Here is a 276243-nt window from a genome sequence, read left to right on the forward strand (position 1 = left end):
AAGATCAAGAAACAGATAGCGTAAGGTGGACATTGATGAGAGTTCTGAAACATGATACAATAATATACTGAAAAGATAGCATGGTTACTTTAAATCCAAAAGAACTCTCTGAAGCAGGAGACATCATACTATTATAGGGACATCATAAAGATATACATTACAGAAACATTATAAACTTCATAAAATAGATATCAAATGGTTACAATGTTAACTCCTGAGTCCTGAGTGTCCATTTCATACTTTTTCTTTTTTAAAAGAGAATAGACCAGATATGCTAACTTTAAGATCATTTCCGGTATTAACAACAAATTTCATAAGTCCCGCCCAAGTACATTAAAATGTAGTAAATTTTTGTACGAATTTTTCCCTGGCTAATGTTCTTCAAAACGCTGTATCTCTGCATTCGCTTGACCAAATCCAGTGCAGTAAAGTTTTTCTGGTTTGCCTAGAGTGTTCAAAAGAGATAGTAATACATAGGAGTTAGAAATAGCAAAAATGAAAATCGGTCTGACATCGCTAACTTTACATTGTATTGCATGATTGGTCACAGTAATTATATTCATGGCATGCTGTAGTATCACATGAACTGTTTGTTTCTCAGAATAAGATTTTCATTTTTGGCATGCACTTGATATAATTAGGTCTATTTTTAGTACAAAGTCTGTATTCCTTACAAGAGTATAGAGTGTATTGTCTCCTAGCTGCACATAGATCTGTTATAGCTGTTAGGATCCAGCTGAACTACATACCCAGATTTATTCTTACTGCTAGACTAGTAGATTTATCATGAATCAGGTGAGTTTGTAGTTCCCTACATGTGTATTATTTTATCAATACGTATAGATCTATAGTTGTTTATATCCACTGTGTGGTGTAGTTGCATACGGGTTTTCTATATTTAGTCTATAATTATACTGCCATGGGAACCATAATTATAGAGTCTATAAGATCATCCCCACTATACTTTTATAGCTCACTTCGGCATGATGGCTGGGTCAGAGCAGTTTGGACAGAGGAGGCCTCCCCTGTCTGTTACCATAAGGGGTATTCTTGAGAGGTACCCTGATGGACAAATCTTCAAGGTGCAGGATATAGTTGTGTATTATTATATCTCATAATTATTAGGGGGACAATGAAACTACTTGATTCTCAGGGCCCATACATCCGCTTTGTTTTTGACACCGCTTGCTTCTTATTTTTATTGCAATGGACTGTAAAGATCGTCTAATAATCAAGTTTTGGTATTTTTTATGCAGTAAATTAATGTTGTGACCGTTTTTTGCATGCTGAATGCCAAGAATTTAAAGAAGGATTCTTGATGAAAGGGGCCTGAAAACCATGCAATTTACTTTGTCTGGCCCAGCTTGTAATTATTAAGTTACCTAGCTGTTTCAGCCCTAATTCTTACTGTATGTACCGTATATGCTCGATCAGAGGCCGCTCTTGTATAAAGGCCGCACTCAAATAGTATAGCCTCCCTTGCTAGCAAAATAAAACATTTAGTAGCCGCTCTCAAATAGTAGCCTCAGTGAACTTTGACTCTAGCATTTCTGCACGTGGCAGCCAAAAAAATTATTACTACACTGTAGTACATGTACACTAGCAGCTAGCTACATGTACGTAGCTATGAGTAGCAGCTTGTTAGGCTTCACAAAGACTTTCTCATGGCAGAGTTCAAGTTTATGCAGGTGAAAACAACTTTTGATGACAAACTAAATTATCTGGAGCTAATAAACGCCGCTCTTGAACAGTGGCCCCTCTTGAATTGTAGCCTCCTCTTCCAGCAAAATGAAACATTTAGTAGCCGCGGCTCCTGATCAAGCATATACGGTATGTTGCCAAAATATGATTGTTGCATGTGGCTATATATGGAATCAATATCATCCCCCCCTGCAGCAAGAAGTACAATTAGTTTTTGTTTACACATTGTTGGACACAAACGTTACTGTGTGATGTGCAGTGTGTGCAGTGGTGCGATGCATTGTGCTCAGCAGCAGAACTGGGGCATTATAATTATAGTTCCACACTATATAATAGACCCAGAAAAATGTCTCACCCCTTTTCAAGCTATAATTCATTTATTCAGTGCTAGTAACATCTATAGATAGTATAATACTATTATGTAGGAGATAATCCAGAATGCTGATGATGCTGGAGCTAAGACTGTGTGGTTCTATGTTGATGAGAGGCAACACGGCATTGCCAACCTCCCTCACTCTGACCTGGCTAACTTCCAGGGACCAGCTTTAGTGGCTGCCAATGATGCATGCTTCACAAGCGATGACTGGAAGGGAATACAGAGCTTGCAGCAGAGTATCAAGGCCGAGGACCCTTTCAAAGTTGGAAGCTTTGGAATCGGATTCAACTCTGTGTACCATCTCACTGGTGAGTCAATTGATTTTTGATTTCAGTAATAGTATGTGCATGTTGAGCCAAATCAGACAACCATGTAGAGTTTTAGGCATCATTCAACTTTGGTTATTCTTAAATTTCAGAGGTGTGCTTATATTTAACTTAGCAAGCACATATAATAATTATGTAACCTAGCTAGCATGTCTTGTGTCTAGTAGGTGAAATAGGCATGCGTCAATGTATGCACAACAGCACGAATGATGCTTTCACTGAAGGGCAACAAGTTAAGCATATATGAGAGCATGCATCCATTTAGTCTCATGGCACTTAGGACAGTATATATAATTATTTATATCATACAGGATTTTAAAGTAGAGTGGGGTGAGTCACCAGAACATTTGCTAAAAATTTGTCAACTGTAATTTCAATACCTGTTAGTATGTAACCAGAACATTTTGCTAAAAAATGGTCAACTATACCTATTAGTATAATTATATGCGACCTGAGCACCCGGCCTCCTACTGATATTCCTAGAAACGCCACTGAATTTAGTTAGGGTTATACATAATAGGGTTGAGTTAAGCAAACAATGGTATCATACGATTCTAGCTAGTCATTCGCATTCAAATTTCAGAGCTGCTCATTGCATACTGGTGGGGGACATTACTTCAATCTCTTCACAATAATCAGGCAAATAGTCGAGTTGATTCACTTGGATTCTTTACTCACAGTTAACAAATTTTCCGCAAGCTTGTGCAAACATCATCAATTGCGAGTATATAGCTCACATGCAATTGACAGGATGTCATGTTACTTTGTGTACAGTTTTTGTGTAGAGCTAACATGCAGTAGTTCGACACGTACTCTTCTCTTCTGATTGCAGTGTGTTATAGGTACATTTTTTTTATTATAGCTTACCCCTATTCTCCCTTTTCAGACCTGCCAATAATTGTCAGTGGCAATCGATTAGCTTGTTTCGATCCCCAAGAACAAATATGGACCGGTAGTGCAGGCCAGGCATTCAATATAGCTAGCCTTATCAATCAGTCTTCTGATCTTGTTACCCCGCTCAATGGCTTAGCAGACTTTGATCCTAACTTGGCTCGTCATGGCAGGTACTCAAATACAATCTTCCGACTACCACTACGCTCAGCAGTATCTAATCTCTCTGACAATATTTACAGCACTCAAAAGCTTTGGGAGCTCCTCAATGCCCTCAGGAAGGAAGCAAAATACCTGCTTCTTTTTTTGAAATCAGTGTGTAAAATCAAAGTGATACACATCTCACCTTACGGTCGACACAGCATGTTATTCTGTGTAGAAATAGCTCCAGATAGTCTAGCCTTGGTTTGCTCTAAACGAGATCTTTTTAAGCAGCAACTCCAGCAAGCTCACATTCTAGAGCCATACTCTATTTCCAATATGATCATTTCTTTCACAGCCACTTTCTCGGTGGTTGTGACTGACAACAACTCTCAGGGTCATTTTGTTGACACGAGTAAGTGGATGATAGCTAACAGTGTTGGATCAGCAGACTCTACTGTACAAGCAGCTGCAGCCAAGCAGCATACATTTCCTTGGGTTGGCACAGTGTTGGAGTTAGGTGGTAGTTCTGTTGGGGGTCGTATATTTTGTTTCCTTCCCATGCCTGTCGAGGCTCCATGTGGTCTACCGGTTCATGTCAACGGAACATTCGGGCTCAATGACGACAGGCGTACTCTAAAATGGCCAGGAATTGAAAGAAGGAACGATCCCACAGCAAATTGGAACAAGATTCTTGTTAGTCAACTCCTCCCACCTTGTTATGCCATGTTACTCATGGAGGCTAAAAACTACATTTCTCGTGATCAGTTCTACAACGCCTGGCCTGATGTGAATGCTGTCAATAGCACACAGTTCTATGAGATTCTTCATCCTTTGTTTACTTTATTGCTTCAACAAGCAGTTTTTTGGACAGAAAACATTGAACTACATCAAGGAAGCTGGATTATCAAATCTCAAGCAACTTTCATTAATGAAGACGAAAGTGTTCTTCCCTCCTTTATGCAACAAGTGCTCAAAAACTGTTCCATCCAGCTAGTCTCTGTTCCTGCCAAAATATGGGTAGCACTGCGGTATGCTAAGGCTGGGGTCACAGAGGTGTCCCCTAGGCTAGCCCGCTCAAAGATTCGCTCTTACCCAAGAAGTTATGCTAGCACTGATCTGATCAGCAAAAGAGTGATTCTGACCTACTGTTTGTCTGACAGTTTGTACAGTGATCTTAGTGGATTGAATCTTCTTCCCCTAGCAAATGGTAATTTCACAACCTTTGATGCAGTAGGTCAGATTGTGTACCTTTGCTCAGATGATTGTCCACGATCCTTGCTCCCTAACTTGGACCACTTGCTTGTCGATACATCAGATGATACAAAACTTCAAGAAAGTCTTTGTTATGTGGCTGCTAGTCAACAAACAAAGCTTCGACTTCTTACTGAGAGAGACATTGCTAATCTTCTCTCACAAGCTCTCCCATCAAGCAGAAACAGTCTGGTGTCTATGCCCCAATCTAAGATTCCTTCTACTTGGCTTCAGACCTTCTGGGATTGGCTGCAGAAGAAAAATCTACAAAGTTTTGTCGGCCAGCTTCTGGTTCCTTGCTATATCTCCACATCCAGCTCAAAACGAAACTTTCACCTTTCTCCCCTTAAATATACACAGGCTGTGATTTTTGTCAACAAGTATTCATCTTGCTCAGGCAATTTGCTCTCTGCTATCTACAAAATGAATATCAGAGTTTGCCTGCAAAGTGAATTTAGCTATGTACATCACAGGCAACTATTAGCACATGTAAGGCAGCTCGACACAAACAACTTATTGGATGCCATAGCTGCACCATGGTCAAATTACGAAGGAGTTGTCTTCTCGTCCCAGGAAGCAAATAGTATGAGAGAGTTTCTCGTACTTAGTGCATATACTCCTTCTATGTCAAGAGAGAATATTTTAAGGAACATTTGCATATTCTCATCTGCACCAAACTCATCCGAAAACCTGTTTTCTATTAACACAGCAGAATCGAAATCGGTAACGAGACAAGTAATAGGAGAACCTGACAAATGTGCTTTCAATATTGCCAACCTGCCTTCAAACCTCATAATTTTATCCCGAAAGAACCATTATCAGCTACAATTGTTACGCTCCCTAGGTATTCCATTTGTTTCTGATGTCAGACTTCTTGTCAATCATGTGTTTCCACTCATTAAAAGTAGGGCTGTCCCTGACCATCTCATCGACAAACTAATGCCTGAAGTGTTGGATATGTTCCAAGTCCTTAACTCCAGAGAACACAATATGGCCAGTCACCTTGAGAGTTTGAAATTTGTGAAGACATATAATGGGCGAAAGAGTCCTTCAGAACTCTTCACTCCTTTTGATGATGATATTGTGGGTTTGTATAGTGGAGAAAATGTATTTCCAAAGGCTCCTTACAACACATATGAGCGAGTTCTAACTTTACGAAGCTGTGGTCTCAGTGTCACAGTTACCCCACAACAAGTCCTTGACATTATCTACTCCATAAGTTGTTCTTGCAGTTCATATCCACAACGTGTTGACAGCTTGAAGCTGAACAGGGCAAGAGCAGTGCTCAAGTACATAAGTACACCTACATTTTACAATCAAACTGGTGGACAGTATGTAGTAGCCAACGATGAGTATCAATATTATATTTTCTCAACTGCTCTCAACCATCTAGCTACCAGTCGGAGCTGGCTTCCAATTTACAGCAATAAGCCTTTAGGCTATCCTGACGAAATTTCATGGAAAGGACACCTCCTCAATTCACATTTTATCTCTCTGAGCAACTCAATAGTTTTATCACCCTTGATGGAAAGTACTCTTCCCTGCCTAGTAGGCTCACAGGTCTATATTGTGTCACCTTTTGTCGCCGATTATATTGCTAATATACTACCGACGGACTCTAGCAGTCTTTCACACTATGTGGTGGCTCACTATAAAGAGATACTCACACACAAGAATAAACTCTCCCTGGATGATATAAACTCGCTTGTTATGCAAGTGTATGCGTACATGAATAGTCAAGGTGTCTCCTATCTTGCCTTGTTGTACTCGATTACAGAATGGATATACATCAAGAAAAAGAGGAGGTTTGTAGCTCCAGCTGTAGTAGCATTAGAGCATAACTCTGCATTCAAACGTGACCTTGAGCCGTACATTTACGTTCTACCCGACACCCTATCACAATACACCACACTCTTTGGCTCAGCTTCCAGAGTCGCGAAAACTATTAGTACAGCTCAGATAGTATCTGTTCTCAAATTCATCAGAAATGATGTACAACCTAATGATCACCAAACAAATGCTCCAGAAGCCTGGAATACGGTCATGGGCATTCTAAACTGGCTTACAAGCAATGGAAACCGGAGCGTTCCCGATAACGTTAGGCCAGAAGATGTCCTTGTACCAGTAGAAACACAGTTTGCATGGCCCAAGCTAGTTCAAGCTACAGATGTAGTGTACACAGACAGTGAATTCCTGAAGGATTGCCTGCAATCATCTGAAGAAAAGCATTCCTACCAATTTGTGCATAACCACATTTCTGGTAGCCTCGCACATTACCTCGGTGCAGCCCCATTGTCAGAGCACTTGGACATTTCTGAGGACATGTTTGAAGATGCTGGTCAGCACGAACCACTTACCACTCGATTGAAGAATATCCTCCGAGACTACAAAGACGGACTCACTATTATCAAGGAGCTGCTGCAGAATGCTGACGATGCAGAGGCTACTGAAGTGAATATTTGCTATGATGCTAGGCAGCATGAAATAAATCCTAAGAAACTGTTCTTCTCAGGAATGGGTGAAGTTCACGGTCCTGCTCTTATCGTTCACAACGATCAAACTTTCACTGATGATGACTTTATGAATATAACTAAGCTAGCTGCTGCAACCAAGCATGACAAGGCCCTCAAGATTGGAAAATTTGGAATTGGATTTTGCTCCGTGTACCACATGACAGATGCTCCATCCTTCATTAGTCGAGATCGCTTGTACATATTTGATCCCACTCTTTCTTACTTGAAGAAAGAAGTGAAAAATCCTGGCCAGCCTGGAAAGAAAACCAAGTTTACACACAGGCTTATATCTGGCTCAAAGCAGTTAGACCCATACATAGGTCTGTTTGGATTCGAAAGAACACAAAATTACAAAGGTACAATGTTCAGATTACCTTTCCGCACAAATGGCAGTGTGCTTAGTGGGACCTGCTACACTGAAGAGACTGTACGAGAGCTTGTGTCAGCCATTAAAGAAAATAGCTCCAGCTTACTTCTGTTTCTGCAGCATGTGAAAACAATCACAGTCCAGCGAATAGATCCTGGTCAGACTGCTCCTGTAGTCCTGTTAAAAATATGCCGCGATAGTGAGGTTCACCTCCCTATTTCTCTACCTCCTGGAGTTGAAATTCGAAATTTGTCTTGTGTTGAGCCACAAGCTGCAAGTGAGAACTGTCATTGGCTGCTTTCCCAAGCCATTGAAAGAGATCACCAACAACGGTACTACACTGCCACAGTTGCTTGTCCGCTAGGCAATTATGGTAACTACAGCGTGGACGCATGTTTCCAAGGAGAGATATTTTGTTTCCTACCGCTCTCTCAAAAGACAGGGCTACCAGTACACATCAGTAGTAACTTTGCTGTGATCCACAATCGTCGAGGCATCTGGACTTCTGACGAAGCCACGTCACAGACTAGTAGAGAAGTCACATGGAATATCACTCTAATGCAAGGGGTCATTCCAAGAGCTTATCATACACTTTTGATGGCATTGAAAGAAATGAAAAATGACCAAATCCAGAGCTATGTTTTTCATGATTTGTGGCCACAAAATACAAACTTATTGCAGCGGAACCCATGGAAGTATATGGTAACACAACTGTATGTACTGATTTCGTCAGACCAACTATTCTACTCAGAATACTTTAAACAATGGTTTCATGTCAAACAAAGTAGATTTATTGCTCCTGGAATCTTGTGTCAATCATCAGAACAAACATCAACTCCTGAATGTGTTACTGGGGTGGTCAAGTATATAAACCAGCCAATTGTTGATCTACCCATCACATTCCATTCTTACTTCAATTTAAAAGAAGTTACAATTGATGAACCTGCTTTCACTGAACTCTTCTTTCAGAACTTAAGCTCTCTTGGGTCAATCCTCAGCACTCGCTCTGAGGTCATTCAGCACATGCTTGAGGTGTATGCAGCTGAGTATGATGATGGGTCAGAACGGAGCTACTCATTGGATGACTACTTCAAGAATTATGCCTCCATACCATGTACCCCTGACGGCAAAGTCCTCAGAAAGTGCAATGAAGTTGTTGACTGTGATGCTGACTTTTCCCCCCTGTACGATAAATCTGAGAGCTATTTTCCTATTGACAAACTATCGGAAAGGCATCTTTCTGTTACAGCATTGCATGAGCTTGGCATGATTAGTGAAGCTATTCCGTACGATATGCTAGTGGAGCGTGCGCGTAGTATTCCAGCTCTGTATTTATCCAATAAAACAAAGGCTTTGAAGCGTGCACAACTAATTCTGTCATCATGTACCAAAGTTGAGAGTTTCGAAGTTTTACCACCTATAAAACGAAAAAAAGCTAAATCTCGAAACGTGTCGTACCAGACAGCCATCAGTGGGGAACTATCCTCCATTCCATTTTTACCAGTGCTCCCAAAACCGACAGGATATATTCTTCCATGGAAGGGAGATGGACATGAACTAATGTGTGGTGAAGACTTGATGATCGTACGTACTAATGGGTATAGAGAAGGTACTGGTATTAATCTAAGTATCGCTGGGTCCCAAATTGCATTCGTGAATGAAGCTTTTGTTACAGATGGAGGCTGTGGGTTTATCACCCAAAGCAGTCTGCCTATGTTGAGGTTACGGCAGTCACCTTCAATGGATGAAGCTATCGCACAACTTGCTGAAATTCAACAAGTGTTTGAAACACAACCCGTTACCGAACATTTAGTGAAAACCATTGATAAAATGTGCCACCAAGTGTATGGTTTCCTTGACAAACAACTTGAACTTGAGACAACATGTAAATCAGAAGACAGTACTCAGAAGAGTGTTCAGCACTTGCCAATAGAATCTGTATGGACTGGTATGCGGTTTGTCAGCAAAGAGGTTGTTGGAAGCGACTGGAGTGTAGACGGTCCTTATCTGTACAAATTGCCAGCAAGTCTATCATCTAAAATATATTTGATAGAATCTTTGCAGTTAAAGAAACAGTTTTGCCTGAAAGATATTGAGATAACTCTTATAGCGATGAAGAGAGACTTCCAAGACGAACCAGTGAATGAGCGATGTCAAACTGTGCTATATTCTATTGTCACTTTACTTCACCAAGTCGAACTAAATATAGCAGCCACCCCCACACTTATGCTTCCTGATGAAATGTTTGTTCTGCACGAGTCAAACAAACTGGCCTATAATGACGTAGACTGGGCACCGAAGGACCCAAAACACACTTACGTACATGACATCATCCCACCAACCCTAGCAAAGAAACTAGGTGTGGAGCCAACGAGAAGTAAAATACTTGAGAAATTTGTGAGCTCTTCTAATCAATTTCAGAGTATTGAATTCGGTCAGCATGAAGAGTTAACTCACAGGATTCAAAACATCATAAGAGACTATCCGTTTGATATCACAATCCTTAAAGAACTACTTCAGAACACAGATGATGCCAAAGCAACTAAAATGTATATCATTATGGACATGCGGACACATGGAAATCAAGGAATAATTTCAAAGAATTGGGGTAAGCTTCAAGGCCCAGCTCTCTTGGTTTGGAACAATAGTGTCTTTGCAGAGAAGGACTTGGTGGGCCTACAGAAATTGGGGCTAGGTAGTAAACGCACAGACTATGAAAGCATTGGTCAGTATGGCATCGGTTTCAATGTTGTTTACCACCTCACTGATTGCCCTAGCTTCATCACTGGAGGAGAAACAATGTGTGTACTGGATCCACACTGTGAGTATGTTCATGAAGCACATGTACTTTATCCAGGGAGAAGATTTGAAGGTTTGAGTAAGGGATTCTGGAAATCATTTCCTGATATGAGCTCCGCTTATCTGCAGTCTGGCCTTGAAAATTGCCCTCTTGAGCTTAGTGGTGGCTCTTTATTTCGATTTCCATTAAGACACACAAAACAACATTTGCTAGATTCGAAAATTATCCCCAGAGACAACTACGGAATTCCCATTGATGATCCTATAACATCTAAAAGCATGCTCGAAAGGCTTAAAGAATGGGCACCTAGTATGAAAGAAGCAATGCTGTTTATTAATAACGTTACGGAGCTGAAATTCATGGTTATAGCAGAAAATGGGAAAACTATAGATGTCATGAAAAGGTATTGCACTAAAGTTGAAGACTCAGCACAAGAGAGTCGTCTAGAGCTTCACAAAGCAATGTCAGATTTCGGCAAGAAGAAGGGAAACAAATCTCTTGTTATCAGATACCCATTAACCATCAGTGAAATACATTGCTCATCTGGAAAAGAAGCTAGAACTGATGAAAAGTGGTTAATACAACAGGGGTTGGGAGATATAGAGAACGAAGAACAGACATGGAGTTTTATTGACACAATCAAGCCGAGGCACGGGATTGCAGCTCCAATATCATTGCTACAGCCTCCCAAAATGTCATTCACTCAAGTTTTCCGGAGGACTACACCTCCAAGCGAGGAATCTTTGAAGGGCAAAGTTTTTTGTTCTTTGCCTCTACCAGTTACTTCAAACCTTCCTGTCCATATTAATGGAAATTTTATTCTTAACTCAACACGTAGAAACTTGTGGACTTCTACAGAGGAGGAGAGAGAAGACGATCGGTCTGTATGGAACAATCGACTGTTTCAAGCCATATCCTCTTCGTATGCAAACCTTCTCGAGCATTCTCAGTCATTTTATGTATCCATTGAACCATACAAGGAATGGTACACAGCAAACCATGATATCAGGAGGTACTACAATATCTATCCAGCTGCATCTAAAATTGGTAAACCATTCACCAAGGTAGCAAAGAGCGTCTATAAGAAACTTGTTGCCCACAACGTTAACATTTTGGCTGTCGTAGAATGTGATGTACATCTTGTACCAGGATTACAAAGCAGTGAAGCTAAACAATTGAAAGTGATTTGGCATCCCTATAAAAGCAGTAATCCATCTACCCAAGTGTATTTTTGGTCTACTATTGGCATTGATGATAAATGCACAAGGAGGGAAGTAAAGGTAATTCTCGAAAACATGGGCATGAAGCTGACAGCTGTGAGCAAGTTTATTCAATCTCAGCTCAACCGACCCATTAAAAACAGTGGTGACAAGATCCCAAGCATCAACCCAGAAACTGTATTTGAGTACTACTCAAACTTTTGCTCTCAAGCAAGCAATACAGGACAGTTCCCATGTCAAATCAGTGACACTGTTTTTGGAGATGTGTTTACATTCAAACTGTTCACTGAATACCTCCTGCGTGCAATAAAGACTAGCACTCCAGTTGCCGAAGTATCACTTGACATCAATACTGCAGAGATTATAACCAGTCCTACTGAGCCTTTAGAATACCTCCTGCATGCAAAAGATACAGTTGCCGTTACGTCACCCGGCATTAATACGGCAGAGGTTATAACTAGTCCTCCTGAGTCATTAGAAGACCACCACCTCCTGAATGCAAAAAAGACTAGCACTATAACTCCCGATGTATCACCCGACATCAATACGACAGAGATTGTAACTATTCCTACTGATCCCTTAAAATTCTCAAAGGAACCATTTGGTCATCCACTTCTTTTAACTGCCGATGGCCTTCTGAGGAGATTCCATCAAAATGAAAAAGTTGTTAACTCCAACTTTTCCAATCTTTTCCCTAATAGTTTAGACTGTTTTCTGCACCCTGAAATGACAAAAGTTGCGTACAGCATCAGGTATTTCGTTGAATGTGAGCCCTTATCAGACGATGCTTACAGTTGTATCTTTTTTGACAGGGTTTTAACCAAAAACTTAACTGGATGCTTCAAAACAAATCGAATATCTCAGCTTCCCCCAAGTCTGGCAAAAGAACAGTTAGTCAGTTACTGGAATTGCTTTTCAGAGGATCCAGTTTTCAGTTTCAATATGCCTCACTTGTTGAAGGAATGGGCTCTTCTTCCAAGTACCGCAGGCAGTATACATTCCTACAGTGACACTCTCGCACCAATTTTTCCCATTAATATGGAGGAGGAGGAGGATGGTAAATATCTTAAAATTTACCAGGTCCTGCAACACGTTGGCATACCATTTCTAGACACACAAATTGTTGGCTCTGCTCTCCTGTCATGCCCAACTGTGTCAGACATTCCAGCTATTCTGAAGATATTGTTCCAATTAAATCAAGAAATAGACTTATCTGCTGTCCTTGACAAAAAGATGATCAGTATTATCATATCGTACCTCAAGATCGTTAACCTCAGAGCTTCCCTTGACAGTGCTAGCCACATAAGGTCTCTTCCTCTATTTGAGTGTGTTGATGGCATTTTCAGATCATTACAAGATAAAAATGCCTATTTATGGCCCAGCAATGCTTGTAAAGCGGGTTATTCTGAATGGAACAAATTCGCTCCAAATGCTATCTTCTTGTATGAATGTGGCACCTGGAGAGATATTGGCTCTCCGAAGGTCCTTAGAATATATACTTTAGCTGCAGAAGATCTTTATTGCAAGTTTATCTTTAAATTTTTCTATTACCTCAGCGAGATAGACAGGTATGAACATCTAAATCATATCAGAGTCACTTTATTCGACAAAAATGTTGTGTACAAAAACAGCAAATCCATGCACGAAAAGGAAAACATAGAAAGAGCCAAACAGTTTCTCCAAAAACTGACTTCACTCTGCTGTATTGGCACTGACAAGTTGCGGCCTGTTAGCAGTTACTGTAATCATGAGATTGACATATTTGTTACTTTCCACAAGCACTTTTCCTTTCTCCCTGAATACTTCAAGGGTTCTCCAGCATGGACTGAATGGCTAGATTTCTTCAAGGAACTAGGATTAAGGCACACTGTCAGTCACACTGAATTTCTCAAGTTCTGCAAAGAAACTGCTAGAGGAAGTCACGAGGATATTGAAATAACTTCGACAGTTCTCTTTGAATATCTATTATCGGACAGCGCTAAGAAGGCAGAATGGCATTTTGAAGAATATTTTCTACACCAAGTAGCAGATATACCATTTGTGCCTACACAACTCCTTCCAGAAGTGACATGGATCAGAAGTGCACAATGTGGGTCAAACAACATAGTGGTGAACAGGCGCATGTGCTCCCTTGCCAAACTCAATGAAGCTGCCATTACAGACTGTCCCATTCTCTTGTGGACCGTAAAGCCGATAGTAAAACTTCCTAAAAACTGGAGGCCGTTGATTTTTTATGAGCACCGCCTGTTAGCAGATCAATTAGGTATTTCATATGAGCTTGACATTTCTCGTGTGATTGAAAACATACGAAATATTTGTGCTTTGAAGAAATTCAGCAACTTTCAAAATTTTGATCATTATCCAGATTCTAACATACCCACTTCTGATAAAGCTGTGTCACTTATGACAGTGATGGTGGAAAACCTGACATTTTTACATAGGAAAGTACGTCAAGTTAGCAATGCTCACATACAGTTATTGAGGGGTATGCATTGCATTCCAGTGTATAGCACATTTGAGAAGACACACAAGAATCACATAGTGCTTGTGGAGCCATTCAGTGTCTTGCATTGTGATGAACTTTTAACCGACAACTATTATCCGTTTCTTCACAACCTTCCTGAGCAGTTAGGTTTTATAAGCTTCTTTCTGCAGCAGATTGGAGTAGAATCTTCGATCGGTTATAAGCACGTTCAGTTTGTCCTTCAGAAGGCCTACAAACTTTCCGCTGGGCAGGTACTTGAACAGAAAACAAGGACATGTGTTTTTGCAATAGTAGGGGAGCTCATCAATTTGTTAAGGGTTCAATCACCCAATGGTCAGTTTGACATAATTGGAGAGACCCTCTCTCCTCTGTACCTGCCTAGTGATAACATGACACTAGTCCTCTCAACACAATTGCTGTATGCTGATGAAAATTTCATGGGCAGAATTCATCTTGAGGAAACCCAGTATTCCCTTCTAAAGATTAGGGGAGAAGAAGGCAAGATCCAACTTTTTGAGAAAGATTTCTGTACAATGCTGCCAATGAAGGTTCGTCCTATTGGCTTATCAACGGTGTGTACCCAAACTGTTTTGCCAGAGTGTGAACCCATTGAACACATGAATGTTGGCAAAGCTTTGAATGGAACATTTGAAATGAAAAACTTTCTGCCACAGGCCATTTCTGCATGTGTTCAATACTACGCCAAGGCCAGGCAACCTTTGAAAAATGTAGAAGCTATTGCTAGGGAGTTTTTGACCAGCACTGAAATAAAAACCCTAAGCCATTTACGAATGGCTGTCACTTTTAAAGAGGACCAAAAATTACTCGGTAACCTGGACTCCAAGTTCTACTTAGAAACAACTGGAGGCATTATCGGTGGGTGCTTGTACCTAGACTCGCAGTTGACAAATAATTTTAAAGTCGTAAGAGTTTTGTGCAACCAACTGCTTGGGCTATTTAGAATGAAACTAAACGAGCAGCTAATTACTCCTGACCTGTACGATATCTTCATTCAGCTTTTAAGTGTCCAGAATCCACAAGAAGTTAAGGAAATTTTAGAGGACAATAGCATTCCTCTACCTGAAAAAGGAATGATGGATGACACCACTTTCAAATTAGGTAAAGAAGTTGCAGAGTGTTGGCATTATAGACTTGATCAAGCAGTTGAGAATATTTTCCATCCTGGAGAGATAGTGGGATATGAAATGATGGAGAGTTACATCGTTTATGTGCAGATTATGCACCCTACTATGCCTGAAGGGTGTGAAAGCTTTGATTCCGTCCCTCGAATCAGTATGAAGTACAAAATACTAACACACCCAGACGATGAGGAAGGAAAAGAAGTGGGTGTGCTTAAGCTCTACAAATTCCTCAGAGGTTTGAAGAAAGAGACGATTCTGGCAGAAGGAACAGATTTTGCACCGTATTGGGGTGAAACAAACACGATTTATGTGCAGCAGGAATTACAAGGCGAGAACCTTCACGAAATCAAAGATTCTCTACTACGTCAACTGGATGAGATATGGAAACTACCAAAAGAAGAGATAAAGAAAGCTATAAGACGTCTCTGTCTCAAGTGGCATCCCGATAAGAATCTGGATGACCCTGCTGTTGCTGAAGAGCTGTTCAAGTTCCTTAATTCTGAGATATCAAGGAGAGATGTGGACAAGAACTTTGATATACATTGGGACGATCTGAACAGAACCGCACAGCGACAAAGAGAAAGCTATACAAGGCAGCAAGAGTCATCTTCACAATCACAAGCAAGGGGAGGTGGAATCGGTAGACCTACTGACTGGAGTGGAGCTTCTGCAGAGACACCACAATTTAAAGAGGAAGATCTTCGGCCTGAAACAAATCCAGCTGAAGGAAGGCGCTGGTTAAAGCAAGCTGAGGCTAACTTTAAATCTCTTGTTGCATTGTTCACTGAAGCAATTCATGAGGAGAAGATATGTGCTGATGTCTGCTTTATGGCTCACCAAGTAGCAGAGAAAGCTCTCAAAGGAGGCAAGTTCTTCGTGTGTGGATTAGACCCTAACTCTCTTACGAATCACTACATTGGCCCCCACGCATGTGGTCTACAGTCTGAATGTCCTGAAGAGACTCACGGACTTGTCAATCACACCACCCCCTTGGAGAACTACTACCTCAATCCACGGTACCCCAATCGCTGGCCATCTGGTATTGTGCCAGCTGATATGTACAACTATGAGCACGCCAAGCAAGCTAAGGATCATGCCGAGGCTATATTGAGAATTATCAAGAACATTGTAGTCTACTAATATAAGTGTGTGTAACCAGAGGATTGTACCAATTGTATATAGTTGGCTATATTGAGAATTATCAAGAACATTGTATTATAATATAAGTGTGTGTGTAACCAGAGGATTGTACCAATTGTGTAGTTGGACTGTTCGACATTAATTTTATTTTTCAGTACAAGAGATCGATGTTTAGATACACGTATTGTAAATATACATGTATGTACCTATAATTATATAATAATTATAATTCTGCAATTGGGAATTGATTGCCAAAATGAGTAAAAGGAAGAATGAATAAGTCACTTATTAGATGGTGAGGGTGTGGAAACCTTAGATTTCACTCCGTCTGACGGTGAGGGGGATTTTGCCCGGGGAACTTTCTCGAGCAGCTCAGGCATGTCCTTGACTTCGTCATAACGTTTCCAAAGTTTGTACAAATCAAGAATTTGAGTAGTAATCTCAAGAATCTTCCCCATGTCTACGGATAGTTCGGCAAACCATCCTTTGACGTCTTTCTTGTTGACAACAGCTGCCATGTGAATTGCCGCAAGTGCTATCATGTAGGGAGGGTACATCAGGCACACATCACACCTGAAAGAGAGTATGGGCATGACACACACACACACATACATAACATGTGACACACACACATACGTAACATACAAACTCTGCGTGAGTGTCAGGCACACAATTGTGTACATATTTGAAATGACTTGAGAGCCAACCACTGTGTGTTAACCAACACAATGCTGACATACACGTAACATTAATTATATACATACATGTACACTTTTATGTGCTGGCCTGTTATGAAATAGTAATGGCAGGAGCAAATGAGGAGATGGTGCAGATTCTGTATCGTCCTGGCCTGCTATGTACCATTGCCATATAATTATGTCAAACCGCTAAGTGCTGCTAATTCACTATTATTAGGATCAAACGCGTTATCAGCCGCACAGGTAATGGGTTAGAGATAGTGAATACGCTCATAGTAAGACGCTCCATCTCCTCATGTGCTCCTGGTAATGTAATCGACATATATGTACTCTTTGGATGTTCATGTAACACAAATAATGTTATAATTATACAATTAATGGTCTTAAAAAAAGTTTGCAAATCTGATCTGGCATTTTATCATCAAATTACGAGGTCACGGATTTTAGGAGCTTTTCATTTTGGAATTAGGCTTTAATTATGAGCCGAGCAATTCATTTTCAGAGGTCTATAACTACATGTATAATGAAGCCTCTGCATTCTACACAAATGTACGTACGTTGGTTATGCAAGTTTCATGTGACAGTACAGTATACACACCTATATGTGTCGTTGACGATCCTCCAAGCTGTCGACAACAGGGTGTCCTGTTGTCCCATATCAGCCACGTAAAGGGTCAGAGGTCGGTAGGGATGGTACACAATCAAGCAACAATCCATCATTTCCAACAGAATAAACTCACACTCTTGGATGTTGTGTGCATTGTACGGAAAGGCGTCTAGCTTAAATATGGCCGCATACTTCTGCCGGAACACGTGTTTACATCTCATAATGATATTATGAGCAGGCACCATTCCACATTCTTCTACTTTTGAGGCCAAGTGGATGCATGTTGGGCATAGGAGCAAGGGGTTTATATCCTTGAGGGAGTGTCGGGAATAGAACCTTTTGTAGTACACAATTGCAGTTGAGATCACTTGTTGTCTCAGTTTTAACGGTTCAGCTCCTAGGCATTGAATGAAGTTAGCGAAAAATATGTGAACTTTTTGAAGATTTTCACTCGATTCAAGAAAAGTTAAGTCGTGCTGCTTTCCGATTTCAATCTCTTGCTTGTCCAACAGCCATTCTTGGTAGTGACTAGATTGCCAGAAGTTACCAGCCATCACTATAAAATCATGTGTATATATCTTGCTTGTTTTCCTACGGTGGTTGTTTTACAATTTCAAATTTTCTTATAGAATTCGGATTATTAGAATCAATAATTAAACCACAGGAATGTAATAACAACTTATAATTATTCTGTGTTTTCTAGCATCAAAAACTGAGTCTTGGCTCTATACTGTCACCAAAAACAGATTGTGGGTGTGCAATGCTTAATGAGTTTCGAGAGGATAATTGCCGAGAAACTGACATTAATTGACGCCTACGCTCCTCCTCTGCTCTCGATTGTGGCTGCAATCGATTTCTTATGTCTTGACTTGCTCGGGTTGGTGGTTGAGAAATGGGGTTAGGATTGTCATCGATCCTTGCCGTCCTTGAATGGCTGCTTTCTATTGCTTCTCTGTCTGTTATTCTGGATTGCTGCCTGTGGGTTACTATTTTGTTTCTATAAGTAGTAAGCTCTTCTTCTAGAATTTGCACTCTTGCTCGATACTCGGCTAACTGTACTTCATACTGGGCTTTGTCTTGAGCCCATGTTTTCACGTTTACTTCAAGTTCACGTAGTAGGGTTTTCTCTCTTGCAGAAGCAATCTTTACTTTCTGGTTTGCTTCAAATACCTTTGTCTGCTCGTGCAAACCTTTGCCCTGTCTTCTTCTGTTCTCCTCTAGTTGAGTCTCAAAGTCTACACACTTGGCTCTAAGTTTGGAAACATCTGCTCTCAATGCACTGATCGTTGCTTCCTGAGTGTGATTTTGTCGAGGATTTGACGACAGTTCTTGGTTTTGGTATAGGCTTTTCCTCAGCCTTGTGTTTTCTTTACTCAGAACAGCAATTGCTTCTTTCACCTTGACATTTTGTGCATTCTGTTCAAGTAATGATTCCAATTGAACAATTATCTCTTCTTGTTGCTTACAAATATCAGAACACTTGCGATACTTTTCGTACTTCAACTGCAAATGTCGAACGAGTTTCTGTTGAGCAGAGTGTGCTTCTTGTACCTGTATTAGTTTCGCTTCGACTTCATTCTTCTCGATTAACACATTTTGTAAGGTTTTTACTTTGTTCTGAAGTAACTGTTTCGCAGTAATTTCTGTACTAAGCCGTTGTGATTGCTCTAAAATCTTGTGGATAAGGTCAGCTTTTGTCAGTGCACTCAGAGCTGCCTGGTCGGCAGAAGAGAGAATAACACTGCTCTCCAATTGTAGAAGATGCTCCTCCAATCGTTTAATGTCTCTTCGCAAGTTTTTGTTCTGCTCCCTCAGTTGTAGTATGTCCACTCCCATCTTTTTCACAGCCGTTTTGTAGTCTGATGTTGATTCTGGTTTGGACTCCTTCTCGAGTTCATCTCTGAGTTCTTTCGATAGAATAGATGTCAGCAATCCTGGTTGTATACCTTTAACTGGAGAAAGGTCATTGAAATTTGGAAGTGAATGCATCTGTGTGCCGACATCTGCGTTAAGAAATTTCATACTAGTAGACTTCCACCTCAACACTCCAAAAATCTTGTGGGCGACACTCTCTGAATCGGATTGTGCTATGTCAGAATCATTGATCTCCCAGTACACTCCATTCGCATTGTCTGGACTTGATAAAACCGAGCTCATTGTACTTGGAATCTCAATGTTAGTCGATGCAACTTGAGAAGATTGCCACCATAGCTTTGTCTTGTGTTTTCTGCTGGGAGCGTAAAGCTTTAATATGATACTGACTCCTTTCGCTTTGGATCGAAAAAATGGGTGGAGTGGGTAGAAGACGTAAGCTGGGGATGTCTCAGATGTTTTCTCATATTTGACTACCGCCACAGTATTTTCTTTGTTGTTCATAAAAGGGGCCATTTTCGTATTCAATGCAGTTTGAGACCTAGCCAAATCAGCAAATTCAATCAAAAGAACAACATCCTCACTTCTGAGGGACGAATCCAGCTCAATTCCGTACACGAGAAATTCAAGGCCTTCAAATTTTGGGTATTGTGAAACGGATGGTGTGAGCATAACAGAAGCAGTCATTGTGGGTTCCTCCATACCAGACGAATGATGCAGAGCACTGTGCCCACCAGTTCCTGCCATCCACCTCCAGTTATACTCCCAGTTGTACTGCTTAAATGGCAACAGCTTCTGCAGAGAATGTGCAGCAGAGAACACGACTAAGTCGTTGTTAGCAAGATACAGCTCTACATAGCCTTCATTCCCTTCGGATGTCAAGGCAACAGGCTTTAAAATCTGATGTGTGTAGAGACTTTTGCTACCATCTGTATTTTCAAACAAGCTTTTCTCACGCGTGATGACATTAGAGCCAATCTTTGCAGCTGGCGTGAGGTTTGCAGCTTTGAGATACGTGTTGACTGAGTGAAACACAACGCTCAGTTTTGGAGAGTCACTGAGGAACGGATCTGAAGTAGACAGTTCGTTCTCTCTCTCCAGAAGTTCAGGTAAGGATGGAAATATTGATTTCTCTGGCTCTGCAAGGTGATCAAGGACTGCATTCAGATTCATCCATGTTACTCTCGACTTGATCTTGGGGATTGACTTAGGGCACACTACCTTAAACCAAATTGTGCCAACAACTTTTTTGATATCTGATCCTTCGACATCTGAGGTCAGATATGCAATTTGTACTTGCTTGGCTCTCACGGAAACCTCAGAAACTAATTGTTGTAGGTATTTTGATTTCGAAACGGAGAATGTATATGGAAAGAGACTTTTTGCGATTGTCTTGGGTGGTTTGTCGCTTTGTGAGACTGTTGATGATGAATCAATGTCTTCTTCTAGATCAGGGGTATTGATGCTAAACAGAAATGCTGCACTTGGACAGGTTTGCTTGAAGTTATAAGAAAACTTGGGCCATGTATTGTGGTTTTGTAGATCAATTGCTGCTGATTTGTTCATAGCTCCATCATTTTTTGTCTCAGCTTGACATTGCAGCTCATAGTTCGTGATCCCTTTCATCTCAGCTCTTACAATTTCTATGTGAACATCCATGGTGGCAAGTCGACAAACAAGGATTCCGAAGCAATAACTGCATGCATGAGCTGTGAGTTTTTTCAATAAACACTTTTTTTTTAGTGTTTTTTGGGGTTTTTGTGGCTTCTTGTTGAATATTATGCCAGCCCCACCCTCTTTTGAGGTCATAGTGCAATTTATTTAGAAAAGTGGTTGTGATCCTTCACTGTTTGTTCTCTTGCAAAGAGTTTATGTGATCTATGGCTTGTTTTGGGCTGTTCAGGACTGGTAATAACTTCAAGTGTCTTCATACATGTAGCAGATTCCTTTCAAATGGATTTAAGCAGAACATTGCCAACAGGAGCTCATCAATGTGCTTTGGTGCTCCCCATGTGAACTGTGCTGCGTTGGAAGAGGGAGTGACAAAGTTCTATAGGAATAGAAATCCAAGGAGTTTGGAGCTGTTAGGTGTTGCTGAGAAACCAAAAGGTTTTTGGACCAAAACTCGTCGCGTTGATTACTACCACAGGTGAACAATCTCTTGCCTCCAGCAGCATTGTATCTGTCTATAATTATGCCTCGGTTGCACATGCGCAGCGAGATATATGGTAGTGTGTGCTACAGCTGCTCAATGATATTAAAACTATAGGCTTCTAGTCACGTTTTCTTGGATTGCAATTGTGGAATTGCAAAATATAATGCTTCGTTCTCGAGTTATGGCTAGTTTTGCTTCCGTTGAAGGCTGTTGGAGACTCTTCAGACTCTTGTGTAGCAACGTCTGTTGTCTATTCTATTTAGTAATTAGCTCTGCACTAGAACGCTAGCTATTCGTACCGGCAAGAGTGAGAAAAGAGCACAAAGCCACACTAGCTGTTTCTCATTAATTATGGACTTTGAACTTTCGGCATCCTTTTAGCAATGATTAAGGTCGATCATTTCCCACTCTTTTTCTGCTCTGATTTGCTGTAGTCTCGCGGCCATACTGTGAAGAACTGGTTGATCTATTTTTATGGTCTGCGAAACTAGATATTCTCTGCATGTAGTAAGCATTAATTGTAACTGTACACGTGTGTATTTCATGCATATTATTAGTACTGTAGTTTCACATTGCTATGGCGCCTCCACCGAGGCATCGATCAGCACCCACAGTGTTTTTTATAGATAGTACAATAATTATATTTGTGTTCACGTATAGCGTACATGCATGTGCCTAAATGTACGTATGTCCCTGGGGTGGTAAGTTAGTGTGTCAATCATGTAATGCTTTTGTTGTGGACATCCTCTATCACACTATAAACCACCACAGATTGTTGGTGGACAAATCATCCAGACATTTCACAGCATTTGTGCACCACAATAATGGGAACAGAATAGTGGATGCATCCACAAAAGAGTTCTGCGTTAGCCGACACCTATACAAGACCAGTGACTGTTGTGCTGCCTACAATATAGGCAGGGTAGTTGCTCATCGATGCAAGAATGCTGGCCTGAACAGGGTCATGTGGGAACACAAATGGGATAGAGACCATGCGAGGGTAAGCGCTACTGTGTACAGTAGAGCCTTCAAATAAAGGACACTTGGAATTAAGCAGCCATTATGTTCGTTTTTTTAGAGAGGCTATCCTTAATTTAGAGACATGAATATGAAGAGTGTCCTTTAATCAATTGCCATGTACATGCTTGACTTACTTTATTCAGTATAGCTGCCTATAAGTGGTTATACAGCCATGTTCTTCTATAGTATAGTTTTAAATTGGATAATTTTACGTGGCATATAGTACATGTTTTATATCACCTTGTGACAATTATTCATGCAGATCAAAGCGTTTGTGAGTGGCCTGAAGGAAGAAGGACTCATTCTCAACGAACCGAAACCCAAAAAGAGTCTACCAGAACCTGGTGAACTTCCTAGGTAGTCACATGAACTCCTTTGTCTATCACACACTTGTCATGCATGTGCTCGTTCTCACAATGCTTGTTTATTCAATTGGTCATTCCCAAGAGTAACTAGTATGTTATTGTATCACAAACAAAAAGGTTAGTAAGATTGACATAAAAGGATGGATTATAAAACAATGAGATTGAACTTTTAAAAATTAGGATTGTTTATGTAATTGTTTCTGGTTGATCGGCTGAAGTGAGTGACTCGGTGATTGAATCGAGACTGCAGGGGTGAATGATATGTATGTGAATTGTACTGACCTATGTACTGTGTGTTTGACATAAAATGATCGAAGCTAGGGGATATTTCATAACTATGAGGGTTTTACTATGAAGTAGACGGTTGGTCTCACATTTCTCTAACTCTGGTTGTGGAGCGTGCTCTGGTGTTGAAGTAACCAGGCAGGGAATTAGTGGAGGCATGTCGCGGAGAATACAGTTGCAGTTGCTTTATCTCACTGAAAGAACAACAATATAATTGTCGTTTAACAATACCGTTGTACTCGTTGTTTACTCATAATGCAAAAAGTGATATTTTAACCTGAAAATGTGTGTAGCATATTCACTCACTTTTTGGCCAATTGCAGTTCTTCCCTCATTCCGTCTAGCTCTTCTTTCAGCTCATTCCTCTCTCTCAGCACAGCCAGTAGGTCCTCTTTGTAAAACTTGGGATGGCCATCTTTACTAGACCCTCCACTGCTACTCGATATCTATACGTGGGCGCCAGGACATGTTAATTGGCTCACTAAGTGCGTAAATACAATGATACCAGTTCTGCCACTCAGTATGACATTTGCACCTGGTATGAAGCAATTGGGTTTATCATCCAAACAACTAACAAATTTTCTTCACTGGACATACAACAAACCTCTAAAGTGCTGAGTGCAGCTTCTGCTTTGCTCTCGTCTAGTTGAGCTTTGAGTGCCCTGTTCTCAGCTGTGGAAGTCTGTGAGTGGAAGTTATAGGTGTTAGTACTGCATGTGTATTACCAAACCGCAATTATAGGCATGTATAGTTGTGTGTATATGAACTTTACCTCAACGCGGCTACTATTTGGTAGCTCCAATGTATAATGTGAACCTAACCTGCAAACCATGGTGGGCTTCCACTAATTTCCTCCTGGTTTTCTGCAGCTCTAGCTCCACTTGAGAGAGACGTTTGGACATCCTAGGAAACTGTAAACGATCTGGGCCATTTGCAGCTACTAGTGATCCGTTCGGGTAAAAGTCCAGCGATGTTTCATTCATCATGCTGCTAACTGAATTGGATCTCTTTTGCTCTTCGCTACACGATGCATTCAGTGGGTCTTGGCCTGTGAGTGAGAGTATTATTCAAAGTACTGGTGTGGGTTAGAACTTAATCGGTACTTTAATTGGCTAATGTCAAGCACATAAAGATGCCTGTATAGTATAGAATTGGTATAGACAAACAAGTACACACCAACAATACACTGCATTATAATAAAGACAGTGCTTGTACAGGTTAAATCCTCAACTAAAAATTGTCAGCCTTTTATATACGTCAATCTATTACTAGGCTTATGATCAGGATGCATGCCCAGATTTGTGTATTTGAGTTATGTACACAACTCAATATTACTGACCTCTTGGAACAGGTTTCAGTGAATTGCCTTTCATCCGGTCTAGTTGTTTGGCCAGGTCTTCGTTCCTCATTAAGAGTCTCTCTATCCGCATTGCCAACCTCTTCTTGTCCTCTCTCTCAGCCTCCAGCTTACACTGCTCCTCCTATAGGATAACAGAGGGAGCATGGTATTCATAATGGGGGCTCAAATGCGTTTATGAGGTATCTATATCCTCTCACATACTACACAGACGTTGGGGCTTTGTTTACACTATAGCTACCTCACAGTGTACGCTAGCAGATGATCTCTGCTGTTATTTACTGAGCAAAGTATTGTCATACAGCATATCATACAATGTGATCGTGCAATATCTAGAGTTACAACCAAATATGCCTTGCTTGGCAAAGGAAGGTTGTAAAAATTCCCTGGGTAGCTGCTTATAGAGGTGGTGGTTTCTGTTTACTGGCAAGTGCAGCCTACTATAGTTATAGAAAAGGGGTGTTGTTGCACCTGAACTGAATAATCTGCATGATACAAGCCATAATGCATACCAGTACCATAAATAGGGAAGCTAGCAAGAGCTGCATGCCAACTATTTTAGGATGAATTTGGTTTTCTGCAGGCATGACAACTAACAAACTGCCCTCTTGACACCTCAGTTTGGAGACAACCAATTACACGATGCCTTTACAAACTCTACTGCCTGCCAACATAGCTTAACGGTAAAGATCAAAGACTCCATCAAGAGGCTATAGCTAAATCAACGCTGGTAGCTAGCTACAAACTCTTCAGTGACTTTGAGAGTATTGATAATTAATATTACCCCAACCCTGCCAACAGCAGCTTGTCTAATGAGCTGCTTGCACATCACTTACATCAACTTTATCACTCAGCATGATCCTCTGCTCCCTCTCTTGGGCCAGACTGTCTACTTGAAGCAGTAGCTTTCTGTTGCTGATCTCCAGTCGCTGATGATCCTCCACAAATTGCTCCAGATGCTCCAATGAGCTGATCACCATTGGAATCACTGTTCCCATGTGCACCGAGCCAAACTGCTTGATGAGCTGCTCAAACTGCTCTCCCACTTTCTCTGCTATCTCATAAACGTCTGTAAGCTGTAACTGTAGCTTTGTTGAATTATCTGAAGCCATAGCTAAGCTGTATTTTGCAGAAATTATAGAACCACAACTGTGAGATGTGGTTTTATAGAACATGCCAAGTACTTATAGGTTTGCCACGCCCACTTTTATTCATAGAGACACATGATGAGAGAATTTTGATATACACAGGTAGTCCTACACATGTACATGTATGAATTATAATTGTCCTAAAATTTTCCCTAGATGACTCTCTTGACTTCAAAGAATCTCTTGAGGTAGTAGATTTGTCCAAACGTCATGGCAATGAGGAGGAAGGACTCAAACACGGACCACCAGACCACCCTCGAGTTAGTGTTGTCATTGACTGCAAAAGGAGACAAGTACATAATTACAGTTACAACAGTACTAACCCTATTGATTCAAGTTGTAAATGCACCAGTAATGACGTAGTATACAGTGAAACCCCTTTATGATAACAAAGTTTTGGTTAAGAGATTGTTTAGTATACACAAGCTGTTCATTTGAGACCTGGGTGCCAGTACCACAGTTGGCCTTTCTTTAAGAGTGGGTCATTAAAAGGGGTTCCATTTACATGCACTTAGTGTGTGTAGTATTATACTTCAAAACGTAGGGACTGTTTTCCTGTGAGGTTGTTATTGTGACAACTGAGCTCTAAAGTGAAAATTATGCAGTCCCTAATGGGCGACCAACACCAACACCAACTCATCAACGACACCATTACTCACTCATTCTGTGTATCCTCTCCCTGACTTCCATATACTCTTGCTCGTGCTTAATGACAGCCAGGCCCATAGACAGCTCATTCACCATCTCCTCAAGTTTACCCTGGTCTGCAGGATCAACAACAGCAATAAACAACCACACTTCGAACTAGAGCACTAAAGTGCAAACTCTCGGTCGGCTGGTGACATGATAAAAAAAAAACCATGCAGAAGAGTGATATACAATAAACACTGTTCATACAGTATGTATGATTGAGGCTGTCTAGCACAGTAACTCAGGAGCAATAATAAAACTAAAACAGAGTTTTTAGTGGAACAAGAGACAATTCAGTCGGATTCGGTGCAGCGCACAGGGGAATGCGCCCCCCTTTCTTGCTAAAAGACCAGTGGTCACTGTAGATTAGCTCGAATAAGATCTGGCTCATTCTTTGCAACTCTTCCAACGAAGTGGGTGTGGCTTAGAGCAGCAAGCAGAATAACAGCAGATCTAGTTATAGACTTTTTGAAGATGAAGAGCAAGATAACTTGATCCATTTCTACTCTCTCCTGCTACTATAATTATGCTCATTGCGGATGTATAGTCATCAATCGACCGACCCATGACCAGAAAAGCTACACAAATTAGTTCACCTTTTTTTTATTTTATAAAAAATGTTTCTTAAAATTACTCCCTCCCCTTTTCAAAATTCTGGATCCGCCCCTGGACATACACTGTGAACTACGATCACTGGCAAGAAACCTCGTTGGGTTCCGGGGGGGGGGGATAATGGTCGCAAGGCGAAAACTTAAAGGAATTGACAGAAGGCACCACTAGGAGTGGAGCCTGCGCCTTAATTCGACTCAACACGTGGAGTCTTAGAAGTATGGTATGGCTATCCTGGTGCTAGGACCGCAAAGACAGTAAAGAAGCCTTCCAAAACAACAGGTAGACAACATGCTTGCTATCTATGTTGTAAACTAAGCACTGTGGCATCCAGGTGAATAGGCTCGGAATTCACAAACAGACAGACAGACAAACCAGACGACTTACATGTACTACAACCCATGGCGCCGCGGCGCGTCTCGGGTTAATAACTCTGATTGCGGCCACAGTTTGGCAGGCCAAGAGTTGAGAAGTGGCCCACCACAACAGGTCTAACCACAAACTATAATACTCTGGCTGCATGAATGAGGGTGACATACACATAGGTGACCACAATCAACTTTGGTACGCTGTCAAGCAGTTGACAAATTAACATAACCTCGTAGAGACTTCATTAAGCTCCACACATGTTTATTATCTTCAGCACCATAGTCATAGGGCAATGTACATCTTAATAGTATTCTACAATGTACAGTGTAGGTCAAAATTGAGAAAACTGTCAGTGCCAACAGTGCCTATACGCCACACTACATGTACGTTCCTCTAGTGAACACTTAATGCTTGTACGTACGTCCAATTAGTAATACAGCTACATGCATCTAAATAAAAACTTTTTAAGGTTCAATGCAATGTCCCAAAAGTTACAAAACAACTTCACGGCAAAGGGGCCACCTATATGGTTCCTCTATTACGAAGGGGGTCAACTGGTTCAAATCAATCGAACTTCTTTGAACTGTACATTAATTACCATCACCCTCTGACTTACTCACCGTCTCCCATGGCATGGTCTTTCGGGGCTTCCCCCACTTCCATAGTGAACATGACAATCTTGGGGGTCATAGAAGACATCTGGTTGCTGAAGCAGTACCTGTACAACCCGTCCATGTGAGCAGCAAATGTGTACTTGCCACTCGACTCACGCTCACCCGAGTATATCGTTCTGTCATCGGGGCCTGTTATCTGGAGAGAATTAAGTACACAGTATATTAAATACAAAAACTGTTTTGCGAATATTAGGACAACAGAGGTAACAATCAATATGCAATGATAAACAACGGAGCAATAGATGGAAACTGTAGATCTTTAACACATGGAAGAGCTTTAATACTAGTTATTTTTGAATAGGCTGCACCAGCATCAAAAACTTAGTGCATGTATTTACCTTCACATCAATGTCAAGGAAACCTCCTTCCACTACTTCAAACGTGAGGCCCATTTTCATCCCAGAGCTCACTCTATCAAAGAAACATTCTTGAGCATGTGCATCTATATGAGCAAAGTATCCTCTAGCCTCTGGTAAGAGCCATACTGCACACAGAACAAACAACAATGCTCGACACCACGCCATCTTTTCTTCAGTTTTCTCTAATAAGCCGAATTAAACGTGGCAATAGTAATGTAGTAATGTTGCAATTAAAATTCCTACCCACGTGGCACACAGCTAGCTAGCTAGAAATCATGGAAATGGATGAGCAAGAGATCAAGGAAGGACTTAGTGTGAAGAGAATATTAGCCCAGTTCAAAAATGATGAAGGCCAACTGGTTGGCACACCTCTGGATCTACCAATCGACATAACACCAGAGTCACTGGCCATTCTCTGCAACGTTGTGCTGCAAGATGTAATAATTATTAAGCCTTTTACATTACACATGCTCGTGGACAAGCATTATAAATCTACACCAACTTGTACAAGGCAGTTAGTTTTTCAGAAGGTTACTTTGATCAGTTTCTTGCATCCATCAGTCTGAGTTATAGACATAGTCTCATACCCAACCTCTTTTTTGTCTGGGGGGAATATTCGAATGTGGAGAGTGTTAAATTGTCAGGCTAGCCTAGACACTACGAGCACCTTGAGAGACCTGTGCACAATATTGTGTGTTGATTGTTTGTTTAGGCGGATGGCAATGCATACGAGTTTTATGTGGATGATATTGAGATCCGTGGCTCCCTGTCCAAGACGCTGGAGAGCATTGGCAAAGAGGAGAGGGAAAAGATGTTGGAGATACTCTATCAGCCGCAAGACAAGTTTAAAGTCAAGGCTGTCACCAGATGCTCCAGCAGCATACCAGGTGGGAGAGCTAGTGCAATACTAGTGCAATACTAATGGAATCATTATAAACTATTTGTATAGGATATACCACACCTAAGAGGAGGATATATAGGGTGCATGTCCTCCGAGTAGGTGTGGCATATCTGACTTATACCACGTGACCGCAGCACTATAAAAGGACCTCCCCCTAGCAACAATTCAATCACGATGCAGACTGCAAAAAAAAAACAAGACTATGCTGGATTTTGCAGCCGTCAAAGAGCTAGTTGAGCAACATGTTGACTCCTACAGATGCTCAAGAGTTTCCTTGGTCCAAGCGTTGACCATTCGACGTCCCTTACTGGAGTTGCAAGCTCTTCTTGGATAAAATGTATCTAAACCGCGCCCATGGACCCATGGAAGCTTTGCCATCTTGTTGGAGAGCACCTTCCGTGTTTCTGCCGTCGCTTTGAGTCTTAGTACCGTCAAGCATGGCTCTTTTCTCTTTGCTTACTTTCTTCAACAAATGAAAAAACTAAAAAACAACTTGAAAAACTGTGCATGCCTGGGGCTGTATGCTAATATTCTATATATCCTACAGCTGTTGACCAATGAGATCAATTTGTGGTGACGTAAGTGTGGTATAAGTACTAATAGAGGTCACCACCATTCTGTATACTGTCTGTTAATTGGTGGTTTAATGTCAATTCTGAATATGTTTCTGTTATAATTATAACTCCCACGTTACTAGTGGTGGCCGTTAGTGTAAAAAACCTTTTATTAACAGTACATTGTGTGCATGATTGCCGGATTAATATTATGATAATTGGGATCATTCCCAGGTGGTGAAAGCTGACCTGGGTTGTGGCAGAAGAAGTAGTTGGCCCTTATGCCGTAATGGTTCTTAGAGTCTGTACATTTAAGAGTCCAGGCTGAGGTTGGAGACTCAGGAGGATTAGCCATAAATCCTTTTGCCGTTTCTCCTATATTCAGGTCACGGTGAGGCTGTAATTGCAGTGTGCTTCAGTCCTGACGGCCGTCAGCTGGCCAGTGGGTCGGGGGACATGACAGTCAGGTTCTGGGACGTCTTTACAGAGACACCACTGCACACATGCAAGGCACACACTCACTGGGTGCTCTGCATAGCATGGTCACCAGACAGTAGGAAACTAGCTTCAGGCTGTAAAAATGGCCAGGTTAGTTGATTAACTGTTGACCACTACTCACCTCCCAATCATATCCTTGAATGAATCGATAGGATATGTAGCACATGCATCTTTTACATACAGTGCAGCTCTTTACAATAATTATGTGTTCAACCTCAGGTTTGTATTTGGGACCCAGTCACTGGGAAGCAGATGGGTCACACTCTGATAGGCCACAAGCAATGGATAACATGGCTCACTTGGGAACCACTGCACCTGTGAGTGGAAAATTGCATGCCAATGTACTACTGCGTGTATGCTTGCCTGACCTTTGAACCTAACGCGTTGCTAATATAATGTACATTAGTGTTGAATGCTATAAATAACGTATTTGTGCTTCCCAAAGAGACCCTGAATGTCAGCTGCTTGCGAGTGGCTCTAAGGACGGAACAGTGAGAATATGGAACGTAGCTCTGTATAAGACCACCCTCATCTTGTCAGGCCACACTCACAGTGTGACCTGCATCTTGTGGGGAGGGGAAGGTCTGCTATTCTCTGCATCACAGGACAGAACCATCAAAGTCTGGAGAGCTAAAGATGTAAGAATTTTTATGGAAGCGCAGAATCCCCAATTAATAGATACACTATTATAATAATTATTAGACACTAAGTTGATAAAATCTACATGAGAAGGTACATGGGAAAAGGGTCTTAGAGGAGGTACATGTATACTACTGTATAGTGGGTTATTTTCGAGGCACTAAATATTCGCGGATTGCCCAAACTAAACATTTCGAGGATAGCGTAGTGGTTCAAATGACCGCGTCTCTACAGTGGAGAGTGTAAACCAATTTCGAAGCATTAAATGTTCGTGCCTCGAACATAACCAGCTATACAGCCCTGGTATAATTATGAGACTTAGCATATAACTTGTATCCCATTGTCAAGCAAAGTAAAATTAATGTAGTAAGCCTCAAGACAAGGTTTGCACATGCACACTATACATATACTAGTATCTAAACGAGTTAGGCACTGTTTTGTTTTGTCGGTGTCCATGTAATTTAAAACTCTCAGCCACTTGTAGTACCCTCGCTACGCTGGGGATACTAAATCAGTGCCTTTGCACATGAGTTATTTATAACTGAAGTGATCCTGTACCAGGAACAATGGAACAGGGTCACTAAAGTAGAAAGCTAGAATTATAGCTCCTGCTGCTTAGCCAATTTATTGTATAACACTCTTTTGGTTGCCTGTAGATTTTTATTATTCATGTCAACAGCCGAGGGTTAGCACTTCAGTGCTCTAGTTTGTCTGTTTGTAATGTACGTGTTTGTAATGTACGTGTGAGTCTGCTTACCTTTATGTCATAGCACTGCGTTTACTGCATGCATATCCTTTACACAACAAGTTATTAGTTTTAATGGTGGCAGATTTTGATTTTAAAGCTTTGTTGTCGAATAAAGCGAGCAAAAGCTAAGAAGCTTGAACTTGCACATTGGTAGCTATAGCTAAAGTACACGCCGCCTTTATTTGAGGTAAAGTACGTATTTACAGCTGAAGTGATCCCGTACCAGGAACAATGGAAAAGGGTTACAGTAGACTCGTTAATCTGGTCACCCTTGGGACCATGCAGCTTGGCCGGAATAGCGAGGTGGGAAATAGCTGCGGCTTAAAAACGACCTTACCCTCGAATGTAATAACTAATTTAGCGGTTTTTGTCTCGAGGATAATGAAAAAAATTTCATTTTAGTATGAACATTTCATTGACACAACAACAATGTTATAAACTGAGTAGATTAAAGAATGATAAGCACTAGAGCAATAAAGTGCTAACTCTCGGCTTGTGACCTGATTATAAAGAAACCAGCATCATCATGGTCTGTATAATGAATAGACATGCATGATAAACACTGGGAGCCTCAGGAGTTAATTGGACTAACCTCAACATTGAATCCACCTGGAAGTGTGAAATTCTCGTTGTATTGGGGTATGTTCATAATTGCAGGTATAAGATGTCGAATGCACACAACTGCTACTAGCATAGGTTCTGCGTGTGTGTTAGAATGTGAGTGTTGATTGAGGTACTATTATAGCAGGATATTTTCATGAGGTGCACATTTCGCGTTTTCGAGGGCAGAGCAGTTAACTCAAAAATTATAACTGGGATAAACTCCCACGCACCGGTATTTCACATGCAAAGCTATTGGTCAGTGTGGTTTCCTGGCATTGAACTGCGAATATTACAACCCACGAATATTATAACCCTCTTTTGGAGGCTCTGGAGCCAAATAACGGAAATGTACACCCGCGAACATTTCCCGCTATACGGTATAATTGTTTTGTTACAGTTCTAATTATGTTGTACCATAATGCTATAAAATGTGAACTATAAATACTGTAGTTTGTAGCTTGCTTGAAAGTTTGGGACAAACACCCTATAGCGTTAATTTCGCAGTTTTACTTCGGTCATTTGAGCATTCTGCGGAATATTAATTTGATTTGTATATCCTAGGCTTTGGGAACTGCATTATGTATTGCACGACTTAGCATTAGATATAAACTTGTAACAGAAAAGAAACTGGAGTCACAAATTTAGAAGCCTGCATGGAATTATAAATTGCATGCGCGTTTGTAATAAAGCGCCTCAGATCAAAGCCGCGTGTTATGGACTCGAGGTTAACGCGGTACGAGGCGTATATATACCTAGCTAAACGCCATGCAAGTTCAAGCTTCTTAGCTTTTACTAGACAACAAAGCTGTCCACTAACTAATGTATTGAGGCTATCCATGCTGCTGTGAACGCACGCACCGCCATGGCATCTGGCATCCAGGTGAGCATGCAGGCTCAGAATCATGGACACAGAGACCAGCGTGCTACTACATGTATAACCCGTGGCCACCTACGACGCCTTTGGCTAATAAGCATACTGATATTATGTAAACCTTTATCAAAATTATTGCACAGTATTATTATAGTGTGTATTAGCATGTTGAGTATGAATGTATGTAGCGTACCGCCATATCTTTTCCAGCAGACCCATGATCTCGGTCCATCTGAGTATATATAATAAATTATTATAGTAATGAAAGCACCGCGGGTGCTGATGCCTCGGTGGAGGTGCCAAAGCTACATAACGTAAAGCTTTTATACACGCATTGATTATAATTATCATGATGAACATTTTTAATTTTGCTGTGCAATCGCAGGGAAACTCAAGTAGTGGGTAATGATCAACCATTATTGTTGTTAAAAACGATCGATACCAAAAGTTCAAGATTAATGGCTGCAAGTCAGCAGAGCCTTGCAGCTCTCTTCTCACTCTTGCAGCTACCAGTAGCTAGCGTTCTAGTGCAGAGCTAACTACTAAGTAGAGTAGCAACACTCGGTGAACAAGTTTTGCTACGGACTCTTCTGAAAAGGCTGCAATGGCATTCCAAGTAAGCAAAACTAGGCATAACTCGAGAACAAAACTTTGTTTTGCCAATCCACAAATAGCAAGCCAAGAAAACATGACTATAAGCCTATAAAGACTCTTACTTGCACTTCATTGATCCTTGAGCAGCTGTAGCAGTCTACACACAAACACACTACCGTATACCTCGCTTGCGCATGCGCACCGAGGCATAATTATGAAATAAAGTTATAATATCATGTTTCCGTTCCTCCACAGTGACTTCAAAGTTAGTGTGAGTACTTCTTCTAGTTGTTCCATACCTATCTAATCGTACAGTCATACACTAACTTACCCAGAGCTTGAAAAGAGTATTTGAAAATGGTAGAAAGAATAGTCCCAATCAATATTCCAATAAGAGCTCCACACACAAGGCTGATGAACATTAAACAGACAGGAAATGACGTGTCGGGGTTTTCATGTTGAAGAGCAGCAAATGCTGCTCCTAGTAAAGAATACCCTTCCGGTGTAAACAGTATCTTCCAAAATATAATGCTTCTTCTCGCATATGTAATAATAATGGTTGCAAGATCTGTGTGTCAGTAAGCAGACATGGTAAATACATGTGGTATCCAGAGTAGATGTATTGGCAGATTCAGTCAATGCAGTAAATCAATGGTGTAGGGCCAATAATCGATAATCCCCACTGCGTTAAAAACACTGTAAGTACGTATAGAGATTAATTACATGGTTTAATTATGTACTATATTGATCATAATTCTAATCAAGTTTTTCAGTTGTGTCAAACACAATACCAAAAATGTCTAAAACAATATCAGCAGCATCGAAGAATGCTTTCTAAATATTTTAGAACTCACCGATTTGACATACTCTAAAGATAGCCGTAAGTAGTGAAAACACCATCTCAAACAGTGCAAGCACTATATATCCTAGGGATGCACCAAATATAATGCCTAGTACAAGACCAGTAGCAGCTGAGAATGCAGGAAGATGTGAAACACTATTAATGGGACTGTATTGAGCAGCCAATTTTGTAGGACCAGCAATGTTGCCAATCGCAGCTCCTAAGACGGTAAACATAGCAGGTATTATAGATGTGCTCAAAGATTGTCGTGAGCTGAGCGACCCTGTATATATTGTACCTTCCTGTGAGTAAATACTATTTTGCTCTAGTGCCTCAACTTGTTGTCGTGTCAAAGGAAACACAATATTTGCCACATGTTGTGGCATGGTGTAGATCAGTATAACGGATCCTTTTTCCACTGCATGAAACTGAAGTGCTCCTCTTTCAGTTAACTCAAACACGTTACAAATTATCGTTGATATGTTTCGAATAGTGCTGATTCTCATTTGTCTGTATTTGCAGTCAATTAAAAAAACACACTGGTATCGATCGGTTGGACCAGCAACAATTCTGACATTATTACGGTGTAGTCTCGCCTTACAGTATGTTTCCAGAGCAGCTTTGTAATCGTTTAATGATTTATTAATTTCCTGATCTCTTTTGCAAAATGTGTTGATAATTTTTTCTATTAGTCTAAAGTCAAACCATGAGTAATATCCACGCATACTTTCAAAAACGTCACGTACTGAAGAACATTTTCTCTTCATACGCCTTATATGTTTCTCATTGAAGAGCATACATTTCCTTTTAGCATCGGTGTCCTGCGCTTGAAATGCTTTCAGTTCAGACAAGAAGAATATTAAATTTTGGTGCTCGTCTCGATCCCTGTTACTTGGTATTGACATCATACCACTTGTTATGAGACTAGCAAATTGTCCCCGGATTTGTTCAGTTTGGAATTCCAAATCCTCTCCTCTACATGTAGAAGAAAATTGAGACAGTTCAAAAGAAGATTTAGATTTGACTTGGAAAGAATACAAATTGTCAGAGTCATCACCAGAATCACTTTCATCACAGTCACTGTCATCACTAGAATCAGAGCTATCAGTATCTGGTGGAACTAGTTGTTTATAGTTTTGTTTCAGCACATTCAAGCTAGCTTTTAGCCACACTTCTTCTTCAAGGATATTAATAATGTCTGTGTATATTGAAGAATCAATCTTAACTTTATTCATCATTACATCAACAATTCTTTTAGCATGTTCTATACGATCGTGAGATTCATTGCTGAGGTAAGAAACATCTTCTTGAGACCAGATGCCTAGTGGTGTTAAGGCAGTCCTGATACCTCCAGGTGATTGTTGTATACCCTTGACTAATTTGTCATAGCTTCTTTCTAAAGCCTTGTGTTCGGGATGAGTGTGTACTAGAATGGCCGTAGACTGTCCAACCATTAGTTTGTGTGCCACAACCATTAGTTTGTGTGCCATAAAATCCACACAGCACAATAACATGTGAAGGAGCTGTTTAAGAAATCTATACAAGAATGCACAATCCATATTTAGTGAAATCAATAGAGCTTAGAAAACTGATCAAGCTATGTACATGTAATATAATATATAAGGCTAATGTTTAGAACCTGATTAGAACGAGAGTCTTGTATGACCTTTTGTCCTTGATAAGGGCTTTATTGTTTCTCGCCGTAAGACCAGTTGTTTGTTCTGAATACACTCGTAGCACGGTATGTATGTTATCTAGTACGAAACTTTATACAGAAAGGTTATCAAGTATCAGGTATGACTCAGCAAATACGTATGTGAATATACTCGTCCCATATATGGTTTTTGTTTTCGTGAATATCGATCAATTATGTAACTTGAAGCGTTGTTGTTTTTAGATTGTAATTTTCTGATGTCTCGATCTCCTTTCTATAGGGTGTCCTGTGTCGAACTCTCCAGGGTCACGGTCACTGGGTGAACACCATGGCACTGAGCACAGACTATGCACTGAGAACAGGAGCGTTTGATCCGGCTGACAGGGCATTGGAGCACATTGGCATACAGGGAATGTCATGTGAGTGTCATACTCTCTCTAGCTTGAATGACAGGTTGGTTAGAACAATACTTGTCTGTACACAGACCCAGTATACGTAAAACAGGCTTACATGCATGGTTGTATTTTACGGTTCCTAAAAGGCGGTGAAGTTTGGTATCTGTGTGCAAGGGAGTGTGTGAACAATTAATTACTTCAACATTCGATCTATTAACTGTCGTACAGTGTTAGTATGAGTTAACAAGTTAGTATGAACAAGTAAAATTGCCAAGCCGGATAATCGAGGTTCCAGAGTATAATAGAGAGACATATTCTACTATACTAATTTAGGTTTTGCAATTATTTTTATTGTTGCGAATTGATCAAGGGCGAAAATCGCATGCTCAAAAAAATATTCTAGTAATAATTATATGGTAGTCACAAGATTTGAGTCTTGCAATTTTGCAGCTGCGGAGTTGAAAACTAGAGCGCTGGCAAGATACAACTCACTAAAGGTACGCTCCTTTTTATGACTATGTGTAAGACAAACTCACAGTATGCTCTCTCTCCAGGGCACTGAGCCTGAAAGAATGGTGTCAGGGTCTGACGACTTTACACTATTTCTGTGGCAACCAGGAGAGAGCAAGAAGCACCTAGCTAGAATGACAGGTTGGTTAGAACAATACCTCAGACCCTGACAAAATGTATGTACGTAAAACAGGCTTACATTAATAGCTATTAAGTGAATTATGATCCTTACCGTTTTTCTTTCCATAAGTAAGTACGCTCTCCATATTTATGTATTGTGTATTGTATGTAGCCGTGGGCTGTGCTATACGTATCTATAATTACGCCAGTATAGATTACAGTAACATTATTAATTTGTTACAAGATCTTAGAGCTTAAGTGTACATTACTCAAATTCCTACCCCCCCCCCCCCAGGCCACCAACAGCTGATTAACGAGGTGTGCTTTTCTCCCAATGGGAGACTGATAGCGAGTGCCTCATTTGACAAGTCAGTAAAATTATGGGACGGAAAGACAGGAAAGTGAGTGACCATTTTACTGCTACGGTGTTTTGCGAGTGGAAATTAAACCTCTGCGAAATTTGGCGCTCTATACATGTATTAAAAGAATGTTTTGTGATTTGCTATCAGGCAAGGATTTTTATATGCAAGTACTATAATAGCTCTGATTTTTGTTGAAATACCATAAAATCGCATGTTTGCAAAACATTGTTACGTATGTAGTAATATGCACAGTTCATGTATACCTCCTTAAAGTACATGTATGACTCATCCTGAGTTTAATGCAAAAAATATTAATGAAAGTGACAAGGTTTTTCTAGAGAGGCCGGCCGGTATGCATAGGCAGCCTCGGGGTATACTAGTCCTTTTGTATATTTGTCTGTGTATTCTGAGTCTTCACTAGATGCCATATAGCTCTTCGTTTGCAGCATGAATAGCCTAAACACAACAAGTTGTTAGTTTTAACAGTGAAAGATTACTTTGTCAAATAAAAGCGAGCAAAAGGCTACATGTAAGAAAGATTACCTTGCGCATTGGCTATAGCTACGATGTAGGTAGATCTAGCTAACGCGGCTTTAGTTCGAGGCAATGCCATTACACATGTGCACTACCGCCACAGAGGAGGTTGGCCATGCGTCATCAATCATGTGACATTCCTAAGGTCTCTGCTCGCGTTATCATAGATACCGTTAAAAAGTTATGGCTACTCTTGCTTTGCTGAGCTTATAACACATATAACACATGACTAGCTGTGTCTGTTGATTGGCTGGACCAAGATTAGAGGATAGAGTATAGTTTAGCGGTGCTGTATGCAGCTTGCACTATACATATATAGTGGCTGGCAAGAATCTAGTAAATACTGTATGCACTGATATCTCGCCAGAATAGAAGGGATAGGGTTGGTTAATGATATCAAAACAAGCCAGGGAGACACAAAGTTTGCCTTCAGTCTCTAATGACTGTGCAACACCAACTAGAAGTTACATACAACTCATTGTCAATTTTTGTGCCAGCTCAGTAAAAAAAAGTGGTGCACGTGATCGTGTCCAACCTCCTCTGCTACTGCCATATGGAGCCCTGTTTCTTTCATGGGAAGATACTCCAGGTTTTTTTTGCTGTTTCTACCCCGGTTTCAGTGTACGCATGCCTGCAGGTACCCTGTTCGTGACAATCTAGGTTTCTCTGCTGTCCCATGCAGTGCACGTCTGTGACCATGCATGCACCCTTACCAGTCACGTTCATATCTGATTTTCCTTCATAATTATAGTTTAGTTTCGTTACCCTGTTAGTTGCTGCTATATATTTTCTCTGCTATAATATGTTCCCATGTTCATTCAAAACTATATATTACTGCTTTTCACATATTTTTTACGTCATAATTATGTTGTTGTAGGGCACTATTACATGCATATATATAATGTAACTGACAAGGGTTTCTCAGTGTTCTAGTTATCTTAATTATCACATGCATGGTTATAATGCTACAAAAACGGTCTCATAGATTATATAAATTACACTGGAGTCTCGGAAGTGGTGTCATTCTTGTTCTCTGTCTCCGAATCTGAAAGGTTTAACTCAACGACTTTCACCACTAAGTCTTCATACGATCGATGTTTTTCTATTTGGCTGTCTTGATTGTGCTCTTGTTTCGAGTCATCACCTTCTTTCTCTTTTGTGCCTTCTACGTCGGGCTTTTTTTCATCTTCATCATTAACCAGCACACTCCACGGGGTAGCAACGACTAGTACGAAAATTGATGCAATCCCAAACGCCTCTATAAAAGTTCCATAGACGGCAAAATCTCTGTACCTTACAAAAGCCATTGAAAGGGCTGCAGCTACCAGCAAAATGATAACAGGAGATTGCTGGATAATGATGGCTATCAGTCGATAGGCTCTTTGATTACAGCATCTTTTGAGCACTTTATAGCAGGCTAGTATAATCATACCACCAAACTTCATCGTGTAGATGCCGTACGTTAGAGTACCTCCTGCCAAGCCAACAGCATCCCCCACGCTGTACACAAATTCAAAGCAGATAATTCGATCGGTTTCAGTCACATTATCACAACTAGTGATAGGTGTTCTCTGCCAACCCCTCGTAGCATCTGTGGTTCCTATAAAGCATATTTTCTTGTCGTCACATTCGATTGTCCTCTCAATAAGAAACCTCTCCCATAGAGCTAGTAAAGAGCTCATTAGCAGTGTGAATGCGTTCAGCCTCAACATTAGAGCAAGCCACGATAGTTGAGTTTGTCTCCAATTATCGTCCATCTCTTTGACTCCATATTGACTCTCTTTCTTGAGAAAAGCTGTTATGTTTTTGTCTGATTCTCCATACAGAGTGAATACTATTGTGTTCACTTTCTCTGCTATCCACTGGTTGATCCTTCTCACCTTTGTGTTAGGCTTTTCCTTATTCTTCTCCTTTGGAGCTTTGTGTCTCCTTTGACCACAGGTTACACGGTATGTAATGTAGATAGGATATATGAAGGCAATACTAAGATATAGAACCATGCCAAAAGCTGCATACAAAGTAGCCAGTGGTAAGACATCCAATAGTTCCAGTGTAAGAAGAATGTAGCTTGGCTCCATGTCTTTTGCTGGCAGCAGTTACACAAGAACTGTAGTAGTCAAAAAAAGTCAGTACTAGATTCATATTCTACTGCTCTGAACCTTGGACTATAATTATATCTATGGGCTGTCTGTGGTGTCATTAGTGTAAAGTCATATATTCCAGTGAGAATGCCGTGGTTACGGAATTCTATAGCTGTTTAATGTGGTTATGACATGAATAATACTGCGATGGTGACCTAGCTTTGATATATGGCCTGTTTATAGGTGTGGTGTGACCATTGTACAAATAATATTATAGCCTTTCAGTCTGAGATACAATTACATGGGGAAGTATGTGAAAAGGCAATTAAGCTACACATCAAGTGAAAAGGCAATTAAGCTACACATCGAAGTAGTGCCAATCCTAGTAGGCTTTAAAAAATACTGAAACAGTTTTAGTGACCACACAAATGAATTTATGAACACAGAGTGACTATAGCTGTGTTATCAATCAACCTAGCTTACAATTCTTGCTCCACATTTTTCACTTTGTATTGCATTGCAGGTTTTTGTCTAGTCTAAGAGGTCATGTCAGTGCAGTGTATCAGGTCAGTAGGTCAGTCCATGTGTGTGTAAATTGCTGGTGTCATGGCAGTTATCTCTGCTGCAGATTGCTTGGTCAGCAGACAGTCGACTTCTGTGCAGTGGCAGCTCTGACAGTACACTAAAGGTAATCTACTCAGTCTGTATGCATACACCTTACAGTCACGTTACATGTATATACTAGCTCCTAAATACATTGTAGGAAGCTGGTGTACTCATAGTGATTATTTGGGAGTGCCTTGGATTCCAGGTTCTAGTTATGCCAGGACCAGTACTTTGTTACTTGTTTAAATCCAATTTTTATATGCTCGATCTGCATAAGATAATTTCTTGGTTTAGATGTACACAGTGCAACTGTATACGTATTAATTCATAATGATGATGTAAACGTAATTATTGTACATTGTCTAGGTGTGGAATATTCGAGAGAGGAAATTACTAATGGATCTGCCCGGTCACGCAGACGAGGTGTTTTCTGTAGATTGGAGTCCTGACGGTGAGAAAGTGGCCAGCGGAGGACGTGACAAAGTACTCAAATTGTGAGTACCTGTTTACATTTACGATTGTGCAATAACTACGTATTAATTACTGCAAAGTTTTACAAGCATCAAACGTATATAAACTTTCAGGTTCTAAATTCATTGGCTTCGTAAAAGTTAAATTGTGTACCAATACATGTACAGTACTTGTATGAAGAGTGTTCTGAGTGTATCGCAGATCATGTACACACAAAAATAGATACTTTAATTATGCACTTAATTCTTACTGATGATTGACAGTGTACATGTAGGTATTACCTAGTCGGGCATCGCCGCCCTCGACCGTTGCACGGAAGGACATTATAGGGAATCAAACCTATCGAAAGTGTTGTTCTGTGGAATTCCACCAGCTCCAATCAGATTGCAGTGTCTCAAGTGGATTGATCACACCTACTCAACTTTACCACGTGTGAATTTTGCACATGCTAGAGACGTGGTCAACCACCCGCTTTAATAAATGATATTCATTGCTATTGGCTATAGCACCCACTTAGAATGAATGATTTCATGGTACTATTGCGCAACAGGCCAAAACAAAACTATGGGTGGCCTGATTCCTAACCTCCTTCCGTGCAATGATCGAGGGCGGCGACGCCCGACATTTTAGGCAAGCCCTACTCTGCACTTCATGTAATTAATGACAAAACCTGACTTTCTCCTCATCTCTATCAATTTTGTACACACGCAGATGGAGAAGATGATGCATTTAATGTCCGAACTGCTGACAGTGTACGTCTTATTATGTATAATTGTGTTCATTTTTAAGATAATTTCTCACTTTATGACTTGTATGTTTATTTACATGAAGTGTACCAAATTATGCAGTATGTAAAAGGGCTCGTACCTCGATCATGGTGTTCTTGTAGCATGTGCATTCTAAGTTGTACCATCCCATTTCATCTAATTGTATGCATTTTTGTAATTCCTAGAGCTAACATGTGTTCAACACCCAATACGTGCAAATACATGCAGTGTGTACCAGATACATACAGCAGCATCATCATTATTGCCATTTTGATACATGTATGTTAACATGCATGATTACATGTATGTACTGCCCTTGCAGCTCACTTGGAAGTTTGGGGCAAATAGTAAATTCCAAAAAACCCACTTGAGAAAACCCACTTGAGATATAAGTGTAACAGTTTACATAAACCACAATACTATAGATAAATTTTGGAACAATAGACCAGATCTTTATGTGGATATAATACATCTATCTATACCTACGGTATTCATTCATTTCATTGCTCAAGCTATAACTTCAAGCATTTTAATATCTTTGGTGGTAGCCTTCACAGCCTTAGAGTTGCGTTTTTGGCAGATAAAGTAAATAGGAGAGACGATAGCGATCAGAGTAAATGTGATTGTGGTGAATCCAATCCTTGTACTAGCATTGGCTGCCCTGTTGCAATTCATGGTGTTGATTGTCCTATTAGCAGCAAAGGAGTCGCAGCCAAAAGCACAATCTAGCGGTTGATGGTTGTCTGCTAATATGTACATTGGGAAACTGATTATCATGACAACCAGACCAGCTGTAACCAAGCCAGTAAACATTCTGTCTTTGTCCTTGTTGGAATACAACGCATACAGCCAGTAGATTATTTCGGCAACGATGCCAATGAACATGCAGGCAATAATGAAAGATACACTTGTAGCAATGTCGGACCTGCTACAAAATTCAGGTGACTCGACCATCACTACAACAGCAGAGAAGAGTGTGTCCATTTTCACCAACACCGTAACCATGTCAATAGCAGCTAACCAATTTGGATAAGAGTCCTTCTGTGATTTTCCTTTCGTTATTTTTATAAGCTTGTGTATCAAAGAAGGTACAAGTTGGAAGATGATTAGAGCCATTCCGAGGGAAAACGAAGCAGCAATGCGGTTGCTAGTAACACAGTCTTCGTTACAACCAAGTTCCGGCCCGTACTGTCCAAGAATGTATGTAATGTTGTCGCCGTAAAAATAAAGCAATGCTCCAAGAGTTTGAATAGCTGAGACTATAAAGCTCGAATAATGATGCTTGTATACACACAAGTAGATGAAGTGACCACAAGCGAGTGTGCCAAAGAAAAGTACAGCGACGAGTCCAAACATAATCACTGCTACGAGAGCACTTGTTTCTTGATCACTATTGGAAACGATGATGATCTCTCGAATGATTGTGTTGAGCATGTCGGCAAGAAGGATGATGACAAAGAGGCCTCTGCTCTCAGGAATCTGTTTAGACTGCACGCGTGAGTGAACACACACATAATTGTCAGGCTAGACTATTATTAATTGGTGTTATGCACCTATGACCATGCAGTCTTAAGGTTACGGTCAACCGTTTGCTCATTAATTATTCATGAGCTAGATCTAGTGATCTTTTCCAGCTAGAATGAGCTGGAAGTCCAGCTGAAACGCAGTAGTCATTTTATGGCTCGAATAGACATTTTTACTATAAAGCTTAGGTACAGTCTACTGTAGCTTCACTATATGCAGGGCGGGTCGAAGAGATATTTCGAAAAAAAGGCTACTGAAAGCTCACAAGAGGCTGTTTTCCTTGGCTCTGGCCGCCATTTTAAGTGGAGTTAGTCTACATATTATTATTTTGTGAGAGTTTGTTGGCCTGGAAAGAAAAAAACGCTTCGACCCGCCCTCCAGAATGGTAAGAAGCATCATATAAGAGCAAGAACACAGAGCTAGAAGTGTTTTTGGAAGTTTAAAATGACTACTAGTTTTGTGGTGTTTCTAGTAACTTGATGATCGCTCAGAGCTTCCACTGGAAAATATTTTGAAGACTGATACTTGTCATACAGGATGATACACAATATATTTATCATGTGTGTGCTTCAAATTTTTATCATGGCATTTATAGTTTCACAAAAATCATTATAAGAAAAATCATGAATATTCATGAGCAAACTGTTTACCCGCAACCTTAAATAATAGTTGTACTGCCCTTTGCAGCTCACTTCGAAGTTTAGGGCAAATAGTAAATTGCAAAAAACCACTTGAGATAAGTGTAACAGTTTACATAAGTAAACCACAATACTATAGAGCAAGGGACCAAGTTTGGAATACACCAGATCTTTATGTTTTGTTGTTGTAGTTTTTCACGCTATTTGTTGTAGCTCACGTAAGCTCACATGAAGTTTAGGCAAATCGTATACTATTACAAAAAACCACTTGAGGTAAGTGTAACAGTTTACAGCTAATTTAAAACCACAACTTGGCCAAATCTCTATCTCTATAAGTACTAAGTTTGGGCTGTAGAAGTAGCTTGATTACGACATAAACTGCCTGTTCGTCTAGCTATTTTTATTGTTGACTGAGAAACAGCCTGCTGCTGAACCAGTCTCCAATTCTCTGCCACAATGACATAGTACGCCACTTAACTCCTCTTGATAAGGATTAGTTTTTCATGGTTACCCAACTAGTAGTTTATGCTGAATACTGTACTAGGTATAGCTAGATCTATATATCCACATAAAGATCTTTTCCAAATTTAAACTTGGTCCCTTGCTCTATAGTATTGTGGTTTACTTGTGTAAACTGTTACACTTATCTCAAGTGGTTTTTTGCAATTTACTATTTGCTCCAAACTTTCAAGTGAGCTGCAAAGGGCAGTATAACTATACCTATACATTTTAATATTAGATCTAATGTTGGACTTACTCCTCCATATGGTGTTCCCTGAAACATATACCATTGCAGATGTACATGTGGGAAGAAACAACAATCATGCATTATGAATTTAACATGACTATATAATTATATAATTATAGCTATGGCATTTGCACTTACCACTTCCATTTTATAAGGTATAATTATGTTGATTATGATGTATGGTAGACCAGCTAGCTATAGACTTTTACAGTATCTATGGTGTCATGAGAGCCACACCCAATTAACTACAATAATTATGTGTCATGAATCTCTACTAGTGTTCAAAACAAACAACAGAACAAAAAAGGATATGAGCTAGAGCTAGACTAGACTGACAAAAACTAAACTGTACGACGCGACGGACTAGACTAGAACTAGATTTACCACGCAGCATTTCTCTGTTTGACAACAGTTTCAATGAAGTCAAGATGGCTAGCATAAAGGTTCAGTTTGCTGCTGGCTTCCATCCAGCAGACATCCCCAGCATCATCCCCAGCCTTCAGCTTAATCTTGTTGAATGTACTACCTGTGAGGAGGAGGGAGGATCATCACATGGCACCACTACTATCATTATATCCACATATAATTATAGTAGCGCTATAGGATTGAGGTACGACAGGCGCGGTGCAGCTCAAGCAATTAGCCTTTGATTGAGCAATAATTATCCGCCCACGTCATATGTTTTTGCTGAGTGTAAGCAGCGGCTAATTGCTTGAGCTGCACCGCGCCTGTCGGACCTCCTCTGGGATTGAGCACACTGCAAACCTATAATAATTATAGGCTTTTCGATTTGTCGATTAGTTTATGCACACAGCTAAGGCGGTATAAATATTGTATAATTATGTGATGGTCTTGTAGTATTCTATTGAACAATATAGAACAAGGGGACTGAGTTTTTATTAGGTTTGAGCATTGTACATATACATGCAATCACAATCACTCTGACTATAGTTAGAGGGATTGGAAACAAAGGGACCTTTGAGCTTTGAGTAACATCTGCGCTACACTGCGGTTTAATCGAGGCCATCACAACAATACCTATTTCTACACACAGAAACCACGCTTGTGCAACTCACTCCGTGCTCATTTATATTTCAAGGTCTAGCGTAGTAGTTCTGCCTCGGTGCGCATACGCAAGCGAGGTATACGGTAATGTGTCTGTTTGCGTAGACTGCTATATACAGCTACTAAAGGATCAATGAAGTGCAAGTAAGAGCTTCTATTCATGTTTTCTTGGATTTTAATTCGTGGATTTGTAAAGTAATGCTTTGTTCTCTGGTTATGGCTACTTGGAGTGTTGCTACGCTACTCTACTTAGTAGTTATAGCTCTGCACTAGAATGCTATATAGCTGCAAGAGTGAAGAGAGCACTAATGCAGCAGCCATTAATTTTAGACTTTCATCATCAATCATGGTCGATCATTTCCCACTCTTTTACAGAGTAGCCTGCTATAAAGAGCCCTTGCCCGCAAGAACATTATGATGTGTGTATTAGCAAGCAGCTTTACATATCCACCGAGGCACCAGCACCCGCGGTACTTTCATTATTCACGTGGCTCACAGACTGGGCATGTTATAAATTGCTGAAAGAGAATGTCTCGAGGAAACATAATTTCTTATTTTGAGGGAGTTACCCGGAAAAATAGGGCGTAACACGGATAGTTTTCGAGGCTCCATTGCAGATTCAATGTAAAAGCATCACGTGCACGAATCCCCCTAACTCGTCAATCTATATATGCTCTGACCCACCAGTTTCATCATGGAAGTTCATAGCTACCGTCTCCATCCACGAGTTGTCGGTATTTCGGATGTCGTCCACATACCCTGAGTACACCTGCAACAATGGGATACAAATAGTACCATTGTGTAGCACAGATAACATTTTATTGCAGGGCAAAGAATACATGAAGTTGGCAAGACTAGTACGTACCCATTAGTGCCATTTTAAGCACCCCTCACTTTTAAGTACAGTAGCCTTACAAAAGAATACATGACCTTGGCAAGACTAGTACGTACCCATCAGTGCCATTTTAAGCACCCCTCACTTTTAAGTACAGTAGCCTCACAATACACAGGTGCTGAGATTGTGAATTACCTCATCTCCTGCTTTGAATAGATCGTTAACATGAGCCTCGATTTCCTTTTTCTCTTCTTCAGTTGCCTCCAAACTGTTCATGGCTTCCTCACCAAACTCCTTCCTCAGTGTGCGGGAGACAGTGTCACCAGGGTCAATCATGCCCTGGTTAATGTACATGGACATGATAGTATCCCTCAGGGGTTAAATATTAAGCGGATGGTTGACAAGGTGCAAGTAGGAAATTTACTTGCTCCAAGCGGGTGGCAGAACATTTCAAGCGGGTGACAATTAATCGGCTAACCCGCACTGAAACGCATACTGTAAACACAGTCAAGTTAGAAACCCACTTACACCTGGGATGGCCCAGTCACGTGTGTCGTTCCTCATAATGGCCACAAACTCGAGCACTGGTTTCCCTTCCATCATTGTCTTGGCACCATCCTCTCCCCTCTTCCAGCGGGAAACTATCGGATCAACAGCATGGTTCGGACCCCACCTGCCCAGCAAACCACGCCCACACATGCCTGTCCGTCCAATGGGATTTCTGGGGGAGGAAGATATTTGGGGGAATTTGGCCCTTTGTAATCATACCATATAACATAGTGTACATGAAAATCGACACACACTTATCGGTGTCCCACTTGACTAAATTGACGAACGCTTTCGTGCCATGGTTTTTAGTAAAACCGTTGTCCCAGATTAATGCTCTCACGTCACTGCAGCAGGAGTACATAACGTACTCCTGCTGCAGCTTAATACTTAATTACCACGTGGTATCAAGCTGAAAGAGCCGAATATTGTGGCCAGTATTATGATCGACTCAAAGTCAAGCACTAGCAGCAGGTTGGAGCATAATCACTGGCAATCTGTCATTATGCATGCATGTGCAAGGCTGCAGTAACACGCAGCACATGGACATTAATATGGACAACGATTTAGTAAAACATGATACTGATGTACTGAAATGAATTTTAAGTGAATTTTTATGTGCATTAAACTTGTGGTGTTTTGACACAAACGGCACCCCATAAGAAACAAGTCACTGTACGATGAACTATATATTATTATACACTCGAATTTTAGATGAACCGTTTGATTTATTAACAGCGCCAACTGCCAACTTGACTGAACGCAATTTTTTAGGTCCTAACAAGTACCAACGGTTACTGTATTTTATTTTTTATGGCACTTATTTTTATTTTTAGCCTAAAACAGTACTACGTGCATGCATTTGATACATAATTGCTATAATGTCTAGCTGCAACATACAAAGACCAAAAATCAAACAGTAGAATGAGTACATCCACCTGAGTATATACTAAGAGACTGCACTGGACACTGCACTAGCTGTAGTGCATAAGCGCCACCATAATTTAAACGTTAGCTCAGATTGAAAACAAATTTTGGGGTTCTAAAAGTGCACCACTCCGAAGTACAAACATTTTTTTCTGGCGCTGTAATTACATAAACTACATCTACGGCTTAATTATGGTATTTGGGTCGTACCTTGGAAGTCCATTCACAATTTCATATGTCCCTGAATAGCTTTTTCGGTCCACGTTACCGTCAAGCTCATTGTATTTTGGAGGGGTGTCAGGAGTCACTTTCCTGCAACAAACACATGACTGTAACTCTAATCATAGATAAACAAAAGAAAGGGATAGGCAACGCCCAGCACTTCCGTTGGATGAGGCGAGTTGCGTTTAATGAGTAAAAAGGGGTGTGTGCACTCAGTAAAAGATGTTATAGTTGGTAGCTCTTGAGGAGACATCAGATACACTTAGACATAGGCTATTACCGTATAGCGGGTAATTTTCGGGGGACAAAATATTCGTGGTTCAGCAATATTGAGACATTTTGTGGGTACTATTTTTGTGGTTCCTGCTTGGATTGTAGGTAAAGGTAGGCAAGGGTCGCTTCTTCGTAGGTAAAATATTCGTGGTCAGACATTCAACCACGAAAACCACGAATAGTTTGCCCCACGAAAATTACCCGCTATACGGTAATCTTTTAGAGCAGCTTATGCAAAGTGATGAGGAAGTGAGCTCCAAAGGGGTGTCAGTACTCTCTACAAACCATAACAGGTCTGTTCCCAAGCCCTTCAAATACCATCTCTTCGATCACACAATACAGTAGAGCAGGAGAGGTACGCAAACTTTCTGGACTTCGGACAACCTTTCATGGTGCTGCCACTACTTCACTGCATTGAGAGCTGGCAAACATGCTTTGTTCCATGCAGTTCTAAACACGCTTTAATTCTGTGAAACGTACATGATTTCATATTGGAGATGGAGGTACACGAACCGGAAATTTGGTGTTTTTTCACACAAATCAAGCTGAATAAAAGAAAGCTCGGCACTAACATAGCAACTGTAGATATCAGTAGTGCTGGGTGTATGTGTGCATGATGTCCGATTGCTTTGAATTTCTCTTTTAGGCCCCCTACAAGCAGATATAGGGATCATTGTGTACTTTCTTGAGCGCAACTCGCCTCCAACCAGAGGGTATGACATCACACACTGCATTTACCTAGCATCACGTGGGGCGTTGGCTATCCCTTTCTTTCGTTTATCTATGCTTTAAAATTACCACTTAAACAGGCGATAAAGGGACAACTGGGAAAAGAAAGCGATATTCATCTGCATCGGATTTTGTAGCTACTTAAAATTAATCTTTTGGAAAACACCAGAATGCACCTGAAATCCAGGTCCGCCCACACAGGGCCCCTGAGCACAGCAGGGTGGGTGTGATCCACAGGCTGGTATTCAGGCCAGTCCACAGACCATGAAACTTTGTCCTCAGGCACTGGAAACCGCTTCACTCCGTCTTGATAGTTGAACAGACGACAGTTGTTGACTTTAGCCATGTGCCTGACTGCAATGAGAGGTCCTGTGATGCTCGAGATACGAGACAAAAAAGACATGCAACTTTGGCTGGCAGAGAGGTAGTGGTCGTCCACTGCACTGATAACATCTATGACATGGATCAGGGTCTGAGTTTTGTAAGGGGGTGGGGCTCATAATAATTAACTAATAGTGAGCTAGCTAGCTGCTATACTGCAGGCTGTTTTTATGTTATTGTGGTGCAATAACAAGACCAGGATCGCAAAATGACTGACAGCAAGCATTATCTCTTAGAGGAATCTGATGAATCTACTGTAAGGGATCATTAATAATTAATTAATCCACCCACTGCACTCACAAACAAATACTATGCAGTTGACAGACCTCTCTTCGGACACAAGCCCCGAGTCTCACCGTCGCTATTCTTCAGCTTCCCTGTATGGCCACCCTGACAGTGTGGCGGAAAAGGCTCTCAACTCAACTCAAGACAAAATGGAGGGACAACCTTTGTCTCTCTCTCCAGTTGAAGAACCAATGTCCGTGGATAGAGAGAGCCTTCGGAAAAATGCAGTTCGAATTAGCTTGACTCGTCGAATACCTGTAAAAAAGGAAATGGAGAGGAAAGAATTGGAGAGTTTGGTCACTGCAGCTCACAATGACTTGGATAAGCTTATTCATTACACACTGGTACATTGATTGATACTGTGACCTGACAAATTTGGGCGCTATTGTTGACATGTGATTATGAACTCTATTGTAGTGGGTCTTAATGTATGATTGTTTTGCTGCCCAATTAGTTGTTTTGCACCAGAAGAGTACGCAGTCTTTGATTTCAACACATACGTAGGTGACCTATATAGTGTAGCAAGGCCAAACTAGCACAACATTACTGCAAAGGTTGATTTGACATGATTTGACATGATTGTACTATTATGATAGTTAATAATTTTACAGATTGTTGTAGAGGAGAATAATTCTCTCAAAGAGGTACTGAAGGATGCTGTGATTTTCAGTGAGGATGGAAACCTAGGAGATGTAAGGGGCATAATTATAGGAATGATTATTACTAACACCAAATCACTGCATGTGTATGCAGATTGTTGAATGCTGTACTGCTCAAATGCTGTACTGCTCAAACAACCGTGTGCATATACTTTACTGAACTTTTTTTCTTATAGTATTCTGAGATCCTAATCAGCAGGGATAAGGAGCTACCGATATTGAACAGCTTAAGTCACCAGCACTTTAGTACTAGACCGTTGCTTGCATCCTCTCACTCACAACCACAGCACTCTAATGAGGCAACAGTATCGCCTCAACCAGCAGTGTCGTCAGAGCACACGTACCAATCAGACCAAATGTTTGACCTATCAATGGATACTAGTTCATTAAAATCTGAACCAACGCCTGTATTTTCAAGGAGCCTAAATGAGATCGAAGGAGAATTAAGTACTGGGAGTGAAATACGATTTAGCCCGTTTTCGCCACAAGCCACCATTGCTGAAAACTTCACTCATGCCGTTAGTAACCAGACAAATCTCGATATTGAAAATGTCATCAGGAGTCCTAGAGCTGAACTTTCAATCAGGAAACTACAGTTGCTGACGCAGTCTTGCAGAGAACACGGGAATAAGCACAACATTGGCGGGAGGTGTTCTACACGAGGAAAACAGAAAAGTTCCAAGAAACCAAAACGTGCAAAGTCATTGCAAAAGGTGGCTGTTAACTACACAAGTAGTGAACTGGATGAGAGGGAAATAATGTTGAAGAAGCCAACATTTTTTACATCTGACATGCTAGCTGTGATAATGGAGAGAAATGAGCTTAAGGAGAAGGTTCACATGCTGGAGGAAAAGGTTGACGAGCTTGGGGAGTGAGTATAGTAATATTAAGTCCGTTTTTTGTGAAATATCCCATGTTTAGCCATTAATTTTCTCTTCGCATTCAATTTTGGCATAGATTTAATTTCTAGCATAAATTGTTGAAGTACATTGTCCATACACGTTATTCTTTTGTGCAGAGAGTTAGCTCACACTCAGATGAAGCTGGTTGATGAGTTGCAGGGCGAAACTGAAGGTATTCAAAGAACAAACTTCTTTAGACGAAATACGAGAATAAAGTAAGGGAATTAGGTAGAATGCTTTGGCATTATTTTGTATACAATAATTATATAGGAGCAAAAAATCTGAGAGTGAAATTTTCATCAGTGACGTGTTAGTGATTGGATACAAGAAGAAGGAGAGAGTGTTTGTAAGTATGGCTTGTATTGCCTAAGATTGTTATAACAAATGTACACTGTGGCAGGTGTATGTAATTCACACGACATGGTCTGATGGACAACGATTTGAGATCTACCGTCGCTATGGGGAGTTTTTCACCTATGATGACCGACTACTGCAGCTGTTTCAAACGGAAGGAAGCAAGATCGATAAAGTACTTCCCACTCTACCAAGTAAGTCACATCGATATACTTGAAGAAATAAGCTACCCGTGCAGTACCAACACTAATGAAAGCACCGCAGGTGCTGATGCCTCGGTGGAGATGCCAAAGCTACATAACATAAAGCTACTAATAGCTTTCCACAATCATGCATGCAAACTCAATGACCGGCCATGATTGTTGTTAAAAACGATCGATGCCAAAAGTTCAAGTCTAAAATTAATGGCTGCTGTCTGCAGCGCAGAGCCTTGCAGCTCTCTTCTCACTCTTGCAGCTACCAATAGCTAGCGTTCTAGTGCAGAGCTAACTACTAAGTAGGGTAGCAACATTCGGTGAACAAGTTTGGCTACGTGCTTTTCTGAAAAGGCTGCAATGGCATTCCAAGTAAGCAAAACTAGGCATAACTCGAGAACGAAGCATTATTTTGCAAATCCACGAATTAAACCCAAGTAAACATGGCTAGAAACCTATAGAAACTCTTACTTGCACTTGATTCATCCTTGAGCAGCTGTAGCAGTCTACACACACACACACACACACACACACACACACACACACACACACACACACACACAAACACACTATCTGTATACCTCGCTTGCGCATGCACACTGAGGCATAATTATTACAAATGCTATACAGTGTAGCACTCGTTATAATTTCATTTTCAGATATTGACAATGTGCTGAGTTTATTTGGTCGTACTAACAATGAACATGTTATCAAGCAAAGACTGGGGACTATCAATGACTACTGCCAGGTAAACAACTTGACTCCCTTCTCAACTGTAAATGGAAGTCCATTGCAAATGTGTACTCAGCATAGGGCCTTAACCTTATATTATTTCTATCACTATAATTAGTATACGTATTGTTTGCAGATTCTCCTTTGTGAATTGGATGTGATGATATCTAGAAACGATTTTGTTCTCAGTTTCTTTCGACCTCAACCAGGAGATAGACAGCTGCAAAAGTGTGTTTGTAAATTTTATAAATATACAGCTTTTACACATTTTCGTTTATACACAGCCTAGCCAAATCCAGAACTGAATCCGAGTTGGGTATGTCCATCATCTCTGTCTACCCTCAACAAGTTCCTGCAGGTACGAACACACATGTACATGTACTGCAGCCTTCTACTAGCGAGAAATACGATGAACACATGAAAACATTCAATTGTAATTGGTCGAGTGGATATCACGGTTTATTTTGTGTGATAATTGCAAAGGTGTACACGTAGATTATTTAAAATGACCTCCCGTGTTCTTCTATACAGGCAGTACATTTGAAGAGTATGTCACACTGGCTGACTACAAACCAAAATCTGAGGGAGAGCTGTCAGTGAAGGCTGGGGAGGTGGTAAAGGTCATCAACAGAGAAGCTACTGGTAAGAAAAAACCAACTTTAATTGTGGAGCATACATTGACAAAAATAATAGCGGCTCCTTTATACGATAGAGTGTATGACACTGTTGTCTCGATACTTACATCTTTGTAAAGGTTGGTGGATGGTCAGCCAGAGCCCGGAGTGTGAAGATGGAGAGGAGAGGGTAGGCTACATACCCGGGGACTTCCTCAAGAGATACGACCCAACTCAAAATGTAGACGAAGATTCAATAAAGAATTACCTTGGTTTCGTGTCTCCAGCTGCGCTTACTGATAGTGCTAGAGCAGACGTGGACTCCGCACTGAAGTATGTGGCTATTGAGGACTATACGTCTGACGATCCTCGCCAGCTGTGTTTCACTGAAGGGACACAAGTAATAGTCATTGAGAAGAGTGAAGATGGTAATTATACGTGTGTAAAATTGTGTAGGTTCTAAATTGTGTATGTTGAAAATTACTCGTACTGTAAGTAATTTTCATGCATTATTTTGTACTACGCATCTATGTAAAAATTATGCATGAGCATACTTTTAGGGAATACAATACATTGACCAGCATGCAGTTCCTGCTGAACCTAAATTTAACTCAGTTGCTGTTGTCCAGCTATGGTCCTCCATTGCAGTTTACTTTGTTTGTACAGGATGGTGGTTAGTAGCAGCTGGTGGTCGACATGGCTGGGCTCCTGCATCGTACTTGGAGCCCATGGACAGAAGAATATATCCGGAGGGAGAGGGTAAGTTCTAGGAAGCACATCATTAAAGCTGCATCAGTTGCACAAAGAGGTCTTCCATATATATTGCATGTAATAATTATAGCCTCTGCCTCACACCATAAAAGTTTTCTAATTGAGAAGTCAAATCTATCACAAACAAATAGATAGATCTATATCATTAATTTTATACACTTGTACAGATTTGTTTGTCTCAATGAGAATAATGGACGTTGTCAGCGGAGAGAAATACGTGACTAAAGCTGCCTTCAAAGGAGAAATTGAAGAAGACATCTCTTTTCCCGAGAAGGCCACCATTGAAGTGATTGAGAAGTCCATCAGTGGCTGGTGGATGGTCAGGTGATCAGTAAACTGCAAGGCTGTATAACAGAACACAATAATAAATGACTGATGTTGTCGTTTCAGTAACCACGTGCGGTCTTTAATTGTTTAACTTCCTCTATGCGTTACTGTCTGTTACAATGGTTACATCTGCAATTATCTCTTCGGAGGATGTCTTTGTTCAAAAATGAAAGTGTATCTTTTGTGCGTCAATGTTCATTTATGATTAATGCAGGCACAAGGGAAAGATTGGAATGGCTCCTGCTTCCATGCTAGCTCTCACAGAGTCACAACTCAATGTACCTGGAGAGTACAAATTTGCAATGACAGTGGTACGTAGCAATCAGTACCTTTCAATAGTACATGTACGTAAATACATTCCAGTAACAATTTATAATGACACAGGATTTGGGACATGGCGTGTCTGGAATCATCCAACCTCCACCAAGAAGGTAAGAAGAATTTATGTATAATTGTAGAATGCCAAGCATGCCTTGTAAGTGGATGATTAACTGTAATGTCGTTGCTAGCGTAACTATTACATTACTCTTGATTTTGCAGCAAGAGGTTTCTCCTGCTGAGTCAGTCCCACCGTCGCCAACGATCCAACACTAACACGGACGAAAAGAATTTTGAAACGTTGTTTGAAGAAGGACACACACCCTGCAGTAGCTCGTCCAATTCAGATAATAGCGATATTGAGACAAAGCATTCGTCGATGAGCAAACATGTGAGAAAGCATGTTATTACAAATGAAAAACGACGACGAAAATTCAAATCATTCTTGCATGTACGTCCTGATGACATCAAGTCAAAACGGTCGAGTTCCATGTCTCAGCAGGACAAAAGAGCAACTCTACCTGCATCCCTTATGCAGAGATCATGGGGAGCAAAGAAACTCGATTTTAAAGGAATGGAGGTGTTTATCGGAGAAAATTCTCCACTAGAAGCGAAAAAAGGCTCTTTTCCGAGCAAACCAAGATCTTTAAGCAATGACGAACTGCTAATGGGCTCCTTAATGAACCGCGAGACGCAGGGTAAAGGTACCCCGTCAGATCAACCAGAAGATTTTCTTCATCACAATGATAAGCTACCATTTGAGACTGAAGCTATCAGTAACCCAGAGTCAATCTGCGGCCTAGAAACCAAAATGAATGAAATTCAATGTACCAATGGATCCACTAAATGTGAGACTCAGCGAATGCTCCCTAAGCCTGTAGAGGAAAACACTCCATCAAAAATTGCTTTAAATGACCTCCCCCTAAGTAAAGACCTACATATTTCCCCTGCACAACAGCTAAACGTTCCCAGTGAGGCATCAATCGAAAGTACTAGTGGTGCGAAGACGAGTGAATCTATTAACATTATTGAGAACACAAAAACATTGTCATCCTTGCCAATGCCTGAAAGTGAAGAGGGGGAGCGAAGCGTTTCCACATCTGTAACCAATTGCAATGAGTCTAGTTCCGATCTATAACTGTTCTAGCTGTGCTGTGTGTTGTCTATGGTTTGTTTGTACTGAGTGTGTGGTAATGTTTACAAGCCAAAAATCAATTTATCTGCGGAAGTGGTCAAATACGCAAACCACAAAGCATGCCAAAGGGAATCTGTATATAAGAGCAATCATAACAGCAGCTAGACCTACTTAACTGTAAACTGTAAACATTCAAATACTTTATATAGGCTACTGCTGGCAGTTCCTTACTTATTCTGTAAATCAGTAGAATTGTTGTACGAGAGAGAATGCCGTGGAAACGCTCCTCAAGGTCAGAGATAGTGCACATTGTGGTCACTGGCTACCAGAAGAAGAAATCTCCAAACAAATACTATGTGAGCAACTACAGCTGAGTTGTAATAATTATTAAACAGCTATAATTATAAGGCATAATGTACACTGAATCACCGGCCATAATTATCTAGACTTGTCAGTTACTCCGAACTAGCTGTTCAGTAGTTTATACTGCATGCATGCATGGATTTGATAATCAATCGACCATTAGTATTAGACGACCTGTTTCCTTTTGCAGGTGTTTGTGATTGACATAACATGGAATAACTCCGAAAGATTCGAGGTTTATCGTCGCTACAGTGATTTTTTCTCTTTCCAGGTCAGTGACTACACACTGCATACATAATTGTACGTAATCACAGCACCATGACTGCATTTAGACAATAATACTGGCAGTTTTTCACCATAAATTATTTAAAGACTTTTTGATACCCTACACTGTTACTGTTTGCTAACGTGTGCATCTTATGTGTTCACCTCATCCCACCTCTGCAGACGACACTCAAGGCTCTTTTCCCGGGTGCTGCTGGCAAGAAAACGGATACTAGGGTGATCCCCCAGTTACCAAGTGAGTCGGTATTGGTGATAGTGGCGATTAGACTAATTAAGGTTCCAACTACCAATGTTTGGGGATATACCAACATTGTTTCTTTCCCCTAGGTGATAGTTTGCTTAAAATTACTAGCTATGTACTCAGTCTATTTTGTAAAGCCAATGGATCAAGCAGTCCATACTTAAAGAGCAGCTGCTTATTCTACGTTGGTGGGAAACACCCGAATCATTATTACTGTATTTGCTGATGCCTCTTAATGGCATAATTAATTACATGGTGTACGTTGCCTTTTCTGAACTGCAACTTAAAGATGCATACTTACGTATTGAAACAATACACATGCAGTACTAAAATTACATGCTGTTTATACTTACATGCTGCTTATACTTGCAGAGCGAATATTTGTCGGAAGGAGCCACGTTGCCAAGGTAGCAGAAGCAAGACTGGAACAAATCAATAGATACTGTCAGGTATGGTATTCCCAATTGCTGCATTTGTCGTACTTCATGACATCACAGTATACCTGGTATAAGAACAGTGATAATTTATTACAAGTGAACTGTACGTAAAAATGGAGCGAATCGATTCATGAATGTGGCTTCACAAGATCGATTTGCTTGGCTTCTTTCAGAGATCATGCCAGCATTGTTGACACACCATAGAAGGCTATGGGATGGTGGTGGTGTGTGGACATCTGGTTCATCACCCTCTGATGTCTATTGATTTGTGTTAGACCCAAGAATACATGTGTTGATGATAATATCCAACTACTGAATAGGTTAAAATACGGTACTAATAATTATATTTATTTTCCCTTAGACTCTGATCAGTCTAGAGCCGTTGATCTCTGAGAGTGTCCATGTGATTGGTTTCTTTAGCCCACGAAGCACAGACAAACCACTTCCAAAGTAAGCATTGATTGATCCACTACAGTATTGCACATACTTTTAATGACAGCTAAGTGCCATTTAATGCCGGCAACAGAATAAATAAGTGAAACCTTTTGTGTACACATAATTTTATGAAGTCATTTCTAGCTGATATACACACAAAAAAACCCACAGTGTTACTGTACACAGTTGGATGAGTAATTGTTCTCTTGGGCCCTCCCCTATCATGCACTCTTGACCTTACTGGAACCTGTCACATGCATACTATACTCCCACCCTTTGCAGGCTTCATCTACACAGACCAGCCTCCATACATCCTCAGAAGATTCCGGCAGGTAACCTAAATAGGCCAGAACTACAATGACATCGATAATATCTGTAGTCAGTCATCTAGAGCATTCTTTGCGTACACTTCACTATAATTATTGCTGTTATATGTACTGTACAGTATACCCGAGTTTTCCATTATCATCACCACGGTCCATGCAGGTAGTCTATTTGAGGATTACTGTGCTCTGGCAGAATACCAGGCCGAGGACGAGTCTCAAATCTCTTTTAGTCCTGGGGAGAAGGTGCTAGTGTTGTCTAAAGATGATTCAGGTAAGTAACAGTTGTGTCTGGGGCATGGCCCTGTTTGGAGGCTAATTATTAGGTGTGTACAAAGAATTGGAACGTACTCTAAATTTGGGTTTGTATTAAGATTAATTTGCTACAAAATCATGGTATTTACACTACATTATTAGGTATGTAACTGGCATTTTTCCAAGGAAACGACTGTAGTGTGTGTGCTTCCCCCACACGTTGTGGTCAAATTTTAATCCTCCACACGTACATTGCATGCCCACAGCTGCCCCACCAAACCACTTGTTTACTGTGCTATAGCTGCTGTGGCCAAATACAGCTGTTTAATTCTGGCAATCAGTTTGCCCAGTGTTGGCTAATGTCACTTTTTGTTTTAAGTATCATGAAGTTCTTATTTGACTGTGCTCCAAATATAAGGAAGTAGTACCCCCACAAATTATTTTAGCTTTATGTTTTCCTCGATCAATAGCACTTCCTTCATTTCCCTCTCGAAGTATAATACCCTAATACCCTGCAAGTGATGTTCATGTCTTAATTGACTATAATTATATATAGTATGTGTACCGGTTCAGTGTGTAATGTATACATAATGTATACATGTATGCATGTGCATGTCTCAATAATTATAGTCTACCGATTCAGTGTTTAATGTGCATGTCTCAATATAGTCTGCCGGGTCAGTTTGTAATGAATGTAACACTACAGGTTGGTGGATGTGCAGTGTGGACGGAGGTAAGGTGGGCTGGGCCCCTCCCTCCTACCTCAAGAAATGTGAGAAGAACAGTGACGGAGATAGTGACACAGACGATGAATACATTGGATTTCCCGATTCCTGTAAGCCACCACCTGCATGCATGGTACACACATTCATGCACTATTAGTATGTCTTCTCTGTTGTAAAACCATACTTGAGTGTGTATTACACATACACATGCTTTTAATCATTCTCTTATTTCCATTCCCACTCACCTCGTCACAACATCACAGACGCTAAGGAGAAAGACTCTGATGACAGTGGTGTGGGGGACCACGAATCTACGCCCGATAGCTCGTTGATGCAAGGCTTTAAAGCCCCCGAGATAGATGCGGAGGCGTACAAGGCGATAGACTCGTACGAGGCTGAGGGTCCAGGTCAGGTGACCTTTGAGGCCGGCAGCACTGTGCATGTCCTGGATAAGATGGAGGATGGTGAGTGCATGCATAGTTATGGCTAGTTAATCCATCCGTAAAGGAGTGGCCAACTCTCATAGCATGTGTGTGATTATGTTATAGTTATGTTATAGTTATACTAGTTATACTAGTTATACTATGGTTCTAGGGATTTATGGCAAATAACTAACCACTAACCACTCTCTTCTCACAGTGCATGCATAGTTATGGCTAGTTATGCATAGTTATGGCTAGTTAATCCATCCATAAAGGAATGGCCAACTCTCGTAGCATGTGTGATTGTGTTATTATAATACCACTCTCTTCTCACGCAGGATGGTGGTTTGTGAGCAATGGTGTTGATGAGGGCTGGGCTCCGTGTAGTTACCTGGAAAACGGAGGAGATGAAGAGGAGGTGGCCATCTCCAGCCTAGGTGAGGACTAGCAGTCTGTATGTATGGCAGGTGACTGTCCGTATTTGGCAGTGAGCTAGTAACATTTAAGTATGAGGGATTATAAGTACTCAACTGAAAGTATGGTTGTTTTGTCATGCGGATATAGTTTGAATGACTGTGCATTTACTGAAATTCTTGTGAAACCAACCATCTAAATATCCTGCACACTATAGTTACAATCAATTAATACCTGATACATGCATGGTCTTAATATTGCTTAATAGCTATAGGCACTTCATGGCTCATTGAGTGGACTTTTATTAGTACTTGGAACATACCAAATTATTACTCCCTTTTTGTGACGATTAACATTGCACAGTTATTATGCTCAATATCATGCATACATTAATTAACGTTTGCCAAACAACAAAGATTTTAAATGTAATATCTGGTTACAAGCTGTTTGATGATGGTATAGCTACGTAGGGCCCAATGCATGCCATGCATCTGATTCATCTCAATTATCGTGACACAGATTTGCAAGTGCTTGTTTACTATCATAGTAGCTGTCCAAATAGGTATTTCCTGTCACTATTGTATGATTGCCAACACAATCCTAAATAAGGTGATGTCTAACCCCACCAACCCCCTTCAAGTAAAATCTGCAATTTCAACCTAGGAAAGCCTATTTTTACTTATATTAGTATGGGTACTCAGAGATCACCTCACCCCACCCCCTCTAGATATTCAAAAGTATGTGACCCTGGAGGAGTATAAAGCTGAGGAGGACGACGAGATGTCATTTGTAAAGGGCATTACAGTTGACGTGATTCAGAAAAGGCTGGATGGATGGTGGCTGATCAAACTACACTCTAGGATAGGTCTGGCACCAGCCACTTTCTTGAAGAAGCTCTCGAGCCCCTGCCCTCAGAGTGAGTCAGGAGAGGAGCCCCTTTTTCGTAAGGTCAATGTGGTGACGGCTTCGTCTCCTCCACAACCTGAGTTTCTGATCACCAACAAGCAACCACCAAGAAAGTGAGTTGAAGTTCCCTACGTACACCATGCCACCAATTAATTAAACCACTCAAAATTGAATTATTGTCCCTAAAATTTCTCTCACTTTATATGGCTTTGACTTCGAGGACAGTCATTTTGATTTTTGTTGTACTGACAGGTTTAAATTCACACCAGTAATTTAAATTGGTTTGTGCAGAGGCTATGAATTAGTATAGCAGTATACCCGTTGCCCTAGCTATCAGCTTGCAAGTAGTTTTGTGTGCATGTAACCAGTGACCATGTTTCCTGTCTTGCCCCAGGCATTACACCCTAACTGTGTTGAAGCATTGCCAACACACCCCCGCATGAGCAATGCACGTTTGAGCATGCGATGCATGTACCAGTGGGGGTGCTGCTTACTATACTGTATACACTGTAGCTGTTGATAGCATGTGATACATGTACCAGTGGGGGTGCTGCTTACTATACTGTATACACTGTAGCTGTTGATAGCATGTGATACATGTACCAGTGGGGGTGCTGCTTACTATACTGTATACACTGTAGCTGTTGATAGCATGCGATGCATGTACCAGTGGGATAGCTGTTGATAGCATGCGATGCATGTACCAGTGGGATAGCTGTTGATAGCATGCAATGCATGTACCAGCGGGGGTACTGCTTACTATACTTTATACACTGTATACGTAGCTGTTGATGCAGCACATGCATAACACAACTGTACCTGTGCATGTATGTATTCACTGTCACATCACTTTTTCTCTCTACAGGCAATCGGTTCGTTATCGAGCTAGTATGAAGAAGAACATATTAAACAAACCTCAAGCTGAGAAGAGAATTCTCTCACCTCTCCACCAAGTACAGACCACTCCCCTCTCTCCGATCTCATCCGAAGTGACAAGTGATCCCGGTAAAAGCCTGGCTAAAGGGCGTTTAAATGCACCAATACCTGCACCAAGAACTGCCCGCAACTTAAGCCCAATCTCTTCCGATTCTGAGCCAGAATCACAAGGGCAGAGCAAATCACAGCCTCCAAAATCGCCAAGAATGGTCAAACGTGGTTTGGAAAGTAGGATCAAAAAGTTCGAGAAACGTAGAGAGTCAGAATCTTCAATGAGCGAGGACAGTATTCCTGCCTCCCACAAATCAGAGCGTCTTTCTAAGCAAATATCCTCTCCAGATGTGCACACAGATTCACATGTAAAAGTACACGGAAAATCTTACTCAGTGGATGAAGTATCAGAAGACAGAAGGAGGGGGGAAGTTCCAACACCACCCCCTCGCCCTCACAGAGCTGAAATGAACCGGCTGCATGTTCCAGTTATCCCCAAGATTACCGAGGATCTGTTAGCAGACGATTCTCCTTCCTCAGGCCCAAATAGACCAGCTAGACCGAGAGTGAGTGAGATACGAAGAGCCAAGGATAAATCACGATCTACGAGTCCTTACAGGTTGGACGGAGAAGGAGACACTGATGCTTCCTCCGTGTTCTCTATGAGCTCAAAAAGTTCATCAGAAGTTTCCTCCAAAGCACATCACAGAAAAGTTCACAAGAAACTAAGCACTGTTGACACACCTTCTGCCTCTTTGTTGCCTCCACCTGTACCTCGACGAAAGAGCACTAGTGATGCAGACATTGACGAAGCTTGTGCTCCACCCCTTTCAGCTCCACCCCAACGACTGCCCACAGACACTTCACAAGCTGCCAATCCACTCAGCCAGCAAATGGCAGACACACTGATCAAGTACATTTTAGCGTCAGAGGACCCAGGACTCAAAGACGCTTTACGTCAAATCATCACGAGCAACCCTCAAGCAATGAAGGTCATACAGGGTGATACGGGAGTGCAAGGTGGAAGGCCACCTACTCCCCCACAGAGACCTTATTGATAAATATCATACACACTACCGGTATCTTTTCATGCAATCACATTCATATACGTCACAGAGAACAATTTCCCACTAATAAAGTGCTAAGTATTTATTTATAATTATTTTGTTTACTCACTTCACTCAAATTTTTAATTAAAAGATATCATTCTATTTTGTGTATAACCCTCTGTATTGTGCGTCCATAATTATACGTTGTTCAAGGATAGCAGTTGATCTGCTGATTAATTATTGTAATGCCGATTGCATTGTCATTATTGCAATTCAAAAACTAGCTATATACAACTGAAAGCTGAAGGTTGGCATCAATTAGTCTATATACTATTCTTATGCTCAATCCATTATACAAAATTAATTTTCTTTGCGGATACAAACTTTCACGTGAATTCATACACATAATTATTATTACTATATACTTTCAAAAAGGACTACACACACACATGTACATGCACACAAGCCAAAAAATAAAGCAATTCTCAAAAAATCAATCAAAAACTGAAGGATATTGGCACTACATTCTACACTTTGCTAAAAGTCATTTAGGGAATGATTTTAGTTCCAGTTTACCTACTGCAGTTGTATGTACCTCGTCTGGACCGTCTGCTAGCCTCAGGATACGAGCCCAAGAGTAGAACTGAGCCAGAGGGGTGTCCGCAGACAGACCCTTGGCACCAAATGCCTGTGGGGAAGTTATTGGAAAGTATAATCAGTCCGGTATACAAAACAGTAATACTGTACGTAGATAGGTTATGTTTACTATGCACTTACAGCATAGCTATTGAACAGCTCTACTTTCATGGTATAATTATTTATAAGCCACGACGGGTGTGTGAGTGTAAGGTCTTATTGGGTTATCGCAATTTCCATATACAGCCGCTATTACTGCTCACCTGCATTGCTCTGTCCACTACCCGCTGAGCCATGTGGGGCGCCACCACCTTGATCATGGCTATCTCCTGTCGGGCAGCCTGTATCACAGCAAAGATAAAAGTAGTGAATAGATACACAACAATATCTAATTAATATCTTGAAGCCCTGTGACCACTGCAAGGCACCACCAAATGTAATCTGTATACATACATGTTTCTGTGACTACATCAAAGGCCCACCTTGTTGCCCACTGTATCCATCATGTGAGCAGCCTTGAGAGTGAGCAGTCTGGCCTGTTCCAACTCCATTCTAGAGTGAGCAATGTCTGCCAGGATGGTGTCTCTCTCAGCCAGGGTCTTCCCAAATGCAACCCTCTCCTTCACCTGAAATTTAAAAACATGCATTGCATATACTTGAATAGATAATGAATGCAGATCTTGATTGCAAGAGCTTTCGCAGAACATTTTAACAAAACTGGGGCTTTTGGTGACTTGCCATATAAGAGTTTAGTACATGTACAGTCATGCATGTACATCATTTTTCATAACAGTGAGAGATCGGCTGCTTATTGGATGTGACCATAACTCACCCGTTCTTTCATCAGCTCCAGAGATCTCTCTGCCAGACCAATTAACCTCATGCAATGATGGATACGTCCAGGTCCCAGACGCCCCTGGGCTATCTCAAAGCCACGCCCCTCTCCCAGAATGAGATTGTCGGCAGGAACTTGTACGTTTATAAACTCTATCTCAGCGTGGCCACCAGGAGCATCATCATACCCAAACACTGTCAGAGGTCGGAGTACAGACACGCCTGCTGTTTCCATGGGAACCAATACCATCGACTGTAGTTGGACATTGAAAGGACACATGATAGGGAATTTATTATACGATTACAAAGGAACTAGTGGTATTGAACATGAGTCGCTGTATTACTGTACACACATGATTGTGTATAATTATGAACATTTGTCAATTATAGCACCTGCTGTTTGTGCCTTGGGGCAGTTGGGTCTGTCTTCCCCATGAAGATACACACCTTACATCTGGGATCCATGGCTCCTATGAAGTTAGTGTATATATAACCAAGTGTCAAATTCAAACATTGTAGGTTGATAACGTCAAAGGCTGTATAAATGCCCTTGATAACGCGTTCAGTACGTGTCATCAATATCCCTCTAAATTTACATGACAGTGCAAGAGACAATTCATGGAATGTATTGTGATGTCAAGTTGCCTATATCTTATGCTGAAACGTCATGCATTAAATTGGATAGTATTGCATGATCGACCGTGGGTGTACCTGATATCCACCACTTTCTGCCGTTTACGGTGTACCCTCCACCATTAGCACGAGAGATGGAGCTTTGAATGTTGGTGGCATCAGAGGAGGCCACCCCCGGCTCTGTCATACCAAAGCACGACCGAATATCACCCGAGAGAAGCGGTTTCAACCATTCTTGCTGTGTAGGGAATGGAAGGCATAAATTGTGGACCTAATAATTATTGTTAAGTTTCGCAGTTAAAGCATACGTATAATTAGCATAAACCAGACCTTCAACACTAGAGGTAAAAATCACTGCAAATTTGACGAACCTTTTGCTGCTCTGATCCATACTGTACCAACACTTCCATATTACCAGTGTCCGGAGGACTACAATTGAATGGCTGAGAGCGTGGGGGCGTGGGGGCAGCATTAACGCATGCATGTACGCACATGATATTGTACACATCACAGTTACTGTAATGGCCCAAGAGTGCACGGACAAATTATGTACAAGCATTTGTAGATAAAAATTTAGTACACCTTCCCAGATTACATGTACCCTGATTAAATCATGCATGTGAGATTACTCATAATTATTACGGTGTCATCATAATTATATCACATTACCAAGGACGTCCTTGACATTACTGAAATGTGCGTGCGCATTTCCTTTATCTACATTCTGTACCTCTGACCCGAATAAACTGTGTCCCATGAGCTCAGCCAGGTGTGAGTACTCTAGGTTGGTCAGACCAGCACCGTAACTAGTGGAAGGGTCAGAGTCCGACGGCAAGAAGAGGTTCCATAGACCACATTTCTTTGTCTTGGCCTAGAACAAAATAATAGACTACATGTGTGTGTTCTCAAAGGTTGCATGAGCACAATTAATTAACTGATTGCTTTTGCTTTGCTGTAACTTAATTTTGTGTATATGCATGCTCTTGCTAAATGAAGTACATGTACATGTACATCTATGGTACTGCCTATAGGCAACTTTAGAGGAGGGGGGCACCAGTTTTGTGTGTGCACATCTTATATAAAGCGCTCTGTTATGTACTCAACAAACACTGAGGCTATACATGTACATATACATATATCAGCATTCACAAGCTTTCGTGCCTTCTGTTTATTTGTACAAGGTACTTGTATCAGCTCGTATACACATGCAGCCTCTTATTTTGTGACACGTACATACATGTATCTTGCACCTTAAGTGCCTCCATTTTTGAGTGAGGTGTCCATCTCTCTGTCGACTGTTGATGCTCAAAGAGCTCCTCTTCTATTGGCAGCACTTCTTCTCTGATAAACTCTCTCACCTCTTTGTACAGCTGCTGCAGCCGAGGGGGGAAAGTGCTTGGGGGCCCTGTAATTAATTCAATCGAGGGGGCAGATGTGGAGTGATTCCTGTGGGGGGTAGCATTCTGAGGTGCAAGTGTAGAGAAAGTTCTTGCTCCAGGGGGCTTAGGGATTCGTGTGGGTGTGTTGTCTTGCTTCTGTGCAAAGGCCCATCCCTTGTCAGCAAATTTCTCAGCCATTTTGCCAACTTCCTTTGCATTGGAGGCACTCGCTTGATCTGTGCGTGTAAGAGTGTGGTTCTATAATGAGTGAAACGGGAGCTAGGGAGGGGGGGGGGGGGGGTTCCATGGAACCTGATATATGATATCAATTTGTCAAGATAAAAAGGGTGTAATAAAAGTCATACAGTCCCTTCTGTGTTATATATTTTATTTACAAGGTCACGTAGCCTTGATGCATGATTGGTAAGGGTTGTAGTGATGTAAAAACACAATGTCCTATTTATATGAGTATCCTTGTGTTGTATAACTATAATTATGTACATATGAAATAAGGTAACTGGCCTCGGACTTGTCCTGTATACTTCCTACAACACTCGGTCTCATTATATATGTACCGTTCTGGTGGATATAATAACATGTACATGTACAATAATTATGTATAATTATATATATACCGATACTATGTACAGTGGAACCTCGATTATCCGGACACCTTGGTTCCAGAGGGAGGCCGAATAACTGAATATGCCGGATAACCGGATAATCGAACAGATAAACCACGCCTTAATCTACCCACTTAATTAATAAACAGCAGTGCCATGTACATGGTTGTTTGCGCATGATATGTGCAGAACAGAAGCAGGCCTATCTCCATGTTAACAGCTGCAATGCGCATGCGCATTAAGGGATACGCCCATTTTCAAATAGAAAATTACCAAGCCGGATAATCTAAGTTCCGGATAACGGAGGGCCGGATAATCGAGGTTCTTTTTGTAATCAAACTACAAGTATAAATATATAGGCTGATATACATGAAGAATGTTCTCCAGGCTATATAATTATGTATCGACTTACTCTGTAGGGATCTCTTGTACACGCCCTGCAAAATGGCCGCCACTCTGAAGAAGGTGAAGGCGAGATAAAAATTCCAGTTATCCTTAAGGTCAGCCACCTGTCTGCAGTCAGAGTACGTTTTGATCATCACCTCCTCACTTGGGATGCCTAGAGCAGCTATGTCCACACCGTTCAGTCCTGGAGAAGGAATGAAGGCTGAACACAATAGTTCACTGTTTATTCTTAGGGCAGAAACAAACTGTTTCAATTATTAAGTGGCACGGTTAAACTATGCTACATGTATGAAGACATAATTATTAGAGGGTAACCTGCTTGTACAAGGTGACCATACAAACTTAACACGTAATCTCTAGCTTATGGTTGAAAGGGATGTAATCCTACGCTTAGACCAAATCAAAAATCTGAGAATAGCATAAAACCATGCACAGAGGATCTAATGTCTGCTATATAATTATACTCTATACTCCACTTGATTCCGTTATAACTTAATTACACATAGTTACATGACCAGACCATGAACTGTACCCTTGAGGTGTGGTTGGTCATGATCGAGGTGGTAGGTCATGCAAATGTAGGCGAGGTCTGATATTGGGTCACCGAGGGTGGACAGTTCCCAGTCCAGCACCGCTAGCACTGTAGGACGATCCCTCGCAAAGATCAAGTTGTCCAATCTGCATGCATGCATGGGTAGGGATAAATATTCAGGATGACATATCACACTAGATGCAACCTCTCTCAAACGACTCTACACACCTGAAGTCGCCATGTACGACAGTGGTGGTGTGGTTGCTAGGAGCTCTGCTGGGCAACCAGTCCACTAGTCTATCCATGGAAGGGATGGAGTGGGTTTTGCTCGCCTCGTACTGTCGTGACCAGCGCTCTGTCTGTCTCTGGATGTAGTTACCTGCACATTATGATTTATGAGCATAATATTAATACACTATAAAATATTGCCATAAACTAGGCATGTCCAGAAGAGGTACTTACACTATTAATGGCTGTGTAGAATGAGAAGAACATTAATGAACAGGTTATAAGTTGCATGTGATCACATTCTCAAACCCCACCAAATTTGTACTTGTATGTACCTACATGAACATGTAGTAGTGTAAGCTAGCTAGCATACCAGTTTTTCCGAAATCGGATAAATTGGCTTTCTGGATGTCCACAGAGTGAATGGCTGCCAGTACCTTGGCTGCTGACCGATAGATCACTTCTCTCTCACATGGGTGGAGTCCTGGGAGGGTGGGGTCTTTGAACACTCGTCCGTCCGTATAGCCCATTATGTAGAATGGGGTACCAACCACGCTAGAGTGAATAAGTTGTACACATAAGCATCAGCGTGAGCATTAACCAGTTTTACCAAGGATGGGCTGAAAAGTCGATCGAAAATGTTCTGTTAGCCTGCGCTTTCTGAAGTCTAGAATTGGCAGCTGCAGCTGAAAGCTTGCTCAGACTATTGTGAACACACACTCTAAGCAGCTATAATACTAAAAAAAACTAAAGAGGGTCACTTCCAATGCATAAAAAAGCCCCCATACCGTACTGTTGACAAAAGGTAGTGCGGCTCTCGACAGAGTTACGCATTTACAGTACGTACAATTCTACATTTGCATGCAGGGAATGGTGCAAAAGAGTGCATGGGAAAGTATCGATCGTGATTGTTGCCAAAAAAAGGATGCCGAAAGTTCAGAGTCTATATAATGCCGCAAATTCATGAAACAGTGCAGCTTTGCAGTTTTTTTTATGACTTTTGCAACCAATATAGCTAGCGTTCTAGTGCAGAGCTAACTACTGAGTAGAATAGCTAAAGCTATATTAACAGATTTTACTGCACACGAGTCTGATTCGAAGTAAGCAAACCTAGCCATACCTCGAGAACGAAGCAATATTTTGCAAATCCACAAATTGCAATTCATGACTAGAAGCCTCACATTGAGCAGCTGTAGCAGTTGCTAAGTTTTCCCCGTTTTTTTCCTATTCTCCCCCAATTTTTCTCGCTTTCTTCCCCACTATTTCCCCCTATTAATATACATGTATTATGAAGGTTGTCCCAACTTATCCTGTATTCACTCTCTAGTCTTACCTGTCTGTCTCACAGAGTGAGTGCAGCGGGGGCACAGGAACACCAGCCTCCTGCATTGCCGTCATCACTTGGTACTCTCTCTCCACCGCATGGGCAGATGGGAGGAGCTTCCCAGGCTGCATACAAAGGAGGGGAGGGTGAGACAGTGAGTGGCTACATGTATATATTAACCCGAGGCGCGCCACGGCGTCATGGTTATAGTAGTCGATCGGTCAGTCTGTTTGTCTGTCTGTGTATACATTCAGAGTCTACTTACCCACTGTGTTTGTATCATGGATAGATGTACACGCGGCTTTGATTCAAAGCTGTAGATTCACTAAGCCTCAAATTAACGCCGAGGGTTTACACTTCATTTTAATTCGGCGCGGCCATTATTCGAAAACAAGCCCGCACAATTACTGATACGGGATTAATTGCTACACTCTCCAGTCACTAATGCACATCATATACGATCAGCCTAATATCACTGCCTATAAGCTTTACAGAATACCGTACTTATAACGTACTGGTTTCTTTCTGAGCACAAGCTCCCTCCCTTTATAACTGATATAGTAGGTGGGGTTAGACTGTCCGTGCTTAAACTGCAGTACCCTCATGGGACCCTCCACCTCATTGCCAAACACCTGGTCCAGGTAGGTGGCTAATTGGAGGTCAGGGAGGGCGTGCTTTGAGCTGACCTCACGGGTGCTGGAGATGTGCGCTGCAGGAGATTAGGGTATACATCATGTCAGTGGTGTTCAGGGTGTGAGTTGTAGGGATTAAGGTATCAAGTCAGTGGTGTTCCTAGTTGGGCGTGGCCCGACCACCTTCTGTTAAAAAAGGAGGTCGGTTTGCAAGCTTATCTTGGCTGCATTATGTAACAACACTAGCTGCTGTGAATATTCTATTCCAAGTGGGTTTTAACCAACTTGATGACGTGGCTAAACCACAGCATAGTGCATTTCGGTTTTGCAACTAGGAAGTGTATTACCATGAAAATGCTGTAATCTGATAGGGCGCCACTATAGTGGCGGTTAAAAAAAATCCGAGATAGGCTTGCAACCCGACCTCGCCGCGTCCAACTATGGTGTTCCAGGGTATGGGGATTAATCAATTGGGTGGTGTTCAGGATTAGGACGGAAGTTGTGCTGTTTAGGAATTTATGGTACCGAAGTAATACTCACAGCTAGTGTATGTAAGTCTATGCATGGTGCTTATAGTGTGAGTGGTGTGGGGTACAATGGGGAATGATAATGCACAAGAGGAAACTTTTATGTTAGCATGTCTATAGAGACTAACTCACGAGAATAATAGCCGTCCTGAACAATAGCGTTGAGTTCCTCCATGGCAACACCTATATCACCCACCTGCACATAATTACAGTGTTAGAACTGACTGTATGGTCAACTGGTCATACTGATTGGACACATACAGGAATGCATGGTCATTCTAATTAAACGTCCGGTCAATGACCGATGGCAGCGAGTAATTTCTAATATGTACTTATAAACACATGATCAGAACAAACAGACAAAAGTCAGGCTATGTAAATGTACTAATCCACCTTGATGGTTGCCATGCCCATCTCCCGTGCAGTCTTGAGATTACCCCCCAGGTCATCCAGGAACACCGCGTCCCCGGCCCCCACCCCTAGCCTCTCTAGAGTCAGGTCAAAGATTGCTTTGTCTGGTTTCTTGAGGCCCTCAATACACGACTGTACCACCTGAGAGTAAGGATTTGTAGATTTGAACCGTTTGGTTGGACATGTTCGTGCAATACGGAAAATTGCTGAATTGCATCAAAGGTGTGTGTAGACTGGTAATGTATTCAAAGTTAAAGTAGGAGTCTAAACAACAATTAATAGCTATACATGTACATGTACGTACCACATCTACTCCAGGAACTGACTCTTTAGGAAACACAGTATCACCATTATCCCATCGGAAATTGTTAGTCAAAATTGCAACTTTAATCCCCTTAGACTTAAGCCACTGGATACAGTTCGTAACAGCAGGATGAGGGCTGAGCTTCGTGAAATCTGATAAACACTTGATGAACTCCTGTGTCTGTTCCAGTGTAAGTTCACCGGAATTCACTTCAACATATTCCTTTTGAAACGGTTCTGAAAATTCCTCAATCGATATCTCACCACGCTCCATTTTACCAAATGCTCCCTGATCGCCTTTGACTTTTATCGTCTTCACAAGAGACCCCTTCTGGAGTTTGTGTTTCTCTTCAAACTTGTCGAAAATCGGCTGCGGAGAAGGTACGACTACTCCTCCCAGATCGAATATAACAGCCTTGGGTGTAGGCCATTGTAAGCGAGCAGATGTTGATGATCTCTGGCTACATGTAGCTGAAGTGTAGGAGGTTCCTGAGAGGCTTCTTACAGAGGGCCAGGGAGAACGGATTTGAGAGAGTTTGTGTGGGCACTGGAATAAGGATCCGCTACTTACTGCTCTGAGTGTTGCAGGGAGATGCAGACCTCTAGTTCTCCTGCAGAGATAAAGACATCTTCTCAGGCTCATTCTGTTGCTAGCTAAGCTAGCTAGCTATTCAGCTATAAAAAAGTATCTCCTCAATACCACGCCCCCTACATGCTTTGTGCTAATGTTAAGCCGCGGTGGTATTCGAGGTTTAAGAATTATTTGCCAGAGAAGGGCCAGGGAGCTGGAAATCACAAAACAAAACTGAGAACAATAAATAATGTGCAAAAGTTATCATACTATGTTCCTTTGTGTTTATGATTCTTTTTTTTCTTTGACTTCATGAGGGTGGGCAGTGAAGGTAGCTTGAAATGAGTACTGAAGAAGTAAACAGCATGAAATTACTGATCACCAATATAATTATAGGTGCACATAACTTACTTGCACATGGAACAAATTGGAGTTGACCGGCAGAATACTGCATAGGGAGAAAGAGAGAAGTATTGCAACATCACAACACTGTAATTTAGGCCATGGCTCTATTGTGTGACGTACAACACGCCTCTATATATACATCACCCAGCCTGTACGAGAAAACTCCTACACAGTGTATTAAAAGTGGTCAACAAAAACAAATCAAAATGCATTAGCTGCAGTGCAAATTAATGAAAAAAGTATCCATAACTCACTGGAGAGACAGACAGAGCACACAAATCCCACGTCCACTAGTTTGTGATGACAGAAGCAGGCGGCTCTGTAGTCAATCTCAACAGAGGAGGGGAGGAGGAGGTGGTCACGAGTGGACGGGTCAGGGAGAAACACCCACTGTGAGAGGTATGGGGGACGCATGTGTGGTGCTATTCAAAATAGCATGACTATAATTAAAGTGGTGTGCATGTACCGTATATAGTGCTAGATATAATTATATGCGAGCATAAAATATTTTGGCCAGGCTACAAAATGTTATGCGATTAATCTTATTTCCTCAATTAAACACCGCGATTTCAATGGGGATTGTACAGGCCTCGAATAAAGGCCAACAATTGTGCGTTACAATTTATGCGATATGACAGGCACTCGCATAAATAGCGTTTCTTTTTACGGTAAACTGATTGAGTTGGACAGGTAAATTCTATATGCAGGCGGCAGAGAATTAAAGCTACAGTAAACTTTAAAGCAAAAACAGTATAATTATACTGTTATCAGTAAATACCATTCTGAATGTGAATGCTGTGCATAACCATTATTTTGTGGGACCACGCACCTTACCTTCTAGTATCAGGTACCACACTGGCTCACCAATAAATACTGCAGCAGTCCCGAGGGCTCTGGGGTCCTGATGTACACACCCCCAGTCACGTCAGAAGCTTGTTGCAAGAACCCAGAATCCTCCCATAACACACAAGAGTCTATAGGCACTCTCTGAAAAACAGGGAACAGAGTATCATTATTTTTATAAAGTTATTAAATGAACAAAACACACGTGTGTGTTTTGTTATGTATAGCAACAGAGTCCAATCCGTGGTGTAAGAGGAAATAAATCTTCAAATTGATTATAGTCATGAATGGACACTTTTCTCAGCCTAATGCAAAATGTTGGCCACTTGATTTGGAGCAAAATCAAAAACTAATGGCCACCTCAATGCCTACACACATTCTTTAGAGCAGCAAAAATGCAGTTCATGGTGTGGATGTACTGAGGGGCACTGTCAGAGGAGGAGCGGACCACCAGGATACGAGAGTTGAGTGTCCTACCTATTAACAGCTCTCTGTTCTGTCGCTGAATGTCTGAACAATTAGTTAGGGACATTACAGGTTCAAGAATATTACAAGCCCCCACTCCCTTGCAATCGACCATCTAGAGGAACTTAAGAAAACTAATAGATTAGTTCAACCACTTCATGCAATCATGACATTTGCATAGGCGACAAAGTATAACAAACTCTGGATTTACTATACACACACGTACTACACTTTGTCTCAGATTATAAGGCCATGGTATATATAACTCAGGATACAACACAGTGACTTGCTGATGGCCCCAGAGAGTAGAGTACTCGTAGACACAGTGTCTGCTGGTGCTGACGAGAGTTTGGCCACAACCTGGTGCACCTGGTCACATAGTATAGAGTTCATGTGCACTAAAGGCTCATATTTGCCAGTGTTCTGTAGTCTAGGGTCGTCTGCTGAGAGTTCAGAGGTCATGGATGAAGGGTACACCATTTGACTAGGAGAGTGCGTGATATGGGGTCAGCATGATTATGAGGAGTGAAGTTGTGCCTCCGTAATTGAGCATGTGACAAAAGTTGACAATTATAGGTACGCGTGTACGTAAGCAAATGCAGATTACAATGTGAGCGTGTATAATTATAGTAATGTACTAACTACCTTCCAGCTTGGTGACTGATGCACACCGCTACACTGTGTCCGTGGCAAGTGAGTACGTACGAGTTTATAAATGTTGTCACTGCATCCAGACACTGCTTCACGGACAGCTGCATGGAAGGACACAAACGAGTGTTAGTAGTGAAGCTGAGGCAAAACGTACCTAGCTAGCTACAGATAATGAGGAAACTATTTCCTTTCCCAGGCTATCTGCGATAATTATCATCTCTTTGATAGTGAGAAAAACAGAGTCTATAGTGTTGGTCGTATTCAACCTTAGCTAGCTTCATACATTTTTTCTTTTGCTCTTTCACAGTACTTTGTACAACTTAAAAACAATCCAAGACAGTTGCCTTACCGCTTGTGTGTGTTCCTTAGAGGAGGCGCTGATTTCGTAGGCATTGCACAAGTCCACAATCACTACCAGCAGATGCTCCACATCTCCTCCACTCTCCTCTACATTAGCCATCTCTTTGGTCCATGTAGACTGGAGGTTTAAACTAAGGAAAGAAAGAAGAAAATTAGCTAATTATTATATTAAAAGCATGATCCTTTACCTTGTGTAACAAAAACAGAAAAAAACCGTGTAACATGGTGTAATCAAAACAGAAAAATGAGATCACTAAATGCACAATACACAGATATCGAGTTGCTATATTATTATCACTAGAGAGTAAGCTGTCTTTGCATTATTCACAGGCCAACTTGGAGTCGAAGCTAGACAACACAATAGAAAACGCCTGCAGGGCACACATGGGAAAGCTGTAATCGAGAGTGAATGTGTCCTCTGAAATACGACCAAACTGCATCACAACATAATCCTCATGTGAACTGTGCACCAATTGAAAGTTCTTCACAGATGCTTGAGTAACTCGGCCATGAAAGTTGAGCACATACGCCTGAGTGTCATCAGACCACACTGGCTGCTTGTTATGCACCTCCAGCAGATCTGACATGTGATTGTTTCGCCACCTCTCCAGTAGTGTTTCATTTTCTACTTTTGGAGTGACTGGAATCCTCTTGTGAACATGATTCATCGCTGGAATAATGACAGTCATTTTCCGAGGACCTTTGAAGCCAAGAACATTTGTCTCGTAATGAACAGCAGCAAGTTCCTCACGAATGATTTTCTGGCCAGGTTTAACTTTTCTTCTTTGTGGGTTAGCACCTCCATTGAAAACTGTGAATGATGTGCCGACAAAATTAGAGCGAACTTTCCCAATGAAATTCTCACCATCTCTCGAAAGGTCAGTAGGATCGGTTGATACCAAATAGTTGGAAGAACGACTCTTCTTTCGTTTGCGTGCTGCTAGTAGGAATATCTTTTTTCCACTGTCTTCTCTTTCCATGTGTAGGAAGTAGGTGGGGTAAAGATACCTTTCCATGCCTTTCTGATCCCTGGTCACTCTGCATTTTATTGTTACCCCCTCAGGAGCTGGTTGGTGCACAAAGTCGTGTAAATCTTCGATTTCTCCACCTCCAGGTGTTAACGTGAGAGCAAGACTTTGCATTTGCATTCCTGTTGCTTGCGACTCTACAGCTGCAGTTGGCACAACTTTTGCAGCTTCTTCTGTGGACACGGCGGAACTTGGGGAGGCTTCTTTTGCACCAGGGTTGCCCAGTACCTCAATCTCATCATCACTATCTTCAGATTCGTAATCTACAAATGCGGTTAACCCCATAGAGTCCAGTTTTGATTGAGCTGTTTGTCCGTTAGATGATGAAGACTCATTTTCTTTGCGTTCGATAAAAGACCCCTGCTCAGAAAACTTAGTGTTCACGGTGATAGGAGTCGGGAATGTATGATTTCCGTTAGGTTGTATAGTCTTTAGCACCTCAGAGGATTTAATCGACTCTAAATGACCTTGTGCTGTTGTGTTTCCTGTTTCTATGAGGGGCGGTGTCAGGGGGGGTGAAATGAGTGGAGTCTCGCTACTTGCACTCGGTCTCCGTGAAATCATGTCACTATCGCTGGAGGCAGTTGGAATATCAGAAGTGGGACGACTGGTCGGTCGAAGGTATTTTGAGGATAAAGGACGAGCACGTCCACTGATAGCCATGACCATTCCTGATTGCCTTTGTCGCTGTTTCTTCTTTTCTTCCATGAGAATTCGCTGTTTGTCCAGCATCTGCTGTCGCTTGGCTTCACCATCCATTTTGACAGACAGACTAGGGCCTGGAGGGATATTAGGCTATATATATCACAGTGACATCATATTTTCACTAGATCTAGCTCTAGTAGCTTTGCTAAACCAAAATCTATACGTACGTACGTACCTCTGTTCGATCCACCACGTCCACTGCGATAAGATGTCTTGTTTCTTTTTCTCACCTGGATCGGCTAGTTGCTAACGAAATATGCGTGGGTGCAATGACACTATCATGCGAGGTCCACCCCCTATTCAAGCGTGCTGTTCCACAAGCAGTGCAGTGCGCATGTTCACTACAAGATTATTTTCTGTCGACCCACCCCTTTACCAGCTGAGTCACTGTATTAGTATCAGCCCTTGCTAGCTAGCTTGCTGTGTTACAAGCTCTCCTGTCTCCCTGTGCAAAAATCGTGTAAGTCTTAGCCCACCTATCAGGTAGATCTAGCTGTCTAGTTACTGTAACTATAACCAAAGGAAGTTATAAGTGTGTGGTTACCTCCTATTAATACATGTAGTAAATCTACCTGTGCAACCACCCATAGGCCATATCACAACTCATGTACGTACTATATCTTTGCATACCTACATGAAACTTTAGACTGTCTCCTAACAACAAGAGGTCAAGATGAGTCGAGGTGGCGTCTCCAGAGATGAGTCCAAGAGCATCTACCGCATCCCCCCTTACTACTATGTCCACGTTTTGGACCAGAACACCAACACCACCAAGATGGAGGTTGGCCCTAAGACCTACATTCGTCAGGACAACGAAAAGGTGATATTTACATACGTGGATGCTTTCAGTCTGAATGTGCCATTTAATAGTATGTGATTACGATTAACATAAAAAATCAACTAAAATTATTAGGCTGCTTTAATGTGTTTATGGGTGGCCCTTGGTATTATAATTCTGTAGCCTATGTACAGTGCATTTGCACTAAAGCACACGTTTATTGTGTGTTGATGATATCTTATCTGTCGTCCTTCTCTTCCCCAGGTGATTCTTGGCCCTGAGAAGATGATTGTTGTACCTCCTCGCCACTACTGCATTGTGGAAAACCCGGCAGTCAAGGACAAGGACGGTCAGGTGGTCTTTGACACTCACGGACAAGTGAGTGCTGTATTTAATTTTAGGTTGAGGTTTCCTGTTGTTGTCTTATGTATTTTGCAAATACAACTGTTCTCAGTAGTTTCATTTCAAGTGTACATTAGAAAAGATCTGTGTGTTTGTAGTCCATAGTAGTCTTATTTAGGCTCAAAATACACTCTCCTATTTTTGCCCCACAGGTGAAGCTTCGTCATGCCGACCAGGAGATTCGTCTGGCCCAGGATCCGTTCCCCCTTTACCCTGGGGAGATACTCAAGCAGGTGGTGGCGCCTCTCAAGGTCGTTCAGGCCAACACGGCTCTCAGGATCAGATCTATTCTTGACTTTGAGGAGGAAGACGGCACAAAGAGAGTGGCTGGGGACGAGTGGTTGTTTGAGGGACCAGGTGAGGGTGTGAGTGTTGAGTTGTAGTCAGTTAGTACCACTATGTGTAACTTGAGTCTAAGGTGGTCTGTGTTACATTAGCCTCGATTCCCGGCCGCTTGAACAAGGCGGCCTGGTATACCTTGTATGCGCATGCGCAAAATAATTGACAACAATTTCATCATACAAATTGTAAAAAAACGGACAAAGTTACAAAAGGGAATAATACGTATGACAATGTGACCACAATGGCAGCTTTCAGAGACACTAATCAAAGTAGAATAATTATGCTGCAGCAGTGTTGCTTCTTCTAGCTCTGTTTATCAAAGAGACAGTTCAAGAAAGCCTCCCAGACAGCTAGAGCTGCCAGCTAGGAAGAGTGGTGGACTCTTTAATACATCAGTAGATCTTGAGTGAATAACTTCCTGAGTGTCGAGTTAAAGCTTATTAAAAGCTTTTAGGAGTAATCATTAGCTTCTTTATCTTCAGCAATGACTTCTTGTCGAACATAAAGGCAAGATTTAGTAGCAGAACACTTGCCTGGTCTATATTACCACAGCCTCATCAGGGGACCCACAGGAACACATCATGCCTTTCCTATAACATCTGTAGCCTTACAGTGTAGGGTGTCGTTAAGTAGAGACTTGGCTTGATACAATAAAGGGCGTAAGAACTCAGTCACAATACTTCTATGTAACGGACTGTAAAATCAGAATACAAATAGTATACGGTTTATTTTACTGACAGTATCCACAAATACACGGATTACCCCCTTTTTGGGGTAATGTACACGCATGCGCATACAAGGTATACCAGGCCGCCTTGTTCAAGCGGCCGGGAATCGAGGCTAGTGTTACATGTACATGTCTAAACATAATTATGTCAATTAAAATACTCTAATTTGATGTTTATGCTCCCCTATTCGTTGCAGGAACCTACCTGCCTAGGAAAGAGGTGGTCGTTGAGGAGACTATTCGAGCCACGATCATCCGTCCCAACCAAGCCATTCGTATTCGTTCCCGGAAGGAAACGCTTGATCGTGACGGTACCCCACGTGTAACTGGGGAGGAGTGGATGGTGCGAAAGGTGGGGGCCTATCTACCGGGTGCCTACGAGGAGGTGGTGGACACTGTGGACGCGTATGTGCTTACAGATAAGGTACGTGCACAATTTGTACCTTTTAGGGGCATTGTCTTTATTCTTTTGTGGGGTGCTTTTTAGTGCATGCACATGTATATACTAAAGTGTAGTTGACCTTGTGTGCTGTGAATATACTCTAGTGTAATGAATATTGGTATAGTCTGTATATGGAATGTTAGACAATCACACCCACTTGCCTATTGTGTGTACAATACAGGATCACGTATCCTCTCACTATCACTTACAATCACTTAGTGCATGTGACCATCACCTAAAAATCGTGTCGCCAAGCAGCAGCATACAGTACATCTGCATTAGGAACCTTACTTTTAGTAACCAGTATTTATAGTCTATTAAATACTGAGGTGTTTAAACGAAACTGATGTTTGAGCCCCCCCCCTCGTTGAATCACAGGCAGAAATATGGTTGTCTAGTGTAAATGGGGTATATCTTGTACAGCTATGATTTGTTTTACCTTCACATGCACATGCTGACCACCTGTGAATGCATGAACTCCTGCACAAACACACACACACACACACACACACACACACACACACAGAATGCTCTGCACATGCGAGCCACTCGTACGTTCACTGACAAGTTGGGAGTGAAGCGTAAGAACGGAGAGGAATGGCTCATCAAGATGGAGGACACAGAAGCACACATCCCAGACGTCTATGAGGAGGTCAGCTACTCCTGAGACCATAATTATAGTTACATGTATTACGATGCTAGACTGATGCTTACTTTGTATAAAGTATTTTAGCTGAGTGTGGTTTGCAAGTACAGTGTGCACGTAACTCTGTATTTTTGACATTCATATGTACACGCATGCATGTACTCTATATGCACTACATTATTGTAAAGTACATGTACTTCTACAAAAACCCCTACAATGTATTTATAGTCTGATTTCCCCTCAGGTTGTGGGTGTGGTCAAAATCACCACCCTCAGCAACAGGCAGTACTGTGTGATCGTAGACCCAGTGGGCCCTGATGGGAAGCCTCAACTCGGACAGAAGAGACTAGTGAAAGGAGAGAAATCTTTTTTCCTGCTGCCTGGGGAACGACTGGAAAAGGGTATTCAGAATGTGTATGTACTGGGAGAAGATGAAGGACTCATTCTCAAGGCCATCGAAGCTTTCAAAGATACTGACACTGTGAGTGTGTGTATGTAGAAAGTTGTGCTTGTTCTTTGGTGCACAATTTTACATTTCACAGCCAATCAACTACGTGTATCTCATTGAAAGTTGGTATCTAGAACTTTATCATGATGTATAATGTGATAAAATGCATGTGCACGCACTGTTTTTTTTTTTTATCAAAGGCCACGTTTTATTCCTTCCTATAGCTACATCTGTAACTTTATAGAGACATTTTCGAACATGTACATGTACAGGGAGCGGACCGAATGCCTGGCGACCGTTGGATGATCCGTGGCCCCCTGGAGTATGTACCCCCTGTGGAAGTGGATGTAGTCACCAAACGCAAGGCCATCCCATTGGATGAAAATGAGGGTATCTATGTACGAGACATCAAGACTGGAAAGGTGACTATTGTACATTGCACATTGGGCTACCCACTGTACATGTATCCACCAACACAACAAACGTTGTGTGTACATGTACATACTGTATTAGGGACTGCATGCAAGTACGTGCACGGAAATAATTTCCTGTATCATATACCGTAACCATATTCTACCGAGATTATACCCAACCCATCTTTTGAGTGAAAGTTCCTGCATAGGCTCAGAGGATCAAGGTACGGCAAGGCCACGTGATCCACTTTTTTTATGAGATTTTGGAGCTGTTCTAATGTGTGAAACAATTTGCTCCTGGGTATAATTATATTAGCTAACGATTAAACCCAGAGGTTGTTTTATATTGAAATATGACACCGAACTACATGTACATGTACATACTGTTTAGGAGATATTCTCTTTTACCTTTTACACTCGCTCAGCAGCTACAAAACAATGAAAAATGTTTCTATCACTTGCCATATCTATCACTTGCCATACAAAAATCACTGGTGTCAGCTGCCAGCTCAGCAAACATTGGGTTATGACATTACTAGCACTGTCACATGAGCAGAGATAGGATGTCGTTCCTCCTTTGGCATAGGCTAATTCGCTTCAAGAATACGCCCATCAGAAAGTGGTGCTTACCATGCATTTACCATTGTTATATTGAGAGCTGGTACGCCTCAGTTTATTAATGAATAGGCGTAATTTCGAAATTAAGCCCATCCCACCTGTAACTGCTGTGTTGCATGCAATTTGTAATTTGTGTGAGTGTAATCTCGGTAGGATACGGTATATACATAATTTATGGTTTATTATCATTCTTCTTTGCACAGTTGCAGCTATATAGTCCTCTTATTTGCACTCCACAGACTATCGGGAGTGCATGAATATGATACTATGTATAGGAGCAAGAGTAATGAACTCTTGGTAGGAGTAACAACATACATGTACTTTCCTGAATGACGAATGATTCTCTCTCCTGTGTCCAGGTGCGAGCTATCTGTGGGTCCACGTACATGCTCACCCAGGACGAGGAGCTCTGGGAGAAAGAACTGCCCCCAGGTGTGGATGAGCTCATCTCGGCCGACAAGGACCCTCTCGCTGACCGCAGTGACAGATGTGAGTATGTGTTTGCAATGCGTGAGAGTGTGGGTAAAACGTGTATATACAGTACTGTAGTGTAAAACGATACAGTAGACAGTGCGGTACCGAAACGTTTGTTACGCTTGTTATCGTACTATGGAAACAGTATGAGAACTATTATTTTATTGACGTCATTTAAGGGGTGGGGTGGGGTGATGATTGTGTAATAGATGTTCAGGTGTCTGCTCAGCCTATAGAATTTTTATTACGACTTCATTTTTATTGTCATTAATTGACCTCTAGCTCGTTCTGGTGCCAACCTGAAGAGAGACAAGACCAAGGTGATCATCTATAGAGTGCCTCATAATGCAGCCGTCCAGATCTATGACTACAAGCAAAAGAAAGCTCGTGTTGTGTTTGGCCCTGACATGGTCATGTTGAAACCTGATGAGCAGTTCACTCAGCTCAGTCTCTCTGGAGGCAAACCCAAGAGACCCAACACTATCAAGGCTTTGTGTCTGCTGCTCGGGCCAGACTTCTGCACCGACATCATCACCATAGAGACCTCAGACCACGCTCGTCTGCAGCTACAGCTCTCTTACAACTGGTAAGCCTAGAGAAAAGCCTAAGAGGTCTCTTTGCAATAATACTTTGTACTATACAATGTACATGTAGCTACAGTGTACAAGTACGTATATGACATGTACATGTAAATTGTAGTCTTGGAGTGCAAGTTGACATAACTGAATATATAATAATTATGTAGCTAACAGTACTGTTCCCACCATGTAGGCACTTCGAGACAGGAAATGGTAAAGAGTCCTCCAAGATCTTCTCTGTGCCTGACTTTGTGGGAGATGCTTGCAAGGCCATCGCCTCTCGTATTCGTGGAGCCGTTGCAGGGGTCCAATTTGACGACTTCCACAAGGTACATGTACAGTGCAAATGTATTTTATGTTCACCTACATGCAAGTACTGTCAGTAACAGAAATAAATATGGTTCATATACAATGTGGTATAATTATGGTGTGCATTTTGTTTACGTGTATAAAGTCACAATTAATTCAAATGTATGTGTCTGCAGTTTATTAATGTTGTTTTGTGCATGAGCATTGTAACAACCCTTATCACTTGTGAACAGAACTCTGCCAAAATCATCCGTGCCTCTGTGTTTGGTCTGGATGAGCGTGGAAAGGTCAAAGGTCGTTTTGTCTTCCCCTCCAACAGCCTAGTCATCACGAGTATTGACATCCAGTCTGTGGAGCCCGTGGATCAGAGGACAAGGGATGCACTGCAGAAGTCTGTCCAGCTGGCCATTGAGATCACCACCAACTCTCAGGAGGCCACTGCCAGGTATGTACATGTAGAAAAACTGTTGTGTTTGTGTGCATGTTTGGGAGGGGCGTGTGTGTACCTACTGTATACAATAAAGATTTGTGTGGACCTTGACTGGCGTTACATGTACATGTACATGTAACTATAGTTGAGCCTGTGTGTGAAGATTTCATTACCTAAAATTCGTGTACAATTTACATGTGTGTGTGTGTGTGTGTGTGTGTGTGTGTGTGCGCGTACATGTAATTAACTTTTGTTGTGATCTTCTCACACCCTTGCAATCCTCTCCACACTTGATTAGACATGAGGCCGAGCGACTGGAGCAGAAGGCCAAGGGTGCTCTGGAGAGGCAGAAGATCACTGACGAGGCTGAAGCAGAGAAAGCTCGCAAGGAACTGCTAGAGTTGCAGGCTGGCAGTGCTGCCGTGGAGTCCACTGGTCAAGCCAAGGCCGAGGCTCAATCAAGAGCAGAGGCATCAAAGATCGAAGGAGAAGCTGCTGTGGAGCAGGCCAAACTCAAATCTCAGGCCACCAAGATTGAAGCTGTAAGAGCTCTGTGACACTTAAAAATTCACAAGATATTATTTGTTTTAAGCTGATCAAGATCATAGTACGTATACAATACGTACTGACATGCACAGTCATGTAAAACTCGTACTGTACCAAAAGTTCTACCTCCCTCACACATACAGGAATCTGAGCTAGAGCGTCTTACCAGTGCTCGTGAGGCTGAGACAAAGTATGTCCGTGAACAGAATGACTTAGAGATCAGCAAGTCCAAAGAGATGGCTGTCATTGAGAGCAAGAAGTTCCAGGAGATGGTGGACGCTATTGGAGCCGACACAATTGCAGCCATTGCAACAGCCGGTCCTGAAATGCAGGTGGGTGTGGTCGTCAAAGTCTCTAGACACTTATCTTGAGACCTTTTGTATTGACCTGCATGTTGTGATGTATTTACGTGTATCTAACTTAGCCATTATAGATTATACTCAAGTTATGGCTACTTCGAAGGCCATTGCGGTCTCTTCTGACTCGTAGCAAAATCTCTTGGCTATTCTGCTTGGAACTTAGCTCTGCACCAGAACGCTAGCTATTGGTAGTTGCAAGTAAGAAAACGTCTACAAAGCAAGAACTTGCAGCCATATGAAGTTTGAACTTTCGGCATCCTTTTTAACAACAATGGTCATCATTTCACCACTTTTTTATGCATTTGAATGTAGAACGTATATCTTATTTTGTACAGTACGTCTGCTAGTATTGGCAGTGCACAGTGTAACTCATGCCGTAAAGCTTTGGTGCCTCTCCACCTCAGCCTGCGGTGCTTTGTTCTTTTAATCTCTGTGACTGCTGCTATATATTACACCCACTGGAATGAAAAATGTTGCCACCTAAGCTACCTCACCTTGTGGATACAACTAGCTAACAGTCTCAATCAAAAACTTGTACGTATAGCTTGTAGCCAGTACTAAGCTTCTAGCTCTACGTACTAACTTGTCCATGTCCAAGCAATGAGCCCCACCCATCTGTCTTGCCCTTACCAACAAGTGGCTAGCTTTTTTTGGCTGTGTATAGTATAAAGTACACCCTCAAGGCAAGGAGTTTATGAGGAATGCAGAGTTTATGGTAGTTAAACCCCACCCAGTTGATATGATACAGACCCCATGTGGGTTAGCATAATCCATGATCTCACAGTCATACACTTCCCTCCCCCCATCTTTAGGTGAAGATGCTGCAAGGCCTGGGTCTCAAGTCCACGCTCATCACTGATGGCTCCAACCCCATCAACCTCTTCAACACGGCCCATGGTCTGTTAGGGGCTCTCGGAGCACCCTCCAGCGGGGAAGACGTCCCAGAGTGATTGTCTTAGTTACAGATATTTAGAATGAAACTCCGAGATTGTTAGAAATTTTGTCTAGCACCCAATAGTGAACAAAATTATTTTGAGCCCTCTAGTATTTTTATTAAAGTGAACATTTAATATGCAGACACAAAATGGGTATAAGCGTGTGGGGCGTAAGTTGAATCATGGTTGAATAGAATTGTAGTATAATAGTAATAGTAATACAGCAATTTTCAGAGTTCTAGCGTCGGACAGAGGAATTAAGTACATCTGTGTGAGACAAGTTGGTTTTGTCCACTGCACTATAGGGTCATACAGTTGAGATATTATACCCACTTGACCTCATCATGCACCCAGAAGTGTCCTTAATTTATTAAGAGATTATACCATACGATACGTTACCTCAAATTATGTGTTGATGACTTGGTGAGTAGTAGCGGTCTTTAATTGTATTGGGAACAGATTAATGTTGGAAAATGCGAGTGGACCACATACGTATCATCTCTGGTACGTACAAGGCATTTTGTCCTGCACTATTTAATGTTAGAGTTTGTTATAAGAGTTTCCACTGTACCCGTAAAATTATATGATTGTACATGTGTACCTCATAGTAATGAACAAGATAATCATGCATGCAGTGACATAGAATACAGACAAAGAAACACATTTAAACAGCAGCTAACAATGAACTCAAGTCCCAGTTCTCAAGGTCAGCTTCACTGAGGGCAGGTTCGTTGCATGGATACAGAACATCATTAAAGTTTGTTTCTGTCAGAAAATCCATTGAGTCACTATCTCCATGAAAACCGATCACGTTAGGGCTTGGTATGTTATTGTCTGTGAAAGTGCTTAGTGTTTCAGCAAGTAGAGTGTCACTGTAGTCCAGTGGTAGTGTCACTTCTTTAGTGGGTTCCAGTTGGAATTGGCTGCACCCCACCATTGAGGGAGTCTCAAGAGCTGTGTGTTGCTGGGAGGATCCATCCTGTCCAACATCAGGAGTTCGTCCAATTGGGGAAGAACTGGGAAATCCTCCGTCTTGAAGAAATTGAGCCAGTAGCTCATACTACAAAGAAAATACAGCACAATTATGAGACACACCAACTACAGTAAGTGCGACGTGTATACTTGTTTACTTAACAGGGGAGTTTAAACCCACATGAGTACGAGCCCTTTAGTTATAATTATATGAACGCAACGCACCAGAGTATGAAACATGCCCTTACCTGAGCATCATCCAGACAGGCAAGAGGTTGGCCCTTGGGAAGTGTTTCTGCTGCAGAGAAACAACACCAGGTGCTGCAGACCTAAATGGGGTCTCCTTCGGGCTTTCCCTCTTGACAAGTCCTGTGACAATGTCAGTTTGAATGGAGTCGGCTAGACATAGCTCTAGCTGCTTTTTTTCGGATGTTAGAATCGTAGTTCCTTGTTTGAGGTTTTGGTTTTCGGCTTGTAATTGGCGATTTTGTCGCTCTAGAATGGCCACTTTCTTCTCCAGGTCGTCAATGTAGCTCTTCTTTCTGTCTCTGGCATTCTGAGCAGCAACTCGATTCATCATTTTCCTACAGAAATAACACAATAAGTAGCAGTGTTTAATATCGGACCAAATACCAGCCGTATGGTGGTTATTATTTTCTTATTGTAGAGCATCATCCAAAAATTAAAGCGCAATAATTATAGTTCTATGTCACCAATCTGAGCAGTGCGAATATGATACGAAAACTGACAACGAAAATTATCCTCTATAAAGGTCATGGCTTACAAATCGAGGGAGGTTATTTTCGAATACTAAACCACAAAGAAATAATTATAGTCAAAGAAACCGACCTTTTCTCTCTCTTTTCTTTTTCTGTCAACTCTGTACTTCCAGTTCTCTTTCTTTTCCTAGAGTTTGCATCAGGTGATCCAACCTCACTCTCCTCGCTACCGCTCAGTGCTGAGTAGAGACTGTCCTTTGACGGGGAGCATGGTGGACTCTGCTCACTTTGAACAGTAACAATATCTTGCTTCTGAGGAGACACGACGGCACATGGGACCTTCAAGCTCTTGCTCAACAACTGAAGACCGAGTAGAAGTAGTTTCTTCTTGTCGGGACCGGGAGCCATCGGCCTCGGTTGTAGTGTGGCGAGTGGCTTGGCTGTTTCCATGTCTTTTTAGCACCACTCGAGCGAAAAGTTTTAGATTATCACGTAGCTAGCTATCACTTCATCTTTTTTATGATCTTTCCGAATGACACGTACGCCAATGAAACAACTAGAAGATGGAAGATGATGAAACCTGGAACTGCGGTATTATTAGCCATAATTAGGTCACAATCAACCATTACATCACTGTGCAAAAGATGTGGGTCAATGTGATTGGCTGGGCTGAATGTGGGTTATGTCCACCCACATTCATTGATAGTTACTGGTCATTGTGGTCAAACACAAACCACAAGATGATGTCATACAACTAATTAAAATTCCACTAATCCCCAAGCTAGCTAGCAGCTAGACACAATGTCATCCATAATGCAAGTAGATCTACCAGAGGATACTTTTCGACCTTACATTTCACCCAAACGTCCAGATGACTCCTTCAATATGAAGCCGTTAGAAGCAAGAGCACTGTTCCGAACGAATGACTACACAGGTTTCACCTCTGGTTTCTGCGATGGATACACTCAGTTCAACATCATTATTATTTCTAGTGAATTTGCTGATGATTTTGAGACATTTTGCAGCCAAAACTCAGGTGCATTTCCTGTATTATATCGTAGTAAACCAGGTGAAGTTGGAGCCCCTCCTATTGCTGAGGACTCTAACGTCAGGTATATCATTTAAAAAATACAACAGTCACACATTGTTCAATATACACATGCTTTTTTGTTTTTTTTCTGCAGGACTGATCTCCCTTGTTATACAATCCGGAAGAATGGAATCAGAGTAGCTGAAGCTCCAGATTTGAGCCGATTTACACCAGTTTGGGACTACTTAGTGACTTTCTACATTGGATGCAGCACCACATTTGATTTCGCCTTAATAAAGAATGGTGTTGATGTTCCTAATGTCCTTGACATTCCTGGCTATAAAACTAATGTTTGCTGTTCGTCCGTTGGTCCTTTTCAAGGAGTAAAAATGACGGTTTCAATGCGTACCATAGCAAAACATCAGCTAGAAAAAGCTTTCATGATATCAAATCAATACCCAGACTACCATGGAGCCCCTATTCACATAGGTGATCCTACTCGAATTGGAATAAGTGGTGTAACTGTACCTGATGGATATGTAGCTACATTTTGGGCTTGTGGAATGACAGTTGAAGATGTAATTTTGATAGCAAGTAAGTCTGTTGTTATGTGCTCTCGTCCTATTACTCAGAGCTTAGTGCTGTCACATGATCTCCAGCTTATAAAAGTAGTCACATGTCCATGCTTTAAACTAAAGCTAGAGATCATAATTATGATCATTATATAAATACTTTAAATTAGCCAAAATCACGTCTTTTAATGCTGGTGCATTCGGATGGACTCTTGGTTACGTTAACCTCGAGACCAGCCCTAGCACACAGATTGAAACACTTAATCTTGGCTAGGTGTGTTAACTCACATAATGTGTTAATGTGACGATCATTTTTCATAATTTACAGAACCAGAGCTTGCATTCTCTCATTATCCTGGTGCGATGTTTATTGGTGACATTAAAAGAGAACCAACCAGTTTAGGTGATGCTGTGAAGATTATTAAACTCAACAAAGCCGGCTGTGAGTACTTTGCTTCTGTTATAAATCAAAACTCAATAGCTGTATTTGAAGGCATTCAGAGAGCCTTGGGGATAAAGCCTGTCAATGTACAAGTCAATTCATCCCCTCTTTTGGAAGTAACCCTTAAACTATCTCATGCTAACAAGGTGGTATTAGCATACATTCCAAAACATTCTTGTCAACATATTGATGTGCTAGGTATAATGGTCTTTTGTCAGGCTTTGCTCATTCTCAGGAAAGGTGTCACTCTTGTGGTCAAAAAAGCAGATAAAAACCTTTTTGATATTGCTATTCAACACATGGTTGAGACATTCCATGTTGATACTCCCACCATTGTAACAGTATCCCAGAATGTGACCATAGAAGATAACATTCCTGTGTTTGATTGCCTACTAATGACATCTCAGAATTGCTATGATGCTGTCAAAGGAATACTTGATATTGCTCAAAAAAACTCTCACACCAGTGTCATAACACTCAATAACTATCATTGCAAAGCCACTGAAATTGAGCCAGACATAATTGTGACTGAAAACTTAGTGAACAGTGCGTATGCTCTAGCAGGAGGATTGTATGTCGCCTCTACCTCTCCTTACCACTGGAGATACAAGAACTATTCCATCAATTCACATCAACAACCTCAATTCAGCGTGGATGATTTCATACCTACCAATGATCAGGTTAGTGTTTGTTTTAAATTATGTCATGCATAATTTTGTCTCACAGTCACAATCACTATGGAAGATGATACTGCCAAAAGGAAGCTCTGGCTCAGAAGAATTACCTAACTTGTGTCCTGTATCTGAACTCCGTAGTCTATTGAACTGTAGTCTATTGAACTGTAGTCTATCAATGTATGCTGATTTGTGATATTTTGGGGGGGGGGTACGTTGGTTGGTTATGCTGGCACAGTTTTTGGTGAGAATTATGGTGGGTATACTCATCAATTGGCATGATAATAAAATTATGAGACTAAAAGTTAATTTTAGTGCAGAGTCATTAAGTATAATTATGATCACAAATAAGACTTATAAGGGTATGGAGTGGGTGGTTGTGGGTTTTTTTATACATTTTCACAAAAAGAGACCCGCTTGTTAGGGGGCCACTAAAAGAGAAATACCGGAAGTGAAATTAAATAATGGGCGTGGCAATAGGAGTGGCGCAGCGGGGTCTAATTTGCTAGCGGGTTCTGTACCAAATAAATAATGCAGCCATCAACAGCCAGAGCCACAGCACTGCAGTGTGTGTACTTTGTCTATGCAAGTGAGTGCCAACACTGCTGCTGCTGATATCACACCAAGTGTCTAGATATGGATGACAAAAATATGAGAGTCTTTCAAAGTCTGACCGAGCCTGCATGGTGCTGTAATCACTGAACTGAATGCTACTCGGATGCACTACCTTATATAGGGACACTACCACCACATTATCTCCGAGCACATCAATGGATGCAACATCACCTACCCACCATCTCTCCACAACTCTCAACTCCTCCTCAAACAGCGTCAACTATTCACTCCATTCCACAAAGTCAGGCATATTGTTTAATGCTAGGAGTGTTGCAAACAAACTACGAGATCTTCACCACGCAAGAGAAAACATTGTATCGCTGTCACAGAAACACACAGATACAAAACTAATGGTCCCCATGGTTTGCCAAACCAAAGTGAAATCACTCCCGATATCAAACCCTACTGGAAAGCTCGTGGTGACCTTACGATGGTACACTTTTGCTTTACGACCAACGAATGTAGTCCCAAAAGCACTGCAAAGGCAGACCCTACAAAAGATTCACACGGGACATCAAGGAATTCAACGATGTCGTCTCCGTGCCAAACTCTCTATTTGGTGGCCAGGAATATCAAAAACCATCAACGACATGGTTAAGCAATGTTCAACATGTTCGAAACACTTTAAACCAAGGATGATACCAACACCACTTCCTGACTACCCGTGGCAAAAAGTATCATCTGACCTATTTCAACTCGATGGTGCACAATATATTGTAGTTGTCGACTATTACTCGTTAAACTGCCAACAACTACCTCCAGACAAATCATTGAAGTTCTGAAGAGAATATTTTCTCGTCATGGAATTCCGGAAACCCTAGTGAGCGACAATGGACCTCAGTACTCATCTCGAGAGTTTCAAGATTTCGCAAGTTCCTACCAATTCTGCCACTTGACAAGCAGTCCTCACTATGCACAGAGCAACGGACATGCAGAGAGAGCAGTGAAGACGGTGAAGAAACTGTTGCGAGAAGCAGAAGACGGCCTTACTAAGTTATAGGTCAACTCCTTTCCATTGGTGCGGGCTGATGGGGACGAGCTAACATGCCTCTTCAGAAAGACTTGCTTATCCCAGACTGGAAATACCTGAACCAGTTTCACAAAAGGAGACAAAAGAAAGATTTGATTGCCGCCACAGGACCCAGTCACTCCCAGCACTCCCTGACGAAACAGAAGTGTGGGTTACTACGGGAAACCAACCGATACCTGGACAAATTGTGACTTCTACAACTACCCCTCGATCTTATGTTGTAAGTACACCCAGTGGAGAAATTAGGAGAAACAGGAGTCATCTCAACCCAATACCTCACTCCGATAACAGGACCGAAGAACCTGACCCGATTACAACTACCAGGGTGATTCAAACCAGATCCGGAACTGGGACAGTTATTCACCCACCAGAGAGACATCCCAGAGAAAGGGGGATGTGGAATGTGAACTAATTGTATCATGTATTTAGTAGAGTATTCTAGAATGTTCTGGTAGATTGTTTGTACTATGCTAGTTGTTGTTAGATAGATCTAGAACCTTCTAGGAACTGTTTTGGTGTTTGTATAAATACTCTTGTGTTGTTACAATGATGAGTCTTTATGTCTAAAAGTCAAACAACAACAAATCTACACGATACTACAATTACTACACCATTTTCAAATACCACAGACGGTCAGAGACCAACAGCATCAATAACAATCTGTACAGATACATTTCTCTTTTAGTGTGAACCTGCAGACCTCACACTAAAAGAGAAATTTACACTTAGGGTGTTTTGCATGTTCAGGCACTGTGTTACACACATCTACATCATTGTTGCACTGTTTGAAAGTACCACAGAGACCAGCAGCAACAGTAACTCTAAAGAGAAAAACTACAATTCTTTTTTAGTGTGAGGTCCCCGCGGTTTACACTATAGGTAGCTTTACAGGTTTGTTGCTGTCTCGGTATACTTTCAAACAGTGTAGTGATGTATATAGACCCATGCATGTCATATATATTAAGTATATACATGTATATATAAATTATAAGCTCATGGAAAAACCAGTGACACTATGCACTCCCAGTTTTTTTTGCAGCCTGAGCTACATCTACATCTAGTGATCTAGCTCATGATTGATCCATATAGTTTACAGCTGTTTGCATAGACCTTGCAAAATACTAAATCAGCTCACTGCATTACCACAAAACCACAAAATCACCATACAATGTTGCTATGCAAACAATATGCAGTCCTGAGCAATGATTGTTTCTAGAACTTGTATAACGGGTACTTTTTGAGTAGACCCTTGAAAAATACCTGCTGTATAAGGTGGTATAAATTATATCAAGAGTAGATGCTTTATCTACTCTTGGTGGCATGGAAACTCACATAATTATGGTGAGGCTTGAAGTTTCAGGCTGAAGAGTACGAAGTACCTTAAACACTAACAGATCACAAAATATTGTTTGGTGCTAATCTAGTAGAGAAATATGTTCGGACTTGATGGTCAAAACCGGTATACCGCAGTGAGCAAGTTAGTAGGCTCTTTAGCGTAAACATTTTTCGTACAGCACAAGTCTCAGCATAAGGCGTTGGTAGACCATTCTCTACTATGACTCTCCATGTAGTCTAATTTCTTGAAGTCATGCACCATTGATGAATGTGAATTATATATATAACTGTTAAAACAGGGGTGTATATGTACACCCCAAAATGGGTACCACATACGCTTTAAAAACTACCCCCTAGGGTGTAAACTACATGCTCAATATTTACACCTTTAAGGTGTATATATCTCTGTATAGGGTGTACTCAATTACACCTCTATAGGGTGTATATAGTATGCATAAAACATGCATTCACCATTCAAATTGATCACAGCTGTATCAAGTTAAAACACATCCACAAAAGTATAGCAGCAAAGAAACAAAACATCATAGCAGCACTAAAATGAGATTATAATTATACATGTGCCAAAGGGTTCAATTTTGTTCGTTGAGTCCAAAGAATACACTTAGCTCGCACGTTGGCTCTTGTTCAACATCACATAGAAAATACAGTCTGTACTGGTCTGGCACAAAGATCGTCTGAATTCTGCACAGAAAACAAAACACCAAGTCACAAGCATACAGTACATGGAGAATGTTAATTTTTACCGAACAAACGTTTGACGCATTCACATAATTATTATAAGAGCAACACACAACCTTAAGGATCTACCTTATATGCATTCGTACATGTACAAAATAGATAAGTCTTCAAAAACTCTTTAATTATTTGGATTGACGGAACACCTACATGCGCATACATAGAAAAGTACAGTCAGCTATTTTGTAAAAGCCAAATCGAAGCTAACCTTGATATCATCTGAAGAACCCTCGCTATCAATTTTTTACCTTGTCGCCATCTCCAACTTAGAATATGCAATAATCCATGAGTCCCAGTTCTCCATTAATGATCGATTGGACACTCACATCTTTTTCAATACTGACGATTCTCTTGAACTCGATTCATGAATAGGCCTGCATAGAGGAATTAGATGTGTACAGATCAGATAAACTTGCTAACGACAGGTAAGAATAGTCGAAGTCATAGAAGTTTAGAACCTACCACTTCGTGAAGTTTCAAAGAAGGAAAATTTATTCATAAGATCTGAGACCGAGGGCTGTGCTGTCTTTCTTCTTTCAAAATATGTCAGTTCTGTAATGATATGATATAGATTTAAACAATTGTAGCAACATAAATCTATTAACATACTTTGTCTGATGATGTCCCATTCTCTAGGAAGTTGGTTAGCAACTTGTTCACTAAAGCTGTTGTCCATAAAAGGATGTTACTGGATACTTGAGAACCCAGGGATGAATAGCTAGCTACCAGTCAGAGGACTGGTTAGTATTAATACACGTGCTCAGAGGTGTGAATCACACCTTATGTGTCTCCTAAAAAACGCACACCTCAATTAATAATTATGGGCGGGGGGGGGGGGGGCTGTAAATTCTATGTGACTGAAGTTGATGAAGCCCTAGCTAGCTAGCTCTAGTCTTGGACATGCATGAGAGCTCTTTATGTTTGGAAAGCTGATGGACATTACTATATTTGTCCTCAACTCAAATCACTTGACACAGTAGAGTACGAGTAGACTACAACCATCACAGTAGTTTCCACTGTTTATACATTGTAGGAACTCAGCACTCACTCTTTTCTTTTGTACCTAACCATAATTATGTTAGAATTACCAGAAAGTATTAGTACGCTATGTATCGTTCCAAAACATATACTTTTTAGCTCAATATGATGTGTTTTATACTTGATTTATTATTTTTCTCTGTATCAAATGAATTTCTTCCTTGAACTTTAATTAGACTGTACTGCAATCAATAAAGTACAGTGTAGTAAAGGCAAACTGGTACTGGAGTTTGCAGAATCTTTGCAACACATGAATAAAAGTGTTGAGCACTGTGGTTCCTTATGTGGGAAATGCTCATACATTTAAGTAGTAAAACAGACCACAGTGTGTACACAAAATCCATATAAGGAACGGGTAACGCTCTACGCTTTTACTGGTGTGTTGCAAAGACTCTGCAAACTCCAGTAGTATATAATGATGCACTCTTTATATGCTACACCCCATGCTATTGTGTAGTTTACACCCTTATGCTATTAGTGTAGTTAACCCGAGGCGCGTGGGCGGCCACGGGTTATAGTAGTCGTTTGGTTTGTTTGTTTGTTTGTTTGTTTGTTAACCCGAGGCGCGTGGGCGGCCACGGGTTATAGTAGTCGTTTGGTTTGTTTGTTTGTTTGTTTGTGACAGGTGAATCTACTCACCTGGATGCCACAGCACTGCGTTTACAGCATGGATAGCCTTTATACAACAAGTTATTAGTTTTAATAGTGGCAGAATTTCATGTTAAACCTTTGTTGTCAAATAAAAACGAGCAAAAGCTAAGAAGCTTGTGACTGGGTCTGCTTACCTGGATGCTCTAGCACTGTGTTTACAGCATGGGTAGCCTCCACACAACAAGTCAGTACTTCTAATAGTGGCAGCTTTCGGTGTTAAAGCTTCGTTGTCTAATAAAAGCGAGCAAAATGTAGCTTGAACAGAACTTGCACATGCGTTACTTATAACTGAAGTGATCCTGTACCAGGTCCAGAAACAATGGAACAGGGTCACTAAAGTAGAAAGCTTGCTTTAGCTGACTGGGATCCAGCAGGACCTGGAGCCATACTTCTCTGAGACTCCAGGCTTCTCTTTGCTGTGATCCTAATCCACAGTGCATATATCTATAGTACTACTACCTGTTCTCAAATGTTTCAGCATGCCTCCAGTCTGGTTTAGTTTTATTGCTCCTGAGTTGCTGTGCAAGTCATGCATGCATGATGATGATAACAACATCACTATAATTATGGCAATGCACTGCATTATATGGTTTCTTTATAATCATGTCACCAGCCGAGGGTTTGCACTTTAGTGCTCTAGTTTGTTTGTGACAGATGAATCTACTCAACTGGATGCCACAACACTGCGTTTACAGCATGGATAGCCTTCATACAACAAGTTATTAATTTTAATAGTGGCAGAATTTCATGTTAAACCTTCGTTGTCAAATAAAAACGAGCAAAAGCTAAGAAGCTTGTGACTGGGTCTGCTTACCTGGATGCTCTAGCACTGCGTTTACAGCATGGGTAGCCTCCACACAACAAGCCAGTACTTCTAATAGTGGCAGCTTTCGGTGTTAAAGCTTTGTTGTCTAATAAAAGCGAGCAAAATGTAGCTTGAACAGAACTTGCACATGCGTTACTTATAACTGAAGTGATCCTGTACCAGGTCCAGAAACAATGGAACAGGGTCACTAAAGTAGAAAGCTGTATATACCAGGAACAATGGGACAGGGTCACTAAAGTAGAAAGCTTGCTTTAGCTGACAGGGATCCATGCAGGACCTGGAGCCGTACTTCTCTGAGACTCCAGGCTTCTTTGCTGTGATCCTAATCCAATTTATCTATAGTACTACTACCTGTTCTCAAATGTTTCAGCATGCCTCCAGTCTGGTTTAGTTTTATTGCTCCTGAGTTGCTGTGCAAGTCATGCATGATGATGATAGCAACATCACTATATGCACTGCATTATATCAGTCTTCTGGTTTCTTTATAATCATGTCACCAGCCGAGGGTTTGCACTTTAGTGCTCGTTTACATTGCTATTGTAGTTTACACCCTTACCTATTAGTGTAGGCTATTGTAGTTTACACCCTTATGTTACTATTGTAGTTTACACCCTTAAGCTATTAGTGTAGTTTACACCCCATGCTATTGTAGTTTACACCCTATATGCTATGATATTTACACTCCCTTTTGTTTACTCCCCAAACCAGGTCTTATTTAAACCCTAGTACATGGTGTATACACCCCTGTTTTAACACAGCATGAATGTACCCAATGCTATTTGTTTGCATAGCAACATTGTATGGTGGTTTTGTGGTAATGCAGTGAATGATTTAGTATTTTGCAAGGTCTATGCAAACAGCTGTACTGACAAATGCCAGAGAAAACTTTGGGCACTGGAAGTAAACAAAGGATTAGCTACAATCTAACCGGCAGGACAGAGTAGCATCTGATTGTCTAAAGGATCTTCTTGAGACTGCATGGCGTGCATGCATGCATATGTATGTAAGCTAGCCTGCCATGCAGGTACCGTAGTGACACTAGAAGTGAAAGAAACTCCTTGAACAGAAGTCTAACCAGAATAAAACCAGTCACTGGCAGCATAGATAGAGTAGCTCTATCTATGCTGGCAGAAAGCTGTAATTAGTGTTAATGTGGTACCCGCCAGCAAATTGGACCCCGCTAGGCCACGCCCATTATTTGATTTCACTTCCGGTATTTCTCTTTTTTTAGTGTTGCGAGAAGTCTCAGATTGCACACGTGATCTAAAAGTTGCATTTTTGTGGTTAAAATTAATTATGTCAATTTGTTACTATGTGCGGGCACCCTTAAGGCCACTCCAAGTGACACTCTGGTTTCTGGTCCTGAAGTTTTTCTAATTGCATGCGGGCGGGCGGCTTTTCTCATTATGTCATTATCAATTTCACCTAATGAACTCATTATTTGCAAATGAATATCATTATCACACTATTTTGTACCACGTGGACCATTATGCGCATGCGTAGTAGAAATAATGGGATAGAAATCCAATAATGAGATAGAAATCCAAGAATAAAATCTGATGCGGGCGGTGGACCAGAAACAGAGTATCACTTGGAGTGGCCTAACTTGAAGGAAGAAATACAAATAGAGAAAGAAAGAAGGACCTCTCGAAAAACTAGTAGGCCACTCAAAAAGACACCTTCTTTTTTCTTTGTCTCTTCTTCCTAATTATAGTGTCAAAGGAAAAAAGATAAATGGCTCTAGTCATCAGAAATGCAAAATTTGAAGATTTGCAGTTTCCCATTCGATTTGTTGTAGAAAATAAATGGAGGCCATTTGGTCCAGGAGATTACTCATGTGCTTACAGCTACGATCCAAAAGGCTTCTTTGTTGGTGAGCTTGATGGAGAAGTAATCAGTCATATCATGGTTATCTCCTATCCCTCGCATTCTACTCACTGTGGGTCACTGATAATACGAAAAGAGTATAGACACAAAGGCTACGCGGCACTGATGCTGAAACATCTTTCAAAGACTATAGATCAAACATTTACAATTGGACTTGACTCACTACCGTACATGATTCCGTTCTTCGAATCTTTTGGTTTTTGTACTGTTTGGGAAAATTCTATCGCCATGTTAAGCTTTGAGAAGATCATTTCAAAACTAGACCATCTGGAATTCAAATCAGAAGATTTATTACTAAAACCTATACGAACAGTGGACATCAAAATGCTAGTACAGTACGACGCATCTGTTTTTGGCTGCAAGAGACACACCCTAGTGGAAAATTGGGTGAATATTCCAGGTAGTATGGGCTGGGTGGCTTTTGATTGTGACAGAGGAATTGTTGGGTACACTCTTGTCAGGCCCATTATTATGAATGGGGGGAGTGAAATTGGAATGAACATGGCCCCTCTCTATGCTGAAAACAATCAAGCAGCTGGTGTATTGATGAAAATAGCAGCAGAGACCTGTCTTGTTAATGAAGCGGTCGCAGCAAAAAAATTTCTACTTATTTATGCCAGAGGTGCGGATCACAGCAAGAATGCATCAGCGATATTTGACCAAGTGGAAGCCGAATACCTACCTTTCGCGACCCGAATGTACTCAAAAGGAGCCCCAATAAATGGCTCTTTGAACAAGATCTACGGGATCATGCACCCTACATTCGATTAACTATATAATTATACGTTAGTACGTAGGTCTGGCTAGCAACCTCAAAACATTAGATCATTGTTTGTGTACAATACATGTAGTTGTAATTATAATCCTATACAATAATTATTATGAATCCAATTAGTTCTGAATCAGTTTACGAACAACAAACACAAAAGCTGTTGCATAATCTCGGTACGGCATTTTAGTGTTCTCTAACAGTTCACAATTGCATATTGATATCTGCTTTTTCCATTCTTCAGCTGTCAGGTCGAACAATTCTTTGTTGACTGTTGCAATGAAGAAACAGCCCGGCTTGAGAACATGGAGGATGTTTGGCAAACATTCCGGGCCACACTGTCCAATCCCAAACACACCAGCACAGATAACACTGTCAAAACTATTGGCTTCGTATGGCAGTTCCTCTTTCAGGTTGATGACTTGCAGCTCGGTGTAAATTCCTTTTGATTTTGCTACCTTCAACATCTCATTGCTAATGTCACCACCATAAAGCTGAATTGCTTGTGGAGTTGATACAGAATTTAAAAGCAATTCACCAGCTAGGCCAGTTCCGCATCCTGTATCAAGAAGTTTGTGCTTCTTTCCAACATCATTTAAATGAAAGCTCTGCCATTTTTGAACAACACTCGTGTATCCAGAGTAGTTCATAGAATTTACATCAACTTCATAGCTGCTTGCCCACTGGTCGTAGGCAATTGATCCACCACCTTCTGCAATGAGTGCAACAAAACCTTTTGCTCTCTCAGAGAAAGGTAACTCGGCCATAGCCCGATAAATTAGTCCTATCAAGAGCCTTGGAATTTTGATTGCAGCGGTTAACGTGTGAAGATTAAAGGTGTCTAAGTGCCTCGAAAAATGCCGTAAGATGCGGTAATCTATAGCTGTGAAACCGCACAGCTGCACCTGCTGTGCTGCACCTGTGCATGCGGTTTAGTGCCTAGTTAATTAGTCACTAGCCTAAGGAGCACAGCAGGTGCAGCTGTGCGGTTTCACGTGCTAAAGAATACGTACCGTGTAGGCATAAATTAATTAATTAGGCAAGTCCTGACTAGTACAGAGATAGTAGTGTCTTGAGCTAGATAATTATCGGCTATGGTAGCATCAATGAGCAACAGTGAACTATGGCGACTAGGAATCAACAGTACTCTGACACAGCTTTTGGCCGCAATGCTTTATTCTATTAGTGTCATTAGCTATCTGCCCTCCATTCACAGATTTGTCACTAATCCCACTGAAGAGAACCTCAATGGAACAAGTCACTTTAAGGTTTATTATGAAGGTTTTATGGTGGCCGGCCTGCCACAAAATTAATGTAGTCTAGTGCTGGGTATAGGTACGATACAAAGGGGGAGACATCTAATTTCTGACCCCCCTGTCTTGCAGATCTTGAGAGCTATTTTATTTACCTATTCACTAACTACTATACTATGGTCAATAGGTTGCATGTAGGCAAAAAATTCTGGTAAATGAGACAGGGGGGGTATTACGAGATACCATTACATTTATCGCTAATTGGCTGCTCTATAGCATATCTTATATTGAAATACAGTTATTCTGTCTATAAAAACAGTTACTCCTTTTTTAACAGATACCTAGACGTAAGTGAATTTTACATGAGAAGAGAACTACCAATACCTCTACACAAAAACTGTGCACAAAGTAACGTGACCTCCTGTCAATTGCACGTGAGCAACTCGCAATTGATGAAATTTGCGCAAGCTTGTGCATATACATTATACGCAACGCACAGAATTCGTTAACAGTGAGTAAAGAATGCAAGTGAAGAGGAGCAACTCAAAATTGTCTCTACTTAGATTTTGTGAAGAAATCATTGTCTATCAGTGTGCGGTGAGTAGCTCTGAACGTTGAACGCGAACGTGCAGATCGATGTCATTGTTCAATTAATTACCACACCCCTAAAACGTCATGCTTAACATTTACTAGGAGATTACTACAATTATACCCTATCATGTGCAAGTCATGTTACTTTGTGCACAGTTTTTGTGTAGAGGTATCGGTATAGATAGACACTCTTCTCTTCTTATAATAGTCTTGATTTACTACTGGCACCCACTTAAATTTGGTCATTAAAATGTTTCTCCAGTATACTTACACAAACTATGGTGGTATCTCTGTCAACACATGCACAACTTTAAATTTCTTTGGAAAAAATACTATAGAGAGAGGTACATGCAGTAATGCAGTAGCGGATAATTTTCGGGGGGATAAAATATTCGTGGTTCAGCAATATTAAGACATTTCGTGGGTAATATTTTCATGGTTGCTTAGCTTTACGGTATTAGAATAGCTGAAGTTTTAAACAGTGCTCTCATAATTGGTTCTGTCTCACAATTAATAATTATACCCTCTTCTATCCAACTGGCTTAGTGAAATTATATAACTGCAGGTTGAACCAGAAGCTGGACTAGGAGAGTCAGAATTCTTCTATTCCTTAGCTATTGCTTGTATGTATATCGGATCAGTCACAGGAGGATTTTTATCTGCTTTTCTTGTTAAGTTTGTCCCATATTGGTATCTGTTCATCCTTTTTCTTTCTGCTCATGTACTTGGCTTTGTGCTGTATGGCACGGCAAGTCATGGGTGGGCACTGCTACCAGCAATGTTTTTTGTTGGGCTATTTGCAGGTGCTGAAGTTACATTGGTTTTTAACTATGCCACTGATATTAGTGTTAAGTATGTGGATCTGTTGAAAGAAAGAGGAAAAACGTTCAACTGTGACAAAACCAAAGTTGTCAAGATCCGAAACTATCTCTATGCAAGTCATTCCTTTGGGTATAGCATTGGGTTTATTGTTGCCACAGGTGAGCATCGTTCATCGTATAGCGTGAAATGTTCGCTGATTTCGTTGGTTTGCTATCCTACACGAAAATTAAGTCCACGAAAATTGTGCAACAAAATCCTTTTAGAGGCCATTCCACGAAATATAGTCTAAGTGCCTTGAAAATTTCACACTATGCAGTAATTTATATTGAGCAAAGTAGATACACATACACTTTTGGATGTACGTTTTGAAGCAATACATGTATATTTTTTTAATCGTAGGAGTAGCAGTTCTGCTGTCTCACTTACCTATTGAACAGTATCGATCAATTGCTTGGTTCAACATGGCTTGTGGTGTAACTGTACTACTATTGTTTATGTTTTTCTTTCGCGGTGAATCAAGTTGGGAAAATGTCAGCAACATCACTAAAATGTGCCGGTGCAGTTGCCAGTGTAAAACTGAAAAAGATATCAAGTTTGGATCACTTCAAATATTCATATCCTCAAAATCCATACCAATCATGCGAGTGTTTTATGCACATTAATTTATGCACATTAATTTTATATACCCTATTACTAATCATAATTGGTAGCATAATTAATGAGAATTGTGCTGGCATACTGGGCACCTTTAAATAATCAGCTTTCAAATTATGTCTACCTACCGTATAGCGTGTAATTTCGTAGGGCAAATATTCCTGGTTTTCGTGGTTGGAGGTCTGACCACGAATATGTTACCCACGAATAAAGCGACCTTGCCTACCTTTACCTGCAGTGCAAGCAGCAACCATGAAAATACTACCCACGAAATGTCTCAATATTGTTGAACCACGAATATTTTGTCCCCCGAAAATTACCCACTATACGGTATTACTATACTGTTTTGCAGAATGCATGCTAAAGCCATAATTGACCACATAGCTTCTGAGGTTGAACTCAACGCAAATAGACTTTAGTACGTACGTACTTGTATGACAACATGATCCTTGCAAGATTGTGATCCAAAATTGTCAATATTTATGCTGATTTTGCTCGTTTATTGCTTGCAAAACAATGTAATAAATATACGATAGTTCTTTATAAACATTTACTGCATGCATTGTATTGTGTTCATGAATGTTTCCTGAACATTGCTAATTACATTATTGTTAGTCTACATCTTCTCTCATTTGTTGAGATGATGAAGTGGGCCTATCTTGACGTTCTGCTGAATCCAGTTCTCAGTGACTCATTTGGCCTCTCTTTGGGAATGTCTTCCTACTTCTACTTGGCATTGGCAGTTCCTCGAATCTTAGGAACGGTGTTGTTGTAAGTGAACTATTTTTGACAATGTGATATTATCATTTACCCTCTCTCGGCCCTCCTCTATATAAGTAAAATGTAATGAAATACGAGCAAAATCTAGCATTGGTTCAGAGGCTTCATTCTAAATGTACAGTGTCAGGACTGTACTCTCAACCTCCTCACCCCAAATGTTACAATAATGCTAAGATGGCCATGAAATAATACCTTAGTATGAATTCTGATGTGGTGGCAAATACCACTCCTCTCCTAATATCTATCCTAATTATGTACAGGGTTATCCTACAGAGGATCAAGTTCACTACCCAAACAGTTGCGTTCATTGGTATTCTATTGTCACTGATTGGCTACTTACTAATATCAGACTGGCAAACCATTCCGTACGACCCCTGCACCAAATACAGTCCATTTCATCATCCAGAACTGTCACAGAATGATAGCTCACACCACACCCACAATGAAACAGAAATAAAATGGATGTTTGATACACGACCTGTGAATCGTGTTCCATTTACTACTGATTTATCGTTCACAGTGCATTCTGGTATTAATGGTAGTCACGATAAGCTTCCTACGAAAACCTCTAGTCGCTTACATTTAACTTGTCAAGTGAATGCAGATTGTTCCCTTGTTTGCGAAACACAACGAACCGATCAACTATGTTTAACGCTCATCTACCCAAACAGTGACAATCCATTACTTCTTAAACCCACAGCCTACTCTTGCTCTATACAACACAACACATTATGTATCAACATTTATCATCAATCTAAAAGGAACTTACTTCTACAATCGAACGCAAATGTTCAACGTCTGATGGTGCTACCAGCTGCTGTTTATGACAAGGCAAGTAACTCGTGTATGAATTCTATTGATGGACAATGTCACTGGATACCATTCTCAACATTAACACACAAGAAGTGTATTGACTGTCCCCCTATTTGTAGAGGAAAGCAACAAACGCTTCTTTTTCCACTCTTTATACTTGGAATGGCTCTCCAGGTGATGTCAAATCCATTAATATGGGTTCCCACAATCGCCCTTGCTACCAATCAGACCCCTAAGAGTATGCAGGTAAATATGCACTTATTATTAATAATTATGCCAAAAATTGTTTTGAGGTGCTTATTCTACACAGGCAATCATTATTGGTAGTATTAACGCCATCAATGCTGTTGGACAGAGCATTGGACCAATATTAGGTGAGTCCATGCACGTGTGCCCACATCGAACACAAGTCATATTATAATTATTTCACTGATGAAGTGTGTCAATCGTAAACCCTATAGAGTAAACCACCGATTATCGAACACATGCTATTTTTGAATGCTTATTCTCGAGGACAGCGGCTCAGAGTAGCACTGAAGTATAGACTACTGTAGTCTTTCTAATTATAGAACCACCCTAATACATGCACCAACCAGATAACCCTGCGTGTGTAGCAGGGGTAGAGTGATTGGTGTGTGTGTGTGCGTGTGTCAGTTTGTGTGGGTGTGTATGTGTGTGTGTGTGTGTGTGTGTGTGTGTGTGTGTGGACACAAACATGAGTTGTTTGAGCAAACTAGACACTGATAAATGAGAAATTAGTTGAAAAATAGGCTAATCCGCTATGGTTACAGTTGAAACTATATGTATGCGATCTTCGAAGGCGACAAAAACACTGTTTTCTAATCGAGGAAGCTGGCCGTGAGTTTGGATGCGATCTTCGAAGGCGACAAAAACACTGTTTTCTAATCGATCTAATCGAGGAAGCTGGCCGTGAGTTTGGACATGAATAGAGCCTTACCTATACCTATACTAGGTACTATTACTAAACTTAGTGGTCTGAGCCGCTGTCCTTGAGAACAAGCGTTCCAAAATAGCATGTGTTCGATAGTTGGTGTTTACTCTACTCTACTCATGATCAGTGTGCACATTTGATAACGTTGTGTCATATCCTATGCAGTGGATGCACTATATGAAGGAGCACAGAAGAGAACATTTATTCCATCTACTCTACTGGCCGTTTTACACATTCCTTTCTTAATTGGAATTATAATTTTGTATCAAAAGTTAGGACCTAAAAAATAGCGTAGACTCTAAGATGAAACAAAGTATACAAGTATCGAATGATACCAGTCAGTTTAATTTGTGCATTTCAGTGTTCACTGATTTTGTTTAGCAGTTTCATGGTCAATTGTGAATGGAAGCCTTTACGGAAAATAATTAAGGTTACTACAGTAGACTCTCGAGTACGCGGTCACCTCGATAATTACAACTGGCCATTCATTTTGGTTTGGCACGGATTGCTAGAGCTCGATGTTTACTGCACAAAACTCACCCTGAAATGCGGCCACTCGCTATTCTGTATACTGGCCAGTACTGATTGCCCCAAAACAATGTAATTTTGTGCGGCCGGATATGACTTTTGGGTGTGGTTTGGCAGATAAAATTGGATTACACAGACAGAACAAAATATTACTAATTTCTTTCGAGGTAAGGTCTTTTTAGCTGCGGCTATTTTCTAAAGTGCAGCCGGTACCTCGCTATTCCGGCCAAGCTGCCTCCCACTATGGTGACCAGATTAACGAGAGTCTACCAAATGTATAAATGGTGCAAAAATAAGCGTGCATTGGATTCGTTCGCCAGATGTTGCGAAGGGAATATTGGATATCTCATAGACTAGGCAATGTACAGAGGATAGTAGTCTCGCACTGGCACCTATTTAACGTTAGGTCAAGGCTAGCTGGTGCCAAATGTATAAATGATGCAAAGTATATTGGATCTGTCCGCCATATGTTGCGAAGGGAATTTGGATATCCATAGGCTGGGCAATGTACAGAGGACAGTAGTCTCCACCAGCCCCGATTAAAGTAATGTTAGGTCAGGGCTAGCTGATGCGAGACTAAGAGAAAAAGACCTACTTCGTTGGATGATATAATAGAGACATCTTTAAGATGCCACTATTATCAGCCATCCCATCACAGAATGGTTTGTATTACCATAGATTGAAGAGTTCAATCTATGGTATTACAAGGTTCATCAATGTATGTAGAATTGATCTTTACCCAGCGATCGTAATTTGAAGCAGCGGTAAAAAAGTCCTGCGTAGGCCTAACGCTCTCTACCAGATGTGCTAAACTAAAAAGTTTTAAATGGATATAGAGCTAGAGTCAGAGAAGTTTGGCCTTTTCTTGAAAAATGTACCATCCCAAGAGGCTACTAGGTCACACCCAAAGATCTTTAGTAATGAATTCTCGATGTTAGTCCTCCCAAAAGATGTAAGGCTACCGTGTTCAGAATTCACTGGACCACAGTCCAATGTCACCGTAGTTGTCAGCAAGCACACACCTCCAACCGTAAGTATATATAAGTGTGAAGGAACGATTTAGGGACAGTACATATTTTTCATATTTTTCAATTTGTTTGATCTGCAGCCCTCCAAATCTTTGGGGTTTCCACTGGAGGTAGTTCAAGGTGTATGCGTGGGACAGCCTATTATGCAGAATCAGGTGCACCTACCAAGCTCACATCCCAAAAATGAGAAACTCCCGACCAATCTGATCAATTCCGAACCTGTAGCAGACGTATCTACACTGATACCCCTAACTCTGGACGAAGCTCGCTATATTGCCTCTCTTTACTCCATCAGCACCAAGACCTCTTCCTCTCTGCCCAATCTATGGATTATGTGCTCTAGTGAGAAGCCAAAAATTGTTTCACTTGGAACTTCTTTCAACAATTCCACCCTCTACATCTACACCATCACGCTTCAAGAAACTCTTCACTCTGAGTCTAGCAGGAAAGGTGTTTTCAAGCAACAAAATCACTTCAATGGACCTGTGTTTAGTCGGTATGCGATTGCCGGCTCTTCAAGTAGCGATGACGATGAATCTGGTAGCTTGTCTGTCGAGTTTAACTGGTCTGAAGCTGAACGACCACTTAGTCTACCACCTGAAAGTTCCCACGCAGTAATCAAGGTGTCCGCAAAACCGGGCTATACTTTCTCACCTGTATTGGCTACCTACAGTGAGCTGTCCACTTTGCTCGCATTTTGTCTCTCTGGGGTGTCCGAATGGCCACTTCAAGAGCACCCCAGTCAGCAAGATACAATGGGCCAGCTAACTAAGAAGATTGACTCATTTCTCGGTGATGTAGCCTCCCCTCTCACACAAGTGCTGGACACGACTGTGATTTCACCTACTGCTGACAATAGTATTTACGAGACGAGAAAGGATTTAGATTTTGCTGAGCGACTATGGATGTTTGCTAAAGATGTGACTAGCCTGGATGAGCTTCAAGAGATATTTGGCGCTGTTTTCAAAGCTCTTCTTCTCGGACAAGTACAACCTTTTGTTCACCGTACCAGCTCCTCAACACTCGCAATACTCCTGCGTCAATTACTGCAGTGTTCCTCCACTGAAGAGAGACAAGCACTTGCCCCGAGGTATCAGTCCCTCCTCTCACCTACCAAACTACTACCTTGCCTCATACAAATAGGCTTGGAGAAAATGAGACGTGATTATCGAACGTTTTTCATCAGCTCAGATATTGTCACAGACAACCAACTGGACCATTTTTTCTCTGAATTTTCCTCACAATCACAGCTAGCTAAATGCCGCATTCTGTGCAAGCTGCACTGTGTGCTGGAGATCAACGCATCGCTTCTCTCATTTCTCAACCTACCCTCTTCTGTTTTATCGTCGTTGACTAAAACTGCTCTCCAAGTTTATCGAGAAATGCCTTTCAAGTCGTTCTCTACTACACCTACATTTTCACTGCCCCTTGCCCCATATTCACCAAGCCTCAAGTCGCTAGTCTGTCTATGCAACAAACTCCATCCAACAACCTGGAAGGCCACACAGGGCAAGGAACAAGCTATGATCTTGTACAGGAACGAGCCGCTGTATGGAAAAAGCGAGGACAGTGACAATTATTCTGTATACAAAGCTAGATGTGACATTTCATATTTGTGATCGTATGCAGCTACGTTTTATGCTAAGTGTTATAATTATACTTAATTTAGGTCTATACCAGAAACTCCACATGCAAATGTCATGCAACTTTGTCTCTAAAAAGCCACGCCCATCTAATTAGTTTTGCTGACATAAACATTAATGTTCATGTAGAACTAGACGAATGGCAGTTCCTGCTGAAGAGTGGAGGCATCCAGACAAGAGGAGAATAATTATCAAGAAGCTGTAAGTCTTGAAAATCAATCACCAAAGCTGACGGGCTAGCCTGAATATCAGTCCGTATGTAATTATTCTGCCTGCGTACCGATCTGTACTGTTATGTGGTACGCACACTATCAGGGCTGCATTGAGGGGGGGGCGAGGGGGGTAATTCGCCCCCCCTAGAATTTGGCAGATTCCTTTATGCTGCTATAATTCTGATGACTTTGTCCCTCCTACATTTTTTAATTGCCCAATTCGCCCCCCCTGATCCAAAATCCTGGATGCAGCCGGCCCTGACTATAATTATTATACCGTGTTTATTTAACTGTGTATATGCCCTTTTTTCTTGTGAATTTGATGTGGTCCAATTGGAGGTTGGGTCAATAAAGTTAACGATGACTCTAATTTTCACGGCTGGTATCCCCCCACTAGCATCCGTCTTTCTCAGTGCCACTATTATGATTTTCCAGTGGCACATAAATAGAACACACAAATAAACTACAATACCAGTTTGGCGCTTAGCAGTAGAACGTAGAGTAACAATAGCTGTTTCTACGAGGCTATCATATCAGTTGTACAATTAAAAGACGTGTATTTTCTAAGTACCTAAGCCAGCAAAAAATAACTTGGCGCTCAATTCGATAAATTATTTTGTGGGCTCGGCGCTTCTATTAGAGTAAGTACTGTAATTAGAATAAAGACGGTACTTTTATCATACTGTAGAAACTGGATTATTAGCGCTTGCTCGATTATAAGCATATATATATTTATTTTAAGCGCATGCAGGTTTTTTCTTCGAATTGTAGCACTTTTCCAATTATGCAAAGGAGCTAACTATGAGATGTACTGTCTGTATAGTGTGATATCCATCTGAAAGGACTCTTGGGCAAGCTGTTACCTTGTCTGAAGAGAATAGAGACTTAGATGAGGTGGACTTTACCCTTTTTGTTCCATTTCCTGGTCAATTTGTTATACAATGAACTGTAGCATAATAATAATTATGATATAGCATGATATAGGTCTAGTTAGGGTAGCCTGCTTCCCTAGCTCACTCACTTTCTAGCTAGCTAGCTGTCACAGAGACATCCGGTTACTGGGTGGGGCTAAAAATGACTGCAATAATTATAGGCGCATTCTCGAATATAAGCGTATGCAGCTCTGCTATTGACCCCATGAGCGCGTGCACTAATAATACGGTAGATTTGTAGGAGAGAGGGATTGGAAACGGATGTCAAAACGTCTACTTTTACACAGGGGGTATGGCTTAATTCTGAAACCTGTTGCCCTTGGAAATACTTAAGGCCGACTTTTCTAAAACTTGTTTTCCATACTCTTTGTTGGTGGGTATCGTGTGGAAAATTTAATGGTCAAATAATGCTCTCGATTGTTGAGAAATGGCTAGAGGTACATAGCGTTTTCTTTCACACTTCTGAGATGCTTCTGTACCTATGATATTTATACACTGTAGTATAGCTAAGACTGCCTAACTAAGTAGTGTACCAGGTCACATAATGACCTCAAGTGTCAAAAGTGTCAAAAAAAGTGCAAGTTGTGTCTCTTAGCCTGAATTTTTTTAGTATATAGGCCTCGAGTACAACCGGGGCAACACGGATGACAATTCGTTTCCAATCCCTCTTTTCTTCATCTAATAATGGCAGCACATTATTTCTGCCATATACATGTACAGTTTGCCTTTCTACATGTACCTTTTAAAGTTAAAATTAAACCCCTCGAAAATTTCGCGCTATACGGTATGTCATATTGATGCAAACATTCTGTCTGTACTGGCTTTATTCTTTAACTGCTGTAGTTGATGGCGAGCATGCGTATATATATGTACAGTAGAACCTCGGCCATCCATTATTCAGAACTCGATTATCCGGCATGGCAAGGATAGGGTAAAGTTCAACTAGTAATTCAATCATGGCGTGGTACGTATCTATTCGATTATCCGTTATCCAGCCTGCCTCTGTAACCAAGGTGTCTGGATAGTCGAGGTTCTACTGTACAAAGGTCATTATAATTATGTCTACCCTCAAACGCAGAGAGGAGGCTTACTCGGGCGGCTTGACTGGTATACAGCAGAGCCCTCAAGAGCTGGAGCAAGCTGTCTATGACAAGTCCAAGACTAGAGTGAGTGTTCACAATGTATGTTAGTATGCTAATAGTCCTTTAAGGTGTTCTCTGTGCCTTTAGTGCCATTTTGGTGAGTACTTCCCATCAGTTTGTTTCAATAATCAACTGTATTATTATACGCCTCCCGAAAATCCTGGTGGGCGTGGCACGGTAAGGGTTAATGTAGCTCTCTGTTTATAAAACACAAAATTTGAGCATGTTCATATCTAGGGCCGTTTGATCCTGTTTTGTTTGCAGCAGTGTTTCATCTAGGATAAAAAGTTTGGGGAGAGGGATTTGGGCGTGCTTTAAAATGTTTGACTAAGTTGAGATAATTACATTAACCAATGTGACAAAGTCATTATTCTACTAATAATAATGAAAGCACTGCAGGTGCTGATGCCTCGGTGGAGATGGCAAAGCTATATAACATATAATAGCTTTTATACACATGATGAACATTTTTGCAATTTTGCTGCATGTAAACTCAAGGAGTGGGTAATGATCGACCATGATTGTTGTTAAAAACGATCGATGCCAAAGTTTAAGTCTAAAATTAATGGCTGCATCAGCAGAGCCTTGCAGCTCTCTTCTCACTCTTGCAGCTACCAATAGCTAGCGTTCTAGTGCAGAGCTAACTACTCAGTAGAGTCTGGGGAGGTCGATACGAGCGGACATGTTTCGACGTAAGAGTATTCAATCCTCACGCAAGCTTCAACAGACAATCGACCCTAGCCAGCACCTACCGGAAACATAAACTATCAAAAAAGGATGTATGAACGAAGAGTAAGACAAATTGAACATTCGTCCTTTACACCACTTGTCATGTCTGCTACTGGAGGCTTGGCCACGGAAGCCACAACCTTTTACAAAAGGCTAGCCGCACGCCTTGCTGACAAATAGGAGCACTCGTACTCATCTACCATGGCATGGCTCCGTTGCCGATTGACTTTCTCACTACTGCGTTCCGCCTTACAGTGTATCCACGGAGCTCGTTCCGGCATCGGTCACGCTTTCAAAGCAATGGACCTCTGAACTGCAAATAGGTTAAACTAATAATTATCATCATTACACTGTATACTTTACCTTTATTTTTAGTACTGCCATCTTATATTTTAAAGGGGACACTCCCCCCCCCCTAAAAAAAACTACTAAGTAGAGTAGTAACACTCGGTAAACAAGTTTGGCTACGTGCTCTTTTGAAAAGGCTGCAATGGCATTCCAAGTAAGCAAAACAGGCATAACTTGAGAACGAAGCATTATTTTGTAAATCTACGAATGAAAACATGACTAGAAGCCCATATAGAAACTCTTACTTGCGCTTCATTGATCGTTGAGCAGCTGTAGCAGTCTACACATACCACACACACACACACACACACACACACACACACACACACACACACACACACACACACACACACACACACACACACACACACACACACAAATACACTGCCATATTATCGGTATACCTCGCTTGCGCATGCGCACCGAGGCATAATTGTTACATAGTCAGATCAGTCACTACTGTAATAAATGTAATGGTTATGTTTGTGGTAAATGTACTTGGACTTCCGGCTTACTGGGAATGTACTGTACGCATACATACTTTTACCATGTTATCCTATATACATCCAGGAGGAGTACAATCATTACCTACAGCAGGTGTTGCTGAGACTGGCCAGAGGGAGGAGATCAGGTCAGGGATACTAGTAGTAGTAGTAGTTTGTGAATAGCAGGGGGCGGGGGTAGGAGACATGATAAGGTGTGTGGCACATACGTAACAGAGACTTTGTCTCTTTGTTTAATATCGATAATTATTGTGAAGCTGCTTACTCATTTCATGATAAATGTTTGAGTGTAATGGCAACTTTATGGGACCATTGTCATCTTGTTTCAGGCGGTCCAACGGGCGGGAACATGATGCAACAGGGTGGAATGGGAATGAACCCTACTCCCAGCTATACCCAGCCTCAGTACTCACAGTACTCCAGTGGGGTTCGGCCAGGTGAGCATGGGTGGGGGGGGGGGGGGGCACTTATTAAAATGCAGTTTGCTATCAGAATGGCATGGTTTGCTTTATGTAGCAAGATAATACAATTTTGGTTGTCTATCGACTAGTTGAATATCGTATCCTCTGCAGGTGTTGATATGAGTATGGGGATGAACCAGACATCTCAGCCCCCAGGCTATGTTCACCATGGCGGCTATCAAAGGCCTGTGGTGGCCTCTCACCCTAATCAGCCGTTCAATCAGATTAGGATGCCTGGCCAACAGCAAAGTGAGTAAAGAGTTGCCCACCCACTTTCAATGCATGAAGTGCCCATAGCATGAGTTTGGAAAATTAAATATGCAGTCGAGAGACCTTCATAATCAATAGTATCAGTGAAACGAAGCTATACTTTTGCTACACAGTTGTAGTCTCTTTTATTTATTTATTACCACTCCCTCCCCAATGCCCACAATAATGTATGTTAGACACTACATAGACTTGTGCTTTTGATTGCTTCAGTAGCTGATTTGGACGGGGGTAATAGTTATACTCCCCGCAGTGTACGGCCAGCCCCCTATGGCGAATCAGGGTGGGTATACCGGAATGCCTCCTCGATACAACGTCCACCCCAACATGATACCTGGGGGCATGATGAGAGGTAAGTTCCTCCCCTTTATATACTGGCTGCACTGCAGGTTTAGCTTGCTGTTGGTCTCAAAAATGGTTGCTATTGTATGTGTACATACATGGATATGTACAGGGTGTTATACGGGGGGGGGAGGGGGATATCCCCTCCCCCCTAAAATTTAGCTCACTACTATGATGAGAACGCTTAGGCAACCTCAAAACTGACCTAAGACCACTTAAATGAAAGCACCGCGGGTGCTGATGCCTCGGTGGAGGTGCCAAAGCTACAGAACATAAAGCTACTAATAGCTAGCTTTTATACACACATTGATTATAATTATCATGATGAATTTTGCTGCATGCAGAATCCAGAATCACAGGGAAACTCAAAGAGTGGGTAATGATCGACGATGATCGTTGTTAAAACAATCAATGCCAAAAGTTCAAGTCTAAAATTAATGGCTGCAAGTCAACAGAGCCTTGCAGCTCTCTTCTCACTCTTGCAGGTACCAATAGCTAGCGTTCTAGTGCAGAGTTAACTACTAAGTAGAGTAGCAACACTCGGTGAACAAGTTTTGCTACGGACTCTTCTGAAAAGGCTGCAATGGCATTCCAAGTAAGCAAAACTAGGCATAACTCGAGAACGAAGCTTTATTTTGCAAATCCACAAATACCAAGCCAAGAAAACATGACTAGAAGCCTATAGAAACTCTTACTTGCACTTCATTGATCCTTGAGCAGCTGAAACAGTCTACACACACAGACACACACACAGACACACAAACACACTACCGTATACCTCGCTTGCGCATGCGCACCGAGGCATAACAACACATTTTTTCCAAGCATGTCCCTGGGTCAGCAATGTTGCATACTAACAGGTAGAGTCTCTTAAAAACAGTTGACTGATCTGAAAACTTTTAGACCCTTCCTTTCAATTTTTCAAAATTCCTGGATCTGCCACTGCGCGTGCCTCTTCTACTTTAAAATCCTGATGTATGTGTCCCTTGAATATATCCCATACACATGCACCCACCGCAGGACAAGTGCCTGGAATGACACAGAGACCAAACCAAGGTAAGGTACATGTATGCCTACTTGGTATGTATTTAGTGGAAATCTGAACGACATGTTAAATTGTGTACATGCATGTCTTAAATTTCCATTTGAGTATTGTTATTAACGTTTCTGTGTGTTGTTCTCGCAGGTGTCCCTGGAATGGCTCCTGTCCAGAACCCATCTGCCAGTAACTATGCGGGAGTGCATTCAGTGCAGGCCATCAGTAACCCTTCCTACACCGGACCTACCGTGTCTCAAAGCTTCTCTCAGGCTACACCAATCGGCATGCAAGTGAGTGCCTGTGGTTCTTTTATTGACATTGTGACAGTTGCTTTAACGGACAGGAGTTAAAAGCGGTAATTCCTATAATGCAGTGGACCCATAATTATGCTACTTTGAACTGGTATTATTGTAAAGTGCTAAAAAGCAAATAATTAATGATTAATTATTTCGCGGATAGCCCCTTACACTACCAGAAGTATACCAAATTTCGAGTTGCATAGTTTTCGAGGTTTAGGTAAATCTGTGAAAAGACTTTATTGTTGTCAACTTTGAATGCATTGGAGATGAGTGCATGTAACTCTTTGATTGGTCTCTCACATTTTGTGCAATGATTCCTTTTGGCTTCAAGTTTATCACCTCACAATGCACACACACACACACATACAGCCCTCGTCAAGACCGGACGCTCCACCCACATCAGCACCGGCCAATATGGCTGGTGATCAATCAGGGGTTAAAGTTCAACAAAGTGGTCCCGGAGGCAATCCACCCACACCACACCCACCATCAATGCAGGGGGTAATTCGCTTATAGCTTTCAGCCTAGTACCGTATATCTTCTAATTTATCGGACACTTCTAATTACCCGGACACTCTTTTGGGCAATTTTCGTTGTTCTAATACAACGGACACTCCAGTACTTTAATATTACATTTATTCTAAATATCCGGACAATACCTTGAAAAGTTGAGTTACCATTCATAGACGGCAAGTAAGACTTGGAGTGCTGCAGTTAGATAGCTTTGAGTAGCTAGTTTTAGATAGTTAGTGCAACTATTCAGTCGTACCTTGTTCTATTAAACTTAGCTAGCTCGCATGCAGCTGCTTGCTTGTTCTAATTATTCCGGACACTTCGCATGCTCTATAAAAATCTGTTCCAATTATACCCGGACAATTTCCAAAATAATTATTTTTTGCTGTCCGATAAATTAGAAGATATACGGTAATTTGAATTATAAGTTTAATGATTCAAGTATACATGTAGGATAGTTACGTACATACGTTGAGCATACGCACCACACACAGTGTGTGAATGTGTTACAAGTTGTTATCCACACACGTACACAGGGTGTGCCATCTCCTGCCCCGCCCACACCCCTACTGCCAGCGTCCCCAGCAACCAGTGGTGTTGGAAGCCCTGCACAGCAACCATCCATCACCCCTGAGGAGAACGAGGTATACATGAGGAAACTGGCCGAGCTACAAAAATACATCCCCCTTCTGCAAAAGTGGATCTCAAAACTCACCAAAGAGGATAGAAACAACCAGTTGCCCAAACTGAAGCAGCTCTACAGCCTTCTCTCCAGCAATAACAAAAGGTGTTATTTCAACATTTGGTTGTTATCATTATATGCAGCACATTAATGAACCCTCTGGCTACTACATGTATCCTTGATTGATTAGAACAAGCTCACTGTTTGTGGATTTTGTATATTCATTGCAGGGTGCCTATATCCACTCTAATGCGGTGCGGAGAGGCACTGGACAAGATGTTCAATAATGACCAATCGTCTCGGGAGTCCCACTCGTCCTTCTCGGACCCCACCACCCCTCAGGCTAGACCCCCTGTAACTACCCCCCACAGTGAGCCAGTCGTACCACAATCTAAACTCGTGGAGCCTCGACACTCACCCTCCCTCCTCGAGTTCAAGAGAGTGCCCTCACCCCCGTCCAATTATGAGTCTCTGCTGGGGGCCATTCACACTCGACCCCTACCTCCTGAGAGACTACCCCCTGCCAAGAGAATGTGTAATAGAGGTGTGACTGCACACACCATTGTTTATTGTTTGCAGTGCCTTAAAAAATACTTCTAACCTCATTCCTACATAATAAAAAAAATAAGAGTCACACTCTTCTTGCACACTCTTCTTTTTTTTATGTACCTGTAGGAATGAGGTTAGAAGTATTCACACTCTGAGTGTAGAGTACTGTACTAGTTCTTATTGGATGTGCTGGGCATAATATTATTATTGTAACCACAAATATTTAGTTTGCCTTCAGGGGTTATCACGCTCGGACTGTTCTTGTATAAATGCAGTACACTCAGAGGTTGGTTGCAAGTATAATTATTGCATTCATATTTACAGATGAGCCATTGATTCCGTTTGGGCTTATGAGAGAATTGGCAACCATCTCCAAGGTGAAGGTTAAGCAGTTTCCGAGTGAAAACAGATTTGACAAGTCCACAATACTTCAATGCGCTCTAGGTAGGCATATCCGCACACACTGTAAATTGAGTTTACACAATCATTCTAATCACATCTTACATGTACATGTACTGAGCTGTAAGAATAGAACACGAAGCATTAAACTTGGCAGTATACAAAAATGTGTACCAACGAAAATTACTCACTATATACTGTACTTACATTAAGTAACTCAACTTTCCCCACGCACATAATTATGTAGTTCATTGCCTAGTAACCCAGAGGTGACCTATATTTTTGTACACAAAGTTTTTATTTGGGACCTGGGTGCCTGGCCTTGATATCATAATGATTTGACAATCGATGGTCAGTCAAACTTTTTATACATAAACGTACTAGCCATCATGATTTATCTCCATCACACACCCACACCCACACAGATGATGATGGTCTCTACCCTGTACCTCCGCTTACAATCCGTATACCCTCCAACTATCCCCTTGTCTCCCCTGTCTGTGACCTCACCTCCTATCACACCTCCACCAACTCCACACTTGTCATGGAGGTAGGGCGAACTCTGTCCGAGCGACTTTCCCGAAGTGTCCACACCTACTCACTCTCGTCTCTACTCTCAGACTGGGAAATGTGTGTGCTTAGAGCAATGTCAAATCAACTATTAACTTCTGATGCTAGTTTATAGTCAATGATATTCAGATTAATTTCTCATAATTATTAAAATGTAGGTACTTGAATTGGTTACTACTATTATAATTATGTGCACACTATACCACAGTAACGAAGATAGAGCACACAATAATTCAGTTGCTAATTTTGCTATATAATTATAGATCTATGTACATGTAGTAGATTAATTATTGATCTGTGCAATGATCTGTGACAAAAATGCTTTGCATAATTTTTGTTGCGCATGCGCATTAGTTCTCCCTCGTGGCATAATTATAGTAAAGAAATAATTATCACTGAAAATATTCTAAGTCCATATATTCCAGTCTCAGTGGTCTAAGCAGGGTGCAGTGGTAAGTGATAAATGTGTATAATTATTATAATAATTATTATGTTTATCTAGCTCACTAGAATAAAACTGTGACTGCAATTTAAAGGGGGGGGGGGGGGCGGCATGTCGATAAACTATTTCAAAACCATGCAAGGGTACGTTACCGGGTACGTTACCTTCGAAGAAAAGGGCTACCCTGAGTACGTCAACCCAATTCCAGGGTGTCCCAAATCCAAACGAAGGTATACCTACAATGTTCGTCAATGCAAGCAATACCGTTTGTAACAAAAATCAGGCTCACAATATAATTATACGTGTTCCGAGCTTTTCGTGACGCATTGAGAGCTGCCTGCTCACACGACATGTGTACCTAGCCACGTGGCTGCAATGTTTATGGTTTATGGAGTTCATAAAGTTAAGAGAGGAGTATCCAGCTTCCACGCACATTCCATTCTACGTCTTGGACTATAAATACGTCACTAACACTTGTAGACTAGCTGTGTAAACTGTTTGCCATGAATAACATCAAACGCTGGCTGGAGGTACAAACCACAGCATGACCACATGTATTACTTTTGCGTGTTTGCTGGTATCATTTAACCACTACACCTACGCACCCACTAAAATGTGGTTTGAGAGTGACGTTTGACTAATACTAAAACTGCCATAGTTGGATACTCCTCTTAGTTTATGAACTCCTGGTGTAATTTAAGCGCCATCTCAGACTGAACAGGTCCTAAAAAAGTGCCAACGGTTGCTGTATTAAAATGGCACTTATAAAAAGGCTACTTTTTGGCCTATACAATTATATGAATGCATTCCTCAGCTGTAACATAATTATCAAACATCTCTGCCTGAGTACCAAGAGACTGCACTAGCTAGACACTACACTAGCTGTAGCGCATCAAGCGCCACCATAATTAAGCGCCAGTGGGCTGAACGCAATTTTTGAGGTTCTAAAAGATGCGCCACTCACATAAGGAATTAATTTTTTCTGGCGCTGTGTATACATCGACTACAGTACTACTCCTATGGATACCGACTGTATATTGGTTTGTCTAAGAGACAGAAAGAGACAACTTGCCACATGTACTAGCACCACGTACTCAAAATAAATCAGGATCAGACAGAGAATCAATCTCCGGCGGCGGTTAGAACACAATTATCAGAGTAAGACATCGTATACAGGGTTGCATACAGGATTTTTACACACATGTATACAGTAATGATCATGTTGGAATTGTTCAATTTGTGCTATCTTATAATAGTACGTCCCTTCGTGCACCCGTTTATGAGAGTTGCATATTTTTTTCTCCCCCGTACTGATCCTCTCGTATGCTTGAGAAAGAGCCTTAACAGAGTGCGTTAGTAGTTGCAGGGGATTAACAGTCATGAGTATATAGTGGCTACATGGTAGAATGAGAATTATAATACCGTATAGAGGGTAATTTTTGTGGGGCAAAATATTCGGGGTTTTCGTGGTTGAAGGTCTGACCACGAATATTTTACCCACGAATGAAACGAAAAATCCTCAACCATTTTAATCGTTACGACGCAGTTCTCTGTAAACATTTTCAGCCACGGCCGTTATTCGAAAACATTATATTGTCATTTGACAGCGTGCAGTGACTCGACAAGTACCGTATAGCGGGTAATTTTCGGGGGACAAAATATTCGTGGTTCAGCAATATTGAGACATTTTGTGGGTAATATTTTCGTGGTTGCTGCTTGGATTGTAGGTAAAGGTACTGTGTTATAGTACTATAGATCTATACTACCGTATAGCGCTTGATTTTCGCGGATTTTGTGGGTTAGAATTCTACACGAAAATTAAGTACTCGAAAATTTTTCTTTAATTAGAATTACCTGCTATAACATGCAAAGATTTAAAGGCGTGGCTTTCGGTAAGCTGTCATTCCGCGAACATTGTGCAATGAAATGGCTTTTAGAGGCCAATCCACGAAATATAAGTGCCTCGAAAATTTAGCGCTATACGGTATCAGTTCTATCAAGAGTTTACCAACTCTTGGTTCTATTTATATTTATAAAGTGTACATACAATTCCTCAATTCCCTTCCTTAAAAAGTATATGCAGTTAATTATGTTTGTCTAGTGTGGGGTAATAGTTTGTTCATTGTGCTAAACTATCACTGTTGTCTTTAGAATTGCGAAAACAGGATGACTGAAGAGATGTACCAAGTGTTTGTGGTAGGCATGGGAGCAGAAGTGGCAACCATCAATGTAAGTACCACCCAAGAAGCCTTCTTATCGACAACTATCAAGAAATTCAGAACCCTTCTCAACAAAAAGTGGCCAGAATGTGGAACCGACCCTGACGATGTAAGACTTTTATTTGCAGGCAAGCAACTCGAAGACAAGCTAAGAAGCGGGGGAGAAGCCACTCTGGAGGATTATAATCTCCAAAGAAACTCGACCATTCATCTTGTGTTTCGTCTCCACGGGGGTAGCCGACCTCCTAGTTTCACACAGCGAGTATCACCACCACCTCCAGTTGAGAAACAGCACCAGTCTGATGACTTTTCCTTGAAATTCACTAAAGATATTCCGGATGCAATCACAGGGATGAGTGACCCTGATGATCAACCAAGGGTAATGATGACTTGTAGACATGCTGTTGATCCAAACACCCTCACAGCCTGGTGCCGCAGTCTGTTGGACAAGCAAGAGTGGGAATTTTTCTGTCCAGCAGTGATCGGCGCCACGAACAAGCAGTGTAAAAAGATTTGGGAGTATTCGGAAGTTCGAAAGGTGGCACTTTTTAACGAAGCAGAGCAAAAGTTTTTTGAGAGCAAGATGTCTGAGTATGCAGCTCAGATGTACTGCGATATGAAAGAGTGCCCCGGTTGTCGTTCATTTGTGGAGCGTAGGGATCTCAAAAACTTACGTGTTCACTGTGGCATTTGCACAAAGAAGAATAGGAAGGAATTTGATTTTTGTTGGCACTGTGAAAAAGAGTGGTCTGGACCAGTTACATCGGCTGTCAGGTGTGGTAGTTCTGATTGCGCTCACCCATCGATCCCAAGTATTCGTGATGCCAAGGTCATTCGTATCAATGAGAAAGAAGTGCCTTGTCGCCGTGCCTGTCCCACTTGTGGAGTGGTGGTTGAACATAAGGGAACAGGTGGTTGTAAGTTCATTGTTTGCCCACGGTGCAAAAAGGAATTCTGCTTTCTCTGCCTCAAGGTTAAGGTTGTTTGCTTGTCTGCAGCCCCTGCATCTTGGTACGGCTCCTGCAGCAAACCTGTGGCTCCAAAACAGACAAGCATTCCAGTTTGGTCGAGAAAATAACTTCACCGGGAAAAACTGTAAAAACATAATTATAGTCTAACACATTTAACTTTGCATTTAATCATAATACAAGAACTTATGTATAATCTCAATTTTCTTTGTATAAGATTGCATAATCTGCTTCAACTAACAAGAGAAAACTCTTGGTACTAAGTAGAGTAGTCTAATAATGAATAAGTTTTGCTATTATGCACTCTCTTCTGAAAGGCCAAAAGGCTGCAATGGCAGCAAAAACAAGTAGGCATAAGTCGAGTACCTCCTTATTTTTCAAATCCACTAGGTTAATCCAAGACAGCAATGTAGTCAACATTTTTTTTGTAAGATATGCATATAACCAAGGTAGCTCAAATGGCTAGTGTGAAGACTTCCCCTGGATAACACAAAAACCAAAAAATTAAGATAATTATAAATAAAACTATACTGAGGGAAACAGCAAAAGAGCTATTGATAACTTCTTGTGGTAAAGAATTCCATTTCTGTATTAATTTTTACATCCAGAAAAAAGGAATATTTGTGGGATGAGGTGCCCACATTTGGTTGTGTGGATGACGGGGAGAAGGGGATGGGTGGGGTGAGAAGACAGCTAGTGGGAGGAATACAGGATTTGTTGTTGATGATTTTGAAGCATACTTTAAATATTTGGATATTCCTGATTTGAATTGGAGTTTTTAGGCTGAGAGATATTATAGTCAGAATTCCATTCTTTGGTTATGATTTTGCAGGCAAATGATTGGGTATATATTCTCCTGTTTCTTGGTGAGTGTTGATTGATTGGGGTCCCATGCAGTATTCAAGTAGGTAGCACAGTGCTGCTGTAGCTTTGCATGATTGCTGTGATGCATCTTTTAATTTCCTGTGGAGCAATCCCAATTCAGTGTTGTTTGGATGACTTCACAGTGTTGGTAATGTGCTGAAGCCAGGACAGATTCTTAGAGATGGTGACACTGAAACATTCCACAATGGGGATTTGCTGGTTTGAAAATGAGAGGGTGAGTGGGACTAGAAGCATGACTAAAAATAATGATTAGAAGCCTGCATGTAGAACTTTCATTTAACACTACTGATCTTTGACTAGCTGTATAGCGGGTAATTTTCGTGGGGTAAAAAAATCATTTATCTGGAAAACAGTGATTTTCGTGAGTAGAAATTTCGTTTAATCTCGTTGCCTGCACTGCATTCAAACGTTATGCCACGCCTACGTTAACATTTCGTGAAGGTCAGCTTGACCACGAAAAAGTTGTGCACCGCCCTTTATTTTAGGTGCAAAACTGTACTCTTTATTCATACGTTACAATAATGTGAAAACCACAGTTTTGCATAATTATGTAGTTGAGAAACACTCTCAAGTCCTCCATGCTCATTGATAGGCCTGTGCCAAATATTCAAATTTGTTCACCTATTATTCAAATTATTCGCACTTGATCAGCCTATTATTCTACTTCATCCGCCAATTATTCAAATTGTATTATTCAACATCCACAGCAGCGAAATAAAACACCTATAAATTGTATAGCACTAAAAAAATGGGATTAAGTCATTACTTTTTAATTTCAGCAGCGAAATAACAAACTCTAGCACAAAAAATGTTTCAACATTGATTGGACTAACAATCAGATTTACTGCCATGTAAAATGTGGGCGTGTTCTGAGCTACTGCGCATGTGCAACTCAATGATATCATTATGCCTCGGTGCGCATGCGCAAGCGAAGATACGATAGTGTGTTTGTGTGTCTGTGTGTGTGTGTAGACTGTTTCAGCTGCTCAAGGATCAAAGTAAGAGTTTTTATAGGCTTCTAGTCATATTTGTGGATTTGCAAAATAAAGCTTCGTTCTCGAGTTGAGTTTTGCTTACTTTGAATGCCATTGCAGCCTTTTCAGAAGAGTCCGTAGCAAAACTTGTTCGAGTGTTGCTACTCTACTTAGTAGTTAGCTCTGCACTAGAACGCTAGCTATTGGTAGCTGCAAGAGTGAGAAGAGAGCTGAGCTGCAAGGCTCTGCTGACTTGCAGCCATTACTTGAACTTTTGGCATCGATCGTTTTTAAACAATCATCGTCCTCGACGATTACCCACTCTTTGAGTTTCCCTGTGATTCTGGATTCTGCATGCAGTAAAATTAAAAATGTTCATCATGATAATTATAATCAATGTGTGTATAAAAGCTAGCTATTAGTAATTTTATGTTATATGTAGCTTTGGCACCTCCACCGAGGTATCAGCACCCGCGGTGCTTTCATTAAACTAGTTCCTATTATTCAAATTGTAAAAAGGCTGCCTATTCCAGAATATTTGGCTCAGGTATATATATATACTCAGTGCTCAAATCAGTTACCATGCAGGAATAGGAGAGAAGCTATAGCAAATTGAAGTCACTAGAAAGAAGACTGAGTTATTTGAGCCAAAGATGCAAATCAAATCTTATTTGCAGCACTATACTGCAAATAAGATTTGATTTGCATCTTTGTATATTGCATATTGCACCCGTGCGCTCATGCAACAAGTTAACTAGTATACTGAGGGTGGAGCTATACTCAGGAATGTAACTCCAAAATTGTATAAAATGTGATTGGGATGTTATCTAAAGATAATTTCTGCTGTCTGCATGGATGTGAATAATATGCAGTTGTACACTTTGCTCACGTTGGAGCTCCTGGATGTTCTACCAGTCGCCACGCTCTATGCAATCTATGGATTTCTGCTCTACGTCAGCATGCTAATTTGCTACCCCTTCCTTTTGCTGTATCGCCTTAGCCAAAAACAAGTAACGGAGAAAAAATCATTTGCAATCATAAGATGGATGAAAAAGGCAACTGATTCAATTGTCTTTATTTTGTATGGAGACCTTGCTAATAATCGTGTACGATCGTTTCTCAAGGAAGAAAGCATCCATGGTGTTGGATCACTTGATGACGCATGGAAGCGTGTTCAACTGATGTGGTTTGCTTTAATGTTACGATTGAATGCTTTATCACTCATCTTGCTGTGTGGTCTTGCATTTTGGGACCGATTTCTTGTTCAAAGGTCGAGAGTCTGTGAAGATGAGAAAGTGTGGCAGTGCTATACTGGAACTCTTGATGCTGTAAACGGTTGGGGAAGAGAGCCACTTGTAAACTGTAGCAATATGACGGATGCTGATGAAGTAGTTTGCTTCAAATTTGCATACAATGTTGCCGATACCGTAGGTCTGGTAGGTGGTGTTCTTTCTTTTGGCATTTATTGTATGCGGCTTGGAGGTACTGTGATGACTTTTCTTTACAAGCAACTTCAGCGTTGTTGCAGTAAGAAAGTGTATCGTGTATTTTCGTCCATTATTCAGCAAACACCGATGTGGATTATGCTAATTTCTGCTGTTATTTCGATTATTTTTCTCAAATACAGAGACTTGACCTTCTATGGTGAATTGATTGAAACATTTGGCATTGCTTCGACTCTTGCACTAGTACTTGCTACGCCATGGAGTGCGTTTGTGGATTATCCAGACACTAAGCCATGTTCGAATGAAGACTCTGAGATGCGAAAAGTGGTGAAACCATTTGCATTTGAATCAATCGAAGGAGAGAAAACGGTCACAGCTGCATGATCATAATTATATACTATTATACAGTTAGATAAGTATTGTGATATAGGTTGTAATAATTTTATTACGTATAGCTGATTGTTTATACTTTTATATACATGGACTGCGTAGCCATTGTAACTCGGACTCTATATAAAAAGAACTGTAGATTTGTTTGATACGCATAATAATTGTTGTAACTAGTATACTATTGTATAGCAGGTAATTTTCGTGTAGTGAAAAAATTCGTTTAACTCGAAAATGGTGAGTAAAAATTTCGCTTGACTTCATTGCCTGCACTGCATTGCATGCGTTCCTGTAAGCCATGCCTTGCAAAATTTGTTGTGGAGGCCAGCTTGCCCAACGAATATTTTACCCCACCCGCTATAATTACACGGTATATTTTCCAATCCATGATGCATTGCCACGATTGAAATTGTCAAAAATTTCCTCCATATACTCTTAAAAAATGCTTTGTGAGTTCATGTTTATCACCATTCTTGGTTGCTAAGACAATACCTCTCTGCCTCTCCTCCATGCAGTGATCAACTGATAAAATTTCCCATCTATACTCTTAAAAAATGCTTTGTGAGTTGGTTAATGTTTATCACCATTCTTGGTTGCTAAGACAATACCTCTCCTCCATGCAGTGATCAACTGATCATGGGATGATGCAATTCCCATTAAGTTTTATCTTGTTTATGAAATGATCTTGGACATACAGTAGCCATTTTCTAACTGTCCAAGTCGGAGCATCACGTGCGATTAAGTGACCCCCTGGATATGGTTGGTAGATTATGAGCATATAAGAGGAATAATGTTAATAGGTGATTTGTAGATTTGAAAAGAATAATAGGCTGTTAACTTATAAGAAAAGCATAATAGGTAATATCTCGAGCAACCCTATACCCCTGGATCCCTTATTCCCCCTCACTGAATCCTATTCTAGGCTCAGTGATTCTAAACTTAAAAATGCTTTGTGAAATGTTTATCACCATTCTTGGTTGCTAAGACAATACCTCTCCTTCATGCGCAGTGATCAACTGACCATGGGATGATGCAATGATGCAATTCCCATTAAGTTTTACCTTAAACAGCTGTTCATGAAATGATCTTGGACATACAGTAGTCATTTTCTAACTGTCTAAGTCGGAGCATCACGCGCGATTAAGTGACCCTTGAATATGGGTTGGTAGATTATGCCAAAGGTGATTTGTAGGTTCTTTGTTAACTTGATAAAAGAATAGCATAATAGGTAATGTCTCGAGCATAATACCAACCCCTATACCCCTGGATCCCTTATCCCCTCTCACTGAATCATATACTAGGCTCAGTGATTCTAAACCTATCCCTATATCTCTAACCGCCCTGCATGGACTCTAACCCAGTGTGGGGTCGCTGAATCCTGCAACACCGGTATATACCATGCATGCATGCATGCAGCTATAGCCCTGCATGAATAAATATCCTACATTTTCGTCAATCAAGTAGCTACATACGATGGTTGAAAAATATTAATCGTGTCTGCTACCAAGATTCTTGTTAAAAGAGGATCAGGTCAAATACCATTCTTGCATGGTTGTCATTACACTACCTCACTTCTCCAGTGATCAATGCATGGTTCAATTCACAGTCATGTGGCTTTGTAACTATAATGGCCCATCACTCCAGGCTGGAACACAGGACTAGGCATCAGTTATAGCCACATGCAGTTGTTGATACAAATTGCACACTCTATATACATACTAGTAAAACCAATGCTTGACGTGGCCCATTACATTTTTCGAAGTGTCCCATCTATTTTTTCTTTTAAGTTAAAAATTGCGACCATTCTTGGTTGCTAAGACACTACCTCTCCTCTTAATAGTATATAGAGTGCATGCAATTTCTGAGTTCCATTTGTTTAAGTGCATTGAATTTTCAACACATATTTGGTTGCCATGGCACATCCCCAGGCCTTCCACCAGTGTTCAATGACGCTTGGCAGCATGCGCGCAATTACCTCAATTTAGCTTAATTAATCGAGGTACTCGTATCGTACTTCTCTATCACATTGTACTCTTGATGTTATGTAGCCTCGATCCCAAGCCGCACTTCCCACTTCACTTAGGGAAGGCCGGTGAAGGAGGCTAGATGTTATGTACCTTTGGCATCTCCACCGAGGCATCAGTAGTCCATGTTATCGACCTAGCGTTCAAATAGAAAACGGTTAGGCTGACTATTGGGTACTACCTGATTCTTCCAGGTACTACCTCAAAAAAGGAATTTCACACCTATTAAAACGGCAATAAAAAGCAATTGGCAATAGTGTGCAAAAACAAGAATAAAATGTGAGTGCAAAAAGCTATAAACTGCATATAATATATACAGAAATAAAATGTGAGTGCAACAGCCTATAAATTTAAAGTGGGTACTGCTCAGCTATATTTTCTAAAAGTTTTTCAAGTAAATCCAATGCTCCAAACCTTCTTCCAGAGCCTCCAAGTAGAGACTTTTTTTTCAGTATTAATCAGCTCATTTTTCCGTATTTAATGATGATTTTCAGTACAAAACATGGAAATGAGATGAAATGCTGTTTAGTGGCTTTGTAATTGCCCCGCCCCTTCAATAAAGGGGCGTGACAAGCGAGACTACGAGAGCCTAAAGACAGGAATTATGTCCATGAACTTTGACCTTATAATTAAATTTTTGTCTGTGATGTGGGGGCGGCTCAAGAAGCACTAGCCTCGATTCCAGGCCGCTTGAACAAGGCCTTGTTCAAGCGGCCTGGAATCGAGGCTAAAGAAGCACATGAAACTTTAAATCTTCAATTAATACTAGATCTAGTCTAGTGCAGATCCATACAGGGTATTAAAATTAATGTGCTCATGCATCCCAACATGTTGTAAGACTATTGAAATGAATACAGCAAACATTGTTTTATTGCACAAAAAACAATCATTATTGTGAAAGAACATTCTGCCGTTTGTGTTCGCCTCTTCACTTATGAGGCAGAGCAGTCTGATTTGTCCTATAGCCTCGGTCCCAAGGACAATGCTACAATAGCCCCAGTAGAACTCCACTCAAAATTTGAATATGTAGATCTACTCAGTGTAGCACAAGCCACACAGTAATGATGCACAGGAACATGGGTATTATTCTTTCACAATAATGATTGTTTTTTGTGCAATAAAACAATGTTTGCTGTATTCATTTCAATAGTCTTACAACATGTTGGGATGCATGAGCACATTAATTTTAATACCCTGTATGGATCTGCACTAGATCTAGTATTAATTGAAGATTTAAATACGGAAAAATGAGCTGATTAATACTGAAAAAAAAAGTCTCTACTTGGAGGCTCTGTAACTTGTTCAGAATCACCGAGTGTTGCTACTCTACTTAGTAGTTAGCTCTCAGTCTGCACTAGAACACTAGCTATTGGTAGCTGCAAGAGTGAGAAGAGATTGGTAGCTGCAAGAGTGAGAAGAGAGCTGCAAGGCTTGCAGCTCTCTTCTGAAAAGGCTGCAATGGCATTCCAAGTCAGCAAAACCAGGCATAACTCAAGAACGAAGCTTTATTTTGCAAATCCACAAATAGCATGCCAAGAAAACATGACTAGAAGCCTATAGAAACTCTTACTTGCACCTCATATAACAGCCAGGCACCCAGGTCCCAAATGAACAGTTTGTGCACTCTCAACAAGGCCACATCTGTATAAAGGCCAAAACATTGCTCCCCAAAGGTGTCCGTTATAAAGAGGTTCCAATGTACTGAACTCATTGTATTTTGCGTAGATCTACATGTAATGTTATAATGTTTAGACCTTGCCATGTCTTGAACATACATTGCAAAATCTGTTTTGTATGTTTTAAGCGCACGAGTCCTATAGGTACATTTTATACTTTCATTGCGGTAACAATATCATTATAAAATATATTTCCCCCCTAGCTATTGGTAGCTGCAAGAGTGAGAAGAGAGCTCTGCAAGGCTCTTTTACCATTATTTAGACTTTGGCATCCTTAGCAACAATCACCATGGATCATTTCCCACACTTTGTGATTCTGCGCAGGCAGCAAAATTAATGAATTATCATGTGTGTATATTTATAACAACAATGATGTTTATGTTATGTATGTTAGGCACACCCACCGATCAGCACCCGTGGTGCTATTGTTCTCATAAAATGAATTATAAGACATAGATATATAAATACAGCACACAAGATTTAATTCTCTCAGTGTTGTATTGCTGAATTCAGAATATTCACCTTCTTAGACGTCGTTATGCAATACTTAATGGTCTTTACCAAAATAGACATCGGGTTTTCCGATGTTGGCTCGATTCCATTCAATCATAAAGCTGCTTCCGGAGGAATTCTCAGCTATATCTCTACGTGAATTGGAGATACTAAAAGAGTATAGTCAGTGAAATTCAATAACCCCAAAATTAAGCCCCTGAAAATTTCGGCAATGCCTATATCAGTTTGGCCAGGCAAAGTAGATTGTAGTTTCTCATCACATGATTTTTCATGGTGAGACTATGAGTTATGCTGACAGTGCAACACTTTATCTATACACAAACAAATTTTTACATTATCAGTATACTCAGTGTAATAATTTTGTGTTGTGTAACCGTAGATAAACAAAAAGTATATTGTATTTCGTTTGTATGCCCACGCCGGTATACAATGGGTGTGGCTCATTAATTTGGGCCACACCCCATGAATAATGAACTTTGGGTTTTGGGGGGAAGGCTAAAAGCCATGAAGGGGGTGAGATATTGGGTGCCGTTTGTGTCAAAATATTAATGACAAAACCACAAGGTTTGGGTATTTAGTAAAGAACTGAGGGTATTTAGTAAATGACCGAGGGTATTACAACTGAGGGTATTCATTTTAGTAAACAACTGAGAGTATTATAACTTAGGGTATTTGGAAAGGACTGAGAGTATTATTATGTAAATGACTGAGGATATTTAGTAAAACGACTGACAGTATTTAGTAATTGACTGAGTGTATTAGGTCTATTAATTAGTAGATTCTTTAGAGTATAATTATTATGTTCACTATACCCTCAGTCATTAATTTACTAAACACCCTCAGTCAGTTGCTAAATACCACCAAAACCTTGTGTTTTTATCATCGACACAAACGCACCCATAATGAGAAACTACTGATCTACTCTTGGCCTTAGCCTCGATTCCAGCCAATTAAAAATACGTTATGGATTTGGTTGCTTTGTAAATTCCATCAAGACATGACTGGTCAATAAGGACTCCTACATGCCTCTCCAGAGCCACTGCTCCCTTTGCTGACAACACCAACGTCAAACGTCACCAGCTCTGGAGTCTGGACGACCATGGCTCTTCAGAGTTATGGGAATTTGTACGTGATAAGGTGGAACTCGGTTCAATGCCCTCATTATGGGCATTGTACTTACGAATTGTGTTTACCGTTGCATTTGAAATGCAAAATTTTGGGCGACATTTTGGGTGAAGCTCGAAGCATAATATAAGGTGCCAGAGTCTATATAACGGTTACCAGTCAATTTTTGTGCATGAGCTTAATTATAACCATAATCATAATGATATTCTTTCTCATGGACATAATTATACCATCAGTTTACACGTACACGTATAGTTAGTTGATGAATTGTCAACACACGTACACGTAATATAGTTAGTTGATGAATTGTCAACATCAATCTTGGTTGCTAAGATACTACATGTACTATGTAATCAATTATTAATGATCCCATTTTATGCATGTGACGCTAACATATACCCATTAGCAATGGCATGACTGTTATGTTAACATAGTGTCAGTTGCATACACCACCGGCTTTACCAGATCAGCCATACAAATGTGTTGTCTCCCACGTGCATAACTTTTCTAAACACTATACAAGCTAGTCTCATGTTAACAACGCTAAACAAAATAAAACTATTTATGTATATACACAGCCTACAATTTATATAGCTTAGTCCTAAGCTAACTATAGTCAGTGTGCTCTGGTCTCTGTGTAAAATGTCTGAGAGAAGCTGCATGTGATTACAGAGTTTTGATTGGTGTATGGGGAATTTCATTAAATTGTGAGAATTCAATTTCTTCTTTTGTTGAATTTTCTCTTGGACTGTTAGGGTATGATTCTTCTTCTTGTGCTGTTCGATCACACACAAAGAAGACGAGTGAGAACACAGAAATCACAATGAACGATAGGGCAGTAAATCCAAGGCGTACACTACCATTGCTGGTGCGGTTACAGGCGAGAGCATTAGCAGTTGTGTTGGCTGCATAAGTGTCACACCCAAATGCACAGTCAAGAGGCTGTCGATTGTCGGCAAGAAGGTACAAGGGAAGGCAGCATACTAATACAATCAGGCCAATGGTTACAAGGCCTGTAAAGACTCTTTCACTGTATTCATTGCTTGTAAGAGAGTACAAAAAGTAGCTAACTTCAGCAAATATTCCAGTGAGTACACAAACAGCAAGAAATGCTGAGCTGCTCGTAATATCTGACCTGTTGCAGAACTCTCTCGACTGTATCATAACTACAATAGCCGAATAGAGTGTGTCTAATTTCACAAATATGGTAATCATGTCAATAGCTGAGAACCAATCAGGACTTTTTTTGGTTGTCGTCAGATTTAGTTTTTCCTTTCGCTTGAGGACCTTCAAAAACTGCTTACTGATGAAGGGAACCATTTGGAAGATTATGAGAGCCACACCTAGACAAAAAGAAGCAGCTCTACGGTTGTTGTTAACGCACTCTTCATCACAATTGAGTACCGTGCTATATTTATTGAGTAAGTTGGAAATGTTGTCACCATAGAAGTAAAGCAAAGCTCCAATTGTTTGAACAAAGGACGTTAGAAAGGTTGTGTAGTGACACTTAAAAATGCAAAGATAAACAAAATGGACAATTGTGAGAAGGCCGAAAAAAAGAAAGGCGACAAGTACGAACAAAACAAGAGCTGCTGTAGCACTATCCAGATGATCACCATTCGTGAGTGTGATGATTTCTTGAATGATCGTGTTGAGCATGTCAGCTAGCAAAAGTATAACAAAAAGCCCTCTACTTTCAGGAATTGGTTTAGTCTGTGGGTATAATAATTATACATTGTCACAGTATTATTGAAGTTGCATGCATTGCACACAACTTTTACAATCATGATTTTGAATAAATGCACGTTTTTACAAATTCCTCTATGCACAATAATCTACTTAATCATGCTATACCTTACCCCCATTTTGTAAGTGACTTCAAGTTCTTCTTGTAGCTTAGAAAACTGCTTGACACTTTTGTTTATGTGCGGTATTAATTAAGTTCCATGATGCAATGCAATGTTTACTCAGATCTAGCCCCACCCATTCAAACCATATTCAACCAGTTAGAATTTCATCATGCCAGCCTGATGGGATAATAATTATTTAATTTTGCAGATCAGTACATTTATAACTGTTAGCAAAGCTTGCAATGTGACTTAGCTAGATAGAGCAAGTTTTCAGATTAACAAATAAGAAAGATATCATGGACTGACTAAGCACATGGTCACAATGACCTAAAATACATAACACAAGAAAGTTCTAGAATGTTCCTAAACATAGATATGACATCATTATCAACTAAGTGTGCCTCTAACAATAACTTATATAGATCTACTTTTACATGTGTGTAGATTATACTGCAAAAAAGGTAGCTGCATGCTCTACTGCATCATCACAACTAATAAGGCAAACCTGGCCGCTTAGCTAGCTACACGTATGGCCTAAGATTAAGTCACAAGAGGGTTGATGTCATCCAACTTCTCTTTCAGTGTCTCCCCAAAATCATTAACAGCTCCACCCACATCGATATCAGTGACTGTATCTTTAATTGCTGCACCAACATCAGGAAGATCAATCTCCTCCAGTTTATATTTCATTGCTGAGCCAATTTCGGTGAATTCGTCTCTTGCTTTTTGGTTAAGGATGAAATACACAATAGGGATTGTGGCGATAAAAATTAGTGACACACTGGTAAATCCTAGCCTCACGCTCTCGTTTACTACGTTGTTACAAGCAATAGCATTAGCAGTTGTATTAAACGTGTCTGAGAACGTGTCACACCCAAAGGCACAGTCCAGAGGCTGACGGTTATCAGCAAGAAGGTACAGGGGAAGGCAAATCATCATGGAGATGAGACCAAATGTCACTAATGTCGAGTAAAGCTTGCTGTTATGTTTGTTGGTTGCCCATGCGTTCAAGAAATATACCACTTCTGAAAAAATCCCAATGAATATGCAGACTAGCAGAAAGGTTGTGCTCGCGGCAATGTCAGTGTTGCTGCAATACTCAGTGGTCTGCACCATGCCTATTATAGCAGAGTACAGTGTATTAATCTTCACAAACATCGTTATCATGTCAATAGCAGCAAACCAATCAGGAATTTTCTTTGTGACAACTGAGGTTGGTTTCCGCTTCAGTTTGAGCAGCTTCAATACATTCTTTGTAACAGGAGGAACAATATTAAAAATAATAAGAGCAATTCCCAGGGAAAAAGAAGAAATTATGCGGCTGTTCACAGTACATACTGAACCACATCCAACATCAACACCGTAGTTGTCAACTAAATCATTTATGTTGTTTCCGTAGAAGAAGAACAATGCACCAATAGTTTGGATAGTAGACGTTATGAATGTTATGCGGTGCCCTCTAAGAAAGCATAGGTATAAAAAATGAACAATAGCCAACGATCCAAAGAAAACAACAGCAATCACCCCAAAAACCGTAAAAGCAGCAATAGCGCTCTCACCCCGACTGCCCTTGGCCAGCAAGATGATCTCTTGTACGAGAGTGTTGAGCATGTCAGCTAGCAACAGGACAACAAAAAGTCCCCTACTTTCTGGGATTGGCTTGGACTGTGAATTAGAATAACATTGGCACTAAATTATTAACTGTAAAAGAAAACAATACTCACATGTACTCATTGCCATTGTATATAAGCATAGACTGTATGGCATTGAGAACAGCTAGAGTAGATATATTTTACCTTTCCCATCTTCACTCTTCACTGTGACATCCAATTGTTTGTGGTAAAGTAAAGTTGCTGTTTTGCAGCCTAAAAAGTGGGTGGGTCTCGATCACTCGAAATTAAGAATTGCGCATGCTCAATAGCTCCACAAGTACAATCATGGCCATGTACCACAAGGATCGCTATGATGCACAACCACAATTACATCATCTGAAGTGGAGTGTGAGGTGCACTGAGGTCTTGGATCAACTATTTTTCTTGCAATACAAAATATATAATTATACTCGTGTTAGCCTAGCCTCGAGACCGTGTGAATGGCCTGGTCTCGAAAGCAGCAAGAACAACCTGAGCAAAATTGGCGAAAATAAAATTTGAGATAACTTTGAGCTCTAAGTTTAATTGTACTCGGCCCAACATATCTGTAACAACTATAGTTAAAATGTCCAGGGTTGGGCTCCGGCTGGCTGCTAAACTACACTACATGTACCACCAAATTATTATACCAAAAAAATTATTTTTGAAAATAAGAATAACTATAGCGGTTTATACAGCTGTCAATGTACTTCACAACAATTATACTACAGGCATCAAGTGCATGTGCTGTTTAATCTTAACTGTCAAACTGTCCATATATAATTATATACTCGATTACAATGCTGCTTGTTGCTTACACGCAGGCTTCGGCTACAATTAAACAGTCACTGTGGTCAACAGAAAGCCCATACGCACCTCTAAATTCTTCGTGATTTCGATCTTCTCTCACATTTAATGCTTTGATGTATTCACCCTGGATTGTAAAAACGGCCACATCTTTTTGATTGATCTCACTCACGTACACTGTGTTCTGACTATCTATTGCAATATCGTATGGTTTCTCCAACTTTTCACCGTTTGCTTTGGCAATGAAAGCTCTTAGAAATTGACCATCAGCCGTGAAGACTTGCACTCGATTATTTCCACAATCAGTCACGTATAAGTTGCCAAAACTATCAAATGCAGCATTTTTTGGATAGTTGAACTTCCCAACAGAAATTCCTTGAATGCCGAAGCATTTCACATGCTTTAGATCAGTTGTAAGTACTTGTATTCGATTGTTTTTCTGATCACACACATAAATGTCGCGAGTCGTTTGATTTAGGCAGATCCCAATTGGAGAATGAAACTGCAAGGCATGGTTTCCAAGCCTACCAACAGCTGCTTTGAATTTTCCTTTAGGGTCGAATTTCTGAATTCGATGATTTTCATTGTCTACTATGTACATGCTGTCGTTTTGGTCAACAATTATCCCACTAGGGCGCTTAAACTGCCCTTTCTTTGATCCTGGTTTTCCAAAGCTGAATTTTTTCTCCCCATTGGCCGACAGTACAGAAACAACGTTTGTATGACTATCTACCACTATCAATTCACTACCTCTTGTGCTCACTACACTGAAAGGGCCGTTACGTCCTCGTATTGTTGTTAGTGGCCTCTGTAGGCTTTCCGTCGATGGTACACGGCTTTGTGTACTTGTGAAATGCCTCGATTGGACTATGTAGTCAACGATTCCATAGGCTTGATTGCCTGCAGTTTGAAACACTACGTCGTCAACGGTTCCATAGGCTTGATTGTCTGCAGTTTGAATCACTAGGTCGTCAATATTATCGTAAGTGTTGTCTTCTTCTGTCTCCAAGCCTCCAATTATTTCCCCAAATTCTTCACAAGCTCGATTGATGTGAGGATTTGTAATCAGTTCAATGTTGGGCTCTACAGTAGGTTTGGTAGCGCTGGTACTACAATTAAGCTCCATGCTAATTTGCTCGATTCTTCTCTGTACAGATGTTTTCATTTGCATCAGCTCGATTTTTGTTCCAGTTTCAAGTCTTGACTCGGAATACTCAAGGCATCTGGTAATCTTAACATACATATTTTGCACTTGATCCCTTTGGGTGGTTAACACTTTTTGCTGATTCTGAATGAGCAAGTTCAGGCTTTTAACTAACTCCACTCCTCGCTGGTCAATAATTTGATGCAACTGATCAATTTCCCTGTGGATGTCTGTTTCAACAGTCGATTTCTTCATATCGATATCTTTAGCCTTTAAATCGATATTCGTCAAATCTTCTTCGACTTTGCTTAGCATTTGTTTAAGATGTTCAAGGTTTGAAACTAGTTGTTTCCTGTGTTTCTCAAATATTGTATCGACAAGGTGATAATCATGACCTTTATGCAAGCTGGCTGTACAATCGCTGCATATCACATTGAAACAAGTGTTACAATAGATGTTAGCTTCCATTAATGTGTGTTTTTGGCAACTTGACATTACACTGATGGACTCTGCCTCCACTTTACTCACTGATACAACTTCATGGTCACGAAAGCCTCCCCATTTTCTATGTGTGTCTGTGCAATTCTCACACATGAATAGCTTACAATTCAGGCAGAAATGGGTCGCTCTGTCCTCCGTGCAATTTTCGCAATTGGTAGCCTTAGCCTTTTCAACTGTTTTTTGAGCTTTTTGAATTTTATTAGTATGAAAGTCTGTTAGTAACCCATCGATTCCATTGTCTTGTAGGGGAACAAGGTGTAGACAGGTGGGGCAGGTGAGCGAATGTCCCTTGTGACCCCGGACCACTAGTTTGTCGAGGCAAGGTGATTTACAGAAAATATGGAGGCAAGGTAGTACTTTCGGCTCTTTCATGCTATCCTTACAAATGGAGCAGGAGTTAATTTCTTCTTTCATAGAAAGTTTTGCTTGAACTTCAGCCATATCAAAGATTTTATTGACATGAACACAGGACTAGGAGTCTATGATCCAGGTTCTAGTTCTGAAGGTAGATCCGAGGGGCTGGCAACAACGTGAAATCTTGTACAGCAACTTGAAAACAACAGAAAATCAGGCATGAAATAAGCAAAAGGGTGTGGTCTCTAAATGACCATTTCTTGAGAGATCCTCGAATCCTGGCCGCTTTGAGAAAAGGCCCTGGATTCGAGGCAGTGAAGACAAGTAGCTAGCTAGAGATTAATATTGTAATAGTTGCTCTGGAAATCTTGAAATCAAGTTATTTCAAATCTCGTACACCATAAAAACAGCCCCTCGGGTAGATCAGATTCCTAAAAGTCAGAGTGCAGAGGTCTCACGTGGATATTTAATATTGCGCATGCTCAATGGCTTAGTATGGTTCTCTTAATTGGTACCAAGGTAACATAATTTTTACAAGAGCTACTGTAGATTTGTTTGCGATATCTCATTTTGCTGGCAAGGTGTGTGAAATTAATGTTATTCATAGCGTTTCTAATTACTCGCAAGTGGAGATTCATTGATTATTGGGGAAATAAGTGAAATACTAGAATTATGTCATACACTTCTTACAGGACATGATAATTATGAACACCTTTCAAACAATTTTGCCATAAAAACTGATAGCATAATTATACACAATTGGAAAAATAAATGGCTATTTGTACAGTTTTAATAGTTCATCACTGACGGCTGATGGTGTGAGGACTCCTAGGTCAGTGAAGAGCAGGGAGATGTAGTGGGGAGGGGTGTAGTCAATGGTAGGGTGGGAGTCTGTGCTCGAGTCCACGCAGCAGTACTGTGTGAACAGCAATGAGTGGAAAATGGTACATGGTGAACGTCATGCAATAGTCTAAGAATAAAACAGTCAGCCATTTTATAAGCCGTCTACGTTAAAATCTATATACGATTCATTTCAGAGGCCTAGCTTACATTGAGTATCTTCTAATTTATCGGACAGTTCTTCTAATTAGCCCGGACGCTTTTCTGGGCAATTTTCATTGTTCTAATACAACGGACACTCTGGTGCTTTAATTTACTAAATATCCGGACAATACCTTGAAAAGTTGAGATACATTCCAAGCAACGTAGCTTTTATATAGCCAGCAAGAGTATTGCAAGTTAGATAGCTTTGAGTTTTAGGATAGTTACATTAGTGCAACTAGTTATTCAGTCGCACACTGTTCTAGCTAGCTTGCATGCAGCTGCATGCTTGTTCTAATTATTCCGGACACTTCGCGTGCTCTATATATATCTATAAAGATCTGTTCCCCGGACAATTTCCAAAAAATTATGTTTTACTGTCCGATAAATAATTAGAACATACGTTATATACCCCTTAAATACACATCCCGATCTATGGAAATGTAACAAAATACATTGTACCGCATTGTCCGTATAGCAGGTAATTTTCGTTGGTACACATTTTCACATGAATTAAATTATTATGTATTCTAAATAATTGTACAGCTCAAGATAGTGACATAGATACTATTGCAGAAGAATAATTTTTCGCAGTTTTAATTTTGGGATACAACACGAACATTTCCACCATACGAAATTAACCATACGCTATACAGTAAACTGTCTGTGTTACCGTTAATATATCAGACACTTCTAATTACCCTGGACATTTTTTCTGGGAAATGTTCATTGTTATAATACAGCGGATACTCGTACTTACATTAGTCTAAATATCCAGACTATAGGCTACCTTGAAAAGTTGATAGCTTTGAGGATTAACTACTCAGTCGCACACTGACTTAGCTAGCTCGCATGCATTTGCATGCTTGTCTAATTATTCCGGACACTTGGCGTGCTCTATAAACATCTGTTCCAATTACACCCGACAATTTCCTTATTTTTTGCTGTTTGATAAATTAAAACATTATACGGTTCTTACTTTCTCTTCGTTGGGGAGGTCATCTTGCTTGAGTGGAAACACCCGAACAAACTTGAAACTCTCTGTCACAACGTAGAATGGCTTGTTAAGCGTTTTGGCCATTACAGCAATCTGATACGTCCCGATCTATGGAAATGTAACAAAAAATTATATAGCGCCAAATTTCCGATGCGCATCACTTATGCTTTTCACAGATTGATTTGAACCTCGAAAAATATGCACCTCAAACTTTGAATTCGTTGTATACATGTACTTCTGGTAGTGTAAAAAGGCTATCCTCGAAAAAGAGCAATCTGCAAAATCCTCGAAAGTTTGGCACTATACATAATAGTTATAATAATTATAACTATTATAAGAGTGCAGTAGTAAGAGTGTTCAACTGTTACATTGTAGCTAGAGCTGGACACAATAGACAGCACTGACGACACTACTAGACAACCAAGTTTATTCTATGCTTCAGCTGTCTGTTTTGCTGTCTGTTTTAACTGATAATGAAAGCACCGCGAGTGCTGATGCCTCGAAAACTATACACACATTATATCATGATGAACATTTTTAATTTTGCTGCATGCGGTAGAAATCCAGAGTCCAGGAATCCCAGGGAAACTCAAAGAGTGGGTAATGATCGATGATGATTGTTGTTAAAAACGATTGATGCCACTAAAATTAATGGCTGGATCAGAGCCTTGCAGCTCTCTTCTCACTCTTGCAACTACCAATAGCTAGCGTTCTAGTGCAGAGCTAACTACTAAGTTGAGTAGCAACACTCGGTGAACAAGTTTTGCTACGTACTCTTCTGAAAGGTTGCTAGGCATAACTCGAGAATGAAGCATTATTTTACAAATCCACAAATACCAATCACACATTATATCATGATGAACATTTTTAATTTTGCTGCATGCGGTAGAAATCCAGAGTCCAGGAATCCCAGGGAAACTCAAAGAGTGGGTAATGATCGATGATGATTGTTGTTAAAAACGATTGATGCCACTAAAATTAATGGCTGGATCAGAGCCTTGCAGCTCTCTTCTCACTCTTGCAACTACCAATAGCTAGCGTTCTAGTGCAGAGCTAACTACTAAGTTGAGTAGCAACACTCGGTGAACAAGTTTTGCTACGTACTCTTCTGAAAGGTTGCTAGGCATAACTCGAGAATGAAGCATTATTTTACAAATCCACAAATACCAATCCAAGAAAACATGACTAGAAGCCTATAGAAACTCTTGCACTTCATTGATCCTTGAGCAGCTGTAACAGTCTACACACATGCACACACAGACACACAAACACACTACAGTAACTGTATACCTCGCTTGCGCATGCGCACCGAGGTATAATAAGCCAAGCAACAACCAATGCAAAGAGAAAGATTGATGGGCGTGGCCTGCAAACGTGAAGAAAGCCAATACAAAGAACGTTGAAAGCACAGCGCTTGAACCAAGGAAACTCCTGAGCATCTGTAAGAGACTGTGTGTTGTTAACTATTAGCCTCGGTCCAAAGTGTTCGATTAGAGAAAAACCAGCCTGGTCGAAAAAAGGCCTGGTGTCTATTGCATGGGTGATAGCATAGATAGTAGAGGAAGGGGATTGGAAACGGGATCACGTGAGCTTATGCTTGCATAGCCTCGATCCCAGGCCGCACTTCCCACTAGGGAAGTGGGCCTGGTATCGACTGCTTGCGCATGCGCTAATATCCCCCCGGTATCTGGGGGCTTTGGATAACATCGTTTATGCTCAGTAAAACTATGACATCACAACGAAAGGAAGTGGATTGAAGGAAGTAGATAGAAAGTTCGATTGAAGGTTTCTAGCCCATCGGATAGCATTCTCTGATAGCTACCCTTAGCCTGCTATGTTAACAAAAGACTCACAGCCTGCAACAGTGTGGATGACGATCGTCTGAAAGGAGTGACGGCTGATAAGAGCCTATACGGACAGGCCACGCCCATTTAACACTAACTTTGGTGAAAGTCTACTATACTACTGCTACTGATTCTATCAGAAGAAAATAGCAGTACAACAAACCTACACAACTCTGTCTCTAGCTAGCTAGCTATATAGCTCTGTGTATGACTTTTAGGATATTTTCTCGGGGGAAAAAATCCAATAATTTGGCGCATGCGCAAGCAGTCGATAGCAGGCCTTCTTTCAAAGGCCGGTGAAGGAGGCTAATGCTTGCAACGTAAGGCCTTTGGACAGTGCGTGCAGCAACCAATAGACACCTTGAGGTGTGATTTTACTGGTTTTAAGGTCAAGAGAAGCTTTGGAAAAAAAGCAAATGAGAGGATGCTAGGTAAATAAATGTATGAATAGCCCTAAAATGTGTCTTGAGGTATGCCTATAGGTACAAAATTAAACATTATTACTAGCTTTGGTAGCACACAAAATTTGAAGATTTACAACACTTAAGCTTCTCTTTTTATTTGTGGGGTAAGAACTGACTTATGAAATGCAAATGAATGAATGGTCACAGTAGTAGTACATGATGGTATTTTATTGCTTCAGCTATATATTGGAAGCGGGAATATCATACTTCTTGAGTTATTGGCCGATTTGTTGATTTCCACTAGACATCTTTGCCATCTAATGCGCATGCTGACTGCAGAGGAAAAGTGATGACCTTTTTTTTAAGGTAAAATTCCATGTTATTCAGCGTCTGCTCTGGCCCTGCTCAACTGATTTGAGCCCTGCCCTTCCCAAAATCCTGGCTACCACAAAGTCATAGAATATGCCCGTAATACTTAAGGTTACGATGCAGTGTTCGCCCACGCAGTAAGTAAATCAAGCTTGTCTTGACTGTATACACTAGTCGTCATTTTATATGCTAGATATTGCACGCTCTTTGCCAGTAAGGCAATTATCTATTTAAAGGAGGAAAGGGGGAGGGCGGCTCGAAACAATTTTTTGAACAGTCATCGAGTTAGCTCGTGTAGAAGTTGAAAAATATGGAAAAATAGCCGACTAGCTAGTAAACTATGGCATTTTTCTTCAGTTAGTAGATAGATAGGACTATTCGAGCTGCCCTCAGGAATATCATAAACTGCTGGTAGGTCACTGTTTAGTCCTTGTTAGAGTCTTTCTTTGTCTAATATTTGACGAATAAAATCGGCAATGACCACACGATCTTTGTGGTAAATTTTTTGCCATCTAGTTAGCGTACTGATAGCTAGCTAGCAAGCGCTGTAATAGTTACTTATGAGTAGTGCAACAGTATAGACACATAAAATAATAGAAACAATATTTTCCTTTCTCATAAAACAAAAATAAAAACTCATGATTAATTCATGAGCAAACACGTACTCTCAGGTATATTAAGGACTGGGACCTTCAATTATTGCTGAATCAGCTAAAACGCAGCCACGCCCACGATTTTTAATATGTTTTGTGTGTAAAAATTTTGTGCAGCTACTTATCTTTTTTAGTTCTAAAAACGGTGTTCTAAACCTTCCTTTTAGCTCTTAATTCTTAGTGTAGTAGGTAGTTCAAAGGCTTAAGCAGACATATCCGCTGGGAGAGAGCATCATGTTCTATTTAGAGTAAGTTATTAGCCTATAAAAATAAAAATGTCACTTATTGTCAGCTGTAAGACTAAGTTTTGTGCAAAATCTCACCTTTGGCCAAAGAAGTGGCTCTCTCCCAGCAGATATGTCTGCTTAAGCCTTTGAACTACCTACTACACTAAGAATTAAGAGCTAAAAGGAAGGTTTAGAACACCGTTTTTAGAACTAAAAAAGATCAGTAGCTGCACAAAATTTTTACACACAAAACATATTAAAAATCGTGGGTGTGGCTGCGTTTTAGCTGATTCAGCAATAATTGAAGGTCCCAGTCCTTAATATACCTGAGCTGCATCGTAACCTTAATTTCCATGACTAAAGCTGTGGTTTATGCCATCTATTGCATTGGTCAAGAAGGCTTGCACACTAGTATAAGAAGAGAAGAGTGTCGAACCGATACCGGCCTCTACACAAAAATGTCAAGTAACATGACTTGTACGTGATGAAGCATTGTAAACTTTCTAGTAATCTCCCAGTAAATGTTAACTGTGACGTTTTTAGGGGTGTGGTAATTGATGAATGATATCTGATTCTAGTTAGTCGTTCGCATTCAACGTTTAGAACTGCTCACTGCAATAATAGACCTCTCAGTGACTAATCGGATTGCACCATTTGTATTCTAAAATATGCGACCGTCACCTACCGTACACTTAAATTCAGGGATTGTCAATCAATACATAGTGTAACTAAGTACTGTCTTACATGAAGCACACACATTTTCGTGATGGGTTTTTTCCTTGTAATGGTCGATCACGTGATTGTGCTACTATATAAGTACTTGATTAATGTGCGGCTGCAAGTGGATTATACGTAATTGTAATAACACACCTTGTTGATGATTCCTCCACTCTCAGCCACACCCTCTGCCCCCACGACTACCACGTCTACTTTCTCCATTAAAAACCTAACACAGTAACAACAATGTTTATCACTTAGTAATAATGCATTTACGTACAGAATACACATACCAATTTGGGTCCCTTTCACTAATGAACATCGAAATACTACGAATCATAAAGTACTACAAATAACCCTGTAATTTAGATACCTTGCTCCCGCCAAAGATTGCAAAAATCAATACTTGCACGTACTGCTTAAAAGCAAGGCAAAACAGTCCCTCTAGCTGCTGCATGCACATGTGTAGTAAATGGTAGATACCTCTACACACTACAAACCCTATTTCTTTGACTTGTATTCAGTACCCCCTGAGCTTGCAAATATATAAGCCACATTAAAAGTTTTGGTATTTTTTTCCTACATCATCACCTACGCATGCCGCAACTCAGGAGGCACAGCACTCACCCCACAGCAGAGTCCAGGACCAGTTTTGAGGGTATCTTTGCTTCTTCCAGCCATCTCTGCATGATACCGCTGTATCAAACAGAGTCACCATAATTATATAGCAATAACCAACAAACCCACTCACCCTGTTTCGTCCACGGCACAGGTGGTGATGAATATTTTGAGCCTCTTCCCACTGGCCGAGGCTTCGAACAGCAATCGAAAAACCACTCGAGACAACGAGTGCACCAGAACAGTCTGTGGATCAACCAGCAGTTGAAGGTACGTACGGCAAATGTGAATTATAACGCCACTCAAATGTGAGGGCCACTTGGACATTTTGCTTGTAGACTGTAGCACATTTGTATTAGTGGCGCTTTAATTCTGACGTTTACGGTACTGACAATTAAACTACAATTTTGTAGCTTAAAACTTACCCTAGCCGGGGGAGGGAGACATTAGGGAATATGAGGGATATTAGAAGGAACGGGGAGAAAGTTGGGGAGAGTGACGGAGAAAGGGGGGAGAGTGGGACATGATTGTTTTCATGGCGTTAACATAGATCTTGAAGGTTTGCCAGTAATAACAGTACGTGCCAGAAATAAAAGTGAAGCTGGTTGAGCATAAGTAACCTTACGCCTGAACATAAATTCATAAATTAAACTGGAGTTGGTTCGGCGCAGCACAGATCGAGTTTTAACTTCATTGGGAGCTAAGCAAGACTCACAGTTCCATCCCTGATGAACGGGTTGGCCACTTGTGCTATCTTCTGTCTTGAATTAGCTACCCTCTGTATGTATAAGTTACCTGTACGAGGACAGATCGAGGCATTAAACACACAGAGCTACCAATAATTATACACTATAATTACCTCTCTCCACCAGCAGTCTTTTGATCTCTTGGAAATCCTAACGAAAAGAAAATTGAACGAGAACATTACATAAGAACAAACTCTAGATTAGCGAACTTCAGGTACTGTAACAGTGGAACCTCTAAGTTAAGGCCTATGTCTGCTCTATTATAAGAGGTGCCAGATGCTTGGGAATGTACATAAAGGCAATAATTATAATGATTCGATTATCTTCATGAGCATAAAACTACGAACACAAAAGAGGATAATTAATAGTTACTATAGAGGTGCAACGCTTTCATTGACCTCTGACCTTTTCCTCGCCTAAAAGAGAGGAGAGAGTGATAAAGCGTACGAAAAGCTCACAGCCTGAGGACACAGAGACAATGGAGGAGATGCCCTCTGTCAGGACCTTGGTGCCCTCCTTGATTTCATCTTGGAGGCCCGCTATCGTACCAGCTGGCATAAAGAAGTTCAGAACATTAATTTAAAGGGACCAAAAGGATTTTTAGATATTTCTAATGGGAATACAGGGTATTAAACAGTGTCCCAGCATGTACATGTACATGTACAGTGCTTGAAAAGTACCTGTTGAAGAATCAACCACAACACAGAATATCACCTTCGCTGTTTTTGATGAGCTGTAAGAGGGTCTTTATGGCCACCACGGCTTCAGAGAGACCATTGGGTTGAGATTTGTCCAAATGCTCCCTGAAGTCCCGCACCCAATCTGTATGTATTAAGAGAGCAGCTAACAGAGTGCTCGACAAATTCATGGCTTCCTCACTGATCGGTATGGCATCTATTAACCACTTTAAATGCTAGGTTCGACTAACACAGCTAATAACGTGAATATTAGGTTTCGGACTCATCTTTCTTTATACTTTAGATCTAGGACTCACTAAGCTATATACATACTCTCCCAAAGATCTAGTGGTAAAAGTCTTACTCTCCCAAAGATCTAGTGGTAAAAGTCTTACCTATGGTGTCACTATTGCTTCCTTTAGGCTCTAAGACACTCATGTCAGAGATATGTGATGGGTGATGAAGACCATGTGGGTGAAGTATTAATAAGTCACCAGCAACGCCACGATCCGTTCCAGTTCTGGATAACTTTAGCAGTTTGAACAGATCAAGATGCTTGCTCATGTCGCTGGCTGACAGTCTGTTTGCAGGTACGTAGACATACTACCCTATTCTAGTGAATATTTGTCTTTAAATATCAAATTGCAGGCAGAATTCTTGTAACACACTGAGAGACAGTGAAGCACCACTCACTAGCTATAGCGCTAGCATGGATGACGATATTCTCAGTTTTGGGAACAATCGTAAGATATCTTTCAAGGCAGCTCTGCGAAGCGTCCAATCGAATCGTCCAAAGATCAGGGCTGCGGTAATAGTGAAAGACAGCAGCTCCGACTCTAGTGACTCTAATGATGAGGATGAGTCTAGACGTGGTCGCAAGAGGATACAGCACAGGGTGGGGGGGAAGGTGGGGTCACTGGCCTCGCAGCTCATTCATAACCAGCTGGAGCCGTGCGTCATCTCAGATTCTGATGATAGTGATCTGGAATCGGGAAGCAAGTAAGACTACATAATTATATACTCATCAGTTATGTTCTGGTGTAACTAAAGATTTTAGACCAGAACACATTTTTGGTGTTCCAGCCTGGATCAGTCATGTTATTCATAAGAGTATTGGTGTTATGAAAACTTATTTACTAATTGCAAGAATTACCAGGATAATGCTAGTGTGAAACTGTCTGACCTACATCTTAATCTTGTTATGTGTTTTACATGTTTGTTGCATTTTCCTGTCCGTCACACCGTTACATGTACTCAACAGTATACACTCTGTGATCAATATGTAACTAACCCTTCCAGGAAGAAGGTAAAGAAGAAGTCCCCTTCTCCATTGTCCAGTGGCATGTCTCGCTCCCCCTCCCCTGAACCCTCCCCTCCACCACCTGGAGCATTGGCCACACCCACTAACCAGGCGTCAAAACATGTACTCAAGTAAGTATATTACCGTATTACTAGAACATTTTGCTGGTGAAAAACCTTTGCGAATGAGCCAAATCAGCAGAAAATTTGACCCTTTGTGATTTAACTATTTGCGTTCTGGCAAGGACCGTGTGTATTTACTAGTAATAATAACAGGTTTTGCGGATTTTATTGTTGTGAATTGATCAACCCTCGCAAAATTCGCAAATGTTTGATGCTCGCAAAACATTCTAGTAATACGGTACTGGCTAATCCTTCGTGAGAATTTAAATGTGTTCAAAAAAGTCAGCATAGCTAATAACTATGACTTGTAGGCCATTTATAGCACATGTTAATTATGCCTCGATGCGCATGTGTGTGTGTGTGTGTGTGTGTGTGTGTGTGTGTGTGTGTGTGTGTGTGTGTGTGTGTGTGTGTGTGTGTGTGTGTGTGTAGACTATTTCAGCTGCTCAAGGATCAATGAAGTGCAAAAGAGTTTTTATAGGTATCTAGTCATGTTTTCTTGGCTTGGTATTTGTGGATTTGCAAAATAAAGCTTCGTTCTCGAGTTATGCCTAGTTTTGCTTACTTGGAATGCCATTGCAGCCTTTTCAGAAGAGTCCATGCAAAACTTGTTCACCGAGTGTTGCTACTCTACTTAGTAGTTAGCTCTGCACTAGAACGCTAGCTGTTGTTCGCTGCAAGAGTGAGAAGAGGGCTGCAAGGCTCTGCTGACTTGCAGCGATTAATTTTAGACTTGAACTTTTGGCATCGATCGTTTTTAACAATGATCATCGTCGATCATTACCCACTATTTGAGTTTCCCTGTGATTCTGGATTCTGCATGCAGTAAAATAAAAATATTCATCAAATAATTATAATCAATGTGTGTATAAAAGCTAGCTATTAGTAGCTTTATGTTATTAGCTTTGGCACCTCCACCGAGGCATCAGCACCCGCGGTGCTTTCGTTCTGCTGGGTCCAATAAAAAAGTAGAGTTGATAATCTATGCTGTAGAAACTGGATTATTTGCACTTACTCAATTATGTATCTTTATTAAGCGCATGATCAACTGCAGGTTTTTTGTACTCGAATTGAAGCGCTTTGTATTAGAATTGATTCATCTAATTTCGTTTTAATATCTATGAGCTAGTTTAGCTTGTACCATCTGGAAGGACTCTCTGGGCACGCTGTTATCTAGCCTCCTTCACAGGTCTCTAATGAAGAAAAGGAGGCCTGATACTGACTGCTTGCACATGCACAAAATTATTGGATATTTTCCCCATAAAGTTTCCCATAAACCGGAAATTTTTACCAGAAAAATAAATATACGAACAAAAAATATAATATTTAAGTTGTACACAGAGCTATATAGCTAGCTAGTTAGAGACAGAGCTGTAGGTTTGTTGCAGCAGCTATTTTCTTTCTGATAGAGTCTTCATGTAGACTTTCACCAAGGTTAGTATTAGATGGGCGTGGCCTGTACACTATAGGCTAGTGTCAGCTCTTTCACTCCGTTCAGATGATTGTCATCCACACTGTTGCAGGCTGTGAGTCTTTTGTGGCTAAGTGTAGCTACTAGAATGCTATCAGATGGACTAGCACAATCGAACTTCTATCTACTTCCTTTAATCCACTTTCGTTCGTTGTGACGTCATTGTTTTTCTGAGCATATACAATGTTATCCGGTTTCTGGGGATTAGGTGACGCATGCGCAAACAGTCGATACCATACCCATCTTCAGAAGAAGTGCGGCCTGGGATCGAGGCTAGCTGTTATCTTGTCTGATGCTGAGACATAGATGAGGTGGACTTGGACCCTTTTTGTTTCAGTTCCTGGTCAATAAAATTTATTGAAGTAATATGATAGTATGGTATGGATCCACGTGGGTTGCTTTCTTGCCTATAGCTTTCTCACTTTCTAGCTAGCTATTGGAGTCATCACTCGTCACAGAGACATCCAGTTAGATACTGGGTGGGGCTCGAAAATGACTGCATTATAAGCGCATAAAGCTCTGCTAATGCCTATTGACCCCATTAGCACATTCCCAGTTTCTATGCTAAAAAGCCCAACTCAGGGCTCCTCGCAGCTTGGAATCGAGACTATGCGTACATCGCATCAAATTGCGAAATCGAATGTGTGTGCTCCTCTAGCTTCACACACTTGTGCACACAGCTCACACACACACGAACTGCTTTTTCCGTCACTGCAACACTGCATATATTATATATACACACACACACACACACACAGCAAAGCTAGCAATGCCCTCCATCAGCTTATGTTCTCCGCCTACACACCTGGCTATTCGGACGCCAGCTACTGTTCTGACCACAACAATTCTCTGGTTGGTTCAGCCAGCAAGGAGAGCATCACTCTCAGAGTTCGCTATCGGGGCAATATCTGTAGGTTCACCATCAACAAGGTACGTATGGTTGTGGTTGGAAACATCTTGATGATGTGAACAGCTACATATACATGTACATGGAAGGTTGCATGCCATTTACGGTACATTATGTTTTATTGTGGTTACGACGGTAGTAGTGTAAGGGAAAAACAAAATTGTATCTCAATCATGTGTAGGTAGAGGACATTTGAATAAAAGACAATTTAGGGACGAAATACATTTTTCTTTTGTAGAGAGAGGTTGTGCTCAAAAACACTGCGATACCAAGGGCGTATAAAAGAAGAGAGGGCATGCAACAGCAAAACAGCACAATTCAAATTTGGGCGGATGAATGTGCTAAAAATAGAAATATATGTTTGTAGACGCAAATTCACATTCATCTGCCCACATTTGAATTCTGCAGCTACAGTATAGTGACTAGATAGTGAGTTGCATACCCTCTCTTCTTTAATTTATACGCCCTTGGAGATACTTATTCTTCTACGTAGAAATTAGCGGATGAAAGCACGTACATTCCACTATGGAGATTCACTCTCCCATTTTTTTTATTAGTAACCTTCTATTAATGTACCCACCCCCTAGGGTGACCCTCTCTCTCTGGTGTGCTCAATGCTGGCCACAGAGGTGGCCAAGGGTGAGGAGGCTAACAGGTTCCTCCTCTCCCATAAGACTACCACCCTCTCTGTCAGTGAGTCACCTCTCTCTCTTGGGCTCACCACAGCTGACATTATTGGTGAGACCTGTACACTGATAGGACCTTGCAGACCTTGAACCATGTCACTATATATATCAGTTGTAATGATCCTCTGATATTATAGTGCTAGAGATCTAAAAAAATTCATTCAACTCGAACACGATGATTTCATGAGTAACAGTTTCGTTTGACTTCATTGCCTGCACTGCGTTGCATGCGTTCCGGTAAGCGCCAACGTTTTCGTGGGGGAACAATTTTATGGAGGTCAGCTTGCTCACGAATATAACGAACAGTTTACCCCACGAACATTTTACGGTGCTCATTGCTCACATACATGTACAACTGTATATTTTCGGATTCATTGCCTTTGCTTTTTTTTAACACTTAACACAGTGTAATTTTTATCTTCAGATGCTATTCAATTGTCTGAAGCTACAACAAGCAAAGAAGGCAGCTCGCTCAACCTCAGCACTGGTGACAGTAATATTCAAATCAAAGTTCAAACTTCCAAGAAAAGTAAAATGTACAGTCTGTCTAAAGTAAGTACACATAGAGCAAACTATTAATTGTGCATCCCCTGCTGCCGGTAGACCATTTTGCGTAAGCCTGAAGTACACAAAATATTAATGGCTCGTTACATCTGTCATGCTATTTCTAGGCTAAAAGTTGTATTGTTGCTGTAGACTGACCCCCTGAAGAAGGCAATGGAAGCTTTTGCTAAAGAACTGGATGTGGCAGTGTCTAAGCTGTCATTCTCATTTGATGGAGACCCCATCTCACCATTGCAGACAGCTCGTGATTTGGACATGGAGAATGAGGACTGCATTGACGCTAGATACTCATGATTTGCATGCATTTTTATTATGTGTATATTGATCGTGTACGTTCATCTGATTCCAATTTTTATCTGTGCTTATTGCGTCGATATTTAGCCGCACCATATACATCATGGAGGTCAGAGGTCGTTATAGACCCAGTGTGGGTGGGGTTAAAAGTTGCGCCCCCAGGGTCTGTAACTAATGCTAGGGGTATCCTCACAAAACCAAAACACAACAGGCTGTTTCTTGCCATTCACAAACTTCTGAATTTTATTGCCCACCGTATTATTAACTGCGAGAAATTACAAAGATGGCTGCTCCGCCGCTAGAACAAGGAGCACTCCTTCTGAGAAGGCAACTAATAGGTGAGTTGGTGAGTAGCTAGCTAGCTAGCTAGTCAACTCTGGGGTTTTGCACACATGCTCAGATGTAGCTAGCTTGCTAACTGCTGACGTGCATATCATCTGTCCTTAGGCCAGTGTAATTATGTGTTTAGATATCTGACTACTTAGCCGACCACGAGTACATGTACATGTACGTACCTATATGCATTTTGGTTATAATTATTAGTATAAACGTGTGTGATCACTAAATTTGATGATGCTCCCATATTCAGAGTTATCTAAGAAACCTGTGGAAGGATTCTCAGCTGGTCTAGTGGACGACGATGACTTGTACCAATGGGAGGTCCTCATTATGGGACCACAAGACACATACTAGTATCCTACTGTATACAACTCGTTTAGTGTTTATTAAGACATTGTTATTCATTAGACCCGTGGTGCATTTAGTGTCTATGGCAATTACTGCACCCTCAAGTGGCTTGGAAGTTTGTGTTGGTATGTTGACTTTCAACAACATTCTGTATCTGTTTCGGACTTTCGATTAGATTCATATTGTAACCGTCTGCTCCTTTTGTGAAATTGTTGAGTCAAGGATGTACGACTAACCTTACTTATACCTACATCTATATAATTGTGTGAAATACTTTTAATTTGATTTCCCTACAGTATTTTGATTGTTTATGATGTGATGTACATGCTGCCAGCCTAGGCACAGTACATGTACAGTTTGTGTGTCAGTTGTCTCCTTGACTTTGTGTTCAGTGAAGGTGGGTATTTTAAGGCACACTTGATTTTCCCAAAGGAGTATCCACAGAGACCACCGAAAATGAAATTTATCACAGAGATTTGGCATCCAAATGGTGAGTTCATTATCATTAGTACACACAATATTGGATTTCGTAGTTAGCCATATTGAATCACATAATTATGTTCGTGTACTAGTACAATGCACTAATGTGCTTAGATTACCATTTCATTATCACACACACACACACGCACGCACACACACACACACACACACACACACACACACACACACACACACACACACAACACTCCACCACTAAACACACTGAAAATGGACCTCTTTGGGGTAACCATGGTGAGGGGTTATGTACCGTACATAATATCTGTGTGTTAGGTGGTTTTTATACTGACGGTTGACCTTTTTTTCAGGGGTGGCCTTTAAGTATAATTATAATTATAGCCAGTACGTTTTTGCATTATACATTCTCACACATGCACAAATGCAGTTGAAAAAAATGGAGATGTGTGCATTTCAATCTTACATGAGCCCGGAGAGGATAAGTGGGGCTATGAAAAGCCTGAAGAGAGGTGGCTGCCCATACACACTGTGGAGACTATAGCTATCAGTGTCATCTCCATGTTGGCGGACCCTAACGACGAAAGTCCTGCTAACGTTGATGCTGCAGTGAGTACTGGTCTTGTGTATACCCTAGTATATTTAATGTTTTTCTTGGTTAGCCTTGAAATTAGGAGCCAGGACAATACATGTGTCCCTTTAAGCCGGATAACTGATAATCAAATAGTTAAACCACGCTTTGAGCCACCCACTACACATTTTGTGCATGTGGGCGTCAATATTATCCTCTTTCGTTCATTTTATGCTATAATTGGCGTGTTACCGCCCACTAAACACGTAGTCACGTCTGATAGGCACTGCCAACATTCCGGCAAGGGACACGAAATTACTGCAATAGTGACTAGATGTTCCCTCTAGGAAAAGTCGTGCTCGCGAGACTATATCAGGCCGGGTATCATACACCTGCATTTTGAAGTAGAAGGGGGAAATAAAGCCATGCGCAGGGGCATCCAGAAAGATTGAAAGATTGAAAGGGATCGTACGTACCGGATGGTCTAAAAGTCATCCAAACTATTACTTTGTTTTTTTAGAAATCCTAATTATATACAACATAGCCGACCCAGGGCATGCCTGGAAAAAATGTGTTGATTAAATGGTCTTAGGTGTATTCTGGTGAGTTTTGAGATTGCCTAAGCGTTCTTGCCTAAGCGTTCTCGATCATCATAGAATGCTAAATTTTAGGGAGGGGGGAATTGCTGTAGAATTATTCAATCCCTCTCACCCCCTACAGAAAGAGTGGCGAGAGCAATACACTACTACATTTAAAAAGAAGGTTATGAAATGTGTTCGGAAAAGTCAAGATAGCTTATAACTATTTAGGCCATTATAAAAGTATGTTGTTTTAAATTCATATTCTGCTGAGTTATATAATTATTATAGTGCAAAAGTAGAGTTGATGTCTATATTGCGTAAATCAACTCGATCCCTCAGTCATAGATGCTCTCTATTGTTTCATATTCTCTTACATGATCATGCTTCTGTATAGAATATTTATTTTGGATTGTAAAAACATAAACACACGCGACTATTATAATTATTTTGCTGTCATACTACGTATACGTACTGTTAGCTAGTAATTAATGACACCACATGCATGCTGTACGTAGTGTATAGATATACATGCAATTCAATTTTATAACATGTATATATTTCAAATACATTATTTGGTATAATTATAATCGCATGTTGTCCTATTATTCACTGTGATTCGTACAGTGATTAATCGCGTATCAGTAATTGCACGTCGTCATTAACGACGTGCAATTACTGCCTTGACGACCGCACGTTCAAATAACGGCCGCGGCTAATCTGAAACTGCAGCTAAAAATGTCCTTAAAACTGCATCACAAACGACAATAGTATGGATATACTCGTGCAATATATAATAAGGGATTAATAACAAGCACTGCCAGTGCTAATTGTTATACACATGCTATTAATCCCATATTGCACTCTTATCCATATATATATTATATACTACTAATTTATTGTGTACATGTAGCTGTATAGGGACCAAAAATAATTTATAATGCACGCCCTCGATCCACATGCATGTTTCCCTCCATATATTTTATGGCATGGATATAATAATTATAATATACAGTACTTTTTTTGAATAATAAAATTATGTGTTGCTGATAATTATGCCACAAATCTTTGATATAAAAAGAAATCTATAGACAGAAAATACTCACAGCGCCTGTACCAGTAATTATATATAGACATAAATAATAAGTCATTTGCACAAAATATCAGCAACAAATTTAAATTAGCTATTTCACATAAAATTTGATACAACAATTACATGTACTTACAAACAAACTAGGGTGGAGTGTTAAAAGTCTAATTGCAGCACTTGGGTTTTTTCTTGTCGCTGCCGCCCTTACCAACTTTAATAGTTCCTTCTCTGCCTGACGAAGACTTGGCCGAGTCTTTCTTGGTCTGTAGTACCAGCCGAGTGATTGCAAAGAACACCTGACGTGTGTATGTATGCATGTGGGGAGGGGATGAGTACTAGTACGTATGCTTGTGGGGGATGAAACTTGAGAGTAATTGAGAGGATTTGAATCCTTAACCTACTCTGCCGGGATTATCTACCATCAATTCTATGAAGCAACAAAAAAGAAAAGCTCTAACAGAAAAATTATGGTACTACATGTACATACCCCAGAAAACTATAAATGCAGCAGTATCACTACACACTAGCTGCTCTGACCTCTTCCACGTTGAGATTCTCCTTAGCACTTGTCTCAAACAGCTCGATGCCAATCTGCTCTGAAAACTTAGTGGCATCTTCTGTTTGTACAACTTTCCTCTCTGGGCAGTCATTTTTGTTACCAACTGTGAGGTGCGTAGCACACATTTTAAACCATGATATGATAGTGAACAACTTAGTAAAGGCATATCGTGCAAAAGTGTGAGGAACTACATGTACATGTGCATGTTAGGAAGAAGTTACCTAAGATCCTGTTGACAACGTCACAGTTTTGATCGATTTCTTGAAGCCATCTCTTCACGTTGACAAAACTCTCTCCATTAGTCACATCGTACACCACTATCACTCCGTGTGTGCCTCGGTAGTACCTGCATGGATGAACACACATAAAGTATGGACAGTTGTGTGGCAATATCATGACATTACCACTAGGCCTTACCCAGCATAATTGAACCTAATACTGTGTAGCGTGTAATTTCGTGGGCAAGCTGACCTCCACAAAATTTGTCCCCACGAAAACGTAGGCGTGGCTTAACGGAACGCATGCAATGCAGTGCAAGAAGTGAAGTCAAACGAAATGTTTACTCATGAAAATCACTGTTTTCGAGTTGAACAAAATGTTTACCCCCATGCCCGCTATACGGTAGGTACCGTATAGCGGGTATATTTCGAGGGTATAAATGTTCGCGATGTTCGCGGATTGAGCCTCTACCGCGAAAATTTATACCCACGAAAATTTATATCTTTATTGAATAGTAGGCGTGTTCAGTATTATTGACCACACCTATCGACAATAAGAGGTGCCTCACCGTTATAGGCTAGGCCTGGATTCGAGGCTAAGGGTGTGGTGGTAACAGCTGCATGTTGATGTGCGCATGCGCCAAAAGGCTGGAACTCAGACCACGAAAATAAAATCCGCGAAATCCTTTGTAATGGTCCATCCGCGAAAATTTATACCCTCGAAATATACCCGCTATACGGTATAACAATTAGCTTCAAAATTAGGCCAGCTTAATAGGCACAAAATTCATCTTCATAACTTGGTAGTAAAACTACGTATAAATAGAAAATCGTCAACAGAAACAAAACGTTAAAACTATTACCGGAGGAAGCTAATTAAGCATTTCTCTGCGTAGTAAAAAAAGAAGAAGCATACATAGAATACAAACAAGTGAAGCTTCTAATACATTACAGTACGCAAGAATAACTGGGTTAATAATTTTGTCTACTTCATCATCAATGCTCAAACAAGCGTACTCCCCAGTCTGTAACTACAAGATCAACAACATTACTCTAGAGATGTCAAATATTTAGGTGTGCTGATCGACAACAAACTGAAGTGGTCAGCCCAAGTGAATGCCTCAACTGCCAAAGCAAACCGAATTCTCAACCTCTTGCGAAGGAACCTTAATTCGAGGCTCATCCATGCAGACCCTTGTTCGTCCACACTTGGAGTTTTGTGTACCCGTGTGGGCACCCACCAACTAAAAGACACAACAGCATTAGAGAAAGTACAGAAAAGGGTAGCAAGATGGGCATGCGCAGTGTGGAACCCCATCACGTTTTCCTGGAACAAATCCTACGAAGCGTGCTGCGAGGAACTGCAATGGTCGACTCTACAGCAACGCACGGACCTATACTCGCATTGTACCAAATGTACAAGATAATGAATCATTTGGACTGCATATAGACCCTACTACACACTACTCTCGCACAATAAGTCATCAACAAGAGCACACAATTTGTCCTTAACCTGCAAGAATTCTTAGAATAAACTCATATAGGGTACTCTTTTTATTATTTCATGTGGAACAATCTGCCTATCTCAGTATGCTCTAGTATCATACAACTGTTTTAATTAACGTGTTGTTTTCCTATTAGCTAGCTAACAACCTCACTTTTTAGCTCAAATTATACTCTTACTACATTATTTACCTAAGTACAGCCCCTTCCTTCCTTTTGGATAAAAACATGATACTTTGCGACTAGACTATTAAGGTTACGGTCAACCGTTTGCTCATTAATTATTCATGAGCTAGATCTAGTGATCTTTTCCAGCTAGAATGAGCTGGAAGTCCAGCTGAAACGCAGTAGTCATTTCATGGCTCGAATATACATTTTTACTATAAAGCTTAGGTACAGTCTACTGTAGCTTCACTATATGCAGGGCGGGTCGAAGAGATATTTTGAAAAAAGGCTACTGAAAGCTCACAAGAGGCTGTTTTCCTTGGCTCTGGCCGCCATTTTAAGTGGAGTTAGTCTACATATTATTATTTTGTGAGAGTTTGTTAACCTGGAAAGAAAAAAACGCTTCGACCCGCCCTCCAGAATGGTAAGAAGCATCATATTATAAGACCAAGAACACAGAGCTAGAAGTGTTTTTGGAAGTTTAAAATGACTACTAGTTTTGTGTTGTTTCTAGTAACTTGATAATCGCTCAGAGCTTCCACTGAAAGATGTTTTGAAGATTGATACTTGTCATACAGATTGATACAACGATATATTTATCATGTATGTGCTTCAAACTTCTCTCATGGCATCTATAGTTTCACAAAAATCATTATAAGAAAATCATGAATATTCATGAGCAAACTGTTTACCGGAACCTTAAACAGTGGCAAGCCCTTAGTTACCACAGACATGCCAAGGGTACCACAGAGATAATATTGTATTTACAAAGCCCCAGGGGTGCCCCTAACTGATGATAAGCAGACAAAAATAGCACAAGTAACTAAATTTAGTATGATATCATAGGAATAGCAAAGACATTTAATATATAAAAGGCCACATGCAAAGTCCTCTGCATGATCAGAGTCCTCTAATCAGAGCATGCCAAGAAAAAAGTCAGGTGGCTCTGGAAGGACCTGCTCCAGGTGTGGCTACACTAAGAACCCCAGCGGTTATTGCCCAACCTGCTACCAGTTGAAGAAAGCCAGCAGCTCAAGTTGTACAGCTACAACTGGACAAAGATGCTCCAAGTGTGGCCACACCAAAAACCCCAGCGGTTATTGCCCAACCTGCTACCAGTTGAAGAAAGCCAGTAGCTCAAGTTGTACAGCTACAAGAGCTTTAGCCACAGCTACAACTGGACAAATATGTTCCAAGTGTGGCCACACCAAGAATCCAAGCGGTTATTGCCCAACCTGCTACCAGTTGAAGAAAACCAGCAGCTCAAGCTGTATAGCTACATGCATGACAGCTGTAGCCACAGCTACAACTGGACAAACATGCTCCACGTGTGGCCACACCAAGAATCCCAGCGGCTACTGTCCAACCTGCTACCAGATAAAAAAACAAGATGAGAGACCCATTACTTCGACCGCAACAAACAGCTTTGTGAGCTTGATTGATGGGGGGCTGCTAGGGGTGCACGATGAATCAGGGTACTACGAAAGAGAGAAGATGGTGCACGGGGCTTCAGTAACAAGCCCAACCCGCTCAACTGAAGAGTACTCTACTACACCACGGAGGAGAGCAGACGAGTCCGGATATATCAGCGATACAGATGGTGATTCACTGGCACCCTCAAGAGAGATGACAGCAAGCCCTGTTAGGAAGACAGCACCAACATCAGCGATCACATTGAGAGCCTCATCAAGTCCAGTGTTGTCGATGACTACACAAGTTCCACACTTCGTAAGTACTATACATGCATGTAGGGAGGATGTACATATACATTCTGTATCATTAATGCAACCACAGCCAAATCTGAAATCCTAATTTGAATTATTGTAGCTGGTGTCCAGTCCGGTGTCGATGAATAAAAGCACACAAGTTCCACACTTCGTAAGTACATGTACTATACATGCATGTAGGGAGGATGTACATACACATTCTGTATCATTAATGTAACCACAGCCAAATCTGATATCCTGATTGAATTATACAATTCTTTGTAGCTGGTTGACAGTGGCCTACAAATAGAATCGACTACCCTCAAGAGTGCTTTGCCTACAACCTCCAACAGTGCCGCAACACCAAAAGCAACTACATCAACAGTACACCAAGCTACTGTAATCAACCCGCAAACTACACCCAGCCCAGAAAAGCAAGCTACATCTCTCACGGTGAAACAAGCTTCTGCGTGGGACATAGACAGCGAGCTATCTCCAACGACAACAGCCAGCCCAGAAGAGCAAGCTACATCTCCCACGGTGAAACAAGGCCAAGCTTCTGCAGGTGACTTGGATAGCGAGCTAGTTCCAACGACAACAGCCAGCCCAGCTAAATCTCCCACGGTGAAACAAAACCAAGCTTCTGCAGGTGACTTGGACAGCGAGCTAGTTCCAAATACCCTGGCTTCTACACCACCTACGGTTTCCCCGGCTATCACTTTAACACTACTCTCTGAACAAAGTGGAGACTGGAACTACTTTAGCAAGCGTATGATTCAAACAATGCCCAAGGCCACTATTCAAGAAATATACAAGATATACAATGAGGGGTTGATCGAGAGATACAAATTTGCAAGAAAAAGAATGCTTTGCAAAAACAGTGGCAACCTAAACGAGATGATACTATTCCATGGAACATCTAACGTCTCACCTAGCAAAATCATCAACTCTGAATTTGGATTTGATTTTCGATACTGCACCAAAGGGCTGTGGGGAGTTGGTACATATTTTGCAATGGACGCTAGCTACTCTAGTTCTTACAGCTATAAGCCACCCGGGCAGGGGCAGAAAGAGATGCTAGCTGCATGGGTGCTAACGGGAGAAAGCTATCGATGTGAGCCAGACGAGAAACTCAGAAGGCCTCCAGCCAAAAGTGTCGATGGAGAGGAGTACTACGACACTGTCTGTGGTCATGTGGGGGGTAGTGATGTGTACGTGGTGTATGACCACGAGAAAGCATACCCCAGGTACTTGATCAGATACACAACTGATTGACTGATGAATTGTAGTTTTTTTTCCACCATAGTCAATGTCATACATACTTCTATTGTTCATGACATTATTATGATCTATAGTCAATGCCAATTTTGTTCATTTCTTGTTACTCTTTTGAAACAGAACAATTTAAAAACAAGTTTGCCACTTCTATGTTATGTTGCCACATTCACGCAGCACTCAAAATTAATGTTGAGCTTCTATGTACATGTACATGTACACATGAACAAACACACAAGCCATAGACAAATGATAAATGTACCTGTGCCTATCCCAGTACCGCACCCTCGCAAAAATGCGCCCACCCCTCTTTTTCTTCGAAGTTCTTGCCTTGCACAAGGGATATTTTGACTCAAAATACGCCCACTTAGAATGAAGTGTTTGAGCATGCGCAGTAGCTACATGTAGTTAGACTATTTAACTCTTTGCTCGACCAAGATCAGATAAAATTATAGGTTTCTCTGTGTGGATCTGTTTGCCCTCAAAGGTGTATATATGCAGGGAACAACTAGTACTACTGTAGAGAAAGGGAACAACTAATTCAAATCTAAAACAATGTCTATCACCCAATTTTGATGACCTACAACTTTGTCCATCCTTCCTGCTGCTTATATATCACATGAGCAATGAATAGATAATGTACATGTAAGCCAAATTTTCTTATCAGCTTTAATCATGTGCATGTATTAGTTTATTATTGTTGTTGTCAATGAAATGTTCATACCACATGTATGTATTTTGTACGGTAACTAATCATAGCCACAAGTGTAAGCCCCAATTTGAGGCCGCGGTGGGCGTATTTTCCATTCGTGAAAATACGCCCAGTCCTCGATCTCTCAGTCCTCTCTCATGCCTAAAGTTTTTACAGTAAAAGGTGGGTGTATTTTCGTGAGGGTACGGTAAAAGTATTATTTTGTGCCTTACAATCCACCAACTTTTATCGTAGCTATAACCGCATAGCGCCTTATTTCAACGACCTACATTGGTAAAATTTCCGAGCAGTCTCGATCCCAGGCCTCTTTGTGAAAAGAGGGCCTGGTATCCACAGTTTGCATAGTAAATTTGTTAGTAAAACTCTTTGTAATTTATCAATTAACCTTTTATACTCTCACCCACGTGGTTGATTATTATAGTGGTAAAGAGAGAGAAATCGGTATCACAACTCTAGGCTCAGACGAGGAGCACTGATCCTACTGAGATGGCATCAAACAAGAACGCAGCGTCTGGAAGCAAGTAGACTTGCCAGAGCCGGTCGGTACTGACAGAAAAACGCCTACCACTCTACTACAAAAGAACAAAACCTGACTTTTCAACACTGGAGAGAACGTGAGCAAGAGCAAAAGAGAAGTAGAAGCCATCACAACAGAACTAATCACTAGTCTAGGCCATAAATGTGATAACTAGAGCACTAAAGTGCAAACTCTCGGCTGGTGACATGATCATAAAGAAACCAGAGGAGTGATATAATGCCGTGCATGTAGCATGTATGACTAGCACAGCAACTCAAGAGCAATAAAACTAAACCAGCATGCTGAAACATTTGAGAACATAGTTTTAGTGGTACATGCACTGTGGACTGGGATCACAGCAAAGAAACTTGGAGTCTTAGAGAATTATGGCTTCTGGGTAGGATCCAGAGCCAGCCAACAACTAGTCACAATTCTAGTTTTCTACTTTAGTGACCCTGTTCCATTGTTCCTGGTACGGGATCACTTCAGCTGCAAATACGTAGTCTATCTCGAATAAAGGCCGCGTGTAGATAGCTAGCTGCCAACGTGCAAGTTCAAGCTTCTTAGCTTTTGCTCGCTTTTATTCGACAAAGAGCTTTAACACCAATCTGCCACTATTAAAACTAATAACTTGTGTGAAAACTAATCCATGCTGTAAACGCAGCGCTGTGACATCCAGGTGAGTAGACTCAAAATACACAAACAAACAAACCAACGGACTACTATACCCGTGGCCACCCACGCGCGCCTCGGGTAACAAATTGTCAATGTCTTATTAAAAATGATACTGCTATGATTTGTGCAATGACATCATTATAAAATATAAAGTATACTGACTAATTTACTAAGATATCGATATCTCGACCCCCAAGATTCTTGGGGTGATTGACGCATGCGCAAACAGTGTATTCCAGGCCGTCTTTCTCCTTTGAAAGCGGCCTGGAATCGAGGCTAATTTTCGAGGAGCATAATTCGAGGTTCGAGGTCAATCCGTGAAAACTACAAAATTTAGAAAACAAAGCGCTATATGGTATAATACAATTAACCCTTTGTACTCACGTGGATGTGATGGTCCTGAAACGCTCCTGTCCGGCCGTGTCCCATATCTGTAGCTTCACCTTCTCTCCATTGATGTCAATCGTTCGAATTTTGAAGTCTACTCCAATAGTTGTGATGTATGTGCCTATAAGGTGAATGGAAATCACCAGAAAAGGTTAGTGACTTTCTGTTATTATATCTCGTTGTCAAGGTTACAAGGGTGTAATAAAAGTCATATAGTCCCCTCTGTGTCATATTATTGTTAAGTTGTGTACCCTTGAGGCATGATTTGGTCATATGGGGGGTCGTTGTGATATAAAACACATAATCATAGCATCCTCGTGTTTTATATACAGGCACAAACAGAGGGCGAGTTGCCTGTGTAAGTATTTCATGAATACTCGATCTCATGCTAAATTAATGTACATACATGACTGTACATGTAACTGAGTACTTCTAAAAGCCCAGGCTATTTAGAGGGTGTAACAAATAACTTCCCTTCTAAAATGAGTGCACAAGACAAAACATTGTGACCTTCTGCCAGTGTCCACATGCATTCTTTGATACACATGATACATCCGAGCGTGGTTGGTACATTTTTTTAAACAGCTACTCGAATTCATGCAATAATTATGTGGGCAATAATTATACATAATCAGGATATTTAGCACATCATAGCTGCACTACAAAAGGACTTCCCCATGTTGTCACGGCAACCCAGAAAAGACGAGAGGTTTGGCTCATATGAAGCCTATTAACCATATCGCTGCATATGATCTCAAGTTGTGGGCCGAGTCATTAAACAGGGCTTGGTAGCCATTTAAGGGCAATGCTGCACTAGTTGAAGGCCATATACAAACAGAGGACTTAGGAGTGGGTGGTAAGGGGTGCATCACATGGTATCAAACAACATGCACCTACACACAGGGGTTGCACATGTACCATTTGGTTGATACCAGTACCACATCAAATCATGTACATGTATAGACATATAGACTGGACTGAAATTTATCGAACACTTGCAGAGCATCTTACTCATTCTTCAGTGTACTACTGGTAGTGCCTCAGCTTTTCCTACTACATGTACTCGGAACAAACACAGTATAACCGCATTCAATGTGTACTCACTAGCACTGAACATACAAACACACCTGGCCACCCACCAACACTACACTTCCTGACCTATTCCACAAACTGTGCCAGCCACAGCCACAACACTCAAACAAACTTCCTTTCTAAGTACAAACAGAGCTTCAAACAATACAATTAAGAAAACACTACACACCCAGTAACTGGGTAATCATTATGCCTTGGTGCGCATGCGCAAGCGAGGTATACGGTAGTGTGTTTGTGTGTCTGTGTATCTGTGTGTGTAGACTGCTACAGCTGCTCAAGGATGAATCAAGTGCAAGTAAGAGTTTCTATAGGCTTCTAGTCATGTTTACTTGGACTTTAATTCGTGGATTTGCAAAATAATGCTTCGTTCTCGAGTTATGCCTAGTTTTGCTTACTTGGAATGCCATTGCAGCCTTTTCAGAAGAGCATGTAGTCAAACTTGTTTACCGAGTGTTGCTACTCTACTTAGTAGTTAGCTCTGCACTAGAACGCTAGCTATTGGTAGCTGCAAGAGTGAGAAGAGAGCTGCAAGGCCGGCTCTGCTAATGCAGCCATTAATTTTAGACTTGAACTTTTGGCATCGATCGCTTTTAACAACAATCATGGTCGATCATTACCCACTCTCTGAGTTTTTGCATGCAAATTGTTTATCATGTGTGTAAAAGCTATTAGTAGCTTTATGTTATGTAGCTTTGGCATCTCCACCGAGGCATCAGCACCTGCAGTGATTTCATTTTAATGGTACTTAAGTTCGGTATGAATATTGGTTAATTGGTCCTAATTTGGGCACTGTTTCTTACACAATTTAGGAAGTTGACTAATACGGACATAATTCTAGCAAGCATATGGAACACACAACACAGTAATATCTGTTTGCAAACAGCTATATCGCCTCACTCCATGGCTCAGTTATATATCCACACCTTAGGCTTACTACAGAAAAATTACTCAGAGTATCAAACGTATACCTTATGTACAGTGTATGTGTGTATACACGTGCATGTGACGGGTGGTTGCTATGAGTCTCATTCGATTAACATTCCTTTTACTGTCCAACCTCAAGTATGTACCATAATCAACATAATTTGACTCCCACTTCTATGCAGACAGGCGGCATCAATTCATCTATTAATACTAGTAAGGCAAGAATGTGACTAATCCTAAGGTTACGTACTATATACATGTACCATATAGCTGGTACTTTTCCGAATTCGTGGGCAAATATCTTTAAACACTGGACCACAAATATTTACCCACGAATGAAGCAACCTTGCCTACCTTTACCTGCGTGCAAGCAGCCAACCATGAAAATATTATCCACCAAGTGACTAAATATTATTCAACCACAAATGTTCCCCCCCCCCCAAAAAAAAATTACCCACTTATGGTATATGCACACGTATTCGTTCCACATACACCACATTCATTGTACAATATAACCTGATTTCCTATTAACCAAGGGATGGTAAGAGAACAAGCAATCTCTCGAGTTGAGAATAATCCTACGTACACTGAACATGTGCACCTTATGCTCATTGTAGTAACCAATCTCAATACACATGGCATTATTAATACACACAAGCATGGCACATCAAAAATTACATGTACACGTAGTAAAGTAGGGCTTAGCCAAACATTAATTTGGTGGAAAAGTTTGGAAGCAAACGAATTGACCCACTACCTCATTTATTTGTAACTCACCAGAGAAGAGATTGTCTGCAAATCTCAGCAACAAGCTGCTTTTGCCTACACCTGTGCGTGTGTGTGTGTGTGGGTGATCGGAACATTCAGACAACTCTTATGCAAACAGCAATAGATATACGTACATACGTGCCTATATGCACACAGAGAGGGAAAATTACTCTTTCAAGTATAATGGATTGTACTTCACTGTATACAGGTACAGTGTACATGTAGTACATAGCTACTACACATTTAATACATGCACCTAACAATATGCATGCACAAGTCAATCAAATCAGGGCACATTTCATTTTTGAGGGCTTTATTAAAGAACCTACCACTGTCTCCAATAATTAGCAGCTTGAACAGATGATCATACTCTCTTGCCATCTTTATACAGACCTCAAATACAGAATTTGGCTACACTCAAATAATTTATGCTGTGTCCACCCAACATTAATTCAGTGGACCTGCCCATTTCCCGTATACTCAACTGTATTATCCGTATACTAGTTTGAAATTCCGTGTCACATGACTGGTAATTTCTGCTTTAACCCCTTTGGCCGTGACATTAAATATTATGGTAAATAGGCGTGGCTATCTTTTTTGTGGCCCATGCTTTCTGCACTGCTTGCTAGAGAACTGGCTACCTATGGTATAGTACTGGTGTGCATATTATAGTATAGTAATCAAGCAAAGATCAGAGAATGGATCACATCTCGTTGTTGTACTGGCTAGGGTTTCTGGTGAAGATATTGGCTGTGCTGCTAGTGCTGAGGTATTAACACCAACACCAGTCATGTCATGATACCAGAGGGAGCATGATACCAGCTAACTGCAATCTAGTATACTCTGTTATTAAGTATGCACTGTATTTTTTTTTTTTGCCATGCTAGGCTGCTGGTGTGGGGTGTGTTCTATCTGGTCGACAGGTTCCTAGGGCTGAGTGTGACAGTCAGTGGGTGGAGGATCGGAGGATTTGAGAGTCTACAGATTAAGTATCAGCGTCTAGAACTGGTAGGTATGATCACCTGCAAGTGACGTTTATAGTAAATACATCTATTATTGTGAGGTTTGCATACCGAATTAGTTAACCTTTCATTTATGTTGTGTTAATGTTGACATTATAGATTATCTCTATCTCTATCTCATATCATAATCTGTGCCCTCATTTTGCAGCAAGTGAACGGGCTCCACATATCTCTGAGGTGGTTCGACCGCTCATGTCGGTAAGTGCTGACATCACATTCCATTTCTGTTAGTAATTAGAGCATTATCTCACTCGTGCATTTGTGCAAGTGTTGCAATTATTTTTAGTTCATTGCACTGCAGGCACTTCTTCAAAGTCAACATCAAAGGCACCCATGTGGAGTACGCTAAGACCCCAGGAGGAGGTAATTCAGCACCTGCCAGGCCTCGCAAAACTCGATTAAGTAATTCGCTGAAGAAGAGGCTTTTCTACTCAATAGTGAGGAGAATACTAAAGGTATGAGTGTATAGCTGCTAAACGAGTGTAATAAGTAGGAGCAGTGTTACAGTCGTGTGACTAGATTAATTAGTTGAGCTATTATAGTGTAAGTAGGAAACATACTTGCTCCAAGCGGGTGGCAGAACATTTCAAGCGGGTAAAAATTAACCTGCTAACCCCAGGTTAGTACATGTTGTTTACAAGCCCTTAAGTGAGATCCTTTGCTTCGTTTGCAAAGGCAGATATTATTGACTAACGTGCATCAATTGACACTGATACACATGCATTGGTGCCTAGCTTGCGATAGGCTAAGTAAATTACTTTTCTTTTAGCTATGGCACCCTCTCTGTAGCATTGATATTTAAATCACTCCACCCACTCAGTGGACGGAGGTGTCAGTGAAGTGCCTGGAGGTATGGGTACAAGACTACTCAAAAGAGGATGTTACACCTGGGGCTATGCTACAAGGCCAGTTGTCCATCATTGCCAAGCCACTTCCTCAAGGGTAAGACACCCTGCGTACTGATACGTATTGTGTGCGGGCATAGGTACAGAAATGTGTGCATTGAATGTCTGCATATGCAGTGAGCTGGGGCTGTCACTGGACGTGGAAAATATGTTGGGACAACTCTTTGTTCAACTGGAACAGGTAAACACATGGCTCAGTTTACTACGTATAATTATGAAGCCCGTTAGAAAACGAGAAGACTGCTACACCTAGTGTACTTTGTGTACTTGCACTGCATGTAGTTGCTTTGGCGGTGGTCTCTACCGTGTTTAGCTCACAGTTCTAAACAATGTGCACTTATTTTGACCTTACGTATCTGAGTACAGTGACCCGGCCTAGAGCCGTTTTTAGTAATGAGAATTGATTTGTGTAAAATTATTCACACATTCCCTGCACCCATCCTCACGACAGCCATGCACATACACTGAGGACGGTCTGTATCCGTTGGCTGACTTTAAGTTCTGTGCCAAAACGGTTCTCTTCCTCCAGCCCCTCTCTCTGAAGGGGGGTCTGGTCAAGTCAGTACAGCTCAATGTAGTCCCTCTCACACTCTCTCTATCCCAGCAAGGTAAGGGCTAGAAAATTGAGCTTTCTTGATTTGATTTCTAACTAGTAAGCTATTACATGCAGTAGAGCCTCTTCCACACTTGTAGCTATTCGAATAAGATTATAAGGCGAATGTGTATATATGTAAGGAGCACACTATATGGAGCGAGAGGGAAGGAGGAGATTGATTTTTATTTTTGTTATTTGTTTCTTTAAATACATACAATCACTCCTGATATAATGTATGAATCCTCCACCAGGACTATTGAGCAACCTACTCATTGACTACCAGCTCTCCTCACAACCCTCCACAAATGCCACACCCCCTAGCAATCCCCAGCAGAGACTAGCACTTCTACCTGAGGTTCGTGCACACTGAAATCTTTTTCCTCATGAGGTTTGTCATAATGTGGTGATTTTCCTCACACAGAAGGTTGAAGTGGTACTGGAAAATGTGAGCCTGTTGTACCAAGCCCTAGGAACCAGTAGGTACGTTACATGTACAGTACACTGTAGGTTTGAGTTGTCTAGGGCGGAGTGTTTCACTACTCTCTTTTACAATACAGTCTAAGAATGAAATAGCCGCATTACCTGTAGATCATGATTAATTTACATGAGCACTTTCGGTGCATCTTTGAACACAGATATATAATTTCCTGTTGTTCTTTGTTGCCTCCGTGCAGAGTGCTGTCATCCAAGGTGACGAGAGTATCAGTGGCAGCTGCTCTATCTCTGAAGGAGGACTCTCACCTGCCGAGCATGGACGCATCACTAGGAGTCCAAGGTGAGGAAAGGGTGCATTAATTCTGTAATGAAATAATCGAATCTTGGTGACAATAATGTGTAGATGCCAGTGACGGATCCAGGGAGATCCAAATGAGCAAATTAAAGGAACCCCCCCTTTGCTCAGAGTGTTAGAATTGATTTTTAGCCATCTAACAGTGATCTACAGATAATTTATTGTAATAATGTCAATACTGGCCTGTTCTAAGCTGTAGCTAAAAGCAGTGGCTTCTATACACTGATCACGTTGCAAGCTCTGCAATTATTAGTACAGAGATGTACATGTACATCTATGTAGGCAGAGATTGAACCGGAATTGAGCGTTACTCTAAAAATTTCACACTTTGCGCGGGGAGACTATTCACCCTAAGGGCTCGTTGTCCTTTAGGAACCACCTTTTTATAATTTCTGGATCCGCCACTGGATGCAACTTTACTCTGCATCTTCTTGAAGCATTCTTACTCGTGCGTTAAGTGACAGACAGCTTATACTAAGTATATGTACGTTGAGTGTGCAGGTACATGTATGTAGTATACGTACTGCAAGTATAAATTCATGTATATATTTCTACACTGATCCACCCCAGATCTCAAGATGGAGGACTCCCACAGCAGAAGAGCAGTCAGGTTACAGCAGCTGAGGCTGGTCTCCAAGGTGAGTCTCATCACGATATGATCGTTATACTGCATTTCCTTATGCAGCAATGAGTATCTTTAGACCCCTTCCTCCCACCGTTACATGCATGCACAGCATCTCTCGAATTTTCATCTCGCGTTACCCAGTAGTGTTATTCAAATGAATTTGTCAGCTGCCGTGATCGTCTAGAGGTTAGGACATTACGTTGTGGCCGTAATAACCCAGGTTCGAATCCTGGTCACGGCATTCTTTTTGCAACTCTACGCAAATTAACTACACAAACGTACATATGCATACAATGCATCTCTCTACACATTCACAGATGACCTCCAAAGAGCTCACCAACAAGCTACACATAGACTCATTCAATGCAACTCTGTGGGAGGAAGAGGTGTTATTCTGGTACAAGTACGCTCGAGAAACTCTTAATAAGATTAAAGTAAAATTGAAATCACGACAAAAAAAGAGCAGTCATCAATCACAACAAAATTCACCGAACTTAATATCATATTTGTTCAAGCTACCGTTGTCAGTAGTAACCAGTTTTGAGTCTTCTGATTGGTCGATTCAACTGCATTCTGAGGCACCAGCCTTACAAGCCAAAGAGCCATTATGTCGTATTGTTATGGCAACCTGTGCTGGTAACGTGCAGTGGGACTCATCTGAGGTCAACAAATCCACACTCTTAAAGTAAGCAGTTTGTGATTCATCGTGTACTATGTACAGTGTTAACCAGAATTTGCCGCCAACGTTGTATCAATTATCCGAGATTGAGCACTCTTCTACAGTGTTTATGCACAGGGCTGGTACCCTGACCAGGCAGTACCTAGCCTCTAGAGTTGTAGACATAGATGAGTGTACCAGGCATTGAGCACTATAATTATGTAGAAATATTAGTTAAATACATACATGCACACTGTAACTATTATCATAGAAGTACATGTACAAGCTAGCACTCTCACTAGCTGTTTATAAATATCTTCTAATTTATCGGACACTTCTAGTTATCCCAGACACTTTTCTGGGCAATTTTCGTTGTTCTAATACAGCGGACACTTCTGAATTTTTACAAATATCCAAGCATTGTAGCTTTATAGCCAGCAAGAGCTGCAATTAAGTAGATAGCTTTGAGGATTGATAGATAGCTATAGTGCAACTTTTCAGTTGCACATGCACTGTTACTCAGCTAGCTCGCATGTAACTGCATGCTTGTTCTAATTATTCCGGACACTTTGCGTCTATAATCCGTTCAGGGACAATTTCCAATTTTTTGCTGTCTGATAAATTTATACAGTACATGCAACTGTACGCTACACTTGTACATGTGTAGCTGTGTATATGCATGTGTACACTAACTTAGTAACCCCCCCAATGACTCACAGGTCATCGCTTCGTCTGGCCAACGCCTACCTCCATGTACCTGGCTACCACCCGACTGTTGATAACCCCACATTCTTCCGACAGCGACCCGATAACCCTCAAGCCCTTCCCTCATTGCATAGCCACCTTTGGGGGAGGGTTATCTCGATAGGAGTGCTTGTCCTCAAGAGTGAGAGGGAGGTGCAAGTTTCAGACAAAGATTGGGCGTGGCTTGGTGATGAGGGTGTGTCTGTGAGGGGAGAGGGAAGCAGTGTGATGCTGGAGTGGTCTCAACCAACAGTGGTTGCCATGGTGAGGGTGTTGGAGCATTTGAAGACAAATTATGGGATGTTTAAACATGAGGGGCGGAATGAAGGAGGTGGTCGAGACAAAAAGAGCACGGAACGGATGAGCAACCTACCACAAATAGACTTGGAGTTGCAACTCACAGACATCAATCTGTTCCTCTATGCCCTCACTCCAGGTAAATAACAGTGGGGTCCCATGCGTTATATTTCCATAAGCTGCTTGCCTTTATTTTCGATTAATTTTATACTGTAATAGGTAATATTACATTACGTACCACCGTAATTATTGTATCTCATTAAATTTATGTCATAATAATTATTATCATCTTCAAATCCTAATAACATGTAATTGCGCAATCATTCCAGACATGCAGTATTCACTGTTACAATGTGCATCTCACCATGCCCCCCCACAGAGCCCCCCACACTGATGGTGCGTCTAGACGCTGGCTCCCTCTCCACGACCCCCAGTCCCTCTCTCACCCTACACCGCCTCCTCCTGGACGACATGCACCTCTCATCGTTCACGCAGGTAGATTATAGTTGTATCATGAATGCATTCTACAAGCTACATACCTCGCTGAAAGTGTCATGCACTTTCTGGTCTTTATCACTATTGCCAGTAGGCACCATCAATTTCCTACATGTAGCCAGACTGCATGTAGCTACGTTGCTTCTGCGTTTTTCACATACCATACTTTTCCTACATCCATATTTTGTAGAAGATCTACGTGACTAAGTCAAGTACAGTGTACATTTGTATCTACATAATGTCATGGAATCATTCTACACATATAGTACATGTACAGGATCAGGAGTGCATGCACTCCTTTACATGTACCAGTGTACTTTTGTACTTTTGTAGATAATGTTATCTGATAACCATTGCATGCAGCTGCGTATCGCATGCTGGCCAGCAAGTTTGCAACTTTCCTTCTCTCCACCTTTGCAAATGCTAATGGCACCTTCTGTACTGTAGGTGTTTGTCTGCTCTGACACTGCCAACCTCCCCCATGGAGCAGGAGTGCTCTGTGTGGGATCCACTGGGATCACTTATGACCCCCAAATTCAGGTGAGCTTCATTACATGTCCTCAGGTGCTGGCTAGGCTGCCATTGACTAATTCATTTGTGGGATGGCGGGCTCCTATACATGTACTTCACTGGCTGTGTATAATCAATTTTGCTTTTTCTGTGTTTCTATTATTTTGTGGAAGGCATTTTTAATGCATGTACTATTTGAGTAATGTTTTAAACTATTGCACGTTTCTTTTGTTTGTGCGTACATGTACAATATACAAGACACACTTATCCACTTGTAGGATGTGAGTTTGACACTGACTGACGTCACAGTGAGCTGGTCCACCACTGCCCATCGCTGCATCTTCAGGGCCCTCACCTGTCTACAGGAGAACACCACCATGCTGAGAGGTCAGCCTCCTTTCATATACATGATTGTACATGTAGTACGTGTCAATAATACATACCCTAAATATATGTATTATTGTTGCGATATAAGATTTGATCTTGATCACGTTCTTGTGTGCAAGCTGGTCTGTACGTGAAGAATGCTTTTGTGCTGTTTTTAATACAGCTACGACGTCCCACCCGATCTGCTACTGGTGCTTGTTAAGTATTAATTACCTTCGTATGACTTTTCGCTGCTGCAGGTGTTCTTGGAATAGCCCCCACTCCTTCCCCTCGGACAGCTAAAGGGGAGATGGTTGCCGTGGGTGATGTGATGCAGGGTTACCTGCAGAAACTACCAGTGTCTCTGAATGTCCGTGTTAACAAGGCCAACTGTGTGGGACAGCTGGACAAGAGGATAAGGTGTGTGTGGGGGAGGGGCAGTGGTGGGAAGGGGATACTATTCATGTGCATACATTGTACCTTATGCTCACTTATGATTTCTCCACATACTTTTAGTGTGCTATAATATTATGCTTAAAATGTGCATAAAAGCTTGTCTCAACATAGTCTCAAAATTAATACATAGCTGCTACATGAAGGTGTACAATTTAAGTAACATACAATCCAAAGAGTGTGTACTTCACTCTCTACCCCCTCCCTGCAGAGTGTATATGTCTCTCACCAACATCCAGTCCAGTGTGAATGGCGGTGTCTTTATGACCAGCTCTCAAGAGATCGCGGTCACTTTCGACCACGCCAGAATTATGACTCTGTTGGAGTTCATTACTCGATTCCCTCAGCAGGAGGGCAAGATGGTGGAAGAGAGGAAGGGACTCAAATACCAGCTGCAACAGCAGAGCAACTCTGTCCTGTGAGTGATGCCCTTATACCGTATAGCGCGAAATGTTCGAGGGGCTTAATTTTCGCTGGGTCCACGAAATTGATTAGCTGCTTTAATATTAAAGGCGTGGCTTCCGGTAAGCAGTCAACCCACAAAGATTATGCAACGAAATGCTTTTAGAGGCCATTCCACGGAATATAAGTGCCTCAAAAATTTCGCAGAATACGGTACTTCAGTAAAATAATATTGCTTTTAGCTAGGGAACTAAAAAGTGTGTAAAGTGTGTGTGTGGTTTTGCAGTAAATGGTGTGGATTGTTCGGGTGATTGATCAATGCCATTGTGGTGTGAGTTATGTGAGCTGTAATGTAGTATTGTCAATTAAGGTAGCAAGCGTGTAATAAGAGTCATACAGTCCCTTCCGTTTTTTCTGTGTTCACGTAGCCTCAGTGTAAATTTGGTAAAGGTTGTTACGATATAAAACACATAATATATAGCTTGATACCGAGTGTTGTATGAAAAACTACCCGAGTTACGTGAGAGACACTGCATTATGGTAGTTGTCATGTGACAGGGTGTGGCAATGATGGTGTTCCACGTGATAGGAGCTCACACCACTGAGTGTGTGTGTGCACTGATCTGTAGCAATCAATACTGAGCCACTACTCAGGAGCAGCGAAATTCCGCTTTAATTAATTTTTGCTTGTATCAAATTTGTATTGAAGTTTCTAGTACATGTATGACTCGTGTAATCAAGTTGAAGGTTGTTTACGTACATGTATAATTTATACAGATGTATGTATATGTATACTCATAAGTATCAATTTTGGACCACACTACCACAGGTGGTTGCAGGCGTATCGACTGGACCTCATCTTTCCTCACGACTACAACTTCTCTCTCGCCTATGACAAGGTACAAGCCTACTTGGCAGAATTTTAGAATTTTAGATTAAGTTTTATCTCATCACTTCCCATACAGCTGTACATTGTTCATTGTATCTCCCGTGCAGCTGACTAATGTGAGGAAGTTTCTCCAGAAGCTTCACTCTGGTTCCCCTGGTAACAGTGACCCCTCCATACGGTACCTTCTCCCTGACGTCTCCGCAGAGTGTGAGGATATTGTGCTACAAGTCAGCGATGACCCATTCGAGATGAAGCTTAGAGCTAACTACGAGGTGGGGCTGGTATCAATGGGGTGTGGGAGAGGGTGTGGCTAGTATTGGTATATATATATATATATATAGGTAATAATTACTGGCAGAACTGTGCATGAAAGTGGGGAATTGAGCTAGGATACTCCTTCAGTTGCAAGCTAGTGGGTTAGGGTTACTAGGGTAGGGCACGTGTACGGTTACAGGCAATTCGGTATAATATGTCAGTTGTATGGATTAGGAATTTACATGTATAATGCATGCACATATGGATCATCTTGATTTGGCTTATACATGTAGCTAACTATTCCCATCCACCTCCTTTTCTAACCCCACCCCCTCCAGCTGTTGTGTGACGAGGCAAAGGAGAAGAGCAAAAGACGAGAAGCGTTTGAGGAGAAACTGAGCCAAGTCCGACAGGAACAGGGCGTCACTGCCGTGTCAGGTGACTACACTCATCCCCATATAATCCTTGTAGTGTTAATTGTAGTAGTTGCATGTACACAGTGCATACTGTAAGTGTCCCTCCATTAACTGTTTACGTAAATCAGAACTGCTAATGCTTAGCTGTGTGGAGTAAAGGCTTGAAAGAAATTTATTCTGAATGCTCAAAATCTCAAGTTGCAAAATCTGCCTTTTAAGAATATATACTGTAATGTACTAACACGTGCTTTTTTCTTACTTATTTTTTTCTTGTGCACCCAGGAGAGAAGGTGCAAAGTCTATATGCCTCTCTTGAGGTGACGGACAGTGAGATCTACTGCCAGAGGGCGAAGACTATGTACAGCTGCCCTGAAGAGATTACTACCGGACTGTTCATGTTCTCAATGGAGCACACCAAGCTCGGGGCACTGTTTGACCCCACCCTACTGGGGGAGGAGAATCTGGTCAAGAATCTGCGAGAGATTGACGCTCAAAGGTGGGTCTGCATGTATGGGAACATGGGAACATGTGTAAAAGAGGTAACTTTTAACCTGTACATGTACATGTAGATCAAAGTACATACATGTACATGTGTACGCACAGTCATACAATGCATACTAGTGTGCCATAACTATATATACTTGTACATGTACATGCATGTATGATATTGACACCGACAGTCATACCTTAGTGTCCTGAAACTGAGTATGCCCACACCAACGTGTGAACTAGTCATATAAAATTGTCACTCCACTTTTCCTTGTGCAGTCCCTTGCCCGAAGGCTACAGCTTCTCCACTTTGTTTGGTTGCTATGTGACAGGCAGCACTGACAAACTGCAGGTGAGCCACTACACATGGTGTAAATTCAGGTGCATACATGAATACACAACATGCTGATTTATCATTGTCACATGATTCCTGCCCCCCAGATGCAAGTACGAGACTACCCTGCCCCCCTTATTGCCATCACTGAGATTACCACCACTGGACGCATGGTTCTGGCCGAGCAGGAGGCTCGTGACAGAGGTGAGGGTGGTGTGTGTGTGTGTGTGTGTGGGCGTGTAGTGCACGTACTATGGTAAATGAAGGTGGGGCTCGATTTTTACTGCATATGGGTAGGTACAAAGACAGATGAGTCTGCATGTACATGTACGTGCATGTATATACAAAGCCAATAGCCATTACACAAAATATACAATAATTATGGTAATGGTGCATAATTATCGATTTGGGGTTGGTACAGTCATACAGCTACATGAATGTACCGTTTGTACCCTCCCTGCATTTATGTACACTCCTCTACAGAGGTAAGGTCAGCTGTAGTGGAGGTGGGTCATCCATGGTCCAGTGTCACTGTGAAGAGGAAGCTACCTCCACTCAAGTATTACTATGACTTGGAGATGAGTAAGTGTATTTTACAATGCAAAATTAATCACATGACGGTCACAGCGGTAGACTACATGTACATGTGTAGTTTATGCTTACATGTATTGTAATTATTCTCCATCTACGTACATGTATTTTGTGGCAAGAAGTTCAATTCAGGGGAATTACATGTACAACTTTATGCATTGTACAGCTTCTTGTTTGGTTCTGTTTACTGCAGTACATGTACTTAACATTATATTGGTCAGAGGGGCTCTATAGTGTACATGTACGTGTGAAAGCAGGAGGGTATTTCACTGAGGTGTTCCATTTTAAGTTGTTATTTGGGTACTTGGAGGTGACCTTCCAGCTGTTTGTACAGCACCTTAGCCCTTATGGTAAGGCCCATTGTACAGGGCAGCATGCTAGCTACATGTACACACCTTACTGGGAGATTCATGTGTACAGTGTGTCTATAATTAGTTGCCACTTCGATGTCGTTGCATGGAGTTCTTCCAGAGGCCCTGCCTGCGTACAGTTAAAGAGACTAAAACATAATTATTATACATATATATGTACCCTTGTTCTCACTCCTGCTCCTCATTATTGCTGCTCGCTCTTTCGAAGTCTACTTACATGTACCTACATTCAAGAAGCTGAACAGTTATACCGTGTAACGGGTAAATTTGGCACGCCTAATATATTTGGCGAATGAGGTAATTGAACTGTATTCTCGATTTTTAATTCCATCATGCTGCATGGTATTACTGGGACGAGTATCAAGCAATTGTCATTGGCGATTTTTAATAGGCGACCCTTACCTTGAATCACCAAATTTCCCAAATTAATTCGTCACCAATTACATGTGTAATCTCATATGTACTTTGTACTGTTTACTACTGGTTGTGCAACAAGAGTACAACTTCAACTCAGGGGAATTCACATTTGTACAACTTTGTGTTTACTTTCATTATGAATTATACAGCTTCTTTTGGTTCCTGATTGACTATAATTGGTTGATTCTCAGCATCTCTATGGTGTGTGAGAAGGCATGAGGGTATTTACTAGTTTAGGTGTTAGTACTCTGAGTACCTGGGGTGACCTTCCAGCTCTTTGTACAGCACCTTACATGTAGCTTGTATCGTATGACCCATTGTCGACGTGATAGCTATAATACCTTATCGGGAGATCATGTGTGTCTAATTACTTACCAAGATTTTAGAGAATTTTGATATAATATGCAATTTTGTACAGTGCCAGCTTGAGAGTGATTGATAGACTATTATAAAACAGCAGCATAAAATAAAAGTGAAAGTGAAAGATTACTAATGAAATTGTTATAACTGCAGATTCACATCTGTTTTTTTTTATTAATGAAGTTTTGATAAATAGTTTAGAACTTGATAACTTCTTTCCTATCGTGAGCCACGTATATATAACCATCGTTATCGATTGTAAGCCCCTCGGGGTGTGTCAGGACGTCTTGTCCAAATGTTGTCACTAGGTTACCTTCTTTTGTGAACACAAACACGCAGTTGCTTTCCCAATCAGCAACATATACATGATCTCCGAACACTTTCATGCCAGCTGGTTTAGTAAGCCTTCCGTGGGCAGATACTGAGTTGAAGGACCTTCCTTGAAGCAACGACCCTGATCGCTTTGGACTGATAGTTCGTATCAGCTCTCCGTTTGAATCTAAGACGACAATCCTCTGGTTTCCATGCTCAACAACGTACAGTTTCCCGTCTTCGTCGATATCGATATCAGTAGGCGTACACTGCACTCCAGATTTTACACTCTTGGTAGTGATCGAGTCACGATAGCTCAAATCGGTGTCAAGGATGCGGATTCGATCTTGTTGGCTGTCACAGATGTAGAGCTCGTTACTTTTGGTTAGAATTATTCCGTTTGGAAATTTAAACTGCCCTGTCATGGTCGATTTGAGCCTTTGGCCTGATTTATCAAACTTGTGCAGCTTGCTGTCTTGGGCAGTACACACATACAAATTACCGTCTTTGTCGTAGAGCGCACCAGTTGGTAACATTGCGGGTAGTTTGATCAGTTCTCTATTTCCTTTAGAGTCGATTATAGTGAGCAAGTCGTGATCGTGATTTGAGACGAGTAGTTTGTCCATACTGTAAGAGAGGCCTGATGGGCTCTTTAGATTTTCTATCTTTTTAACTGGTGTACCGAGTTGTAGTGGAGGTTTAGTCACAAAGATTTCGTACGGACTTTGTGCAATGTGACACCCGTTTACCTCAATGCTGAGCTTGTAACGGCCTCTGTTAGCAACTTGGATAGTGATTCGATGTTGCCCTGCTCCTATGTCAGTGATTTGCATGATCCCCGGAACTTCGTCTCTCACTTGATGAAAATCGACACTCACGCTCTGTCTTCCAATACACGGCTTTCCACTAGAATCGAGGATACTCACTTCCAAAATCCCACGTGTGTTAGTTTCGAGATACGAAAGAGGGGCACCAACAACTGTACTCTTTTGTGAATCAGCCAGGCTAAAAATGTAACTGTTCTCTCTCCAGATATTTGCATGTGCTTCTGCAGTAGATATCTCAATACCCACGTCCCCTAGCTCACACGGAATTAGGTTGAGAGATGTGAAATCTTCTTGGGCCGCATTGATGCTTGATTTGAGGTCTTTCTGAGTTTTGATTAGCTCAGGTTCGGGAGTTGCTTGTTTGGCTGTTTCTATGGACGATAGCGTATCTTGAAGCTGGCTGCGTGTTTGTTGTATTGTGTTTGCTTGTTGGCTAATGTTTCTGAGTTTCTCTTGAATCTTTTCTGAAGCTTCTCTTTCGAGTTCACTTTTCTCCTGTTTCAGCTTAGAGATTATCTCAGCAAAGGCAATATCAATCGACTCTTGCAAAAGTTCTCCTTGTGATTTTATCGCAGCCTCTGTTTCCTTCACCTTCTGCAACGCCACATTAGCTTTTTGTTCCATTTCTTTCAGAGGTTCTGCCAATTTGTCTAATTCTCCCCTAAATCTCTCTGCAATTTGCCCTATGAAGCCAGTTCGGTGATCTTTATGCTTAGTACCATCTAGCACACAATCTCGACAAATTAGCTCGCTACACGTCTCACAATACATGGCTATAGGTTGTGTCTTGTGCTCTTTGCAAGCATTCGGAAGATCCTCCGCTTGGGAGCTAATTGAAGCGTGGCGAAAACTTATTGTCAGCTCATTGTACACATCTTTCAAACGGTTGATATGGAAAGCAACCTGGAAATCTGTCACTTGGCCATTTTGCACTTGGAAAACCTTTCGACACTGTGGACACTCGATGGTGCTGTTTTTTCTGAACAAGGCTAGACGCTCGAGACAAGCTGTGCAATAGCAATGGTCGCAAGGTAGCTTTCTTGGTTCTTGAAAGACAAGCAGGCATAGAGAACAAGTGATCTCACCCTCTAGCTTGTCCAAACACTCGGCCATATTTTCTCTGGCTGATTTGCTTGCTTGCTCTTTAGCCCGAGTTGAGTATAGGCTGGGACTTTTGTATGTGTTCTGTTCTCTTTACTGTTGACAAGTAACCTTGTACATGTAGCAAGAATTAATGATAGAAGCTAAGAGTTGAAGGTTTATGTATAGCTAGCTATAATAATTATTACACAGGGCTGTCTGAACGTGGGTGGTTATCACTGCTATAGTTGATATTGTCACATGTTTGTGGTCTGACCTTCTTATAAGGCAAGTACATGTACATGTGTAATTTGTTGTGTACACCATATGGTCAAAAGCAATGGAATGTTGAGTGATTAGTTTATATTACCATCTCCATGATAGTACCAAGGGCGTATAAAAAGAGAGAGGGTATGCAACAGCTTGCGAGCAAAAACCAAAAGGGGCAGTGGAAAAGTACAGTAATGTCAAATTCGATTTTTGTGTACAGCACATTTTTTTGCTTGTACGTAGGGTAAGGAGTACTCTAAAAGTGGTTGATAGTCAGTTGCATGCCCTCTCTCTTTTTATATGCACTTAATGGGTGGTAGGTATTTAATACGGCGTGTATAATTATTATAATTATTATAATATATCAATAAACAGTTAGGTTAATGTGTGTTGCATGCACACGAGTGTCTGTCACTGTTGCTACATATAGCATATTCATCGGGTTTAGAATGCGAGGTTCTTTTGATTTAGGTTTTGCATTCATAGATCGCAAATGAAAGACACGCGGAAATTGGCCGATGACCGGCTGCTATTTTGTCACTGTATATGTCATCAATAAACAGTTAGATTAATGTGTATGTGTGTATGTGCACACATGAGTGTCTGTCATGACACTGTTGCTACAGCATATTCAGAATGCGAGGTGTCAATTTAAAGTTTTTGTATTCATGAATCACAAATTATAAAGACATGCGCGTACCATTCGCAATAGGTAGAAAGGAATTAGGGCTTGTACAGTGTGATTCTCAAATGATTAACTATAGTACACATTCGAAACCCGATACATGTACGGTAGTTTAGGACACCATGTACATTACATAATTATGATACTACGTATTGTGTGATTGGTGTTGATTTGTTGTGCCACTTGTACAGCCTCCGAGACGTGGGACATTCTGCACGGGCCGTGTTTGGAGCCAGCCCTTGCTCAAACAAGCATCGGATTAAGTGAGTCATTAGTTTACGATAGAGTTGGATTTGAGTTATGAATTATTTTGCCAGGCATAGCAATGGTATGGTATATGATATGCAATGGCAATGAGTGTGTTGTGTTAAAAGGGGCGGCAGTGAGGGGGAATTTTCTGCTCTTAAAACCCTATTATAACTCCCCCTGAAATTCTATACATCTTATAACATTACTTTGTACGTATGAAACTGCTAGCAACGTGACCTTGGGCTAGTATTTTTTTTCATATTATACATTTCCTGGAGCGCCCTCAAGCCGGCAGTGTGCATGCTTGATTAAATGTCATTCCACTGGGACACCAATCCTTTAATGACGTAACCCTGGTTAGGTGGGAGAGCTCCTCAGGTACATTTTAAACCTGCCATTCCTAGTTCTCAGGGCTAGCTTGCTACCTGAAACTACTATAGGCTAGATTGCCTTCAGAAGTAAGTTACTATACTACAACTGAATGTGTGGATGAATCTACGCACATTGACAATAATTTGTGAAGCTCTGTGTTCAGAACAAGAACGTTGTTTTAGTTGATGAGAGCGTTCTGTATGGAATAAATGAGTATGTTCTAATGCATGGTGCAGTTACAGTGTGTGCAGCAAAGACATAATTATACTGGAAATGTATTATTTGAAATACTGTTTTCAGCAGCCGCATTTTGATTGGGCGGCTCTGGGTTCTTTGTATCTTTGTGGTTTCATAGCTTTTCCTATTATATCGAACATCTCTTGCACACCTTCACCTGTCTTGGCCGATATTTCAAACACAAATTCTTCCGAAATGTCTTTGTTCTCTGCAAAACTTTTTGCTCTAGATATTCTGACTTGTCGATCATCCTCTAAGTCCTTCTTTGTTGCGACGACGGCCTTGATGATATCATCTGTCTTCCTAACACCATACTTGTGGATTTCATTATTCCATGTTACTAGTGACTCAAAGCTGTCTTGACTGGTCATATCGTACATGAATAAAATGGCTTTGGCCTTTCTGAAGTAGACTGAGTTGAGCCTAGTTCTTGCGTTAGGGTGATCTACATTGTATTGCATCTGCTTGTCCACTCCAGCTGTATCGAAGAGCGTCATCTGGAGTGACAACAAAATTAATAATAAGCTTGTACTGAAAGTGATCGATAATCAGCTTCTGGATAGCCTATTGTCTTTATTGTTTTAGAACATACAGAGGGCCTATTTAAGAGACATAAGCCCAAGTTTGTTTGTAAGCTCAGCAAAATTAGTTACTCACTGATATGTCGATACCGTCTATCTGCCACTGTTTCTGATGCTCTGCAGCCATTGTTCTCGATGGTATATCCTCCTTGAATATCCCCTCTTTGAATAATAGGAATAGAGTTGTCTTGCCAACTCCACAGTTGCCAGCTAAGATAACTTTGTCATTGGGGAAATCATCCTCGAAACTTGCTGCAACAGATGAAGGGACAGTCATATTCAGATCTAGCTACTACACCCGCTAGCTGGTTACTAAACAAGCTCAAGTGTTTGTGTCAGCCAAAACAGGGAACTCCCCCACTTGTTCTGCACTGCAGCTTTTAGCTTTGACGTTCCTTACCATATTTGTGACTGTGGTTTTTTGCATTGATAATGTGGCTTTTCAAATTACAATGCACTGACAGTGACTGTGTTGCGATATCCACTAGACTCTAAATAATTATTATAAACATACTTGACTATAAATTAACACATTTAATAGCTAGTTCTCAGTGTCAGCATTTGCAACCTTGTCTGGATCGATTTTTAGGATCATTGGGTGATCTTACATGTCTATGTCCTGATCGTCTCATGGCCTTCACTATTTCATCAAACATCGGTTTCACCCCCTCACCAGTCTTTGCTGACACTTCAAAAACAAGATGATCTGGGATAGAAAAGTTCTCTGCAAATTGTAGAGCTCTCGAATGTGTTACTTGTCGTTCATCTTCCAGATCTATTTTGTTCCCAACTAGCACCATGACGACATCGATGTTGTTACGAGTTACCGTTTTCTGCAGGGCTTCGTCTTCCCAATGGCTCAGTGAGTCGAAGGTGTCGCGATTACTGATATCGTATACAAATATGATGACCCTCGATCGTCTAAAATACGTACTGTTGATTCTGGCTCGTGGATTGTAACATTCCATCCCAGCTGTGTCGAATAGAGTCATCTGTGAAGGGCATACCAAAACTTAAGTGATCATGTTTTTATTTTACCCTTGTGTCAAAGTTGCTATAATTTAAGTGTACCACAGTGTATTGTGAGGTTTCTAAACACATTGTATACAACAGTGCTTTATAGACAGAGTTATCATTAAATATTTGTTTCCAGGTTCTGTAAGCTTGTACATGTACCTACCTATCCTTACATCACCTCAAAAAGCAACTGCTGTTCCCAGGTATAAGACCGAGGGGCTATATTATTGTTAATGCTAGGCAATACTTGCACATTGATCCTAACAGTTTTCGGACATGCTCATCACAGTGAGTATTATTCAACCATCTTTGTCACTTACCGATACTTCTTCTTCTTCTTCGAGGTGCCATCTTTTCTGGTACTCTCCATCCATTGTGACTGTTCTCACATCCTCTACAAATCGCCCCTCTTTGAACCACAGGAACAGCGTTGTCTTGCCGACCCCACAGTTGCCTGCCAGTGTCACTTTGTCTGTGGGGAAGTCTACAAACGTTATAGCAGCTGTTGACACAGTCATACTGCAGATGGCCTTCTGGTACTGTCAATTCTTGTACACTCTAAAATCTGTAGTTCTGTGCACTAGAGTACTACTTGTATGTTCAACTTGTAGAGCTAGTCTAATATTCTTTATTGCTACTGCGTCTTTTTTTCTTGTCTTTTTTCACCTTTGTATGTAGCTCTATAATTGACCTCCACTATATTACACTGGCTATAGTACAGGTATAGGTGTGGTGGTTGCTCCAGCTGCTGCTACTGTGCTTTATAGAGTTACCAAATTTAGCACAATGTGTTACTCACTCTCCTCTCCCTAAGGAAATCCTTTTTCATTGTGTGGCATTTGTACATTATTACTGTTGTTGTCACCTAACATGTGTTGTGTGGATAATTCTTAGACTTCAATGTACGATGTCATACATTTGCATATACACTTTATGTACACTAGCTAGCTGTGTTTTACTTTTCTGTTTCAATAAGTCTCAGGTCATGTGCATACACATGGTTGCTGTGCACATGGTTGCTATGCACATTTATTTATCGTATAGCGGAACATTTCGTGGGTTCTAATAATTGCGTTTTAATGCCTTTAATACCAAGAAAGCACAGCTACCAATAGCTTTGCATGTGAAATACCGATGTGTGGGGGTTTATACTAGTTTTAATTTTAGAGTTAACTGCTCTGCCCTTGAAAAACGTGAAATTTTACACCCCCACGAACATTTCCCGCTGTACGGTACGTAACACAGTTTATACAGTCTTTGCTCCCGTATATAGTCATGTACATGTATTCACTTCCTGCCATTATGTTTTCATTACAGGTAGACTGAGCAGTCCTACCATTGACCCCAGTCGACCTCTACCCTATTGGGACAAGGTGAGCTCACTCACGCAAGAGCTGTCCTAGATACACATTGTTTCTATTTGTACGTTGTTTTTATTTACACGTTGTTTTTATTTTCTCTGCTAAAGCCTATTCTTTTGCCACCTGGTTCTTAATTGTACAATGTATATCCCTTACCAAACTCATTTCTAGTGTTGCCATGTTTTGGATTGGCAATAATTTATCATTTTTTATCACCAGCTTCGCCTGCTCTTTCACGGTCCTATACACTTATCGACCAAAGAGATGAGAGTGCTCTTGCCGTCAACTTTTAACCCCTACAATGACGTAGAGTACCTGGAGATCCGGATGTGTGAACTGGACCTGAAGCTTCTCACAAACAGTAGGTGGAGTGTGCAGTGTGTTGTGTGTGACAATGTACCCTTCGTGTTAGTATAAACAAAAATAACCTTTCTCGTGTTTTTATAAATACCGTATTTTCGTATGGTGGAACATTGATTACGTATTGAAGAGCATCATACGAACATCAAAACTGCGAAATTATTCTACCGCAATAGTCAACGTCACTATCCTGAGCTGTACGAAAATTTAAAAATACAAATACGAAATAGGTCGCTCACACGAAAATTTATATCCAAAAAAATTACTCGCTATACGGTAGATACATACATAGATACAGATTCACTAATATTCAGTGCACAATCACCTCTCTAGTTGCAAGCGGGCTTTTCATATACAATAAATAGAGAGACACATTTCTCTGCCTGAATCAACATGTACTCTACACCCTCCTCCCCCCCTCCCCCCCATAGCCCAGCTGAACCTAGAGGGTGCCTTACAGCTGAATGTACACACAGCATCCAAATACAACGATTGCTGTATCCTAGATTTCCCCCACGTCAAGTCCTCACTCAAACTGAATTGGGTGTGTGGGGGGAAAAGCCCTCACGACCACCACCATGTCGTCAGGTGTGCTCCTGATAGAGTTCCGGTGCTCCCTGACAACCAGGCAAGTCAATGTATTGTAACATACGTACGTGTATTATTAATACTCGACCATAGGAAGAGTTAAGGCAGGATTGAATTCAAGCATACTGTTTACTAGTCAGTCTAGTGAACCCACGTATAGTTCCTTCCTTGTTCAATACATGCACACTCCGTCTCGAAATTCCCACTAGGCTAATGCGTACGTACATGCATTGTATGTTCATCTATTTAACCTGCGACCTGTTCTTTGTTCCAGGTCCATGACTCATACAGCTTGTTCCGGTCCCAGAACTTGGATGTAGAATGGAAACTAGACGTGCAACCACAGGATAAATCACCACCTGAGATCCTGCTTTATTCCAGCACCCTGCGCTGTCTGCAGCAGTATCAGGTACGTAAGGGCTAATCTAGTAGAAGCAGACATAGTGTCAGAGGGGTTAAGTAGCAAAGGCAAACAAAAGAAAGGACATTTCCTGTAGGCACTTGTCAAGTGGAATGTGACAAGACCCACTCGACGAGGGGTCTACTTTAAGAACCTCAAGCCAAAGAGACCTCCCATACTCAGACATGCGAGGTACGTGTGAGGTGAAATTTAGCACCAAATAAAACTATTTATTTTGTGTCCATAACGTTGCTTCCCCTAATGTAACTATGTACCCTCTTTGACTCAGGGATGTGAAAGTGTCTGTATCCTTCCCCGAAACCTCTTTTCACTACTGGTCCTCTGGGGAGCAGCAGCGAGGAGTGGAGTGTTCTCTGCAAGGGGCCGACCTCGCTATCAACTATCTCCTCAAACTAGTTCCGTTAGAGTCCGGGCTCACTCAGAGGCCGCGAGCTAATTGGACGGTTGTGAGTTGCCGTGGTAAAGTGGGAGACCTGGTGTCATACGTCAAGCAGAGGTCAGAGAGGAAAGATCTCGATATGGTGAGTTACTTAAAGGGCCAAGTAAAACGTACTTGCCTATCGCAAACCTCTTAAAAAGCCATTGATCATATTTGTTGGTCATTTATTATCGTAAGTCGACCTTATGAAATTCATGTATGTGCTAGCTTATTTGATGCTTACAGTCATGAATTGACGTGTATTGTTGTGTTTAAAGGAGGGACTTGAGTCTGAGTCGATACTGGGAGATGACGAGGACCACACTCGCTCTATCCTGCTCTCTCTGGAAGAGTGAGTGAATGTTACTGAATATGTCTGAATGATTATGTGACATGTCATGTGACTCAGGTTGGTCTATTCCACTCAAGAGGCAGACCCAGGTGCAGAGAACAGCGAAGATGATGTAAGTCTGTTAGCCGTAATAGAGCCAGAGTCAGAGGAGGTACGACATGAGTACCTCGATTAGGCTTGGTCACGTGCAAAATACAACATTAAAGTCATGTTGCATGTGACTAATTTTAGCCTAATCGAGGTACTCGCGTCACACCTCCTCTGAGCCAAAGTGTAGGGAGGTGTAAAGAGCCATTTTGCTTCTAATTAAACCACCTCAAAATTATTTTAAGTGCTTCATGTAGTATTGCTATTGTAGTTATGTCTCAATTGGATATTGCAGTTGCAAATTACCTCCAACATCCACTATAGTTCATGCACCAGCTGGAGACAAAGAATACTAAACTGTTGTGGAACCTCTCCAACAAGAGGGTGGTGCTGGGACTGTATGACGCCTACAAGCAAGCACAGGTATTCACTGGCTGTTATACCCTCAATTGTTCTCCAGATAAAACCTCAATGATACAGTATTATATTTTTGTAGGCCTGTTTTCAATCGTAATTTTCGCATAGTTTCGCTCAGACTTTTCTTATTTCACAGACGCCACATTTTGGGGTTCGACTGTGTATGGTAAATTGAAACTTATCCCTTTTCCAATAGATGCTGAAACGAGACCTGTCTGCTGAGGCCCTAAAGTTTATCAACAAAGCATCTCCGCCCGAGCTGCCCTCTGACCTGCCCTCTGTTAGTACATGTAGTTAGTAGTCATACAGCACGACATGAACAATATGCCTGTATTTCAATTTCATGGCTTGTGCACTGTCATAAAGAAAAGCCATAGGAAATAATTTGCTCTCCCCCCAACCCCCAGGAAAATGTGGGTGTGGACCAGAAAGACCGCCCCCCTCGACCGTCATCAGGACGAATGAGACAGCCCAGCTCGGGCAACACCATGCTGGACCAGTTACTGGCGGACATCGGCAACACCTTCGTCTCTTACGTAGATGAGGTACATGTAGCCAGTCATAGGTATACATGTACGTGTACATGTGGCTGTGACGTAGTGCCTGTACATACAAGTACACATTTCGATCAGATTGTATGCAGCAGTACAGTAGCTAGTATACTAGGCAGAAGGGTCACAGTATCAGTGAGGAGAACAGTCAGTGTAGTACCTACGCACATGTACGTATACATGTTACAGTAGAACCTCGATTATCCGGCCCTCCATTATCCGGAACCTCGATTATCCGGCTTGACAGTTTTTTAAAAATCAGATCAGAAAATGGGCGTGTCCCTAAAATGCGCATGCGCGGTACAGCTGTTACCATGGAGACATACCTGCTTATCTTATACGCATGCGCAGACAACCATGTGGCACTGCTGTTTATCAATAAAGTGGGTGGATCAAGGCGTGGTTTATCTATTCAATTATCCGGCATATTCACTTATCCGGCCTGCTTCTGGAACCAAGGTGTCCGGATAATCGAGGTTCTACTGTAGTAGGTAGTAAAATCGATTTAGATCCACACAATGTATTTGCAACTCCGTGTTTGTTTGTGTACTGTGTGTTTGCAACTGTGCAGATTGATTAATAGCTTACCCCCCCCCCCCCCCCTCTCAGAGAGCGCCCAGTGACCCTTTGCTGAAGGGAGTGGCTGCCGGCAGTATGAACGATGTGAGGAGGAGGAAGTGGATTGGTAAGTTATTGCCTTGTCAATAGCTGTGTGTGTGTAATTGATGTAGTATTGGACACCCCATACTCATCAGAGTCATGTACATGTACATGTATAGAGTGCATGCATGCTTTAGTACAGTATTCAGTTGTAATTGTATTACTATTAGCTGTGTCTATATCCCCAAACACAAACACACCCACACACAGTCACACCAACCCCTACACCCACATTCAGTTATTCTAACCGCCCACACACACACAGTCACACTAACTCCCACACCAAAATTCAGTCACTCTAACATAACTGCCCACACACACACACACACACACACACACACACACACAGTGACGCTAACGAACACTCAGATAGCTCTACAAGTATCTGAGAACAGCGGCTTTACACTGGCCAGTTCTCATGTGGCTCAAGTGTTCGGACGAGAGCATCACCCTCAACTGATGGACGGAGACTTGATCAGCAAGAGCTCCTGGGTGGGCAAGATACAGGAGCTACAGGTAGGTGTGTGTGTGTGGGTGTGAGTGTGATTTGTGGTAGTGTGATGTGTAGAGCTCTGTAATTTCTTTTCTACTGTGCTACTCAGCAATCTACCCACACATGTACATGCACGTATACGTTGTACAGAGACACCGTACACAAATATAAAATGGCTGAGCAGTATAACATATTGCTTGGCTTGTTGCCTACTAATGTAGGTGTTTCCGAATGTTCTTTTAGTGCAAAAATCTATGAGGATTGTCAATTAAAGATAGTTGCATAAGTAATTTAACTGTGCCCCTCACTACCACTCCACATACGTATACACTGCAGTACTTCTCTACGGCATGTTCGGCGTCAGAGCTTGATGGGGACAAGCTGACGATCCCCTGGCTCCCCCTTTCTGTGATTTGCCCCCCGCTGGCTCTCACCGTCAACTATCCAGAGGACGAGCAGACACATACTGATGATGAAGCTGCTCTCAACATCCTCCTCGGGAAACTGGGACCGTCGGAAGACTCGGAAAAAGGTGTGTGGGTGGGCTCAATATTCATAGAGGTGGTCATTATGTGGTATAGCTCAGAGGAGGTGTGTGCTAGACAATGGAATTTCAATCATAATCGCATGTTGTCCTATTATTCACTGTGATGCGTACAGTGATTAATCACGTATCAGTAATTGCACGTCGTCAAGGCAGTAATTGCACGTCGTCATTAACGACATCCAATTACTGCCTTGACGACCGTACATTCGAATAACGCCAGCGGCTAATTTTTTTACTGAAACTGCAGCTAAAAATGTCCTTAAAACTGCATCACAAACGATTAACAATCAATAGTATGGCTAACTCCTTAACCATACTATTAATTATACTAATTAATGTGGAACAAAAATGCTGACACTGCAATATCAGTAATTGAGCTGCACGTTGATTGAAATTCCATAATCCTGCCACGTGATGTTGTCGTACCTCCTCAGATATACATGTCGCTATACTGAATTACCTACAGTACGACATTGTATTGTTGGTAAAGGTCATATGACCTCCGGAGTGTTCTAAGTACACTTGTTTAAGTGCATGATTAATCCGATGCGCGTGGGTGGCCACTGGTTGTAGTAGTCCGTTGGTTTGTTTGTCTGTTTGTCTGGATGCCATAGCGCTGTGTTTACAGCATGGATAGCCTCCACACAACAAGTTATTAGTTAGATAGTGGAAGGTTTGATGTTGAAGCTTTGTTGTTGAATAAAAGTGAGCAAAAGCTAAAAAACTTTGCACGTTGGCCTAGGTACGTAGCTACACGCGGCCTTATTCAATTTGAGGACTAGGGTTGGATAGACGAGATACAGGTGAAACAATTAATTCTCCTACTTTTTGTGGAATAATCATTATTATATGAATTGAAGGATTAAATAATGGAGAGAAAAAAGAATAGGGCCTATAAAGCTGATGTCCTGCAGTAATAGTCCGTTTCACACAAAGCAATAGAATGTTAGCTTACGTTAATTAGTGTAATGTCACGGCTGGGGTACATTCCTGCGCCATTTTCTAACGACTAACAAATGAAGTCAATGTAAAAATGCATCAACAACTTCTGCACAATGCACAACTGGCCATGTGGACAATGTTCCAATAAAGCGAATGGGGCCAGAAAATTAGAAATCTTGGCTACTAAACAGTGAAAACTAGGCATCTTAAGTGACCGAGATATAGCCGAAAATAACGAAAATTAAGCCCCTAGAAAATGTTGCGCTATAATTATGGTAGTCTATACATTGTTGTTAAGTTTATGATACAATACACACGAATAAACACAGTGAAGTCAAGGCTTCGCGCTGCTTAGTGCAGGCCACTATATATAGCAGGTTATTTTCGTATGGTGGAAATTTTCGTCTGTTTCGTATTGTAGAGCATCATACGAAAATTAAAGCATTCTACCACAATACGTTCAACGTAACTATCTTGAGCTGTACAAATATTTAAAACACTTATTTGGGCAGTTTCATACGAACATTTGCACCAACGAAAATTACCCGCTATACAGTATATCATGTAGTGACACAGAACGACTAGCAAATAGAAACTATGCAGCAACTAACATAAACTGTACCTGGTATATACATGTACATGTAGAACAGGAAATGACAGTTATCTATACATGCAGGAAATAAACTAAACCTAAACGCTAAGCTAATGGTTATGTTTTTCCAGTTTTTTTCCCCGCAAAGATAGTAAAGTTATTTTCGTGACCAAACTGGAATGCTTGTCTGTTTTGGAGCTACAGGTTTTCTGCAGGCGCCATACCAAGATGCAGGGGCTGCAGACAAGCAAGCAACCTTGGTATTGAGGCAGAGAAAGCAGAATTCCTTTTTGCACCGTGGGCATATAATGAACTTACAACCTGTTCCCTTATGTTCAACCACCACTCCACAAGTGGGACAGGCACGGCGACAAGGCACTTCTTTCTCATTGATACGAATGACCTTGGCATCACGAATACTTGGGATAGATGGGTGAGCGCAATCAGAACTACCGCACTTGACAGCCGATGTAACTGGTCCAGACCACTCTTTTTCACAGTGCCAGCAAAAATCATATTCTTTCCCTTTCTTCTTTGTGCAAATGCGACATTGAACACGTAGGTTTTTGAGATCCCTACGCTCCACAAATGAACGACAACCGGGGCACTCTTTCATATCGCAGTACATCTGAGCTGCATACTCAGACATCTTGCTCTCAAAAAATTTTTGCTCTGCTTCGTTAAAAAGTGCCACCTTTCGAACTTCCGAATACTCCCAAATCTTTTTACACTGCTTGTTCGTGGCGTCGATCATTGCTGGACAGAAAAATTCCCACTCTTGCTTGTCCAACAGACTGCGGCACCAGGCTGTGAGGGTGTTTGGATCAACAGCATGTCCACAAGTCATCATTACCCTTGGTTGATCATCAGGGTCACTCATCCCTGTGATTGCATCCGGGATATCTTTAGTGAATTTCAAGGAAAAGTCATCAGACTGGTGTTGTTTCTCAACTGGAGGTGGTGGTGGTACTCGCTGTGTGAAGCTAGGAGGTTGGCTACCCCCGTGGAGACGAAACACAAGATGAATGGTTGAGTTTCTTTGGAGATTGTAATCCTCCAGAGTGGCTTCTCCCCCGCTCCTTAGCTTGTCTTCGAGTTGCTTGCCTGCAAATAAAAGTCTTACATCGTCAGGGTCGTTTCCACATTCTGGCCACTTTTCGTTGAGAAGGGTTCTAAATTTCTTGATAGTTGTCGATAAAAAGGCTTCTTGAGTGGTGCTTACATTGATGGTTGCCACTTCTGCTCCCATGCCTACCACAAACACTTGGTACATCTCTTCAGTCATCCTCTTTGCTTTAAAGCGGAGTTTTGTCAATTCTTAACTGTGATTAGTTTACTAATGTAGGTCCTCAAACATTCACTGCATACTTCATACCATTTAAGGAAAGGAGATGCGTGTTTTCCTAGGAGTTCTAGGTAATTCACTAGATGTGAATACCATTATCATTCCTCTTGTCTAAGCTTTCACTTTAGGGCCACACTGAAGTGGCAACCCTTCTTATCTAACAATAAACCATGGATGCTTTCTTCTTTTAGAAACGACCGTTCACGATTAACCATAATTTTTTATTATATATATCCTATGATTGCAAATGGTTTTGCAATTGGTTTTGCCCCGGTTGTTTGTTTTCGGGCAAGGTGATACAGCAAAATTTGCAAGAGCTCAGTCCTTGTATAATCATTTATGATAAACATTAAAGGCCGGGTCAATGATTATTGGGTTAACAGTGTAAGCCATTTTATCTTTATCCAGTTCATGTGACCAGCTCCCCTCCTGGTGAAGCCGTGGGTGGACTGGTGAGCTGTGTGCTCATGCCAGAGAGTGAGGGTGTGATTGGTGTGGAGCGGAGCACGGTGCAGCTGCAAAGAATAGCCTCACGCTGTCACTGCCAGGTGTTCTATGTGTCCTACGGGGAGGTGGTGGAGGGGAATGTCCCTACTTCCACCCCTGGATCGGTGAGTAAAGTGTGGGGGTGTGTAATGGTGCGTGGGAAGAGCATAATTACGTGCATTTGATGTATAGAGATAATGATCGAGATCATTTTACTGGTAGCAAATTCATTATTGTTCCCTCCAGCCCCCGGGGGGTAGTGAGTATCGATTGAGTCCGAGGGAGGCAGTGGACACTCTCACTGTGCGCTACCCCAGTGTGGACGTTTGCACCACATCAGTGAGTTTAGGGGGTGTGGAGTGTATACCACCTTGGTAGGGTGGACTAAGTGTCGATTGAATGGCCCTATAAATGGCTGTGCTTGTGTTTTGTAAATACATTTGCAATGTACTGTACAGGGCTGATTCTGTATCGTATAAAACAATTATGTTTATTTGACAGGTACCATGTACTATATTGAATGCCCTCTCTCTCCTAGTCCCAGCATGCTATGATCATGGACATCCTGAACAATCTCCTCCTCAACAAAGAACCAAAGAAGAAGGTACGTAATACAGTATACATCTCTATCACTTCTGTTTTGGATGTGTGATTATCTAATGTGCACCTACATGTGAATTAAAATAATGATCAGCCTCATGCAAGGTTTACATGCAAATATAATAATTTTTGCCTTGATAATTACCAAGGATTTTTATTTCGAAGTATAAGTGTCACTCCAGTAGCGAAAACATGAAATTAAGATGCACTTATTATTCGGTCCAGAGTTGCACTTTAAATGTGGTAGCTACATGGTACTGAAGCACACACACACACATGTAGTTGTAAGCTCCTCTACTATAATCAAGTACTTGAACACTGCTTGCGCTTGCTTTGACTATTGAGCTATGTACAAGCACAGTTTCAGTAGTGAGATTGATGCACACCTGTTTCCTTTGCTATAGGAAGCCACTGACCGGAAAGCACGTATGCAGTTCACTTTGCAGCTGGCAAACATCGAGGACCCTAGGAGACACGTGCAAAACCAGCAGTCCAGAGTCAGGTGAACTATAGTGCATGCATGGTGTCTTTACAGAAGTAGTGATCTGTTCCATGGCATGGAATTGTTGGTACATTGTATTATCATTATACCAACACTCACACAGGAAGTCATTGCAAACGCTCAGAGAACTGCAGACTAGACTGTTTCTGGAGACCAGAGAAAACCAGTGGTGAGTCGTGTTCTATTAATCTCTAGAAATGGCTGTTATTTCAGATTCAATACAGTAACTTGAGTCCATGCAGCTTTCATTTCATTGACCAGTACCTTTAATTTCAACCAACCTCCATTCATTCACTTCAGTCTTGCACTTTGTGCACTTTTTACTTTCAATGCCAGCACAGTGTATTTCACCAGACTCCCTTGTATAGTTCTGAGGCACTGGAAGAGGAACTGTATTCGCTGATAGACTCGGCCAAGGAAGATCTCTCTATAACCTCTAACACCCTCAGAGCTATGATACGAGCATTCAAGCAGAACCAGCTCTATCTGACTCCCACCAGGGGACAAAACGACCTTGGTAAATTTTGTAGCGTTTCTAGATCCTAAAAGAACAAGCTCCATACACCCAATATGTAAAAATGCACATAATTTGCTAGGTATAATATGTACGTATGGTATGACACTTTCAGTTGAATTTATTCTGATTTCCCTACATGTTCCATCATCACGTCCAGGCATTTTGGTATAGTACAGAAATGTTGTGATATATGTACAGTACGTGTAGATCACAAACCACACCTTCCCTTTGCATCTACCTAATATATGTGCAGTGTATGCATTTTCTTTTCTTTGTTAAGTTACCGATTTATACAGCACTTTTATAGGTACTCGCACATAAAGTACTTCATTTATGTTGCAGAACCTGCTGACCCTATTCGTCGTATTGAGATATGGGTGGATGATGCGCGATGGTGGCTCACACAAGACGATGGTCAGCTGCAGGTGGCCAACATCTGCTTCACCAACTTCAGCTACAACCGAGTGACCTTCAGCAATGACTCGGGGGAGCACCGGTTTGAATTGGGCACGTTCAGTGTCCGCAACCTCATGCCAAACACCCGGCCTATCTATCAGGTGAGGGAAGTTGCGTGCATGACATGTATCCCTGCTTCTACATGAAATTAACCAACTCGCTGAAAATCCTAACACACTATCTGTGAGAATATTGAACTATTACTTACTTTTGGTATTTCAGTGAGTCTAAAATTAACATGATACCCTATAATTATATACATTGTATACAGAGTACATGTTTGTGAAAATTACCATATTTTGTTGATATTGAGGTTCCCCCCCCCCCCTCCCCCAGCATGTGCTCCACCCCTATGACCCTAACTCCAAGCACCTGAGAGTGGACAAGAACATCTGCCTGAGGGTCTACTGCAAAGACAAGGCACCAGGTAAGTATATAAAGCTACTTTTGCGTTACTTTCTTTCCTTGTTGCTATATAATTATACATGTATAGGCTCAGTTTATGTGTAGTTGATTGCACTGTAGATTGTCTGATCCTCTGCTAAGAATGAAAAGGCTTAGTGAAGCAGGCTAGTGCCAGCTTTCACTCCATTCAGATAATTGTCATCCACACTGCTGCAGACTGTGAATCTTTCGTTAGCATAGCTGGTTATAAAGGTACATGTAGCTATCAGAATGCTATCAGATGGGTGAGAAACCTTCAATTCGAAGTTCTATCTACTTCCTTCAATCCACTTCCGTTTGTTGTGACGTCATTGTTTTACTGAGCATATACATATATATACGTCGTTATTTGGCTAGTAGTTAGCGCATGCGCAAGCAGTCGATACCATGCAGGCCCATCTCTGAGAGGAAGTTGGCGTGGGGTCGAGGGTCTAGTTGGTGCCTTATTTATACCTAACCTTAACCCCCCCCCCCATATAAGCTTCTTTGCTGACTCTGCTGTGACCACTGCCGCTTTAAAATCTGATTCTCCGTATAGTTTAGGTAACCGTTTTTCGTATCAGTAGAGCACCCACAAAAATTTAATTTTCCGGCACAATAGAGCTGTACGAATATTAATGAAGGTAGTATGGAGGTAGTTCGTACGAACATTTGCACCGACGAAAATTACCCGCTATACTGTGCAGTTGCTGCGGTTTCCATGTTAATGTGTATGAATTACTACATAATTTTGATTTGTACAACAATCTGGTTGTGAGACGTAAAGCTGCCAAACGTTTAGCATTTCAGTGCTGTAGGCGTAGCCACACGAGGAATATGATACAGCTGACTCTGTGTGTTTTGTGTGTCAGTGTGCATGTATGTGTGTAGACTCGCAAGCCACTCCCTTTTCTCTGATTGGACGGGGGCGGGAGAAAAGGGACTAGTGACTCTGGGCTACAGCTTCTGTCTCTACCAGAATTTGGGTAGAGATTATTCATTGGTTTTCCACGTGATCCAAAAATTGCGCGAGGTTAAGTAGAATTGCGTAGCCTGCAAAAGTGCCAAGATTTCTACGTTCATCAGCTGTTCCATGCTAGGCACAATTAACAGACACTGTGGTACAAGGATCTATAATATCAAAAGGCTGGCTAGATAGATCTGTGTACTTGTCTTTAACTTTGACTCTGCTTTTACGCATGCATAATTTGCACGTGACATTATTACTTTCTTGATTTCCACAGACTGTAGCCCAGAGTCACCAGTCTCTTTTCTCCCGCCCCCGTCCAATCAGAGAAAAGGGAGTGGCTTGCGAGTCTAGTATGTGTGTGTATTCCAGCTGCATGTTACTGCTCAATGGCTGCAATGCAACGGCAAATAACATCTTCTATAGGTACGCTTCTAGCCACGTTCTCTTGGATTTTGAATTGTGGATTTGCAAACTATAAAACTTCTTTCTCGAGTTTATGCATGGCTAGTTTTACTAGTGAAGGCTGTTGCGTGCGTCTCTTCAGAATCGTGTGTAGTATATTCTGTCTGCATACACGAGTTAGCCTTACACTAAAGCGCTTGCTATCGGTAGCTACAAAAGTCTGAAGAGCTGCTATAAGCTGTACATCAGGAAGCTGCCATGTGAACTCTGACCTTTTTGTGGATCCACTCATTACCTGAGGCGCGCCTTGGCGGCCACGGGTATAGTAGTCGTTTGGTTTGTCTGTTTGTCTGTTTGTAATATCTGGGTGTGCTTACCTGGATGCCTGCATTTGGATAGCCTTCACACAATAAGTTATTAGTTTTAACAATGGTAGATTTCGATGTTAGAGCTTTGTTGTCGAATAAAAGCGAGCAAAAACTAAGTAGCTTGAACTTGCACGTTGGCAGCTAGCTAGCTAACTGCACACGGCCTTTATTCGAGGTACTCTCCGTATTTACAGCTGCGTGATCCCGTACCAAAAACAGTGGAAAAGGGTCACTACAATAGAAAATCTACCTGTGAAAATACTTTAAGTTGTTTGTTGCTCTGTTAGCTGACTCCGGGATCTTACTCCAGGAGCCATACTTCTGAGACTCCAGGCTTCTTTGCTGTGATCTAGACTCAGGACCTAGTCCACTTCATGTACCACAAACTCCTCTCAATGTTTCAGCATGCCTCCAGTCTGGTTTAGTTTTATTGCTCCTTAGTTGCTGTGCTAGACAGCTCGGTCATACATCACTACATGCACTGCATTATATCACCTTTTGGTTTCTTTATAATCATGTCATCAGCTGAGGGTTTGCACTTTAGTGCTCTAGTTTTTTCAGTATTCATTGACATTGTTTATTGACAAGAAATGCACTGAAAATTGTATATACTGTAATTATACTGAACTCCTATGTCATATACACCTATAAATTATGTATGTATACACTGATATAGTTAAAAATCTTTGGTGCTTTGTGCTGTACATGGATGTATCTATATAAATATACTATATGTGTTATAAAAATACATGTTTGTAAGCTACATTTTTCAGCAAATACTAGATTTAATCTAAAATGACGCAACTTCTTCTTGCAATGCTTGTGTGTGCGAATTTGCTACTATGTGTAAAGTGGCCATGGCATCATCTTGTTTTTCGTTGTAATAGTTGAATGAAGTCACCGTAACAACGTAGCATTTCGTGAAGTCGGTGATTGTAAATGTTTCACTTGTTCCATAGCTTTCAATTTTGTGAAGTATCCTCCCACTACTTTGCTCTGATACTCGAACCTCGAAGTGATGCAATTCTTCTGAATTATGTATCGGTAGCTTCCAATCAACTTGTATTTTGTTTCTCCCGTGTGGTTCCCATCCTAGTTCCTCTGGAGCACCTGGGTATATGTCTGGGCTGGCTGTGAATTCCTCATCCGTTGTATCAATATTGTCATCAGCTCCTAATGCATATGCCACAGCAACTGGACCAAGTAGCATGGGTGCTGTAGCAATTTGTGCTGCTACTTTAGCAATCTTGCTTATCTTGGTGGTAAAAACTTTAAACATTTTTGCATCCTCAAGTCTTTTCTTGTTATCATTGTAGGAGCTTACACTAACTGTGTAGATTTTTGAGGATTCCAGATTCTTAAAAACGGTTGAGTGTCCCAGGGTTCGTCGCACTTGTTTTACTTTGGGAAAATTCGCTTTTGCAATGTTTCTTTCAGCAGCTCTTATGGCATCACCTGCTCTTAATCTGACCATATAGAAATATACCTCTTCAGGGTTTTTCTCTGGCTTTCTCCACCGAACCTTGACACTGTAACTACCTATTCTGTCAGCAAAAAGAGAAGAAGGTGCACCGGGGTGTATCTTGGGTGTAGTGGCATTCGTCTGTATTGGCTCACTGCGTTTGGTAGCCACGGCAATAACTTTGATGCAGTACTCTTGGCTAGAATACAAATTAGTGATTGCACATTCTTTTACGTCACTCTCAACACTAATAGGTTTGGTTATGCTGTGTCGGTGACTTTGGATTGCAGTGTATTCAATGCTATAGTGTGTAACAAGTGCTGGATGGATATCGGGTTCTTCCCATTTAACTTGTAATGTGTGAGCTGTGATGTCTGAGATCTGTATGTTCTTTGGTGGTCCTGGTTGTAGTTTTGAAACTGGTAACAAGAATGCATCACTTGAAGGGCTCCTTCCTTCACCATTTTTCATTCGAGTACGGAACCAGTAAGTTTTGATTTGTGGGTCTTGTAGATTAGGTAGGTCAATCGTTAGCATCGTATTTGTGTTTTGTACATGTTGCTCGGCTGTTAATACAACTTCTGAACATTTTGTTTCTTCGTTGTGCTCACATTCAATAATCACTTTGTCTACGGGACTTCCGTTCATTTGTTCTTTTGTTAACATTTTGATCCCAATTTCAGCGAACAAAGGTTTCCCAATGATAGGCTCAACTGCTATTGGTTTAAGAGGTTTGTCTGGGGGAGCTCTCTTCGTTGTAGTCTCTAATGTAATACGATCTCCAACACGGATATTTATAGTTGTGTTATTCACAGCTTGTACTCCAAATTGATATGTGGAGAATGGACTGAGATTATTTACTGTGGATTCATAAGACAGAGTTTTATTCAGCCTTTTTTGGTTCACTATGGCATTTTCTAGTATTGTCCAGTTATGATCCTCTGTATCTTTAATGAGCACCTCATAGTATTTAGCTGCATTTCCGTTTAGTCTTGGTACGTTCCATGTTAGCTTGACACTTCGAGCCTCTGTTGTGCATTCTAGTTTATCCGGGACACCAGGAGTCACATCACCAGAAGATAAACCGACTAAGTCACTTTCTTGACTCTTTCCTACCTCATTGCTTAGACAAATACTGATCCAGCATGTCTCATCGATATTGACTTGTATTTGCTGCTCATGAGTATTGTTCTGTACCATTGCTTCATCTTTATTTTGCTCAATCTCATAGTCTTCTGTTAGTTTTGTAGCTGCTGTATCATAGCTGTAATAATTAACATGAAGCTGTGTAACTTCTCTCCCACTCTCTTCAACTGGGGGTAGATGTGCTTTCAATATGAATTCTCTTCCTCTTGGTATCACAATTGGTGGCCTTGGCTTTAGTGGTACAGAGGGTGGTGTGCGTACATTTAAAGTAGCTTCCTCAGACATTAGGCTCCCATTTTGAGCCTGTACAATGAATGTGTACTTAGTGTTGGGTCGAAGTTCAGACACAGTACATGAATATGTTTCTGCATTTGCTTTTTTAGAAGTCCATGTTGCTCCTTTAGCTTCTTTGTGCTGTATCTGGTACTGCTTTGATGCTAGTGGGTTAACTCTTGTTTTTTTCCAAGAAATTGTTATAGAAGTACTTTTTGTTGTAACTGCTTTAAGCCCTTCTGGTGATCCAGGAAGCATGCTTTCAGGGTGTACCTCTATTGGTTGACTTGGTTCACTTCTTCCAATCGAATTGACAGTTACAACACGATAGCAACTAATAAAAGATTCGGTGAGATTGATTAATTCTACAGGCAAATTTACATTTGCTATATCACTCTGACTTGAATCTATTAGTGGGTGCTCTTTGACTACAGTCCATTTCGTAGCTTGTTCAGCTCTTTTAATTTGTCGCTCAATATATATCTTGTTAACTGGGCTCCCGTTTTCTTCGTCAGGCTTTTGTCGGTAGAATGTTATGGTTGCTTTGCTGGCTGAAGTAACCCTGATAGTTGGTGGGTGTGGTTTGTCTGGAATGTCGGCTAGTGTTCGCACATGTACAATACCGTATCCACTGGCTGTCCTGTACCTCTCATTTCTAGCATAGACTCGGATGGTGTATTCAGTATATGGGCTTAGTGACGTTAGTTGCAGAGATCTCTCACCACGTCTAGCGATTTTTTTAGACTGATTTAATTCTTGATCATCTCTCTTCTCCCAATATTGAATTAAGTAGCTGTTCACTGCTCCTGGGTTATGTATTGGAAGATCCCAAGTCACTTGAATTTGTCTTGCAATAGTATTGGTTTTTATGTTCTCTGGTTTTCCTGGTATCATATCGGCTATATCCAGTTGGGCACTGTCACTCGGTTCACTTATTCCAGCTTCGTTTTCTAATTGTACTCGATAATACAACTTTTCCTCATTGTCGTTACAGTTTACGTGAACCTCCAAAGTCTGGAATTCTCCTTGAGAAGAATCTACTGGAAAATTTTGAGATTCCCAATTTGGTTTTCTGTCACTACGTCTGCTGACAATGATGTTTTTGACTGGACTCCCATTTTGTTGTGCATCTGACAACATTGTAACCATAAGTTTGACTGTTTTCTCATTTTGTGGACTTATTTGGGGCATTGTTGGTTTTTCGGGTTTTCCAGCTTTTGTCTGAAATGTCACTTCAGTACTATATTCACCAAGCCTATTTTTATGATCATTAAATCCTTGTACTTTCATAGAGTAGTGTGTTTTAGGCCTAAGCATTTCAAGTTTGAACTGATTAGTATGAACCTTTTCTAGTTTAGTGTCACCTCCTTTTCCTTGCCATTCAACATAGTAGTAGTTGACAGCATCAGTGTTTACTAACAGTTTCTCCCAAGATAACATTTTATTTTCTGGGTCCACAATTACGTTTTGTGGAGGTCCCGGAATTTGAGAAATCATGTCATGAAACACTTTGTCTTTGGCTGGTCCAACTGCTTTCTCGTAGTACTGTTCTTGAAGTATTTCTCGTTTTGTTGCTCTTGTTTGTATTTGCTGTTGATAGATTTTTTCAAAAACCTCCTTGCAGGTGCTCTCAGACTTGTCTGTATTGGGTTTTGTGAAATGAGATATGTATCCTCCCAATACTTTACTCTGATCTATGTTTATTATCAATTGCTCAAATTTCTCTAGCAATTGCCTCTTTCTTGTTTGCTCATTCTTTTGATATATTTCATCTGTGTCCGTTACTTCTGGAATCAGTCTGTGTAGCTCAATCGTGAAATATCTCAATATATTTGTGTAAACTCTTTCATGTACTTCAAATAGCGTGTCCGTCGGTTTTACAGTTTCAATTGGATGTTTGCACGTATTTAAGGGACCTTTTATGCTTTCTTCGAGTCGTTTAGAATGTGTTTGTTGAAGAACTTCAATATCTCCTTCTTCTAAAGGAAGATTCTGGTCTACAAGCTCGCTCATTTGCTTGTAGTACTTATTGGTTAGGTCAATTGTTAGTTGCGTTAATGTTACCTCAACTGCTTTCTGATAGCTAACCTCGAGATTCAAAGCAGTGTCCGGTGTGTTAAGAGCTTGGACGTACTCATCCAGTAAAGAAGCCAGCATTTGTCCGTCCAATACTGAAGATTGGTTGAAACCTAGCTTCAATGGTGTGTTGTTGACTACATGTCGCTTGGCTGAGTCTATGCTCGTATAAAAATCTGGGTCAATAAACTTCATCTTTTTTGGATTAGTAATACCTGGACCTGGTGGTGGAATCTGCAGGGACTCGATTTTAGGGAAAATTACTCTTACACTGCTGACAGCTCTGTCTCTAGCGTTTGGTGGCTTATCGCCTTTATTATTTGTCACTAATATCTTTTGGAGGACATAGTCAGTAGCTGATATCTCTTCACCATTGTCATCTCTACATTCAAGATTAGAATCTCTCATCAGCCACATAAAATTTGGGAAGTGTTTCTTGAGATAGCTCTTGTGCAAGTCATCGTGTTGGAGAGATTCACTTATCAAGACTGATTGAGATAGTGTTGCAAAGCAGCTGTGATGATATAAGTTCATATTAAATGCATTGCTTACTATAATTATTTTAATGGGATCGATTTAGCGTTTTCAGCTTTCTCTTTTAGAGTATTCATTTTAGCAGATTTGCAGAAAATTCATTAGAACAAATAATTATGTGTCAATGAAACGATGTATACAAGTATGTGAGTTTTTTAAGGTGGAATGGAAGGTTTGGTGTGACAGAGAAGATTATAGCACTATATAGCCTCATCCTATGCCGATTTAAATAAAGAATGGAAGGGAGAAAAATACGGCCTATTCTATTGCGTTTTGGATCGTGCCTGTGTAATTACCTTGGGTTTTGCGATTTTATATTTAATTGATCGACGCTCACAAACTTTGCAACTATTCTAGTAATACGGTATGGATTTTGGCTGATGGCCGGCTGTTATTTTCATCCCTGGCTTTATATCCAAGAAACACACCTTAATTGACCTCAGTCAGGGCTGCACCCTCAAGTTTGATCATTCATTGGTGGCAGAACATTGATAAATTTTAGCCAGTGATAAATACTTATTTTCATTCCTGAAATCCCTACAGTAAGTTGTGGGAATATATTCATGTAGATCATGGGCGTGAGGACCTATGTGCATGTAGCAATGAGGGCCTGAGTAACCATGCATATAAAGATACCAAATCGGCGTTATGTTGCGCAATTTCTCTGGTATAGCCAACACGTGCAAGCTTCACTTTTTCTCGCTGCTTATTCAATAACAAAGTCTACCCTACATTAAAGTGGTATTTCAGGCTATAGTAATATCCATGGTATGCTATAAGTATATTATGCTGGTTAGCAAAACCCAAGTTCACGAACAAGACAGACGAATTCAAACAGACAATGTACACTGACTATAACTTGCGGGCTACCTACGTGCCTGCAGGGATTGTGTATGCATGATAACATATGACACCAATTGCATAATTTTAATCTATACGTAACCTTTACCTTCCAAATATAAGTGTGATTCTTGGACAATTGCTTACATATGATTATCTACACATCCTCCGCAGTGCTCAAAATTGCTAGTTTTTAGTGCTGTTTCGGTTAGGGAGAGATTTGAAGAAGATCTACGGCTAGGGTCTAAAAATTACACTGAGTAAGCTTGAATAAATTGTCCAACTTTTGATAAGAAAAATTTTTCTTATCAAAAAGTCTTCAAATCTCTCCCTAACCGAAACAGTACAACCTTTTCACCTCACTTGAAATACACATTTTAAAAACAAAAAAAGAAATGTACCACTAATTGACCTCAGGTATGTACATATAGTAATAGTCAGAGCTGGGCATGTTCACAGTTTCAAATTGTTAATGAATGATAGATTGTGCAAGACCTGATCTAAGCCTTCTTTAGAGTGATGTGCAAGACCTAGATCTAAGCCTTCTTTAGAGTGATGTGCAAGACCTAGATCTAAGCCTTCTTTAGAGTGATGTGTAAGACCTAGACCTAAGCCTTCTTTAGAGTGAATCCTATAGACGTTTAAGTGCACGGCATAATGTGGCAGCACTTGTAGATCTACCAGTAATCTGAATTTCAGGTAGTCGGCTTTTCAAATCATCTCAATGACGATTAGTTTATCGTGAGATCATCTAGACAGTATTCCCTTGGGCTGGCTTTATTAGCAGACACATCTCCAGTGTGTTGAAATCTATCAACAACCCTCCAAACAGTAGCTTCAGCAACAAACAATCTATCTACTGCTTCCTTAATGGTACAGCAATTGACAAGCCTTTGCCATATACCATTCTCCACCTCAGATCCTCATGATAGGATTTTGTACGGCCAGGTTCCCCCATTATTACTTGGTCTTGCACAATCAATCATTCATGAACTGTGAACATGCCCAGCTCTGACCATTACTATATGTACATACCTGAGGTCAATTAGTGGTATATTTCTTTCTTTGTTTTTAAAATGTATATTTCAAGTGAGGTGAAAAAGGTTGTACTAAAAACTAGCAATTTTGAGCGCTGCGGAGGATGTGTAGATAATCATATGTAAGCAATATCGAACCTTGCATGAAATAGCCAACTATCTAGATGTTGTGGCAAAGTACCTTAGCTGGAAACTGTTGGTCTTTTCACTCCCTAACCGATTACCCAGAGCACTAAAGTGCTAACCCTCGGCTGTTGACATGAATAAAAATATATCTAAACCGGAGGACTGGAGTGTCAATAATAAAGAAGCAACACACTACTTTTAATAGAGACCTATAGCTTCAGCTGCAAATAATTGTGTATACATATCTCTACGTACCTCGAATAAAGATTGCGTGGAGAGCTACAAGTTTAAGCTAGCTTTTGCTCGATTTTATACGACAACGAAACCTTATAAACATCGGAAAAAAACTAATAACTTGCTGTGTGAAGGCTATCCATGCTGTAAACGCAGAGCTATGGTATCCATGTGAGCAGGCTCATAAATTACTAACAGACAGACACAAACAAACAAACCAACGGATTACTATACCCGCTGGCCGTGGTACGGCCTCGGGTAACAATTGTTTACTATTCTATTAATCACCATAAACCCACCACCTTATGTTGCCATGGAAACATTTTTGGATATGTAGTCATTCTTTTACCGTATAGTGCGAAATTTTCGAGGGGGTTAATTTTTGTGGGTTAGCAATCCTACACAAAATTTAAGTCCACGAAAATTGTTCTTTAATTAATTACCTGCTGTAACGTGCAAAGATTAAAAGGCGTGGCTTCCGGTAAGCAGTCATTCCAAGAACGTTGTGCAACGCAATGCTGTTAGAGGTCATTCCACGAAATATAAGTGCCTCGCGCTATACGGTACATGGTTACATTATACACAATGGTATCAACACATTTTCTTTGAAATGTTCCAATCATAAGATCTTCACATTTACATGTGCAAGTACAACTACTCACACATTAATTTTGTGGTATTCTGCTCTCGAGACTGGATGCACTGTATATACTCGTGCAGTTGTATATAATTATAGTGTGTACTAATATAATACGTAGAACTGCCCTTGGGTACAATTGTAACCGTGGTACAAATAACAGTCAACTATAAAACATGTGTACCTCATTTGCTGGAGATCTGTTTCCCTGATTGCTCCCGTGGTATTGTATATTAAACAAGAGCTCAGTAGGGTGACGAGAATGAGGATACTCATTACTTCCTCCCTGGAGGAGCTGTCACTTGCCTGAGCAGCGTCTGTACCCTCCGTATCGAGTAGTATTAGGACGTGGTCATCGAATTCTAATACATTTGTGGACATCCAGATTCCTCTAGTGCAGGGATCCATAGAATGGCTCACTTCGAAATCATCTCCACTTAACACTCTTGACAAGAAGTATGACTTTCCGGTTCTATAAGGGCCACATATGCTCAGAACAGCAACTGGTTTTGTAATAGTACGTAAAACTTCTATAGCTTCCCTATTCACAACGAATGATTTGCTTTTTTGATTATGTGTGACAAGTGGTATGGATTTGGCGGTTTTTTCTGCCAACTTTCGTTTTTTAGGATATTCTAGAAAAAAATTGGAAATAAAGGATAGACTCTTTATGTAATAACACATCATGCTATACCTTCTGGCATGGCTGGCTTTTTGGTAGGCTGCTGTTTGATGGTTGTCGGCTTGGTGGACATCTTACTTTTTGAAGGTCTTTTTAAAGTCACATCTGATTTTTGATATGGATATTAAATCATCACTAAACAGTCAAAAATTCTATACCTTCGTGTTTTTGCTTTTGAGTTCTGTGATCATATGCCTGATCTTCCTCATCACTGCTTGTTTCTGCACCTGTACCTATAATTATGCATGCACCGTTATAAACACCACTAATTGTGCATGCATGGTTATCTCACAAGCTTGTCTAAAACATGTACTCTATTACTACTGCTAACCTTGAATAGGAGGCACCTTCATTTCTATAACACAGTCTGAGTCGGGCTTAGATGCCATAGTGTATGATTCACTCTCATACGGTTTGCACGGCACACAAGGTATTCTCTTTGCTATTATATACTTTTATCAGGAGTGTTCATACACTTCATACACTCCTGCTTTTATATTCATTGTGGGAGGATTCCATGCAGGAATTCTTTTTAATGGTATTCATATTCGCTATAAAGCTCCCCTACTGAGTTTACTATATACGGTAAAAAAGCTTAAAATTCCCATGGAAACACTGTATATCCCGTTGTTATTGTAAGCAAAATTTTATAGTTCAGAGTTTATAGTTCAGAATAATGGGGTAGCCTTAGTAGGGAGAAGGAGAGCCTGCATTGTAGCCAACTCATGTGTGTTTGTCGTGTTTTGCCAACAGTAAGTGACGCCAGTTTTTTTATAGCATGTGGTGGTGGCATTGCCCAGACCCTCAGTTAGTAACAGAACGATAGGAATAAAGGATCTCTATGCTCCACTTCTCTTACTCTTTGTTCGTATGCTCGTTTCTTGATGTTTTCGTGCTTTGGATAGGTGGTGGATAGTGAGGACATTCGATTTGAAGGGGCATGTGGGTTCAATATACTCTGGCATCAAATCACGTTTTCTCAAAGCAGCTTCCCCAAAAGCCGTTTTCAGCGATGTCTAGATGAGCGCAATCTGTTGTTTTGGCAGAGGCACCAGAGGAGGGTTCACCTGTAATGGGTTGTAAGTCTGAGACATTGTGGCACACTCTTGACATCAGTTGAGCGGACATATCGCGAATCTCATTGTGTTGGGTAGATGGGAATTCGTTTTTCAGAGTAAAATCCTTTCCACAGGCACAGGTGTTTATACATTTGCAAACATCCTTATTATTATACCGGTATTCGTATGACATTATGATCCTTGACTGATCTCTAAAGTTAGTATCCAATTTTCTGCTGATTCACAACGGTTTTCACTGACAAAACATTGTAGTGATACAATCATATAACGTTTGGGCACTCACTCTCTTTGAATAAAGGTGATGTGTTGTGTACTTTAAATGCCAATTTTAGCCACTATGTTCGTAAAGTCATAATTATGATCATTCATGTAGCGTTTTCGACTCACTTCTATTTATAAGTTTGTGTTGTGTACTCCACACATTTTGGCTAGCTAAATGCATACCTAGTTCACATACAGGGTGTCATACATGGGGGGGACCCCCCCTCCTCAAATTTGCTTTCTCAGGTACTGATACAACTTAGCCAATCAAAACTCACCAGAATTCACCTAATTAACAACAATTTTCCAGGGGCATCCCTGGGTTCCCCTAGCTGACGACACACTCTGTGTGCCCTATTTCCCCCTCTATTTCAAAATCCTGTAAAACAAACACCCTGACATAAATTATGTAGTAGTTTTTGGACTGTTTTAACACTGCCAGAGACAGCCTGCATTAATTCATGAACCTGCAGTTGCAGCTTTTTTGTACTCTAAATGACAAATCACATTTATGACACTTTTACAATGCAAGTTGTGGACATGTTGCGGGATAGACAGCCTGCACTTACAACTGCATGTGTTTTCATTATATGTGGATGGTCTGTATGTTCCATTAACTGAGCCACACCCATTCCCCACCCCCTTCAGTGGCTGGCATCTCTGTTAAGGAGCACCTTGAGGTGAACGTTGTCCCTCTCTCTGTCAGTCTCACGGCCAAGTTCTACCAAACTATGCAAGACTTCTTCTTCCCTAAAGCTGGTGATAGCGACCAGACGGACCGTGATCACGGCCACCTATTTGCACCCTCAGGAATACAGCGTGAGTTTACGAACACACTGGAAGGTTTGTATCTGTATTGTACACTAACAAATCTAGTATCTATGGGTTGCAATAGTTCGCAGACAGTACTTATAGCTTACAAAGTATAGAATTATAATAGCCGTTACCTTATATATATGTATAAAGTTCACATAATCAATATCATAATCCACTACACACACTCGTCTGAATCTCACACCCATACAGCCTCTCCAGCATTTGGCGAGCCTCCACAAGACAGAAGCAGTCCTCTCTTGTCTAGGGCCTCTTCTATTCGTAGCTCTGTCATGTCTGTCAACTCGTCTGTTACCGTTACAACAGCCACAAACCACTCCCCACCAACATCACCTGTGCCCAAAGAAGTACGTTCACTATGATCTCATTGGTTGCCTCTTGGTTGCCTCAAAGTTAACAGTTATGTCATTGCATTCACAATTCTGAGCTATAGTATAGCGGGATATTAGCGTATTTAGAGCCTTAATCTGCAATCTGCAAAATTATTAATAGGCCATCATTATGAGCTGTACAAGAGTACTTAACTTTCGTAGTTTATGAAAATTACCCGCTATAAAATATACTCTATTTGGGAAACAAGGCTATAATCAATCAATCCGCTACTAAAACAGTAATCAACTGATACATAGTTATGTGAACACTGGGATGTAATTTAGAGGTTAATTGGTCCCAAACTATATTCATACAGCAATGATTTGTGTGGCCATGCAGATGGTGTTTGCAATGAATGTCCCTACACATCTTGTGAATGAAAAGAAAGAATCCGTAGAGTGTTCTTTGGCTGGAGATTATTTTAGCTATCCTGTGTTTTACCAGATGGTATACAGTTCCCCTTATCCAATCACTGACACCATGACAATGTTTTCCTAGACTAGTACAGTGGAACCTCCCATAACATATCCTCCCATCAGAGGAAAACTTCTCTCTCTCTATAAGATGGTACGGATTGAAATCACTATAATAATTATAAGTACACAAAAGCAACCTCCCACGAGTGGATCTTCTTGATTCTGGACAGCGGACAAGCTTTGTGCTCCCAAACTGACTATAAATAAAATCTGTGCAACAACTGCCTCTTTTTTTTACGAACAAACAGGAAACCACACTCACATTTTATGTCCAATATAGTAGAGGTCATTTTGTAATGTTATTGCTATTGATTTCAGCAACCAGTTCCTTAGCTTCTTGAACTAGAAATAGGGTCTATAGAGACCATACATGAACATACTGTGATATAATAATTATGGCTATGATTATAAGCAATTTGAATGAACCAGAGGACAACCTCTGAAAAGTATAGTCCACTGTGCTTTGCAGCTCAATACAAAATTTGGAGGTACGTAAATGTAAAACGTAGAAACTATATACTACTTGAGGTACTTGTAAACCTAACTGTGGTCTTGCATTTTAACATTTTTGCCCCGAAATTCTAAATGAGCTGCAGAGAGCATCGATCAGTGCTCTAAGATTATCGCAAGACCATAGCTACGTATACCAAGACACTATTCCAGCAAAACAAAATTAAACAGTCTTGACCAATTTTGCCATACTTTTTATATCAATGGTTTATTAGCACCATACACACGCTCTCTCTCTCTCCCCCTCAGGTCAACACCAACAAAACTTCAAGACACAGCAAACCCACCACAGAGGACGCAGTGGATAAAATGAAGGTAATTGGTGTCGCTGTGAAGTTGTTCTACTAATAGGCAGCATGAAATCTTTGTAGGTGCCGAATGTACTCAATTAATTTATGGCCATTGTGTTCACTATGCTAGTAAGTGGAGTGGTAGAGGTAGCCAATATTCAAATGTATATTGTTCTCACAGGAAAGAGCTAGTCAGATCAAGACATTTATTTATGTGAAGATACCACAGTGTGCCGTCTGTGTCAACTACAAGGTGAGAATGGGTTCTGTTGCGATGGAGAGTACTATTGACCTCTATAAGAATATGTATCCTCTCCCCTATACACCCAGAGTGAGAATGTGAGTCTGAAAGACATTCAGAACGGGAGGTTCACAATCCCCACTCTTGAGTACCACAACAAGAACTGGACCTGGACGGACATGCTCATGGAGGTCAAGAAGGACATCAAGACCGTCATCGTACAGCAAGTGAGTGAATATCATGTGATAGAAAGGATTCTAACTTGGTAGTGCTTGAAGTATTAATTTTAATTCACGTAATCGTGTAATGTGACATGTAAACTTGATTTTTTTTTTCAAATCTTGTGATTGTGCATATATTCTTACATTACTTTTGCCTGTTGTGTTTATACAGACACTGAAAAGTGTGGTTGGAATGAAGGAGACAGACGAGAGGGCGGGGCTGGCCTCACCCAAGATGCCCAGGAAGTGAGTTATCTCTCATTTTGTGGTGTGGTTTTGACTGTTGCTCTCCCCCAACAGAGGGTCCGATATGCTATTGGGCTCACTACAGGTGAGCTATTAGCATTATATCATAGCAACAATATTCTCACACACACACACACACAACCATTGTGTCTTTGATACGCCGATTTATATACTTAAACCCACCCACACAGGCTAAGGTGGCTAAAAGTGGCAAGAAGCTGTTCAGTAAACTAGCAAGTAAAGATGGTCAAACAATGGAAGAACCCAAATCTTCAGGTGAGTTCCAGGGAACAGTTGTTTGAGAGGATAGCACTTACTCATGCAGATGTACCGACTATCGATTTAAATAGTATTGAGACATGACTGTACTGTTATTGATATGTTGTAGGTAACTTTTAGCTATTACGCTGTGACCCAGGGTGCCCGAGTTTCTAATTCGCTACTTTAAATTCTTTATCTCAATTCCGCACATAAATACAGCCTATAGCATGTGGTAAACTAGGCATAAGAAATGGTTACCGTAAAACGTCTGATTAACATCTAATGTCCGCACGTGGTTAAACAAAGAGCCGCCAATCAATGCAGACTGCAAGACACCTTTGACCTTGTGCAGACTAATCTTAAAATTTGTTGGCGGCTCTTTGTTTAACCACGCGTGCTGTGTGTCTCTTAACGCGCGCGGGCATTAGAAACAACCGCACGCTTTATGTGCCTACTGCCAGTGTTTATATTTAAGCGCACGCGGTCAACAGAAACTCCGCACGCACGGTTCATTGTGGTGGTAAGCGGAGGCAGGTGACCCTTCTCGGCCGCCGTAACATTGCCACTCTATTCTTAGCACCAACTTGAACAGTCTAATTTTGCTTGATTTTAATTGGGCGCCAAATGAAGCCATGAAAGCTATTTGTCCTGCAATTTCAATTTCAATGTGGCCGTCACTCTAAAAGAGGGGCTAGTTGAGGCTCATATATTTTTCTCTGTTCTGTTTGTGCGTCAAAGAATTGTTTTTTGTGGCACCTTAATTTTTATGGTATAGTATCGAACCACCGACCAGTGTAGGCAATCCTATTATAGTGACATGTACACGTATGGCAGATGTCATGTGCACATTGTATCACTGAGTATTCTGTTCTATTGTGTAGGTCCTCGAAGGTCATCAAGATTGACCCAGACCCAGAGCAGAGACTCCAAGTTACAAAGAGCATCCTCCGATTATCTCCCTCCTCTTAGTGAGTCAGCGGACAGAACTATAAGCAGAAACACACCTTCTCAGGACTCTTTGTAATAGAACATTGTGTTCTTGTGTTTGGTTTCCAGTTAGTGTGTGTGTGTCTGTTTGTGTTACGATAAATTAAGTGTGCGCATGTTTGAAATATAATGTCACCAAATGAAACAAATGAGGCGCCGTGGATGTTTTACGAGTTCCTGTTAGAAAATTTTCTCGATCTGTGTGTGTTTTTGCGCATGGATTTCTTCCAGTCTCTAAAATCTTAACTCCTAATCATGTATTTCAGCCATGTCACTCTTCGCTGTACAACAGTTGTATAATGATTGTTCCCCTCACAATAATGGTTGCTCTTATGTGATCCAAAATGTGCAGCTCAGCCGCCACATTGTAAATCTGCAGGCAAGACGTTGACTGGAAACAACGTACCAATAAAAGTTTAATACCAAAATAGATACCATAGGATACTGGTCCAATCAGACTTCCATGACTCCCGGTGTCACAGGACACGGCCTCCCCCAGGACAGGAGCTCCGGGGGGGGGGTTCCGTCCTTAGGATAAATCCTCCCCCCGGAGTTTCTGTCCTAGGACAAAAGCTCCTACCCCAGGACCAGAGCTCCCCCATTCTGCGGTGCAGGTGAAAGTCAGTCCACAGGTAATCTGAGAGGACTAGTCTAGGCTACGAAGTAAACAGCCATAAACAAAGCCTAACTAGATGCAATAGATGCTGTATCTATGATGTTATAGATCTCAATACTCAATATATACAACAATGCAAGAGAAAGAAGTAACAATAAATATAACCAAAAGTGCACAAATCATAAAGTGATGCAACCAGAACAAAACCAATTACCTACTGGTTCTTTGCGAATTTTGGCACAGCGATAGTGATACCACTCACTACATTTGTCACACATGACCATATCCTCAAAAGAGTCCGGTCTCTTGCACATGCAGTATATTGTAATGGCAATGGTTTGTGGTGTTGGTCTTTTGGGCATCGCTTTCTTTGTGCGAGGGAACCGTGAGAGTTTGCCCTTCTCAAAGCACTTAATGAGATGTGCTCTCATTTTGGCCTCATCAAACACTAGAGAATCCACATTATCGTTCATAGCAGCGTGATATGCAGCAGCAATGCTAAATAGTCCGCAGTTGTTAGCACCCTCTTGCTGCTGGAGAGCCACCACAGAAATCAACAGCCCATTGCATTGAATTAATGGGCTATACACTTGTGCTATCTGGAGCTCAGTACTTGGGGAAAGCGTTCCATTGAAGCAGCTGTCGTACAAATACAGTTCACCCTTAAACAGAGAAGTGGCAATCCAGTGCTGTCGTTCTTCAACAAAGAAGATTTGCACAGCTGCACGTGTACAAGTAAAATTATCATAATTACATAAACGTTGTCTTACCTGGGCCTTGATTATTGGAAACTGGTGGAAATGCCTTTAATTGGGCCAAGAGAGTATTATAGCAGCCTTCAAACTTAAGGAATTGCATCGATAATAACTGGTGGGCTGCACGCATATGCTTGTCGGAGAGCATACCACCTATTGCACTCAACACTTGTTTGTCAAAGAGCTAGATTTAGATCTAGGGTCTTCAGCCACATCGTTCCCTATAATCATATACACAGAAGTCTAAGAATTGTACAAGATATATACACAGCTTATACAGAATATTCTACCAAGAAAATAGACATGTTATGATAATTATATATTATTACCTGACTCTTTTGTTTCTTCCTAGGAGGTGACTTGCAAGGATCTTTTGTGTCAAGAGGACGCTTATCACGCTTATCTTGCTTTTGAGAGGGTAGGTCAGGCTTTTGAGAGGGTAGGTCAGGTTTTTGAGAGGGTACACCAGGCTTTTGAGAGGGTACATCAGGCTTTTGAGAGGGTAGGTCAGGCTTTTGAAAGGGTATACATCAGGCTTTTGAGAGGGTATATCAGGCTTTTGAGAGGGTACATCAGGCTTTTGAGAGGGTAGGTCAGGCTTTTGAGAGGGTAGGTCAGGATTTTGAGAGGGTACGTCAGGCATTCGTTTATTCTTAGGAGGTGATTTGACTGGAGAAGAGTGGTTGTCTTCAGAGCCAGGAAGAGTGTTTTCTTCATCGTTGGTTTCTGTAAAATGTTTTAAGCATAATTATATAGCAAGGAACACGACAGAAGGAGGTTATTGCTAGCCACACTTTACCTGGAGAGTAGTATTCCTTTAGCAGTACCCCATTGTAACACTTTTTCAATACTTTGCCGCTCCCAGACTGCAACTCGTATCTACCCTTGTCAAGGATCTTATGGACAATATATGGACCTTTCCAGGTGCAGTCCATTTTCCCTCCCATTCGATGAGAATTGGCCATATTCTTTAGCATGACACTGCTGCCAACTGGATAACTCTACGACAAAAATGGAAAAAAATAAGCTAAAGTTTGCTATATAAAATAATACCTTCAAAGAGTTATGCTTGTTGTCATACTGCTGCTTCTGTTTTTGCTGTGCAGCAGCAATGTTCTCCTTGGCATTGAGGTGACAGCAGTCACGAATTTCCATCAACCTTCGGAGAATTCCATCCATGTCTTCTCCGTCTTCTTCATTTTCAGTCTCCTCTCCACTCAATTGGTCAGCATCTCCTCTATCTTCTATAGCGTCGGCACCATCTCGTTGATCCATATCAAAAGTAACAGCTTTCCGCGGGTGGCGATTGAACATTAGGAAAAAGGGTGTGTACTTTGATGACGCCTATACAATCAAAAAATAACATATGCATGCATGATAATTATAATAATTAAAATTTTACCTGTTTTGATATGCGATAGGCATAAAGAGCAGCAGAGAGATGCTGATCCCAGTCATCAGTACTAGAATCGATTACCTTCTTGAGAGTGTTCACTAGAGTCTGGTTGAAGCGTTCATCAAGGCCATTAATTTGTTTGTGGGTGGTAAGCACTTGATACGCAGTGCTGTATGTCAGTCAACTGAAAAAGTCGGGTGTTGATTTTGTTGACAAACTCTCTTCCTTGGTCTGATTGAATCACTTTTGGCCACCCATGCCTGCAAAATGTGTCAAACAGAAATTTTGCTACACCTTCTGCTGATTTTGATGGGAGTGGGGCAGCCTCAGGCCACTTAGAGAAATAGTCTGAAAGGGTGATAATGTACTTGTTTCCAGAGCTTGTTTCAGGTAGAGGTCCTACCAAGTCAATACCAACTCTGTACCAGACCTTTGTCACAGGGATGGGGTGTAGTTCTGCTCTGGGCTTCTGCAGTTGGTGATTCGTTCGTTGGCATTTGTCGCAGTGCTTGCAGGGCTGTATGACGTCAGCATGTAGGCCTTTCCAGTAGAAATCCTGAGCAACCTACATGCATGAAACAGATATAATTATACTTTATAAGATATGATGATAAATATACCTTTCCATAGGTCTTGTCTCTCCCAAAATGCATCCCATCCAGTCCATCGTGGCACATGTTTAGTATCCTGCTTTTCTCCTCTTGCTTCACCACAACTCTTCTCATTCTATGCATGCCAGTGCTGTCCTTCTCAGGCAGGTATAAGCATTGTTGCTGCAGAGCATATCTTTGAGCTTTGTCTCTTATACTTCTCTTGTCATTAGTGGAAAGCCCGTCTCTGTATTTCTTCTGGCCAGCATTGCTGGCAGCAGTCTTGTACAGCAGTATGTCCTCATACTCTTGTTGAGTAGCCATTCTGATTGCTAACAGTCTATACATTTCGCATGCACGCGCACGCTTATTATACTAAAGCCTTGACAGGTTTTGACAGGGTACATGTACCCGGATGATATATCCTGGGGGCGGGGATTCTGTCCTAGGACGAAACCACCGGGGGGAGGCATTGTCCTAAGACCGCAGGCTCCGGGGGAGAAACTGTCGCCCGGAGGTTCTATCCTATGACACCGGGTCATTACACTCAAAATATAAACCAGATCCAGTACTTTCATATTCTATAATGTATTGAAGAGGATCTATAGAGCATAGATACAGTATCTATGTATCTACATGTGCTCGCGCACTAGCTTCTGAACCATTGCGCATGCATGTCAAGTAGAGCTCAATGATGCGAGTCTTGAGAATGTTTCCTTTTCAGTTTTGTATATACTGTCTACGTACTAGCTGCCACTGTTATATTAGTCTACAATTGCTTTGCTATTAATAAACTGCACAGACTGTGTTAAATTAATGGCTGACGACTGCACTACCTATTGCAAAGACCCAGTGGAGAGTTTGACAAATGCAGCTCCCCCAACCTACTCCCAAGTGGTGAGGAATACTCCATACCAACCAACCAACACTGTAATATTAGCAGAGGTTCAAAAATCACCAAATATTATTATGGCCTCTCGTGCATCAGCCTCGACTGTCGTCACTGCTAATAGTGGAGCTCTTCTTGCAAATGATTTGTCACTCTCAGAGCAAGTACATAGCAGAATAAAAGTTATCACGATAATTGTAATAATGTCGGCAGTCATCTTTTCTCCCCTCGGGACTCCTCTGCTGGTGCTTGTCTTTTTACCAAGTATATATTGCATCTGTAAGGTAAGATGTTAATTATTGCATGAGATGTTGCGTTAAAATAATTATACACTATACCATATAGCGGGTAATTTTCGGGGGACAAAATATTCGTGGTTCAGCAATATTGAGACATTTCGTGGGTAATATTTTCGTGGTAGCTGCTTGCACTGCAGGTAAAGGTATAGGCAAGGTCGCTTCATTCGTGGGTAAAATATTCGTGGTCAAACCTCCAACCACGAAAACCATGCACGAATATTTTGCCCCACGAAAATTACACGCTATACGGTATATAGTAACCATACTGTGGCATTGAACATCATTACTGCATGTATATAAGGCACAACATAAAAATATTTTCGCTGGTATATGGCTGTATATATATTCAGAGGTGGAAAATTTGTTTAGAGGGAAGATTCAGTGCTATATAATTAATAGTATGGCTAAGAGTGCAATATGGGATTAATAGCACGTACGAGTAACAAGCAATGGCAAGGACACTAATTGCACAAGGTGCAGAACCTTGCCAGTGCTTGTTATGAGTGCCTTATTGCACGAGTAGCCATACTATTGATTGTTAATCGTTTGTTATGCAGTTTTAAGGACATTTTTAGCTGCAGTTTCAGTAAAAAAATTAGCCGCGGCCGTTATTCGAACGTGCGGTCGTCAAGGCAGTAATTGCACGTCGTCATTAACGACGTGCAATTACTGATACGCGATTAACCGAATAGCCGCGGTTGACGCTTTGAAGCGTCAATACGTGAATAGCTGGTAGCCGCGGTTGACGCTTTGAAGCGTCAACCGCACATTACTCTAATCTTAATTAATTTGTGGTGAGCTACAACCTTCCTGAGCTCCACAGCTTTGCAAGGCTTCTCTCGAAGGTCAACAGAAGCCGTACTGAGTCCGATCACCATAGGTTAGCAATCAAAAATTTGCTGAAATTTTCATGTGAAATTTGTATTTCAATATCAATCTCAAAAGTGAACATACATTATAATAAATACAATTACAATTAATTCTATGGTACAACAATGACTAAGAGGCCTCTGTACACAGGGGATGAGGTACTCCTAGGTATCCTGGATAGTAGTCACAGTGAGTAGACCTTCTCAGACCCATACGATGGTGGTGGTTCCATGGCAGATAGCAGTGACGATAGTTTCACAGACCTGCATGAGGAAGAAGGAGTATTACCAACCAAGCAGACCACCTCTAGAATCAATTGTTCTTACACACAGTAGAACATAACCTCCTCAGAGACAAACACCAGCCAACAAGCCAGCCATAAAGAAATTGAATTTTAAATGTACCTTTGTTTGGGGTGGTGCCTAAAAGATCAAAAGATTATCATGCAATCAATACACACACTAAATTGAATAATAACATTCAGCCACATAATTATAATTGAATTGCTATAACAGACAGCACACTAAAAATTAGGAATGTACAGGCACTAACTCACAAGCCAACAAACCTAAAAAAGTCTATTGAGAATGGCCATACACAAAGTACAGTACATCTCATACAAGGGTGCCAAATAATTATGAATCATGCAACCTTAGACATAATTATGTATAGGCTCCCACAAGCAAACTTACATGCAATGGAACTCATAGGCACATATAAAGCAATTGTGATCCTACAACAAACTGGGAGTTCATAAAAAGATTCAACTTTGGGCACAGAAGAATTACAATGCATATCACAGGCAAACACACAAGCCAACTAATCACACAAGCCAACTAATGACAAATTATGACCTAATCCTAGCTGGGGAGCATAACACAACCAATAAGCCTATTATGTTGGGAAGAAAATGTCCTTACACAAGTAAACAGTACACTCATAAGCCCAACAGCCTTTGCTTTCCCCTGAAAAGGTCAGAACATTATTATGCAATCAACCTCTATACAAGTCATGTACAGTGAGCCTGATAGTAGTGAGCCTAATTGATTAGTAGCCTAATTGAATTGTAACCTTGGAAGCAAGCAGAACTTCACACAAGCCTAGGCATAAGAATTAACTTTTGGCAGCACTGATAATGTAAATTGTTAGCAACATAAAGTATCATGCCACAGGCACACACGCACGCACGGGCGGGCGGGCACGCGCACACACACACACACACACATGCACGCACACACGCACACACACGCGGGCACCAATAGTGAATACACATGCAGCTATTAACAGAATACATTGTGGATGAGACCAACAGATAGCTAAGCATAACACCTTTACATTGCAACACTGCTGAGCGTACATATATAGGCTTCTGTATTTTAAACTCGGGCTTCAACATACTGCTGGAGCAAGTATACTTTACAAGCTACGTAGGTAAGCGTATAGTATTATCAGCTAAAAACATACGCACACAAAGCTTACCTCTAAAGTAATCTCTCGCTCTGTCCTTGGCTGGTTGACTCTTCGACTGTTCAGATAGAACTACAAGGTAGCTTGAAGAGAACTGTTACTGTTACTAAGGGGTGCATCTTTCTTTGCCACACTGAAACAAATAAATTGAATATCAAACACTGTACACTACACTCTAAAAACAGGCTCTAAACTAACTCAGCTTCTACACCAGTATACTTTACACACTCATAAGCTATCTAGGCAAGTGCATAAGCATATTAAATCAGCTCAGAGGCTTCTGAAGGCTTATACTAGCTACATAATGCTTGCTATATACACACACAAAGCTTACCTCTGAAGTGACCCCTTGCTCTGGCCCTTGGCTGGTTGACTGTTTCGTTGGAAACCAGGAGATCCTGACACAGTAACTACTGTAGACTACTTTAGTAAGAAGTTGAATAAAGAAAACTGTCACTGTTTCCAAGTTATGCATCTTTCTTTGCTAGAGGCGAATGCTGAAAAAGAGAAAATAATTTGAATATCAAACGTTGTCGACTACACTCTAAAAACAGGCTCTAAACTCACAAAGCTACTCTTCCAGTATATTTCACACACTCAGAGGCTATCTAGGTAGGTGGACAAGCATATTAAATCAGCTCAAAAGGCTTCTAAAGGCTAAACTAGGAAAATGATGATCGCTATACACACACAGAGCTTACTTGTGAAATGATCCTTCGCTGGGGCCTTGGCTGGTATACTCCTCCGTTCAAAACTTAGAGATCCTGGCAGAGTAGCTATTCTAGACTAGTTTGCAACAAAGTTGCCTGCAGAAAACTACTACTGCTTCTTAGCTACGCATCTTTCTTTGCTAAGAGCTGATAATGAAAGTAATTTAAAATTAATTAGATTTTGGTTCCGCGGTGGGCGGTACTACGTATGAAATCATAACCGCGGCTATTCGGTTAATCACTGTACAAATCACAGTGAATAATAGGACAACATGCGATTATCATAATAAAAATAATATATAGTGTCGATCTGTAAGATAGCTCGAAGCCAATTAATGACATAATGATTATAAGTTCATCAGCTATAATTTATAGGATCCAGATTTAGAACTATACATGTATATATATATACTCTACTCTAGATATTATTTAGACTATATATATATACAGCGTTACATATATGCATGAGAATTAAGGAAATCCCCAAAAATTACCCTTCAATCCCTACTGAACTGTTTATTATCTCAGCGCATACTTTAGCTCTCTGGATTGTCGCTGTTTATTATCACAGCAGCTGCTATTTACTATCACAGCATAGTTTTACTTTTAGTTCTCGATCGACATTGTTTTAACAGCTTGTAATCATTTGCACATTCATGATCAAGCAACAACATAAATAGCAGTTATAACACATTGTCAAGCACAAGGAATGTACATGGCTTATACTCTGAAGCCCGCGGGGGCCTGTAGGCCTTTGTCTTGAGGTAATGCCCTATTAATTGGCACCATTACAAGACAGTGCTTGTTGAAATTTTAAATGAGAAGTTTGGAGGTCTCTATAGCTAAGCTAACACTTTATGTCATAGATATAATGTTTGCCTTAGGCCTAAGAGTTAGTATCAATTTTATCACTGCAGGCAAAAATTGATCTCAAGCAGGGAAGATTAACAAAAGCAAAGGAACACTCTGCTACCGCCAGCCTTTTCGTCGTGATAGGATTTATAATCAGTTCTGTTTGCGTGACTGTTTTATTTCTTGTCATCTCACTAATTACTGTTATTGTTTTAATTTAACTGCATGGTATTATTAATACATGTGTGGTATTATAATGTTGCTATTGAATACAGGTGGTGTCAACTCAACCTATAATTATTAGTCATTTTATGATAGTCGAAAAGTTACGTAGCCAATCCAATATCATAGATACAGTCATGTTACAGTGCACTGCATGCAGTCTGCAGCAACCAGATCCTATATCTATACATACAATGTTATAATTATGACACACAGTATAATTATATAACTTCATACAGGCAGGCCACAAGTGTAAGCCTCGATTTGAGGCCGTGTATATTCGGGTGTCGAGTGAAAACTTGTTATACGTACAGCTGGCCCAGGGCCTAGAGAAGTTGTATCAAATCCTGTGCATCAGAGTGATCAATTATTCACTGTTCCACAATAATTTGTTCACTTTGATTCGATTCATCAATATAAATTAATACATAATCACTGTATATTATCTACAACAAATACACAAGTCGCTCGCTAGCGCTCACCCAAACTTATGCTCTGCATGCAAGAAAAAGTAAAGCCTGGGATGAAGCTCCAATTTTGTTTGCATATAAGTAAAAACCAATATTCAAACTATCAAATCACCATTAGTGCTGCGTGTCTGTCTGCATGTACTGTCTGTCTCCAGACTGAGGAGGTACAGAGTATACAGACTGAGTGCTTTTATGCACCTTTTGGTATCACATATATAGCCCGGTAAACCACAAATAGTAACATGCAAACCACAGGCTGCTTACAGGCAAGGAGGAATTTGTGATGTTGTCTTGTTGAGCTCCTTAAAGGATGTGTTCAATAGAAAATTCAAGATCTAAGGCTTACAGTAAGGACATGCATAAGGTGGAGGATGATACACCAGAGGTGTGACCTAGGGTTATCTTACAAAACTGTCAGTAGCTGAAAATCTCAATATGAACCCCTCTACTGTATGCAAGACTGTGAGGCTTTTTTAGGAAACTAGTACGGTTGAAAACAAAACTATTACTGACTAAAAGACTTGAAGTGCCAGAGTGAGATGAAATTGTTTTTCTTCAGTGAAGCTGTTTTAGAAACGCCTAGACTTGCAGTCTGTAGCCTGTAGCCTGTGGTTTGCATGCATGTTACTATTTGTGGTTTACAATGTGATACCAGCTTGTTGCAAAGGTGCATAAAAGCACTGTAAAAGGAGTAAGCAAAAAAATGCAGCTGCCGCTACCATACTGTAGACAGTGCCAAGTTCACAAATTGTTTTTTTTTGCACTCATAACCTTTTACCAACTTTTATGTGAATTGCTGCCCATGGGCACAATAATTAATTACACCGAAGCTCGACAAGACTGACTCTTGAGGCCGGTCAGAGCAGCTCAGATGGGGGGACGTAATACGTACAGGTACACCATGCAACAGCTGACTTGCTAGAAGTAAGTAGTAGAAAGTTGTTTTTCACCAATTTTTATTCATGAGGTCACACAGGCACATTAAACGTGAACAATTAAGCAAGAATGATAACGTTGTTCTTCCTGTTAGGGCTGTGCACCCAGTTCTTTTGGCATACTGCGGGCTGTAATTGAAATGGCTACATTGAAAATCATAATTATTCCTGAAACACAATTCGCGCCTGCTCGCCCCAAACATGCTCTGCATCCGCGCTCCTAGTATATATGCATTAAATGCATGCATATAATAAGCCAAAAAGTAAAGGCGACTTGCCTTCAATGCCTAAAGCGCCGAAACAAATTAATTAAAGCAACCATTGGCGTTTTTAGGATCCGAAAAATTGTGTGCAGTCCGAGTGGATTGTAATTACGTCAACTACGGTCTCACATATACTACCACCCACGCACTTATATTGCACAAAAATTAATATCACCAGCCTCGAGTAAAAAACACATCTCTGGCCTGCTAAAAGTTTATTCCCACGCATTTACGTAGTTTGTGGTTGGTTGTAATTGTTCCGTTGGGACAACTCTTTGATAGGTATATAGCTGTTCACGAGCTCATGGGCTCCTGCATGGTAGTCTCATGAATCAGCCGCCCTTAAGACCCAAAATAAGGGCAGCTGATTCCATGTGAGTTTAGTAAGCTATACTGTATAGTCTCTTTCCGCATGCAACAATGGCATGGCCATGCAAACCCGCCTCCAGTCCAAATCAGTACACTGTCTCTCATAAAAAGAAGCCTTAGTTAACTATAATAATTATGCCCCACACATGCAGGTGAATGCATGTGGTTGTAGAATATAATATGTACAAGGGAAAACCCATCTATATAATTATTCTGTTGTCAGTGCAGCTGACACTTAGCAATGCCTTGTGGTTGAGATCTGGTTGTATAGGGATGCTAATTACTCAACATTGAGGACGCTATAGGATAGAGACACAGAGGTATCTTTAAAAACTCTGTTTCACAGCATGACATTTTTTCAATTGGTATACATGGTATTGTATAATTATATAGCAGTCTCATCACAGGAAGTCTCAGCAGACAGACAGGGAGCTTCATGCAGACTGAACTGTTCTGGAGACTAGGGAAGAGATCAGTATCCTATCCTTGCAAGTATTGATCAGATATTTGCATTGTGATTATCTCAGTAGCCCCAGTGTTGCATGCTAAAGTTATAGTAAAATTTGAAACAATTTTTAGTGTAAGTGTATCAGAGATACACTTACACTAAAAATTGTTTCTATAACTTAAACCTACCAGACAAACCAAAGTGGCTAAAGAAGCTATTCAGTAAACTATAGCAAGCACGCATGCATGATCCGAACCCACGTCTTCAAGTGAGTTCAAGGGAACAGTCATTTGAGAGGTTAAAACTAATTCTATACAAATGAGAGGGTGTCTCAAATTGATATACGTTGATAATAATTTTATATTATGGTGACTGTTGCATGTGGTTGGAATGAAGGAGGTCTTTTCTGCATGCAAACACTGTTTTAAGTCATGCAATGTGCATGCATATCGTGTGCACTTGTTAACATTTTTTCCATAGGTCCGCAGAGGTCATCAATTGACTTAGAAATTGGACAGTATCTGCATGCATGTTGTGCAGTTCACTTCCTCAGGCCTGTGAAGGAGGCTATAGTGAGGAGTGAGAATTTAAGAGGAGCTATAGTTTCACTGACATACATAATTAACGGCCAATTTCTAAAACAAATAATTTTTTCCGCGGACAAACTCCATGCAGCTGTTAATTTCCTTTTGTGACAAAACCACACCCTTCCCTTATCGTTAACCTCTAAGACCTTTAATTTTGTTGTTAAGTAAATTATTGAGTACTTTAACAAACTATTATTATGAGTAAGTGAACTCCTACTTATACGTGTACATGCACATTTCTCACAGAACCTGCTGACCCAGTTTGTCGTATTGAGATATGATGCGCGATGGTCCCAGACTGAGTCAGTCTAGAGTTATCTATCAGGTAAGAGAAGTTGATCCCAATTCACCAAATCACTAAAGATCAGTGAGTCTAACTGTGTAACATGCAGATTGAGAGTTAATGAAGATATATATTTGTTACAGCCCTCCATTGCATTCTTGACAGAGACTAATATATAATATAATTATATTAGGTGCTGTACTAAATCTAGCTCAGAGATGATCGAAAGTGACATTTGACATATATAATAGGCAATTCTAAGCAAGCAACGTATACCCCATATGACAATGCATATGCATGCAACGCAAAGCAAAAGATTGATAGGCATAGTCTAGCTAGTGTGCGAGCTTGAAGAGAAGAGCTTGCAAAGGACGTCGAACGCATAGCCTTTGTACTAAGAAAGCTCCTGAGCATCTGTAGGAGACCGTTTGTGCGTTGCTCCACTATATAGCCGCTTTGATGCATGGCTACAACATGTGGCCTATATAGTAGCACCATGCATCCGACTGTAGCTATACTAGAGCTTTTTTTGTATAGGATTACCACACCTATATGAGGAGGATATAATTATGCACTCATAAATTATCCTCTGAGTAGGTGTGGTATATCTGACTTATACCACATGACCGTAGCACTATAAAAGGATCTCCCCCTAACAAAAATTCAATGCACAATGCATACTGCAAAAGAGCGAGACTATAATTATATATGTCGGATTTTGTAGCCCTCAAAGAACTAATTTAGCAACACGTCGTCCTACAGATGCTCAGGAGCTTCCTAGGTCCAATGTGTTCGACGTCCCTTGCTGCAATTGCAAGCTCGTCTTGGAAAAAATGTATATGACCACGCCTATTGACTTACGGAGGCTTAGCCATCTTGTTGTAGAGCAGCTTCCGTGATTTTGTTGTCGCTTTAGTATCTTAGTACCATCTTAGTACCGTCAAGCATGGCCTCCTTTCTGTTTGCTTATTTTCACTTCACACTTCGAAAAAATGCCTGGGTCTGTATGTTATTCTTCTATGTAGCTAATTGTCCAACAGCTGTTGACCAATGAAGTGGTGACGTAAATGTGGTATAAATAATCATCCGGTCAAGTGCAAGGCTTGTATAGGTTAATGTTCATGTGCATAAAAGACATCTGGTCTCTATGTGAAATAATGGAGTATCTCAGTGACCAATCAGAATGCACCATTTGTGATAAGCACTAATATTGTGTATAATTATGTGAAAATCATTTTATTTATGTTGAGTGTTACCATGCCCTCAGCGTGTGCTCTACCCCTGTAACCCACAAGTTTAAGCACCTGAGAGTGAACAAAAACATCTGCCTGAGGATCTACTGCAACGGCGACAAGGCACCAGGTGAGTAGAACCAATCTTGTTCTCTGTTGATAGGCAACAACTTTGTATTGTCTCCTGCATGGTTACTGTGTGCGATATAGTTGTATGTATACTGTAGATCGTCTTAAAGCCTGATAGGTCTATATAATAGTTGACACTATTTAGGAAGTTTCTACATGATTTAGAGCCCAAAGGGCTGGTTGTAATATCCCGAACGTAGTGAGGGTTCTACTAGCCCTGAGGACTTCTAAATCATGTGGAAACTTCCTATAAACAGTGTCTTAGATCATAGCAACCATGAGCATCTAGCTAAGTAAGCACATGATTTTCTAAGTAAGTACATGATTTTCTAAGTTAGATAGAACACTACCTTTAGCCGATCAGATTGCAATATTTATGGCAAACATGATTAAACACCATTTTCGCTCTCCTTGTAGAAAATACAATCTTACAAAAGTGCATGGCATTCAAAAAAGTGATTATAGTCTCTGCTACTTGATACAAGGATGTACACTTAAATAAAACCTACAAGTTATTCGATATACAGTGAAATTCTTATACAAAAACAAAAAGGTGTATTCAATACTGTGTGATGTACAATTGATCTAAAGTGATGATATTTCTTCTTGCAATGCTTGTGTGTGTAAATGATCTGCTCGTATAACTAAAGTGTTTGTGGCTGTGCCAACTGGTTGTTTTTCTCCGTAAAAATTGAATGAAGTCACTCTAACTTCGTAGGTTTTTGTGGTGTCAGCAAGTTTAAATGTTTCACTTGTTCCATAGCTTTCAATGTCGTGAAGCATCTCCTCATTACCTTCCTCTGATACTTGGACTTTAAAGTGATGTACTTCTTCTGAGTTTTGTGTCGGTAGCTCCCAATCAACTTTTATTTTGTTAAATCCGTTCAATTCCCATTTGAGTTCCTCTGGGACACTTGGGTATAAGCCTGGGTCGGCTTTGAATTCATCATCTGATTGATATATGTTTTCATCAGTTCTTTGTGCATATGCTATAGCACCTGGACCAAATATCGTGGGTGCTGTAAAAAGTTCTGCTGCGAATTTAGCACCAGCACTCATCTTGGTTTTAAACACTGTATATTCTGTAGCGTCCTCTTGTCTTTTTTTGTTGTCATTGTATGAGCCTACACTAACTGTGTAAGTTGTAAATGGATACAGATTCTCAAAAACGGTTGAATTTCCCTTGGTACGTCGCACTTGTATCACCTTGGGAATTCTAGTTTCTGCAATATTTTTTAGAGCCGTATTGTAATTGCCTTCTCTTAATCTGACTGTATAAAAATGTACCTCTTCAGGTTTTCTATTTGGCTTTCTCCATCGAACCTTGACGCTGTTGCTGCTTATTTTGTCAATAAAAAGTGATAAAGGGGCACCTGGGAATATTTTGGATGTACTCGGACTCATTTGTATTGGTTCGCTGTTTTTTTTAGCTACGGCAATAACTTTGATACAGTACTGTTGGTTTGAACGCAAATTAGTGAATGTATATTCTTTTACGTTACTCTTGACACTAATAGAAATTCTTTCACTGTGTCTGATCTCTATGTCATAGTGTGTAACAAGTGCTGGATGGATAGCAGGCTCCTCCCATTTAACTTGCAACGTGTGAGCTGTGATTTCTGGGATATTTATGTTCTTTGGTGGTCCTGGTTGTAGTTCTGAAACTGACATTAGGAATGCATCACTTGGAGGGCTATTCCCTTCTCCATTTTTCAGTGTGATCCGGAATAGGTAAGTTTGGATGTTTGTATCTCGTAGATTAGGTAAATCAATCGTAACCTTTGAATTTGTGTTTTCTACCTGTTGCTCGGCTATTAATAGAACTTCGGAACATTTCGTTTCCTTATTGTACTCACATTCAATAATGACACTGTGTACGGGACTTCCGTTCATTTGCTTGTTTGTTAACATTTTGAGCTCTAGTTCAGCAAGCAATGGTTCTCCCATAATAGGCTTAACATTTGGCTGAAGAGGTTTGTCTGGGGGGGCTTTCTTCGTTTTAGTCTCTAATTCGGCTATATCTCCTTCACAGATATTTATTGTTGTGTTATTCACACCTTGAACTCCAAAATGATAAGTTGTGAATGGATTAAGACCATTTATTTTGGCTTCAAAAGAAAGAGTTTTGTTAAACCTTTTTTGATGTACTGATACCTTTTCTAGTATTGTCCACTCTTGATCTTCTTTGTCTTTAGTAAGAATGTCATAGTATTTAGCTGCATTTCCATTTAGTTTTGGTACATTCCATGATAGCTTGACATTTTGAGCTTCTGGTGTGCATTCTAATTTATCAGGCTCACCAGGAGTCACCCCACCATGAGCTATACCAGCTAAGTCACTTTCTTGACTTTTTCCTACCTCATTGCTAAGACAAATACTTATCCAGCATGTCTCATCGATATTGACTTGTATTTGCTGCTCGTGGGTATTGTCCTCTACCGATGTTATATGCTCAATTTTGTAGTCCATTGATACTTTTGAATCTCTATCATAGTTGTAATAGTTAACATGAAGCTCTGTAGTTTCTCTCCCACTTTCTTTAAGTAGGGGTAGATAAGCCTTCAATATGAATTCTCTTCCTCTTGGAATCAAAATTGGTGGTGCTGGCCTTGGTGGTACAGAGGGTGGTGTGCATACATTTAAAGTAGCTTCCTCTGACATTAGAGTTCCGTTTAGAGCTTGTACAATGAAATTGTATTTAGTGTTGGGCCGAAGTTCAGATACAGAACATGAAAATGTGTCTGTATTTGCTTTTTCTGAAGTCCATGTTTCCTTCACTTCTTCTTTGTACTGTATCTGGTACTGCTTAGCTGCTAGTGGGTTAATTTCTGGTTTTTTCCAAGAAATGGTTATAGAATTATTTGTTGGAGTTGAACTAAGCTCTTCTGGTGATCCGGGGATTACATTTTCAGGATATACCTCTACCGCTTGGCTTGGTTCACTTCTTCCAATTGAATTAATAGTTACAATACGATAGCAGCTAATTAAAGGTTCAGTGAGGTTGATTAATTCAACTGGCAAAGTGATATCACTCTCAGTTGAATTTTCGAGGGAATGATTTTCCACTACAGTCCACTCTCCGGTTTGTTCGTTTCTTTTAATTTGTCGCTCAATAGCTATCTTGTTGACTGGCTTCCCATTTTCTTCGTTTGGCTTTTGTCGGTCGAATGTTATCTGTGCTTTGCTGGCTAAGGTCACCCTGACAGTTGGTGGGTGTGGTTTGTCTGGAATGTCGGCTAGTGTCTGGACATCTTTAGTACAATATTCACTGACTGCCCTGTTCTTGTCGTTTCTAGCATAAACTCGGATGGTGTATTCTGTGTATGGACTTAGTGAAGTTAGTTGCAGAGATCTGTCAGTGTGACTGACTTTCTTTCTCACTGACTTGATTGGAATCGGTTCTTGATCATCTCCTTTTTCCCAATATTGAATTTGATAGCTGTTTACCGCTCCTGGGTTACTTAATGGAGGATCCCAATCCACTTGAATTTGTCTTGCCTTAGCAATGGTTTTGATATTCTCTGGCTTTCCTGGTATCATATCGGCTATTTCCAGCTGGGCACTGTCACTCAGTTCACTTTTTCCAGCTTCATTCTTAAATTGAACTCGAAACCACCATGTATCCTCATTGTTTTTACAGTGTATGTGAACATCCTGAATCTGAAATTCTCTCTGAAAAGGATCTGCTACAGTTAAAGTTTCAGATTCCCAATTAGGATCTTTGTCACTTCGTCTGCTGATAATGATGTCCGTGACTGGACTTCCGTTTTGTTCTGCTTCTGACAACATTGTAATCGTAAGCTTGACTGTTTCTTCTGTTTGTGGACTTACTTTAACCATCTTCGGTTTTTCAGGTTTTCCAGCTTTTGTCAGGCATTTAAAAACAGTACTGTATTCACCATATCTATTTTTATGATCATTAAATCCTTTGACTTTAATGATGTAGTTAGTTTTAGGCTTAAGCTTTTTAAGTTTAAATTGAGTTATAGTGTGAGCCGTTTTAACTTCTCGTTTAGTAAAGTCCTTTCCTTCTCTGTACCATTCAACATAATAGTAGTTGACAGCATCAGCGTTTACTAGTGGCTTCTCCCAAGATAAAATTTGTGTTTCTAATTTCATAGTTACATTTTGTGGAGGTCCCGGAATTTGAGAAATCATGTCATCAAACACTTTGTTCTTGGCTGGTCCAACTGCTTGCCCGTAGTACTTTTCTTTAAGTACTTCTCGTTCTGGTGCTCCTGTTTGTATTTGGTGCTTATAGATTTTTTCAAAAACATTCTTACAAGAGTCTTCAGATTTCTCTGTATTGAGCTGTGTGACATGAGATATGTATCCTCCCAATACATTACTCTGGTCTATTTTAATGATCAGTTTCTCAAATTTCTTTAGCAATCGCCTCTTTCTTGTTTGTTCGTCCTTTTGAAGTATTTCATCTGTGTCTGCTGCTTCTGGAATCAGTCTGTGTAACTCAATTGTGAATTCACTCAATATATTTGTGTAAACCCTTTCATGTACTTCAAACAGTGTGTCTGTATTATTCACAGTTGCGGTTGGATCACTAGGCATCTTTAAGGTATCTTTTAGACTTTTTTCAAGTAGCACAGAATGTGTATGTTTAAGAGCTTCAATGTCTCCTTCTTCTAGAGGGAGCATTAGGTCTAAAAATTCGCTCATTTGCTTGTGGTACTTTTCGGCTAGGTCAATTGTTGTTTCTGTTAGTGTTATTTCAACTACCTTCTGGTAGCTAACCTCGAGGTTTGGAACAGTGCCTGGTTTGTTGAGAGCTTCCACATACTCATCAAGTAAAGCAGCCAACATTGGTCCATTCATAACTGTAGATGCATTGAAACCTAGCTTCACTGGCGTGTTGCTGACAACATGTTTCTTAGCAGAGTCTATACTCGTGTGAAAGTCTGGGTCAATGAGGTGCTTTTTGTCCGGATTAGAAATACCTGCACCTGGTGAGGGAATATCCAGGCACTCGATTTGTGGGAATATTGCTCGCACACTCCTGACAGCTCTGTCTCTCGTGCTTAGTGGTTTATCACCTCTATTGTTTGTCACTAAGATTTTTTGGAGGACATAGTCAGTAACTGACATTTCTTCACCATTGTCATGTTTACATTTAAGATCAGAATCTCTCATCAACCATAGAAAGTTTGGAAAGTGTTTCTTGAGATAGCTCTCATGCAAGTCATCGTGTTTGAGAGATTCGCTTATCAAAAATGATTGAGATATCTTCGCAAAGCAGCTGTAATGGTATAATTATATACGTATATAAATACTATAGTCTGTCTGTAAGTGTTATTGCATACCAGCAGATTTGCTATTATAACCATGAAATATACACACACATGCAAGCCTGACGGCTGCCCCAATTAAGGGCAAGCTGCCCGTATATTACATACCACACGAGGATTGTCATACTCATGCACATGAATATTTATAATTTTGTGTTTTATTAGGCTAGCAAGGCTTAAAATTATAGCATGCGTGCATGGCATACTATAATTTTAAGCATTGCTATACCTGGCCAATTTTTCTAATGGAACGCTAGGTCTGAAACAATACTTTTGAAGCTATAGCGTTCCAGCCTGGGAGTGAGTGTTTTTATCACGACAACCAAATTAATATGCCTCGTGGCTGTATACATGCATGGCCAAGTAACAGAAGTGGAACTATACACACTTGTTACTTTGATAACGTCAGGGGCGTAACTAGCAATGAGGCAGAGGAGGCCCTTACCTCCTGTACTACAAGTTTCATGTGACTCACCTCACTAGCTTTTAATAGCTCTGGCTAGCTAACTTCTTAGCTAACTAGGTAATACTATACAGAATGAGCAGAAATGAGCTCTATCACTGTCTTGTTGATGAAAAAAAGAGAAGGAGAACAGGTAAATAGCAGTTTTCTGCCATTTGCATGCTTTTCTACGCGATAATTAGTGGGTGTAGTTTCCGGGCAAACAATTTGCGGGGGAGGTTGTCTCCTTCCCGTAAATTTTCTAGTTACGCCCCTGAACGTGATATTATAGCTATAATAATTATAGGCACCATGCATTGTTTCTTTGATATTATAGGCAACAGCTATACCACGTAGTTTAAAGTGCATCCATGCATGTGGTACTGAGGAATGTACAATTTATGCAGAGTAGAACCATGGTATATAAACTTTCATCAGGAAACACTTGTGCCTTAATTAATTAAGTGCATAGTATAAACTACTATATATAAGTAAGCATGCTATATACAGTATATTTTTATCGTAGTATAACTATGCATTTTTACGAAATCTAATGTATAATTATGCATGTGTGTAGGGAGTTGCGTACACGCAAGGCATTGAGAAAAAAGGGTGGACAAATTTTTCGCGCTCAAAAGCATGAATTCAAAATACCGAATTTCGTCAGACGTCAATAATCGCCAGGTGATAATGCACGAACAAAACGAGAGTTGATTCTAACTAACTGCACTCACCAATAGGTGGCTATGGGACTACTAATCAGTGAACATTTGGATGGGCCAAGTCGAATCCAGTCGGAGCTGCATGTGATCACTAGAAAAAAACTGTCCAATAATTCGATTTTCGGCGAGTGTAATCATTTCCGTTTTTGCCAAAACTACACAGCTAACACATACTGAGTACAGTACATGGTGGAACAATTTCAGAGTCACACACTGGGCTCAATCTATAGATAGAGTACAGTACATGGTCAGTGGCGTAGCCAAGGGGTGGCAAAGAGGGCAAATGTCTTCCCTTTTTCTGGAGATCTCTACTACTCAGCTCAGGTTAGTGTAGCTGATTATCTTGCTGAGCACTCCCTTTCTTCCGAATCTTGCTGCAGTTAGCTAGCTAGTAAGCAAGCAAGTAAAACGATTTAGTCTCTAAACGCTATTCTGGTCTAAATCTATCCCCTCAGGGACCAACTTGGCTGGACCACCCTCCACGAAAGGCATCAAAGGTTCATGCTCACCCAAGTGCACAAATGTCTGCTGAACCTTGCCCCTCCCTACCTGACAAACAGTTCAAGCTCAATTCATCACTGTACAGTGACAAATTAGGAAGACTGGATCAGGAAACATCCACCTAGGCCAGCCAAAATCCGAACATTACAGAAGGAGTTTTGAATACTCAGGTGCTCTGCACTACAACCGTCTCCCGCTAACTTCATTATGCCCCACTACCAAGTCGTTTAAAACCTCCCTGAAAACTCTATAAACATCCTAGAAACATGTTTTTTTATTTTTATGTTTTTATAATTGTTATATAGGACCTGCATGAAAACCTACCGTTATGGTGGATGCAGCATTCCTATTCAAATGAAAATCTATCTATCTATCTATCTATCTATATAGACAGTTCTTGTTCTAAACTACATCCTTTACTATCTATGACTACATGTAGTGACCTAGCGTTCAATTGGAGACGGATTGGCCTGGGGTCGAGGCTATGACTACATGTAGCTTCTTCTAAAACATCAGGCCACACCCTAGTTGGGTGTGGCTCGACTGTCTCCTGACGGGAGGTCGGGTTGCAAGCCTATCTGGGATTTATTCTAGCGCCACTATAGTGGCGCCCTATCAGATTGCAGCATTTTTCACGTGCTTGGTTACACTTCCGTTTGCATCTAGTTGCGAAGCCGCATGCAGTATACTGTGGTTTATCCGTGTCATCATGTCCGTTAACACCCACTTGAGAAGAAGAATATTCATGGCAGTGTTACATAATGCTGCAAAACAAATCCCAGATAGGCTTGCAACCCGACCTCCCGTCAGGGAGACGGTCAGGCCATGCCCAACTAGCCACACCCAAATAATTGAGAAGTCAATTATGATGTCATAATTAAGAGGCGTGGCTTCTGGTCGAAATTTTGGCCCTGCGCAGCTGATAAGTTTTGCCCCCTCTTCCGGAAATTCCTGGCTACGCTCCTGATGGTGGAACAATTGCAGAGTCAGTAAATCTTACAAAGCTGAGCTAGAGTAGTTCGCTAGGAGTGTGCTTGCCGAAAGTAAAATGCCGAGTCAGCAATGAGCCCCACCCACCCGGTACCCCAGAAAGCTATGGTGGGTGTAGCCTCGAGACCAGGCCGATTAAAATACGGCCTGGTCTCTATTGCATGGGTGATAGTGCACATGCGCGAACTGAGTTACCCAGAATCTGGGTAACTCGTTATACTTTAGTAAACCTTTGTAAAATTATACTGTAAACTAGTTTGTTTACTAGTTTCTTTCCGTATTAATTTTAACAAATACTTGTCTCCTGTGAAGCTGTGGCTTATGCTCTCTATTGCATTGTCGAGAAGACTTGCTGGCTAGCTGTGGCCCTCTATGGTGTTGTCGAGAAGGCTTGCATACTAGTCTGAAGCCAGAAGAAGCTCTCATTTGTACAGAAACCAAGTGCAAAACATCACGACCATCCAACCATCATAGAGGTAGATGAGAGCCTTGTCTGGTTTCAAACTAGTGTGCAATCCTTCTCGACAACACCATAGAGTGCCACAGCTAGCTAAGGCTATAAAGCTTCATACCGTATACGTATAGCGCGTATATTCGAGGGTATAAATGTTTTGCGGTTTTCGCGGATTGAGCCTATATACCGCAAAATTTATACCCACAAAAATTTATGATTAGTAGGCGTGTTCAGTGTTCAGTATAATTGATCACACCTATCGATATTAAGAGGAAAGAAAAAAGGAATCACAAGAGACAAGAACGCCGGTATAGCCCAGATTGTTTTGTACATATTGGTGGTATCCCCTGACCATGGCCTGCACAGCAAACGTTCCGCTAGAGGTGGAGGACATAGTGCCTCACCGATTCTATTATTTTATACAGGCTAACGGTGTGGAGGTACAGCTGTATGTTGATGTGCGCATGCGCCAGAAGGCTGGAACTCAGACCACGAAAATAAAATCTGCGAAAATTTATACCCTCGAAATATACCTGCTATACGGTATACATAGTAGATGAAAGCACAAAGCACAAACAATTAAACAGTAAACCTGTATACGAGTAAAACAAGTAGTAAAAATAATGATTGTAACATTGTTGTACAATGTACAATTACATAGTAGATAGTACGTGGGCGTGTATGGACCACGCCTATGATTAATTACACATGCAATAGATACCAGGCCGTATTTTTATCGGCCTGGATTCGAGGCTATGGTGGGTGGGGTTCATTGCTGACTCGGTCAGCACTTTACTACTGATGAAATGGACTGCATAATTATCTCACACCGCAATAAAATAGATGTCATACCTCATTTGCTGGATATCTGATTCTTTAAATGCTCCGCCCTTGGTATTGTATATCAAACAAGAGCTCAGTAGGGTGACAAGAATGAGGATACTCATCACTTCCTCTCTGGAGGAGCTCTCACTTTCCTGAGCAGCGTCTGTACCCTCTGTATCGAGTAGTATTAGGACGTGGTCATCGAATTCTAATACATTTGTGGACATCCAGATTCCTCTAGTGCAGGGATCCCTGGAGTGGCTCACTGTGAAATCATCTCCACCTAGTACTTGTGACAAGAAGTACGACTTTCCGGTTCTATAAGGGCCACATATGCCCAGAACAGCAACTGGTTTTATAATAGTGCGTAAAAGTCTCATAGCTTCCTGGTTTACGATGATTGATTTGCTATGTTGACTATGTGTGACGAGTGGTATAGATGGATCAAGTTTTTCTTCTGCCAATTTCCGTTGTTTAGGGTAGTCTAAAACAAAAAAATGCAGTAAAGAATATATATCAACATAATTTTGCAGGGTGTACTTCCTGGTATGCAAGGTTGGTAATTTTTAGACTTATAGTCTACCTTTTTGTGTTAGCTCTGGAGTTTTATTATCAGCCTCTTGATGCGTTCTGTCACTTTTCTCATCACTGTCAGTTTGTGCCCCTGTACAATTAAAATAAGTTTGTGACTTAGATAGTGGCTATTTCACAAGGAATGTTTTCACACCTGAATGTATTCTATGCCTAAACATACCGCTTACCTTGATTTAGCTTGTCCATTTCTATAGTACACTCTGTGTTGGATGCCATGGTGCATGTATGCACTTTGCAGCAGCTATAATTCTAGAGAATTGCATGAGGTCATATGATCTATTCATGTAGCATATTGGGCAGCTCTATAGTACTCACTCTCTTATGAGGTGATGTGTTGTGTACTCCAAATGCCAATTTTAGCTAACTGCAGTTCACATCATTATACATGTAGCTATATTGTTTTTGAACAATGCAAACTGCGCACGTGTGGGAGCGACAGCTTGCATTGTGTACTGCAATGCATGCAGTCCACACATGGTCGTTTTTACAAATTGTGCATGCTGCAAGAGACGGCCTGCATCATGTAGTAGAACCTCGATTATCCGGACACTTCGGTGGTTCCAGAGGGATCTGAATATCATGGAATATGCCAGATAAGAGAATGGATAAACCACGCCTCGATCCACCCACTTAATTGAAAAACAGCAGTGACGTGCCTATTTCGTTGAAATGACCTGTCGTGAGAAATTCTCCTAGCGGGATAAAATCGAGGTTCTACTGTTACACACAGTGTTTTGTTATAATAAAAAGTACACTCACAGCCACTGCCCCCCCCCCCCCAGTGGCTGGCCATGGTATCTCTGAAGGAGCACCTTGATGTGAACCCTAGGCCTCCGACAGTCTCACAGCCAACACTTTTCCCCTAAGGGGACGAGAACGACTAGGTGGACCTTCACCTCTTGCACTGTCATGCATGAATACAACGTGAGTTCACACACATCACATACAGCTAGTGTATACTTACTGTAACAAAATGTGTCGGTTACTGCTCATGCTAATTTCTGACATAGAAGATACAGACTGCCGTAATTGATGAATTACACAGGGGCGGATCCAGGAATTTTGATAGAGGGGGAGGGAAATCACAAAACATTTTGAATCATTCTAAAAAAAGTCAACTGTTTTTCAATGCTCTACAGCTAGTGTAGCTATTCCAGTTCTTAGGTGATAGTCTGGATCTATTTTTGTGTTGTTTCCTGCATGACTCATTGAGAATTCTCAGTATTAAACTGGGTGTGGTCGTCATGATGATCAATATGTCACCTAGCTACATCGATTCAGTGCGGAGGAGGTGCGACCAGTCAAAAGGTCATTAATGAATTATCACATGCTCTATGTTTCTAATGGAGATCCAACCTGATGCTGATTTATCGATGTACCCTAGCTCTTTCATCACTTTGATTAATTCTTCAGCCAAAATAATACCGATGTAGATCTACCCCTCAGTAGTGACGCAGGTCACGAGGGCAATTGGCACTACTGAGTCCAACATGCGCATGAGTGAAGCTGTGTAACATGATTTATTGCATTCCTTTCAGTGTATGTACATCACCCTTTTATAAGACACAAGTTGCTTGTGTGGTTTGCTGTGCATGCACCAGACATTATGGATATACCGCATATATAGCGAGTAATGAACTACCCATTTGTTTCGTACAGCTCAGGATAGTGACGTTGAACCTATTGTGGTAGAATCATTATTAGCAGAGTTGAGTGCTAGAAGTAGCTATAGCAACGGAGTCAGCTCAAGATCAATTGTAACAACTATAAGATCATACATATACACTAAACAACAAGAGAGACACACAGGCCTTTTTACAACAAAGAATCTATTGTCAGGCTCTGCTCCACAGGAAGTACTTAACATTCCTAACAGAAACCATATATATATTGTATAGCGGGTAATTTTCGTGGGGTAAAAAATACGTTTAACTCGAAAAACGGTGGTATTCGTGAGTAAAATTTCGTTTAGTCTCGTGGCTGCATTCCTACGTTCCGGTAAGCCACGCCTACGTTAAAATTTTGTGGAGGTCAGCTTGCCCACGAAAATAATAAATATTTTACCCCACGAAAATTACCCGCTATACAGTAGCTACAGTACAAATTAATTAAGTTAAGTAAATGACAGAGTAAACGATGTTACAGTACACATTATAAGTGCACACACATAATTTTAATAATAATAATTTTGTATGTAATAGTTGTGGCACGGACAAATGCATGAGTGTCACATGGGTTCGGGCCTACGTCACTACCGATGCATGAGCCAATTATACATTATACATCTAATGTTAAATCTGTGTGTGTGCCTCCATGTACAGGCACTGTGAGAAGGTGCACGTAATACAGCACTCCATGCATGGACTATATAGAGATGCCGGAACAGAACCCTCAGATCAGCTTTTAATTATCACTATGTGTGGTTGTGTATGTTGTGTTTTGTACAATGTGTGCTGAACAAGAAAAAATCGTTCAACCTATATAGTTCAGTGAAATGCTCTCTCTGCATATGCATGATTGTTTTATTCTTGTAGTCTTGTCGCATTCAGTGCATGGTACAATCTTGACATATACACACAGAATATACTGGCCACTCTATAGTTATAAATGCTAATTATTATGATTATTATGGCCTATGCATGAATGACTCTATAACACTATAAATGGCATAATTATGCTCATGCATGCGTGCACGTACTCTCAAGTTTGTGAACTCTTTTATGTGACACTATAGCTATAATTATAGATCTATATAGATTTGCAGATGTTTTGTAAATAATACCTTGACGGTATCGTTAATGAAACAGAGCACATGCAGTACCTCAGTATACCTCAATATGTAGATCATGTAACAAACAGTTTGCAATGTGATACCAGAACAATTGTGGTTTGAAATAACTACACAGAGAAGGCATACATATGCTACGATGCAGTTCTCTTAACAACCAGAGTTCCTGCCAGCTGGTGATGGCCAACAAGTTGAGCTCAGTTTTTCACTTTCTTTGTGCTCTGTTTGGCCGACAACATGAGCTTCCTCTTACAACTACTGAGGGCGGAGACATGAGTGGGCGGAATCTCTTGTGGCAATGTTTGGGGGAGCTAGGTTCTTAGAGTCTGTTTTAGATGGAGTAATCGTTGGTTTAGTAGGGGTAGCGATGTTACTTATTGTCATGTCTTCGTGATTAGGGGTTGCTTTTGAATTAGTTGTAGAGGCGAAATTTGAGTTGTGTAGGTCATTGCAGAGGAGATTGTGGGTTGAATTCGTGAATTGAGTTGAAGAGAGTCTCTCAGAGTTCCTGATTTTGTCTCACGGTTTTCGGATTCCACGGGTTTTGAGTAATACAGTCAAGTCTGTTTCGTACTGGAGGGAGTGAGGGTGTGATTGTTAGGGGGAGTCTCAGTGGATGATTGTGCTTCTAGAATCCTTTTTTGAGCCTTCAAATGCTCTGTGTGAGTAAAGATACGGTTTATGGGAACTTAAAGTTACTTTAGTAATTTTAGCGTTTTAGATTTTTCAGGGGACGGATTTGTAGCAAATTCATTGGCCCAAAGATGTACAAGTATGAGTTTTAAGGTTGAATGGAAAGTTTGGAGTCAGATACAGATGAAAAAAGGGCTTAGCATACTCTCAAAAGTACATTTTTATTAGAAAAAAAGTTTTTTTTAAAGAGATTCATACTCCTGTCTGGTTTAAAATGCGTTTATTATTATATAGCGGGTACTTAATTTAGCGTTAATTACTAAAATTAGTACCCGTATAATAATAACTACTAATAGCTGTCTACTCCAACGTGGAAAGAAAACCCAGGCTGGAAACGGTTGAGCAATTGTCTTTAATACTAAAAAAACTGCTGCTGTTTGAACTTGCACGTTGGCCTCTAGCTACAGGCGTCCTTTATTCGAGGTACATATTTACAGCTGAAGCGATTCTGTACCAAGAACAATGGAAAAGGGTCACTACAATAAAAAGCTAGAATTGTTTGTTGCTGTTAGCTGACTCTGGGATCCTACTCCAGGAGCCATACTTCTCTGGCACTCCAGGCTTCTTTGCTGTTGATCCTAGTCCACAGTGCATGTCTAAAACTCTGTTCTCAAATGTTTCAGCATGCCTCCTGTCTGGTTTAAGCTCCTGAGTTGCTATATGTTAGACAGCTCAGTCATGCTCTGCATTATATCACTCTTCTGGTTTCTTCATAATCATGCCACCAGCCGAGGGTTGAACTTTAGTGCTCTAGATAAGTCCATGTACTGAGAAGGAATTAACATCTAAAATGAGTATGTACTCTGGACACCAATATTGCACAGAGTCGTGCTATTCTTGCACTTTAACGGTGGTTACAAGTGTACAGTTTGCAGGTACAACATGCACATCTATATACATGTATAACTGATCACTGGAGACGGGTTGTCAAGCAATATACCAATTAGCTACTAACACTACTAACATGTAGTACATGTAACCAGAAGTATGTGACTACATGTACAACAAGAAGGAAAACACGTACCATTTCAGTAGCAAGCTACGTACACCACACCGAAATATAATTATTGTAGCCTATTAAATGTGTTTAAAACAATCCTAGCTTTAATAGATCACAGTAAAAGGTAAGTATGGTTTTGTCCTTAGCAAAGGGTTCTAAGAAGGCTCCAAGAGTAAGTGTGAGTGCGTGTCTACGAACCTTGTCCAGGTTCGTGGGACACCAGTCTACAGCTGTCACCTCCTTGATGTGACCCTGGAGCAGTATAGGGGGAACCCGAGAGTCCCTTACCTGAGGGGGGGGGGTATGATAACTTTGTTACCATGATCTAAATAGTACAGTCATGCACAATCTCTCTCAACTCAATTTTTTCTCTGTGACCGCTATTTTTGACTGTAGGTAGAAGAACCCACTACATAGGGCACATGCACGCACAGTAGCTTGGATTAAAAAATGTTGGTGCAGTAACACTACAACTAGCCAGAAGCTGGTAGGTAGACAGATTCTTAGAGCTATATAGTCCCACACACCTTCCAGATGTAGGCAGCTGGAGCCAGTCAATCCATCCCCACTGCATGAGATAGGCCTTAGAGTAGAACATGGAGGAGCTCTTGTGTCATGTCCACTGTAGCCATCCACAGGTACCTGCCCCAGGGTGCTTGTACTGTACTTGTAGATGCTGTGTAGTGATAGGAGATGGAATGCAAAAGTTAGATTGGGAGAACACAGCGCAATATAAAATGAAAGCACCGCGGGTGTACATGTATATCATGATGAACAGTTTTAATTTTGCTGCATGCAGGCAAAAATCCCGAGTCCAGGAATCATCAGAGGAATCATAGGGAAACTCAAAGAGTGGGTAATGATCGACGATGATTGTTGTTAAAACGATTGATGCCAAACTTAAAGTCTAAAATAAATGGCTGGATCAGAGCTTTCTTTTCACTCTTGTAACTACCAATAGCTAGCGTTCTAGTGCAGAGCTAACTACTAAGTAGAGTAGCAACACTCGGTGAACAAGTTTTGCTACGTACTCTTCTGAAAAGGCAATAACTCGAGAACGAAGCATTATTTTACAAATCCACAAATAACACACACAGACACACAAACGTATACCTCGCTTGCGCATGAGCACCGAGGCATATAAATATAAAATGGGTGATGGTCATTTCTAATAGTGAACCTGATTCTATAGGACAGGACAAGTACATTCTGAAGACTTTGGGCATCCTGCTCACAGTAGAGCAACAAACATCTTACATGCCATCAGTGCCACTGGCATAGACACAGCTTTGATGGGTATTGGCCACGAGGGAGTTGAACCTGTAGACATGCCCCCCTCTATCCATGGGGACAAACGAGTGCCAGCAGGGGGTGGGGCACATTTGTGGTTTGTGTAGTATCGTCGCATGTCCCAAGCTTCACAACACTGTAGGGGAGACACAGTTGCCATAGAGCCATGCTCTTCCAATTTGATTAACATTAACAAAAGTGGAATACCCAAACAACCATTTTGACTTACTGGGCTCATCCTTGACACAGACCGACTTGACGCTTCCCTTGTGACCAGAGAAAGTGGTCATGAGTGTCTCCCCGACCACATCCCATAGACACAGTCGCTGGGCCACTGAGGCAGTCGATATGCTGTAAGTAGCTTTGGATGATCAAATCGTACCAGAAAGTTGAGACTGTTCGAGATAGGCACGACAGATTACGGTAGATGGCAGAAGTAAGGTGTATCCAATAAGGAATGTATGTGTGTGGGCGTGGTTGTATTCTATAATTGTGTGTGGGTTGATTCCATGTCTGTTGTGTCGTCTGTGTCTGTTGTGTTCGCTGTGACGGCCTACTCAGCATGCATACACATGGGGATGGGATAACATAGGGGAAAGTAAAAGCGCTCCCCCCATACATGGGGCAAAGGTCACTAATTGGTTGTCACTTGTCCCACGTTTCCCCCAGAATGCTCAGGTACGTGGTGGGGGTACGTGTGGGCATAGCATAGCATAGCATTGATAGATGCATATCACATAAGTCACTGATATGCGCTATATGCTAATATAGATAGCCGATCACATGTGTCATTAACTGACCTGTGAGTGCTGCCATTACTGTAGTTGATTCAGTGCAGTATGACTGGATGATATGATGGGGCCATGCCTTGAGTTAGTTGGGCGGAGCCCGACCGTCCCTGACGGGAGGTCGGGGGACACGCTTATATAGGATTTGTACTTGTGTATTATGTAATACTGCTTGGAGCATCATGAATATAATCATTTTAAGTGGGTGTTAAACGCAATATGCACCGCACTGCACCACATGCACACTGGCTGGCACTGAAAACAACATGACTTTGCTACTAAATTAAAAGAGCAAGAATGGCCCAAGTGCTACAATGTTTTGGATGTGGGGATGAGCTATCGGCCTGGTAACAGGAGAGCTCTTGATGGTCCAGCTGGAAAGGAAGTGTTTTCGGTTTCGCAATATGCACCGCACTGCACCACATGCACACTGGCTGGCACTGAAAACAACATGACTTTGCTACTAAATTAAAAGAGCAAGAATGGCCCAAGTGCTACAATGTTTTGGATGTGGGGATGAGCTATCGGCCTGGTAACAGGAGAGCTCTTGATGGTCCAGCTGGAAAGGAAGTGTTGGACCTGTGGACAATGCTACTGGAGAATGAGGAAGAACAGATGTGTGCTGATGTCGACATTAACAGTATTGTAAATGGCAGTGATAAAAACAGATTGCCCAAAATGTGCAGGAAATGTTTCGGTAGATATAGCAGCTTTCTTGAAGCACAGGTAATAATGAAAATAAAATTTGTGATTAGCTGAAAGAAGTAACTAAGTCTTAGGTCACACTGTCCACATAAACATGACTTAGAACAAATATCACAGCACAAGCAATTGAAACCGAGATCAACATGTTTGTAATTGTCAATATTTCGGAAAAGACTATCCCTTCTACAATCTGTAGTGTTGAAGTTTGAAGCATATTCATTATTAACTTGATGGTAAATTCTTGCCTTTAAAAGGGTTACACGTGATGGTTTACCATCTCGACCTGCTCTACCAGTCTCTTGTACATAGCTACTGATATCGTCTGACAGGCCAACATGACAAATGTTGGGACAATCAACACCCATACCAAAATTAATGCCATAGTAGCTACAACAATGCAAAGATTGCCAAATAAACGAATGATTTCAGATTTATGGGCTGGATCAGTGACACTTGTAAACATGTCCACGAGGCAAAATTCAGGAAAATCAGGTGTATCATCAGGATTTGTGAATGCAGCTCCAAGGTAATCCTTAAAGAAGAGGTATATACATGTCACCACACACTCCAAAAGAACGTCCATATAATTATGATTGTTTTGGGAAACTTGTTTCTCTCGATTACCAATTTCTGGGCCAAGTTTTGGAATGTCTCTGGTATACTTTTGAACAATCCAACAGCATAAATCAAATTTGGGATTACTGGGACTCTCGTAATGACAAATGGGTTTCTTAGGCCAACAATACGAGAAATGAATGAAATGTCACTTCGGGTAGCTGTTGCTGTTAGCGCCATCACATGAACTGATGTTGGAATGAGGCTGCGCACTTCTCTAATTCTCAACAGCATTTGCCTGAAAGTCTCACCCTAGCCTCCTTCTCAAGGCCTAAACAATTAGGCCTGCTACTGACTGCTTGCGCATGCGTCAAATTATTGGATAATATTCCCGTAATATTTCCATTAAACTGAATTTTTACCCGAATTATATCCTGAATAACATATACAGACAAAGAATACTCTTCATAAAGTCAGACACAGAGCTATATAGCTAGCTAGCTAGAGACAGAGCTGTATTGGTTACAGCAGCAATTTCTTTCTGATAGAGTCGACTTTCACCAAGGTTAGTGTCAGATGGGCGTGGCCTATCCATATAGGCTATTGTCAGCCTTCCCCTCCGTTCAGAGGATTGTTATCCACACGGTTGCAGGCTGTGAGTCCTTTGTTAACATAGTAGGCTAAGGGTAGCTATTAGAATGCTATCACACGGGCTACAATCACACTTCTATCCACTTTCTTCAATCCACTTCTGTTTGTTGTGACGTCATTGTTTTACTGAGCAAAATACAATGGTATCCGAATTACCCACTTTCTGGGTAATAGGTGGCGCATGCGCAAACAGTCGATACCAGGCCCTCTCTTAGCGGCCTGGAATCGAGGCTAGTCTCACCCCTGCAATAATATTATTGGTACACATGTTAATAAAAAACAATGAGTCAAATACATACCATTTCTTCACACAATGAGCTTCATCGATTATCAAAGCCTTGAGTCTATTAGCATACACATCTCCCCCCAGAAGTCTTCTCCAATGCTTCTTGCTGATGATCATTTCAGGTGTAAAGAGTACTAGCTGATACTTTCCATGGAAGATCGCATCCATTGTAGCTGCATCAGACATCTCGCCCGAGACATATGTGCTAGAGATGCCTTTAGAACAATAGATGGCTACCTATATATAGAATAAAAGCATCCAGCTTAGAATGATCTAGTTATACGTGTAAACAGCTCATATGCACATGTACGTATAATTATATGTATGTTCTATCTAGCCTTACATACCTGATCATGAATGATGGCCAGCAGAGGAGTGACTACTACTACAATAGAATAACCTTTCTCCTTCTCCAATATTTTGTCAAATGCTGCAGGCAAACAAGCATAGCAAAGGCTCTTTCCAAATCCAGTAGGCAATACAGCAAGACATCTCTGCCTCTCAGAAAAGAAGTGACTACTTCCAAGCTCGTTAGCAGCTTCTGTGACAGCTTGTGTAACTTTCTCCATTTTGCTCAAGGCAGCTCTGCCCAGCTGCACACCCACCTAGCTAAGTGGGTGTTAACCAACCACTTGCAATACTGCAATCTGATTGGGCTGCACTCCTCAGTGCAGCAGTACAAATCCTATATAAGCGTGTCACCCGGCCACCTGTTGGGAATGGGTGCCGGGCTCCGCCCAGCTAGCCTTGAGTCTCCGCCCAGCTAGCCTTGAGTCTTGAAGTGTGTGTAAGAGGTGTGGTCGATCTACCACTTCTTTCCCTGTCTTCATTTATTGTCATGTGCAATGCATGGGCATGCGGCATGCATGTGCACAGCTTACAGAGGCATGTGCAAGGCAAGGGCCCTTGAATATGACCACCAGATCAGATCCAGTACCAGATCAGAGACCACGGAGATCGAGACTAGACTAGTGACTGAGGTGTGAGTAGGTCTCCCAGGAAGTTGTGTCACAAGAACCCCGGATGGTGAGTTTAATAGGTGTCAAGCTAGCACAAGCTAAAATCATTCTATTTTCAGTTTGGTAGTAGGCTTTGTGTGTAGTTTGGTTATTAAACAATGTACTTTTCTCTTCAGTCATTCATGGAACTCATAGAAGCTTCCAAGATCGGTAATGTGGGTGTGGTTCAGTTGGCACTGGAAGGAGGGGCAGATCCAAACCAGACCAATGAGGTGAGGATCAATGGGATCACTAACGGCATTTGCCTCCAACATTAAGTTGCTTCCGGAAGCAGGGGCGGGGCCGTGTCTAAAAGGGATACTAGCATAATGACCTTTGACCTTGGTGTATCACTGCCACTATCCTGACTGAGTCTGAGATCTTTGTACACACGTACACTGTACTAGTCTAATGAACATGTCAATAGTTTCAGGAGATGATACTATCAGTTACATGTATTTAGGGGGCGCTTGCAACTGTATGAGGCATCATAAATAAACACAAATGTGTACAAAACTAAACACTAACAAACAATAAATATAACGAGTGTTGCGAGCGTGTGCTTGCTAATGCCTCTCGCCATGTTATGCTTTCGCTCTAGAGTGTTTTAGTAGATCTAGTTTCTATAATGAATTTTACATTAAAGTTAGCTTATCTATATAAACCTACTGAAAAGAAAAGACTTGTTTAATTACATGCATATTTTATTATTGTTGTTATCTTATTATGGTATCATTGTAGTGGTTTGTGGCCTCAAGAAAGAAGATCTTCCAGAATCTGGAGTTCAGTGCATATTTATATCTATCATAACTGAGAAGATAGAAAAGACTTGTGTACATTCATATTGTTATATCTAGCTGTTGTATATGTATATGGTAGCTTACCAGGCCCTCTGGCTCAAGAAAAGATATAGCTGTCTCTGCTCTGGATTTTATTCTCGCGCATGCGCATTACGTACACAGAAATAAGGGGTGTGTCTGCAAGGTCAAAAAAAAAAGTCTGCAAGGTCAATGACTGCTACAGTATAGCTAGTTTTACAGCTCTTTTCTAACTCTTGTAGCTAGCAAAAAGCTAGCGCTTTAGTGCAAAACTAACTTATAAATTGAATAGAAACTTTGTGCGAACAGATAATTCTACGAAAGATTCTGAAGAGACTACAACAGCCTTCAATGTGAGTCAAACTAGCCATAACTCGAGAAAGAAGCTTTAGTTTGCTAATCCACGAATCAAAATCCAAGAGAACGTGGCTAGAAGCCTATAGAAGCTGTTAGTTTTCGTCGCATTACAACCGTTGAGCAGTTACAGTTGGAACAGACACAGACACACACACACAGTCAGCTTTACCGTATCCCTCCTGCGGCTACGCCTCGAGGCATAAAAATAGGTACACTGTTCCCATGATCAAACGGTGAAGATCTTCAATAGGGTCGGATCGCGTCTGTTAATTGGTGGTCAGTTTTTTTTTGCAACATCACCAACAGTGCTTGGTAGCCATCCTCCTGTGGTCGTCCACAAAATACCCAGTGACACACATGGCAATGGAGGCTGAGACCAGGCACTGGTTGTGGTCTATGAGAGTTGAATAGTATCAAAAGAAAACAAATTTTCTGTGGTATGAGGCGGCGGCGGCTATACCTCGAAGGTGGCGACAGGTGTTAGTTGGTGGTGTGGCGGCGGCGATTATGTTAAGATGGCCGTGAATATAGATGAGGTTAGAACCAGTTTACCTTAGCTAATAAAGTAACAGAGGGTGCTCTTGTGCTAGCCTCGAAACTATGAGCGGCCTGATATCAGGTCAGCGCTAGATGGTGCTGACCACTCCCACCCAGACACTAAAAACTAGGCTAGAAGTATATAGTCTGTCGAAGTAGTTCCAACCCCACCCTTATTTTATTCATAGCCACCTTAACATTTTTGAGGTTAAGCCACCGCCTCCACATTTTGGCACTATTATTTTAGTGATCCATTCAACTGACTGTTATAAATTTGCCTTGGACACTGGGAGCTGGTGTTATTGTCCGTTTCTGCTTCTGTTATTATCTACCTGTACTTATCCAAAGAAATAATGGCATGTCAAAGGTAATTGCGCTAGTACCCATATAGGCATGGATTGAAGCCCCGCCCCCGATTCCGGAAAGCAATTAAATATTGGAGGCGAATATCGTTAGTGATCCGATCAATGTGCGTGGTGTAGTGGGTATCAGTGTAACAGTGTACTAGCTGATTCCATTCTCTGTGTGTATACTCTCATCTCTGTCAATGAGTGAACTGCATGAGTACTTGAAAGTGGATGCTTTCTTTGCCGTGTATTTATAGAATGTCTTTTCCTAACTATAGAACAACGTGACAGCTCTCCACATGGCCTGTGGGAATGGACATGATGAGGTTGTGAGGGTCCTCTTAGCAGCCAAGGCTACGGTCAACACGCAGAGCAAGGTCAGTTAAGGTTAAGATGAACCATTTGCACTGGTAATGGCTAGTGCAAGAGTCACAGGGTAGTAAGCAATAGTTACTTAGTGAGTCCGCTTAAGTAAGCAGCAAATTCTTGGTAGTATATCTATCTAGTATTCAATAGTGTGCAGATCGATGTAGCCACGTTCTGTTGTATTCATTGTATCAGCACAGTGTTCTGTTGTAAATAACACCGTGCCGATACAATGAATACAAACCTACATTTGATATAACGGTACAGTAGCTGATTCCATTCTCTGTGTGTACTCTCATCTCTGTCAATGAGTGAACCGAGAGTGGATACTTACCCATGTGGTGTTTTTAAACAGTCTGTTATGTCAAACGCCGCTTACGCAAATAATGAAATAATTAATTACTGACCAACTTAAAGCCAATTCTAGATAAACTAATGCATGTCTATGAATAAGAATGAACATGGATAAGTAGACTCTAAACCTTTTAACTTGCATACAATGTCCAGCTACTTAAGAAAGACGGAATCTAATATGTTTTGCAGTGTGATCACAGCCTCTCTTTGTAGAACACACAAGCCATTAGATCGAGCCGAAACTATTATATAAATAAATCTACTGCCTTCCTTCAAATGAGCTTCTGATAACATACACAACGCTTCCATATGATCCACAGTAAGGTGTGGATACAGTCCAGGCCTAAGAATCACGTATAGGAGCTTTGAATAATAGTAAAATTTTTTCCCGCTAGTAGGCGAAACAGGGATCAAACAAAACACCGTAAATATGTGCACATACTCTGTTTCTAATTCCCTCCCTCTTCTATGGTTAAAAAAATGATGTTTTGTTTACGCTAGCAAACACTTGTTTCACAACATCTTGTTTATGTACTGCATATACAGTCGGGAGAGTCCCCTCTCTTGGCGGCCAGTTTCAAAGGTCACCTGAAGTGTGTGGAGCTCCTAATCGATGCTGGAACCAATGTTGATACACAAAGAGAGGTAAGTGTATCTAGCTGTAAGCTGTACACATCTCAGAGATTGGCTAGTCATAGACCTCACTATGTCCTGATGATGTGATATACCGTATATCGCAACAATTTCTTGGATTTCGTGGGTTAGCAATCGTACACGGAAATAAAGTCCACTAAAATTGTTCTTTAATTAGGATTATCTGCTATAACGTGCAAAGATTTAAAAGCGTGGTTTTCGGTAAGCAGCGAATATTGTGCAACGAAATGCTTTTAAGGCCAATCCACGAAATATAAGTGCCTCGAAAATTTCGTGCTATACGGTATACAGGGTGTCATCAAGGGCGTATACAGAGAAGAGGGCATGCAACTCGCCCTATTCTCAGAATCATCCGACTTCGTATTGAGCTATTTTTAGAACTGCCCACAAAAACGCCCATGCGTAACCTTTGACCGCACAAGGTAAATCAAAGTCTTTTTTATATCTGTGCTAGCTATCTAGCTAGCTCGATTGCAGCATAGTAAAACTAGTTCTCAGCAGCAGTATGGCTCGTACTAGCAATGTCAAAGGCAAAGGCAAACCATCCAAACAGTTGCAACTCCAAGAAGATGAAACCTAGGTACAATAAACCTGTCTTCCTGAGTGTCTGGTACTTCTTAACAATACGCCCAGCACTTAACTTCCCGCTCAAAGGGGTTGTCTTGGACCTGGCTGGACTAGGACTGGTCATGACACTTCTCTAAAATAACACTGCACTGTTAGCTAGCTATAGCTCTGATGTACACGCCCATAATTATAACTCCGTAAACAACACTGCCCACTTGTTCATGTCCGTATACTGGATTCTATTTTTAGCATATCCGGTCTCTGATACGAAGTCGGATGAGTACGTAGGGTACATAGCGAGTTGCATGCCCTCTTCTCTGTATACGCCCTTGGTGTCATACAGGATTTTGAAGTAGAGGGGGGAAATGAGAAAAGTAACCAGAAAATGTTGCTAAAAAAGGTCAACTGTTAATTCAATACCCAGCTATGGACACTCGGTCATAATTGAAAGGGTTTTTCATAGCCAGGCCGATGAGGTGAGGATCAATGGGATCACTAACGGTATTCGCCTACAACATTAAGTTGCTTCCGGAAGCGGGGGCGGGCGTGCTAAAATGGGCACTAGCATAATGACCTTTGACCTTGGTGTATCACTGCCACTATCCTGATTTATCAGACTGAGTCTGAGATCTTTGTACACACGTACACTGTACTAGTCTAACGAACATGTCAATAGTTTCGGGAGATGGTACTATCAGTTACATGTATTTAGGGGGCGCTTGCAACTGTACGAGGCATCATAAATAATGCAAATGTGTACAAAACTAAACACTAACAAACAATAAATATAACGAGTGTTGCGAGCGTGTGCTTGCTAATGCCTCTCGCCATGTTATGCTTTCGCTCTAGAGTGTTTTAGTTTCTATAATGAATTTTACATTAAAGTTAGCTTATCTATATAAACCTACTGAAAAGAAAAGACTTGTTTAATTACATGCATATATTGTTGTTATCTTGTTATGGTATCATTGTAGTGGTTTGTGGCCTCAAGAAAGAAGATTTTCCAGAATCTGGAGTTACAGTGCATATTTATATCTATCATAACTGAGAAGATAGAAAAGACTTGTGTACATTCATATAGCTGTTGTATATGTATATGGTAGCTTACCAGGCCCTCTGGCTCAAGAAAAGATGATAGCTGTCTCTGCTCTGGATTTATTCTCTTACACGTGGTGCATGCGCATTACGTACACAGAAATAAGGGGTGTGTCTGCAAGGGGAAAAAAAAGTCTGCAAGGTCAATGACTGCTACAGTATAGCTAGTTTTACAGCTCTTTTCTAACTCTTGTAGCTAACAAAAAGCTAGCGCTTTAGTGCAAAACTATCTTATAAATTGAATAGAAACTTTGTGCGAACAGATAATGCTACGAAAGATTCTGAAGAGACTGCAACAGCCTTCAATGTGAGTCAAACTAGCCATAACTCGAGAAAGAAGCTTTAGTTTGCTAATCCACGAATCAAAATCCAAGAGAACGTGGCTAGAAGCCTATAGAAGCTGTTAGTTTTCGTCGCATTACAACCGTTGAGCAGTTACAGCTGGAACAGACACAGACACACACACAGTCAGCTTTACCGTATCCCTCCTGCGGCTACGCCTCGAAGCATAAAAATAGGTGCACTGTTCCCATGATCAAACGGTGAAGATCTTCAACAGGGTCGGATCGCGTCTGTTAATTGGTGGTCAGTTTTTTTTTTGCAACATCACCAACAGTGTTTGGTAGCCATCCTCCTGTGGTCGTCCACAAAATACCCAGTGACACACATGGCAATGGAGGCTGAGACCAGACACTGGTTGTGGTCTATGAGAGTTGAATATTATCAAAAGAAAACAAATTTGCTGTGGTATGAGGCGGCGGCGGCTATACCTCGAAGGTGGCGACAGGTGTTAGTTGGTGGTGTGGCGGTGGCTTAATCTCGATTATGTTAAGATGGCCATGAATATAGATGAGGTTAGAACCACTTTACCTTAGCTAATAAAGTAACAGAGGGTGCTCCTGTGCTAGCCTCGAAACTATGAGCAGCCTGATATCAGGTCAGCGCTAGATGGTGCTGACCACTCCCACCCAGACACTAAAACCTAGGCTAGAAGTATATAGTCTGCAATTAATTAGCTAAAGGTCAAAGTAGTCCCAACCCCACCCTTATTTTATTCACAGCCACCTTAACATTTTTGAGGTTAAGCCACCGCCTCCACATTTTGGCACTATTTAGTGATCCAAGTGTTAGTGACTGTTATAAATTTGCCTTGGACACTGAGGAGCTGGTGTTATTGTCCGTTTCTGCTTCTGTTATTATCTACCTGTACTTATCTAAACAAATAATGGCATGTCAAAGGTAATTGCGCTAGTACCCATTTAGGCATGGATTGAAGCCCCGCCCCCGATTCCGGAAAGCAATTAAATATTGGAGGTGAATATCGTTAGTGATCCTATCAATGTGCGTGGTGTAGTGGGTATCAGTGTAACAGTGCACTAACTGATTCCATTCTCTGTGTGTGTGTACTCTCATCTCTGTCAATGAGTGAACTGCATGGGTACTTGAAAGTGGATGCTTTCTTTGCCGTGTATTTATAGAATGTCTTCTCCTAACTATAGGACAACTGGACAGTTCTCCACGCAGCCAGTAACAATGGACATGATGAGGTGGTGAGGGTCCTCTTAGCAGCCAAGGCTACAGTCAACATGCAGAGCAAGGTCAGTTATGGTTACATGAACCATTTGCACAGCTGGTGTTTGATCCTATCAATGTGCGTGGTGTAGTGGGTACCAGTGTAACAGTGTACTAACTGATTCCATTCTCTGTGTGTGTATACTGAGTCCACTTAAGCAAGCAACTTGGACAGCAAATTCTTTGTAGTACCGTACCCTCGCGAAAATACGCCCATCCTTTTCTGCAAGAAGTCTAGGCTTATTAGGGGACTGGGCGTTTAATCGCGAACGGCAAGTTTTCATTCGAATATACGCCCACTCGCGGCCTCAAATCGAGGTTTACACTTTGCTCTATAATTAATTATGACCATTTTTAGTAATACAGTAACATAGTATGAACATTTCATTGACAACAACAATTTCATAAAAACTAATGCATGAGTATGATCAAGGGCGTATACAGAGAAGAGGGCATGCAACTCGCCCCATTCTCAGAATCATCCGACTTCGTATTGAGCTATTTTTAGAACTGCCCACAAAAACGCCCACGCGTAACCTTTGACCGCACAAGGTAAATCAAAGTATTTTTTATATCTGTGCCAGCTAGCTAGCTCGATTGCAGCATAGTAAAACTAGTTCTCAGCAGCAGTATGGCTTGTACTAGCAGTGTCAAAGGCAAAGGCAAACCATCCAACAGTTGCAACTCCAAGAAGATGAAACCTAGGTACAATAATCTGTCTTCCTGAGTCTTTGGTACTTCTTAACAATGCGCCCAGCACTCAACTTCATGCTCGAAGGGGTTGTCTTGGACCTGGCTGGACTAGGACTGGTCATGACACTTCTCTAAAATAATACTGCACTGTTAGCTAGCTAGCTAGCTAGGCAGCTCTGATGTACACGCCCATAATTATAACTCCGTAAACAACACCGCCCACTTGTTCACGTCCGTATACTGGATTCTATTTTTAGCATATCCGGTCTCTGATACGAAGTCGGATTAGTACGTAGGATACATAGTGAGTTGCATGCCCTCTTCTCTGTATACACCCTTGGTATGATTAAAGCATGACAAGAGAATGAACATGAAGAAGTGGACTCTTGACTCTATTCGTTGCTTGTCACTTGTGTCGATGTCAGATGTAGCAGAAACTTCCCAAAGGATGGTAGGTCATACTCCTACAGAGCAGCTATCAGGTACTTTGTTTCAGAAAACCAAGGCAAGGTAACCTGCATGTGTGACAACTTTTTTGGACTTTGTGTTTTCTTTTCTCTGCATATAGGACTACTTGTTCCCTGCATATACATCTTCAAGGGCAAACAGATCCATACAGAGAAAGTTATATGTCTGATCTTGGTCCAGCAAGGAGTATAGTCGTACTAGCTACTACCTAAAACTTCCTTTCTTCACTAGTCAACATGTGGCATTTAGCTACTGCGCATGCTCAAACTCTTCATTCTGGGTGGGCTTATAATCGAGTGAAAATACCCTTGTGCAAGAACTTCGAAGCAAAAGAGGGGATGGGCGTTTATTCAAGATGGGCTTATTTTCGCGAGGGTACGGTACGTATATCTATCTAGTATTCAATAGTGTGCAGATCGATGTAACTACGTTCTGTTGTATTCATTGTATCGGCACCGTGCTGATACAATGAATACAAACCTACATTATATATAACAGTGAACTAGTTGATTCCTTCTCTGTGTGTACTCTCATCTCTGTCAATGAGTGAACCTATAGTACTTGAGAGTGGATACTTTCCCATGTGGTGTTTTTAAACAGTCTATTATGTCAAACGCCGCTCTAACGCAAATTATTATTATTACTGACCAACCTAAAGCCAATTCTAGTAGTTGATTTTTACTTGCATACAATGCCCAGCTACTTAAGAAATTAAAGAGGGAATCCATAATGATAATTTGCAGTGTGATCACAGCCTCTCTTTGTAGTAGGTACACCCGAAACGATTATATAACTAAAATACACTGCATGCCTTCAAATGAGCTTCTGATGACATACACAACGCTTCCATATGATGCACAGTAAGGTGTGGATACTGCCTAAGAATCACGTAAGGGAGCTTTGAATAATAGTAACATTTTTCCTGCTGGTAGGCGAAACAAGGATAAAGCAAAACACCGTAAATATGTGCACATACTCTGTTTATAAGGTTAAAAAAAGGATGTTTTGTTTACACTAGCAAACACTTGTTTCACAACATCTTGTTTATGTACTGCATATACAGTCGGGAGAGACCCCTCTCTGGTCAGCCAGTTTCGAAGGTCACCTGAAGTGTGTGGAGCTCCTAATCGATGCTGGAGCCAATGTTGATATGCAAGAAGAGGTGAGTGTATCTAGCTGTACACATTGGCTAGTCATAGACCTCACCATGTCCTGGTGATGTGATATACCGTATATCGCAACATTTTCGTGGAATTCGTGGGTTAGCAATCCTACACGGAAATAAAGTCCACTAAAATTGTTCTTTATTTAGGATTATCTGCTATAACGTGCAAAGATTTAAAGGCGTGGTTTCCGGTAAGCAGTCATTCTGCGAACATTGTGCAACAAAATGCTTTTAAAGGCCAATCCACGAAATATAAGTGCCTCGAAATTTTCGTGCTATACGGTATACTGGGTGTTATATAGGATTTTGAAGTAGAGGGGGGAAATGAGAAAAGTAACCAGAAAATCTTGCTAAAAAAAGGTCAACTGTTAATTCAATACCCAGCTATGGACACTCAGTCATAATTGGGAGGGGGAAATGAAGATATCCCCCTTCCCCCCCCCCTGTGTGACACCCTGGGTATATGATGTTACTGGTGGTGTATCGTGGGTAACCTTGTATAAAAGTTGGTCTGTGAGCTGGTGTTTGTGTGTGTTCACCTGCTCATCACTTCTCACCTAACTCTGTACAGGATGGAACCACTGCGCTGTTTGTAGCTGCTCAGAATGGTCACTTGAGGGTAGTTGAAGTGTTGATTGCGGCTAAAGCTCAGGTGGACATTCAACAGAAGGTGAGGTTTAATACCACTTTAGTGTTGTATTTCATAAGCATTAATCCTTTATCTCTGTACATTTGCTTTTAAGACTCATGATTCGTACCTTTCACTGTATCATAATAATTATTATCTACTGGTACTTGTCCAAAGAGAAATAATGGCAGGTCAAAGGTCATCACGCTAGTACCCATTTTAGGCATGGATTGAAGCCCCGCCCCCGCTTCCGGAAAGCAATTAAATATTGGAGGCGAATACCGTTAGTGATCTGATCAATGTGCGTGGTGTAGTGGGTATCAGTGTAACAGTGCACTAACTGATTCCATTCTCTGTGTGTGTATACTCTCATCTCTGTCAATGAGTGAACTGCATGAGTACTTGAAAGTGGATGCTTTCTTTGCCGTGTATTTATAGAATGTCTTCTCCTAACTATAGGACAACGTGACAGCTCTCTACATGGCCTGTAGGAATGGACATGATGAGGTGGTGAGGGTCCTCTTAGCAGCCAAGGCTACAGTCAACATGCAGAGCAAGGTCAGTTATGGTTACATGAACCATTTGCACTAGCAATGGCTAGTGGAAGAGTCACAGGGTAGTAAGCAATAGTTACTTAGTGAGTCCACTTAAGTAAGCAGCAAATTCTTGGTATCTAGTATTCATTTGATCCCATTTGAGTGTATTTAGCAGGGAACTATGAGCTATAGTACCGGTACTATAGATTGCTCTGGGCTACAAACTACAACATTGTACATTGTATTGTGATTTACAAGACATGTAATGACATAAAAATTATTGTAGCTAGATGCTTTGTCTAATAATAACAGAACTAGAATGAAAGAGAGAAGCTCTAGTTTCTTTTTTTGGATTTGTTCAAGAGTAGTAGGAGACGCTCGTTTTTTGGGCAGTGTGCTGTGCTTTTTTACTGCAAGGCTGCATGGGGGAGGAGCTGGATGTATGGAAGTGCTGGGATTCTAGCTTTGGCTTCTTCCTAAAGTTCCTTTCGCTTTGTTCAAGAGTAGTATAGGAGCCGCTCGTTTGCTGGGCTTGTTTGCTGCAAATTCTAGCTTAGGTGTCTTCCTTTCGCTTTGTGAGAGTAGTACGAGCCGCTTGTTTCTTGGAGTGTGCTGGGCTTGTTTGCTGCAAAACTGGGGGAGGAGCTGGATGTTTCCGTTTTGTGGGTGGAGCTAAGACTATACTTTTGTCCATCAAACTGAGGTGGAGGAACAAAGTTGACTTGAATAGAGACCACAGATTTAGTAGAGACACAGAGATGCCAACATCAGATATTAGTTATCAAAAGAATAATGATGCAGTTGCTAGGTTGGCTGTTTATATAGGTTGACTGATGCTAAGCTAGTGCATTTCTAGTAGCCAATAGGTTTTGGGATCTAAATCAGTTAGAACATGTGCATTCGGTATCTATGGTTATAGTGTCCCTCATCCCTCGGGCTAAAGCCCTCGAGCTTTGGGACACTATAACACATAGATACCTCATGCCCATGTTCTAACTATAACATAGTGTGCAGATCGATGTAACCACGTTCTCATTGTATCGGCACGATGTTTTTTACAACAGAACACCGTGCGGCACGGTGTTCTGTTGTAAAAAACATTGTGCCGATACAATGAATACAAACCTACATTATATATAACAGTGAACTAGCTGATTCCTTCTCTGTGTGTACTCTCATCTTTGTCAATGAGTGAACCTATAGTACTTGAGAGTGGATACTTTCCCATAATTATGGTGTTTTTAACCCTTTAACCGTCGGATTCTTAATTAACAGTGAAGTGAAATGTCTGTAAATTCTCTATCGGGTTTCCAGAGCAATAAAATGCCTAGCAACCATATACCAATAGAATGCCCATACAACAAGGAAATAAAATGGTGCAACATGTGTTGCCATAACAACCACGGTTATTACGCTCACCCGTTTTTATCATTTTAAATGCTCGGCCAGCGGTGAGATAAAATCCAAAAATTTTTTTTTATGGATCAGCCTGTCATATGGTATAAAGGCTTGACTAAGCTTGATTTTCACATCATATAAATGTAACAGTGCTAAGATAATATCAATTTGAAGTACAATACGTACATGTATTACTATCAGTGAACGATCTATGAAATTTACAAGCTCACATAAAGACTGTTCATTACTGCTAATTCTATTTTAGCTATACTATACTTACACTACTGATATTCTAGCTATACTATACTACTTGCCAGAGTCACACAGTGAGCCCTCTCCTGGTCTTTCACCGTCCTGGTCCATAGCTCTAGCGTCTAGGTCCATGTCATGCATGTCCTCAGTCCCAGACAGTTCATCAGCGTCTGGCATAAAGCTGGTAGCCTTTGGGAGGTATCCTACTATCCCCTCTCCTTCATAGGCACTGTCATCACCAGAGGAGACATCGCCATTGCTGTCCTCAAGCTGTTCAAGCACATCGGCACAAGTAAACAACCTAGCCATAGCTATAAACTTCGTGCGGTAAGATGCTAATGAAATTTTAACATAGCAACGTGGCTTGGAAAGTTCTAGACTAAATTGCACGTGATTCTACAGCTCTTCCTCTATACAGGGATGTGCGTAGTTCAAGCTACTTCTTAAGTATCGCAGAATTAGAATTTCGCAAAAAAAAGTCACTATTGCGGTTAAAGGGTTAAACAGTCTGTTATGTCAAACGCCGCTCTAATGCAAATTATTATTATTACTGACCAACCTAAAGCCAATTCTAGTAGTTGATTTTTACTTGCATACAATGCCCAGCTACTTAAGAAATTAAAGAGGGAATCCATAATGATAATTTGCAGTGTGATCACAGCCTCTCTTTGTAGTAGGTACACCCGAAACGATTATATAACTAAAATACATTGCATGCCTTCAAATGAGCTTCTGATGACATACACAACGCTTCCATATGATGCACAGTAAGGTGTGGATACTCAGCCCAGGCCTAAGAATCACGTAAGGGAGCTTTGAATAATAGTAACATTTTTCCTGCTGGTAGGCGAAACAAGGATAAAGCAAAACACCATAAATATGTGCACATACTCTGTTTCTAAGGTTAAAAAAAGGATGTTTTGTTTACACTAGCAAACACTTGTTTCACAACATCTTGTTTATGTACTGCATATACAGTCGGGAGAGACCCCTCTCTGGTCAGCCAGTTTCGAAGGTCACCTGAAGTGTGTGGAGCTCCTAATCGATGCTGGAGCCAATGTTGATATGCAGAAAGAGGTGAGTGTATCTAGCTGTACACATCTCAGAGATTAGCTAGTCATAGACCTCACCATGTCCTGGTGATTATATCACAACGTTTTTGTGGATTTTGTGGGTTAGCAATCCTGCACGGAAATAAAGTCCACTAAAAAATTGTTCTTTAATTAGGATTATCTGCTATAACGTGCAAAGATTTAAAGGCGTGGTTTCCGGTAAGCAGTCATTCCGCGAACATTGTGCAAGGAAATGCTTTTAAAGGCCAATCCACGAAATATAAGTGCCTCGAAATGTTCGTGCTATACGGTATACAGGGTGTCCTACAGGATTTTGAAGTAGTGGGGGGAAATGAGAAAAGTAACCAGAAAATGTTGCTAAAAAAAGGTTAACTGCTAATTCAATACCCAGCTATGGACACTCAGTCATAATTGAAAGGGGAGGGGAAATGGGGATATCCCCCTTTCCCCCCCTGTATGACACCCTGGGTATATGATGTTACTGGTGGTGTATCGTGGGTAACCTTATATAAAAGTTGGTCTGTGAGCTGGTGTTTGTGTGTGTTCACCTGCTCATCACTTGTCACTTGACTCTGTACAGGATGGAACCACTGCGCTGTTTGTAGCTGCTCAGAATGGTCACTTGAGGGTAGTTGAAGTGTTGATTGCGGCTAAGGCTCAGGTTGATATTCAACAGAAGGTGAGGTTTAATTGCTCATACCACTGTTAGTATTGTATTCTCAAAACCGTTATCTCTGTACATTTGCTTTTAAGACTCATGATCCTTACCTATCATTCACATTGCGCTTCTCTGTGAATTATTTATTGTGCCACTGTACGTAGTTTTTGAAAGGCAATAGTATGGTGTGAAAGAATCAGTGGTGTGAAAGAATCAGTGCTGATATTATCACTTCTCACTTAACTCTGTACAGGATGGAACCGCGCTGTTTATAGCTGTATAAATTTATATATTGTATCATAATAATTATTATCTACTGGTATTTGTCCAAAGAAATAATGGCAGGCCAAAGGTCATTACGCTAGTACCCATTTTAGGTATGGATTGAAGCCTCGCTCCCGCTTTCGCAAAGCAATTGAATATTGGAGGCGAATACCGTGTGATGTTTTTAAACAGGACGCAAATTATTTATTACTGACCAACCTAAAGCCAATTCTATAGTAGTTGATTTTTACTTGCATACAATGCCCAGCTACTTAAGAAAGAGGGAATCCATATAGTGATAATTTGCAGTGTGATCACAGCCTCTCTTTGTAGTAGGTACACCCGAAACGATTATATAACTAAAATACACTGCATGCCTTCAAATGAGCTTCTGATGACATACACAAACGCTTCCATATGATGCACAGTAAGGTGTGGACACTGCCTAAGAATCACGTAAGGGAGCTTTGAATAATAGTAAAATTTTTCCTGCTGGTAGGCGAAACAAGGATAAAGCAAAACACCGTAAATATGTGCACATACTCTGTTTCTAAGGTTAAAAAAAAGGATGTTTTGTTTACACTAGCAAACACTTGTTTCACAACATCTTGTTTATGTACTGCATATACAGTCTGGTCAGTCCCCTCTCTGGTCAGCCAGTTTCAATGGTCACCTGAAGTGTGTGGAGCTCCTAATCGATGCTGGAGCCAATGTTGATATGCAAGAAGAGGTGAGTGTATCTAGCTGTACACATCTCAGAGATTAGCTAGTCATAGACCTCACCATGTCCTGGTGATTATATCACAACGTTTTTGTGGATTTTGTGGGTTAGCAATCCTGCACGGAAATAAAGTCCACTAAAAAATTGTTCTTTAATTAGGATTATCTGCTATAACGTGCAAAGATTTAAAGGCGTGGTTTCCGGTAAGCAGTCATTCCGCGAACATTGTGCAAGGAAATGCTTTTAAAGGCCAATCCACGAAATATAAGTGCCTCGAAATGTTCGTGCTATACGGTATACAGGGTGTCCTACAGGATTTTGAAGTAGTGGGGGGAAATGAGAAAAGTAACCAGAAAATGTTGCTAAAAAAAGGTTAACTGCTAATTCAATACCCAGCTATGGACACTCAGTCATAATTGAAAGGGGAGGGGAAATGGGGATATCCCCCTTTCCCCCCCTGTATGACACCCTGGGTATATGATGTTACTGGTGGTGTATCGTGGGTAACCTTATATAAAAGTTGGTCTGTGAGCTGGTGTTTGTGTGTGTTCACCTGCTCATCACTTGTCACTTGACTCTGTACAGGATGGAACCACTGCGCTGTTTGTAGCTGCTCAGAATGGTCACTTGAGGGTAGTTGAAGTGTTGATTGCGGCTAAAGCTCAGGTGGACATTCAATGGAAGGTGAGGTTTAATACCACTTTAGTGTTGTATTTCATAAGCATTAATCCTTTATCTCTGTACATTTGCTTTTAAGACTCATGATTCGTACCTTTCACTGTATCATAATAATTATTATCTACTGGTACTTGTCCAAAGAGAAATAATGGCAGGTCAAAGGTCATCACGCTAGTACCCATTTTAGGCATGGATTGAAGTCCCGCCCCCGCTTCCGGAAAGCAATTAAATATTGGAGGCGAATACCGTTAGTGATCTGATCAATGTGCGTGGTGTAGTGGGTATCAGTGTAACAGTGCACTAACTGATTCCATTCTCTGTGTGTGTATACTCTCATCTCTGTCAATGAGTGAACTGCATGAGTACTTGAAAGTGGATGCTTTCTTTGCCGTGTATTTATAGAATGTCTTCTCCTAACTATAGGACAACGTGACAGCTCTCTACATGGCCTGTAGGAATGGACATGATGAGGTGGTGAGGGTCCTCTTAGCAGCCAAGGCTACAGTCAACATGCAGAGCAAGGTCAGTTATGGTTACATGAACCATTTGCACTAGCAATGGCTAGTGGAAGAGTCACAGGGTAGTAAGCAATAGTTACTTAGTGAGTCCACTTAAGTAAGCAGCAAATTCTTGGTATCTAGTATTCATTAGATCCCATTTGAGTGTATTTAGCAGGGAACTATGAGCTATAGTACCGGTACTATAGATTGCTCTGGGCTACAAACTACAACATTGTACATTGTATTGTGATTTACAAGACATGTAATGACATAAAAATTATTGTAGCTAGATGCTTTGTCTAATAATAACAGAACTAGAATGAAAGAGAGAAGCTCTAGTTTCTTTTTTTGGATTTGTTCAAGAGTAGTAGGAGACGCTCGTTTTTTGGGCAGTGTGCTGTGCTTTTTTACTGCAAGGCTGCATGGGGGAGGAGCTGGATGTATGGAAGTGCTGGGATTCTAGCTTTGGCTTCTTCCTAAAGTTCCTTTCGCTTTGTTCAAGAGTAGTATAGGAGCCGCTCGTTTGCTGGGCTTGTTTGCTGCAAATTCTAGCTTAGGTGTCTTCCTTTCGCTTTGTGAGAGTAGTACGAGCCGCTTGTTTCTTGGAGTGTGCTGGGCTTGTTTGCTGCAAAACTGGGGGAGGAGCTGGATGTTTCCGTTTTGTGGGTGGAGCTAAGACTATACTTTTGTCCATCAAACTGAGGTGGAGGAACAAAGTTGACTTGAATAGAGACCACAGATTTAGTAGAGACACAGAGATGCCAACATCAGATATTAGTTATCAAAAGAATAATGATGCAGTTGCTAGGTTGGCTGTTTATATAGGTTGACTGATGCTAAGCTAGTGCATTTCTAGTAGCCAATAGGTTTTGGGATCTAAATCAGTTAGAACATGTGCATTCGGTATCTATGGTTATAGTGTCCCTCATCCCTCGGGCTAAAGCCCTCGAGCTTTGGGACACTATAACACATAGATACCTCATGCCCATGTTCTAACTATAACATAGTGTGCAGATCGATGTAACCACGTTCTCATTGTATCGGCACGATGTTTTTTACAACAGAACACCGTGCGGCACGGTGTTCTGTTGTAAAAAACATTGTGCCGATACAATGAATACAAACCTACATTATATATAACAGTGAACTAGCTGATTCCTTCTCTGTGTGTACTCTCATCTTTGTCAATGAGTGAACCTATAGTACTTGAGAGTGGATACTTTCCCATAATTATGGTGTTTTTAACCCTTTAACCGTCGGATTCTTAATTAACAGTGAAGTGAAATGTCTGTAAATTCTCTATCGGGTTTCCAGAGCAATAAAATGCCTAGCAACCATATACCAATAGAATGCCCATACAACAAGGAAATAAAATGGTGCAACATGTGTTGCCATAACAACCACGGTTATTACGCTCACCCGTTTTTATCATTTTAAATGCTCGGCCAGCGGTGAGATAAAATCCAAAAATTTTTTTTTATGGATCAGCCTGTCATATGGTATAAAGGCTTGACTAAGCTTGATTTTCACATCATATAAATGTAACAGTGCTAAGATAATATCAATTTGAAGTACAATACGTACATGTATTACTATCAGTGAACGATCTATGAAATTTACAAGCTCACATAAAGACTGTTCATTACTGCTAATTCTATTTTAGCTATACTATACTTACACTACTGATATTCTAGCTATACTATACTACTTGCCAGAGTCACACAGTGAGCCCTCTCCTGGTCTTTCACCGTCCTGGTCCATAGCTCTAGCGTCTAGGTCCATGTCATGCATGTCCTCAGTCCCAGACAGTTCATCAGCGTCTGGCATAAAGCTGGTAGCCTTTGGGAGGTATCCTACTATCCCCTCTCCTTCATAGGCACTGTCATCACCAGAGGAGACATCGCCATTGCTGTCCTCAAGCTGTTCAAGCACATCGGCACAAGTAAACAACCTAGCCATAGCTATAAACTTCGTGCGGTAAGATGCTAATGAAATTTTAACATAGCAACGTGGCTTGGAAAGTTCTAGACTAAATTGCACGTGATTCTACAGCTCTTCCTCTATACAGGGATGTGCGTAGTTCAAGCTACTTCTTAAGTATCGCAGAATTAGAATTTCGCAAAAAAAAGTCACTATTGCGGTTAAAGGGTTAAACAGTCTGTTATGTCAAACGCCGCTCTAATGCAAATTATTATTATTACTGACCAACCTAAAGCCAATTCTAGTAGTTGATTTTTACTTGCATACAATGCCCAGCTACTTAAGAAATTAAAGAGGGAATCCATAATGATAATTTGCAGTGTGATCACAGCCTCTCTTTGTAGTAGGTACACCCGAAACGATTATATAACTAAAATACATTGCATGCCTTCAAATGAGCTTCTGATGACATACACAACGCTTCCATATGATGCACAGTAAGGTGTGGATACTCAGCCCAGGCCTAAGAATCACGTAAGGGAGCTTTGAATAATAGTAACATTTTTCCTGCTGGTAGGCGAAACAAGGATAAAGCAAAACACCATAAATATGTGCACATACTCTGTTTCTAAGGTTAAAAAAAGGATGTTTTGTTTACACTAGCAAACACTTGTTTCACAACATCTTGTTTATGTACTGCATATACAGTCGGGAGAGACCCCTCTCTGGTCAGCCAGTTTCGAAGGTCACCTGAAGTGTGTGGAGCTCCTAATCGATGCTGGAGCCAATGTTGATATGCAGAAAGAGGTGAGTGTATCTAGCTGTACACATCTCAGAGATTAGCTAGTCATAGACCTCACCATGTCCTGGTGATTATATCACAACGTTTTTGTGGATTTTGTGGGTTAGCAATCCTGCACGGAAATAAAGTCCACTAAAAAATTGTTCTTTAATTAGGATTATCTGCTATAACGTGCAAAGATTTAAAGGCGTGGTTTCCGGTAAGCAGTCATTCCGCGAACATTGTGCAAGGAAATGCTTTTAAAGGCCAATCCACGAAATATAAGTGCCTCGAAATGTTCGTGCTATACGGTATACAGGGTGTCCTACAGGATTTTGAAGTAGTGGGGGGAAATGAGAAAAGTAACCAGAAAATGTTGCTAAAAAAAGGTTAACTGCTAATTCAATACCCAGCTATGGACACTCAGTCATAATTGAAAGGGGAGGGGAAATGGGGATATCCCCCTTTCCCCCCCTGTATGACACCCTGGGTATATGATGTTACTGGTGGTGTATCGTGGGTAACCTTATATAAAAGTTGGTCTGTGAGCTGGTGTTTGTGTGTGTTCACCTGCTCATCACTTGTCACTTGACTCTGTACAGGATGGAACCACTGCGCTGTTTGTAGCTGCTCAGAATGGTCACTTGAGGGTAGTTGAAGTGTTGATTGCGGCTAAGGCTCAGGTTGATATTCAACAGAAGGTGAGGTTTAATTGCTCATACCACTGTTAGTATTGTATTCTCAAAACCGTTATCTCTGTACATTTGCTTTTAAGACTCATGATCCTTACCTATCATTCACATTGCGCTTCTCTGTGAATTATTTATTGTGCCACTGTACGTAGTTTTTGAAAGGCAATAGTATGGTGTGAAAGAATCAGTGGTGTGAAAGAATCAGTGCTGATATTATCACTTCTCACTTAACTCTGTACAGGATGGAACCGCGCTGTTTATAGCTGTATAAATTTATATATTGTATCATAATAATTATTATCTACTGGTATTTGTCCAAAGAAATAATGGCAGGCCAAAGGTCATTACGCTAGTACCCATTTTAGGTATGGATTGAAGCCTCGCTCCCGCTTTCGCAAAGCAATTGAATATTGGAGGCGAATACCGTGTGATGTTTTTAAACAGGACGCAAATTATTTATTACTGACCAACCTAAAGCCAATTCTATAGTAGTTGATTTTTACTTGCATACAATGCCCAGCTACTTAAGAAAGAGGGAATCCATATAGTGATAATTTGCAGTGTGATCACAGCCTCTCTTTGTAGTAGGTACACCCGAAACGATTATATAACTAAAATACACTGCATGCCTTCAAATGAGCTTCTGATGACATACACAAACGCTTCCATATGATGCACAGTAAGGTGTGGACACTGCCTAAGAATCACGTAAGGGAGCTTTGAATAATAGTAAAATTTTTCCTGCTGGTAGGCGAAACAAGGATAAAGCAAAACACCGTAAATATGTGCACATACTCTGTTTCTAAGGTTAAAAAAAAGGATGTTTTGTTTACACTAGCAAACACTTGTTTCACAACATCTTGTTTATGTACTGCATATACAGTCTGGTCAGTCCCCTCTCTGGTCAGCCAGTTTCGATGGTCACCTGAAGTGTGTGGAGCTCCTAATCGATGCTGGAGCCAATGTTGATATGCAAGAAGAGGTGAGTGTATCTAGCTGTACACATCTCAGAGATTAGCTAGTCATAGACCTCACCATGTCCTGGTGATTATATCACAACGTTTTTGTGGATTTTGTGGGTTAGCAATCCTGCACGGAAATAAAGTCCACTAAAAAATTGTTCTTTAATTAGGATTATCTGCTATAACGTGCAAAGATTTAAAGGCGTGGTTTCCGGTAAGCAGTCATTCCGCGAACATTGTGCAAGGAAATGCTTTTAAAGGCCAATCCACGAAATATAAGTGCCTCGAAATGTTCGTGCTATACGGTATACAGGGTGTCCTACAGGATTTTGAAGTAGTGGGGGGAAATGAGAAAAGTAACCAGAAAATGTTGCTAAAAAAAGGTTAACTGCTAATTCAATACCCAGCTATGGACACTCAGTCATAATTGAAAGGGGAGGGGAAATGGGGATATCCCCCTTTCCCCCCCCTGTATGACACCCTGGGTATATGATGTTACTGGTGGTGTATCGTGGGTAACCTTATATAAAAGTTGGTCTGTGAGCTGGTGTTTGTGTGTGTTCACCTGCTCATCACTTGTCACTTGACTCTGTACAGGATGGAACCACTGCGCTGTTTGTAGCTGCTCAGAATGGTCACTTGAGGGTAGTTGAAGTGTTGATTGCGGCTAAGGCTCAGGTTGATATTCAACAGAAGGTGAGGTTTAATTGCTCATACCACTGTTAGTATTGTATTCTCAAAACCGTTATCTCTGTACATTTGCTTTTAAGACTCATGATCCTTACCTATCATTCACATTGCGCTTCTCTGTGAATTATTTATTGTGCCACTGTACGTAGTTTTTGAAAGACAATAGTATGGTGTGAAAGAATCAGTGGTGTGAAAGAATCAGTGCTGATATTATCACTTCTCACTTAACTCTGTACAGGATGGAACCGCGCTGTTTATAGCTGTATAAATTTATATATTGTATCATAATAATTATTATCTACTGGTATTTGTCCAAAGAAATAATGGCAGGTCAAAGGTCATTACGCTAGTACCCATTTTAGGTATGGATTGAAGCCTCGCTCCCGCTTTCGCAAAGCAATTGAATATTGGAGGCGAATACCGTGTGGTGTTTTTAAACAGAACGCAAATTATTTATTACTGACCAACCTAAAGCCAATTCTATAGTAGTTGATTTTTACTTGCATACAATGCCCAGCTACTTAAGAAAGAGGGAATCCATAGTGATAATTTGCAGTGTGATCACAGCCTCTCTTTGTAGAAAGTACAGTAGCCATCAATAAAAAGTTCCCGTTCCGTTTTTTAAAACGCACGTTTAAACGATCGCGTAAAAACGCATTTGGAACGGGTGGTTTAGCTCATTAGTACTAAACGGTAAGAAAACGGAAGCAATTGAAACCGCAAACAAGCTAGCTATAGCAACACTAACAACTAGTTTAGCCCGCGCGTAGCAGAGAGTAGAGTCAATAGAACTTGAAGAGCAAGACGATGGTTTATAACAAGTATTCTAAGCACAGGATACTTTGCTATCGTAGATTAGGCTACAGAGCATATATAATCTCAAAGAAACTACGGGAGGAGGGGATACAAACAAGCAGGAGAGGAGTATCTAAGATGCTGACTCGTTTTGAGGAAACAGGGACCATTGGAAGAAGAGAGGGCAGCGGTAGGCCCACCAAAATAACACCAGCAGTGAAAGCAGTTGTAGATGGTCAAATGAGGCTGGATGATGAGACAACAGCTATTCAGCTCTATGCTCTACTGCAGTTGAAAGGCTTTAACATCAGTCTGGCCACCATTCTTAGAGCAAGGACGACACTTGAGTGGACCTTTTGAGGCTCGGCGTACTGCCAGCTCATTCGAGAGGCCAACAAACTGAAGAGGCTCGACTGGGCAAAAGCCAATCTAAATACCAACTTTGAGGACGTAATTTGGTCTGATGAGACTTCTATTCAACTAGAATCACACAGGAGGCACTGCTGTCGGAAGATAGGAAAAGCACCAAAACCTAAGCCAAGGTTATTAATAGTAGTTTTGTTAATTTGTGTACATATTAAATTAGTGCATCTAATTAGTGTGTTTTAATTATAATTATTAAAAACATTCACAGAGCAAAACACCCCACAAAGGTTCATGTCTGGGCAGGCATTAGCTGGCGAGGAAGAACTGGGGTGTGCATCTTTGAGGGTAAAATGAATGCCCCATTGTTTGTGGCCATCCTTGATGCTACCCTAAAGCCGTTTATCACGGCAGTTTATCCAGCCAACCACCGATTCATGCAGGATAATGATCCTAAACATACGTCCAGATTAGCTCGACAGTTCATGGAGGAGAATAACATCAACTGGTGGAAGACACCTGCCGAAAGCCCCGACTGTAACCCCATTGAAAATCTCTGGCACGAAGCCAAAGAATTCCTAAGACGGGAGATAAAGCCGAGAACAAAACAGGAACTTATAGATGGAATCTTGTCCTTTTGGGAGACTGTTACGGTGAACAAGTGTCGCAAATATATAGGACACTTAAGAAAAGTACTGCCAAAGGTCATTGAAATGAATGGAGCAGCAACTGGCTATACTGATCAAGGACTTTGTGCACTGAAGCTTACCATACTATTGATTTTGTAATGCATACACTCTTAACAACACCAATGTTGATAGAGTGAAGAGCTGGTTCACAATAACATAACAATAAGAATAACAAGGTGAAATGTTGGTAGAAGAGTGAGCAAGATATGATAAACTTTTAATTATTAGGTGATAATTAGACTATAAATAGAAATTATTATAGCAAGGTGATAATTAGCTATAAATAGAAATAATTATACAATAACAAATGTACATACATGTACATGGGGACTATTCATAAGAAAGGGTCTTTTTGTATGCGCTTCGAATCCGTTTGCATGACTGCTCAATGGAGCTAACGCTCTCTGCCCAAAGGCCCTCAAAAGTGGCAGGGGCTGCCCAATATGTAGGAAACAGCTCAAAAATTGTCAATTTGAGCTGAAAAACCTCTTCTCTTGGTAAGGCTGGAAGGTCCCTAGCACCATTCGGGGTACATTGGCGCATAACTTCGTCGCCAAAGAATGAGTGTCTCGCAAGTTTTTGGGCCAAGTTTGTTACCTTGCTCTCTACCTGCAGTTGGCGATTTTTCCCCAGAATAACAGTGACAGGAACTAGATTGTCCTTCTTTATTACACTAGATGGCAATGCATTGTTAACCGTCTTGCTAGGTCGAAGAGGCATTGGCTTTGCGCTAGCAGCATCTTGCGATGGTAGTGGTTGGTATTGTTGGTTGGGCATGCCTGAGGTGCTGGGTTGACTCTGAGGTTGATACGGGGGTTGATACAGGGGTTGACGTACATAGTTGTACATAGAGTGAGATTGGATGGTGCTCTTTAATTGTTCTTGCTGCATTAGCACCATCTGCTCAAGATATTCGACCCTTTCTTGGAGATCATGGATATTCAACCGTGCCTGTGTAAGGTCAGTTGATTCATAACTGCAGATTGACATGTCTTCACTTCCGGAGTCACCGTCAAGAGATTTTATCCTGAATTGTTTTGGAAACGGCCTCAGAAATGGGTCAAGCTCAGTGGAAAGAGGGGTGGTAAGATTTGTGAGGTCAATAACAGGAGGATCAGTTACCACAAGTATAGAGCCAGTGGGTTCCTGCACCTTGATCTTTTTAGTAGAATTTTTCTTTTTGGAGGGAACTTTTTTTTTCTTTTTTGGTGGTGGTGAAGCTGATGGTGAAGCTGGTGGTGATGGTGAAGCTGGTGGTGATGGTGAAGCTGATGGTGGTGGTGAAGCTGGTGGTGGTAGTGAAGCTGGTGGTGGTGGTGTGTCGTTGTCGGCTCCAACGTATTCGAGCTCTTTATGCCTCATCTCATCCTTGGAGCCTAAAATATAAAAAGCCCTATTAATTATCGGAAAATGCAAGCAAGATACCAATAAATAATACTTTAGTTTGCGAGCTTAAGTACATAAAATAAATGGTGCTAGGGTGATGCAACAATACTTACCGATAGCAAGGACAAGGGCTTTAATCAGTTTTCTCCCATACTTCACTGGGTAGCTCTCACCGCACACCACACTCTCTGACTTGCCACACTGAATGTGTTTCTCCTCTACTGTTGTCACAGAACCATCACATTCCCACTCAACAAGGTAGAATTTCTCTGTACATGTAGGTTAACAAAGTTTTTAGAAATGCAACAGCACAGTCTGATGCTAGACTAGACTAGCTATGAACATTACACACACAGCTCACTGACTTTGTTGCTGTTGAAGATCCTTTAAAGCTTTTCTAAGGGCCATTCCAGGTAACAGGAGAGGAACACAATACAAATGAACTAGCTGGACAAAGCAGAAGAAGGTCCACTTGCGCGTTGAATCCTAGCTACATATTTACTATGGATACTGTGTATAGCTAACAAACGATAAGAAACCGCTTACTCATCAATTTAGCCCCCGCACTATTAAAACGGAAGCGTTTTGTATAATTCAATGCGTTCGTTTTGCGTTTTTTTGGGCGCGTTTAAACGCAAACAGTGCGTTTTACGCAAACGGAACGGGAACTTTTTATTGATGAGTACTGTACACCCGAAACGATTATATAACTAAAATACACTGCATGCCTTCAAATGAGCTTCTGATGACATACACAATGCTTCCATATGATGCACAGTAAGGTGTGGATGAGAGGGTGTATGCGCGCCGTACACCTTTGGGTGACCCACGGGTATGCCATGTATACTATGATGCTATAGGTACTCTGGGAGAGGGTGTATGCGCGCCGTACACCATTGGGTGACCCACGGGTATGCCACGTACACTACGGTGCTATAGGTACTCTGGGAGAGGACTATGCGCGCTGTACACCATTGGGTGACCCATGGGTATCCCACGTATACTACGGTGCTATAGGTACTCTGGGAGAGGACTATGCGCGCTGTACACCATTGGGTGACCCATGGGTATCCCACGTATACTACGGTGCTATAGGTACTCTGGGAGAAGGCTATATGCGCGCTGTACACCATTGGGTGACCCACGGGTATGCCACGTATACTACGGTGCTATAGGTACTCTGGGAGAGGGGCTATGTGCGCCATACACCATTGGGTGACCCATGGGTATGCCATGTATACTATGGTGCTAGCTACACAGCATTACTTGAGTGACCCATAGGCATAATTATGGTGGTAGCTATAGGTTACCCATGGGTATGCGACATAAGGGGATAGCTATATATGCATACACTTGACCCATATACAGTAGCCCTCATATACAAGTTCCCGTTCCGTACCGTTCAATTTGCGTACAACGGTTCGCGTAGAAACGGAATGAAAACGGAAGCCAGCTCATTAAAATTTAATACGGTACGGAAATAACCGTTTTAATTCTGAAATAACGTTCGCACGTGTAGCTGCATGATTTGCTCCGTAGCTAGCTGGCTAGTGTTCCAAGAAATCAAGCTGGTGAACTGTTCTACTAAACAAAGAATCCTCATCCTTCACAAACAGCTACGGAGCAAGTACAGAATCCCTAAGAAGCAAGGTCAAGGCGAGCTAGATCTAGTTAGAATAATTACTGACATTTAGTTTGAACATTTATATTTATATTTATAGCACTGTACATGAATTTGTTATTCTTTATTTGACATGATGTTTTAATGATACAGGACATTGTATACGATAGTGTATAATTTATAATGAAGTGTTCAACAAAAGTAATAGTACAATCAGATCATAATATAATGTAGCTGTATCTAAGATTCCAGACTGAGAGATCCGGTTGACTTGCTACTACCAACTTTCTCATCTTCTTCCAGCCTTGCATGTAAGTTCTGCAGTATTCCCAGTGCTATTTGTATGCCCCTGGATTACACTAGAGAAGTTAGTACATTTGTAGCTTGCTTAGTACATACAGAATAAATAAAAATTATTATTGCTAACTCAGCAAACTCCACCCGTTTTTTCTCCTAGAACGGTGTAGGTAATTACGGTGCGTTTATGAATAATACGCTACCGTTTAGTTAGCGTTTTCTGACTCCGTAAAAACGGGAACGTTACGTGCAACTGAAACGCAACGGGAACTTTTATATGAGGGCTACTGTATGTTGATGGCATTACTGGATGGACATGGATGAATGTTGATACACAAAGAGAGGTGAGTGTATCTTGCTGTACACATCTCAGAGATTGGCTAGTCATAGACCTCACCATGTCCTGGTGATGTGATATACCGTATATCGCAACATTTTCGTGGGTTAGCAATCCTACACGGAAATAAAGTCCACTAAAAAAATTGTTCTTTAATTAGGATTATCTGCTATAACGTGCAAAGATTTAAAGGTGTGGTTTCCGGTAAGCAGTCATTCCGCGAACATTGTGCAAGGAAATGCTTTTAAAGGCCAATCCACGAAATATAAGTGCCTTCGTGCTATACGATATACAGGGTGTCATACAGGATTTTGAAGAGAGGGGGGAAATGAGAAAAGTAACCAGAAAAGGTTGCTAAAAAAAAGGTCAACTGTTAATTCAATACCCAGCTATCGACACTCGTCACAGGGTAGTAAGCAAGAGTTACTTAGTGAGTCCACTTAAGTAAGCAGCAAATTCTTGGTATCTAGTATTCAATAGTGTGCAGATCGATGTAGCCACGTTCTGTTGTATTCATCGTATCGGCACGGTGTTCTGTTGTAAATAACACCGTGCCGATACAATGAATACAAACCTACATTTGATATAACAGTGTACTAGCTGATTCCATTCTCTGTGTGTACTCTATCTCTGTCAATGAGTGAACCTAGTACTTGAGAGTTGATACTTTCCCATGTGGTATTTTTAAACCGTCTGTTATGTCAAACGCCGTTTACTAATGCGGAAATAATTATTACTGACCAACCTAAAGCCAATTCTCTGTGTGTATACTCTCATCTCTGTCAATGAGTGAACCGAGTACTTGAGAGTGGATACTTTCTGTGCTGTGCTGTGTATTTATAGATTGTCTTCTCCTAACTATAGAACAACATGACAGCTCTCCACATAGCCTGTTGGAATGGACATGATGAGGTGGTGACGGTCCTCTTAGCAGCCAAGGCTACAGTCAACTCGCAGACCAAGGTAAGTTACGGTTACATGAACCATTTGCACTAGTTAGCAATGGTTGGTTAGTGGAAGAGTCACAGGGTAGTAATTAAGCAATAGTTACTTAGTGAGTCCACTTAAGCAAGCAGCTTGGACAGCAAATTCTATCTATCTAGTATTCAATAGTGTACAGATCGATGTAACCACGTTCTGTTGTATTCATTGTATCCGCACCGTGCTGATACAGTGAATACAAACCTACATTTGATATAACAGTGTACTAGCTGATTCCATTCTCTGTGTGTACTCTATCTCTGTCAATGAGTGAACCTAGTACTTGAGAGTGGATACGTTCCCATGTGGTGTTTTTAAACCATCTGTTACTGTATATCAAACGCCGTTTACTAATGCGGAAATAATTACTACTGACCAACCTAAAGCCAATTCTCTGTGTGTATACTCTCATCTCTGTCAATGAGTGAACCTATAGTACTTGAGAGTGGATACTTTCTCAGGTGCATTAAGGACTGGGGCCAACATAAAAAAGACATTTATAAGAGGCACTTCAACCTGCTGTTGTTTACTGTGTATACCAATCTGTGTAAAACTTTTATGATGACTAGCTTCCATTATCTAAGAAATATTAAAATGAAGCCCCGCCCACTAATTAATCAGTGGGGTGGTCCTTTTTGTCAAAGCACTATTTCACTTTTCTATTGAGAATGCGGCGTTTAAACACTAAGTCTACTAGCTATTGCTGCTGCTCATTATACTTAGTTCTATCTAAGCTAACAACTCACTCTTGCGCTTACCCCTTCTGGTCTTTGCAACAGAGAAATAAGAGAAAGTTGTTTGATGTAGCAGCCTCATCTTGGATAGTAGGCTTCCCAGGGACACGATCAACAATTTTTTTGACAAAGTAGAAGGATAGATCAGCTAAAGAAGGCTTATGGAAGTTATCTATTGCCTCACAAGCTTTACTAGAGAGTGTTTTTTAAACACCGCATAAGTCACTTCTCTAAACTAACTGATTTACTGCACAATGAATAGGGAGTGGTACGTTGAAGTAATGAATGCGTGGGCGGAAACCATGGCGACCGTGTGGGCGTGTCTTAGAATTTGCAGATTCAGCAATAATTGAAGGTCCCAGTCCTTAATGCACCGGAGTTCCCATGTGGTGTTTTTAAACAGAACGCAAATTATTTATTACTGACCAACCTAAAGCCAATTCTATAGTAGTTGATTTTTACTTGCATACAATGCCCAGCTACTTAAGAAAGAGGGAATCCATATAGTGATAATTTGCAGTGTGATCACAGCCTCTCTTTGTAGAAAGTACACCCGAAACGATTATATAGCTAAAATACACTGCATGCCTTCAAATGAGCTTCTAATGACATACACAACGCTTCCATATGATGCACAGTAAGGTGTGGATACTCAGCCCAGGCCTAAAAATCACGTATGGGAGCTTTGAATGATAGTAACATTTTTCCTTCTGGTAGGCGAAACATGGATAAAGCAAAACACCGTAAATATGTGCTCATACTCTGTTTCTACCTCTTCTATGGTTAAAAAAAGGATGTTTTGTTTACACTAGCAAACACTTGTTTCACAACATCTTGTTTATGTACTGCATATACAGTTGGGAGAGTCCCCTCTCTTGGCGGCCAGTTTCAAAGGTCACCTGAAGTGTGTGGAGCTCCTAATCGATGCTGGAGCCAATGTTGATATGCAAGAAGAGGTGAGTGTATCTAGCTGTACACATCTCAGAGATTAGCTAGTCATAGACCTCACCATGTCCTGGTGATTATATCGCAACATTTTCGTGGATTTTGTGGGTTAGCAATCCTACACGACTAAAATTGTTCTTTAATTAGTATAATGTGCAAAGATTTAAAGGCGTGGTTTCCGGTAAGCAGTCATTCCGCGAACATTGTGCAAGGAAATGCTTTTAAAGGCCAATCCACGAAATATAAGTGCCTCGAAAATTTCATGCTATACGGTATACAGGGTGTCATACAGGATTTTAAAGTAGAGGGGGGAAATGAGAAAAGTAACCAGAAAATGTTGCTAAAAAAAGGTTAACTGTTAATTCAATACCCAGCTATGGACACTCAGTCATAATTGAAAGGGGGGGGGGAAATGGGGATATCCCCCTTTCCCCCCCCCTGTATGACACCCTGGGTATATGATGTTACTGGTGGTGTATCGTGGGTAACCTTATATAAAAGTTGGTCTGTGAGCTGGTGTTTGTGTGTGTTCACCTGCTCATCACTTCTCACTTAAAACTCTGTACATACCACTGTATTCTCAAAACCGTTATCTCTGTACATTTGCTTTTAAGACTCATGATCCTTACCTATCATTCACATTGCGCTTCTCTGTGAATTATTTATTGTGCCACTGTACGTAGTTTTTGAAAGACAATAGTATGGTGTGAAAGAATCAGTGCTGATATTATCACTTCTCACTTAACTCTGTACAGGATGGAACCACAGCGCTGTTTGTAGCTGCTCAGAATGGTCACTTGAGGGTAGTTGAAGTGTTGATTGCGGCTAAAGCTCAGGTTGACATTCAACAGAAGGTGAGGTTTAATACCACTTTAGTGTTATATTTTCATAAGCATTATTTCTGTACGTTTGCTTTTTAAGACACATGATCCTTACCCTATCATTCACAGTATACGTGCACTTCTATGCGAATTAGTTATTTCCGATGGTGAGGTGTAATTGCTCATATACCACTGTTATATAGTATTGTTATACCTCGGTGCGCATGCGCAAACTATACGGTAGTGTGTTTGTGTGTGTGCATGTGTGTTTGTGTGTGTGTGTGTGTGTGTGTGTGTGTGTGTGTGTGTGTGTGTGTGTGTGTGCACGTGTAGACTGCTACAGGTGCTCAAGGATCAATAAAGTGCAAGTAAAAGTTTCTATAGGCTTCTAGTCATGTTTACTTGATTTTAATTTGTGGATTTTCAAAATAATGCTTTGTTCTCGAGTTATGCCTAGTTTTGCTTGTTTGCATTGCAGAAGAGTGTGTAGCAAAATTGTTCACCGACTCTACTTAGTAGTTAGCTCTGCACTAGAACGCTAGCTATTGGTAGCTGCAAGAGTGCATGAGGAGAGAGCTGCAAGGCTCCATTAATTTTACAGTTAAAACTTTTGGCATCATCATTTTTAACAACGATCATGGTCGATCATTACCCACTCTTTGAGTTTCCCTGTCAGTGTGATTCTGGATTCTGCATGCAGCAAAATTTGTTAATTAATGCAAAAATGTTCATCATGACATAATGAGCGTAGCTTGGTACCTCTACCGAGGCATCAGCACCCACGGTGCTTTCATATTTCATAAGCATTGCTCCACTTGTCTTTGTACAGGATGGGTCGACAGCATTGCACCTAGCCTGTGACGAAGGTCACTGTGAAGTTGTGGAGTGCTTGGTGAAGAAAGGCCACTGTCACATCAGTGAGTTTCTACTTTTAGATTCTATGCTTTGTCAGGGGTGTAGCCAGGGGGTGGGCTCATGGTGCTCAAGCATCCCCTTTCTATATATCTGAGATAGACTGAGATTGTACACAAAATGTACCTGATTATCTATACAGGACTGCATTGGGGGGGGCAAGGGGGGTAATTCGTCCCCACACCCCTTGGCACAGTTTCGCCTCCCCCTAGGATCTGGCAGATTCATTTGTACTGCTATAATTCTGATGACTTCGCCCCTCCTACATTTTTAATTTACCCAATTCCCCCCCCCTGATCCAAAATCCCCTGCTATAGCTGAGCACTCCCTTCTCTTTCAGATCTTGCTGCAGTTAGCTAGCTAGTAGGTAAGCAAAACGATTTATACTGTGAGCTTATAGACACTATAGTTAATAAATCTACATGGGAAGTACGTGGGAAAAGTGCCTCAGAGCAGGTATACTATGGGATAGTGACTTGGTATACCTGCAACTTACTTCGTATACCTAGTATTCTGTTGTCAAGTAATTGTATTGTAGTCAAACATCGAGGGCAAGGTTTGCACATGCGCACTAGTACAGTGCACAAAATAAGAATTTGTAAATGTTCAGCCATATGTCCGAGCAAACAACACTTTGGTTGGCCATTAGTTAAAATTGGTAGGACACGTAAATTTTTCTCACATGTAATCAGCAAAGACAATGAATCTTTTGATTATGAAAAGTTGTACAAACAAAAAAGTTTCAAAAAAATATAGCAATCAGCTAGCAAATCATCTTCACCATGAGTTCAGGCTCATCATTAGTACTGTATAATGATGAATGATGTTGAAATTCTGATTATAATTTATACAGGTTATTATTGTAGGAGGATGAATCTTCTCTCTACACCACAGGAACAAGGGGTAGCACCATCAGTAACCATTGGATCCTGGACTAGACCTTTCACTATTACTTGATAGGCTAGCAGTATAGTACATGTATATGTGGCTAGTTCAGTTTTCAATAAGTTATAGTTATAACACGGGCACGAGGGATGTATGGAATATATTGCACTGAAGCACGAGGGCGCCAGCCCCGAGGGCTGAGTGCAATATATGCCATGCAGCCCGAGTGCACGTGTTATAACTAGTTTATATCCCGAGGGCATAGCAACATAACACTGTCCTAGTAACACAATATAAACAGCACAAAAAAAGACAACTCTAGACACAGCTCCATCTCTTCTCTCTTCTAGACGCCAGTATCTGCAGCGTATAAGATTGGCATGACCGACGAATGGCTTGACACAAAATTGTTGGAGTTCCAACTGAAATCTGCAAAACAGCCCCACCCCACTTCTGGTGCTGCAAAACAGCCCCGCCCCACTTACTGCTGCAAAGAAACAGCCCCACCCCACTACTCAGTGAATACATGTATTAGCTGCTGGTCTACGCTCGGCCTCATAACCAAGCCAAGAAAGCTCGCTTCTACACTGCTGCAAAACAGCTCATGCCCCCAGCAAAAAGAGCCACTTCTAGTGCTACGGTGAAGCAGAATTGACATGCATCACGAGGTCGAGGACTAGGTCGATCTAGGAAGATTCTTTTTGCACAAAATGAATCTTGGACAATTTTAAAACCTGCATGGTTGCAAGAAGAAACTCCAGCAGTGCTGAACATTCATTCCTGCATGGCTGGACATACTTTGATACTTATTATTTCTCATGCGTATTAATTTAATTTTAATTTAATTGTCTGTCTAATTGCCAGAGGGGCGTTTTGTGGTTAGTGCATTATGACTTTCAGCAGTGCATTATGCTGCATATTGCACTTGGCAACAACGTAGCAACGGGATATAACAATAATAATTATGCTGACATAGCAATAATTGCCACGAGGATAAATGCGCATGCGCAATAGTATTTCCAATACTTGAGCAGACAATGAACCAGACAATGAACCAAACAAAAGCTACTTTGCTCGGAAATAAAGCTATTTGTGCGTAAATTGGCCGATGTCCGACTGTTATTTTGTGCACTGTAGTATCTGAGTTAGACACTGTTCAAATTTTTCTTAGACTTCTCTATGAGATTGGGCCACACTGTGATAAGTTACTTATGATGGTCATTAATAAGAGGTGTGGCTTCTGGTCACCAACATTTTGGGGCTGCGCGGCTAATAATCAGGCGCCCTAAACCTTTCCCAAAATTCTGGCTACACCACTAGACACGGAAATAAAGTCCACTAAAATTGTTCTGTAATTAGGATTATCTGCTATAACGTGCAAAGATTTAAAAGCGTGGTTTCCGGTAAGCAGCGAATATTATGCAACGAAATGCTGCCAATCCACGAAATATAAGTGCCTCGAAAATTTCGTGCTATACGGTATACAGGGTGTCATACAGGATTTTGAAGTAGAGGGGGGAAATGAGAAAAGTAACCAGAAAATGTTGCTAAAAAAAGGTCAACTGTTAATTCAATACCCAGCTATGGACACTCGGTCATAATTGAAAGGGGGGGGGGGGAAATGGGGATATCCCTCTTTCTCCCCCCCCTGTATAACATTTCATTGAAATCAGCGTTTAATTAGCAGTTTAGTTCTCTAATTGATTTTTATTTATTCCACCCCCCTCCCCCCATTGTCTATTTCTGATACTGTGATCATGTAACGATTTTTTATTCAGATGCAAGAGACGGTATTGGCCTGACTCCCCTCCACAGTGCTTGCTACAATGGGCACAAAGAAGTGGTGGAATACTTAGTGGAGACAGCCAACTGTGACACCAGTGAGTGCGACAGTTCTATTATTAACCTATTATAGTCACTTTACTGCGCTAAATTATAGGCACGCATCATCATTTCAGATCCCATTTAATTATAATGTACATGTAGTTAGCATTTATAATTGTATCACTGATTTAATGTGTATAGGTGCAACTGATGCTGGAGGTTCTACTCCACTTGACTATGCAATACAAAAGGGTCACACTGAAACCATCGAATATCTTCAGTCTCTTGGGGCACCATCCGCTGCTCCAATTCAGAGCACTGTCTACCAGAGTCCTCCAGTCGAACAGCAGCCTCAAGGTATATAGTAGGAGAGCAGTGCTGACAAATTAGGCAAATGTTATGTATTCATAAGACCATGCAATAATTACATGTAAATTATACCCTATAATTTTCGTGAACTGCAAAATTTCGTGTTTTTCGAGGGCAGAGTATAATGAAAACTTAAAACTTACAATATTTCACATACAAGGCTCTTAGTGGGTGTGGTTTCCTGTCATTGAACTGCAAATACCGTATAGCAAGTAATTTTCGCTGGTGCAAA

The 276243-nt window shown here is 41.0% G+C and overlaps 39 protein-coding genes, 3 long non-coding RNA genes and 1 other non-coding gene across 60 annotated transcripts in view; 17 read left to right on the top strand and 26 right to left on the bottom strand.

The window, feature by feature from the left end:
- Positions 1-440: 440 nt before the first annotated feature.
- LOC135339439 (sacsin-like) lies at positions 441-16594 on the top strand. Its single transcript, XM_064535536.1, has 4 exons — positions 441-795; positions 973-1082; positions 2127-2385; positions 3290-16594. The coding sequence occupies exons 2-4, from the start codon at positions 984-986 to the stop codon at positions 16354-16356; spliced, it is 13425 nt and encodes a 4474-aa protein (XP_064391606.1). The 5' UTR covers positions 441-795; positions 973-983; the 3' UTR covers positions 16357-16594.
- LOC135339454 (cyclin-C-like) lies at positions 16366-18303 on the bottom strand. Its single transcript, XM_064535557.1, has 2 exons — positions 17653-18303; positions 16366-16929 (listed from the first exon to the last, which is right to left on the bottom strand). Exons 1-2 carry the CDS (start codon positions 18213-18215, stop codon positions 16638-16640), a joined length of 855 nt encoding a protein of 284 aa, XP_064391627.1. The 5' UTR covers positions 18216-18303; the 3' UTR covers positions 16366-16637.
- A 52-nt stretch (positions 18304-18355) lies between these two features.
- Positions 18356-21311, bottom strand: LOC135339442 (uncharacterized). Its single transcript, XM_064535539.1, has one exon. It carries the CDS (start codon positions 21190-21192, stop codon positions 18367-18369), a length of 2826 nt encoding a protein of 941 aa, XP_064391609.1. The 5' UTR covers positions 21193-21311; the 3' UTR covers positions 18356-18366.
- Positions 21312-21325: 14 nt separating this feature from the next.
- LOC135339457 (large ribosomal subunit protein uL18m-like) lies at positions 21326-23160 on the top strand. Its single transcript, XM_064535561.1, has 3 exons — positions 21326-21682; positions 22460-22688; positions 22971-23160. The coding sequence occupies exons 1-3, from the start codon at positions 21414-21416 to the stop codon at positions 23067-23069; spliced, it is 597 nt and encodes a 198-aa protein (XP_064391631.1). The 5' UTR covers positions 21326-21413; the 3' UTR covers positions 23070-23160.
- Positions 23129-25890, bottom strand: LOC135339449 (RILP-like protein 1). Its single transcript, XM_064535550.1, has 7 exons — positions 25552-25890; positions 24698-24839; positions 24180-24406; positions 23963-24040; positions 23665-23804; positions 23448-23552; positions 23129-23317 (listed from the first exon to the last, which is right to left on the bottom strand). Exons 1-7 carry the CDS (start codon positions 25888-25890, stop codon positions 23260-23262), a joined length of 1089 nt encoding a protein of 362 aa, XP_064391620.1. The 3' UTR covers positions 23129-23259.
- A 45-nt stretch (positions 25891-25935) lies between these two features.
- LOC135339456 (transmembrane emp24 domain-containing protein 2-like) lies at positions 25936-28762 on the bottom strand. The gene is made up of 4 exons (XM_064535560.1): positions 28544-28762; positions 28152-28341; positions 26523-26627; positions 25936-26140 (listed from the first exon to the last, which is right to left on the bottom strand). Exons 1-4 carry the CDS (start codon positions 28727-28729, stop codon positions 26016-26018), a joined length of 606 nt encoding a protein of 201 aa, XP_064391630.1. The 5' UTR covers positions 28730-28762; the 3' UTR covers positions 25936-26015.
- A 26-nt stretch (positions 28763-28788) lies between these two features.
- LOC135339448 (notchless protein homolog 1-like) lies at positions 28789-42439 on the top strand. 2 transcript variants are annotated; one of them, XM_064535548.1, is made up of 13 exons: positions 28789-29001; positions 29277-29451; positions 30405-30607; positions 30737-30834; positions 30963-31155; positions 36748-36886; positions 37313-37359; positions 37417-37513; positions 37788-37893; positions 40993-41035; positions 41098-41157; positions 41442-41569; positions 42258-42439. In XM_064535548.1, exons 1-13 carry the CDS (start codon positions 28840-28842, stop codon positions 42268-42270), a joined length of 1464 nt encoding a protein of 487 aa, XP_064391618.1. In that variant the 5' UTR covers positions 28789-28839; the 3' UTR covers positions 42271-42439. The 2 variants fall into 2 exon arrangements, with proteins under 2 accessions (XP_064391618.1, XP_064391619.1); XM_064535549.1 differs by lacking the exon at positions 42258-42439 and having other exon boundaries at positions 40993-41043; positions 41442-41574.
- On the bottom strand, positions 32282-36725 carry LOC135339445 (uncharacterized). Of its 3 annotated transcripts, none has more exons than XM_064535545.1 (6): positions 36480-36725; positions 34827-36349; positions 34304-34540; positions 33572-33610; positions 32497-32603; positions 32282-32435 (listed from the first exon to the last, which is right to left on the bottom strand). In XM_064535545.1, exons 2-6 carry the CDS (start codon positions 36325-36327, stop codon positions 32409-32411), a joined length of 1911 nt encoding a protein of 636 aa, XP_064391615.1. In that variant the 5' UTR covers positions 36328-36349; positions 36480-36725; the 3' UTR covers positions 32282-32408. The 3 variants fall into 3 exon arrangements, with proteins under 3 accessions (XP_064391615.1, XP_064391614.1, XP_064391612.1); XM_064535544.1 differs by having other exon boundaries at positions 36453-36725; XM_064535542.1 differs by having other exon boundaries at positions 34827-36725.
- On the bottom strand, positions 39316-40540 carry LOC135339450 (uncharacterized). The gene has a single exon (XM_064535552.1). The coding sequence runs from the start codon at positions 40464-40466 to the stop codon at positions 39384-39386; it is 1083 nt and encodes a 360-aa protein (XP_064391622.1). The 5' UTR covers positions 40467-40540; the 3' UTR covers positions 39316-39383.
- Positions 39316-45473, bottom strand: LOC135339451 (uncharacterized). Of its 2 annotated transcripts, XM_064535554.1 has the most exons (3): positions 45362-45473; positions 45233-45250; positions 39316-43801 (listed from the first exon to the last, which is right to left on the bottom strand). In XM_064535554.1, exons 1-3 carry the CDS (start codon positions 45368-45370, stop codon positions 42821-42823), a joined length of 1008 nt encoding a protein of 335 aa, XP_064391624.1. In that variant the 5' UTR covers positions 45371-45473; the 3' UTR covers positions 39316-42820. The 2 variants fall into 2 exon arrangements, with proteins under 2 accessions (XP_064391624.1, XP_064391623.1); XM_064535553.1 differs by having other exon boundaries at positions 45233-45444.
- Positions 45474-45477: 4 nt separating this feature from the next.
- Positions 45478-50276, bottom strand: LOC135339453 (ADP-ribose pyrophosphatase, mitochondrial-like). Its single transcript, XM_064535556.1, has 6 exons — positions 49997-50276; positions 48807-48908; positions 47652-47844; positions 47319-47462; positions 46973-47057; positions 45478-45749 (listed from the first exon to the last, which is right to left on the bottom strand). The coding sequence occupies exons 1-6, from the start codon at positions 50221-50223 to the stop codon at positions 45604-45606; spliced, it is 897 nt and encodes a 298-aa protein (XP_064391626.1). The 5' UTR covers positions 50224-50276; the 3' UTR covers positions 45478-45603.
- Positions 50277-50285: 9 nt separating this feature from the next.
- Positions 50286-56568, top strand: LOC135339440 (uncharacterized). The gene is made up of 17 exons (XM_064535537.1): positions 50286-50457; positions 50519-50830; positions 51098-51178; positions 51322-52016; positions 52164-52262; positions 52318-52393; positions 52448-52595; positions 53255-53343; positions 53464-53555; positions 53612-53685; positions 53859-53969; positions 54082-54369; positions 54608-54700; positions 54880-55036; positions 55254-55350; positions 55424-55470; positions 55580-56568. The coding sequence occupies exons 1-17, from the start codon at positions 50410-50412 to the stop codon at positions 56493-56495; spliced, it is 3423 nt and encodes a 1140-aa protein (XP_064391607.1). The 5' UTR covers positions 50286-50409; the 3' UTR covers positions 56496-56568.
- Positions 56569-56639: 71 nt separating this feature from the next.
- On the top strand, positions 56640-63511 carry LOC135339444 (SH3 and PX domain-containing protein 2A-like). The gene is made up of 12 exons (XM_064535541.1): positions 56640-56848; positions 57046-57126; positions 57303-57375; positions 57754-57830; positions 58180-58268; positions 58536-58585; positions 58740-58850; positions 59538-59666; positions 59820-60020; positions 60317-60415; positions 61120-61411; positions 62164-63511. Exons 1-12 carry the CDS (start codon positions 56762-56764, stop codon positions 63281-63283), a joined length of 2409 nt encoding a protein of 802 aa, XP_064391611.1. The 5' UTR covers positions 56640-56761; the 3' UTR covers positions 63284-63511.
- A 171-nt stretch (positions 63512-63682) lies between these two features.
- LOC135339441 (acyl-CoA dehydrogenase family member 10-like) lies at positions 63683-72452 on the bottom strand. Its single transcript, XM_064535538.1, has 18 exons — positions 71743-72452; positions 71421-71579; positions 71160-71223; positions 70384-70577; positions 69878-69993; positions 68918-69099; positions 68545-68695; positions 68317-68462; positions 67792-67968; positions 66628-66992; positions 66108-66248; positions 65749-65820; positions 65456-65615; positions 65138-65214; positions 64743-64997; positions 64393-64536; positions 64174-64251; positions 63683-63962 (listed from the first exon to the last, which is right to left on the bottom strand). The coding sequence occupies exons 1-18, from the start codon at positions 72382-72384 to the stop codon at positions 63819-63821; spliced, it is 3267 nt and encodes a 1088-aa protein (XP_064391608.1). The 5' UTR covers positions 72385-72452; the 3' UTR covers positions 63683-63818.
- A 31-nt stretch (positions 72453-72483) lies between these two features.
- Positions 72484-75367, bottom strand: LOC135339452 (general transcription factor IIH subunit 3-like). Its single transcript, XM_064535555.1, has 9 exons — positions 75225-75367; positions 75026-75167; positions 74671-74777; positions 74301-74509; positions 73937-74070; positions 73582-73704; positions 72972-73107; positions 72724-72760; positions 72484-72660 (listed from the first exon to the last, which is right to left on the bottom strand). The coding sequence occupies exons 2-9, from the start codon at positions 75134-75136 to the stop codon at positions 72582-72584; spliced, it is 936 nt and encodes a 311-aa protein (XP_064391625.1). The 5' UTR covers positions 75137-75167; positions 75225-75367; the 3' UTR covers positions 72484-72581.
- On the bottom strand, positions 75197-77083 carry LOC135339447 (tubby-related protein 3-like). The gene is made up of 2 exons (XM_064535547.1): positions 76945-77083; positions 75197-76843 (listed from the first exon to the last, which is right to left on the bottom strand). Exon 2 carries the CDS (start codon positions 76821-76823, stop codon positions 75357-75359), a length of 1467 nt encoding a protein of 488 aa, XP_064391617.1. The 5' UTR covers positions 76824-76843; positions 76945-77083; the 3' UTR covers positions 75197-75356.
- LOC135339443 (major vault protein-like) lies at positions 77079-85351 on the top strand. Its single transcript, XM_064535540.1, has 15 exons — positions 77079-77229; positions 77416-77589; positions 77812-77925; positions 78102-78306; positions 79216-79442; positions 79987-80112; positions 80351-80587; positions 80827-80976; positions 81945-82074; positions 82342-82645; positions 82831-82966; positions 83180-83391; positions 83675-83918; positions 84066-84254; positions 85094-85351. The coding sequence occupies exons 2-15, from the start codon at positions 77443-77445 to the stop codon at positions 85229-85231; spliced, it is 2559 nt and encodes an 852-aa protein (XP_064391610.1). The 5' UTR covers positions 77079-77229; positions 77416-77442; the 3' UTR covers positions 85232-85351.
- Positions 85352-85775: 424 nt separating this feature from the next.
- On the bottom strand, positions 85776-87504 carry LOC135339455 (X-box-binding protein 1-like). Its single transcript, XM_064535558.1, has 3 exons — positions 87038-87504; positions 86437-86772; positions 85776-86276 (listed from the first exon to the last, which is right to left on the bottom strand). The coding sequence occupies exons 1-3, from the start codon at positions 87355-87357 to the stop codon at positions 86108-86110; spliced, it is 825 nt and encodes a 274-aa protein (XP_064391628.1). The 5' UTR covers positions 87358-87504; the 3' UTR covers positions 85776-86107.
- Positions 87505-87643: 139 nt separating this feature from the next.
- Positions 87644-89862, top strand: LOC135339446 (D-glutamate cyclase, mitochondrial-like). Its single transcript, XM_064535546.1, has 4 exons — positions 87644-88019; positions 88092-88531; positions 88838-89631; positions 89678-89862. The coding sequence occupies exons 1-4, from the start codon at positions 87709-87711 to the stop codon at positions 89819-89821; spliced, it is 1689 nt and encodes a 562-aa protein (XP_064391616.1). The 5' UTR covers positions 87644-87708; the 3' UTR covers positions 89822-89862.
- A 3226-nt stretch (positions 89863-93088) lies between these two features.
- LOC135339328 (uncharacterized) lies at positions 93089-94156 on the bottom strand. Its single transcript, XR_010395984.1, has 4 exons — positions 93971-94156; positions 93824-93913; positions 93610-93735; positions 93089-93307 (listed from the first exon to the last, which is right to left on the bottom strand). It is a non-coding gene; the product is annotated as an uncharacterized LOC135339328 (long non-coding RNA).
- A 5382-nt stretch (positions 94157-99538) lies between these two features.
- LOC135340551 (uncharacterized) lies at positions 99539-104805 on the top strand. 2 transcript variants are annotated; one of them, XM_064536907.1, is made up of 9 exons: positions 99658-99800; positions 100123-100219; positions 100285-100382; positions 100942-101356; positions 101598-101811; positions 102456-102623; positions 102893-103691; positions 103756-103819; positions 104563-104805. In XM_064536907.1, the coding sequence occupies exons 3-9, from the start codon at positions 100308-100310 to the stop codon at positions 104685-104687; spliced, it is 1860 nt and encodes a 619-aa protein (XP_064392977.1). In that variant the 5' UTR covers positions 99658-99800; positions 100123-100219; positions 100285-100307; the 3' UTR covers positions 104688-104805. The 2 variants fall into 2 exon arrangements, with proteins under 2 accessions (XP_064392976.1, XP_064392977.1); XM_064536906.1 differs by lacking the exons at positions 100123-100219; positions 100285-100382 and having other exon boundaries at positions 99539-99800.
- Positions 104806-105703: 898 nt separating this feature from the next.
- Positions 105704-107664, top strand: LOC135340346 (protein zwilch homolog). The gene is made up of 2 exons (XM_064536671.1): positions 105704-105955; positions 106034-107664. The coding sequence occupies exons 1-2, from the start codon at positions 105752-105754 to the stop codon at positions 107570-107572; spliced, it is 1743 nt and encodes a 580-aa protein (XP_064392741.1). The 5' UTR covers positions 105704-105751; the 3' UTR covers positions 107573-107664.
- LOC135340345 (mediator of RNA polymerase II transcription subunit 15-like) lies at positions 107662-116914 on the top strand. 2 transcript variants are annotated; one of them, XM_064536669.1, is made up of 13 exons: positions 107662-107797; positions 109819-109906; positions 111530-111590; positions 111792-111899; positions 112035-112172; positions 112444-112542; positions 113553-113588; positions 113719-113861; positions 114240-114371; positions 114920-115170; positions 115296-115609; positions 115939-116058; positions 116439-116914. In XM_064536669.1, the coding sequence occupies exons 1-13, from the start codon at positions 107736-107738 to the stop codon at positions 116696-116698; spliced, it is 1812 nt and encodes a 603-aa protein (XP_064392739.1). In that variant the 5' UTR covers positions 107662-107735; the 3' UTR covers positions 116699-116914. The 2 variants fall into 2 exon arrangements, with proteins under 2 accessions (XP_064392739.1, XP_064392740.1); XM_064536670.1 differs by having other exon boundaries at positions 115296-115600.
- Positions 116915-116921: 7 nt separating this feature from the next.
- LOC135340347 (uncharacterized) lies at positions 116922-120428 on the top strand. Its single transcript, XM_064536672.1, has 2 exons — positions 116922-117035; positions 119177-120428. The coding sequence occupies exon 2, from the start codon at positions 119192-119194 to the stop codon at positions 120320-120322; it is 1131 nt and encodes a 376-aa protein (XP_064392742.1). The 5' UTR covers positions 116922-117035; positions 119177-119191; the 3' UTR covers positions 120323-120428.
- Positions 120429-129784: 9356 nt separating this feature from the next.
- LOC135340137 (uncharacterized) lies at positions 129785-133007 on the bottom strand. The gene is made up of 3 exons (XM_064536464.1): positions 132888-133007; positions 131101-132756; positions 129785-130954 (listed from the first exon to the last, which is right to left on the bottom strand). Exons 1-2 carry the CDS (start codon positions 132894-132896, stop codon positions 131632-131634), a joined length of 1134 nt encoding a protein of 377 aa, XP_064392534.1. The 5' UTR covers positions 132897-133007; the 3' UTR covers positions 129785-130954; positions 131101-131631.
- Positions 133008-133380: 373 nt separating this feature from the next.
- Positions 133381-135889, bottom strand: LOC135340135 (E3 ubiquitin-protein ligase TRIM71-like). Its single transcript, XM_064536462.1, has one exon. It carries the CDS (start codon positions 135613-135615, stop codon positions 133537-133539), a length of 2079 nt encoding a protein of 692 aa, XP_064392532.1. The 5' UTR covers positions 135616-135889; the 3' UTR covers positions 133381-133536.
- Positions 135890-136211: 322 nt separating this feature from the next.
- LOC135340139 (translation initiation factor eIF2B subunit alpha-like) lies at positions 136212-144400 on the bottom strand. The gene is made up of 10 exons (XM_064536465.1): positions 144217-144400; positions 143859-143966; positions 143550-143695; positions 143258-143294; positions 143114-143193; positions 142532-142644; positions 142408-142476; positions 141934-142009; positions 137549-137674; positions 136212-136444 (listed from the first exon to the last, which is right to left on the bottom strand). Exons 1-10 carry the CDS (start codon positions 144383-144385, stop codon positions 136304-136306), a joined length of 1065 nt encoding a protein of 354 aa, XP_064392535.1. The 5' UTR covers positions 144386-144400; the 3' UTR covers positions 136212-136303.
- LOC135340140 (uncharacterized) lies at positions 144319-149260 on the top strand. The gene is made up of 7 exons (XM_064536466.1): positions 144319-144411; positions 144470-144820; positions 145121-145252; positions 147473-147644; positions 148209-148359; positions 148732-148859; positions 149004-149260. The coding sequence occupies exons 2-7, from the start codon at positions 144531-144533 to the stop codon at positions 149163-149165; spliced, it is 1035 nt and encodes a 344-aa protein (XP_064392536.1). The 5' UTR covers positions 144319-144411; positions 144470-144530; the 3' UTR covers positions 149166-149260.
- Positions 149261-149328: 68 nt separating this feature from the next.
- Positions 149329-151913, top strand: LOC135340142 (ubiquitin-conjugating enzyme E2 G1-like). Its single transcript, XM_064536468.1, has 5 exons — positions 149329-149503; positions 149755-149857; positions 150245-150342; positions 150736-150914; positions 151597-151913. Exons 1-5 carry the CDS (start codon positions 149449-149451, stop codon positions 151675-151677), a joined length of 516 nt encoding a protein of 171 aa, XP_064392538.1. The 5' UTR covers positions 149329-149448; the 3' UTR covers positions 151678-151913.
- A 531-nt stretch (positions 151914-152444) lies between these two features.
- On the bottom strand, positions 152445-163524 carry LOC135340141 (ras-related protein Rab-35-like). The gene is made up of 6 exons (XM_064536467.1): positions 163375-163524; positions 163055-163105; positions 160259-160382; positions 153325-153449; positions 153082-153206; positions 152445-152840 (listed from the first exon to the last, which is right to left on the bottom strand). Exons 1-6 carry the CDS (start codon positions 163424-163426, stop codon positions 152709-152711), a joined length of 609 nt encoding a protein of 202 aa, XP_064392537.1. The 5' UTR covers positions 163427-163524; the 3' UTR covers positions 152445-152708.
- Positions 155822-158123, top strand: LOC135340136 (mucin-2-like). The gene is made up of 3 exons (XM_064536463.1): positions 155822-156717; positions 156817-156867; positions 156981-158123. Exons 1-3 carry the CDS (start codon positions 155911-155913, stop codon positions 157968-157970), a joined length of 1848 nt encoding a protein of 615 aa, XP_064392533.1. The 5' UTR covers positions 155822-155910; the 3' UTR covers positions 157971-158123.
- A 114-nt stretch (positions 163525-163638) lies between the features above and the next one.
- On the top strand, positions 163639-209491 carry LOC135339627 (bridge-like lipid transfer protein family member 2). 2 transcript variants are annotated; one of them, XM_064535780.1, is made up of 57 exons: positions 163639-163814; positions 163933-164053; positions 164216-164265; positions 164369-164522; positions 164888-165009; positions 165090-165153; positions 165424-165580; positions 165819-165922; positions 165989-166047; positions 166242-166342; positions 166928-166995; positions 167300-167667; positions 168360-168820; positions 169061-169176; positions 169624-169716; positions 169965-170073; positions 170313-170472; positions 170717-170923; positions 171737-171806; positions 171904-172068; positions 172390-172489; positions 172750-172963; positions 173236-173308; positions 173398-173494; positions 173774-173872; positions 178395-178466; positions 181977-182032; positions 182240-182381; positions 182812-183008; positions 183243-183377; positions 183466-183560; positions 183658-183910; positions 184086-184159; positions 184217-184271; positions 184571-184669; positions 184860-184943; positions 185071-185208; positions 185824-185899; positions 186224-186390; positions 186704-186899; positions 190202-190404; positions 190526-190618; positions 190818-190883; positions 191284-191381; positions 191485-191550; positions 191750-191898; positions 192241-192455; positions 192691-192781; positions 205553-205723; positions 205931-206085; positions 207346-207411; positions 207568-207639; positions 207717-207854; positions 208021-208094; positions 208149-208179; positions 208286-208370; positions 209237-209491. In XM_064535780.1, exons 1-57 carry the CDS (start codon positions 163744-163746, stop codon positions 209377-209379), a joined length of 7158 nt encoding a protein of 2385 aa, XP_064391850.1. In that variant the 5' UTR covers positions 163639-163743; the 3' UTR covers positions 209380-209491. The 2 variants fall into 2 exon arrangements, 1 of the variants encoding a protein (XP_064391850.1); XR_010396028.1 differs by lacking the exons at positions 205931-206085; positions 208021-208094; positions 208149-208179; positions 208286-208370; positions 209237-209491 and having other exon boundaries at positions 207717-207785.
- On the top strand, positions 167152-167223 carry Trnah-gug (transfer RNA histidin (anticodon GUG)). The gene has a single exon. It is a non-coding gene; the product is annotated as a tRNA-His (tRNA).
- Positions 175045-177510, bottom strand: LOC135339673 (tripartite motif-containing protein 2-like). The gene has a single exon (XM_064535905.1). The coding sequence runs from the start codon at positions 177279-177281 to the stop codon at positions 175227-175229; it is 2055 nt and encodes a 684-aa protein (XP_064391975.1). The 5' UTR covers positions 177282-177510; the 3' UTR covers positions 175045-175226.
- Positions 178949-180016, bottom strand: LOC135339801 (uncharacterized). Its single transcript, XM_064536073.1, has 2 exons — positions 179719-180016; positions 178949-179558 (listed from the first exon to the last, which is right to left on the bottom strand). The coding sequence occupies exons 1-2, from the start codon at positions 179917-179919 to the stop codon at positions 179121-179123; spliced, it is 639 nt and encodes a 212-aa protein (XP_064392143.1). The 5' UTR covers positions 179920-180016; the 3' UTR covers positions 178949-179120.
- LOC135339802 (ras-related protein Rab-18-B-like) lies at positions 180101-181409 on the bottom strand. Its single transcript, XM_064536074.1, has 2 exons — positions 180980-181409; positions 180101-180634 (listed from the first exon to the last, which is right to left on the bottom strand). Exons 1-2 carry the CDS (start codon positions 181175-181177, stop codon positions 180197-180199), a joined length of 636 nt encoding a protein of 211 aa, XP_064392144.1. The 5' UTR covers positions 181178-181409; the 3' UTR covers positions 180101-180196.
- Positions 188343-189825, bottom strand: LOC135339724 (uncharacterized). Its single transcript, XM_064535973.1, has one exon. The coding sequence runs from the start codon at positions 189731-189733 to the stop codon at positions 188606-188608; it is 1128 nt and encodes a 375-aa protein (XP_064392043.1). The 5' UTR covers positions 189734-189825; the 3' UTR covers positions 188343-188605.
- LOC135339632 (titin-like) lies at positions 195091-204060 on the bottom strand. Its single transcript, XM_064535796.1, has 5 exons — positions 203896-204060; positions 203723-203797; positions 203577-203669; positions 203067-203517; positions 195091-199988 (listed from the first exon to the last, which is right to left on the bottom strand). The coding sequence occupies exons 1-5, from the start codon at positions 203951-203953 to the stop codon at positions 195308-195310; spliced, it is 5358 nt and encodes a 1785-aa protein (XP_064391866.1). The 5' UTR covers positions 203954-204060; the 3' UTR covers positions 195091-195307.
- A 626-nt stretch (positions 209492-210117) lies between the features above and the next one.
- Positions 210118-211196, bottom strand: LOC135339871 (uncharacterized). The gene is made up of 3 exons (XR_010396101.1): positions 211043-211196; positions 210729-210934; positions 210118-210679 (listed from the first exon to the last, which is right to left on the bottom strand). It is a non-coding gene; the product is annotated as an uncharacterized LOC135339871 (long non-coding RNA).
- A 3586-nt stretch (positions 211197-214782) lies between these two features.
- Positions 214783-217163, bottom strand: LOC135339846 (uncharacterized). Its single transcript, XR_010396059.1, has 4 exons — positions 216926-217163; positions 216559-216721; positions 216237-216357; positions 214783-215020 (listed from the first exon to the last, which is right to left on the bottom strand). It is a non-coding gene; the product is annotated as an uncharacterized LOC135339846 (long non-coding RNA).
- A 5934-nt stretch (positions 217164-223097) lies between these two features.
- On the bottom strand, positions 223098-237252 carry LOC135339637 (titin-like). The gene is made up of 5 exons (XM_064535804.1): positions 237232-237252; positions 232720-232801; positions 232542-232622; positions 231986-232442; positions 223098-227975 (listed from the first exon to the last, which is right to left on the bottom strand). Exons 2-5 carry the CDS (start codon positions 232766-232768, stop codon positions 223310-223312), a joined length of 5253 nt encoding a protein of 1750 aa, XP_064391874.1. The 5' UTR covers positions 232769-232801; positions 237232-237252; the 3' UTR covers positions 223098-223309.
- Positions 237253-242134: 4882 nt separating this feature from the next.
- Positions 242135-276243, top strand: part of LOC135339631 (uncharacterized) — a 39676-nt gene continuing 5567 nt past the window's right edge. For 2 of the 11 annotated variants that reach the window (XM_064535785.1, XM_064535786.1), the window contains exons 1-23: positions 242135-242334; positions 242444-242539; positions 244644-244742; positions 245632-245730; positions 248901-248999; positions 251198-251296; positions 251871-251969; positions 252387-252485; positions 255092-255190; positions 255767-255865; positions 256740-256838; positions 257415-257513; positions 257931-258029; positions 260636-260734; positions 261311-261409; positions 262284-262382; positions 262960-263058; positions 269405-269503; positions 271113-271211; positions 271956-272054; positions 272851-272938; positions 275597-275698; positions 275844-275999. In XM_064535785.1, the coding sequence (XP_064391855.1) occupies positions 242332-242334; positions 242444-242539; positions 244644-244742; positions 245632-245730; positions 248901-248999; positions 251198-251296; positions 251871-251969; positions 252387-252485; positions 255092-255190; positions 255767-255865; positions 256740-256838; positions 257415-257513; positions 257931-258029; positions 260636-260734; positions 261311-261409; positions 262284-262382; positions 262960-263058; positions 269405-269503; positions 271113-271211; positions 271956-272054; positions 272851-272938; positions 275597-275698; positions 275844-275999 (2227 nt within the window). In that variant the 5' untranslated portion in view covers positions 242135-242331. Of the gene's footprint in view, positions 242335-242443; positions 242540-244643; positions 244743-245631; positions 245731-248900; positions 249000-249360; positions 250515-251197; positions 251297-251870; positions 251970-252386; positions 252486-255091; positions 255191-255766; positions 255866-256739; positions 256839-257414; positions 257514-257930; positions 258030-260635; positions 260735-261310; positions 261410-262283; positions 262383-262959; positions 263059-269404; positions 269504-271112; positions 271212-271955; positions 272055-272850; positions 272939-275596; positions 275699-275843; positions 276000-276243 lie in introns of those variants that run through there. The other 9 variants (XM_064535789.1, XM_064535787.1, XM_064535788.1 and 6 more) reach the window with 9 other exon arrangements.
- LOC135339712 (uncharacterized) lies at positions 265230-266749 on the bottom strand. The gene is made up of 3 exons (XM_064535958.1): positions 266651-266749; positions 266399-266554; positions 265230-266275 (listed from the first exon to the last, which is right to left on the bottom strand). The coding sequence occupies exons 1-3, from the start codon at positions 266691-266693 to the stop codon at positions 265230-265232; spliced, it is 1245 nt and encodes a 414-aa protein (XP_064392028.1). The 5' UTR covers positions 266694-266749.

This window comes from Halichondria panicea, chromosome 8, assembly GCF_963675165.1.
Source record: "Halichondria panicea chromosome 8, odHalPani1.1, whole genome shotgun sequence".
NCBI classification, from domain to species: domain Eukaryota; kingdom Metazoa; phylum Porifera; class Demospongiae; order Suberitida; family Halichondriidae; genus Halichondria; species Halichondria panicea.

What these genes read in the sequence shown, in the direction of transcription:
- LOC135339440 (XM_064535537.1), top strand. Translation starts at nt 50,410, where the DNA reads ATGACTGACAGCAAGCATTATCTCTTAGAGGAATCTGATGAATCTACT. An exon ending in CTATCAATGACTACTGCCAG is followed by an intron (nt 53,344 to 53,463) that starts GTAAACAACTTG and finishes TATTGTTTGCAG; the next exon opens with ATTCTCCTTTGTGAATTGGA. An exon ending in CATTGAGAAGAGTGAAGATG is followed by an intron (nt 54,370 to 54,607) that starts GTAATTATACGT and finishes TTGTTTGTACAG; the next exon opens with GATGGTGGTTAGTAGCAGCT.
- LOC135339627 (XM_064535780.1), top strand. Translation starts at nt 163,744, where the DNA reads ATGGATCACATCTCGTTGTTGTACTGGCTAGGGTTTCTGGTGAAGATA. An exon ending in TCTCTCTCGCCTATGACAAG is followed by an intron (nt 171,807 to 171,903) that starts GTACAAGCCTAC and finishes TCTCCCGTGCAG; the next exon opens with CTGACTAATGTGAGGAAGTT. An exon ending in GCAGGAGGCTCGTGACAGAG is followed by an intron (nt 173,495 to 173,773) that starts GTGAGGGTGGTG and finishes ACTCCTCTACAG; the next exon opens with AGGTAAGGTCAGCTGTAGTG.
- LOC135339455 (XM_064535558.1), bottom strand. Translation starts at nt 87,357, where the DNA reads ATGGAAACAGCCAAGCCACTCGCCACACTACAACCGAGGCCGATGGCT. An exon ending in AAAGAAAAGAGAGAGAAAAG is followed by an intron (nt 86,773 to 87,037) that starts GTCGGTTTCTTT and finishes TTATTTCTGTAG; the next exon opens with GAAAATGATGAATCGAGTTG. An exon ending in CCTGTCTGGATGATGCTCAG is followed by an intron (nt 86,277 to 86,436) that starts GTAAGGGCATGT and finishes TTTTCTTTGTAG; the next exon opens with TATGAGCTACTGGCTCAATT.
- LOC135339457 (XM_064535561.1), top strand. Translation starts at nt 21,414, where the DNA reads ATGGCTTGTTTTGGGCTGTTCAGGACTGGTAATAACTTCAAGTGTCTT. An exon ending in CGCGTTGATTACTACCACAG is followed by an intron (nt 21,683 to 22,459) that starts GTGAACAATCTC and finishes AAACCACCACAG; the next exon opens with ATTGTTGGTGGACAAATCAT. An exon ending in GGGATAGAGACCATGCGAGG is followed by an intron (nt 22,689 to 22,970) that starts GTAAGCGCTACT and finishes TTATTCATGCAG; the next exon opens with ATCAAAGCGTTTGTGAGTGG.
- LOC135340551 (XM_064536906.1), top strand. Translation starts at nt 99,627, where the DNA reads ATGGTAGCATCAATGAGCAACAGTGAACTATGGCGACTAGGAATCAAC. An exon ending in ATGGAACAAGTCACTTTAAG is followed by an intron (nt 99,801 to 100,941) that starts GTTTATTATGAA and finishes ATATAACTGCAG; the next exon opens with GTTGAACCAGAAGCTGGACT. An exon ending in AGACCCCTAAGAGTATGCAG is followed by an intron (nt 103,692 to 103,755) that starts GTAAATATGCAC and finishes TATTCTACACAG; the next exon opens with GCAATCATTATTGGTAGTAT.
- LOC135339441 (XM_064535538.1), bottom strand. Translation starts at nt 72,384, where the DNA reads ATGAGCCTGAGAAGATGTCTTTATCTCTGCAGGAGAACTAGAGGTCTG. An exon ending in TTGTGCTCAGAAAGAAACCA is followed by an intron (nt 69,994 to 70,383) that starts GTACGTTATAAG and finishes CTTTGTATGCAG; the next exon opens with CCTGGGAAGCTCCTCCCATC. An exon ending in TAGTGGACAGAGCAATGCAG is followed by an intron (nt 63,963 to 64,173) that starts GTGAGCAGTAAT and finishes ACTTCCCCACAG; the next exon opens with GCATTTGGTGCCAAGGGTCT.
- LOC135339724 (XM_064535973.1), bottom strand. Translation starts at nt 189,733, where the DNA reads ATGACTGAAGAGATGTACCAAGTGTTTGTGGTAGGCATGGGAGCAGAA.
- LOC135339632 (XM_064535796.1), bottom strand. Translation starts at nt 203,953, where the DNA reads ATGGCATCTAAGCCCGACTCAGACTGTGTTATAGAAATGAAGGTGCCT. An exon ending in AAAGCCAGCCATGCCAGAAG is followed by an intron (nt 203,518 to 203,576) that starts GTATAGCATGAT and finishes ATTTTTTTCTAG; the next exon opens with AATATCCTAAAAAACGAAAG. An exon ending in ACAGATCTCCAGCAAATGAG is followed by an intron (nt 199,989 to 203,066) that starts GTACACATGTTT and finishes ATATCATCACAG; the next exon opens with CTGCTTTGCAACACTATCTC.
- LOC135339673 (XM_064535905.1), bottom strand. Translation starts at nt 177,281, where the DNA reads ATGGCCGAGTGTTTGGACAAGCTAGAGGGTGAGATCACTTGTTCTCTA.
- LOC135340345 (XM_064536669.1), top strand. Translation starts at nt 107,736, where the DNA reads ATGGCAGTTCCTGCTGAAGAGTGGAGGCATCCAGACAAGAGGAGAATA. An exon ending in GATGCCTGGCCAACAGCAAA is followed by an intron (nt 112,173 to 112,443) that starts GTGAGTAAAGAG and finishes TACTCCCCGCAG; the next exon opens with TGTACGGCCAGCCCCCTATG. An exon ending in CAAGAGAATGTGTAATAGAG is followed by an intron (nt 115,610 to 115,938) that starts GTGTGACTGCAC and finishes TCATATTTACAG; the next exon opens with ATGAGCCATTGATTCCGTTT.
- LOC135339448 (XM_064535548.1), top strand. Translation starts at nt 28,840, where the DNA reads ATGGAAATGGATGAGCAAGAGATCAAGGAAGGACTTAGTGTGAAGAGA. An exon ending in AAGTCTGGAGAGCTAAAGAT is followed by an intron (nt 31,156 to 36,747) that starts GTAAGAATTTTT and finishes TCCTTTCTATAG; the next exon opens with GGTGTCCTGTGTCGAACTCT. An exon ending in TGGCATACAGGGAATGTCAT is followed by an intron (nt 36,887 to 37,312) that starts GTGAGTGTCATA and finishes GCAATTTTGCAG; the next exon opens with CTGCGGAGTTGAAAACTAGA.
- LOC135339443 (XM_064535540.1), top strand. Translation starts at nt 77,443, where the DNA reads ATGAGTCGAGGTGGCGTCTCCAGAGATGAGTCCAAGAGCATCTACCGC. An exon ending in TCCCAGACGTCTATGAGGAG is followed by an intron (nt 80,113 to 80,350) that starts GTCAGCTACTCC and finishes ATTTCCCCTCAG; the next exon opens with GTTGTGGGTGTGGTCAAAAT. An exon ending in TCTCAGGAGGCCACTGCCAG is followed by an intron (nt 83,392 to 83,674) that starts GTATGTACATGT and finishes ACACTTGATTAG; the next exon opens with ACATGAGGCCGAGCGACTGG.
- LOC135339802 (XM_064536074.1), bottom strand. Translation starts at nt 181,177, where the DNA reads ATGACTGTGTCAACAGCTGCTATAACGTTTGTAGACTTCCCCACAGAC. An exon ending in AAGAAGAAGAAGAAGTATCG is followed by an intron (nt 180,635 to 180,979) that starts GTAAGTGACAAA and finishes TGCCCTTCACAG; the next exon opens with ATGACTCTATTCGACACAGC.
- LOC135339445 (XM_064535542.1), bottom strand. Translation starts at nt 36,372, where the DNA reads ATGGATTGTGCATTCTTGTATAGATTTCTTAAACAGCTCCTTCACATG. An exon ending in ATACTCTTTTCAAGCTCTGG is followed by an intron (nt 33,611 to 34,303) that starts GTAAGTTAGTGT and finishes ATATATACTCAG; the next exon opens with ATGGACCGAGATCATGGGTC. An exon ending in CTGCTGGAAAAGATATGGCG is followed by an intron (nt 32,604 to 33,571) that starts GTACGCTACATA and finishes ACACACACGCAG; the next exon opens with AACCTATGCTAGTAGCAGTT.
- LOC135339442 (XM_064535539.1), bottom strand. Translation starts at nt 21,192, where the DNA reads ATGGATGTTCACATAGAAATTGTAAGAGCTGAGATGAAAGGGATCACG.
- LOC135339449 (XM_064535550.1), bottom strand. Translation starts at nt 25,890, where the DNA reads ATGTTCTATAAAACCACATCTCACAGTTGTGGTTCTATAATTTCTGCA. An exon ending in ACTGAAACCTGTTCCAAGAG is followed by an intron (nt 24,407 to 24,697) that starts GTCAGTAATATT and finishes TCTCACTCACAG; the next exon opens with GCCAAGACCCACTGAATGCA. An exon ending in ACAACCAGAGTTAGAGAAAT is followed by an intron (nt 23,318 to 23,447) that starts GTGAGACCAACC and finishes TCACCCCTGCAG; the next exon opens with TCTCGATTCAATCACCGAGT.
- LOC135340135 (XM_064536462.1), bottom strand. Translation starts at nt 135,615, where the DNA reads ATGGCTGAAGTTCAAGCAAAACTTTCTATGAAAGAAGAAATTAACTCC.
- LOC135339447 (XM_064535547.1), bottom strand. Translation starts at nt 76,823, where the DNA reads ATGGATGGTGAAGCCAAGCGACAGCAGATGCTGGACAAACAGCGAATT.
- LOC135339439 (XM_064535536.1), top strand. Translation starts at nt 984, where the DNA reads ATGATGGCTGGGTCAGAGCAGTTTGGACAGAGGAGGCCTCCCCTGTCT. An exon ending in CTGATGGACAAATCTTCAAG is followed by an intron (nt 1,083 to 2,126) that starts GTGCAGGATATA and finishes ACTATTATGTAG; the next exon opens with GAGATAATCCAGAATGCTGA. An exon ending in CTCTGTGTACCATCTCACTG is followed by an intron (nt 2,386 to 3,289) that starts GTGAGTCAATTG and finishes CTCCCTTTTCAG; the next exon opens with ACCTGCCAATAATTGTCAGT.
- LOC135339444 (XM_064535541.1), top strand. Translation starts at nt 56,762, where the DNA reads ATGCCGTGGAAACGCTCCTCAAGGTCAGAGATAGTGCACATTGTGGTC. An exon ending in CCTGGATAAGATGGAGGATG is followed by an intron (nt 60,021 to 60,316) that starts GTGAGTGCATGC and finishes CTTCTCACGCAG; the next exon opens with GATGGTGGTTTGTGAGCAAT. An exon ending in AACAAGCAACCACCAAGAAA is followed by an intron (nt 61,412 to 62,163) that starts GTGAGTTGAAGT and finishes TTCTCTCTACAG; the next exon opens with GCAATCGGTTCGTTATCGAG.
- LOC135340347 (XM_064536672.1), top strand. Translation starts at nt 119,192, where the DNA reads ATGACTGAAGAGATGTACCAAGTGTTTGTGGTAGGCATGGGAGCAGAA.
- LOC135340139 (XM_064536465.1), bottom strand. Translation starts at nt 144,385, where the DNA reads ATGAGCAAGCATCTTGATCTGTTCAAACTGCTAAAGTTATCCAGAACT. An exon ending in AAGCAATAGTGACACCATAG is followed by an intron (nt 143,967 to 144,216) that starts GTAAGACTTTTA and finishes TAATACATACAG; the next exon opens with ATTGGGTGCGGGACTTCAGG. An exon ending in CGTTCATCAGGGATGGAACT is followed by an intron (nt 142,645 to 143,113) that starts GTGAGTCTTGCT and finishes GTTGATCCACAG; the next exon opens with ACTGTTCTGGTGCACTCGTT.
- LOC135339451 (XM_064535553.1), bottom strand. Translation starts at nt 45,304, where the DNA reads ATGCATGATTGTTGTTTCTTCCCACATGTACATCTGCAATGGTATATG. An exon ending in AGGGAACACCATATGGAGGA is followed by an intron (nt 43,802 to 45,232) that starts GTAAGTCCAACA and finishes TCACGCGTGCAG; the next exon opens with TCTAAACAGATTCCTGAGAG.
- LOC135339454 (XM_064535557.1), bottom strand. Translation starts at nt 18,215, where the DNA reads ATGGCTGGTAACTTCTGGCAATCTAGTCACTACCAAGAATGGCTGTTG. An exon ending in ATCGTCAACGACACATATAG is followed by an intron (nt 16,930 to 17,652) that starts GTGTGTATACTG and finishes ACTCTCTTTCAG; the next exon opens with GTGTGATGTGTGCCTGATGT.
- LOC135339446 (XM_064535546.1), top strand. Translation starts at nt 87,709, where the DNA reads ATGTCATCCATAATGCAAGTAGATCTACCAGAGGATACTTTTCGACCT. An exon ending in GCTGAGGACTCTAACGTCAG is followed by an intron (nt 88,020 to 88,091) that starts GTATATCATTTA and finishes TTTTTTCTGCAG; the next exon opens with GACTGATCTCCCTTGTTATA. An exon ending in AGATGTAATTTTGATAGCAA is followed by an intron (nt 88,532 to 88,837) that starts GTAAGTCTGTTG and finishes CATAATTTACAG; the next exon opens with AACCAGAGCTTGCATTCTCT.
- LOC135339637 (XM_064535804.1), bottom strand. Translation starts at nt 232,768, where the DNA reads ATGGCATCCAACACAGAGTGTACTATAGAAATGGACAAGCTAAATCAA. An exon ending in AATGGACAAGCTAAATCAAG is followed by an intron (nt 232,623 to 232,719) that starts GTAAGCGGTATG and finishes TTAATTGTACAG; the next exon opens with GGGCACAAACTGACAGTGAT. An exon ending in TCAGATATCCAGCAAATGAG is followed by an intron (nt 227,976 to 231,985) that starts GTATGACATCTA and finishes ATACCATTACAG; the next exon opens with CTGCTTTGCGAAGATATCTC.
- LOC135339452 (XM_064535555.1), bottom strand. Translation starts at nt 75,136, where the DNA reads ATGGCTAATGTAGAGGAGAGTGGAGGAGATGTGGAGCATCTGCTGGTA. An exon ending in CTAAGGAACACACACAAGCG is followed by an intron (nt 74,778 to 75,025) that starts GTAAGGCAACTG and finishes CCTTCCATGCAG; the next exon opens with CTGTCCGTGAAGCAGTGTCT. An exon ending in GTGCTCTGTCTGTCTCTCCA is followed by an intron (nt 72,761 to 72,971) that starts GTGAGTTATGGA and finishes CTCCCTATGCAG; the next exon opens with TATTCTGCCGGTCAACTCCA.
- LOC135340141 (XM_064536467.1), bottom strand. Translation starts at nt 163,426, where the DNA reads ATGGCAAGAGAGTATGATCATCTGTTCAAGCTGCTAATTATTGGAGAC. An exon ending in GCTAATTATTGGAGACAGTG is followed by an intron (nt 163,106 to 163,374) that starts GTAGGTTCTTTA and finishes ACACACGCACAG; the next exon opens with GTGTAGGCAAAAGCAGCTTG. An exon ending in TTCAGGACCATCACATCCAC is followed by an intron (nt 153,450 to 160,258) that starts GTGAGTACAAAG and finishes TCATCCATGCAG; the next exon opens with GTACTACCGAGGCACACACG.
- LOC135339453 (XM_064535556.1), bottom strand. Translation starts at nt 50,223, where the DNA reads ATGTCTTTTTTGTCTCGTATCTCGAGCATCACAGGACCTCTCATTGCA. An exon ending in TGGGCGGACCTGGATTTCAG is followed by an intron (nt 48,909 to 49,996) that starts GTGCATTCTGGT and finishes TGTTTGTTGCAG; the next exon opens with GAAAGTGACTCCTGACACCC. An exon ending in GAACTTCCATGATGAAACTG is followed by an intron (nt 45,750 to 46,972) that starts GTGGGTCAGAGC and finishes TCCTCCTCACAG; the next exon opens with GTAGTACATTCAACAAGATT.
- LOC135339456 (XM_064535560.1), bottom strand. Translation starts at nt 28,729, where the DNA reads ATGGCGTGGTGTCGAGCATTGTTGTTTGTTCTGTGTGCAGTATGGCTC. An exon ending in TCCTTGACATTGATGTGAAG is followed by an intron (nt 28,342 to 28,543) that starts GTAAATACATGC and finishes AATTCTCTCCAG; the next exon opens with ATAACAGGCCCCGATGACAG. An exon ending in AGACCATGCCATGGGAGACG is followed by an intron (nt 26,628 to 28,151) that starts GTGAGTAAGTCA and finishes TTGATCCTGCAG; the next exon opens with ACCAGGGTAAACTTGAGGAG.
- LOC135339801 (XM_064536073.1), bottom strand. Translation starts at nt 179,919, where the DNA reads ATGACTGTCCCTTCATCTGTTGCAGCAAGTTTCGAGGATGATTTCCCC. An exon ending in TAGACGGTATCGACATATCA is followed by an intron (nt 179,559 to 179,718) that starts GTGAGTAACTAA and finishes TTGTCACTCCAG; the next exon opens with ATGACGCTCTTCGATACAGC.
- LOC135339712 (XM_064535958.1), bottom strand. Translation starts at nt 266,693, where the DNA reads ATGGCCCTTAGAAAAGCTTTAAAGGATCTTCAACAGCAACAAA. An exon ending in GGATCTTCAACAGCAACAAA is followed by an intron (nt 266,555 to 266,650) that starts GTCAGTGAGCTG and finishes CTACATGTACAG; the next exon opens with AGAAATTCTACCTTGTTGAG. An exon ending in AGCCCTTGTCCTTGCTATCG is followed by an intron (nt 266,276 to 266,398) that starts GTAAGTATTGTT and finishes TTTATATTTTAG; the next exon opens with GCTCCAAGGATGAGATGAGG.
- LOC135340140 (XM_064536466.1), top strand. Translation starts at nt 144,531, where the DNA reads ATGGATGACGATATTCTCAGTTTTGGGAACAATCGTAAGATATCTTTC. An exon ending in CACCACAGCTGACATTATTG is followed by an intron (nt 148,360 to 148,731) that starts GTGAGACCTGTA and finishes TTTTATCTTCAG; the next exon opens with ATGCTATTCAATTGTCTGAA. An exon ending in AAATGTACAGTCTGTCTAAA is followed by an intron (nt 148,860 to 149,003) that starts GTAAGTACACAT and finishes TTGTTGCTGTAG; the next exon opens with ACTGACCCCCTGAAGAAGGC.
- LOC135339450 (XM_064535552.1), bottom strand. Translation starts at nt 40,466, where the DNA reads ATGGAGCCAAGCTACATTCTTCTTACACTGGAACTATTGGATGTCTTA.
- LOC135340142 (XM_064536468.1), top strand. Translation starts at nt 149,449, where the DNA reads ATGGCTGCTCCGCCGCTAGAACAAGGAGCACTCCTTCTGAGAAGGCAA. An exon ending in TCTGAGAAGGCAACTAATAG is followed by an intron (nt 149,504 to 149,754) that starts GTGAGTTGGTGA and finishes TCCCATATTCAG; the next exon opens with AGTTATCTAAGAAACCTGTG. An exon ending in CTGCTAACGTTGATGCTGCA is followed by an intron (nt 150,915 to 151,596) that starts GTGAGTACTGGT and finishes CACCCCCTACAG; the next exon opens with AAAGAGTGGCGAGAGCAATA.
- LOC135340136 (XM_064536463.1), top strand. Translation starts at nt 155,911, where the DNA reads ATGCCAAGAAAAAAGTCAGGTGGCTCTGGAAGGACCTGCTCCAGGTGT. An exon ending in CTACACAAGTTCCACACTTC is followed by an intron (nt 156,718 to 156,816) that starts GTAAGTACTATA and finishes GAATTATTGTAG; the next exon opens with CTGGTGTCCAGTCCGGTGTC. An exon ending in GCACACAAGTTCCACACTTC is followed by an intron (nt 156,868 to 156,980) that starts GTAAGTACATGT and finishes AATTCTTTGTAG; the next exon opens with CTGGTTGACAGTGGCCTACA.
- LOC135340346 (XM_064536671.1), top strand. Translation starts at nt 105,752, where the DNA reads ATGGATATAGAGCTAGAGTCAGAGAAGTTTGGCCTTTTCTTGAAAAAT. An exon ending in GCAAGCACACACCTCCAACC is followed by an intron (nt 105,956 to 106,033) that starts GTAAGTATATAT and finishes TTTGATCTGCAG; the next exon opens with CCCTCCAAATCTTTGGGGTT.